Source organism: Bufo gargarizans, chromosome 7, assembly GCF_014858855.1.
Source record: "Bufo gargarizans isolate SCDJY-AF-19 chromosome 7, ASM1485885v1, whole genome shotgun sequence".
Lineage (NCBI taxonomy): Eukaryota > Metazoa > Chordata > Amphibia > Anura > Bufonidae > Bufo > Bufo gargarizans.
The window spans coordinates 15,791,016-16,079,373 of NC_058086.1; the positions used below are offsets into that span (position 1 = coordinate 15,791,016).

The window sequence follows — 288,358 nt, forward strand, 5'->3', positions numbered from 1 at the left end:
CGGCTATGTCATTTGTCTTGTTACCTTGATCACCCAGGCCGAGTTACATGTTATGTGTTACCTGGATCGCCCAGGCCAAGTTAAATGTTGTATGTCACCTGGATCGCCCAGGCCGAGTTAAATGTTGTATGTCACCTGGATCGTCCAGGCCGCGTTAAATGTTGTATGTCACCTGGATCATCCAGGCCGCGTTAAATGTTGTCACCTGGATCGTCCAGGCCACGTTAAATGTTGTATGTCACCTGGATCGTCCAGGCCACGTTAAATGTTGTATGTCACCTGGATCGTCCAGGCCACGTTAAATGTTGTATGTCACCTGGATCGTCCAGGCCACGTTAAATGTTGTATATCACCTGGATCGCCTAGGTTCAGCTACTGCAGATACCATGCTGATACATAAAACATGATACATGTCATTTGTCTTGTTACCTGGATCGCCCAGGACAAGCTAAATGTTGGGTGACAATTGGACCGTCAGGTTCAGCCGCTGCTGACACTATGCTATATGTCATGTTTTGTTGTTAGAATAAGTCTCTGCCATACCCCACTCTATCGGTATATCAGGTTTACTCTACTCGCACCCAGAGCTGCGCTCACACGTCCTATACTACTACAGGTTCTTTCCAGGCCCATTTCAAGAACTGCATTCATGTTGCTGTTACATCTATGTTATGCTCCGTTCACAACCAGAGCTGCTGTTATACCAAATTTCATGCTCTGCTTATACCCAGAGTTGTGTTCACACTTCTACTGCTACACCAGGTCGTATACCCCACTCGCCAAAGCCGCTTTCCATGTCTGCTGTCACATGTTAATATTCCGTTCACATCCAAAGCTGCGTCCGCATGTCTGCTTTTACATCTTGTCCTATACTCCACTCACTACTAGAGCTGCGTTCATGTGTCTGCTTTCGCATCATGTCAATACTCTGCTCACTTTCAAATTGCATTCATACGTCTGCTTATACCATGCTTTTCATGCGCTACCCATACTCGGAGCTGCGCCCATTCCATGTTTTTTTAGGTACCACTCACATCCAAAGCTCCATTCACCCATTTTTTGTTACATCATGTTGTACTCTGCTTCCACTCAAAGCTGCAAAAAAAAACAAAAAAACATAAGAGGCTCGCCCGAGTGGCTCTTCGCTTATAGGACCTCACGATTGGCACCGACACTTGTAGTTCGCACGGCCACCTGATACTTTTTTCCGCCATAAGAGTCTCGCACGCATGGCTTCTGCCATATGAGTCTCGCACGCATGGCTTCTGCCATATGAGTCTCGCACGCATGGCTTCTGCCATATGAGTCTCGCACGCATGGCTTCTGCCATATGAGTCTCGCACGCATGGCTTCTGCCATATGAGTCTCGCACGCATCTGATACTATTTTCCATGGCACACCTTTCAGAAGTTTTCTTTTGTTCATTTATATTTTACAGATTAGTACTTGCGGTTCATTTCAGCCTCATTTCATTAAGAAGCTTTACCCCATGTCATTGTCTTTCTAGGTTATCGAGTCCCGGTTGATTACTAAATCCATTGGGTTAAGCCCCAATCTTTTCTCCAGCCGTCCTCAATTCTAAGGTTCGCACCCCGGCGGCTGCCCGGCCCCATGGGCCCCTGGTGGTTGCTTCGGCCCCATGGCTTCAGGGGTCCGACCAATGGTTGTCTGTGCCTTTTTACCACAACCAGGAATTCATTTTTGCCGGTAGCTTTATTGCAATTGCATTCCCTCACTCATGGGAGGGCATAGACAGAATCTTGTATATTATGGCCTCATAGCTTTTTGTCGCACTAACCTCAGACTCCCTACAACCAATTTAAATCGGGTTTTGGACAAGGTTCAGCATTTACTCACGGTAGAAGATTCGGATAGTAGGTCGGTCTTCACGTCTCAAGCGTTAAAACAATTCTCAGGGGCACACAGTAGAACAACGCGCAGACCACGGCTAGCAGATAACTGTTGTCTGGGGAACTATTCAAGGATTCTCTTCCTATCTACATAGTTCTTTTGGCCCTCATCCCTGCATAGTCTAGGCAGTTAGGTTTTGGTCCCACGATCTCCTGAGGCTGGGGCATTGCCAGTACTCGCACTAGAACCAAAACTTTACAAGGTTCAGTTGGTTTTCATGATCCATTTCACAATGTATTCCCGGTCCTCCATTCCACTTTGGGGCAGTATCCGCAATATTGAGCATCATTTCTCTGGCCTTGTCATCCACAAGATGGGTTGTAGGTCTCCTTCTGGCCTTGCCTCATACACCCCGAATTTTTCGCTCTAGATCCCTGACACCTTGCAGTTGGCTTGGGGATTAGTTTGCACATGCCATTAGAGTTCCTTTTCTACCCTACTTGGCTTGGTTTTTGCCCACTTACAGGCCTACCCACGATCATGGCTTAGGGCACACAACAAGCCATTTAGTCAGGTCAGCTAAGACATGCCTAGCTGGGTTAGGTTGTTCCGTTGTTTCTCTCCTTAGGGTTCTTCGGATATCTCTTGGCCGTAGCCATGACAACAAGTTGGTAAGGCTGATTAGTCAGCCTGCATTTGTGGGAGGGGCGGAGGCTCTTCATATACGAGCCACAGCCTCACTCACAGGGGTGTGTTCTCAGGTGCCCCACCCTCCCTCCCTTATCTTCTCATTTCCAGGGGGTATGCCCACTTACAGGCCTACCCACGATCATGGCTTAGGGCACACAACAAGCCATTTAGTCAGGTCAGCTAAGACACGCCTAGCTGGGTTAGGTTGTTCCCGTTGTTTCTCTCCTTAGGGTTCTTCGGATATCTCTTGGCCGTAGCCATGACCACAAATAAAGATTCTGCAAATGGAAGGGGAGAAAGCAGCTTCCCTAGCAAGGCTGAAAGTCCTTGAACAAGCAACGGGACAAAGTACAAATTCAGACTGCCTTATCCCAGTAGAACTGGAAGATCCAGCTGAACGCACCAGTAAATATGTTCTAAATCATAACATCTGCAAAGATACAGAGTTATCTCACGTACCTCCTACTAACAATACTGTTCTGACTCCCAACGCAGAGACCTCTTAGCTCTATTTGCCTGAGCCTCTTCAAGTCTACAACGCAAGTACATCTATGCAGCAAACCGGATCAACTCATGTTAACAACAAGGTGACTTCCAGTGATAAGCCGCAGCTCAAACCAAAGCCAGCACAAGCCTTAGAGACTATACCACAGTTGAACGCTCATGCAACATCATTTTATCCTGGTAAACCCCACCCCACATCACCAGAGAAATTTCACACCCAAGGGGTTCCACAAGTTACTTTGACACCAAGGAGTGAGAGACCAGACATGAATGACTTTGCCAGATACATGGTACGCCGTGAGCTCATTAACACCAGCCTCTCAAGGTTTGACGACTGTCCAGAGAGCTACAGGGCCTGGAGATCAACCTTCAAGGCTACTATTGCCGATCTCAACCTTACTGCTAAGGAAGAACTGGATTTGCTCATAAAGTGGCTGAGACCAGAATCTGCATGTCGTGTTAAAAGACTCAGAACAGTACATGTTGACCACCCAGATGAAGGTCTTGTTGCTGCATGGGCAAGACTTGAGCAAGCCTATGGTAGCTCCGAAGCCATAGAAAGCTCTCAATTCAAGATACTGCAAAACTTCCCAAAAACAGGGAACAAAGACTACCGCAAGCTCCACGATCTAAGTGACCTCCTCATGGAGCTAGAGTTGGCAAAGAATGACCCACGTCTACCTGGACTAAGCTTCCTGGATACCGCTCATGGTGTCAACCCAGTGGTGTCTAAACTGCCATACGGCCTACAAGAGAAATGGGCACATCAGGGCTCAAGATACAAAATAGACAATAATGTATCCTTTCCTCCTTTCTCAAACTTCTGCAGGTTCATCAGTGATTAAGCCTTGGGACGATCCCAGCTTCAGCTTGAGTGAACCCAACCTGCCTGTTTCATCCTCACCATCATCAAGGTATGATAATACAGCAGCTAAACGTAGAGACTTAAATAGAGCAATATCTGTTAAAAGGACAGACATCTCACCCTCCACAACCTCACCTACTGATCAGGGCGTTGTGGATGACAGAGATAAAGACGCTAATTGTCAGTGTCCTATTCACAAGAAGCCTCACCCTCTTAAGAAATGTCGTGGGCTTAGGGCAAAGACTTTACAAGAGCGCAGGGAGATTCTCAGGAAACTTGGCATATGCTACAAGTGCTTTGCTTCTTATAGCCATTTTGCTAAAGACTGTAATGTTGTCATCAAGTGCACAGAATGCAGTAGCGACAGATATGTTACAGTCATGCATCCTACTCCACTTCCAGACAACCCACAACAGCTTCCTACCTCCACTCCCATCTCAAATCATGGCGGGAGCAACAAAGTCATGCTCCAACCAAAGATAATGTCTCTTCATGTACAGAAGTCTGTGGAGAAGGCAAGGACGACAAATGCTGTGCCAATATATGCCTAGTCAAGATATACCCAAGGGATCATCCTGAGAAAGCTGCTAGGATGTATGCTATAATAGATGAGCAGAGCAACCCTGGTTAAGCCTAAATTCTTTGAGATCTTCGGCATAGAGGGTCAGGCAACACCATATACTCTCAGAACCTGTTCTGGTCGTGTAGAGACCTTCGGCAGAAGGGTTGATGGATTCATGATCTCTCATATCAACGAGGGAGAGGGCATACCCCTACCAACGTTAGTCGAGTGCGACGAGATACCAGACGAAAGGGAAGAGATTCCCACTCCAGAAGCTGCGTATCAACATCCTCATTTAAGGCACCTTGTAGATGAGATTCCAGCAATGGACAAGAATGCTGAAATCTTAGTCCTGTTAGGAAGGGACATTCTCAGAGTACATAAAGTACGCGATCAGTGCGATGGGCATGACGACGCCCCTTATGCACAAATACTTGACCTAGGCTGGGTAACAGTGGGCGATGTATGCTTGGACAGGATGTGTACCCCATCTGAGATCCAATCCTTCAAGACTTATGTGTTGGAAAATGGATGTGCATCCCACTTCAAACAGTGCCCTCACCATTATGTAGTAAAGGAGAAGCTTCTTGACATCATCCAAGTACCTGATGTTACTCCTGTTATTTGTGATGACAACCTAGGTACTACAGTGTTTTGCACTACAAGTGAGGATAACAAAATAGCTTGTCAGTTGAAGTCATAGAATTCATCAAAATAATGAATAAGGCTACTTTCACACCTGCGTTCGGAGCAGATCCGTCTGGTATCTGCACAGACGGATCCGCACCTATAATGCAAACGCTTAGATCCGTTCAGAATGGATCCGTTTGCATTACCATGAACAAAAAAAATAAATAAAAATATATAGTTTTGACTTTACATTGAAAGTCAATGGGGGACAGATCCGTTTGAAAATTGAGCCATATAGTGTCAAATTCAAACGGATCCGTCCCCATTGACTTCCATTGTAAGTCTAGACGGATCCGTTTGCCTCCGCACAGCCAGGCGGACACCCGAACGCTGCAAGCAGCGTTCAGGTGTCCGCCTGCGGAGCGGAGGACAGACGGAGCCATACTGATGCATTCTGAGCGGATCCGCATCCACTCAGAATGCATTAGGGCTGGACGGATCCGTTCGGGGCCGCTTGTGAGAGCCTTCAAACGGAACTTACAAGCGGAGCCCCGAACGCTAGTGTGAAAGTAGCCTAAGGAACTCATTCAGGATGAGTCTAACAGTTGGGTTGCACCATTACCTCTTCGTGCTACAAGGGCCAAACTCCCAACCAATCATGAACAGCTTTATCCAGATTCAACTCACTTTTATAAAAAAGGATCTTTGACAATGATCACGCCGAACCAGCGCCACCACTTCAAAGACACGATGAGTGTTGGTATCTGCCTTTCTTTGGAGTGTATCATCCACGTAAACCTTAACAAATCAGGATAGTATTTGATTCCAGTTCCAAGCATCAAGGTGTATCCCTAAACAATGTTCTTCTCACTGGCCCGAATCTAACCAACAACCTTGGGGGCGTACTTATGAGATTTAGAAGAGAACCAGTTGCCATAACTGCTGATATTGAACAGATGTTTCATTACTTCATTGTACGTGAAGACCATAGGAACTTCCTCAGGTTTCTGTGGCACCGTGACAACAACATGGACAATGAACAAAACAAAAAAACAAAAAGTAGACAATTTTTCCTTTGCAACTAATGAGACAAATTTTAACAATGACACTATATCTATGAAGGATACTTTTAGAGAATTAGAAACTCTCTTGGTCAGACAATTGAAACAAAGGTGGGAAGTAAAAACATTAACCCGTTATATAGAGAGTAATTGTGTCCCTAAAGGATTGAGATTAACTAAAAATCCAGCCCAAGATTTGTGCAGTCATACTTTCGTTAAAGAATGGGATGATACACTACATCAATACTCCCTCTCTCTTGTCAAATTAATTGTCAAACGAAGATTAGAGAGATTTTGACAGAGACATCTAACAAAATCAACGAACTACGTCCAACTGTAGACAAACTACCTCAAAATATAGAATTTTTGACGTTCCAGTCCAGATTATGTATTAATTTGGACAGAATTGAGCAAGAGATCATAGATAAAAAAACTAAAAAGATTAGCTACGAAAGTAGATTAAATAGAAGAAACCTTGACAGCGGGGCAATACAACGGGACACACCAACTAGACCTAGTACACCTAATTCTACACAAGGTGAGGGTAGATTTAATAGGGAAAAGTTTACAAAAGAGGGCACATTTAATAGAGAGAAATTCACAAATGATTTCACTATACCCGTCCAAAATAGATTTGAAATTTTGGAAGAACGGGAACATTTTTTAGACAGGACACCACCACATCACAGAACACGGATGAGACACGAATCACCACAAGGAAGAACGCATACACGACACAACAAGGAATCACAAATAGACCACCAATACAACCTCAGACACAAACCTCAGACTCCGCACGAAATACACAGGACACAACATTTCAGAATAGAAAAAACACAACAGCACGAACACTACAACACTCAGAATCACCGGATGAAGACAAGGAATCACGGAGAAAGGGAAAGATACGTAGAGGAGGGAGAAAGAAGAGGGAGAAAACACAGATAGACAATACAGTAATCACCAATGATTCCATTATTAATTTGAGCACAAAAAATTTAACTAATGCACAAGTCACTTTATTAAACAAAGGTCTTAAATTTGCTCCCACCAATAAACTGAATAAATTTGACACCTTTATTGGTGTCGAAAAATTCATAAGACGTTTATGTTTGAAAAAATATTTTTTAAAGAATCCCATAAATCGAGAAACCATAATTGACAACACATTCGTCCATACTGACCTAAAAAGAACGTCAAAGAAATATCCCAGGAATGAGATAAGTCAAGAGATGGCTAGTTTTAAAGAATGTGTCAAACATGATATTCGTAAATTAAAAGAAAAAATTAGATACAAACGTAATAATCTAACTAACACTGAGGTAAAAGCCTTAAAAGAACTACAGAAAGAAGAGAGCATTGTTATTCGCCCTGCGGATAAAGGCGAGGCCATAGTGGTGCAATGCTGAATGCCTGCGCCAACTTGCAGATAGCAATATGTAGAAACCACGGCACTCAATATTAGATTATCGAAAATAATTCATTTATTAATCGTCCATCCCAGGTAGGATCATTTGTAATGCAAATGGCCAACAATATCGTTTCGGTCCAGCAGGACCTTGTTCACGGCCTGAAATAGGTACATCATAATTTTAATATTTTGATACATCATAAGTAAGGACATATTACATAGCATGGATGGGCAATATATAAATCTAGTAAATTAACAAAATTATCCAGATAGAATATCCAGATAAAAGTACAAATATCAAGAGATGTCGAACATATACATAAATATATGGACTACGGTGTCGTATATGGAGCAGATGAGAAGACCATAGGCAAAATAAGGAAGATACGTGATTCCAAAATCATTGTCTTCATATTGTAACTAGAACAAATGGAAGACCATATTCATGTAAATCGTAAATACACATAAAGGATATATTCACGTAAAGGGTATAATCACAGAATAAAGATAGTGCCAGAGAACTAACGAGATAGTGTAATATAGTCAGGTCAATAACGTAATTAGGCAAATTTTATCAGCTCTTGTCAAAATAATATAATATATTATCTCAATATAGTATTCTGGCACTATCTAAAATAGAGAATGATTTGAAAAAATACAGTCAAGTTAGTTGAGTGATGAGTCATGTTTGACAGAGTAGGAAAAAACAAGGGGTAAGAAGCTGAAAAGTAGAAATTTGGGGGTAAGATAGAGTCATAATCATATTATGCCTAAAATAGTGGTATAATTTAGTAATTTAGCAAACCTATAGGGGGTTAAGATTCTGAGTACTGAGTAGCAGAGGCGATAATAAATGATGCGCAATAGTATGGGAGCAGGCACAAGCTCTAAGAGTGGCAGTATAAAGCGCTGTAGACAAACCTTACTGCAGCTGATCTGGAGGCATCGGGAGGACTCGTGGTGGAAGCGCAACTTCCGGGTTTAAATGGAGAGCCCGGATGGTTCTGCGCATGCGCCGGCCATTTGGTGAATGCCGTAGTCTCGCGAGGACTGTTACGTCACTCGCACATGCGCGTTATTACTTAGTATCGGACATAGAGTGTCCAGGGGTCGGAGTATGATGCGCAGGCGCTATATATTATTTTGAAAGGCTGCATTATGAGATAGATGTAAAGCTCGATCAAGACTCAATATATCATATATATTATATTGTATTTACCACTAGATAGTTTATGTACTATATATAGGGGTCTGTAATGACAACCTGTAAAGGAAAACCGCTACTACTACTAGTATTGACTCTATATATATGATGATATACTACCTGTAGGGTGCGACTATAAAGGTCATTTTGTCTGTGAAGATAGGAGAAAGAGAAGAATTAGTATATGCATTTAGGTATATTTCTATTACATATAACACTACAGTACTGTCAGCAAATAATGATGAAATTTGACAAATGGTTTCGACCTGTGGAGGTAAAAAATGTGTGAGAAGAATGGTCCCAATTTATTAAAGGTGACGAAAAATCAAATACGAAAATCAAAGTCCCTGTTCATTCCAAAAGGGGAAAGAGTTTTTAACTCAAAGATCCAAAAAGCCTCGCGTTCCTTTAGACGTGTGATCCGGTTACCACCTCTTCTAGTTTGCGGCACATGTTCTAGAATCTGGAATTTTAACTGATTGATTTGATGATTATTGGATAGGAAGTGGTGTGGAACCGGAAGTTCGGTTCTGTTACAACGGATGTCAGATTTGTGTTTTGATATACGATCGCGTACACACTGTGTGGTTTCGCCCACATAGGCCAAACCACATGGACATTTGATGAGGTATATCACAAAAGATGAGTTACATGTGTAGAAGTCTCTTGCTTGATAGATTTTGCCCGAGTGGGGATGTACAATCCTATTTCCCTTGATAACATTAGTACACTGGGCGCAGTGGAGGCATGGGTAGCTACCTGTCTTACGGGGAGCCAAAGTGGTTTGTCTCAATTGTGGTTTGGAAGGGCCAATATCAGCGTGTACTAGCTGATCTTTGAGATTAGTTGGACGTTTGTAGCACATCCGAATCGGATTTCTGAATTCGGACACTTTGGGATATGATCGTGTAAGTATGGACCAGTGTTTTTTAATTATGTTTTGAATTTTTGTTACAAAGGGATGGTATGTGGTAACAAAGGGAATACGTGCAGAGGGTGACACTGTATTGGGACGTTGAGGAATCTGTTGCGCTAAACTAAGCTCTTCTTGCAGTAACTTGGTGGGGTAGCCCCTATCAGTAAATTTACTAGCCATTTCTTTGAGGCGTTGTTCGCGAAGAGAAGGGTCTGCTACTATTCTAGTTACTCGTGTGAATTGAGATCGTGGTAAAGAATGTTTAGTGTTCTGGGGGTGACAGCTGGAATAGTGTAATAATGTGTTACGATCAGTTGGTTTTCTAAAGAGATCAGTGGATCTCACACATTTTTTACCTCCACAGGTCGAAACCATTTGTCAAATTTCATCATTATTTGCTGACAGTACTGTAGTGTTATATGTAATAGAAATATACCTAAATGCATATACTAATTCTTCTCTTTCTCCTATCTTCACAGACAAAATGACCTTTATAGTCGCACCCTACAGGTAGTATATCATCATATATATAGAGTCAATACTAGTAGTAGTAGCGGTTTTCCTTTACAGGTTGTCATTACAGACCCCTATATATAGTACATAAACTATCTAGTGGTAAATACAATATAATATATATGATATATTGAGTCTTGATCGAGCTTTACATCTATCTCATAATGCAGCCTTTCAAAATAATATATAGCGCCTGCGCATCATACTCCGACCCCTGGACACTCTATGTCCGATACTAAGTAATAACGCGCATGTGCGAGTGACGTAACAGTCCTCGCGAGACTACGGCATTCACCAAATGGCCGGCGCATGCGCAGAACCATCCGGGCTCTCCATTTAAACCCGGAAGTTGCGCTTCCACCACGAGTCCTCCCGATGCCTCCAGATCAGCTGCAGTAAGGTTTGTCTACAGCGCTTTATACTGCCACTCTTAGAGCTTGTGCCTGCTCCCATACTATTGCGCATCATTTATTATCGCCTCTGCTACTCAGTACTCAGAATCTTAACCCCCTATAGGTTTGCTAAATTACTAAATTATACCACTATTTTAGGCATAATATGATTATGACTCTATCTTACCCCCAAATTTCTACTTTTCAGCTTCTTACCCCTTGTTTTTTCCTACTCTGTCAAACATGACTCATCACTCAACTAACTTGACTGTATTTTTTCAAATCATTCTCTATTTTAGATAGTGCCAGAATACTATATTGAGATAATATATTATATTATTTTGACAAGAGCTGATAAAATTTGCCTAATTACGTTATTGACCTGACTATATTACACTATCTCGTTAGTTCTCTGGCACTATCTTTATTCTGTGATTATACCCTTTACGTGAATATATCCTTTATGTGTATTTACGATTTACATGAATATGGTCTTCCATTTGTTCTAGTTACAATATGAAGACAATGATTTTGGAATCACGTATCTTCCTTATTTTGCCTATGGTCTTCTCATCTGCTCCATATACGACACCGTAGTCCATATATTTATGTATATGTTCGACATCTCTTGATATTTGTACTTTTATCTGGATATTCTATCTGGATATTTTTGTTAATTTACTAGATTTATATATTGCCCATCCATGCTATGTAATATGTCCTTACTTATGATGTATCAAAATATTAAAATGATGATGTACCTATTTCAGGCCGTGAACAAGGTCCTGCTGGACCGAAACGATATTGTTGGCCATTTGCATTACAAATGATCCTACCTGGGATGGACAATTAATAAATGAATTATTTTCGATAATCTAATATTGAGTGCCGTGGTTTCTACATATTTCGACTGACCCTTTCCACTGAGCACCAACAGCGACTCATAAGGAGTGCCATCCACTATAATTTCTCAACTTGCAGATAGCAGTACATACAAAAAACTTTTAAATGACCCAACTGAATTATTTTTAACGGAACTAAAAATATTATGTACTAAGGGTAGGGAAATAGGAATTTTAAATGAAGATGAACAGAATTTTTTAATTAATAAATCCCCACGTATCCCCGTCTTTTATTGTCTGCCTAAGGTGCACAAAGACAATGTGAATCCACCTGGCCGCCCGATTATATCAGGGATTGGATCACTGACTTCAAATCTATCTAAATATATAGATGTGACATTACAGTCTAGAGTAAAGCAAGTCCCCTCATACATCAAGGACACAACACAGATCATAAAAACCATTGAATCATTAAATGTTGGTGAAAATTGGATTATGGGTACCCTTGACGTACTGTCACTCTATACCGTGATCAAACATGAACAAGGCAAAAAGGCAGTTATATCCCAATTGACAATGGAGGGTATTTTAAATCAAACGCAAGTTGAGTATGTCGCAGAAGCAATCGATTTTATCCTGACTCATAATTATTTTAATTTTGCAGGAGATTATTATATACAAACACAAGGGACAGCCATGGGCACCAGGTTCGCCCCCAGCTATGCCAATTTGTTTATGGCACAGTGGGAATATGAAAACATCCAACCCAGGCTGGGGACGAACCTGGTGCTCTGGCAAAGATATATCGACGACATATTTTTTATCTGGCAGGGAGATGGGGACTCCTTGAAAAACTTTTTAGACGATATTAACAAAAATGAGTGGAATCTAAATTTTACAGGTAATATCAGTCAAACTACATTAGAATTTTTAGATCTACGGATTTTAAATCAGGGAGGCAAATTACAATGTACAACGTTCATAAAACCAACAGCCTGCAACAGCTACATTTTATATAACAGCTGTCACCTCCCTAATTGGCTAATAAATATCCCGCAGGGACAGTTACGGAGAGCGAAAAGAAACTGTACACTAAATGAAGAATTTGAAAAAGAAGCTGCAGTTATGACTAATCAATTCTTAGAAAAAAAATACCCTATGGAGATTTTAGATGTGGCTTTTAATAAAGTTAAAGAAATGAAGAGGGAGAAATTTTTTATTGATAGAAAAACCAAACGAAATAATAAAGTTGAACAAATGGATGCAAACTTGCGCTTGATTCTGCCCTTTAATGGAGACTTTAGAAAAATACAGTCCATTGTCAATAAACACTGGCATCTATTAAAAAAGGACAAAATATTGAATGCACTGATACCAGTCAAACCTAAAATTGTGTTCACTAAAGCCCCTAATTTAAGTATAAAAATAGCACCTACTGTTCCAACAAAGAAAACTTATACTTCGACCATTCAATCTTGGGCAAACATTAAGGGCTTTTATCGCTGTGGCAGATGTGGCAATTGCAAACTGACTTCATTCCCTAAAAAAACAATAGAAATCAGATCAACAACAAATAAACACTGCCATAAAATCAACGAATTTCTCACATGCAGCACAGAAGATGTGATCTACGTGATAGAATGTCCCTGTAAGCTTCAGTATGTGGGAAGAACCAAAAGAACGTTGAAAAAACGCATTGCAGAACACATTGGCAATATAAAAAAGGGCTTTGAAAATCATTCACTGTCATATCATTTTAAAATAAAACATAACCAAGACCCCTCATGCTTAAAATATTCAGCAATTGAGAAAGTACAAAAAGACTGGAGAGGTGGCAATCATGTTGAGAAGATGTCTCGTTTAGAACAAAAAGAATTTTCGAACTAAATACACTACAACCGTCCGGTCTGAATGCGGATTTCGAACTATTTGGTTTTCTATAGGATGGGTACCACCTGTCGATGAGTAACTGTGCGATATCTTAAAAGTCGCACAGTTTCTCCTCTACACCTGGTCCCCATCCATTGACCACACAAATATGATACACAAACACAGAATTCATTAGAATAAAAATAGCCCTATGGAAGACGACATTGAAACCGCATCCAGACTGTATGTTGTTTTTATATTTTTTTATATTTTTTATAATATATTTTATATATATTTCTATAATAATGTGGTGTATTCTCCACAAGACTGAATGTTAGCAATAGCTTGGCAGATATATTACTTGATTATAGTTGATTGAATATTGCAGAGTTCTCAGAAAATAGAATTATTTTTGAAAGAATTTAAGGAGAATTCTGCAATATTAAACTGTCAAGGAAAACGCACCGGAACCGCAATGTATTTAAATTAAATAAAATAAAATAAATTAACTATTAGATATATTCTAACATAAGACATTGGATAGTTTAACAAATACCCATAAATCCAGAGGTGTAGTAAGATATCGACATTTGGGTCTACAGAAGTATACTATTACCATTCAGACACAGGATATATATTTTTATATAAATGTTTTTTAAATATCTAACGAATATTATAGCAATATATGTCCCTTATAACATTGTAGCAATATGTGTTTTTGATGATAATATGTGTCCTCAGGGATTAAACCCTACTGGAGAAAAAATTGTAGTTTACCATGATAATCAAAATAGCGGTAAATATAATAAATGGTCATATAATGTGAAGGTTACCGGTGAGATCTGAAGACCTCTGAGGAGGGGAGGGTACTAAAATTCCCTAGAGATATATTGAAACTACACCAATGCGTTTCTTATGCGTTTTCTATGATGTCTTGTGAAATTGGTATAACGCTTTTATAATGCTTTACGACATCTAATAAAAGAAAATGTTAAACAGTGTAAACAAGCTTGCATTAGGAAAAGTCTGCCATTTATCTTTTGGTGCCCTTATATTATGGCTGAAATAAGACACTCCCTTATTAACGCCAGATACAAAGATTCCACTCCTTTTCTTTTCTTTTATATATTTTTATATCTATATTTATTTTATATCTATATGTTTGGAACCTACTTTTAGACAGTATATGTTATTCATCTATGTAAGATGGAACAGTTGAAAATACTATCTTTGACATATGTTTAAAGTCAAAAGGTATACATGGATCCCAATCCGAAAAAATTCTGGACTGCGAACCAGTTTTTTCGACATACCCTATTTACTATAAAAATGGAACACATGTAGGGGGAAATTAACCACTGAGGAAGGGGTCATTTTCGTAAATCCCCGAAACGCGTCTGGTATCAATTCCCCTATGGAGTAGAGAGATCCTGCAAAACCGAGGAAGTCTGGACAACTGCCATTTAACCAGAGAGCCGCTGAAGTGAATTATCGCTGCACCGCGTGCAACAAACAAATTTCACTGGCGGCCAAAAACTCAAACCTGGACACCAGCTCTTGAGACCGGAACCAAGACAGGTACGCCGTGTCGAGAGCATAATATCCAGCAGCAAAAGACCCTCGGGTAAGCCTCTACAAACCATCGATAAGCGATCGCTTTGCTATATTAAATACAGCGGGACGCCGCTGTGCGCATGAACAGCCTGAATATCATATAACGCAAAACTTACAGGCTGCATACGCTTTCAATCATTGCTAAAATTGGCAAGTAAGGACTTTTCTGCAAAATTATATACAACATCATACTAACCGTGTATGGGACTTTATACCTAGTAACCAGTGAGTTAATATCTTGTGACCGGTTATTCGCATTGAAAGTTTATATTGGGATCCATGCGCATATTGACTATAGTATCGTATTTAATATATTTTTACCCATTTTGTTTTTATGATCATTTATAATCTAAGGTTTACATTTAATTTAATTTTATTGTCTATACCTATTGTATTTTAACATTTCTCTGCATTTTATTTTTAATATTACTGTCATTTCTGCATTCTTACCAATAGTGTTAATAAAGATCCCTATACTTTAAAAGTGTGCCCCACTTTCATTATTTATTTATGGACAATGAGATTATTGAATACCGCATGAAAGTACATCTCACCCACTGTTGCAACATACAGTTTACGAAGGAATGCCATTGATGGAGAAAAGGAGTATGGGGTGGATGCTCGACACTTCGCTGAGAGAGACTTTTAAGTTGACGATGGACTTAAGTCTTTGCCTAGAGACAAAGGAGCCATAGACCTGCTCCAAAAGACACAATGTATGCTTTCTGAGGCCAACTTCAGACTACACAAAATTTCCTCAAATAGCATTGCTGCTATGAAAGCCTTTCAACCTGCCGATCATGCCACAAGGTTTAAGGACTTAAATTTGGGAATGGAAATGCCACTTATACAGAAAAGTCTGGGCCTACGGTGGGACTTATTAAATTACACTTTCAGCTTTCAAGTCAGCTCTACAGACAAGCCATTTACCAAGCGTGGTGGTCTGTCAGGGGTAAACAGCCTATACGATCCAATGGGATTTGTGGCTCCCATCACCACACAAGGTAAAGCCTTACTTAGACAGCTCTCAGAGTCTATTAAAGATTGGGATGCTCCAATACCATCTGACAATCTTTCAAAGTGGGAGTCCTGGATGCAATCTCTACACGCCTTAGATGGAATCCATATACCACGCTGCTACACCTCAGCTTCCCTTGCTACGAGCCGGATATTCACATCTCCTCAGACGCATTTACTGAGGCCATAGCGGCTGTTGCCTACCTCAAGGTGAGAGACTCTTCTAATCAAACCCACATAGGGTTTCTGTTTGGGAAAAAAAGGTTGTTCTGGGCTACAACCAGACTAAACGTTTCTATGTCTACGTCAGCAACCGTGTAGAGAGAATCAAGAAATCATCTAAACCTTAACAATGGCATTATGTCCCATCTGAAATGAATCCTGCAGATCATGCTACTAGGTGAGTGTCTGCAAGTGTACAAGTGTATTTGCCAATTCTTCCTGGTTAACAGGTCTTGAATTCCTGCTGGATCACACAGAAGAGACCACAGCTGATGTCTTCGGTCTTCTAGAACCTGACAAAGATTCAGAGATTCATCCTAAAATTACAACCTTCATCACCAGAACTGATCAAAGACTCATCTTGGGCTGTCAACGCTTTGAACATTTTTCCAAGTGGATAAAACTTGTACGCACCATCGCAAGGTTAGTCCATATCGCACACTGCTTTCACACAAAGCCCATGGATGTTCAATGTCAAGGTTGGCACGCGTGTCAAAAGCCTTTTTCTGCAAAGGACATTGCTAAAAGTGAAATGATCATAATACGCAGTGTACAACAGGATGTCTTTGGCTCTGAAATTAAATGTATCCGTGACAAGAGGGACATTCCAAAAAACAGTCCAATTGCTAACCTGAACCCATTCATTGACAATGATGACATGTTAAGAGTTGGTGGACGTTTAAACAAGGCTGAATTGGGAGAACAAGAACAAATTTCTCTCATAATACCTGCTCGCCACCATATCACCACTCTGCTCATACGGCACTACCATGAAAAGGTTAAGCACCAAGGTAGACACTTCACTGAAGGTGCCATAAGGACTGCCGATCTTTGGATCATAGGAGCAAAAAGACAAATTACGCTATGCTGCACAGCTGTGTTCAGTGCCGTAAATTAAGAGGTAAACATCAGCAACAGCTAATGTCAGATTTGCCAGCTGACAGATTAAGTACTGACCCACCTTTTTCTCATGTTGGATTGGATGTCTTCGGGCCATGGATGGTAACAGCCCGCAGAACTTGAGGTGGCCAAGCAAACCGTAAACGATGGGCAGTGCTGTTCACTTGCATGAGTGCAGTACACATTGAAGTGATAGAATCTATGGATGCCTCAAGCTTCATCAATGCTCTAAGACGATTTCTTGCCATCAGAGGACCAGTCAAAACACTGAGGTCTGACTGTGGAACTCATTTCGTTTGAGCCTGTAGAGAGTTACAACTCAACTCTAAGCCAATCCAAGAACTTTTAGCAGAAAAGTGGTGTACATGGGTTTTCAATCCTCCTCATTCTTCCCACATGGGCGGCTCATGGGAGAGAATGATCGGCATCACACAAAACATTATGGACTCTATGTTTATGGACTTAAATTCCTCAAGACTTACCCACGAGATTCTAACCACCTTCTTGGCAGAAGCATCTGCCATAATCAACTCAAGACCACTTGTTCCAGTGTCTTCAGATCCAGAGAACCCAACTATCCTTACCTCAGCAACCCTGCTTACCTAGAAGCTTGGGTCCGTTCCTGTTCCACCTGGAAACTTTAAAGACGGAAATCTGTGCTTTGATCAATGGAAGCGAGTACAGAATCTTACCAACCGCTTCTAGAATCGTTGGAAGATGGAGTATCTTTCCACTCTGCAAGGACGTAGGAAATGGCAACGACAGTACCCTAACATAAAAGTTGGATACCTTGTTCTGCTCAAGGATCAGCAAGCTGAAAGAATCAAGTGGCCTATGGGACTTATTGTGGAGAGCATTCCTAGTGATGATGGCGAGGTACGCTAAGTGGAGGTGAAAGTTGCAAGACAAGGGACTGTAAAGACTTTCATCAGGCCTATCACGGAACTTGTTCTGCTCTTACCCTTTGGAGAATGAACTTATTGCCTAGGCTGCGGAATCTTACCTGAAACTTCAAGCAAGAAGTGTTTGAACTTTAATTGATTCACTTGAAGCCTTAAAGTATAACTGTCATATATTTGTATTGGATTGTGGTGATTAATATCTCCTTGGTGGCCCTATTTCAACTTTTCACTGTGTACTCAATCACCCCTTAATTCCACATTTTTGTCCCTTGTACTGCCTATTTTTACCTGTGCTTAAAATCAGGTTGCTAGGCAGGGTCCATCTATGTGTTGAAGGACGGAGGACACAGAAGCATGCAGCCTGCAAGGTCAGATTACTGACAGCCAGGAACTGTAAGTAAATGATTAAAGCCAGGTCCTCCCCAGCAGCTGATAACAGTGCCTAGGCTGTGTGCACTTCTCCCTGTCCCTGCGCTTGGCAGACGCTCCCTCACTCAGCAGACTGGAACAATGCAGAGCCGAAGCAGCACAGACCAGGGAAGGGATATCTGCCGTCTGCTCAGTGTATAAATGAAAGCAACATGTGGTAAGAGGACCCCTATGTGCTGCAGGAGATTAACCCTTTAGGGGGAGGGCTCTGGTTACTGACACTTTTGGGGGGCTATTGTTACTGGCTAGTGAGGGCAGGCGGGATTAGCCTCAGGGTGAGGGCAGTGGCGGCCATCTTAACTGAATAGTGAAATTACAGTTTTATGCAGACTGGTTGCTAAGGGCTGAATCTTATTAAATATGGGGTAAGACAGTCTAATAGTAACTGATTCTGGAATATCATGTTATTAGTAACTACATATATGAAAATGGAAATTAGGGTCTAAGTGTGACAGTTATCCTTTAAATGTTTGTTGTTACATTATATGCCTGTTCTCTTCTCTTATGTTTTTTAGGTCCTCGGACATCAAACAAATACCTTTGTTTATTTGCAATCATATAACTACCGTTATGTTTATATAGTGACATTTTCAATGCCAGACGGGGAGTGTGCTGCTACGCAGTTAAATCTATATAGTTTTATTTCGTTGAACTATTCATATATTCATATGTTGTCATATAGTCCCAACTAGTGGCCGTTTTTGGTTATACACTTTGTTTTCTGCTTTATCTGTTATTAATTTCCTTGCTCCACCCCTTCTTCTGTGTACCTCACTTCCTGTGTCTTCATTCTGCTTCTGGGATTCAACAGGTACACTTGTATTTCATGCTAGCTTGCTAAAGCATCATCTTTTGACCACCTATAACACCGCACAACTACAAAATCCATCTGTTTCTGCTGTACTCTGTATCTGGGCTACAGAATAAAGCAACTTTCTTGGATAAACTCAGAGTTGGTGAGTTCAAGCTATCTGATAAGGATTGTCCGCAGTGAATATATCTGCTGATACAGGCCAGGCATAGAGGTCTCACTAGGGATAAGTCGCTATTACAACAATCTGAGTCAGAATAATATATATACACTGCCTGTCCCAAAGGAAACCACTAGCTTCAATTTGCTAGGAAGTAGAGATGGCCTTATGGTTCGCCCAGCGGTCATTTTGCAGCGAACTTTGAGTGTTCGCGATTCGCCGAACATGCGAACATATAGAGATATTCGCTCTCGCCATATTCTTTTACATTGTGAAGAACTTTGACCCATGACACATCCATCAGGTGGTACAGGACAGCCAATTGAGACATTTCAGCACATGGACATACCCCCTACCTTATAAATAAACCTGATCTGGCCGCCATTTTACATTCAGTGTTTTGCCAGTGTAGGGAGAGGTTGCTGTGTGGAGCAGGGACAGGCTGTTAGGGACACCAAACACTAGCTAATAGGGCCACAAAAGTCCTTTTAAGCACTAGTATAGGTGTGCTATCGATAGGTGTGATACACAGAGGAGTGTGATATACTTATAATATACTTTTATAATGAGTCAAAAACACATAGATCTATATAGTAATCACCTGGAAGTTAGGGGCTAGAGGCTTGCTAGGGCCATTTTTATATAGGGTAAGGTTCCAGACGGGGTTGCCCTTATCAGGACAGGTGGACTGTGGTTAGGCTATCAGGGCCAGAATAGCACCCCCCTGTGGGGCAATATCAGGGACGGTTCTTTGCCCACCCTGTCCTTCAAACCCACATAGCCCAGGGATAGATGGTTTTTGCTTTCCTTCCGGGATTCATGGATGTGAACCGGTTTGTGGTAGGACATATGGTTTCTGATTTGGTGCCGCCAAGCACCTGATTTAGTGCCGCCGAGCACTTGTTATTGCCTACCACATCTATGCTTTTTGCTTAACTTTAATAATTGAATTTATTTTTATTTTGAGGGATATCTTTTCCATTCACACGTCCGCAAAATGGGTCTGCATCCGTTCCACAATTTTGCGGAACGGGTTCAGACCCATTCATTTTCAATAGGGCCAGGATGTACTGTCTGCATCCGCATCCGCATTTGCGGATCCGCACTTCCGCATCCGTGCTTTCGCAAAAAAATAGAACATGTCCTATTCTTGTCCGCCATTGCAAACAAGATTAGGCATTTTCTATTATAGTGCCGGCGATGTGCGGTCCGCAAAAGACTTACAGAAGTGTGAACGGACCCTCATAGTAACATTATTAAAGGTTACGTTTTATCTTCATGTATATTCTAATGGATTGCCTTCCTTGTACAATGTTATAATATACTTTCTATGTTATAGTGCATTTGTATTGTGCGGCAGTTGTGTGCGGTTCTGCTGCGATACTGCAGGTATATAGAGGGACAAGCGTTATTGGAACAAATCATTTCTACTGGTGTGATATACCAGTCGTCCCCCAAAAAAAACTGATTGAAGCGGGGTGCTATATACCAATATACTTTCTTTATAGTGCATTTGCGCATGCGCGTACGCGAAAATTATATTGCCGATATTTCACATTGAAAAAATAAATAAATTATGAATGGAGATCGCAAATTTGAATAATACATCTGGTATGTCACTGTCCATGTTGTGGGACTATTTGTGCACGTCTAGTAATTATTTCTTGGCTGCAAATATGAGCTGAATGTTTTTCAGGTTCGTCTGCCTTAAAATGAATGGGACCCGCCACGAACTTGCGGTTCGCGAACATTTTATCGCCTGCGCGAACCATCCCGGCAGATGTTCGTCTATCACTAATAGGGAGCATAAAGATTGGACTCTGGAGCAATGGAAGAAGGTCTGATGAGTCCAGATTTACCCTGTTCCAGAGTGAAGGGCGCATCAGGGTAAGAAGAGAGGCAGATGAAGTGATGCACCCATCATGCCTGGTGCCTACTGTACAAGCCTGTGGGGGCACTGCTATGATCTGGGGTTGCTGCAGTTGGTCAGGTCTAGGTTCAGCAACAGTATGTGCTCCAAGAATGAGCTCAGCTGACTACCTGAACATGCTGAATGACCAGGTTATTCCATCTATGGATTTTTTCTTCCCTGATGACACGGGCATATTCCAAGATGACAATGCCAGGATTCATTGGGCTCAAATTGTTGTGAAATAGTGGTTCAGGGGGCATGAGACATCATTTTCAAAAATAGATTGGCCACCACAGAGTCCAGACCTTAACCCCATTGAGAATCTTTGGGATGTGCTGGAGAAGGCTTTGCGCAGCAGTCAGACTCTACCATCATCAATGCAAGATCTTGGTGAAAAATGAATGCAACACTGGATGGAAATAAATCTTGTGACATTGCAGAAGCTTATCGAAACACAGCGAATGCGTGCCGTAAAGGCGGTCTAACGAAATATTACCGAAGCTTACCTTTTTTTTTTTTGTGGCAACTTTTTTGGGGGGACAGGCAGTGTATATACATATACATTATATATATATATATAGATATATATATATAGATATCTATATATATATTCACTTTTGTGTGCCTCTGACTTCATATAGAAGCACACAGAGATTTTATTTCACAGATTCTTACGGAGTCCATTTAAAATGGTCGATAGCTTCTGGGGAAGGGGTAAGACAACTCCATGATACAGACCCGTGGTAAGCCTACATAAGCAAGATGTTTGCATTGAATTTCCAGTAACACCCAGGTGGGTTTTCATTTTAATAGATGTCATGTGATAGGAAGAAGTCACACACTTGAATAAATGGCAGAACAGTCTATACTTAATATCAAGGGTTAACCAGGCACCAAATCTACACAGTTCCACACAATGTGCAGTGGCTGTGCCTGGTTTCTGCAGCGCGGTTCCCATTCCCTTCAGTGGGAGTAGTGCTGCAGTAACCAGGCACAGCCACTACAGTGTATGGAGCTGTGTAGATCTGCTGCCTGGTCCACCACCACAGCTAGTAAAAACAGCTTGATTGGCAAGAGCCGGGAGTCAGATCCCATCATTCTGCCACTGTTGACATATACTAAGGTAGGTCATAAAAAAAAAAAAAGGCCTTAAAAACTCCTTTGACAGAGAGGTTTATACAGGCCAAATTTTCCGGGATATATGATGTAGCTGTAGCCAGGCTTGGACTGGCCCGCAGGGGTACAGGTGAACCCCCCCCAGTGGGCCCCTGAGCAATGTGGACCCCTAGTCTCCCACTTCCTGCACAAGTGGCACATAAAACAGTAGACTCACTGCACTACAGACATATATTCAATGTACAGCACCTCAACCAGCCTATTCATATAAACAACTTGATAGATTATTAAATAAACTCCCCAGTTTATAATTATAGACACGATCAGAGCTGAGATGACTTCTAGGTATAGAGGAAAGCTACCAGTGTCCTCATTTCCCCAGGACCTACCTTCTCTAAGTTGCTGCAGAGACCCCCATATTCAATCATCTGGTAGCATCTTGCTGCTGTGTGAGTAGGTAATATTTGAATGTATCTGTATGGTGAGCCCCCCAAATAAATTTTACTGGTGAGCCCTAGGCACCCCAGCCTGATACTGACTATAGCTCCTCCGCTGGTCCTGGACTATCTTTGTAGTTGTCTCACAGAAGCGACTCTTCTGGTGACAATAACAATTCTACTTAGTTCATACCATCTATGATACATCATTTCAGGAACTTCCTCGTAAAGTATCTTCATAAATTTCTATATGAAACCAACAATCATGTTTGGAATGTTTTTGACATTTCAAGCCAACTGGGAACACCACAGGTCAATATTTGGAATATAATCCAATGATATATCATTTAACTTTGCTTACCCCTTCTAGATATGCTTCTGGATAATCAAGCATTTTTCTTTTTCTAGAGCTGGCTCAGCTTATTATAATGTATTGCTTTCTCAATGCTGTGTAAATAGCCGAGAGGAACATGGTATATCTGTGTCTCCCCGCTCTGGACCTGGTTAACCTTTAAAGGATAATTCCTGTATTACACATTTCCCTCTCTCTCTTTTATTCGACTCTCATTTAATTTTGATTGATTGATGTGCAGGTCACAGAGGCTTGTTGAAGAGGTCCATAATCTCAACGACACTTCTCATTACGTAGAAGGTGATTCAGACCTAAAAGGAGGATCCACATACTGCGGGACGGGGAGTCTCATCGGTCACCTAAGTGACAACCACAGGAAGAAAAAAAAAATATCCTATCTATCTATCTATGTATCTATATAGTTCTAGTGAGGAAATTATTGGCTGTACTCCAGGCTAGATTCGGTGGTACCTTCTCCAGGGCATAATGTCAAAGACGCAGAGGGCAGCTTATTATATCTAGAGATGTTCTAACACATCAATGATGTTCAGGGCAGTCAGCGGAGTCTGTAATATACTGACATTAACAATTGGTTACCCGTATAGGGATGTGATGATGTATACAGATGTAATAGACCAATATGTCAGTTTTAGCACATGAAATAGAGATGACACGGCATACCACTAGAGTTTTTTTCCCGATCCGTCATGGATCTACAAAAATGCTTCCCATTACAATACCCATCACTACACTGGCTGCGTGTTGTACTTCTCTTGTGTGGGTATATTTTACCTCCATTATCTTTCCACCCTCCTGTAATGGTGTGTGTGCCCCCTCCTCTCCTAACACATGCAGTACACTGTACACACAACCTGGGCTGCTACCAGTTCCTCCTTTCTCTGTATTTCCTTCTCCGTTTCTCTCTTTTTCATCCTTTATTTTTTTTCTGTGTCATCCCTCTCTTGCATCTCGCTGCTTCCTTTGCTCTCACACAATCTCTGCCTTCACCCTTATTTTTGCTCTCTGGCTTTTCAATCAGGTTTGACCCACACTAATCTCCTCGTTCGCTTCGTCTGGTGCTGCACTGGCTGGGTCTGTTCATGATCTGCAAGGCTTCTGTCCCCACCACTTTGATTTTATGCTCTCTTTCTCTCTCGCTCACTGTGCGCCTATCATCCATCATGCTACAGCCTTTTATTTGCTAGATGTCTCTCATCTCTTATGCAGTGTCTAATGCCTCATTCACACAGCTTCTTTTCTCTCACCCTGTTCCTTCTAGACCTTAGCTATTCTGAATTGGTATAATACACGATTTTTCTTTTCCGTCTGTCGCCTGCTTCTTTCATCCATCCTCTTTCATCCATCACTGTGTTCTGTTTGCTGTATTCTTTCCCTTTTCTATCCTCCTCCTATTTCTGCTCCCCTCCCTTCTTTTCTCTCTCTCTCTCTCTCTCTCTCTCTCTCTCGCTGTGTGGGTGCCTATCTGTTGGAGTAAGACAGCTGGGGAGATCTGGAAAGATTTCTGTCTGGGTGCCTGTCTCTGGCGCCGCGAGGGACACAGCTCGGCTGGTGACACCGTAAAGGGGGGAGCGTCAGTGACAAGAAGAGCAAGAAAAGTGACAGGGACACCGGTTGCTAAGCGGATGAGCAGATCCCTAATGCCATAGAGATGAGAACCAGGGAACGATAATACAGAGACGCTGGTGAACTGCGTGAGTGGTCACATAGATATTTTGTGTCTGTATATATATGTATGTGAGTAAACCTATATGTGTATGTGTACATGCATGCCTGACTATACAATGGATTGTGCTATGCCCTGGCTATTTGCTGCATTCTACATATGCATTTCTTCGATGAGGTGCGAGCATTTTGCAATGTATTACAGCAATTACAGAACGTACAAGTATGAAAACCCAAGTGATAAAGCTGTAATTCTAATGTCATGTCAAACACGTGAATGTTGAGTGTTGGTTTTTGCGATCACTTTGGGTGTGTTCTGATTTGAGATGGGTTCATTTATCAGGGATATTGCCTGTGTAACTCATTACATGTGTCTGGTTGGGTTAATCAGAGCATCTGACTGGATATGCAGATATACTGTATCTCCGCCAGTTAAATGCCAGTGTGTGCAGATCCGTGTCTATGTAGGCATGTGTGCAGTAGTATCCATACTGTCATATTCACCCATGATGCTTTGTGTTGTTTTTTATGATATTGGCATATGCCAATTATTTTTCAAGGCATCTGCTACCCTGTGTCTCAGCGTAATGTCTTATCGTATGAGTTCCTGATATTGGACTTTATGATGGTTTGTGCAGGTCAAGCGAGCTGTTTAGTGCTGTTTCTGTGTCTTGATTTGTATTCGTTCAAGCCTACTGTATGTGCATCTGTGCTGTTAGCTAATATAGGATTGTGACATAGGTCTACTGCATATTCTCCTGCTTGCATCTGTCCTGTAATGATTGCAGAACTCCTAGCTAGGATCTGGATCATTCCTGTGTTCATTGGTGTCTGAGGGTAGCCACCTTCTTAAGACTTGGATCAAGACCAGATTTTGTGGATTCCTTTAGTCATTGTTTTTATCTGTTAGAAACATCCTTTCCACCATGTGATAATGATTAGATCTTTTCCAACACCCATGCATGTCCAGTCATGATTATTATGTGGGTAGCTCCAACATTTTTTTTCCAGAGGGCTTTCCCATAAATGTTGAAATCTAAATGTTAATGTCCAATATTTTGGCCTTGATTGAGATGTATCACTGGAGTTCACACGTAATCACATAAAATACATTTCTTTCCCTTTACAGTAGTAGAGTCTCATGGAGGTTCTTAAGTTTCCAGAAATTAAATTAGTTTAACTCAATAACAAAAGTGGACTTTTTACTCCTATGGTCCTAAGTCAGGTCTTAGGTTGGGATCTCAGAGGTGTATGGACATATTGGGGTAGATTTACTAATATGATTTTAGATTTAGACAGTGTAAACATAGACTAGACAGTCTAAAGATATCCGAGATCTATCACGATGGCTCATGCTGGATGATAGATGTGGGGCAACTTTAGACTGTCTACTCTAAGTTCACACCACCTATTGGTTGGCTTATTTTGCACCATTTTGGTGCAATTTTTTTTTACAAATTCTTGAATTTTAAACCATAAACATTTTCTGGTAAGCCATATCCTCTTTCTCACCAAGTCATGTCTCCTTTTTTTGGACAAGCCAAAAGCTGTGTAAAACAGTAAATGTGGTGTAAAGCATGTACGTCAGTTTTTTGGCACAAATTGTGCCAGAATTCTGGTGCATTTTGCTTCGTAAATCTCCCCCAGTGTATTTGTTTATGTATGCACAACTACACAACAGTCTCCATGGAAACAAAGCGTAGATAAATAAAGACCAGTATAGACCGCTTGTCCATATATAAAGCTCTATGGAGGTGCGACACATCAACTCTGGATGGAAAGTCAGCAGTGCCTTTTATAGTGTAATGGGTTAAATAAAGGTGATGTATAAAAACTGAAGATCTTAAAACACAGTAAATCGGATAAAGTGCATATAGCCCTCATTATTTCCATTGACTTCCTCAAGAATCAAGCAAAGTGAAGAGATTGTGTTGTATCTGAAGTCATGCCTCTTCTTGCAATGGCCAAGGGACCCATTATAAAATAGAACAGAATTTAGATAGTGCCACAAACTCTAATATGGTGACATAGTAATGGTAGCTTTATGGTTGGTCGAACAGTGAGGAAAAATTAATGTTTCTGGAATACAGTCTGGTGTGCCAGTTTGATATTAATTGAGTCACTGCTTTCCATTTTTGGGGCACGTCTCATGTTGGGGATGATTCTTACATGTTGTCTGGTGGCCAGATAATGCAAACACAGTTTTAGATTTGTGTTTTATTATTTTGAACTAGTTTATTAAAAGAGATTATTCAGGGTTTTAAAATTGATGGTTATCCTATTGGTGGAGGTCGGAATTTAGATCAGCTGTTCGAAGGGGCGAAGGCGCTTGGATGAACATTGGAGTGCACTAAGGAACATTGTCCTTTTAGTGGTGGCCATGCAGGGTATTGCAACTCTTTCCCATTGAAGTGACTAGGACAAACCTGCAATAACCTGCACCACCACTACTGTAAGTATGGTGTCCAGCAGCAGAAATCAATATTCGGCTCAATGTAAACAATGGGCTGTAGAGGCGCTGAGTGTCAAACGCTCACTGATTTGATATTGATACGCTATCCAACCTAAGGCTCTAAGTTTTAAAAAAAGTATAACCCCTAAACTGAATTGCAGGACTGATGGGAATATAAAGCAATATAGGGTGCTCAATAAAACTGATGGGACTTTATAATGTCCATTTTCTTTAATGACAATGTGTGATCTTATGTCAAGACCTGCCAAAGGTCTTGGCAGCTGCAATCATTTTTCATATACTGTATGGCTCACATTAGGTTACAATTTAAAAAAAAGAAACCATACTTACCATCACTGATCCTCCCACTGCTGTTGTTCTGATGCTGCTCCAGTCCATGCTGCTCTCCACTGCCTGGTCCCACCTCAACACTTAGGAAGCACCAGGAAAGGCCCACTCAGCCAATCACTGCTTGACGTGGGTCATCCCCATAGGCAGTGACTGGTTGATTAGGCCTCTCCAGGTTTCGTAAGAAGAGCAAGTGGAGCGCAAAAGGAAAAAGTGGAGGGAAAAGGAAAAGCATTCAAATGGCAGAGGTGGGGCATAGCTGACAGTGAGAATGGCTTCTTGATTTTTAACCCACTGTAAGCCATATAAAAAGAAAATGAATACACTTAGACAACCCTTTTAACTAACATGGGTGAATCCAAAGTAAATTAATCAGCCGTATTAGATCAAAGCACAAATGGGGCATATCATTTTGGTGGTCTTTTGAAAGTTTAGCCCTAACTTGGAGTATTGAATCAAATTTGTGCTTTCAGATATCATCATTGTCTCGATCATGTCTGTTGGGTGGTAACTGAATTAAACAACCATGTTGAATCAAGACCTGTTGTGCGATTCTATACAGTTATCTGTCCATGTGACATGACTACACAATTACATTTATGATAAGCCAATAATAGTAATGGGAGAAGGCTGACTACAGGCCAAAGAGTTCTCCTTACAGATGGCACATTTTCTCGATTTCACTAGTGAAGCTTATAGCAGGTGACAATACTAATTCGGTAGCAGCTATTTTTACAACGTGAAATGTGCTGTACATACAATGTGAGAAAAACAATGCAGGCTGTAACTTCATCATGCATCATAGCTGGCCAATCAGTGGCTATATATACAAGTACATTAATTAGCTGTTTTGGAACAACATTAATAAATCTGTCTCAGTACAATAGTGTCACAGGGACACGCATGAATGCTTACAATGAGTGGTTGGTCATGTAAATCCTGTAACACAACGTAATGTGGAAAAAAGAAGTAATGATACAAAAAAATGCATAAAATGCCCAATGTCCCAGAGTGCCAGAGTCAATTCTTGTTGCCTCTGTTAAAGAGATGGTTCAGGTTTTAAACAGCAATGAGTAATTTAAAGGAACTGAGTAATGATGGGTTCTTGTGATGTATTGGGGGAGGTTCTAACTTTGAATATTGCTGATCTTTCACTCTTTGCTGATAAAAAAAAGTAATCTAAAAACACCAGGAATAAGGTTCCCTTTACATAGGCTGATAGTGTGGCCAATGGTTTGGGATAAGGAAGTTTATTCAATTCTATTCCCACTCATTCACTGCATTCGATCAATGGCATATAGGGATGAATGATCACTATTATGATTGTTAACCCCCACACAGTTTGCTAGTTTGTTGGCAGCACGTCCCTGTTTGCACGGGACCATGTGCTGCTGACAAATAAGGATTTTTAGGCTCCTTTTCACAGGCAAATTATATGGAATGAGTGTTTGCAGGAATGTTCCTCTTTGATACCTGTCCCTATCCTTGGTCCAGGTGAGATGGCCTTCACTCTTATTTTACTCTGTGAGCAATATGTTGAAATGAAACTTTTTACTTATTGATTTATTTTTGCTATATAGGGTTATATTTATTAAGATCGGCGTTTTAGACACCGGTCTTAATAAACCCCTAAGCGGCGGACGATCTGCCGGAGTTATGAAGAGGCGCCGGCCTCTCCATAACTTTGTCGGATCCTCCGTGAGTTTTAATTATAAGACGGCTTCCTAGCTGTCTTACATTTAGACCTTTTTCTATGCCTGAAACAGGTGTAGAAAATGAGACCTCTTCCCCGTCCATCCCATTCCCACTTATTTAGACCTGGGGTGAGCGGGGAGAAGCCGCAGATTGCGGCGCAACTTGTTGTTGCGCCGCAATCTGCGCCTGAAATACACCTAATGCAGGTGTATTTAAGCTTAATAAATGACCCCCATAGTCTTTTATTTTTTGCAGCCATTTTTCAGCAGTCTATATATACTTGGTCCAGGTGAAACGGCCTTTACTCTCACTTTACTCTATGACCAATCTGGTGAGCAATTTGTTGAGCTGAAACTTTTCAACATTTGATTTATTTTGGTTATATTGTCTCTTTTTCTCTTTTTTTTGTATATATTTTCATCAGTCTATATATACACTGAGTACTGTAGAAAAAACATTCTCTGGGAAACTGTCCACAAGCTTCAGTCTAGTACTTGCAATACATGGTAGTACATTTTGTACTATGTGAATCAGCTCTGCATCTGAATGGTTCAATATCCCCTGCAGTTGTAATCACACCTAGTGCAAGTATTAGGTATTTGCAGTATGTTATCAGACTATATGGATATTCTTGCGTTAATAAAGGTACAAAAAGCTGAGTGATCCCACGCGTCATAAGCAGAATAAACATTAAGTCACAAAAAAAAAATATTTTTGAACAGCATCTGGCCTTTGTGAATAAGACGGTTTAGTCATGAAATGAAAAATGTCATTTTGTGAAATAAACCTTGTTTTTATGCAGCATAATTTTGATTTCTATAAATGCAACCAGCAAAGTAACTGTTTGGTTACTTTGGCTAAGTTCATGGATGTAACAGCCCAACATACTGTATATACATGCTTATAAATGTACTTCTTTTATCCTACTTTGTACTATGGGGACCTGTCAGCTTAAAAACGCAGTCCAATGTGCAAGCAGCATGTTATAGAGCAGGGGGAGCGGAGCAGATTGATGTATAGTTCTGTAGGAAAAGCTTCCCTCTAGCTTGTATTTTATAAACGTCTGCTTATTCTGTGGTTAGGAGTCCAGTGGGCGGTGCTAATGAATGACTGGCAGCTATCTCTGCATGCATACTTTAGGGAAGGCTGTCAATCCTAAGTAGGGCCACCGACTGGACTTCTAAACCGAGAATAAGCAGAGGTTTAAATAAATAGATTACAGATTCTACTTAATCTTTTCCCACAAAACTAGATATCAATCTGCACAGCTGTATAATATGCTGCCTGCAGACTGATCAGAATTTTCAGTGTGATGGTTCCCTAATAAGTCCATAATAAGGTGTATATATAATTGGGTTTCTACACAAGACAACGCCTTTTAATTCCTATTCATAAAGCGCCTATTAATATACATTACATTATACAGTAACACAATATCCCATGTCAAGCTACACAAACAGCTGTGTATTATTCAACATCTGCATTTTTATAATAGTCGTCCCCCCCTCCACCATTACTAGCAATTTAAACTGGCCATACACAAGAAATATCTGAACTGTCCTTCAACCAACTGTTTATTCTCTCCCAATTCTCATTACGCATGCACAGCTGTAGACACATACACTGTGAATAGGAGAAGGGAGAAAAGCACAGCTAGACTGGTAGCAGCTTATCTCCCTGAGAACAAAAGGACAGGACATGTTGAAAAGCAACATGAGTGATCCTTCTCTCCCTCAACATCTGCCGCAGGGAGCCCCCTGCATTAGATAGTTGCCCGATCCGGCTGAAATTGTCAGTTTTGGTCAACACACATCTAATGTGCCCAGCCAGGTTTAGACTCCTCCTCAGTCATGCAGACTATAACTTAGGGCTCATGCACTTTTTTGTCCTAGTCCGTTCCGGTTTTTTGTGTGGCCAATATGCGAAACCATTCATTTCAATGGTGCCTGAAAAAAATGGAAATGACTCTGTGTGCATTCTGTATCCATATGTCTGCAAGTCTGTTCTGCAAAATAATAGAACATGCCCTACTCTTGTCTGTTTTGAGGACAAAGACAGGCATTAACATAGTAACATAGTTTATAAGGCCGGAAAAAGACATCTGTCCATTCAGTTCAGTCTGTTATCCTGCAAGTTGATACATTGTTACAATGGATCCGCAAAAAAACGGATGTAACATGGACGTCACATGGATGTCATCCATTTTTTTGGAGGATCCGTTTTTGCACGGGCTCACGGTCATGTGAATGAGCCATTAGAGTCAATAATACAGTGGCCCTTATTTACTTATTTGTGTGTGCTTAGGATCTGTCACAACTAGTTTTTGCTTGAAAAGTGGGTAAGGCATAGTGGGATGGGTGGGTGTCACGGATGTAGTAGGGGAGAACACCAAAAGACAACAAGGAGGAAAGGGACAGACACTAGGCCTCATCGCTAGGGATGGAAAAGGGTCACCACCTATAAAACCCTGCTCCTGTCCCTAACTCCTATCCGTATGGGCACCTCTCAATGGTAGAGATCAGGGGCGTAGCAAGAAATGACTGGGCCCCATAGCAAAAAATTTTTTATGGGCCCCTCCTTTTAAATTAATGCAGCTGCGCCTGCCAGGCTTGAGCAGGTATATGTGCGAATATGGATTAGGGAAGATGCTGAGATCCGGCTGTACCTCACTGTGAGGTACAACCGGATCTCAGCATCTTCCCTATTCACACATATACCTGCTCAAGCCTGGCAGGCGCAGCTGCATTATTTAGTAGTGTGGTAATGATTAATGCCATTTATGGCGAAGAAACAGCCACCTAGGCTACTTTCACACTTGCGGCAGTGTGATCCGGCAGGCAGTTCCGCCGATTTTGATGTCACTGAAAGCATTTGTGAGACGGATCCGGATGCGGATCCGTCTCACAAATGCATTGCAAGAACGGATCCGTCTCTCCACTTGTCATGCGAACAGACGGACCCGTCTTGTATTATTTTTTTCACATTTTTACCGGTCTGCGCATTCCGGCACTAATACATTCGTATGGGGAAAAATGCCGGTTCCGTCCTTCAGGCAAGTCTTCAGTTTTTTTTGCCGGAGATAAAACCGTAGCATGCTACAGTTTTATCTTTTGCCTGATCAGTCAAAATGACTTCACTGAAGACATCCTGATGCATCCTGAACGGATTACTCTCCATTCAGAATGCATTAGGATTGTAATACAGACCCCTCAGATAGGATTAGGTGGCTGTGTCTTCACCAATGCCATTAACCATTACCACACTACAGTATTAAATAATGCAGCTTTGCCTGCCAGGCTTGAGCAGGTATATGTGTCTGTGAATAGGGATTAGGGAAGATGCTGACTGAGATCCAGCTGTACCACACACACACAGATGAAATAACTCCACAGTCTCCACTTGTCCACTACACTACACTAGTCTCCATTTACAGTACTCCTCCACGTCTCCCCACTAACTGATGCTGCCGCGTGCCGCCTCGGTTGGACACACACCGCAACAGTGACAGACTCAGTCCCACTCCCCAGCCAGCCCTCACCTCAGCAGCCACTTGAACTGACCGGGACCGACAGTATCCCCTCCACACTCAACTCTGCCCCTCTTGTAATTGATCACATGACTGTGACATCCTCGCAGGTCCTTCACACTACAGCAGACCTCACAGAGTGGCCAACCCACAGGTACGCCCCCGTTCCGGCCCCCTCCACCGCCTACCTCATCTTCTGCTCGTGCGGCAGTGCGCCCCGGGTCCGCCTGCTCCAGTCCTGACCTGAGTACTCCTTGGCTTCCCCCCAGCCAGGCCCGAGCCGCGGACCGCCCGTGCCCCACCCACTACACTGGACGGGCGGTCGGGCCTGGCTGCCTGTGTGTGTTAATAAAAAAAAAAAAAAAAAAAAAAAGAATGCAGTCTGGATGGGCCCCCAGTGGTGTAGGGCCCCAAAGCCACTGCTATGGTTGCTATGGCGGTCCCTACGCCACTGGTAGAGATGCCCATACATAGGAACCTAGAAAACTCTGGTGACCCTCAGATGCCCTAAAGGTAATGACAGGGCAGAGACAACCAGTTCCTTCCCTGGTGAAGGAACTAGTGTCTCGCTGAGGTCTAGTAAACAACCAGGGGGGAGGGATACAAAACACAACAAGTGGAACACTTAACTTCTGAGGATGATGGATGAACAGGACTTCAACAAGAACCACACTCCAGCTCTTCCAAAACCAAATGAAGCTATCCAGAGCAAGTAGTGATGGGTAAAGTCTGACTAAATAGGGAGAGTTAAAGGTCACATGATCCACACCTGAACAGGAGGTGTGGACATACCAGCAACACACAAAGTGAAACCAAAAGAGGCTGTCAGGTCACTAATGTGCAGATAATATTTCAGACCTTCTAAGACCTGTCACAGGTGTGACAGTGGGGCTTAGCGGGAAATGAGGCATACCAAAATCCAACCAATAGCTGGTATACAATTAGACAAAGGGGGAGAGTTGTCATCTCCTTATGCCTCTTTTTGGCATAAAAAAGTCACAAACCTTGTGGGTTTTTTACGACATTTTAAACTCCATTTGCAACAGATTAGAGGGTGGAGAAGGTGGGAGTGAGTGGGGACAACAAGTCACATTTATCTTCATTTGCGCCTCAAAAATAGCATCTCTGAGTTGCCATCGATTTTATTCTGGCGCACGGGCTCCCGGAGGTTGCTCCTAGTATATGATGAGGCCCGCTTCTCACTATCAATTAGCTGCATACTCCGGCAGCGCAGGAAATTTCTAAGACTGGCGTAAAATGACACTCTTTGATAAATTTCCCCCAAAGTCTCTATCCCTGCACCCCATTTTTCATCCAGCCTGAGCCCTTGGCTAGTGCAGGTCTACACAGCCTGTATTTTGCAGAACGGAATTGCAGACCCATTCATTTCTATGGGGCCGCACGATGAGCAGCCCGGCTCCAGAAATGCGTACCCGCACTTCTGGGTCCACATTTCCGTTCCCGAAAAAAAATAGAACATGTCCTATTCTTGTCCGCAATTGCAAACAAGAATAGGCATATTCCATTAGTGCCGGCGATGTGCGGTCCACAAAATGCGGAACGCACATTGCCACTGTCTGTGTTTTGCGGATCCGTGGATCCGCAAAACACGTTACGGACGTGTGGATGGAGCATTATACTTTCTAAGGGCTCATGCACACGACTGTATTTTCTTTCCGTGTCCGTTCAGGGTTTTTTTTGCAGCCCCTATGCGTAACCATTCACTTCAATGGGTCCACAAAAAAAAAAACTTAAATGACTCCGTGTGCATTACGTTTCTGTACGTTCATATGATAGGCATTGTTACAATGGATCCACAAAAAAAAAACGGATGTCACACGGATGTCATCCGTTTTTTTTTTTGCGGATCCGTGTTTTGCGTCATGAGCATGAGCCCTAAGGATTATCTTCAGATCATGACCAGTTGGTGTTACGCAATCAGTCGAGGAACCTTGGTGAGTTGTAGAGTAGACAACAAATCTATAACAACAATATTTTCAATATTTCGAGCTCAGACTAAACTTTGGTAGGCTGCCTGTTTTTGCTTGCCAATGCTTTTGTTCTCAAGGGGCATATAGTTCTCTCCTGGCAATCGCTTGCTAGCTAGCGGAGGAGACAGCTACTATTACATGCAGTGATTTCCTCCGCAGCATGGAGAGGAGCGATCGCTATGCCATCACTCGTCTCCATACTGCCTAGTGATTTGCCGGCATCAGATCGCTATTAGACTGCACAATCTACCATTCGATTTTTAAGCATTGGGCAATCGGTGGCAGTATTATACTACAAGTTGATCTCTAACAAGCGTTCATGCAAGCACTTGTTAGCGATTATCGGCCAAAATATTGTCAGCTTAGGGGCTGTGTTCTTTCATAGTGTTGATCGCGAATATCCTTACCACAATTTTTTATAGCGAATATTGGCACTTCGAGAATTTTAAAATATCTAGTGCTGTATCTTCGTAATATTGAATATTCTCGATTTTTTTTTTTACCAGTACCCATGATCCCTTACTGCTTCTTGCTTGTGGACCAATGAGAAGGCTGCAATATCTTTGACTTTAGGAGTAGAGTTGATCGCAAATTTTCGTATCGCAAATTTTCGGATTGCCGATTTTTGCAATCAAAAAAATAATGACTGGAGATAACGAATTCTAGAATTTGAGAATATATGACAAATATTCGCTCAAATATTCGCAAAATATCGCAAATTCGAATATTGCCCCTGCCGCTCATCACTGTTCTTTCACAGAGGCGTGTCTTTTCTGCTGCAGCTGGTGACAGTTGAAGGATGGAACTGAGCATTTGCTTCTGTCTCAGTGAACAGGGCAGAGAAATTAGAAAAAGAGCGAACAGCAGGTGGCGCTATAAAGATTTCATTGAATAACATGCAATTACAAAACTATTCAGATCCAGGTGCTGGTTTGAAAGCTGTAGAATATTTTTCAAAGGGCAACCCATGCCCGGATGAGCCTGCATGTGTGTGGAAGAAATAGCCATTGAAGGTGTATGGCCACTGTTCGTTCTTTGTATTATCAGTAGCCATCTGCTGCTAGGAGGAGTAACTCTCATAAAAGCACTGGCCTAGATCTTCTAATCCTATAGATGTCTAGACCTGCACCAGATTTATCACAGGGTCTCAGGCTGGATGATAAATCTGGTGCAGCAATGGACACTTTTCTCTGACTTTATACCAACTATTGCTTACTTTGAGACAGATTTTTATGCCAGAATTGCTCCAAAATTTTGGTGCAAAATTGTGCATCTAAGGTCTCCCCCCCTTCTTGCAGAGTTCCACCTACTTTAAGCTAACCCTACTCCTTTTCATGTCGGATAAAAGTATACAAACCCTAGATGTGACAAATAGTGACAATTTGCACTAACTTTTTTAGACAGATTTTTGGCGCAAAATGATTCGTAAATTTGGACGATTAGCAATTTTGACACGCCTACAACTTGGGGCCACTTTTAGTTTTTTTTTTCCAGGTCCACTTTAAGTTCCCAGTCTGCCCCTTCCTACAGCACCCCTGAAGGGGAAGTAAAGTATTACTTCTTACCTGTTAAAATCAAAGGTCGTACACTCCAGCTAATTGACGGAGGTCCTGAATGCGGGAACTTCTCTGTTAACTTCGAATGCTCGAACACGGTCTTTGAAATCGACCCCCTTTAACATTCTGTGTGCACCAATTAAAAAGTGCTTCATATATTTTGCGCACGTTAGCGTGAACTTCTACAAATATGGATCCATAAAGTTATGTCAAGGCTAACTGATTTACGTGTATATATCAAAAGAAAAACAACAACAATGTGAGGCTAGCACATATTAATAACCATCACAAAACAGCTATGAAAGCTTAGGGTCAAAAATATACAACACAAATGTAAAAGCCGTAATGAAGATATACAGTAGGTTTCCGAAGAGCACACATACTAAGTAATGCCATGCACGTTACTTGCTAACGAGACGCATCTCCTTTAATGCATATCCCCCAGAGGGTGAAATATTCAAATCGGTTATTAAGTAATTCTGGCACCGCTCTCACTTAGTACATTGCCCCTCAAGTAAGGACAGGGAAGGCAGATAGCAAGAATGAGCAGAGACACAGAGAAGATATATACATATAGCTATCTCACGTAGAGATAGTGATGCCCTGATGCTACCAGTATGGTGCTAACAGGCTCCCGGTCCCATTTAATTATACACAGAGCATGAACAGAGTCCCATAGCACATCATCCTTCTGAAAATGCATTAAAGGCTTAACCAATCAATTTTCTCCTACTGCATCTTAAAATAAGATCATTGCTTTTCTTAACCTACTGCTACTGCATTAAGGTCACTGCACATTAACAAAGTGACACTTCTTTGAATTAACCGGTTAATATTTTCATCAATGTCATAGGTAGTCATGTAACCAGGAAGTCTGCTTAGAGAGCACATTAACAGGAGATCTGCGCTGCCCACTGCGACGGTTGTAATATCGCTAGAGATGAGCCAAGTATTGCAAAATACAATTAAGCTGCGTCACCAAATTTTGCAAAGAAATTGGCTTTGTGACAAATTACTTTGTCACAAAGTGCATTTATTTGTAAGTGGCGGGTGCAATGATAGGGAGCGGAAATTGCACCGCCCCCATCATTGAACCCCTCAGATGCCTTGTTCACAGCTGATCCCGGCATCTAACATTAATAATACAGTGTAAAATTTTAAAAAATAAAAAATCAGACTTTTTACCCTCATCCATTTAATTGCCAAGAGCCGGCCGTCGCCAACTTGATTGAAGATTTAGTGCGAAATCTCGCGCAGCTATATAAATATAATTTATTGACACAATTTATAAATAATAATTCATACATGAAACCAAGGGCAGGAAAAGATGACATGCACCTCAGGAGACACAACTGGTGACTCAATCCCCATTATGCATAATATTAAAGTGCAAGTGCATATAAGTATCTCATACATACAATGAATCTCCTCTGGGATGGCGCCAGCCCTGACGCGCGTTTCGGCGGACCTTCGTCTGGGGAACCCCAGATGTCGTCTTTTCCTGCACTTGGTTTAATGTATGAGTTGTTATTTATAAATTGTGCCAATAAATGATATTTATATTTCATGTAATCTGGTCATTTTTATTGGCATATAGGTAACATAGTAACATAGTACATAAGGCCGAAAAAAAGATATTTGTCCATCCAGTTCGGCCTGTCATCCTGCAAGTTGATCCAGAGGAAGGCAAAAAATACCTGTGAGGTAGAAGCCAATTTTCTCCACTTTAGGGGAATAAAAAATTCCTTCCCGACTCCAATCAGGCAATCAGAATAACTCCCTGGATCAACGACCCCTCTCTAGTAGCTATAGCCTGTAATATTATTACGCTCCAGAAATACATCCAGGCCCCTCTTGAATTCCTTTATTGTACTCACCATCACCACCTCCTCAGGCAGAGAGTTCCATAGTCTCACTGCTCTTACCGTAAAGAATCCTCTTCTATGTTTGTGTACAAACCTCTTTCCTCCAGACGCAGAGGATGTCCCCTCGTCACAGTCCTGGGGATAAATAGATGATGGGATAGATCTCTGTACTGACCCCTGATATATGTAATTAGATCTAACTCAGTCGTCTTTTTTCTAAAGGGAATAACCCTAATTTTGATAATCTTTCAGGGTACTGTAGTTGCCCCATTCCAGTTATTACTTTAGTTGCCCTCCTCTGGACCCTCTCCAGCTCTGCTATGTCTGCCTTCTTTACAGGAGCCCAGAACTGTACACAGTACTCCATGTGTGGTCTGACTAATGATTTGTAAAGTGGTAGGACTATTTTCTCATCACGGGCATCTATGCCCCTTCTGATGCAACCCATTATCTTAGTGGCCTTGGCAGCAGCTGCCTGACACTGGTTTTTGCAGCTTAGTTTGCTGTTTATTAAAATTCCTAGATCCTTTTCCATGTCAGTGTTACCGAGTATTTTACCATTTAGTATGTACGGGTGACTTGCATTATTCCTTCCCATGTGCATAACCTTACATTTGTCAGTGTTAAACCTCATCTGCCACTTATCTGCCCAAACCTCCAATCTATCCAGATCCCTCTGTAGTAGTATACTGTCCTCTTCAGTGTTAATTACTTTACACAGTTTAGTGTCATCTGCGAAAATTTATATTTTACTATGCAAGCCTTCTACAAGATCATTAATAAATAACACACTTTTTTGCCATAGGCATGAGTGGATTGTGTTATGCATGGTATTGTTGTGTATGGATAGTTGTTTCATCCATACATTTTTTGATGATTTATGGCTTACAGTATTTTGGTTGTACTTCATTTAAAATGGCAGCGGCCGGCTTTTCACGCTCAAATAGAGGAAGTAAGTATTTTTTTTTTTACCGTCATTCAGGGAAAATGTATTCACTACCATGAAACATAAGGAAATTCGGCTTCGCTGCAAATCGAATGTTCCCTGAAATTCGGAATGAAGTCCACTTTGTGGACTTTAATTTGCTCAACACTAAATACTGCAGTTATCTGGTCATTTACATTGGGAGATGGATATATTTACGCCGCTGGATGTGCAGATTGATCGCACTTAGACCTCAGTCAAACACCTCATCACCACCCCCATCATCATCTAGGTCTCACTGCATTATTTGCCTGCACTGCATTAATAAATTGCACATTAAAGGGGTTGTTTGAATAACGGTGCTGTGCTTGGCAAGCTATGAAGAGACTGTAGTGCTCACTGGATGAGCAGGTGAGAGGTGCAGGGTGTCCGACCTCCACCGATCAGATATTGATGACCAATCCTCAGGATAGGTCCTCAATATTAAAGGGGTTCCCGGGATTTTAAAATTGATGACCTATTATCAGAATAGGTCATCAATATGAGATCGGCAGTGGTTCTCCGCCGATCAGCTGTACGAAGGGAAGGTGCGCACAGTACGCACGTGCCGTCTCCCTTCTGTCTTTCTGCTCACTGCTGCTGTGTCTAGGGAGAGCAGAAACGGCACCTTCCCTTCATACAGCTGATCCTGAGGATAGGTCATCAATATTAAAAACCTGGAGAACCCCTTTAAACGCCCAGAAAACCCCTTCAATCATAGGATAACCCCTTTAACTCACCGTCACATTGTCTCATTCCCATAGATTCACTCTGAAAACTACTTCAGCGATGCTGCTTTACGAGGCTGCATATTGACAGTTGACACAATGGCATTACAAGTTATTTGGAGTGGTTTCCATGCAACGCGAGCCATGCTACTCATGGATGGGAGATTTGGGGGTGATGTTTGCAGGGGTAGTGAATTTTTTCCAGTTGCTATAGAAACGTGGTTGCATGTGAACGCATTCCCCAGGGGCCTTCCTATGTTTATCATTTCTGAATGTTAACGTAAAATGTGAGAGTTTAGTGTATCAGGACAGCAAAATATTAGTTCTCATAACTCTCCTGGAAACAGACACATAGAGTTGTAAGAAAAAGTAAGTGAACCCTTGGATTCCCCCAAATGTTCCCTGTAGCTGCAAATAAGATTTACACAAAGTCAAACCATTTCTACAGTACCTGCAAATACTGTATGTTTCAGTTCATCAATATTTCTGGGATGACCTGCATGCCCCAGTCTCTTCAGGTCTTGCTAGGGTTAAAGGGGTTGTCTGCTTTTTTATAACGATGACCTATCCTCAGGGTAGGTCATCAATATCAGATTGACGGGGGTCCGACACCTGGCACCCCCGCCAATCAGCTGGTCAAACAGAACACAGTTCTTGTATGAGCACTGTGTTGTCTTCTGTTTACCTGCTCTCCGTTAACATCTCCTCCGACCCATTCACTTCCATAGGACGGCTCCCTCCTATTCAAGTGAATGTCACGTTATGAAGTTCTCAGGGCATTTTGTCTCCTCCAGTGTAATTATGATCTGTGACCCATGCCTATGTTTACATCCCAGTACAAGACTCATGGGGAATGTCTGTAGCATCAGATCTCTGTTTCTCCTTCCTCTCCCAGCTTGAACATCACAGATCCAGGCCTTCTTGAAGCCCTGCTGGAAAAACCCCACCCTAAGATACGGCATCATTGCTGACATCACATCTACATGGCAGGGTTCAGGAGAATAAGCAGAATACTGTCCTCAGAGACAAGGTCATTGATGTTGTGTCGACAGGACAGAGCCTTAGAACCCTTGCTTTGCGTCAGATATCGACGTGATGTCATCAGGAGAGGGAACCAATACAGCAGGAAATGACACGTGATTGCTATAGAGTGCAGTAAACCAGGGAATTACAGATAAACAATCACTATTAGTACGTGAACATGTTGTTTCCTTTCAATTGATGCTGAAAATTGCAAAACCAGAATATCCCTTTAAGGCAGAATTTCTACAGCTGCCTAATGACTGCTAGATAGTAGACATCTACACTGAGAGTTATGTAAATTTATATTCAGTTCTGTACATTAGTGGCTTTTAAACTGCAGTATGTGTCTCCCAAAGGGTTTGATCCGCAGGTTGAGGGGGTGCATAGGACTCTCAGTATTCCACTGCATTGCCATCCTCAGGAGTTGAAAGGATAACTGTCACACTTAGACCCTAATTTAAATTTTCATATATGTAGTTACTAATAACGTGATATTCCAGAATCAGTTACTATTAGACTGACTTACCCCATATTTAATTAGATTCAGCCCTTAGCAACCAGTCTGCATAAAACTTCAATTTCACTATTCAGTTAAGATGGCCGCCACTGCCCTCACCCTGAGGCTAATCCCGCCTGCCCTTACTAGCCAGTAACAATAGCCCCCCAAAAGTGTCAGCAACCAGAGCCCTCCCCCTAAAGGGTTAATCTCCTGCAGCACAAAAGGGTTTCCTTACCACATGTTGCTTTCATTTATACACTGAGCAGACGGCAGATCTCCCTTCCCTGGTCTGCGCTGCCTCCACTCTGCATTCTCCAGCTCTGCTGAGTAAGGGGGGGGGGGGGGGGTCTGCCAAGCGCAGGGACAGGGAGAAGTGCACACAGCCCAGGCACTGTTATCAGCTGCTGGGGAGGACCTGGCTGTAATAATTTACTTACAGTCCCTGGCTGTCAGAAATCTGACCTTGCAGGCTGCGTGCTTCTGCGTCCTCCATCCTTCAACACATAGACGGAGCTTGCCTAGCAACCTTATTTTAAGCACAGGTAAAAGTAGGCAGTACAGGGAACAAAACAGTGAAAAGTTTAAATAGGGCCACCAAGGAGATATTAATCACCACAATCCAATACTACAATATACTATATACTACTAACATTATAATTAGAGTTGAGCGAACATCTGGATGTTCGGGTTCGAGAAGTTCGGCCGAACTTCCCGAAAATGTTCGGGTTCGGGATCCGAACCCGATCCGAACTTCGTCCCGAACCCGAACCCCATTGAAGTCAATGGGGACCCGAACTTTTCGGCACTAAAAAGGCTGTAAAACATCCCAGGAAAGGGCTAGAGGGCTGCAAAAGGCAGCAACATGTAGGTAAATCCCCTGCAAACAAATGTGGATAGGGAAATGAATTAAAATAAAAATTAAATAAATAAAAATTAACCAAAATCAATTGGAGAGAGGTCCCATAGCAGAGAATCTGGCTTCCCGTCACCCACCACTGGAACAGTCCATTCTCAGATATTCAGGCCCCGGAACCCAGGCAGAGGAGAGAGGTCCCGTAACAGAGAATCTGGCTTCATGTCAGCAGAGAATTAGTCTGCATGTCATAGCAGAGAATGAGGCTTCACGTCAGCCACCACTGCAATAGTCCATTGGCATATATTTAGGCCCAGCACCCAGGCAGAGGAGAGAGGTCCCGTAACAGACAATCTGGCTTCATGTCAGCAGAGAATCAGTCTTCATGTCATAGCAGAGAATCAGGCTTCACGTCACCCACCACTGTAAGAGTCCATTTTCATAAATTTAGGCCCAGCACCCAGGCAGAGGAGAGAGGTCCCGTAACAGAGGATCTGGCTTCATGTCAGCAGAGAATTAGTCTGCATGTCATAGCAGAGAATGAGGCTTCACGTCAGCCACCACTGCAACAGTCCATTGGCATATATTTAGGCCCAGCACACAGGCAGAGGAGAGAGGTCCCGTAACAGACAATCTGGCTTCATGTCAGCAGAGAATTAGTCTGCATGTCATAGCAGAGAATGAGGCTTCACGTCAGCCACCACTGCAACAGTCCATTGGCATATATTTAGGCCCAGCACACAGGCAGAGGAGAGAGGTCCCGTAACAGACAATCTGGCTTCATGTCAGCAGAGAATCAGTCTGCATGTAATAGCAGAGAAGCAGGCTTCATGTCAGCCACCACTGCAACAGTCCATTGGCATATATTTAGGCCCAGCACACAGGCAGAGGAGAGAGGTCCCGTAACAGACAATCTGGCTTCATGTCAGCAGAGAATTAGTCTGCATGTCATAGCAGAGAATGAGGCTTCACGTCAGCCACCACTGCAACAGTCCATTGGCATATATTTAGGCCCAGCACACAGGCAGAGGAGAGAGGTCCCGTAACAGACAATCTGGCTTCATGTCAGCAGAGAATTAGTCTGCATGTCATAGCAGAGAATCAGGCTTCACGTCACCCACCACTGCAACAGTCCATTGTCATAAATTTAGGCCCAGCACCCAGGCAGAGGAGAGAGGTCCCGTAACAGACAATCTGGCTTCATGTCAGCAGAAAATTAGTCTGCATGTCATAGCAGAGAATCAGGCATCACGTCACCCACCACTGCAACAGTCCATTGGCATATATTTAGGCCCAGCACCCAGGCAGAGGAGAGAGGTCCCGTAACAGACAATCTGGCTTCATGTCAGCAGAGAATCAGTCTGCATGTCATAGCAGAGAATGAGGCTTCACGTCAGCCACCACTGCAACAGTCCATTGGCATATATTTAGGCCCAGCACCCAGGCAGAGGAGAGAGGTCCCGTAACAGACAATCTGGCTTCATGTCAGCAGAGAATTAGTCTGCATGTCATAGCAGAGAATGAGGCTTCACGTCACCCAACATTGGAACAGTCCATTGGCATATATTTAGGCCCCGGCACCCAGACAGAGGAGAGGTTCATTCAACTTTGGGTAGCCTCGCAATATAATGGTAAAATGAAAATAAAAATAGGATTGAATGAGGAAGTGCCCTGGAGTACAATAATATATGGTTAAGGGGAGGTAGTTAATGTCTAATCTGGACAAGGGACGGACAGATCCTGTGGGATCCATGCCTGGTTCATTTTTATGAACGTCAGCTTGTCCACATTGGCTGTAGACAGGCGGCTGCGTTTGTCTGTAATGACGCCCCCTGCCGTGCTGAATACACGTTCAGACAAAACGCTGGCCGCCGGGCAGGCCAGCACCTCCAAGGCATAAAAGGCTAGCTCTGGCCACGTGGACAATTTAGAGACCCAGAAGTTGAATGGGGCCGAACCATCAGTCAGTACGTGGAGGGGTGTGTACATGTACTGTTCCACCATGTTAGTGAAATGTTGCCTCCTGCTAACACGTTGCGTATCAGGTGGTGGTGCAGTTAGCTGTGGCGTGTTGACAAAAGTTTTCCACATCTCTGCCATGCTAACCCTGCCCTCAAAGGAGCTGGCATTGACACAGCTGCCTTGGCGACCTCCTGCTCCTCCTCTGCCTTGGCCTTGGGCTTCCACTTGTTCCCCTGTGACATTTGGGAATGCTCTCAGTAGCGCGTCTACCAACGTGCGCTTGTACTCGCGCATCTTCCTATCACGCTCCAGTGCAGGAAGTAAGGTGGGCACATTGTCTTTGTAGCGTGGATCCAGCAGGGTGGCAACCCAGTAGTCCGCACAGGTTAAAATGTGGGCAACTCTGCTGTCGTTGCGCAGGCACTGCAGCATGTAGTCGCTCATGTGTGCCAGGCTGCCCAGGGGTAAGGACAAGCTGTCCTCTGTGGGAGGCGTATCGTCATCGTCCTGCCTTTCCCCCCAGCCACGCACCAGTGATGGACCCGAGCTGCGTTGGGTGCCACCCCGCTGTGACCATGCTTCATCCTCATCCTCCTCCACCTCCTCCTCATCCTCGTCCTCCTCGTCCTCCAGTAGTGGGCCCTGGCTGGCCACATTTGTACCTGGCCTCTGCTGTTGCCAAAAACCTCCCTCTGAGTCACTTCGAAGAGACTGGCCTGAAAGTGCTAAAAATGACCCCTCTTCCTCCTCCTCCTCCTCCTCCTGGGCCACCTCCTCTTCCATCATCGCCCTAAGTGTTTTCTCAAGGAGACATAGAAGTGGTATTGTAATGCTGATAACGGCTTCATCGCCACTGGCCATGTTGGTGGAGTACTCGAAACAGCGCAACAGGGCACACAGGTCTCGCATGGAGGCCCAGTCATTGGTGGTGAAGTGGTGCTGTTCTGTAGTGCGACTGACCCGTGCGTGCTGCAGCTGAAACTCCACTATGGCCTGCTGCTGCTCGCACAGTCTGTCCAGCATGTGCAAGGTGGAGTTCCACCTGGTGGGCACGTCGCATATGAGGCGGTGAGCGGGAAGGCCGAAGTTACGCTGTAGCGCAGACAGGCGAGCGGCAGCAGGATGTGAACGCCGGAAGCGCGAACAGAAGGCCCGCACTTTATGCAGCAGCTCTGACATGTCGGGGTAGTTGTGTATGAACTTCTGCACCACCAAATTCAGCACATGCGCCAAGCAAGGGATGTGCGTCAAATTGGCTAGTCCCAGAGCTGCAACGAGATTTCGCCCATTATCACACACCACCAGGCCGGGCTTGAGGCTCACCGGCAGCAACCACTCGTCGGTCTGTTGTTCTATACCCCGCCACAACTCCTGTGCGGTGTGTGGCCTGTCCCCCAAACATATGAGTTTCAGAATGGCCTGCTGACGTTTACCCCGGGCTGTGCTGAAGTTGGTGGTGAAGGTGTGTGGCTGACTGGATGAGCAGGTGGAAGAAGAGGAGGAGGAAGCCGAGAAGGAGGAGGTGGCAACAGGAGGCAAAGAATGTTGCCCTGCGATCCTTGGCGGCGGAAGGACGTGCGCCAAACAGCTCTCCGCCTGGGGCCCAGCTGCCACTACATTTACCCAGTGTGCAGTTAGGGAGATATAGCGTCCCTGGCCGTGCTTACTGGTCCACGTATCTGTGGTTAGGTGGACCTTGCTACAGATGGCGTTGCGCAGTGCACACTTGATTTTATCGGATACTTGGTTGTGCAGGGAAGGCACGGCTCTCTTGGAGAAGTAGTGGCGGCTGGGAACAACATACTGTGGGACAGCAAGCGACATGAGCTGTTTGAAGCTGTCTGTGTCCACCAGCCTAAATGACAGCATTTCATAGGCCAGTAGTTTAGAAATGCTGGCATTCAGGGCCAGGGATCGAGGGTGGCTAGGTGGGAATTTACGCTTTCTCTCAAATGTTTGTGAGATGGAGAGCTGAACGCTGGCGTGTGACATGGTTGAGACGCTTGGTGACGGAGGTGGTGGTGGTGGTGTTGGTGGTACATCCCCTGTTTGCTGGGCGGCAGGTGCCAACGTTCCTCCAGAGGCGGAGGAAGAGGCCGAGGCGGCAGCAGCAGAAGAGGCCGAGGCGGCAGCAGCAGAAGAGGTAGCAGGGGGAGCCTGAGTGACTTCCTTGGTTTTAAGGTGTTTACTCCACTGCAGTTCATGTTTTGCATGCAGGTGCCTGGTCATGCAGGTTGTGCTCAGGTTCAGAACGTTAATGCCTCGCTTCAGGCTCTGATGGCACAGCGTGCAAACCACTCGGGTCTTGTCGTCAGCACATTGTTTGAAGAAGTGCCATGCCAGGGAACTCCTTGAAGCTGCCTTTGGGGTGCTCGGTCCCAGATGGCGGCGGTCAGTAGCAGGCGGAGTCTCTTGGCGGCGGGTGTTCTGCTTTTGCCCACTGCTCCCTCTTTTGCTACGCTGTTGGCTCGGTCTCACCACTGCCTCTTCCTCCGAACTGTGAAAGTCAGTGGCACGACCTTCATTCCATGTGGGGTCTAGGACCCTTATCGTCCCCTGCATCGTCTTCCACCCAGTCTTGATCCCTGACCTCCTGTTCAGTCTGCACACTGCAGAAAGACGCAGCAGTTGGCACCTGTGTTTCGTCATCATCAGAGACATGCTGAGGTGGTATTCCCATGTCCTCATCATCAGGAAACATAAGTGGTTGTGCGTCAGTGCATTCTATGTCTTTCACAGCTGGGGAAGGGCTAGGTGGATGCCCTTGGGAAACCCTGCCAGCGGAGTCTTCAAACAGCATAAGAGACTTCTGCATAACTTGAGGCTGAGACAGTTTCCCTGGTATGCATGGGGGTGATGTGACAGACTGATGGGGTTGGTTTTCAGGCGCCATCTGTGCGCTTTCTGCAGAAGACTGGGTGGGAGATAATGTGAACGTGCTGGATCCACTGTCGGCCACCCAATTGACTAATGCCTGTACCTGCTCAGGCCTTACCATCCTTAGAACGGCATTGGGCCCCACCATATATCGCTGTAAATTCTGGCGGCTACTGGGACCTGAGGTAGTTGGTTCACTAGGACGTGTGGATGTGGCAGAACGGCCACGTCCTCTCCCAGCACCAGAGGGTCCACTAACACCACCACGACCATGTCCACGTCCGCGTCCCTTACTAGATGTTTTCCTCATTGTTATCGTTCACCACAACAACAAAAATATTATTTGGCCCAATGTATTGTATTCAAATTCAGCTGAATATAAATTTGAGGCCTAGTATTTAGGCGCTGGGTGACCGGTATAGATTTACTGACAGAATTAGACTTGGAAATGCACAGTAGCGTGTGTGTGAAGTTATTCTGAATGACCCTATGTGCACCTTGAATATTATATACCCTTTTAGGGATAGATTTCAAATAGCTCTGATATAGCAGAAACCACTAAATTATGAAATTGCTAAATTGGGAATTGTATTTCAACCCAGAACAAAAAATGTGCTTTGACGGACACTAAATAACTTTCCCAGCCACAACAGGACAGCGGTAACGAGAGATTTAGCGGGATATAAATTTGAGGCCTAGTATTTAGGCGCTGGGTGACCGGTATGGATTTACTAACAGAATTAGACTTGGAAATGCACAGTAGCGTGTGTGTGAAGTTATTCTGAATGACCCTATGTGCACCTTGAATATTATATACCCTTTTAAGGATAGATTTCAAATAGTTCTGATATAGCAGAAACCACTAAATTATGAAATTGCTAAATTGGGAATTGTATTTCAACCCAGAACAAAAAATGTGCTTTGACGGACACTAAATAACTTTCCCAGCCACAACAGGACAGCGGTAACGAGAGATTTAGCGGGATATAAATTTGAGGCCTAGTATTTAGGCGCTGGGTGACCGGTATGGATTTACTAACAGAATTGGACTTGGAAATGCACAGTAGCGTGTGTGTGAAGTTATTCTGAATGACCCTATGTGCACCTTGAATATTATATACCCTTTTAGGGATAGATTTCAAATAGCTCTGATATAGCAGAAACCACTAAATTATGAAATTGCTAAATTGGGAATTGTATTTCAACCCAGAACAAAAAATGTGCTTTGACGGACACTAAATAACTTTCCCAGCCACAACAGGACAGCGATAACGAGAGATTTAGCGGGATATAAATTTGAGGCCTAGTATTTAGGCGCTGGGTGACCGGTATGGATTTACTAACATAATTGGACTTGGAAATGCACAGTAGCGTGTGTGTGAAGTTATTCTGAATGAACCTATGTGCACCTTGAATATTATATACCCTTTTAGGGATAGATTTCAAATAGCTCTGATATAGCAGAAACCACTAAATTATGAAATTGCTAAATTGGGAATTGTATTTCAACCCTGAACAAAAAATGTGCTTTGACGGACACTAAATAACTTGCCCAGCCACAACAGTACAGCGGTAACGACAGATTTAGCGGGATATAAATTTGAGGCCTAGTATTTAGGCGCTGGGTGACCGGTATGGATTTAGTGACAGAATTAGACTGGGATAGGCCAAAAAATAACCACACTATTGCTGGTTAAATGCACTTGGTGACGGGCGCAGCTTGCCCCTGATGTAGTATATGGCCAAAAAATGAACAGACTATTGCTGGTTAAATGCACTTGGTGTCACAGCTTGACCAACCACACTACTGAGAGTTAAATGCACTTGGTGACGGGCGCAGCTTGCCCCTGATGTAGTATATGGCCAAAAAATGAACAGACTATTGCTGGTTAAATGCACTTGGTGTGATAGCTTGACCAACCACACTACTGATTGGGAATTGTATTTCAACCCAGAACAAAAAATGTGCTTTGACGGACACTAAATAACTTTCCCAGCCACAACAGGACAGCGGTAACGAGAGATTTAGCGGGATATAAATTTGAGGCCTAGTATTTAGGCGCTGGGTGACCGGTATGGATTTACTAACAGAATTGGACTTGGAAATGCACAGTAGCGTGTGTGTGAAGTTATTCTGAATGACCCTATGTGCACCTTGAATATTATATACCCTTTTAGGGATAGATTTCAAATAGCTCTGATATAGCAGAAACCACTAAATTATGAAATTGCTAAATTGGGAATTGTATTTCAACCCAGAACAAAAAATGTGCTTTGACGGACACTAAATAACTTGCCCAGCCACAACAGTACAGCGGTAACGACAGATTTAGCGGGATATAAATTTGAGGCCTAGTATTTAGGCGCTGGGTGACCGGTATGTTTTTAGTGACAGAATTAGACTGGGATATGGCCAAAAAATAACCACACTATTGCTGGTTAAATGCACTTGGTGACGGGCGCAGCTTGCCCCTGATGTAGTATATGGCCAAAAAATGAACAGACTATTGCTGGTTAAATGCACTTGGTGACGGGCGCAGCTTGCCCCTGATTTAGTATATGGCCAAAAAATGAACAGACTATTGCTGGTTAAATGCACTTGGTGTGATAGCTTGACCAACCACACTACTGAGGGTTAAATGCACTTGGTGACGGGCGCAGCTTGCCCCTGATGTAGTATATGGCCAAAAAATGAACAGACTATTGCTGGTTAAATGCACTTGGTGACGGGCGCAGCTTGCCCCTGATTTAGTATATGGCCAAAAAATGAACAGACTATTGCTGGTTAAATGCACTTGGTGTGATAGCTTGACCAACCACACTACTGAGGGTTAAATGCACTTGGTGACGGGCGCAGCTTGCCCCTGATTTAGTATATGGCCAAAAAATGAACAGATTATTGCTGGTTAAATGCACTTGGTGTCACAGCTTGACCAACCACACTACTGAGGGTTAAATGCACTTGGTGACGGGCGCAGCTTGCCCCTGATGTAGTATATGGCCAAAAAATGAACAGACTATTGCTGGTTAAATGCACTTGGTGACAGGCGCAGCTTGCCCCTGATTTAGTATATGGCCAAAAAATGAACAGACTATTGCTGGTTAAATGCACTTGGTGTGATAGCTTGACCAACCACACTACTGAGGGTTAAATGCACTTGGTGACGGGCGCAGCTTGCCCCTGATGTAGTATATGGCCAAAAAATGAACAGACTATTGCTGGTTAAATGCACTTGGTGACGGGCGCAGCTTGCCCCTGATTTAGTATATGGCCAAAAAATGAACAGACTATTGCTGGTTAAATGCACTTGGTGTGATAGCTTGACCAACCACACTACTGAGGGTTAAATGCACTTGGTGACGGGCGCAGCTTGCCCCTGATTTAGTATATGGCCAAAAAATGAACAGACTATTGCTGGTTAAATGCACTTGGTGTCACAGCTTGACCAACCACACTACTGAGGGATAAATGCACTTGGTGACGGGCGCAGCTTGCCCCTGATGTAGTATATGGCCAAAAAATGAACAGACTATTGCTGGTTAAATGCACTTGGTGACAGGCGCAGCTTGCCCCTGATTTAGTATATGGCCAAAAAATGAACAGACTATTGCTGGTTAAATGCACTTGGTGTGATAGCTTGACCAACCACACTACTGAGGGTTAAATGCACTTGGTGACGGGCGCAGCTTGCCCCTGATGTAGTATATGGCCAAAAAATGAACAGACTATTGCTGGTTAAATGCACTTGGTGACGGGCGCAGCTTGCCCCTGATTTAGTATATGGCCAAAAAATGAACAGACTATTGCTGGTTAAATGCACTTGGTGACGGGCGCAGCTTGCCCCTGATGTAGTATATGGCCAAAAAATGAACAGACTATTGCTGGTTAAATGCACTTGGTGTGATAGCTTGACCAACCACACTACTGAGGGTTAAATGCACTTGGTGACGGGCGCAGCTTGCCCCTGATGTAGTATATGGCCAAAAAATAAACAGACTATTGCTGATTAAATGCACTTGGTGTGACAGCTTCACCCTGATGTAGGCTTTAGCCAAAAAACAACCACACCATTGAGGGTTAAATGCACTTGGTCGCAGCTTGTGCTGGCGCACCACAAGACACAAAATGGCCGCCGATCACCCCAGAAAAATGTGACTGACAAACGGTCTGGGCAGCCTAAAAACAGTGAGCAATTGAGTATCAGCAGCTCAATGATCCACAGCTGCAGATCGATCACTGGATGGAGTCTTTTGGAGGAGTTAATCAGCCTAATCTCGCCCTACTGTCGCAGCTGCAACCTCTCCCTACGCTAATCAGAGCAGAGTGACGGGCGGCGCTATGTGACTCCAGCTTAAATAGAGGCTGGGTCACATGGTGCTCTGGCCAATCACAGCCATGCCAATAGTAGGCATGGCTGTGATGGCCTCTTGGGGCAAGTAGTATGACGCTTGTTGATTGGCTGCTTTGCAGCCTTTCAAAAAGCGCCAAGAAAGCGTCACAAAAGCGCCAAGAAAGCGACGAACACCGAACCCGAACCCGGACTTTTACGAAAATGTCCGGGTTCGGGTCCGTGTCACGGACACCCCAAAATTCGGTACGAACCCGAACTATACAGTTCGAGTTCGCTCATCCCTAATTATAATGGGTTTTATTACTACCGGGGACTATGGGGAATATGATTACTAGTATAGGCACTATGGGTATTATTACTTCTTGGGCACTCTGGGAGAAAATTATTACTATTGGTGGAACTTTTTGGAGCACTATTGCTGTGGGGGCACCCTGAGTCAGTGTCAGCTTAGCACAATTACTATTACTGTCAGGGGCACTATTAGCCGGTTGCAATTATTTTTGAGGGCACTGTGCAGAAATATTATTGAAGGGGGAACTTTCTGTGTGGTACTAGTATTTTCAGGGGGACTGTCTGTTTCTGCAGTAGAGTATTGGGGAGCACATTTGACACAGTATTGAGGGTAGCAGGATGGGGTGTTCAGAAGGTGGGAAGGATGATGGAAAAGTAGGAAATTAGGATGTCTGTTTCCAAACTCTGCAGAAACGAAACATGGCTGAAAGTCATCATGGAGGTCTGGCCAGAATGGAGAAGATGAGTAAAGCAAACGTCTATATCAGAGGAGATGTCACTAGATGTAAATGTAGTGCTGTGTTCTCCTGTATGTTTGGTAGTGCTGAATGTAATTTAAAAAGTAATAGTCATCTATTATGGGTCCTACTATGTGTGTCATTTTTACAGGAAGATTAGTGCTACATGCTGCACTATTCTTTCTGTGAAATCTAAAGGAACTGCTGACAGAGGTTTAAAACAGAGCCTATCACAGCGACATGAGAATGGCCTTATTTAGTTAACATTTATCACAGTTCGCCTCCTTGGGGATACTCAATTCGAACTTCTTGTCTCTAGAGGGTACTTGGAATAAAAAAGGTTGAGAACCACTCATCTACACATCTCTTCACTAAATTGTTTTCAGCCAGCCATCCTAATCACCTTCTCAAGAATCTAAGATTTTTCTTAGACTACTCTCCATACAAATTTAGGTAAATGGATATCTTCTTCTTTATTTGAAGATTTATTTTGCCTTTGTTTACAGCAGTTAGTCTGAGTTAATTTGCTGTCCCAGCCAGGCATCCTCCTTTACATGAGCAGATATTATACCCAGTAACAATAACAGCATGTCAATTGGCTCTTGTTACCTACATTTGCATGCAGAAATTATTGTTTATGATGATGAATGATATGATTATTTTCATGTATATAGATTTCATTTTTTGGCAGCATATGCCCTATTTACAATAGGTGATGTGCTGTACTGATTCAGACCTCCCAAGTGTCTCTCTTTTTAAAGGACAGTCCCTCTTTTTGACCCAAATTCTTATGTCCCTCTTTTCTCTATAATGTCCCTCTTTTTGATCTGAGGTATAGATCTGCATTATTACATTCACAGTATTGACCAAGAAAGTGTTTGTCTGGTTCCTCTCTGTATATTTAAGCCTGACTTGTATATTATTTCATTATTTGATGCAGTTGAGATTTTAGAAATTTCTACATTCAGATTATTTTGGCTTCATTTCGTAAGAGAAAACAATTGAAGTGTATAGATATGCAGGAAAAAAAAGGGTCTTTGATACAATGAACCATTAGCGTCCCTCGTCCAAAAAGTAAGGTATGCTGATTAGTGTTGAGCGAGCATGCTCGGCCGAACACCAGTTCGGCTCAAGCATCGCTATGCTTGGCACATCACGGAGTTCGGCCGAACACCACTTGTGCTCGAGCGCGATGCTCGAGTCAGTGTATTTAAATCTAATTGATCCTCTATTTCTATGCAGAAGATCGCTGTACAGTGAGGGAATCCCTCAGTGTGAGTCCGCGGCTTAGGAGTCCTTGCTCTGACTCCATATATAGCTATGTCCATATATGGAGTCAGTGCTTGGGGACACCCCAGTATATTTAAATCTAATTTAGCCTGTATTTCAGAAAAGTTTCTGTCAGGATTTGAACTCAGAATCTTCTGCATTTTAGGCAAGACACTCAACCACTCAGCTATAATAGCTGCATAGCCAATTACTTAAAAATAAATAAATAATATATATATATATATATATATATATATATATATATACAGGGTGGGCCATTTATATGGATACACCTTAATAAAATGGGAATGGTTGGTGATATTAACTTCCTGTTTGTGGCACATTAGTATATGTGAGGGGGGAAACTTTTCAAGATGGGTGGTGACCATGACGGCCATTTTGAAGTTGGCCATTTTGAATCCAACTTATGCTGTGAAGATACGAGATGTGCAGCACCTAAAACTATGGATACTGGAAGCCTGTGGTAGCATTTCTCCTGCGGTGTTGCTATCAGTGTGTGAAGAGTGGGAGAAGAGGGTTGCATTGAAAATCCAACACAATGGGCAGCACACTGAACACATTATATAAGTGGTCAGAAACTTGTAAATAACTCATGAAAGAATAAAGTTACGTTAAAACCAAGCACACCATTGTTTTTCTTGTGAAATTCCCAATAAGTTTGATGTGTCACATGACCCTCTTCCTATTGAAAAAAACTAAAGTTGGATTCAAAATGGCCTACTTCAAAATGGCCACCATGGTCACCACCCATCTTGAAAAGTTTCCCCCCTCACATATACTAATGTGCCACAAACAGGAAGTTAATATCACCAACCATTCCCATTTTATTAAGGTGTATCCATATAAATGGCCCACCCTGTATATATGAGACTTCTACTGTACTGTACTTCTACTGAGACCTATACATTTTATTTTATTTTATTTTTTTACTGGCTATGCAGCTCTATAGTGTAGTGGTTAAAGTTCTGGGCTATGATGCAGAAGTTGTGAGTTCAAATCCTGTCACAAACTTTTTTCAGAAATAGAGGTTAAATTTGATTAATATATTTTATATTTTTTTTTTGTATTTGTAAAAAATGTATGGCACAAAATAAATGTGTAATTACTAGAAAAATAAAATATATAATCATACTTCTGATATATATATATGAATGCATAATATGTGGGAAACTACTACTGATGTTTTAGCCATAATATATTTACGTATTATATATATTTTAAATATATAATAATATGTGTAAATATATTTTGGCTAAAAACTTTTATATATATATATATATTTATATATATATATATATATACAGTACAGACCAAAAGTTTGGACACACATTCTCATTCAAAGAGTTGTCTTTATTTTCATGACTATGAAAATTGTAGATTCACACTGAAGGCATCAAAACTATGAATTAACACATGTGGAATTATATACATAACAAAAAAGTGTGAAACAACTGAAAATATGTCATATTCTAGGTTCTTCAAAGTAGCCACCTTTTGCTTTGATTACTGCTTTGCACACTCTTGGCATTCTCTTGATGAGCTTTAAGAGGTAGTCACCTGAAATGGTTTTCACTTCGCAGGTGTGCCCTGTCAGGTTTAATAAGTGGGATTTCTTGCCTTATAAATGGGGTTGGGACGCTCAGTTGCGTTGTGGCGAAGTCAGGTGGATACACAGCTGATAGTCCTACTGAATAGACTGTGAGAATTTGTATTATGGCAAGAAAAAAGCAGCTAAGTAAAGAAAAACGAGTGGCCATCATTACTTTAAGAAATGAAGGTCAGTCAGTCCGAAAAATTGGGAAAACTTTTAAAGTGTCCCCAAGTGCAGTCACAAAAACCATCAAGCGCTACAAAGAAACTGGCTCATATGCGGATCGCCCCAGGAAAGGAACACCAAGAGTCACCTCTGCTGTGCAGGATAAGTTCATCCGAGTCGCCAGCCTCAGAAATCGCAGGTTAACAGCAGCTCAGATTAGAGACCAGGTCAATGCCACACAGAGTTCTAGCAGCAGACACATCTCTAGAACAACTGTTAAGAGGAGACTGTGTGAATCAGGCCTTCATGGTAGAATATCTGCTAGGAAACCACTGTTAAGGACAGGCAACAAGCAGAAGAGACTTGTTTGGGCTAAAGAACACAAGGAATGGACATTAGACCATTGGAAATCTGTGCTTTGGTCTGATGAGTCCAAATTTGAGATCTTTGGTTCCAACCACTGTGTCTTTGTGCGACGCAGAAAAGGTGAACGGATGGACTCTACATGCCTGGTTCCCACCGTGAAGCATGGAGGAGGAGGTGTGATGATGTGGGGGTGCTTTGCTGGTGACACTGTTGGGGATTTATTCAAAATTGAAGGCATACTGAACCAGCATGGCTACCACAGCATCTTGCAGCGGCATGCTATTCCATCCGGTTTGCGTTCAGTTGGACCATCATTTATTTTTCAACAGGACAATGACCCCAAACTCACCTCCAGGATGTGTAAGGGCTATTTGACCATGAAGGAGAGTGATGGGGTGCTGCGCCAGATGACCTGGCCTCCACAGTCACCGGACCTGAACCCAATTGAGATGGTTTGGGGTGAGCTGGACCGCAGAGTGAAGGCAAAAGGGCCAACAAGTGCTAAGCATCTCTGGGAACTCCTTCAAGACTGTTGGAAGACCATTTCAGGTGACTACCTCTTGAAGCTCATCAAGAGAATGCCAAGAGTGTGCAAATCAGTAATCAAAGCAAAAGGTGGCTACTTTGAAGAACCTAGAATATGACATATTTTCAGTTGTTTCACACTTTTGTGTTATGTGTATAATTCCACATGTGTTAATCCATAGTTTTGATGCCTTCAGTGAGAATCTACAATTTTCATAGTCATGAAAATAAAGAAAACTCTTTGAATGAGAAGGTGTGTCCAAACTTTTGGTCTGTACTGTATATATCTGTATGTTTAAAATTAAGTTTAGCCTCCATTTCTGAAAAAGTTTGTGACAGAAATTGAACTCACAGCTTCTGCATCACAGCCCAGAACTAGAGGACCTTTCATCAGTTTAGACCTAGTCTCATTATGGTATTACTTTATAGGGTGGCCCCCAATGATGCCATGGCACTTTCTTTTTTTTTCCAAAGACCCCCCTCCGTTTGTCCGCTGTTGGCCGTGTTGATTTTGGCGCCTTATATTATAATGAGCCGACTCAGTTATACTAGGCGGAGACTTGCAGTTTCTCTGGGGGCAGATCTCTTCTCCCTGGCTGTGAGCGCATCCAATCAGAGCTCCTCCCTGGCTAAAAGCGGTGCGCTTTGATTGGAAGCGCTCACAGCCAGGGAGAAGAGAACCGCCCCAGCAAAACTGCGAGTCTCCGCCTATTATAGTTGAGTGGTTAAGCGCCTTGTCTCTAATATAGAAGGTTGTGAGTTCAAATCCCAGCAGAAACTTTTCTGAAATACAGGCTAAATTAGATTTAAATACACTAGGGGGTCCCCAAGCACTAACTCTATATAAGGTTATAGATATATATGGAGTCAGAGCAAGGACTCCTAATCCGAACTAGAGTCCTGACACCATCCCCTCTTCAGAGCAAGGGGGTGCCTGGGGTTCTCCCATTGACTTCCATTGTGCTTGGGTGCTCGGTAGAACACAAGAGCATAGTGAAGTGTTCTACTTGAGCAAACAAGCACTTTGGTGCTTGCTCAACACTAATGCTGAATAAACGATGCGATCACCTGTTAAACTAGCATTTGTGGCACATTTAAAAAGGCAATTATGGGAGATGAGTGTTGCTTGTTCCCGATTATCGGCCCATGTAAAAAGGCCCTAAAACTTCCAGTAATCAGCTTCGCTGGGCCACACCTTTCCTCTCAAGCCGACCATGATTCAAATGAATGGTGGAGCATTTAATGCATGGTTGTACCAAGTTCTCCAGAGGGTGTAACACTCTTTTTTAGAAATTCTCTATTCTGCCTATTAGTTAAGGATCTCAAGTGGGTCACTCATCTCTATTTGTAGGACAGGGATCGGCAACCAGATGTTCTAAAACGGCAACTCCCAGAATGCACCATTCACTTCTCAGGCAGTTGGGAGAATGGGAGAATAGCCGTGCATGATGGAAGTTGTCGTTTTACAGCAGCTGAATTGACAAAGGTCGGTGATCCCTGGTGTAGGATTAAAGGAAAGACCGATAAATATAAGGATTATGCACAATTTATCTAAGTGCAGAGGCTTGGCTACTATGAGAGGTATTAATGTCCATATAATAAAAAATAGTCACATTTTATTATTTTTCTCTAAGTGAAAGGTTTTGTAACTGCACCCAGTCCTTAGAAAAGATGGAATCCATAAAGTTAATATAGATTATAAGTCCAATACTGAGAGTGCACAGATGTCAAAGATGGAGATGAGAGAATCAATACGGAAAAAATGAATTTAGGTTCCCCACACTTGAACAGTTTGTCCATTTTAATGCCTTGAACTCCCAATTAAAAATGCCATTGATATAAAGCAATAAATGAAATTTCATTGAACTGTATCCTAACGCCTTACAAAGCCGTACAGGCAAGGATTACATATGGTAGCCGTTGCCTCCTAACAGGAAGAAGGACGAGGGTTGCTGACTCATTATCATTAGAAGACACAACTAAAGCCATAAAGACACAACTAAAGTCCATAAAGATACATGGAAATAGCTCCCATGCTAGCCAAAAGTATGTGAACAGACAAGCGTTGCATATTGTACTCAATATCTCCCTATGAAAAGTGCCTCAAGCGGCATCAGGAGTCTTGTAGGCCAGAGGATCCTCCTCTGGAATTTTGGGAAGAAATAATGCAAATTATCTCTTAACAAGCTTTTCTTCTAATGTCACCAAATTTAAGGTAGCTATTCTGTAAGTCAATGTTCAACCATTTAAGAGGCCTGGAGACATTACTTGGATAATAATTAAGCCAGCATCTCATCTGCAGACAGCTGTTTCAGGGAGATTGCCCTTCGACAGTGCAGAGCAGAGAGAACTGGCTTAACTGGGTGAGAGGCCTAGGTCAGGATTTGGAGATTACAACTCACAAATTTATTTTGTTCTGTGTTTCTGTATGTCCCATTTTAAAACCATGGGAATCAATATAGAGCTTGTTGTTCAGTATTTGCTCCTATATAGTGTTGCAAGAATAGAAGTTGACGAAATGGAATTCAATCAGAATTTCAGGAAAAAATTGATTCGTCACAAATCTGACCATTCGTGGTAACGAATCATATTTTTTCTAAAATGGCTGCTACACACGTTACAAAGTGGAAGCCTGGAAAGGAGGGAGCATCCATAATGGTATGCAGTGAGCCAATCAGCAGATAGCCAGCCCCTGTGGTGTCACAGCCCTTTAAAGCTCTCTTCGGCCCTGCTTGGTCTTCTCCATTTTACTGTCTACTTAGTGTAGGGATAGATGTGACAGGCACAAGGAACAGTGATTAGGAAAGACGTTATATACAAAATATTACTTTTGAACAGTTCATGGACAGTTTAGAGATAGTTTAGGGATATAATAGGGAGACTTTATCCACACTAGTGGTAGAAAGCAGGGGCCAATTGAACAGTGTAAATGTTGGCTAATAGGAGCTATTCTATTACACCTTGCTACACCAATTGGGGTTAAAACTGATTTTAGGGTATTCACATTCTTTTAGACATAAGTACTTCCATTAATCTTTGACTCTGTTATTGGGGTGAAATTGTGGTATGATGCCACTGATTTTGGGGGGGTTCATATTGTTATTGTATTTTACAAACGTAATTCCAATAATCCTTGATTCTGTAATTGGGGTGAAATTGCGGCTTAATACTACTGATTTTGATCACCTTAGCACCTTTAAACAGTGGGGGTGCCAGGAGTCAGACCTACACTGATCAGATATCGATGGCTTATCCTTAGGAAACCTGTTTAAAGAGTATACGTGGGCCTGATTTGTGGGGGCTGACTTCAGGGCTGTGTGTGGGTCAGCCAGGTAATTCAACCTATAGGGCGCTTTCACACATGGCAGAATTTGTTGCCAAAAATTTCTATGACTGAAAATTAGTTCCATTCATCAGAATGAGGCCGTTTTGTCAGGAAGCACATGGATATTCTGTAAGCCCGTTTCAAATGAATGGAACAGATTTTCAGTTGCAGGGTAGTGTGGCACTGAACTCCTTTATGCAGCCACCTTTAGGGGGCAGCTCAGTGCAAACAGCTTCCATTTCAGTCAATTCTATCTGCATAAATTCTCCTGCTCTGAGTTCCCCCTAGTGGTGGCTGGAGGCAGACAGCTTTGTGATGATTTAGCAATGTATTTATAGCAGTTGTCTGATATAAATGCATTAAGAAACGTGGTGTTCAGAATCAGCGCCATATTTATGAAGCACCTATTCCACTTTTTCTGATATAGAAGTCAGATAAAGTAAGTGAGGCTATGGGTGACTTTTCATTACGTATTTTGAAATAAAAATTCTTCCGCTTAATAATAATAAACATAGTAACATAGTTTGTAAAGCTGAAAAAAGACATCTGTCCACCAAGTTCAGCCTGTTATCCTGCAAGTTAATCCAGAGAAAGGCAAATAAGTCAATATTTCTCATTTTAGGGGAAAAAAATCCTTCCCAACTCCAATCAGACAATCAGAATAACTCTGTGGATCAACGACCTCTCCAGAAATCTAATAATTATAACCTGTAATATTATTACCCTCCAGAAATACATCCAGGCCCTTTTAGTGAACTCACCATCACCACCTCCTCAGGTAGAGAGTCCCATAGTCTCACTGCTCTTACCGTAAAGAATCCTCGTAAATGTCCCCTCGTAGCAGTCCAGGGAGAGATCTTTGTACTGACCCCTGATATAATTATACATAGTTAATAAATTCATGTTTGCATTCTGTATTGCCTGGGAGGGGAAACTGGGTGGGGAAGTTTTGCTATGAGGTACGTGTATGCCCCTGACACCAGCCAATAAATTCTAGGGCTAGGCTGTCAGCCCTGCTTATTTAATCATTATATGAATCTTGGGGCACAAAGATAGAACCATTCAAAGTGGTAAAAAGAGTGATCACTATGGTATTATTGCAGGGATTGGTATTAATAATATTGCAGACCTGTTGCTATACCCAGAAGTCAGAACATCTATGGATATAATTTATTTATAGTAAATTATATATTTTAGACTCTGTTATGGTGACTTTTTCACTGTATTGATCTGTCAGTGGACAGAAATTTAGTATTTCAGAGGTAGAAGACCAGAATTCTTCATTAAACCAGATCCGGCATCTGTATATTTAGTCCTATGTAAGAGCAGCATATTACAGGTCCACTCTCCTAGTAGCCCAAAAGGAACAAAAATATTGTGCAGTTTGCCTTATAAGTGCAATAAAAGCAGACTCCTAGTTATTATGGACGGCCATGTATTTGCATGCACAGCAGCCAGCCACCGGTCATCAGTGTAAGGCTTGGGGGGAGATGCGGAGAAAGGTGGGGGATCGCTCCCCTTACACATACAGCAAACTCATAACGACAAGTATGCTGTATTCTTTGTTTACTTGTATAAGCCAAACTGCACAATACTTATTTGATTCATTTGGGCTAATAGGGGTGTAGAACTGTCCATGTATTATGGTGCCGTCACATAAAACAAGAAAAGCAGGTGACAGATCTGCTTTTAAAAGTGTTTTCCCACGATTTAGCAGGTCCAGTCATGGTATGTGGTTCGGTGTATAGATGACGACATGTGTTATTGTTCTCTATTAAATATTTGGCAGTTACAAAAATCTTTGAGTGCTTCCATTCATTTTAATGGAAAGAGACCATATGTGTGCAGCCGGCTCTCTAGTGAAATCAGGGACCTGGTCATCAGCAGAACCCACCTATGCTAATTTTAATGTTTAGCATATCGCCATTAAATTTAATATAAGAAGTGATCGTTCATTGCTAGGGTATAGAGTATGCCATCACTTCCAGGTCAGTGGAGATCCAACTGCCTTGAGGCCTAGTCCAGGTAATGGACACCTATCAAACACATCTTACTATGCCCATAAGTTGTGTTAAATTACACATTCAGCTGTGTATTTTTCCCACTCAGGCCTGCTACATCTGTAATGTGTTTCATTATAAGTCACCATTATCTGGTTCTTCTCATTTCAGTCTATAGCTTAAAGGGGTTGTGCCACCATTAAACGTTACTTTTCGGTATCAAGTGTCAAGCCTAATGTAGGCAACCAATTGCTAATTCTACATCGGCTTGAAGGCTTGAGCAATCTAAGGTAGACATGTTTATTCAGCATGAAAAATTAGTTACTTTTGTAATTTACTTTCTGTTACAAAAATGCTCCAATCATGATATATTTTCTTTGCTTCTTTATAATGGTGTCCTCTGGTGTTTAATCTGTATAGTAATGTGCATGTCCCACCTACTGAGGTGGTCGTACATGCTCAGCTCCATCCTTCAGCTGCCACCAGCTGCCATCTACTGTGAGATACTGGGACAGTTACAGGGGAGAGAGCTGTAGCAGAAAGAACACACCTCCCTGAGAAGGGACATGCCCCCTGAGCTACCAGCTTGAAGAGAATCCACCAGAGAAATTGGAGCAATGAATGGAGGGAGCTCTGGATCCATATAAGTTACAGGACTGTTAAATTGAATTGCAATATAAGGATCCAGTGTCTTCTATGGAACTTATAATACAATGAAATGGTAGTAATATCAACTGTACACCCCAAAATGGTTATTCCTAAAGGGAAGAAGCGATGAATTTTTTTTTTTTTTAATTGTAAAAAATACTTGTATCAGAAAACAAATGCAATTTAAAACGGGTCCTTTTCTATAGACCCTCACCTAACTGTCTGAACTGAAGTCAGTTGTTATTCATCTGTACAAATGTACAGACGTACCATCCATCCAAAGTACCACGATAAGATGAACCAAAACCGTCTCCCTAGAACTTCCATACTGACCAGATCTTATTCTATTTTTCCCCATTATTTCTTTCCTTATACAAAATATACTCATAACTTTTCACCTTACTCACCAGGTCAAACCAAGAGTTGAACCTGGGAATATTTCGCGAAAACCAAACTCGTATGATCAATAGTCTGGCTAGAAAAGGTATTCTGGTCAAGAATATCTTTTTGAAATCACCACATTTAACCATAGATATAGATCATTCAATATCAAACAGTGTACTGTAAATGGAATCAGCAACTTCTTTTTTGAGTAATAAGGTAGTAAATAGAGTCCCAATATTCTTGTAGCTCTGAACAGGACCAAAGCATATGTAAATAATCCGCCCCACTTATCTTCAATCCATATAGGGGAATTCCTTAAAACATAAAGGAGTTGCGGTAAAACTGCCATCTTAACTAATGATATTCTATCAGCTCTTGAGAGGGGAAGACGAATCTAGGTCGTAATTTTGGATTCCGTCCCCATTGAAAATGAATGGGTCCGCACCTGTTTATCAAAATTTCGGAACGGATGCGGACCCTTTATGCAGACGTGTGAGTCGACCCTTAATCATAGTATCTTGTCTAACACTAGCCGCTAAGGGCTTAATATGAATGTCAAACAATAATGGGGAAAGTGGGCAATCCTGACGGGTAGCTCTAGTCAAACAAATACAGGATGTCATACTCCCATTAATATTCAACTTAACAGTAGGGCCCTTATACAGGAGCTTGATCACATTTATAAACCTCTTACCAAATCCCATCCTTCCCAGCATCCGACAGAGGAAACCCCACTCCACCCTGTCAACTGCCTTAGTAGCATCGAAAGACAGGATGGAGAGGGAGCACCCCCAGGGGCCTGTATATTCGCAAATAAACAATGGAGATTGAGATGGGTACCCATATTTAAAATACACCCATTTTGATCAGAGTGTATTATTGAAGATATAACCCCCAGAAAGCCTTGTAGCCAGAATCAGGAGCTTGACATCAGTATTCAATAATGATATCGGTCTATATGACCCCATGTCTAAAGGATCATTCCCCTTTTTTAAGATTAATGTGATTACAGCTTCTGACATCGATTCCAGCAGGCTACCACCTTCTAGTGATTCAGTAAATACCTTCAAAAGACAAGAAAGAATAAATTCCCCATACTTTCGATAGACCTCATATGGGAAGCCATCCAATCCAGGGGAAGAGTTACCACCACAAGATTTAATTGTAGACTCTAACTCCTGCAATGACAAGTCTGCTTCTATGGATTCCCTCTGCACTTCAGTAAGTACCGGGAGAGTGATGGAATTCAAATAAGAATCCATTATCTCCACCAATATATTATTCTGTGTTTAATATATCTCTGAGGAGTGCTTCAGGAATACCTCCTTAATTTGCTCTTGATTATGTATGATTACCCCCATCCATAGTACAAATCTTAACAATTTATTTTTTTGGATCTTGATTACTAATCACCTTTTCTAGGAGTTTTCCCTGGTCTACCTGTTTCACAAAAATATTTCTGCCCCCTAAAGAATAACTTCTCTTGGGCTTTTTCTAAGAGGAACTCAGAGTACAGCTGACTTGCACTCTGCATTGCCCTTCTATTTTTTTCTGTTTTGTTCTTAAAAAACTGGTCCTCCCGGAATATAGCGTTTTTTTTTAAACTCCTCTCTTTGATCCCATATCCCCTTCTTAAATTAGAGATATTTCTAACAAAACCCACCCTCAAAAAAGCCTTAAAGGCATCCCACACCGATTGAATTTTTACAGAGTTATAGTTAGCACACCAAAAATGGGACACCCTTTTTCTTAATTAATTCATGGTTGTCCAAAACAGACAACCAATGGAGGTTTAGTTGAAATGGGGGTCTTTCCTTTTTCCCATCATGTCATATGCAAACCTCAAGGGAAAACGGTACATGATCCGAGAGCAACCTGACTTCATATCTCATCTGTTTGATACAAGTTAGGTGTTTTTCATTTATTAAAGCCAGGTCAATCCTGGACATGCAGTTTCTAGTTTACTAATATTCGAGTAGGCTCTCCTCCCCTGTCGCAGGAACCCCCAGGCATCAACAAAGCCGGATTCCTGGCAAAATTGTGCCAAAGGGGATCCCTGACTAGGTACAGAGGGGGCACCCCTTCCTAAGGAAACCCTGTCAGTCTTAGAATCCATAACAGAATTAAAGTCCCTATTGACTAAAGTAAGACATTCCGGCCACTGCTCCATAAATGTCTATAGACCATTAAAGAGGACCTTTCATGAGTCCAGACATTATAAAATAAGTAGCATGTTATGTAAGGCATAAAGCAGGGATCTAATAGTGCTTACTATTTTTCCTGGGCACCACTCCGTACACCCGCTGTGCCCCAGTTAAAGTCTCCCACCTCCCACTGCAGAAAGCGTCACAGCCAGGGAGAAAAAAAAAATAACCTTCTCCCTGGCTGTGGCGCTCTCTGCTGTGATTGGACCGTGCTACAGCCAGGGAGAAGGAGACGCCCTTTGAGAAACCCTGGCGTCTCCTCCTACCTGTTCCGATGCTATTAATTATCATACCAGACGGGAGAATTTAACAGGGGCACAGCGGGCAAACAGAGCAGCGCCCAGGAAAAATAGTAAGCACTCTTAGATCCCTGCTTTATGCCTTACATAACGTGCTACTTATTTTATAATGTCCGGCACCATTTAAGGTCCTCATTAAGTACATAAAAAGAAAAGGGGGGCTTTGATATTTTTGATCGGACCATCAAAAGCATGTCTGAAGTAATCTCTAAACTTAGCAAGAACATTCAAAAATGACATTATTACGCAGCTGAAACAACAGGAGTCTGTCTGCTAAATAATGGCATCTGGATGCAGCACCTTCCATTACAAGGTGGGAACAAGGTTATGAATGTGAGAAATATAACTTTACACCCTGGATTGGGTAGTTTATATGTGTTTGTGGAACTGACACACTAATATAGATCTGGTTCTTCTGCCAGTGCTTGTTTAAGAATAGCAGTGGTGGTGTGCCGCTGCTGCCCGTCATTATCTTCCATGGTCTTACTCAGGGCTCTTATACAAAGGGAGAAATGGGACACTTGTTGAGGGATGATCACTCATTCTCGATAATTGCCCGATGAAAGTGTGCCTCTGATCACCTGATGAACAAGCAAATGCTGTTAATGGGACGATTGCATCTTTCATGCTGCAGCTAAAGTCGTCATTTGGGGGCAGCACCTTGTGTGTAAACAGGGATGTGTTGGCGGCAAACAATGAACCTGCATGGGGATGATTGCTGTGTGTGAATGCAGCTGAACAAGCAGACAATGATTGGGAATGAATGATTCATTCATGATCATTCTCCTGTTCATCAACCTATGTAAATGTCCCTAAGGTCTCATTCACTCTTCCACTTTTTGGTCAGTATAAAGCGTCAAGCCAAGTGCTAATTCTACATTGGTTTGAAGGCTTAAGCAGTCTAAATATACAAACTGAAAATAGGCAGGAGGTGCTCAAACCCACATGCAGTTGTGCATATATATATATGGGGGAGCAAATCCTGCACCTGTGGCCCGTTGCTAATGACGATCCCCAGATAATAGACATCCTACACACGATAGCAATTATGTGGATGTGATAATCAATATAACAAAATAATAGCAAAGACAGGTGCACTCTGCGGTCTTACTAAACCCTCAAACTGTTATTAAAATTGAGAGATTAGCCAACATGTCCTACGGTGTACCGCGCCAAGGTTTCTCAAGTAGCCCGGGACCTAACACTCTCCTACCTGAGCCGTATGGGCAATACCAGGAGCCAGTGGGCAAATTACAGGAGCATGAGGCCGACTCACAAACAACTCACCAGTTACCTCCAGCATGTAACCATGCTTGCAATGGGAGGAGGGAGGAGCCTGCGAATTGTCTGGAGGTGTATAAACTCCAATTTAAATGTGCCTGCTTTCCATCTACAGGCTACATTTAGGTGCACCTGTGAGGCCTGGGCCATATCAGCCAGTCTTGAGTGGGACTCGCAGACTCCTCCGTCCTCCCATTGCAAGAATGGTTACATGATGGAGGTAACTGGTGAGTTGTTTGTGAGTCGGCCTCATGCTCCTGTAATTTGCCCACTGGCTCCTGGTATTGCCCATACGGCTCAGGTAGGAGAGTGTTAGGTCCCGGGCTACTTGAGAAACCTTGGAGCGGTGCCCAGGCTCAGACATGTCCTACACCGTAGGACATGTTGGCTAATATCTCAATTTTAAAATCAGTTTTAGAGTTTAGTAAGACCGCAGAGTGCACCTGTCTGTGCTATTATTTTGTTATATTCTTAAGCAGTCTAAGGCAGACTTGTTTATACTGATACACTCGCTAGCAGTTAGGGTTGATTCACATGACTGTGATTGGCCCTGGAAAGAGTTCTGCGTGCAGCCACATATCCCGGCCCGAAACAGTACAATAAATGGTCCAAACAGTTTGGGTCTGGGGAGCCGTGGTTGGCCATGGAAATGTGGCCGACACATGGACCGCGTTTCCCGGCTGATCACAGTCTTGAGAATCAGCCCTTACTATTTTAAAAATGAATCTTTCACACCGGTAACCCTTTTCAATCAGTCTTACTCTGTGCCGTTTTTTTTACTAGAAATTGATATTGGTCCAGGATCATAGACTCCACCATTTTGACCAATCTATCAAAGATCATTTGACTGGAATATCTCTGTAAATAGTTGACAAAATGGAGTTGTCATGGAGACAGACTGAAAATTGTAAAGCTGATGAAAGTTTTGGGATAATTTTGGCCAATGGTAGACTATAGTCTGGCAAAAATGTAATCTGTCAAGTTGGTTATTTTTTGCTATTGTCATGATAGATTGAATTGGTTTAATCATTTGCCATTTCATGCAATTTTTTTTATTTAAATTGTCTCTTTGAAATGTCAGTTTACTCTTTTGGTCAGACCATTTTTATGAATGAACAAGCCGACAGACATGTGTTAGCCCTTCATAATTTTTTAAAATTTTAACTATAACTAATAGAGGCTCCAACCCCTGGGACCATCCCTGATTGCAAGACTAATCTTTTATCTTGGCAGAGAAGTGGCATCATGTGCAGTCACTCTTCATTGGAATATATATGGAGTAGAAAGGAATTTTACAGTATATCTCCCAAAGTCAATGTATCGAAAGGAAAACTGGTAAAAAAACGTATTTTGACCGCTTTTTCCGGCGCTTGCTTGGAAGGATTCAGACCCAAGTCATCAGACAGATAAGGTGTTAACTTTTATTTTAAGGGTAGTCAACGCGTTTCGAGGGCTGGATTGCCCTCTTCTTCAGGACTGTATACACTTATGATACCTTGATGTCTCCTGTCCTTTTTCACTGCTCCTTTACAGACTCAAAGTCAATGCACATGGTCAGCTACCACTTTAAATCTAGTATCCTAGTTTCCAATGTTACAAGCAACAAAGCTTAGGAATCTGAGATATGGGACGTTGCTTAGTATCTTCTCACGTTGCACGTTGCTAGTTGTCTTTCCTCATTTAAGAAAATCATAACTGTTTTTTGAGAAGTCATGGCTAAATTCCAATTTATTCTGCACAGCCTGGTAATCCGATGCAGAAAATCTCTAGTGGCTATCATAAGGATCCCATCAAATAACCCCCTATATCTCAGCTCCAAAACATTTTAGTTTTAGCATCAATAACTGTAAATGTTTTTGTATTTGAGTGGAGACAGGCATTATTCAAAAAAAATTTATGTACTTGTGTTGCCCTGGATATACACTCACCTAAAGAATTATTAGGAACACCTGTTCTATTTCTCATTAATGCGATTATCTAATCAACCAATCACATGGCAGTTGCTTGTGCATGTAGGGTTGTGGTCCTGATCAAGACAATCTCCTGAACTCCAAACTGAATGTCAGAATGGGAAAGAAAGGTGGGCTACAACAGCAGAAGACCCCACCGGGTACCACTCATCTCCACTACAAATAGGAAAAAGAGGCTACAATTTGCACGAGCTCACCAAAATTGGACTGTTGAAGACTGGAAAAATGTTGCCTGGTCTGATGAGTCTCGATTTCTGTTGAGACATTCAAATGGTAGAGTCTGAATTTGGCGTAAACAGAATGAGAACATGTATCCATCATGCCTTGTTACCACTGTGCAGGCTGGTAGTGGAGGTGGTGTAATGGTGTGGGGGATGTTTTCTGGGCACACTTTAGGTCCCTTAGTGCCAATTGGCCATCGTTTGAATGCCACGGGCTACCTGAGCATTGTTTCTGACCATGTCCATCCCTTCATGACCACCATGTACCCATCCTCTGATGGCTACTTCCAGCAGGATAATGCACCATGTCACAAAGCTCGAATCATTTCAAATTGGTTTCTTGAACATGACAATGAGTTCACTGTACTAAAATGGCCCCCACAGTCACCAGATCTCAACCCAATAGAGCATCTTTGGGATGTGGTGGAACGGGAGCTTCGTGCCCTGGATGTGCATCCCTCAAATCTCCATCAACTGCAAGATGCTATCCTATCAATATGGGCCAATATTTCTAAAGAATGCTATCAGCACCTTGTTGAATCAATGCCATGTAGAATTAAGGCAGTTCTGAAGGCAAAAGGGGGTCCAACACCGTATTAGTATGGTGTTCCTAATAATTCTTTAGGTGAGTGTAGATAAAACAACCTTCCTGTCTCAAGCTTTTCTATTCCTTTCTGTATTTCAACCATTTTAGATTCTTTTCCTTTATATGCATTATGGTGCTTGTATTATATGAAGTATTCTTCTGTTTTTTTTATAGCTCTGGATTTTGAGCACTGATCTAGTACTTTTATTGTTCTCTCTGTCATTTCTCTGGCATTCTATTAGGACAGGATTTTCTACGCTTGAGTGCTACTTTCATATATTTCATATTGACACTCTAGCTAGATGTTTGGGTAAGGTTTACAGGTATTTCACTTTGGCTGTATAGTAGAGGAAGAAGTAGGCAGAAGAGTAAATTGCCTTCTACCTGTTAGGCTGGACCACAAAGCAATATGTAGTTATTCCACAAGGAAGTTATAAATGTTATGGGATCCATATGGAGATTTCAAAATGTCCCAAAATGTTGGCCTAGTAATTTTGAAGGTATTTTTGCCTCTCTCTATAAAACCTTTCCTAACCTAATAACATAAAAATGAACATAAACTACTGTATTTAGGATGTTCTGAACTCTATGTATAATATGAATACTACAGACCCATCTGCAGGCGATCTATAGCACTTAGCAGTACGGACAGATTAGATGGACTAAATTATTTTCTGCTGTTGAATTCTAGGATATGTTATATAATAAAAAATCCACTTTACTAATACAACTCTATAAACTTAAACGTCATCTTAAACAAACTGCATCAGTAGATATAGAGTAATGTGAAAATGCATAAATAGTAATTGTCTAATATAAAGGTATTATTATTAGCATTGTTACTTGTAGCCATGAAACAGTCTAAAGAATTACCTTTTTAAATATATTCATAGTTTTCTAAGCTTTATTGTAAACAAGGAAAGACCTCTGCATCAACGGCCCCTAGGATTATTACTTCAGACAAGACATGGGGCCCATGTTAATTGGGAGCCCAGCTCATGCCAGGTCAGTCCCCTTGCTATGGGCTTTGCAGATCGACAAAGATCCACCTCTAAAAATGACTGCAAAATTAGCAAGCGAGATGGAAACAGCTTAAGGTTCTGTCTGCCCTTTATTCTTAAGTTGCCTTTATGGCACTCATTAAAGCAACTACCAGACAGGACTTCAAAAATTAAAGATCTACGGGGGATGATACCCTGCTATTTATTTCCCTCCATTCTGCTTGGCTGCTTTCTAGCTCATCTTCATTAGGGCAGAGCTTTGATCTGTGACTACAGCTGAGCTACATAGCCTACAGGGAGTCTGAGGTAGTCTGAGATGTGGCCCCTATATCATCTTTGGCTCAAGCTAGTGATCTCTTCTTCCCTCGCATCTCTGCCTCCTCGAATTGACTCCTGGACTTTAATAGCGTCCTGGCTGCCATAGTAACACAAGTATATCACTTGATACGCATAAAGGGCTTATTTCCATTACAGCAAAATTAAGAATTAATATAACGTGCAGATTAGTAAAGCATCAGTGATTTAAAAAAATTCTAATTATTCAGATAACATGTTTGAAAATTGCCACACTTAAACAGAGGGGAATGATAATTTATAGGGAATCTGTCACCTGTTTTATAGTGCTCTTACTTGGAAATCCTAGCAGCTCCAGCGCATGCCAATGAGTCCCCATATTAATAAGCTCACGACTCTCTCCGATGGGGAATGTCAAAATCCAATATACCCATCCATTTTTCCCTAGCAGCAAACATCAAGAGTCAGCTATGCTGCCAACATACAAATTGGGTAGTTCACTGTTGGCAATTATCTATTGGGTAGGGATAGATTTAAAAGGGCTTGACGGGTACCAAACTGCGGGTCCTTCTATTTCAGGAGTAGCATGTGATAGCATAAAGCAGCAATGTGCGGACCCAATTTTTAGTTTTTCTATGGGTACATACACTATGTACTCCACCATCTTACAACATATTTGCCAACTCTCCTGGAATGTCCAAGAGACTCCCAGAAAAGGGGAGACCTCCCAGACTCACATAAGAGCTGGAAAATCTAATCCATGAGCCCTGAATGTACAATGAATTCAAAAAGTATTCAGACCCTTTCACTTTTGTCACATTTTGTTATGTTCGAGCCTTGTGCTAAAAAAAAAAATCTAACTTCCTCCCATCAATCTGCCCTTAATCCCCAATAATGAGAACATGAAAACACAATGTTAGAAGTAGTTGCTAATTTTATTAAAAATGAAAAACTAAAAGTTTGCGTGGACATAAATATTCAGACCCTTTGCTATGACACTTGAAATTTAGCTCTGGGAGGCCTTCAATTTCCCTTAATCATCTTTGAGATGCTTCTACACCTCGATTGGAGTCGACCTGTCATAAATTCAGTTGATTAGACATGATTTGGAAAGACACAGCCCTGCCTATTTAATGTCTCAAAGCTCACAATGCATATCAGGGCAAAAATCAAGCCATAAGAAGAAAATAACTGTCTGTAGAGCTCAGAGACAGGGTTGTATGGAGGCACAGATCTGTAGAAGGTACAAAAAAATTCTGCACCACTGAAAGTTTCCAAGAGCACATTGCCCTCCATAATTCTTAAATGGCAGAAGCTTGGAACAAACAGGGCTCTTTTAGAGCTGGCTGCCTCACCAAAATAAGTAATTGGGGGAGAAAGGCCTTGCTAAGAACTCCAAAGATCCTGTGTGCAAATAACAGAAATTTCTAGAAGATCAACCATCACTGCAACACTCCACCATGGCATAATTTATGGCAAAGTGGCCAGAAAGAAGTTTTCAAAAAAAGCACCTGAAGGACTCTCTGACTGTGAGAAATGAGATTCTCTGGTCTGATGAAACCAAGTTTCATCTTTTTGTCCTCAATTCTAAGTGTCCTCTTTGGAGGAAACCATGCACTGCCCAATTCCATCACTACAGTGAATCATGGTAGTGGAATCATCATGCTGTGGGGGTGTTTTTCAGCAACTGGACGGGAAGACTGGTCAGGGTTGAGAGAAAGCTAAATGGAGCAAAGTACAGAGATATTCTTAATGCTGTGGATCTCAGATTGGGCCAGAGGTTCACCTTCTAACAAGACAATTAGCCTTAGCACTCAGCCAAGACAACACAGGAGTGGCTTAGGGACATCTCTGAAAATGGCTGTCCACTGACAGTCCCCATCCAACCTGACAGAGTTTGAGAGATCTGCAGATAAGAATGGCAGAAAATCCCCAAATCTAGGTGTGCAAACCTTGTGTCATCATACCCAAGAAGGGGGGGTCTGTAATGGCTGCCAAAGGTGATTCAACTAAGTAGTGAGTAAAAAGTTTGAATACTTATGTCAATGCAATATTTTAGTTTTCCCATTTCAATAAATTAGTAAAGATTTTGAAAAATCTGTTTTCGCTTTCACATTATGGGGCATTGAGTGCAGAATGATGGGGAAAAACTGGAATTTGTCTTTATTTAAGCACAAGGCTGCAACATAAAAAACGTGAAAAGATTGAAATCCATTGTACAGTATATGGCTTTGGGATGCCTTAGCCCTAGCTCCTATACATACTCTGTGGTGGGCATGACACGTCACAGAAAGGGGTGCAACCTAAGTAGGAAAGGATGTTTTTTTTAAAATGGTCATGTTCAAGGCCCAAAAATTTGGTGGTGCTGCTCTCTGGCTCCTCCTTATTTTTGTGATGATGCAGAATCTGTGTACCTTGGCACAGTGCTCTAAATGTCTTTTTATTGCTGTTGTCTTCAAATTGAATATTCTTCCGTCAGTAGGATTGTGAGGATCATCTACTACTTGTTTTTTTCTTTTTCAAATCCGCCCTTTCATTCAGCTGTCTAATACATGTCTGATATTGACCTCTCGCTGCAGTCCTGTGTATCGCCTCTGGATTTGCTCCACCATCCTGGCATTTTCTATTTAGCCTGTGTGCTTGTAATCCCTACATTTCTGGATTTATTCCATTAAACTGGTTTTGTGAACATATTGGAATTATCTCTTAAGTTTGATTTATGTTCTCATATTTACATCATAAAGTATTTAATTTCTTAGCGCACATCTGTATGAATATATCACGTTCCGTCTATTATCTCTCATACCCATTGATTGACGCTTTTCTTCTTCTTGGCCTTCTACTTGCCTAGTCACATTCCTATGGTTCTCTTTCTTTTCCTCATTAGGCACCCCCTCTCTTCTCCTTTTCCCCTCCGGTATAAGGCAGTAGAATAGCGGGAAGCTGTCTTTCAGCATCACGTAGAAAAATGACACATCTTTTCCCACTCCCTCCTTCGCATTCATACACAAGGACCCCCGCCTCCCTTCTACCAGTATAATCCACTTTTCAATGTGGTGCAATGCTCTGCATGTCCCTCTGCATTGGAATTAACCCACAGCAACACGTTATAATCACATTCCTACAACCCCTCCTCCTGCCGCGCTGCACACAGCTCTAATTAACAGCCTCGTTAGGAGATGGAGAAGCATTACCATATGAAAACACGAAGCACTGTTTGTTTTAGTCTGTGTGGGTGCGAGGGAGGGAGTGTGCTCGTCTGAGGAGGGGGCGGCCATGTGTTTCGGGGAGACCCTTAACTTTACTGTTGCCGTATTGACCCGCTTTTCATTTCTTTGGCAGTATGCACATATTTTAAGACATGAATGCAGAAAGTCAGGGATTGTGATATGTCGTCTCTATGGCATGTCCATCAAGATACCCTTAATGTCTTTGCAAATCCCCTTTTAAATGGTTGAGTACAGTATAGAATTTCCTCTCCTCCGCACGCCTTGGACATGTGTTTCCCTTCAGGTTTTGTCCTGATCGCTCTTATTCTTTCTCTATTTATATCACCATACTGCTGGTTCTCTGCTTCTGCCATTCTTAACACCTTCTTCTTCTCGCCACCACACACCTCAGCTGCTGTCACCATTCCCTTTTATTTTCCAGCACACCCATTCTTCTGCCTTATTCTTCTCAATGCTCCCTTCGTGTTTCAACATCTTGTATTCCCATTGCAGAATCCCACTCCCTCTACACCTTCTCCCCATATCTTGGAGCGCCCCCCCCCCCCCCCCTTACACATACACACATCTGCCTCTTTTTGTTCCTTTCACACTCTCCTCCTCCTCCTCCTCCTCCACCCTCTCCTCTCTCATTCCTTTATTCTCTCCTCCATCAAGTGTGCTACACTCTGTGGTTTATTCGCTAAGAGCAAGGAAGCGTATTCTTCTTTTTAGGAAGGACTGCAAATTTTTTAATACAAAAGGAACGTACACTGTACCTACAGACATAAAGCTTACATTTATTCTTATAGAAATAATGGGATTATTAGACGTCACAGATTCCAGGTTTCATTATCAGGCCTTTAAAGTCAATGTCCATCCCTGAATATAATTTTTAATTAATCTGAAGAGGTTCGAAGACTAGGCTGATTAAAAGGGTCTTCTGGTTATATAAAGTTATCCCCTACCCCTATTAGATCAGTGAGGATCCACCCATGATCAGAATGGGGGAACTGCACCTTGTGGTGCCCCACAAAATAAATGGAGTGACCCTGGCGGTGGTATGTGCGCCTCTGCTCCCTTCATTTCTATGGGAGTTTCAGAGATAGCTGGGAGTTCTGGAACTTTCATAGAAATGGATAGAGTGGCTGTGCACATGGCCACCCGGCTGCTCAGTTAATTTAAGGGGGTCCCATGGAGTATAGGGCCCCTGTTCTTGTAATTGGTGGGGGTCCCAGCAATAGTTATGCCCCTATCCTGTGAATAGGGGATAACTTTAACTGGATTACCCCTTTCATTTCTTAAAGGGGTTATTCCACAAAAAGTACGGCTAGGCAATAAATAGGGCATTACAAATGAAGTATTATTGCAATATACATACAATAATAATATTGCTAGATTTTTGATGTACATTATATTTTCCTCTCTGGTAGCGCCCCCTGCTGTTTATCCTTCAGGTCCACCTACTTCTGCATTCAGAGGTGGACTGACATATCCAGTAACGTCCCTCAGTGCTGGAGTAAACAGCCCAGACACCTTCCATTCATTCATCCCTACTTCTAAATTCATAGAAATACATATCTAAATCTCTCTCTAGACAACGGAGAAGGAAATTGTGTGGGCGTTACATACCATATATATCACTGGGGATATACACTCACCTAAAGAATTATTAGGAACACCATACTAATACGGTGTTGGACCCCCTTTTGCCTTCAGAACTGCCTTAATTCTAAGTGGCATTGATTCAACAAGGTGCTGATAGCATTCTTTACAAATGTTGGCCCATATTGATAGGATAGCATCTTGCAGTTGATGGAGATTTGAGGGATGCACATCCAGGGCACGAAGCTCCTGTTCCACCACATCCCAAAGATGCTCTATTGGGTTGAGATCTGGTGACTGTGGGGGCGATTTTAGTACAGTGAACTCATTGTCATGTTCAAGAAACCAATTTGAAATGATTCGAGCTTTGTGACATGGTGCATTATCCTGCTGGAAGTAGCCATCAGAGGATGGGTACATGGTGGTCATGAAGGGATGGACATGGTCAGAAACAATGCTCAGGTAGCCCGTGGCATTCAAACGATGGCCAATTGGCACTAAGGGGCCTAAAGTGTGCCCAGAAAACATCCCCCACACCATTACACCACCACCACCAGCCTGCACAGTGGTAACAAGGCATGATGGATACATGTTCTCATTCTGTCTACGCCAAATTCGGACTCTACCATTTGAATGTTTCAACAGAAATCGAGACTCATCAGACCAGGCAACATTTTTCCAGTCTTCAACAGTCCAATTTTGGTGAGCTCGTGCAAATTGCAGCCTCTTTTTCCTATTTGTAGTGGAGATGAGTGGTACCCGGTGGGGTCTTCTGCTGTTGTAGCCCACCTTTCTTTCCCATTCTGACATTCAGTTTGGAGTTCAGGAGATTGTCTTGACCAGGACCACAACCCTACATGCATTGAAGCAACTGCCATGTGATTGCTAACTTGACTAGATAATCGCATTAATGAGAAATAGAACAGGTGTTCCTAATAATTCTTTAGGTGAGTGTATGTGAGGGACTCTGCCAACTTTGGGAAAGTTGGTAACTATGCAAGAGCCCTAGGCATAATGGGAAATGTGGGCTGCAGAGGGGCACATGAGACTGCACTAGGAGGTCCATATAGAAGGTTGCTGGAGTGCCTCTTTAAGTTTTAATTCTATTGGGGGAGATTCATCAAAAGTGGTGTAAAGTAAAACTAGCTTAGTTTCCCATAGCAACCAATCAGATTCCACCTGTTGGAGTTCCTTTGGAAAATGAAAGGTGGAATCTGATTGGTTGCCATGGGCGACTAAGCCAGTTTTTCCTTTACACCACTTTTGATTAATGTCCTCCTTTGTCTGTCTAGTACTGACTCTGGTGACACTGCGCACCACTGTTGGCAAAGTTATGAAAATATCACTTGGCACCCTCTGTATTTTTCCTCATCTCCCTTTCCCACATTAATTTAATTTACCACTGGAATGTTCAGATATGTATTCATTACTATTTCTCTTTCACACTGCGTCGATATTTAAATCCAGCCTTGGTGCTACGGAAAATGACAAATCACACGTGGTTATACGAGAGCAAGTTGTAGCCAATTCAGCTCTGCTACATCTATAAAGTAAAAGGCGCTTTGCACTAGACAGACAGGTGATGGCACTGCCAATGTGACAAACTCTAATGCGGCATTGCTAAAATGATGTAAACGCGTTTTTCTTTTCAATGAATCGTCTAGATCCAACAATCACAGCACATCAGTGATCAGTGATTAGCATTTTGGTCAAATTATGTAGAAGGGAATATTTTAAAGGTGATCTCATCCCTTATTTTTAGCCATAGAGCTGTTTAGAAATAAATACAAAGTAACCTGATAAAAAGTTTCTTTCTATTGTGCATCATTTTATTTGGGTTGTCATGGTTACGCCCAGGAACATGTATACGCTTGCGTGTAATAAATGCATTTCTCCGCTAGTCTACAGTAGATATAATAACACACACAGAAACTGGATGCCATTTATAAAGAGATTAGGCATAAATATGTTTTTCCTTATAAGAGATCTAAGTAAAAGTAACACGGGATCCCAGTTCCATCCAGCAATTCCCTTACAAAGCACGAAACAGTAGTATAAAAAGTGCACACAAATGCCGGTGGACATCGCGGTACAGTATATCTGTTAACCAAGTACATTGGAAACTTTTTTGATAGAGTACTGGCTCAAGTTTTACTTGGGGATGATGATATTTAGAATGAAAATATCCAGTGAATTGCTGGCGGCAGAACTGGAAAACAATAGAAGTGTGATTTTTATTAAAGATTTATATTAAACGTCTGACGTACCTTTGCAGAGGAACAAGCAATGTTGATACCCTGAGTGCGAGAGTCCTAGGCTTTCTGTTATCTCCAGCCAAATCGTGACCAAAATATATCCAAATAGATAATATAACATGGGCACTGCCAGCGTAGGAGAAGTATATGCCTGAGGAAGGGTGGGGATTAATCCCAAAATGCGTTGTACGTACGTATGTACTGTATGTTTCTTCCATACACCATACAGTGAAATTTGCTTCTTGACAAATTATTTCGTCACAAAGCGCATTTCTTTGTAAGTATTGGGTGCAATGACAGGGATTGGTGATTGCACCGCTCCCGTCTTTGTACTGCTCAGATGCTGCGCTCATAGTTAATTGCAGCATTTAACAGCAATATTACAGTGTGAAATAGATTTATAAAATTATACTTACCCTCATCAATTTGATCGCGAAGAGCTGGCCACCGCCATCTTTAATGATAGATCCAGTGCAAAATCTCGTTCTTCCTGTGATGACATCATACGTCACAGCGCACAGGATTTCATGTGGGATCTTCAATCAAGGTGGGGGCTGGCTATTCGCTCTCAAACAGATGAGATAAGTATAATTTATTTATTTTTTTACCTCCATTAAGGGAAATTTGATTTGTTAATACGAAGCACGAGGAAATTCGGCTTTGCGGCAAATCGAATATTCCCTGAAATTCAGATCGACTTCAGTTTACTCAACACTAATTCTATGCGTTAAACATTCTGCTCTGCTTCCAGCCCTGTGTTTTGATTGTTGCTGGATGTCAATGAGACTACTCCTCAAGGTGTAGCCTATAATAATAATCTTTATTTATAAAGCGCCAACATATTCCGCAGCGCTTTACAATCAGAGGGGTCATGTACAAACAAAAACATGCATTACATAGTAAAAAAGAAGACAATGATTAAAACAAGAGGAAAGTGCTTGTTTTGTACAATGGTTCGGCCATTTTAACAAAATCGGGGAGTAGATATAAAACTGTGTGAACTAACCACCAGCCAAATTATGTAGTGCTTTTGAGTGCGGAGGGAGTGGTGGATAGTCAAAAACGTGATTAGTTAAGAATAAATAAAACTTCTCTTTTATTGGTACATATGAAAAATGAATCTTTGGACTCACCACCACTTTTACCACTTAATACACTGCCGACGCGTTTCTGATGCACACTGTGTCCTTAGTCATGGCCTCATGACTAAGGACACAGTGTGCATTAGAAATGCTTTGGCTGTGTATTAAAGGGGTTATCCAATATCTAAAATATCCCCCATGTATGGATTATACTTACCTGCTCCACAACACCCGCGTTGCTCCGGATCCCTCCACTGCGTCACATTTCCCCGCCACTCAGATTAAATCATCCGGGCGAGGTTATGGGTGGTGTGCAGCCAATAGCAGGCTGCGATGTTGACCAGCCTCAATGGGGCTCGTCAGGTATGCAGTAGTCGCCTTGCAGGGATCCGGAGCAACACGGGAGGCGGGGAGCAGGTAAGTATAATCCATACAAGGGGCCCGGGCATTGGGGGAGCGATATTTTAGATATCAATAACCCGTTTTGGCGGTAAAAGTGAAGGTGAGTCCAAACATGGGTTTTTAATATGTACATACCAATAAAAGAGAAGTTTTATTCATGCTGGACTAATCATTTTTTGGATATGCAAGCACTTTGAAGCACTTTTCTTTTCTTTGTGGTAGATAGTGTTTAGTGATAGCTCAGGTTCAGAAGAATGAAGTTGGGGATGGGGGTGTATGGATGTGGATTAGTGGATGTGATAGGCCACCCTACAAAGATTGCAGTAGCCAATTCCAGAGAACTGGTGGAGCTCAGGCAAAGACTTAAAGATGGGAGTGAGATGTTTGGATTATGTTGGATATTAGTCATAAATCATTGGCAGAAAGTACAGCATGGGTAGGGCGGCAGACAGAGATGAGGAAGGAGAATTGGGGGGGGGGAACAAATGTGGAGAGCTTTGTGGTTGAGAATGAGCAGTTTAAATTGAATCCAATACTTATAACCAATGAAATGACTGGCACAGGACGGAGGCATTGGAGTAGCGTTTAGACAGATGGATGAGTCTGGCTGCTGCATTCAGGATAGATTGGAAAAGAGAGAGTTTAGTGCCTGGGTTTAGTGTATGGACCTATGGATTAAGAGCAGCAGTCACGGTAACCTTGTGTGGTGGTCTCTCTATGATCTTGCACCAATTATGTACCTCATTTTTTGCACAGGGGGGGTTTTGGTTTCAATATTTTATGATACTATACCATGGAGCACCTATACTAATTTTCTCTCTATGATCAGATTATAGAAATGGCCTCAGGGAAACTGTCCGTTGCCCTTAATCACCTAGAGACTTCCACATCCCAGTTCCATCCAGCAATTCCCATGTAGAGCATGAAACAGTAGTATAAAAAGTGTACACAAATGCCGGTGGACATCATGGCACAGTATATCTGTTAATGATGTATATCGGAAACTTTTTTGATTTTAGTATTTTGCTACCAATGAGGTCCCAGAAAACTTGAGGAGATCCTTATAACATTTTGTCACAAAGATCTCTAACTTTTCTCTAGCCTAGAGCCCAATCATTCATCTCCTCTAGGTCTGAACTTGATGCTGTGCTCTGTTGACCATGAGAGAAGTGCTAAATGTCCTGAAGAGAAGCTAGACTGAAATGCAAACTCAGTTGTTCAGTGGTTGTTATACCATCCATGACATCTATTTTCCAAAACTCTCAGATACTCACTGGTTGGTATACCATCCACGCCATCTCTTTCCCAAACGTATCTGACATGCTCAGTGGTTGGTATACTATCCATGCCATCTCTTTCCCAAACTTAGCTGAGATGTTCAGTGGCTGGTAAAGCCTCCAGGCCATCTCTTTTCCAAACCTCTAATATGCTGATTGGTTGGTATAACATTCATGGTGTCTCTTGCCCAAACCTCTTAGCTGCTCAGAGGTTGGTGTACCATTCATACTATGCCTTTCCCAAACCTCTTAGAGGCTCAGGGTCTGCAACATTAATCCACTGTGATGTACAGCTATGCTATATACAGTATCACTTGTATCCCCAAAAATGTTTTACCTGAGAAAAACAAAAATAATGGAAAAGTTCTCCACTTGGTGCGCCAGACAGAGCAATGTCACCTGTAATTTTTCTCTGTCCAGCTATGGAAGACCTCTAGCCTCAACGCTAATCCCATGTGAAACTATGAGATTAGTTTTGTTTTCAGTTTAACTTTAGCTTTTTTCATCTTAGCAGAGGGAAAATATACCATAGATCTTGTCTGAATAAATAATTCATAAAGGTTTTTTTTTCAGTTGTTTGTGTATCATTTTTATAAAACATAAATATAGAAGAAAAACCGCCATTCACTTCTCCTTGCAATTACTGTAGATTTATTGTGGCATCTGTATCAGTACACGTGACATGTTTTGGCATGGACACAAACCTTTTTCAAACATACATAACCCCTCAAAAAATATAAAACACTTTAAATAACCCACCCTTCACCCAAAAGTGACATCACGTTACCTAGGTAACCAATATGAACAAGCAGAAAATAATACAAACAATCAATGATCTGACATGGGTAATACAGTCCAGTGTATATATATATATATATATATATATACTGTATATATACACACTTGCAATATATTATTTCTGTAAAAAAAAAAAAGTATAATAAAAACACCAATTAATTACAAGTCTTTTTATAATCTATAAATAATTGGTGTTTTTATTATAGTTTTAACAGCTAATATGCAGCAGACGAGGGGAGAACACTATTGGTGGAGAATTAGTTAGTGTTAAAAGGCTAAGTTGTACAACTTCCAAAGCTTGATTCATCATCTTGGAGTACAGTATATCTACTAGAGATGAGCAAATAGAATTCTTTATGAATTTTCCCAAAAGTGCAGCCACCATTTTACAGATCAGAAGACAGTGAAGAAGGCAACAGCTACAGTGCAGTGTGCAGTTTGTCACCACCCAATACCATCCGTTTACCCATAGACATACTGTATACGTCACTTTGACATTAGTAATGTCTTGGGGTTAAAGAGATTGAATGGGGTTGGATATAGTCCTAGGAGCCATCAGGATGTCATACACAACTAGGACACTTTCATTCTGGGTCGCATTTAGTCGGACCAGATTGAATCTGACAGCCATTTTGATCGAATTGAACCCAAAATTTATTTTGAGAAATCTCTAATGTCCACTTATATAAACTATTCATCTATGTGGTTTGAGTTTAATTGCCTGAATGAATGCCTTACATGTAGGTATATTCAGTCTTCTACTAAATACCTGTAGAACATAGAAAACTGACCTCTAAGACACCATTTTCCCAATGTAAGCTGGACCTATCTGTATATATCACATTCTTTGGACACTAGCCCAATAATGTGTTATCTTGTCTGATAACTGCCACACAGTTTATAAATCAGATATATTTATCAGTACCTTATATTACCCTGGTATGAAACGTCCCTTGTCCTGACTTTGAATAGCCCTGAAGCCTCTTGACAGAAGGTTAAATGTTAGTTGTCAACTTGAGAGATATAAAGAGCCACAGCTATTCTAACAGACGGGGGCTAACAAGCAGGTCTGGTGACAACAGTCTAGGGGTGTAAAAAAGGACATCTCACAGAACATTTGCTAATAGCTATTGAAAGATTATATTTAGGGTTGAGCTAATCAAAGTATCCAAAGTGGACTTCGATTCAAATTTCAGTATTCAAAGTTCAATATTTTTATGATCTAGTTAGTAAATGGTTTACAATTGCTTTGACCAAATTATTATTATTGAACCACTCAAATGCTGATCACAGTATCTGATGTAAAAATGGAAGCCTTTCAGGGGTAAAAAAAAAGGAATACTCACCTCATCCGTTTGAGCACAAAGAAGCCGCTGTGGCCATCTCGATTGAAGATCCCACACAAAATAATCACCACCTCTGCAAGCATGATGACGTCATCACGCACCGCTCAAGATTTCGCGTGGGATTGTCAATCAAGATGGCCACAGCAGCCTCTTTGAGCACAAACGGATGAGGTGAGTATTCTTTTTTTACCCCTGAAAGGCTTCCATTTTTACATCAGATGCCGTGATCAGCATCTGAGTGGTTCAATAATAATAATTTGGTCAAAGCAATTCTAAACCATTTACTAACTAGATCATAAAAATATTGAAAAGACCAAAACTTGGTGGACACTTTAAAAATGAAGACAGCATCTACAACTAGAGATAAACAAATGTCTCCAAATTTGATTCAGGTTCATTAAGGCTGGATCGGAGGATTGATTCAATTCTGGTCCGAATCAATACTAAAGAATCAAAAATGCCCAACTACAAACCTGGCTGAAAATTTGTGACTGACACTCTGAGGTCTCTTGTCTCTTAATTTTTTAACATTTTTAATAATTTTTCTGGGGGGTAGGGCTGAGTGGTAGACATGTAGACACAGCTGTCGCTATTAGTAATGGCAGGTTTACACTGCCCGATTGGCAGATTATTTAGAATAAATGTTACTAACAAACCTCATTCCTGATAATCTGCCACAGATCCCCGATAAACGAGTAATATGCTCTTTCATTAGGTGAACTGATCTTTCATGTGGACACCTTAATTATAGTTTCTGGACAGCAGATCATGCTGTGTGAACAACAATTTGCTATCCAGAAACAATGAATTCGTATGAGGACAAGCATTGAGAGTAGCCATTGCTTGCCCCTACAGATGAGCAAAGTTTTCTAAAATTATATTTGACTGCTTTGCTGAATTTTACAAAAAAAAATCTTTGTAAGTAGTCGGTGCAATGACAGGGAACGGCGATTGCACTGCTTCCCGTCATTGTATCACTAAGATCCTGCAGTGTAAAATAAATAAATAAAATAATAATACTTACCTGATCAATTTGTTTGCGACAGGTTGGTTGCTGCCATCTTGCTTGAAGGTCTGGTGCAAAATCTTGCATGGCCCAAGATGACATCATCCCACCGCCCCGATTTCAGCCAAGATCTTCAAGCAAGATGGTGGCAGCTGGCCCATCACGAGCAAATGGATCAGGTAAGTATGATTATTTTTTGTTTTTTTGCACTATTTCAGTTAAATCAATTTCCTACCGCCAAGCATGAGGAAATATGGCTTCGCAACTAATTGAGTTTATCCTGAAATTCAGATCTTCGATTCACTCATCACCGCTTGTCCCAATACAGTGAATATGATCGCTGCATGTAAATGCAGCTTTTCACTTTCACTGACGAAAGCAGGCAATTATCGGGTAGGAACGGTTACTTCCTGATAACTATCTGCTCCATTGGGCCGTCTAAATCCACTATTAGTGTTTTATGGTCTCACTGCCACTGGATTCTCATGCACACTACTCAGTACGTGTCTATACTGTTTTCCATGTTGCTGCTTTCCTGCCTATGAGAGACAGTGATAGGGGACCTGTATCTCCTCATCTCTGTGTGCTGTGTATGGAAGACATCAAAGCAGCTAGTCTCTGCCCACAAGCACAGTGAAATATGACCATTAAAGATGGAGCCTGCAGAGGGGTAAACTGGTAATAAATGCCATATACAATTCATGGATGGCCATCTCTAGTGCTACTCCTCATGTACACACATGAAATAATCTGAAACGGCTGGTACATGTTAATAATCTGAGTGTCTAAGGGCTAATCTAACCTGGTAATTGGGGTATTGCACTATAAGAGGGATGATACAAGATAGCAACATTATACTAAGATACATATATATGATATCCGTGGTGGTAAAAGAAGGCGACATTCATAAAGAAGTTTAATAAATAGGTAGCCCTGAATCTGAAATAATTTCATTATGAGCCATTTCCTCATTGCAAAACTGATTTGCTGTGGACATTTATTATACCATAGTTGCAGGTGTTGCGATTTTATAGAACTAAAGCCTCCAGGAATATGAGTCATGATACCACACACACTATCTCCAAAAGAAGTTTTCTCCTATACAGCTAATGTTCTGAGAGGGAAATGGGCATTGGCTCTTTAAGGTTTTTTACTTGCAATTTTAATGCATGCACTTGTGATTGCATCCATAGAACATTTTTCTGCATCAAAGTACACAATATGATATGTCACCCTTCCATGTCCTTTTTTATTTATAGCTCTGTCCCTCTTTCATCAGCTATATGTCTTTCCCTCCCACCTTTCTTCTCCATCATTTCCTCTATATTTTCCATACTCATTCTCTATTTCTCTGCCTCCTACTGGGCACCTCGTGCCTTCTCTCTGGTGGATGTACAGTGTTAGAGGCAGCAGCTGGCACTATGAGATAACAGGCTAATTAAATCGGCATTGTGTGAGCAAACTTGAGGGGAGAAAGGGAGCGTAAAGAAATGCCACACGGTGCCCCAGCAACTGCTTAGCCCCATTTGTGCCAACTGCTCCTTCCCGCATCCCCCTTAAACATTCATATATTTCAAGGTCTAAGCACATCTCTGACGGCCATTGCAAAGGTGAATAGTTTTGTAATTCTTCTGGAGAGGTTGCAGTTTAATATTCAGAAAGCAGGTGAAATGGTGAATTGGATGTCAGCCCTGTCAATGCGTATTTCACTGGATGCTTCCAGCTGAGCATTTTTTGCAACATTAATATTATACGGTATTTTATGCTAAAAATAGTTTGCAGTTCAGGCGTGCCTGAAAATCATGATGTATAAGAACAATCAGAGCAATCAAATGGCTTGCTATAGCTATTAATCCAATTTTAATATCCTAAAGGAACATTTAGACTGCCCAGTTGATGGGTAGATTATCGTGAACGAACGTCCCTAAGAACACTCATTCCCGATAATCCGCCCTTGTAGAGGTGCCGCAGATGCTCCTTCATTGAGTAAAATGATCTTTGTTGCACTCTTCTGCCCAGAAACAATGAATTTGTATGAGGACGATCGATGGCAGTACAAGGCAGGAGGTCATTGCTGCATGTAAATTAAGCTTACCTCCCCTGACGAGCAGGCAATTGTTGAGAATGAACGCTTCCTTCCCAATAATTGTCTGCTCATCGACACAGTGTAAATGCACCTTAACTGGCCTCTCTACTCCTCTTTTGATGTACCATTGTCTTCCTTTCTCTTTATTCCTTGTGTACAACTGCATAACTTCTCTCAAGTTGTCCTTATTTTCTGAAACCCCTGTCCAATTTTACATTTGCTAAATGACTTCTTTCCTCTTCTTATCTACTGTTGTCTTAAAGGGGTTGTCTGAGTGCTTAATACTGATGACCTATCAGTGGGCGTCCAATTCCCGGTGGGGATCCAATTCACAGTCAACTGTTTGGAGAGGTGTCCACACAGCTTACCAAGAACATTCACATACCTCATTCACTTGAATCAGACTGGCCTAGGCCATGTGGCCAATGCACACGATGTCACTGCCCTAGGAAGAGGCATTAGTGCTCACTGTAGTGCCACTATCTCTTGAAACAGCTGATCGGCATGGCTGCTGAGGATAGGTTATCAGTATTCAAATTTATCCAAAATTGTCCATTCATATTTGTTATCTTCTAACCACTATGGTAAGTTATCATTATTATAGAAGGTTATAATTGATTTTAAATAGTATTGTAGTGCTAAACCCAAGTAGTGAACCTAAGCAAATATTCAAGGTAAAGATGAGCAAATCGATATTACCAAATTGGAATTAATCGCAATTGTTTTGTGATTCGGGAGAGGTGAGAGAATCTAGTATGCTACGCTAGGTTTCTGGCCAATATATTACCTGGGGTTCCTCCTTCTCATTATGGAAAGAACACCATTTTGTAATCTATTGCTGTGCCCATACATAATGCTGATCTGTAAAAGAGACAGGCAAGTTAGTTTCCTTTCTGAAAGGAAGATAGAGTTTCTCCTACCAACTCTTTCTGGGTAACTACCCTTTACTAGAGCTGAGCAAAGAAAATTTGCTTGGTTGCCTAAGAGGCCTTGGTTGGAGTACTAGATCTCCTTATGGAGAGCACTAAGTATGCATGAGGAGTACTGTAATCCAGGCAATGTTCCTTTGAGCTTCTGGAAAAAATATATGAAAATTAGCACATCTTACATGTTCCGACATAGGAAAGCTAATTTGAATATCTTTCAAAGAAACCCAGAGGACTGTTGCCTGGCCTGCAATACTTTGCACACATACTATGGATACTAGGGGCTCTCCATAATGACAGTTCATACAATGTGTATATATTGCCTAGAAATTCAGAGTAGCATACTAGACTCCCCCCCCCCCCCCCGAGTCTTTAAAAAAATTAAAAAAATAAACATTCTAGGAGACCAGAGACTGTTATATACCAGCTTTCATGGCAATTGGAGTATATTTGATTCAGGTGGAATTGATTCGCAACACAATAAAATGTTTCCAAAAAATTAGCAAATCAGACCCAAAATTTATTTTTTAAAATTTGCTCATCTTTAATCCAAGGTTATACATACCATAAAGAAAGCCTACGTAACTGGTATAGGGTCCTTTGAGAGAGAGTCCAGTCCTGGTTGTTCTCATGTCCTTTGTTATTTGATGGTAAGAACCAGTACAGGACCATCTTCTTTAGAGAAAGTATGAGGTGAGTGGATAGGTTAATTCATAAAAAGAAGAAGGGAGGAGGATATGAAGTAACAAATACTGTCATATACAGAATACAGTATCTCAAACAAAGATAAGGTAGACTAGAGAATCCAAGTTTTCTAAGTTTATCACAAGACATTGGCTCTTTGTCATCTAATGTATACTACCATTATTATCATGATCCATGTATGTTTATTCTTAAAGCGTTTTTTAGAGACTTAAATGAGTTTCCCAAGACCCTGTGACCCTCTCTGATCAGCTGTTTGAGAAAGCAGCAAGAATCTTGTGAATGTTGTGGCCTTTTTGCAGATTTCACTAGGCCAGTGACATCATGTTCATTGGTCACAAGGCCTAAGTGCTGCTCACGCCCATTCAAGTTAATGGGGCTGAGCTGCGATACCAAGCACAGCCGCTATACAATGTATAGCGCTGTGCTTGGTAAGTTAAGAGAAGGCAGTGGTGCTCAGAGGAGCCCCAGTGCCTTCTCAAACAGTTAGTCAGAGAATGTGATTAGATTAAATTAATATCGGTGGCTGGATAAATAGATATGCCTTGCTAAAGAACCTAGGCACTTTGGATAACACCAATACAAATGGAAAATTATGTCAACCGGCTCACATCACCTAAAACTGAGCCAGGAGGCCTGAGGGGAAAAAAGTAATATTCCGCTGAGACCTTACAGCATCTTAAAAGGACATCATTTCTCAATATTAAGGCTTAGTGTATTCTAGAGTACAGAATAGTATAGGGAAATAAACAAGACTTAGGGGAAGCACTGGTGACTATTCTGATTCCCAAATATATCTAGTAAAACAATTTATTTAAAAGCGTTATCAAACTTTTGAATACATTTTTGTTAAAATGTCTCTAATGTCTTAATAAAACATTTATTAATGTTTTTAACTTTTTTATTAGACTCCCCCCCCCCCCTCTCCAAAGCACATCTTTCCCTGTGCGCTTAAAATTGACTTTTCTGGTGACTTTTTCGTATGGAGTGCACAGTTTCTCAATGGGGCCTCAACGCAGGGTGTACGGGCAGGAGTGCACATTGCTGCTCCTGCCCATGCCCCCTGGAGGTTTACTAAATGGTACCCTGTAACCTTGTGCTATGCCAGGATTAGCGTAGTGGACTCCTGCCTCTGCCTGCTTCTCTAAGCTAAGAGTCCTGCGTGTCAGCTTTCAGCTTAGCAAAGCAGGGAAAAGCAGGAACCCGCTCTGCTCAGCTAATCCTGGCATACAGGATACCTGTGTGCTATGCTAGCATTTAGTAAACCTCCGGGGGCACAGGCAGGAGCAGCAATGTGCGCTCCTGCCTGTGCTCCTTGCGGCCCTATTGAGAAACTGTGTGCTCCATACTCCATACACCACTGTGAAGTCACATTCACACTAAAATCTTCCGGCAGGCTGTTCCGGCAGAGGAACAGCCTGCCGGAGTTTATCGCATCTGGCATAGCCGGAAACTATCACATCACTGCTAGTCCCCATTGACTATAATGGGACCCTGCAGGGATCTGGCCTGTTTCCGGCATTAGTGCCAGGATTCGGCTGGACAAAAACTGCTGTATTTGACCGACCAAATCTAGGCACTAATGCCAGAAACAAGCCGGATCCCCATTGGGTTTCATTATAGTCAATGAGGCCTGGCTGTGCTGTGGCAGTTTCCGGCTACACCAGTTGCGAAGAACTCTGGCAGGCTGTGACTCTCTGACATATATTGGGAGGAATTTATAGAAGTCCTGCAATACCAGATTTTGGCTTCAAAATTTGGCTTAGTAGAGCTTGACAGGCTAACCACAGCCACTTTCTCTCCCTCTTTTCAAAATTAAAGTCAGTGGTGTAAAAATGCAATTTATCACAGATTTTCTGGTAGATAATCCTTTTTGAAACCAGAATTTTTAAGATACAGGGCTTGTAAAATTCAGCCTTAGGGCTCATACTCACGAACAAATTTTCTTTCCTCCTCCATTCTGTTTTTTTTTGCGGACCGTATGCGGAACCATTCGCTTCAATGTCCGCAAAAACAACAGAAGGTACTCCGTGTGCATTCCGTTTCCGCTCTGCAAAAAAGTAGCGCTGGTCCTATTATTGCCCGCAAATCATGGTCCGAGGCCCCATTCAAGTCAATAGGTCCGCAAAAAATACGAAACGCACACGGAAAACATCTGTATGTCATCCGTATTTCATCCATCCGTATTTTGCGGATCCATACTGTAGAAATGCTATTCCCAGCCCATATTGCTTATGTGTATGGTGATTAATAAGTTACTGTTTCCGTTTCCGATCCGCAAAAAAATGGATCGCATACGGAAACCATACGGATATGTTTTGTGGAATAACGGAACAGAAGAGGACTTAAATCAGAGAAAAAAAAAACCTCAGATATGGAACAACGGATCCATGAAAAACGGACCGCAAAACAACAAAGGTCTTGTGCATGAGCCCTTAGACCTCCTGTACACAAACTTTTTTTCCGTTTTCGTTTTTTTGCGTTCTGTATACGGACCGTATACAGAACCATTCATTTCAATGGATCCGCAAAAAAAAACTGAAGGTACTCTGTATGCCTTCCGTTTCCGTATTTCCGTTACATTCAAACATAGAACATGTCCTATTATTGTCCACAAATAACGATCCGTGGCTCCATTCAAGTCAAAGGGTCAACAAAAAAACGGAATGCATGCGAAATGCATCCGTATGTCTTCCGTATCTGTTTCCGCTTATGCGGAACCATCTTTTGAAAATGTTATGCCCAGCCTATTTTTTTTAAGGTACTTACTGTTTAAACATTATTGTATACTTTCGTTTCCAATCCGCAAAAAACGGATCACAAACAGAAACCAAATGGAAAAACGGAACGGAAGCGGAAACACTACTAAAACTAAAAATGGAAAAACGGATACGTGAAAAACGTACCGCCAAATACTGAAAAAGCCATACGGTCGTGTGCAGGAGGCCTTAGACTGAAAAAAATAAAAATACCCTTAGGCCTCAAGCACACGACCGTTCTTTTTTTTTGCTGTCCTCCCATTGTAGAAATGCCTATTCTTGTCCGCAAAACGAACAAGAATAGGAAATGTTATTATTTTGTTTTTTTGCGTGGCCACGGAACGGAGCAACGGATGCGGACAGCACACAGAGTGCTGTCTGGATCTTTTGCGGCTCCATTGAAGTGAATGGGTCCGCATCCGAGCCGCCAAAACGGCGGCTCGGATGCGGACCCAAACAACGGCCGTGTGCATGAGGCCTTAAGATTAGGATTCACATAATTCAGGACTCTTGTCTATTAAGCACCACAGCAAATTGTGTCTCTCACTTTAGAGAATCCTGCATGTCTATAAATCACATGGACAGCCTATTCTTTTTCTTAAGGAGCTGTGCAATGCTTAATTTTCCTTGTGCTGCTGCTGTGAAAGAAATAAATGCTTGCAGATGATTTACTGCAGAAGATACCACAGTAACAGCATATCTTGTGATCAACATGCATTTAATGGACACTTTAAAAAAAAGGAATTGTCCAAAATGTACCACTTTCCATACACGCCATACACATTCAATAGCTGTTGGCTAAACGATGCTTCAGCCAACAGTAGAGATGAGCGAATCGAAGTTGACGAAGTGAAATCTTAATTTCCTCCCGCTTTGTGGTAACGAATCGCAGTTTTTGCTAAAATGGCTGCTGCACGTGTTAGGACATAGAGCACAGAACTCTGGAAACGAGGGATCACCCACAATGCCATGCATGCAGCCAATCAGCAGCCAGCCTATGTGATGTCACAGCCCTATGAATACCCTCAGCCATTTGGGATTCTGCCAGGAGAATGTAGAGCCTGGGTAATAGGAGCGATTCTATTACACCTTGCTGCACTAATTGGGGATCCAAATTGCTTTTATGGTTATTGCACTATATGATACATCACTATTTCCAGCAAACTTTGCTTGTGATTGGGGTGCAAGTTCTGTGTGTGATACAGCCATTTATGGGGTGTATTAATGGGAAAGATAAGTACGTCCTTTTAGATGTTCTGCATTGATTTTACATTGTTTTACTATTTTGGGAGGTGTTTATTATTAGAAAAAAAAAAAAGGGAAAAATATATGTCATAATTGCCATTCAATGATGAAGTTACATTGTAATACAGCCATTTACGGGGTGTATTAATAGGACCGATACGTACTGTACATCCCATTAGCCATTCTGCGTTGATTTGACATAAACTTTTTTTGGGGGGTGTATTAATAGGAAAAAAAATAAAAAAAATATATATACAGTATATGTCATAAGTGCCGTTCGGCGGTGATGTTACATTGTGCTACAGCCATTTATGTGGAGTATTAATAGGAAAAATACATATGTCCCATTACCCATTCTGCGTTGATTTCACATTATTATTATATTTTTTGTGTGGGTGTATTAATAGGAAAAAATAAGGAAAAAATATATGTCATAATTGCCTATAAGCAATGAAGTAACATTGTACTACAGTCATTTACGTGGTGTAGAAAAAGAAAATATACGTACGTCCCATCACCCTTTCTGGCGGTGAATTGTGATTGTTATATTTCTTTTTTTGTGGTGTAGAAATAGGAAATAAAAGGGAAAAAATATATGTCATAATTGGCATTCAGCGGTGAAGTTACATTGTACTATAGCCATTTACGAGGTGTAGAAAAAGAAAATATACATACATCCCATCACCCGTTATTGTGGTGTAGAAATAGGAAAAAAAAAAGTTGAAAATGTGTCATAATTGGCATTTAGCAGTGAAGTTACAATGTACTACAGACATTTCCGTTGTCTATAAAAAGAAAATATACTTACTACGTTCTACGGTGAATTGTGGTTGTTATATTTCTTTTTTGGAGGTGTAGAAATAAGAAAAAGAATACATCTTAATTGCCGTTCTGGGGTTAACTGTGATTTTTTTTTTGAGGGGGGTTTATTTATTGATTAAAAAAACAAAAAAATTATGAGGGGGGTTTATTTATTGATAAAAAATATATATATATATATATATATATATATATATATATTTGTCTTAATTTCCATTTAGCGGTGAAGTAACATTGTACTACGGCCTTTTTTGTGGGGTATTATTTAAATGTAATTATTTTATTATACAGTAGGTCATACAGAAAGATGAATGCCCCTTCCAAGGGAATGGGCAGTAGCCAAAATGTTTCTGTCGCAGACAGCAGAAGAAGGGGGGGGTGGAAGAAGTAGTCGCAGTTAGAGGCCTGAGCTCCGAGTGTCATCAAGCGTTCGTATCTTGACCAGCAACCCAGTGGTGCTTGAATGGTTGACTCGGTTTTCAACTCCGTCGCAAGTGACATCAGACACCCCCCAGCCAAGAGTCAGTGGGTTCCTCTGATATGATGCTTAGTTGGCAGGGCCCGGGAGCAGGCCCTGTGCCCCCACCTGTCTTGAACCTTCCTCTGTAATTTTCAGTTCTCTCAGCACGAGAAGTATTACAGTTGTGTTTAAAAAAGTGAATAAAGCTCAAAATCAAAAAGCTTTTATTTCCATACACACAAATGCATTGGGAACACTACACATTATATTCCAAATCAAAACATGAAGCTAAATATATCAAATTTGTGTTGTTCCTCTAAAAAAAAAATAAGAAAAGTTAATATTAGACTGTTCAAAAAAATAGCAATGTTTTCTTTACAAACTCAAACATTCACTATATAAACTGAAAAATGTTTGAAGATTTTGCTTTCCTTTGAATCACCAACTAATATTTATTTGTATAACCGCTGTTTCTGAGAAATGCTGTACATCTGTGTTGCATGGAGTCAACCAACTTCTGGCCCCTGTGACCAGGTATTCCAGCCCAGAATGATTGGACTACATTCCATAGTTCTTCTCTATTTCTTGGTTTTGCCTCAGAAAATGCATTTTTTATGTCACCCCGCAAGTTTTCTATTGGGCTGGCCACTCCATAATGTCAATCTTGTTGGCCTGGAACCAAGATGTTGCATGTTTATTGGTGTGTTTGGGGTTGTTGTCTTGTTGGAACACTCATGTCAAGGGCATTTCCTCTTTAGCATAAGGCAGCATGACCTCTTCAAGTATTCTGATGTATTCAAACTGATCCATGATCCCTGGTATGCGATAAATAGGCCCAACACTGTAGTATGAGAAACATCCCCATATCATGATGCTTGCGCCACCATGCTTTACTGTCTTCACAGTGTGCTGTGGTTTGAATTCAGTGTTTGGGGGTCATCTGACAAACTGTCTCCGGCCACTAGACCCAAAAGGAACAATCTTACTTTCATCAGTCCACAAAATGTCTCTTTAGGCCAGTTAACGTGCTCTTTGGCAAATTGTAACCTCTTCAGCACATGTCTTTTTTTCAATAGTGGGACTATGCGGGGGGCTTCTTGCTTTGCGGGGGCTTTTTCGCTTTCTTCCACGTCTTTCAGGTTTTGGTTGCCATTTTAGCTGAGCAGCCTATCATTTTCGGCACTTCTTTATATGTTTTCCTCTCTCCAATCAACTTTTTAATCAAGGTACGCTGTTTTTCTAAAACAATGTCTAGAAACGACCCAATTTCCTCACAATTTCAGAGAGAAATGCACTGTAACCAGCATGTACAACATTTGCTGCCTTCCTTCCTTAAATAAGGGCAATAATCGCTACCTGTTTTTCAAAGAATGAATGACCTCACTAATTGAACTGCCCCTTTCAATTAGTAATTCAATTACACAGAATCAGCAGCATGCATGTCATGTGACCGTTGGGTCTGTTGGATTTCTATTACTCTACTACACCTGCTGTTAAATTATTTGCCATGTAGAAATATCATTTCTACCAAAAACAGTGATTGATCAGATTAGTGATGTCTGACTGCTATTAGTTTGAACACAACTGTATATGCTGTAAGCTAGGCTCCAGACGAGCTACTAGAGGACAGTCAGCAGCTACTGCCCAGACAAGATCTGGAGGATACATCCGCCGCTTCCTCCAGTAGGTGGGCAAGTAGTGATGAGGAGAGTGGCGTGGGAACAGGTATTGTGAGCGGTCAGGATCCTGGCCCTGAGAACGTTGAGGGGGACATCAGTGACATGCAGACAGTAGCGGATGATGATGATGTATCCGATCGAACTTGGGAGCCGGGTGAATTATCAGCTTCAAGAGAGTGGAAGCTTGTGCGTGAGGCATCGGCTGAGACAGCAGGGTGGCAGTGTGGCTGTGAGTCAGCAGGGTGGCAGCAGTTGGAGGTCGGGAGCCAAATGTGCCCGGGGTAGACCATCCGCTTTGCAGGATCCTATCGGCCCGGATCCAGGGGATCACCAAGGCAGCGGTAGCAGGCAGTCAGCGTGGAGTGTTGGGTGAAGAATTGCATACCCGGCGGTGTGTCAATTTTTTGTTAGGCCGTCTGAGGAGGTGAACATGGCCATTTGCGGTATTCGTGGGCAGAATGTGAAGCGTGGCCCTGTGTCAACAGATGCAGCATCAACATAAAGCGGCCTGGAAGAACAGTGGCTCCGATGTGGTGGTCCAGCCTGCCGCAGCAATCACCCACTAGCACGCACCCAATTTCATGCAGTCATGGATGGTCATCCAACGGCGCAGAAGCTGAACATGCTCCTGGCCAAGTTTTTGGTGCTGCAGTCCCTCTCTGCAAAGTTCAGAGAACTGATGGCTTGTGCCAAGCCAAGATGGAGAGTCCCAAGCCGTAATTTCTTTGCCAAAAAGGCAGCACCAGCCCTGCATACATATGTAGAACAAAAGGTGGGCCAATCCTTGAGCCTGTCGGTGTCTGCGAAAGTGCACGGCAGCGCCGATGTGTGGAGCTGTAACTGCGGGCAAGGACAATATATGTCCTTTATGGCCCACTGAGTAAATGTGGTTCCTGCACAGCCAAACCAGCAACTTGGCCAGGTGACTCCGATCCGCCTCCACGTTCTCACGCCATTGGTCCAGCGACAATGTCCGCCTCTGCCTCCTCATCCTCCACCGTGTCCTCAGCCTCCACTGCAGGGATATTTCACAATGCCCCTCCAGCATACCACATGTGCAGGGCACGGCGGTTTCACGCTATTCTGCACCTGGTTTGCCTGGGCGAACGGAGTCACACAGGCGAGGAACTGCTCCGTGTCCTTCATCAAGAAATTGAATCCTGGCTATCTCCTCGACAACTCAAAATCGGAACTATGGTGACCGACAACGCAAAGAACATGGTGTCGGCACTGCATCAAGGAGGGCTGAGCCCTGCGCCCTGCATGGCGCATGTGTTCAATCTGGTTGTAAAGCGGTTCCTGAAGTCTTCCAACCATCTGCAAGACATCCTGAAAATGGCCAGAAAACTTTTCATGCATTTCAACCACTCTTACACTGCAAAGCACACCTCCTTGAGCTGCAGCTGCAGAATGGCATCCCCCAACATAGGCTGATATGCAACGTTTGCACCCGTTGGAATTCCACCCTCCATATTTGGACCGATTATATGAACAGAGAAAGGCCATAAACAATTTCTTGATGATACAGGCGGACAGAGGTACTCCCTTGCATAACTTTGATGTTAGCCAGTGGCAGCTCATGCGTGACACCTCCCGTTTGCTCGTGCCCTTTGAGGAGGCCACTTTATTTTTCAGTCGCCAGGACTACAGGATGAACAACGTCATTCCACTGATTCATGTCCTGGAACAGATCATGCTAAATCTGGCTGGCCAGGGGACAGAAGAGGCGGCGACTACATCTCAAGACCACATGAGCCCTGTGGGGGAGGAGGAGGAGGACATTCGAGCACAAGCAATGTGTAGAGAAATGGGTGGTTTTTCTACACAGGTGAAAGGAGAGGAGGAGCAAGAGCAGCCAGAGGAGCTATGGGGCAATAAGGAAGACGAGGCAGAGGACCCAGACACACCGTGGCAGTATGCAGTGGAGTTGGAGGCAGGGAGTCTCTCTGTCACTTGCGCAAATGGCCCGATGCTTGCTCACTTGCTTGCGTAGTGAGAGCCGAATTGTCACCAAGGAGCAGTACCAGCTCCATCAGCAGCAACTTAAGTCTGGAGTCGCTGATGAGCAGTTTTCTACACCCGCCTACTGAAGAAACTACTTACCACCAGCAGCAGCTAGACTTTGAGAAGAACCTGAACCAGCAGGTTGTGGCATACTTGGAGTGCACCCTGCCACCCTACATCGAAGATCCCCTGGACTACTGAGCAGCCAGACTTGATGTGTGGCCACAACTGGCAGAGTTTGCCCTGGACAAGCTTTCCTGCCTGGCCAGCAGTGTGGCATCAAAGCGAGTGTTTAGTCCGGCGGGGGCCATAGTTACCCCAAGGAGAACTTGAATGTCCACCCAAAATGTAGAGAAACTGATCTTTGTGAAGATGAATCAGACATGGATCAGTCAGGTCTTTTAAACACCAGTGCCTGATGCATCAGACTAGATCATCCATGGTGCCACACCAACACTTTGACAAAAGAGACATGTTTCTTCTGGCTACCTGCTTCAGCTACTATTCTGATGCTGATACCCGCCTGATGCCACACCTGCCGCCAGGTGCTCCTACTGCCAGCCACCATAAGCTGGTATTGCCCCCCACCTCCCCACACTGGGCCACTCTGTGGTTTCATCATGCTGCTGCTACTACCTCAACACTATGTCAATTAGTCACTTTATAGTCTCTTCATGCTGCTGCCACCTCAACACTATGTCACTGGGCCACTCTGTGGTCTCCCCATGCTGCTTCTACTTCCACACTATGTCAATGAGCCACTCTGTGGTCTCCTCATGCTGCTGATACCTTAACACTATGTCACTGGGCCACTCTGTGGTCTCCTCATGCTGCAGCCACTTCACCACTCTATGGTCTCCTCATGCTGCTGCCACCTCAACACTATATCACTGGCCCACTCTGTGGTTTCCTCATGCTGCTTTGACCTCACTACTCTGTGGTCTCCTCATGCTGCTGCCATATCACTACTTTGTGGTTTCTTAATGCTACTGCCACATCACTACTCTGTGGTCTCCTCATGCTGCTGCCACATCACTACTCTGTGGTCTCTTCATGCTGCTGCCACCTCCACATTATGCCACTGGGCCACTCTGTGTTCTCCTCATGCTGCTGCTACCTCAACACTATGTCAATGGGCCACTGTGTGGTCTCCTCGTGCTGCTGTCACTTTAACACTATGTCACTGGGCCACTCTGTTGTCTCCTCATGCTGCTGCTACCTCAACACTATTCAATGGGCCACTCTGTGGACTTCTCATGCTGTTCCCACCCTCCCCACTCCATGACTGGGCCACTATTTTGCCTTTTTGGTCTGGTTGACATCATAATTTATTTGACACTTATTCGAATCTGTCAGAAGGAAGGAAAAATGAGACGCACAATGGATCCTATCTATGTAGCAGCTGTAAGGGCTGTATGACATGGTCCCTATTTCGCATCAGAATTGGTTTATGATTTGGTAGCCAAAAGCAGTAGTGGGTACAAAACAAGGAAGATATTCCATTCACGTGTGATCTCTGTTTCGGATTTACTCCAGTTTTTTGGGGGCTTTCGCAATACTGATGGATTACTGACCAAATGCTGACCCAGTGAAGGAGGATGCTCAACAGACAGGATCCGTTTTTTGGGGGGTTATTGTTCTGATGGATCAGAGGAAGGGCAAAATAATCAGTTATGTCAACACAAACTTAAGGTCCATTCACACGTCCGTAGTGCATTGCGAATCCGCAAATTGCGGATCCGCAATACACCTGGCCAGCACCCCCATAGAACTGCCTATTCTTGTCCGCAATTTTTTTCCGTAGCCGTGGACCGGAAGTTTGGGGGTGCGCTCTGGTAATGCGGAAGCGGAGAGCACATAATAAGCTCTCCGCATCTATTCTGTCCCCATAAAGAATGAATGGGTTCGCACCCGTTCTGGATATTGCAGGATGGACATGTGAATGGACCCTTACTGCTGACACACTCTCCACTCTGTCGGGGGGCTCTACTTGTAAAAGTGTTTAATAGAACAGGTTCTGTAGACATCTATGTGGAATCAGCTGATGACTGTGTAAAAGGAGTGTGCTTCTTCTTCACGCTAACATCGACCTGTAAGACTCAGTTCACACTTGAGTTATTTGGTCAGTTTTGGCCTCATAACTGCGCAAATAAGTAAAGTGTGCATTGATTCTAAGAACGACTCCTGTCATCTGCATGTCATACTGACTCACAGTATTGTTTTACTACCACAGCAGACTCCCTATGCATGTTACTACCACTTTACAGGCTCTCTGCAGCCAGGAAATTGCTGTTTTTTAACGTGATTCGCCTAAAATAAATTTGTATCGAATTGAATCTTTTCGGGAAAATTCGCCGAACCGACCGAATCTAATTTTTGAGAAATTCACTCATCTCTAGCCAACAGCTATCTTTCTCATCTCCCTTTTGGCTTCTCCATACACATATATGTTCGGCTCAGCTGAACGTTTCTGTATATACTATGAGCAGAGTCGAGAAAGCCACTGCTAGACAGTTCTGGTGGCAGCTTATCTCCCGGAGAATAAAAGATAGGATGAAAATATTCATTTTGCCCGATCCTTGTCTTACCCAACATCATCTGTGAGGGGAGATTCGGAAGTTCCCTATACACATTAGCGTTTCGGATGAACTCGCCATTTTCGGTCTGGCTGACAAAAATACAGTATAATATGTTTGGCCAGCTGAAGAATTTGTGTATATGACTAACCTATTATTTAAATAGAAAATTTGTATGATACTCAGAATTATTCTAGTTTGTAAAAGTGGACAAAGAAGCGGAGCTGATCCCTCCGAGTGAGTCCATGGCTCTTAAATTAATATTTTTTTTGACAGGTCTTTATCCCTGGGTAAGCCCTTTTAAGATGTTTTCTGGGATTTAAATCAGATTAGTGGGGTGACCATCTCACCATTCAGATGTTTTGGGCAGCCACCACCACTGGAACCTACACTGGACAGAGCGGGAAGCAGAAGGTCTACTGTGTAGTGGCCATGATGGGGTACTGCAGCTCAGCACCATTTAAGTGAATAAGAGCTGACCTGCAGTACGCCAGCATCAGAACCTATATAGTAGAAGGAGGCTTCTGTCCACTGTATAGTTTCTACGGCCGATGGCTGCCTGAGACAGCTGTTTGGTGAAATTTCAGGTGTTGGATCTCCAACAATCTTATATTGATGACCTACCATAGCCTGAGGATAGGTCATCAATATCTATGTCCTGGAAAACCCCTATAATGCTGTCATTCTGCCAAAAGAGGGTTAGTGCCCCTCCCCTCCCTGTGTGTAACTTTACATGGAATTTGCTAAATGACTCAGTGGTTAGCAGTTGCCTTGCAAAACCAAAGCCTTGAGTTTGAATTTATTGTTTGTGCGGGTAGGTTCCTTGAGGACACTACAAAAAGCATACTGTTTGGTTACTTAGCTTCTAACAATATGACCTAAGGTAAGTGTGGTGGAGATAGATAAAATTAGACATGGGTTGATGAGACATCTCTGTACAGCACTGGTTCTATAGTAGTAACAAAAAAACAAAAAAAAAATGTCTAAAGGCCTCCATATATATATAACACTATTGACGGTAGGACAGACCATCAATCTAATGTTTTGTCAAAGGAGATGATGATATCAATGGAGAGAAGGATTGGCCAAGTTGAAATTCAATGGCACTTTTTTTTTATTCTCCTTGGAGATAAGCCATCGGAGCCACCTTTAAAGTGCCACTGTACTTTGGCAAAAACTTTGATATGCCATAGAGACATATCAAAAGTTTGATCAGTTGGGGTCTGAGTACTGAGAGTCCTGCCGATTAGTTGGACAAGGCGAGAGAAGTGCTCCTATAGCTCATTGTCTATCCTTGCTGCAGGAGACAGAATCCAGCTGGCCTCTAGACTTTCTGTTGAGTTCATCTTGATCTGTCTCCAGCATTGAGAGAGCACACCCTGAAATCGTTCTGTCTTCTCATTCTAGCAATTGATGAGAGTCTTGGCACTCAAATCTTCACCGATTCAAACTTTTGATATGCCGCTATGACATAACATATCAAAAGTTTTCCTAAAGCACAAAGACACATTAAAACTTCGGAACAGAAACAGTACTTGTGTGGTAACATGAGTCAAGAGCTGTGTACAGATCTGTTAAATAAAAAACTATAAAAACCATTAATCCAACGCTTTGTTTGAATAGGATTTGTAATTAACCCTCATTGCATCCAAATATATTGAAGTGGAGGAGGGGGAATCATGCTGCAATGAACACACCAACAATACAGTTTTAATTATTTCCAGTTATTAGTAACTGCCCATTTTTCGACGTTTTGGGCATTTGTGGTCCAGATTTCTTTAGGTTTTCATTCTTTCAATGTCATTTACTCCTCCCCTGTAGATTAGAAGCTAAATATAGCTAGTCAAATTTTGATTTTCTCATTATCTTTTACATAATAGTGTATGATGATATGATCCTGACTTGCTTATTCATGCTTATAATTAGAGATGTGTATAATTGGGGTAAACAGACAAATAGGAGATAAGTGTCCATGTGGGAAAGTAAAATGAGGGTTCTAATCTCAGTAATTGCATGCCTTGGGTTTTATCACTTGTCTAACAAGCTTGAAAAAGGCCTCTAAGAAGGTAAGATGTTATGGTCTTTGCTTCATTAGTGATCATTAGTCTTCGCATCTAGAAACCCCATTATTAGGGTACTTTTCATTGTACGTTGCAAGGACCTGGGTGGTAGGTAAAGATGAAAAGAAAAATTATCTAAATAATGGTCTAGTAAAGAAGAGAAGCGCACAGATCCCCTTTTTTCCTCCTCTCATCCTACTGCTACTGAAGGTTGTCCAGCTCTTTGACCCAATCAGGACACATAGCAAGCTCATCTATACCTTTAATGTCTTGTAGAGTGTTGTGCCTCCCTTTGCACAACACCTAGAGGTAAGCTTCCTTGCTGACCTCCTTCTCCTGATACCTCACAGGTCCTTCCTATGAGAGCATCTCTTGTTTCCTTTTACCTGATTAAAACTGCAATGCAATGTCCAAATAATACTGCTATAATATTCCTTTATCTTTTTCTCATAGGTTTGCAGCACAATGCAATGACCTAGGACAAACATAATACTGTCATACCAATTTCTAATTGGTAATGTGGCCACATAATCCTGCCATACAGGACTGTTACTGTATATGGTTTCTCTTTATCTTCTGCTTTTGCACTAATCTCTATGAATGGTGCAGAAGAGCAACTGTAAGCAATCAGCCTGAGAGGCTGACTGGTCAATTCTTGATGGTACAGGGTGGGGCTGCAGCCTGGAGAAGTATGGCAGTGTAACCAGATATTTAATCCCTAGATCACTCAGCTATTGTTATTCCCTTCATCAGAACCCTTTAAAATTTGCTTTTAACCCCTTTACCGCCATAGAACCCTATATAATTTACTGATAACTCCTTCACTACCAAGGAATATTATAAGAAATATGGTTAACCTCTTCACAAATAGAGACTGTAAAGGATGTCTCAATTGACACCTTCATGAGCACAGATACTGTATGAAACACCTTTGATTTCCTTAAGCCTTTGCATTAGTCTAACCTCCTTTTCTACCATAAGCCATCAGGAATTTAACTATAAACTTCACCAGGCATTAAGGGAGTACTATTTGGATACTGTATAAAAGGTGGGCACACCAGACGTGTCTACCCTCACCTTAACTAATATTGATTTAAGAGGTGGTCCTTTTATAACAACGTATCCACAGACCAGGGAATAAATATCTGATGATCTAGGGTCTGATCACTGGGGCCCCTGCCGATCATGAGAATGAGGGCCTGACTTCCCCTATCTGAATGGAGTGGATATAGCTGAGCGCTTGTCCTCGGCTATCTTTGCTAGCCCCATAAAGCCAAATTGAGCTCCACTGAAAAGGGGGAACATCGCCCCCGTTCTCGTGACCAGATCTGATCAGATGCAGCTTCGATCCTGTGTACAACCCCTTAAGAATTCCAATTTCTCATGAAGCCAAATCAGTACACTATCTTGATATATCAAAAGGCGAAAAACAGAAGAACCACTCAAAGAGGCAACCTTGACGTGGTGAGTGGGCTTATGCCTTTTGATCAAAATGTACACCAATGCCTCCTGTATAGCATGCAGGTTAATTTTGCTGAGAAGTAGTTATAGATCAAAGCATCGCATGTGGTTGTTTAATCCAGTTCTATTTTTCTCCTTTTGGTATATGTACAGTAAGGTCCATAAATATTGGGACATGGGCACAATTCTAACATTTTTGGCTTGTTTCTAACATTTTTGGCATGTGCTTTAACTGCAGACTGTCAGCTTTAATTTGAGGGTATTTACATCCACATCAGGTAAATGGTGCAGGAATTACAACAGTTTTTATATGTGCCTCCCACTTGTTAAGGAACCAAAAGTAATGGGACAGAATAATAATCATAAATCAAACTTTCACTTTTTAATACTTGGTTGCAAATCCTTTGCAGTCAATTACAGCCTGAAGTCTGGAACGCATAGACATCACTAGACGCTGGGTTTCATCCCTGGTAATGCTCTGCCAGGCCTCTACTGCAACTGTCTTCAGTTCCTGCTTGTTCTTGGGGCATTTTCCCTTCAGTTTTGTCTTCAGCAAGTGAAATGCATGCTCAATCGGATTCAGGTTCGGTGATTGACTTGGCCATTGCATAACAGTCCACTTCTTTCCCTTAAAAAACTGTTTGGTTGCTTTTGCAGTATGCTTTGGGTCATTGTTCATCTGCACTGTGAAGCATTGTCCAATGAGTTCTGAACCATTTGGCTGAATATGAGCAGGTAATATTGCCCGAAACACTTCAGAATTCATCCTGCTGCTTTTGTCAGCAGTCACATCATCAAAAAATACAAGAGAACCAGTTCCATTGGCAGCCATACATGCCCACGCCATGACACTACCACCACCATGCTTCACTGATGAGGTGGTATGCTTAGGATTACGAGCAGTTCCTTTCCTTCTCCATACTCTTTTCCTCCCATCACTCTGGTACAAGTTGATCTTGGTCTCATCTGTCCATAGGATGCTGTTCCAGAAATGTGAAGACTTTTTTAGATGTCGTTTGGCAAACTATAATCTGGCCTTCTTGTTTTTGAGGCTCAACAATTGTGGTGAACCCTCTGTATTCACTCTGGTGAAGTCTTCTCTTGATTGTTGACTTTGACACACATACACCTACCTCCTGGAGAGTGTTCTTGGTCTGGCCAACTGTTGTGAAAAGTGTTTTCTTCACCAGGGAAATAATTTTTTGGTCATCCACCACAGTTGTTTTCCGTGGTCTTCCGGGTCTTTTGGTGTTGCTGAGCTCACCGCTGCGTTCCTTCTTTTTAAGAATGTTCCAAACAGTTGTTTTGGCCACGCCTAATGTTTTTGTTATCTCTCAGTTTTTTGTTGTTTTTTTCAGCCTAATGATGGCTTGCTTCCCTGATAGTGACAGCTCTTTGGATCTCATCTTGAGAGTTGACAGCAACAGATTCCAAATGCAAATAGCACATTCGAAATTAACTCTGGACCTTTTATCTGCTCATTGTAATTGGGATAATGAGGGAATACCACACACCTGGCCATGGAACAGCTGAGAAGCCAATTGTCCCATTACTTTTGGTCCCTTAACAAGCAGGAGGCACATATGCAAAGTGTTGTAATTTCTACGCCGTTAACCTGATTTGGATGTAAATTCCCTCAAATTAAAGCTGACAGTCTGCAGTTAAAGCACATCTTGTTCGTTTCATTTCAAATCCATTGTGGTGGTGTATAGAGCCAAAAATGTTAGAATTGTGTCGATGTCCCAATATTTATGGACCTGGCTGTATATATAGTCTTCTTTCTTTATTTCTGGTATCAGCACTCCTCCCATTCGGTACAGGTGATTTTAATTAGCAAGAGTCTGCATATAAGTGTGAATGGACCTACCAGCTCTCAGCTGGAGTTCCTGATAGCATAGGACATGTTGGGTTAGACAACTGTTCAGATGGTGCGGTACTGCACGGTGGCCATTGTTGCTGTGGTGCTGTTCTGATGGGTTGGGGGGCCCATTGCTAGGTTTGGCATTGTTAAGCAGCAGGGGTGCTGTTTGGCTGCTGGGTTGGCGCCGCTGTGTCGGTGGTCGCCGTGCAGTTGCTGAGCCAAATTTAGAGTAGGTCCCACTAGACACGGTGAGGCAACCTTGACACGGTGAGTAGGCTTATGCCTTTAGATCAAAATGTACACCAATGCCTCTTGTATAGCATGCAGTATAGGGGGCTGTACACAAAACATTGCGCTGAGAAGAGAGGTTAATTTTGCTGAGAAGAAGTTATAGATCAAATCATAGCATGTGGATGTTCGATCCAGTTCTGTTTTTCTCCTTTTGATATACACTATCTTGATATACTAGCAAAACCCTTGACAGGCTGCAATTCACAACACACCCTCTGCACATAGACACATGTATTATAAGGTAAGGTAAGTTACAGTGAGAGATGGCATATCTGCATATGGTGGCATTTTGTAGGCACTGATTAGCAGTAATATTGTTGTGTGTTGGCATTATTTGTGACTGCTTTGGGATGATCATTTAGGTACAGTATGTTGGTACTATTGAGACACTGAATGATTTATTATTTTAGCTTTATTATTTATTTTAATTAATTTAGCACTTTATGGTGGCAAAATAATTTCTACATAGAATTATGTGGGTGCTATATGGTGGAGTTCTTTACATACTCAATGTAATTATTTTCAATAAAGGTACAGTCGCCAACGGTTGGCTAAAATGTAAACGTCTGGAAAACATGAAGCCTAAAGGCTAACATCTAATATTTCCAAATGTACAAAGGTGTCTCAGTCAGTTTTACTGACATACATTTGTAGGCACTTTAGGCGACAGAGCTATGTTAGAAAAATAAAAATTTAAGAAAAAACAGGTTGAAAGGTCTGCAAAGAGTCAGCAAAAATCATGTATTTTATGCTTGCCATCAATCAGCACATCACACACAGAACCAAGCACAGACTAGAACTAATAAAACTTTGTTGGTACATTACAGAAATAGTCCATCCCACACACATAACCATAGATGGTCCCCTCTCTTTCTCAGTCCCTATGGTGACCATTCATTTCTTCTACATGCTCTCAACATTTTTGGTCCCCAGCATGGCAACCCTCGTATCTGTCCTTTATACTTTCTCTCCTTTTATGATCCACTTCTGATTTTGGATTCCAAAAATGCATCAGGAAACTTGACTGTGTGACCATACCATAATACTTTGAAAGCAGCATGGTACTCAATTAAATCTTGTATCCCTGCATGGTACCTAATATAGTTTGCCTCATTTTCCTAGTCCACAACAATTATTGCACCCCAGGAAGTAAATCCTAAACATCTTGATCTCTAGTTTAGTTCCACTGTCTTTCCTTGTATCCACATTGATCCCCTCTTGTTCCAAATCCCTAGCATTGATCACCTCTTATTCATAATCACCAACATGGCCCCTCTCCATTTTCTCTACTTCTATTCTAGACATCTCAGTGGCAGTCTGCAGCAATTGTGCAGACTGTTCAGTGCAGCATTACATGGGCTGCACACACTCTTTGTCTGATAGCATCCCTACTCCTCCTCAGTGGTCAGTGCTGGAAATGTCCCTCCTGCTGTTCACTTTGCACCAATGACACAGCCTGACACCGTCAGCTTCTCCCTCGATGTCCTGGCATTTTCCTGCCCTGATAATTCCACTTCTGTAATGTGGCGCAGTGCAGTCCTGTGTCCAGGCAGTTTACATTGTGTAAGTTCAACAACTGGACTTTTGCTTAAATTTGCTAAAAAAAAGTAGCCTTTGCTCTGAATCAAGGGTGATCTGCTTATACATGAGTAGCTTCCATAGAGTATAATGCCGGAAAGATTGGCTAAAGAAACAAAATGATCTGGAAAGGGGTGGTGGGTAGGGATGAGCGAACTCGAACTGTATAGTTCGGGTTCGTACCGAATTTTGGGGTGTCCGTGACACGGACCCGAAACCGGACATTTTCGTAAAAGTCCGGGTTCGGTGTTCGTCGCTTTCTTGGCACTTTCGTGACGCTTTCTTGGAGCTTTTTGAAAGGCTGCAAAGCAGCCAATCAACAAGCGTCATACTACTTGCCCCAAGAGGCCGTCACAGCCATGCCTACTATTGGCATGGCTGTGATTGGCCAGAGCACCATGTGACCCAGCCTCTATTTAAGCTGGAGTCACATAGCGCCGCCCGTCACTCTGCTCTGATTAGCGTAGGGAGAGGTTGCGGCTGCGACAGTAGGGCGAGATTAGGCAGATTAACTCCTTCAAAGGACTTGATTAATCGATCGATCTGCAGCTGTGCATCATTGAGCTGCTGAAATTCAATTGCTCACTGTTTTTAGGCTGCCCAGACCGTTTGTCAGTCACTTTTTTCTGGGGTGATCGGCGGCCATTTTGTGTCTTGTGCGGTGCTGCGACCAAGTGCATCCAAGCTGCGACCAAGTGCATTTAACCCTCAATGGTGTGGTTGTTTTTTGGCTAAAGCCTACATCAGGGTGAAGCTGTCACACCAAGTGCATTTAATCAGCAATAGTCTGTTCATTTTTTGGCCATATACTACATCAGGGGCAAGCTGCGCCCGTCACCAAGTGCATTTAACCCTCAGTAGTGTGGTTGGTCAAGCTGTCACACCAAGTGCATTTAACCAGCAATAGTGTGGTTATTTTTTGGCCATATCCCAGTCTAATTCTGTCACTAAATCCATACCAGTCACCCAGCGCCTAAATACTAGGCCTCAAATTTATATCCCGCTAAATCTGTCGTTACCGCTGTCCTGTTGTGGATGGGCAAGTTATTTAGTGTCCGTCAAAGCACATTTTTTGTTCTGGGTTGAAATACAATTCCTAATTTAGCAATTTCATAATTTAGTGGTTTCTGCTATATCAGAGCTATTTGAAATCTATCCCTAAAAGGGTATATAATATTCAAGGTGCACATAGGGTCATTCAGAATAACTTCACACACACGCTACTGTGCATTTCCAAGTCTAATTCTGTCACTAAATCCATACCGGTCACCCAGCGCCTAAATACTAGGCCTCAAATTTATATTCAGCTGAATTTGAATACAATACATTGGGCCAAATAATATTTTTGTTGTTGTGGTGAACCATAACAATGAGGAAAACATCTAGTAAGGGACGCGGACGTGGACATGGTCGTGGTGGTGTTAGTGGACCCTCTGGTGCTGGGAGAGGACGTGGCCGTTCTGCCACATCCACACGTCCTAGTGTACCAACTACCTCAGGTCCCAGTAGCCGCCAGAATTTACAGCGATATATGGTGGGGCCCAATGCCGTTCTAAGGATGGTAAGGCCTGAGCAGGTACAGGCATTAGTCAATTGGGTGGCCGACAGTGGATCCAGCACGTTCACATTATCTCCCACCCAGTCTTCTGCAGAAAGCGCACAGATGGCGCCTGAAAACCAACCCCATCAGTCTGTCACATCACCCCCATGCATACCAGGGAAACTGTCTCAGCCTCAAGTTATGCAGCAGTCTCTTATGCTGTTTGAAGACTCTGCTGGCAGGGTTTCCCGAGGGCATCCACCTAGCCCTTCCCCAGCGGTGAAAGACATAGAATGCACTGACGCACAACCACTTATGTTTCCTGATGATGAGGACATGGGAATACCACCTCAGCATGTCTCTGATGATGACGAAACACAGGTGCCAACTGCTGCGTCTTTCTGCAGTGTGCAGACTGAACAGGAGGTCAGGGATCAAGACTGGGTGGAAGACGATGCAGGGGACGATGAGGTCCTAGACCCCACATGGAATGAAGGTCGTGCCACTGACTTTCACAGTTTGGAGGAAGAGGCAGTGGTGAGACCGAGCCAACAGCGTAGCAAAAGAGGGAGCAGTGGGCAAAAGCAGAACACCCGCCGCCAAGAGACTCCGCCTGCTACTGACCACCGCCATCTGGGACCGAGCACCCCAAAGGCAGCTTCAAGGAGTTCCCTGGCATGGCACTTCTTCAAACAATGTGCTGACGACAAGACCCGAGTGGTTTGCACGCTGTGCCATCAGAGCCTGAAGCGAGGCATTAACGTTCTGAACCTGAGCACAACCTGCATGACCAGGCACCTGCATGCAAAGCATAAACTGCAGTGGAGTAAACACCTTAAAACCAAGGAAATCACTCAGGCTCCCCCTGCTACCTCTTCTGCTGCTGCCGCCTCGGCCTCTTCTGCTGCTGCCGCCTCGGCCTCTTCCTCCGCCTCTGGAGGAACGTTGGCACCTGCCGCCCAGCAAACAGGGGATGTACCACCAACACCACCACCACCTCCGTCACCAAGCGTCTCAACCATGTCACACGCCAGCGTTCAGCTCTCCATCTCACAAACATTTGAGAGAAAGCGTAAATTCCCACCTAGCCACCCTCGATCCCTGGCCCTGAATGCCAGCATTTCTAAACTACTGGCCTATGAAATGCTGTCATTTAGGCTGGTGGACACAGACAGCTTCAAACAGCTCATGTCGCTTGCTGTCCCACAGTATGTTGTTCCCAGCCGCCACTACTTCTCCAAGAGAGCCGTGCCTTCCCTGCACAACCAAGTATCCGATAAAATCAAGTGTGCACTGCGCAACGCCATCTGCAGCAAGGTCCACCTAACCACAGATACGTGGACCAGTAAGCACGGCCAGGGACGCTATATCTCCCTAACTGCACACTGGGTAAATGTAGTGGCAGCTGGGCCCCAGGCGGAGAGCTGTTTGGCGCACGTCCTTCCGCCGCCAAGGATCGCAGGGCAACATTCTTTGCCTCCTGTTGCCACCTCCTCCTTCTCGGCTTCCTCCTCCTCTTCTTCCACCTGCTCATCCAGTCAGCCACACACCTTCACCACCAACTTCAGCACAGCCCGGGGTAAACGTCAGCAGGCCATTCTGAAACTCATATGTTTGGGGGACAGGCCCCACACCGCACAGGAGTTGTGGCGGGGTATAGAACAACAGACCGACGAGTGGTTGCTGCCGGTGAGCCTCAAGCCCGGCCTGGTGGTGTGTGATAATGGGCGAAATCTCGTTGCAGCTCTGGGACTAGCCAACTTGCTTGGCGCATGTGCTGAATTTGGTGGTGCAGAAGTTCATTCACAACTACTCCGACATGTCAGAGCTGCTGCATAAAGTGCGGGCCGTCTGTTCGCGCTTCCGGCGTTCACATCCTGCTGCTGCTCGCCTGTCTGCGCTACAGCGTAACTTCGGCCTTCCCGCTCACCGCCTCATATGCGACGTGCCCACCAGGTGGAACTCCACCTTGCACATGCTGGACAGACTGTGCGAGCAGCAGCAGGCCATAGTGGAGTTTCAGCTGCAGCACGCACGGGTCAGTCGCACTACAGAACAGCACCACTTCACCACCAATGACTGGGCCTCCATGCGAGACCTGTGTGCCCTGTTGCGCTGTTTCGAGTACTCCACCAACATGGCCAGTGGCGATAACGCCGTTATCAGCGTTACAATACCACTTCTATGTCTCCTTGAGAAAACACTTAGGGCGATGATGGAAGAGGAGGTGGCCCAGGAGGAGGAGGAGGAGGAGGAGGAGGAAGAGGGGTCATTTTTAGCACTTTCAGGCCAGTCTCTTCGAAGTGACTCAGAGGGAGGTTTTTGGCAACAGCAGAGGCCAGGTACAAATGTGGCCAGCCAGGGCCCACTACTGGAGGACGAGGAGGACGAGGATGAGGAGGAGGTGGAGGAGGATGAGGATGAAGCATGGTCACAGCGGGGTGGCACCCAACGCAGCTCGGGTCCATCACTGGTGCGTGGCTGGGGGGAAAGGCAGGACGATGACGATACGCCTCCCACAGAGGACAGCTTGTCCTTACCCCTGGGCAGCCTGGCACACATGAGCGACTACATGCTGCAGTGCCTGCGCAACGACAGCAGAGTTGCCCACATTTTAACCTGTGCGGACTACTGGGTTGCCACCCTGCTGGATCCACGCTACAAAGACAATGTGCCCACCTTACTTCCTGCACTGGAGCGTGATAGGAAGATGCGCGAGTACAAGCGCACGTTGGTAGACGCGCTACTGAGAGCATTCCCAAATGTCACAGGGGAACAAGTGGAAGCCCAAGGCCAAGGCAGAGGAGGAGCAAGAGGTCGCCAAGGCAGCTGTGTCACGGCCAGCTCCTCTGAGGGCAGGGTTAGCATGGCAGAGATGTGGAAAAGTTTTGTCAACACGCCACAGCTAACTGCACCACCACCTGATACGCAACGTGTTAGCAGGAGGCAACATTTCACTAACATGGTGGAACAGTAAGTGTGCACACCCCTCCACGTACTGACTGATGGTTCGGCCCCATTCAACTTCTGGGTCTCTAAATTGTCCACGTGGCCAGAGCTAGCCTTTTATGCCTTGGAGGTGCTGGCCTGCCCGGCGGCCAGCGTTTTGTCTGAACGTGTATTCAGCACGGCAGGGGGCGTCATTACAGACAAACGCAGCCGCCTGTCTACAGCCAATGTGGACAAGCTGACGTTCATAAAAATGAACCAGGCATGGATCCCAAAGGACCTGTCCGTCCCTTGTCCAGATTAGACATTAACTACCTCCCCTTAACCATATATTATTGGACTCCAGGGCACTTCCTCATTCAATCCTATTTTTATTTTCATTTTACCATTATATTGCGAGGCTACCCAAAGTTGAATGAACCTCTCCTCTGTCTGGGTGCCAGGGCCTAAATATATGCCAATGGACTGTTCCAATGTTGGGTGACGTGAAGCCTGATTCTCTGCTATGACATGCAGACTAATTCTCTGCTGACATGAAGCCAGATCCTCTGTTACGGGACCTCTCTCCTCTGCCTGGGTGCTGGGCCTAAATATCTGACAATGGACTGTTGCAGTGGTGGCTGATGTGAAGCCTGATTCTCTGCTATGACATGCAGACTGATTCTCTGCTGACATGAAGCCAGATTGTCTGTTACGGGACCTCTCTCCTCTGCCTGGGTGCTGGGCCTAAATTTATGAAAATAGACTCTTACAGTGGTGGCTGACGTGAAGCCTGATTCTCTGCTATGACATGAAGACTGATTCTCTGCTGACATGAAGCCAGATTGTCTGTTACGGGACCTCTCTCCTCTGCCTGGGTGCTGGGCCTAAATTTATGAAAATGGACTGTTGCAGTGGTGGGTGACGTGAAGCCTGATTCTCTGCTATGATATGAAGACTGATTCTCTGCTGACATGAAGCCAGATCCTCTGTTACGGGACCTCTCTCCTCTGCCTGGGTGCTGGGCCTAAATATCTGACAATGGACTGTTGCATTGGTGGCTGACGTGAAGCCTGATTCTCTGCTATGACATGCAGACTAATTCTCTGCTGACATGAAGCCAGATTGTCTGTTACGGGACCTCTCTCCTCTGCCTGGGTGCTGGGCCTAAATTTATGAAAATGGACTGTTGCAGTGGTTGGTGACGTGAAGCCTGATTCTCTGCTATGACACGAAGACTGATTCTCTGCTGACATGAAGCCAGATTGTCTGTTACGGGACCTCTCTCCTCTGCCTGGGTGCTGGGCCTAAATTTATGAAAATGGACTGTTGCAGTGGTGGGTGACGTGAAGCCTGATTCTCTGCTATGATATGAAGACTGATTCTCTGCTGACATGAAGCCAGATCCTCTGTTACGGGACCTCTCTCCTCTGCCTGGGTGCTGGGCCTAAATTTATGAAAATGGACTCTTACAGTGGTGGGTGACGTGAAGCCTGATTCTCTGCTATGATATGAAGACTGATTCTCTGCTGACATGAAGCCAGATTCTCTGTTACGGGACCTCTCTCCTCTGCCTGGGTGCCGGGGCCTAAATATCTGAGAATGGACTGTTCCAGTGGTGGGTAACGGGAAGCCAGATTCTCTGCTATGGGACCTCTCTCCAATTGATTTTGGTTAATTTGTTTTTATTTAATTTTTATTTTAACCACTTAAGGACCACAGGTTTATACCCCCCTAGTGACCAGGCCCTTTTTTACAAATCGGCACTCCACAACTTTAGCGGTTTATTGCTCGGTCATGCAACTTACCACCCAAATGAATTTTACCTCCTTTTCTTCTCACTAATGGAGCTTTCATTTGGTGGTATTTTATTGCCGCTGACATTTTTACTTTTTTTGTTATTAATCGAAATTTAACGATTTTTTTGCAAAAAAATGACATTTTTCACTTTCAGCTGTAAAATTTTGCAAAAAAAACGACATCCATATATACATTTTTCGCCAAATTTATTGTTCTACATGTCTTTGATAAAAAAAAAATGTTTGGGCAAAAAAAAAATGGTTTGGGTAAAAGTTATAGCATTTGCAAACTATGGTACAAAAATGTGAATTTCCGCTTTTTGAAACAGCTCTGACATTCTGAGCACCTGTCATGTTTCCTGAGGTTCTACAATGCCCAAACAGTAGAAAACCCCCACAAATGACCCCATTTCGGAAAGTAGACACCCTAAGGTATTCGCTGATGGGCATAGTGAGTTCATAGAACTTTTTATTTTTTGTCACAAGTTAGCGGAAAATGATGATGATTTTTATTTTTTTTTTTTCTTCTTACAAAGTCTCATATTCCACTAACTTGCGACAAAAAATAAAAAATTCTAAAAACTTGCCATGCCCCTCACGGAATACCTTGGGGTGTCTTCTTTCCAAAATGGGGTCACTTGTGGGGTAGTTATACTGCCCTGGCAATTTAGGGGCCCAAATGTGTGAGAAGAACTTTGCAATCAAAATGTGTAAAAAATGACCGGTGAAATCCAAAAGGTGCACTTTGGAATATGTGCCCCTTTGCCCACCTTGGCTGCAAAAAAGTGTCACACATCTGGTATCGCCGTACTCAGGAGAAGTTGGGGAATGTGTTTTGGGGTGTCATTTTACATATACCCATGCTGGGTGAGAAAAATATCTTGGTCAAATGCCAACTTTGTATAAAAAAATGGGAAAAGTTGTCTTTTGCCAAGATATTTCTCTCACCCAGCATGGGTATATGTAAAATTACACCCCAAAACACATTCCCCAACTTCTCCTGAGTACGGCGATACCACATGTGTGACACTTTTTTGCTGCCAAGGTGGGCAAAGGGGCACATATTCCAAAGTGCACCTTTCAGATTTTGCAGGCCATTTTTTACACATTTTGATTGCAAGGTACTTCTCACACATTTGGGCCCCTAAATTGCCAGGGCAGTATAACTACGCCACAAGTGACCCAATTTTGGAAAGAAGACACCCCAAGGTATTCCGTGAGGGGCATGGCGAGTTCCTAGAATTTTTTATTTTTTGTCACAAGTTAGCGGAAAATGATGATTTTTTATTTTTTATCTTTTTTCCTTACAAAGTCTCATATTCCACTAACTTGCGACAAAAAATAAAAAATTCTAGGAACTCGCCATGCCCCTCACGGAATACCTTGGGGTGTCTTCTTTCCAAAATGGGGTCACCTGTGGCGTAGTTATACTGCCCTGGCAATTTAGGGGCCCAAATGTGTGAGAAGTACTTTGCAATCAAAATGTGTAAAAAATGGCCGGTGAAATCCGAAAGGTGCACTTTGGAATATGTGCCCCTTTGCCCACCTTGGCATCAAAAAAGTGTCACACATCTGGTATCGCCGTACTCAGGAGAAGTTGGGGAATGTGTTTTGGGGTATCATTTTACATATACCCATGCTGGGTGAGAGAAATATCTTGGCAAAAGACAACTTTTCCCATTTTTTTATACAAAGTTGGCATTTGACCAAGATATTTTTGTCACCCAGCATGGGTATATGTAAAATGACACCCCAAAACACATTCCCCAACTTCTCCTGAGTACGGCGATACCAGATGTGTCACACTTTTTTGCTGCCAAGGTGGGCAAAGGGGCACATATTCCAAAGTGCACCTTTCAGATTTTGCAGGCCATTTTTTACACATTTTGATTGCAAGGTACTTCTCACACATTTGGGCCCCTAAATTGCCAGGGCAGTATAACTACGCCACAAGTGACCCAATTTTGGAAAGAAGACACCCCAAGGTATTCCGTGAGGGGCATGGCGAGTTCCTAGAATTTTTTATTTTTTGTCGCAAGTTAGTGGAATATGAGACTTTGTAAGGAAAAAAGATAAAAAATAAAAAATCATCATTTTCCGCTAACTTGTGACAAAAAATAAAAAATTCTAGGAACTCGCCATGCCCCTCACGGAATACCTTGGGGTGTCTTCTTTCCAAAATGGGGTCACTTGTGGCGTAGTTATACTGCCCTGGCAATTTAGGGGCCCAAATGTGTGAGAAGTACCTTGCAATCAAAATGTGTAAAAAATGGCCTGCAAAATCTGAAAGGTGCACTTTGGAATATGTGCCCCTTTGCCCACCTTGGCAGCAAAAAAGTGTCACACATGTGGTATCGCCGTACTCAGGAGAAGTTGGGGAATGTGTTTTGGGGTGTCATTTTACATATACCCATGCTGGGTGAGAGAAATATCTTGGCAAAAGACAACTTTTCCCATTTTTTTATACAAAGTTGGCATTTGACCAAGAGATTTTTCTCACCCAGCATGGGTATATGTAAAATGACACCCCAAAACACATTCCCCAACTTCTCCTGAGTACGGCGATACCACATGTGTGACACTTTTTTGCAGCCTAGATGCGCAAAGGGGCCCAAATTCCTTTTAGGAGGGCATTTTTAGACATTTGGATCCCAGACTTCTTCTCACACTTTCGGGCCCCTAAAAAGCCAGGGCAGTATAAATACCCCACATGTGACCCCACTTTGGAAAGAAGACACCCCAAGGTATTCAATGAGGGGCCTGGCGAGTTCCTAGAATTTTTTTTTTTTTTGCATAAGTTAGCGGATATTGATTTTTTTTTGTTTTTTTCCTCACAAAGTCTCACTTTCCGCTAACTTAGGACAAAAATTTCAATCTTTCATGGACTCAATATGCCCCTCACGGAATACCTTGGGGTGTCTTCTTTCCGAAATGGGGTCACATGTGGGGTATTTATACTGCCCTGGCTTTTTAGGGGCCCTAAAGCGTGAGAAGAAGTCTGGAATATAAATGTCTAAAAATGTTTACGCATTTGGATTCCGTGAGGGGTATGGTGCGTCCATGTGAGATTTTATTTTTTGACACAAGTTAGTGGAATATGAGACTTTGTAAGAAAAAACAAAAACAAACAAAAAATTTCCGCTAACTTGTGCCAAAAAAAATGTCTGAATGGAGCCTTACCAGGGGGGGGGTGATCAATGACAGGGGGGTGATCACCCATATAGACTCCCTGATCACCCCCCTGTCACTGATCACCCCCCCTGTAAGGCTCCATTCAGACATCCGCATGATTTTTTACGGATCCATGGATACATGTATCGGATCCACAGAACGCATGCGGACGTCTGAATGGAGCCTTACAGGGGGGTTATCAATGACAGGGGGTGATCAGGGTAATCAGGGTGATCACCCCCCTGTCACTGATCACCCCCCCTGTAAAGCTCCATTCAGACATCCGCATGATTTTTTACGGATCCATGGATACATGGATCGGATCCACAGAACGCATGCGGACGTCTGAATGGAGCCTTACAGGGGGGTTATCAATGACAGGGGGTGATCAGGGTAATCAGGGTGATCACCCCCCTGTCACTGATCACCCCCCCTGTAAGGCTCCATTCAGACATCCGCATGATTTTTTACGGATCCATGGATACATGGATCGGATCCACAGAACGCATGCGGACGTCTGAATGGAGCCTTACAGGGGGGTTATCAATGACAGGGGGTGATCAGGGTAATCAGGGTGATCACCCCCCTGTCACTGATCACCCCCCCTGTAAGGCTCCATTCAGACATCCGCATGATTTTTTACGGATCCATGGATACATGGATCGGATCCACAAAACGCATGCGGACGTCTGAATGGAGCCTTACAGGGGGGTTATCAATGACAGGGGGTGATCAGGGTAATCACCCCCCTGTCACTGATCACCCCCCCTGTAAGGCTCCATTCAGACATCCGCATGTGTTTTGTGGATCCGATCCATGTATCCATGGATCCGTAAAAAATCATGCGGATGTCTGAATGGAGCCTTACAGGGGGGGTGATCAATGACAGGGGGTGATCAGGGAGTGTATATGGGTGATCACCCGCCTGTCATTGATCACCCGCCTGTCATTGATCACCCCCCTGTCATTGATCACCCCCCTGTAAGGCTCCATTCAGACATCCGCATGATTTTTTACGGATCCATGGATAGGATGCACAAAACGCATGCTGACGTCTGAATGGAGCCTTACAGGGGGGTTATCAATGACAGGGGGTGATCAGGGTAATCAGGGTGATCACCCCCCTGTCACTGATCACCCCCCCTGTAAGGCTCCATTCAGACATCCGCATGATTTTTTACGGATTTATGGATACATGGATCGGATCCACAAAACGCATGCTGACGTCTGAATGGAGCCTTACAGGGGGGTTATCAATGACAGGGGGGTGATCAGGGAGTGTATATGGGTGATCACCCGCCTGTCATTGATCACCCCCTGTAAGGCTCCATTCAGACGTCCGCATGATTTTTTACGGATCCATGGATCGGATCCACAAAACGCATGCGGACGTCTGAATGGAGCCTTACAGGGGGGTTATCAATGACAGGGGGGTGATCAGGGAGTGTATATGGGTGATCACCCGCCTGTCATTGATCACCCCCTGTAAGGCTCCATTCAGACGTCCACATGTGTTTTGCGGATCCGATCCATGTATCCATGGATCTGTAAAAATCATGCGGACGTCTGAATGGAGCCTTACAGGGAAGTGATCAATGACAGGGGGTGATCAGGGAGTGTATATGGGTGATCACCCGCCTGTCATTGATCACCCCCCTGTAAGGCTCCATTCAGACGTCCGTATGCTTTTTGCGGATCCGATCCATGTATCCGTGGATCCGTAAAAATCATACGGACGTCTGAACGGAGCCTGACAGGGGGGGTGATCAATGACAGGGCGGTGATCAATGACAGGGGGGTGATCAGGGAGTTTATATGGGGTGATCAGGGGTTTATAAGGGGTTAATAAGTGACGGGGGGGGGAGGGGGTGTAGTGTAGTGTTTGGTGCGACTGTACTGACCTACCTGAGTCCTCTGGTGGTCGATCCTAACAAAAGGGACCACCAGAGGACCAGGTAGGAGGTATATTAGACGCTGTTATGAAAACAGCGTCTAATATACCTGTTAGGGGTTAAAAAATTCGGATCTCCAGCCTGCCAGCGAGCGATCGCCGCTGGCAGGCTGGAGATCCACTCGCTTACCTTCCGTTCCTGTGAGCGCGCGCGCCTGTGTGCGCGCGTTCACAGGAAATCTCGGCTCACGCGAGATGACGCCAATCGGCGTTAGTGTGACCTGGCAGCGCCGCAGCATTGACGCCTTTCGGCGTTAGTGTGACGGCAGAAGGTTAATTCATTTCCCTATCCACATTTGTTTGCCGGGGATTTACCTACATGTTGCTGCCTTTTGCAGCCCTCTAGCCCTTTCCTGGGCTGTTTTACAGCCGTTTTAGTGCCGAAAAGTTCGGGTCCCCATTGACTTTAATGGGGTTCGGGTTCGGGACGAAGTTCGGATCGGGTTCGGATCCCGAACCCGAACATTTTCGGGAAGTTCGGCCGAACTTCTCGAACCCGAACATCCAGGTGTTCACTCAACTCTAGTGGTGGGTACAAGGGGTGGTTTTCTCAGGGGTCTCTATGTGTTTACCTCATTATATGCATGAATTGTTACAAATGCTTGGGTGAAACATCAAGCTGTAACTTAGTACAAGGTAACCGAATTGACATGTCAAGGGATGGCAGACTCCATATCCACTTTTTAACTACAGTTGCTTTGTAATACTATGGTCAACCTGTAAGGCTACTGTCACACTAGCGTTTTAGTTTTCCAGTATTGATTTCCGTCATAGGGGCTCAATACCAGAAAAAAACGCTTCAGTTTGGTCGTCATTCATTGTCAATGGGGACAAAACTGAACTGAACTGAAGTGAATGCTCCAAAATGCATTCCGTTCCGTTTAGTTATGTTCCCATGCCAGAGAGCAAACCGCAACATGCTGTAGTTTGCTTTCTGTCCAGTGATGCGTTTTTGCTGACACAATCTGACACAATAGAAAACTGATCCATCCTCATTTGGCTTTCAATGGAGTTCATGACAGATCCGTTTTGGCTATGTTAAAGATAATACAACCGGATCCGTTCATAACGGATGCAGATGGTTGTATCATCAGTAACGGAAGCATTTTTGCTGAACCCTGCCAGATCCAACAAAAACGCTAGTGTGAAAGTATCCTAATAGATGAAAGTTTTTGTATGATCTTTTGAAGATATTTTACATCCTTGGTTGCTGAAGTAACCAACTTGGTTACTTTGGATACAACCTTGGATACATTCTGCATAGGCACTATGGTAGAGAGTATAGAAAGACTTCCACATCACAGCTACCTTCCTTCTGCACAAAGACAGGAAAAGTCATGGCAGAATTGGCTAGAAGTGTAGAGAAGTGTGAATTTCTGGCTTTCACATGCTATGGATTTTATTGCCCCAATATTGATTTTTTTTTGGCACATTGATTATATACTCTGAGTCTTCTTTGATCAGATGCTATTAGATGACTAATAAAACACCCATTTATCAGTTTTATAAAATGTTTAGTCAGCTGTGTATTGCTATTGGGTTTCTTATTCATTTTCCAGTATGTTCCAAATATTTCTGTTAAGAGAATTAGGAAATTGCCAATTACACAATTCCTTAAATTGTCTCAGGATAGACATTGGTGGCATATGACAGGCATGGCCAACCTGTGGCTCCCCAGCTGTTGTAAAACTACAATTCCCACCATGCCCTGCTGTAGGCTAATAGCTGTTGGCTGCCCGGGCTTGCTGGGAGTTGTAGTTTTGCAACATCTGGAGAGCCTCAGGTTGGCCATCCCTGGCATATGACCTGGATATCCAATCAGAGACCACTCACTGTAACTGTAGCCTATAGCTAGAATGCTTGGAAACCACCATGTCACCTTGTCTCATTGACTTGTCGTGGAGGCTGCATAGTCATCCATTGACTGTAATGGGCTGAACACCACATCTGTTGAATCCCCAGTGATTGGAAGTTGATGGTATATCCTAGTGATATGCTGTCAATCGTGAGAAAACAGATAACGAAGGAACAAAGGAAGGGAGATAGGGAAGGAGGAAGGGAGGAACATATTTTGCAAGCCCAATCTGTGTAGCATATACGGGATATGGGATAGAGAATCATCAACGGATCAGATTCTGTAAGGATCCGTTTCATTGCAGTTCTGAAAATGACAGCGCAAGTTTGCAGAAATATTTAATAGTGAATATAATGGGAATAAGCCGTTTTGTGAGTTCAAAGAAAATAAAATAATGGTTTATCTATGAAACGTTGGAAATGAAATGTTATAGAGAGAAATTATGGACACAGCTATAGAATGAGCCACTGTGGTGCATGAAGGACAGGGTAATTGAAAAGTTATCATAATCACTTAAGGAAGATTTGATAAGGTCTCCGTATGGGAAAAGAGGATTTATTAGTATCCATTATTTTTGTATCCGATAAAGCATTTTATCCAGTCATCAACCTGAGCCGAGTGTATGAGCATGGCTATTAGATCAGTACAGGGAATTCTTATGCAGAAACTTTTTTTTTTTTTTTGGTGATCTGGGACTGTAGTGGTAGATGTTATAAATCACAATAATTTAACAAATCTGCCGATTTTGCACTGTAAAGCATAGCATAACTTTTACAGGTCACTATGCACTATACTCTAGTTTTGGGACAGCCTTCGCAAACAGCTGATTGACGGGGATGCTGGGTGTCGGACCCCCGCCAATCAGATACCGATGACCTTTTCAGAGGATAGGTCATCAGTGTTAAAATTTCGGAAAACTCTTTTAAATATAATTTTTATACTATGGTATAATATACTTTTAGTCATTTTCTGTACTTTACCATTTCTGTCTGCAGGGGGAATGTCTGCCTTAGTATGAGAGAAAATAGATCAAGGTTATGCCCTACTTAATGCAGGTTAGGATTAAAAAGGCATGATAAACAGATAAAGAATATTAATGTACAAGGCTATTCCATAATTCTAGAGTGGGATACTCCTTTCTTTGCACTAAAGATATCACAACTTGTTTACTAGACTGTGGTCCCCAGGATAGTTCCCAATAGGCGGTAAGGCAGTAGATGGCATATAATCATGGTCAAACAGGTTTAGGTCAGTTACTGGCAGGCAAAGTGAGTCCCAATGATTAGTAACAGGAGAAGGGGTCATGGTTCAGGCCAGAGGTCAATATACAAATAAATTGGATCAAGCACAGTCAAAGCAGAATTGGATCAAACACAGGAAAATCAATGGGAACAACAGGTACAAATGCTGTGGCTCAGGAGGAGCTAAGCGGAGGATAGGTGTGGTAGTGGCTTTGGCTACAATAATCATTCACAGTGACAATCCTTACACTGATGCTCCCTAGGGCCAGGGCAGTGTACCCTTTCTTTCCTTGGGCACATCCTATTGTTTGGGGCTAATGGTAGTTGGGTGGCTCTTGGTGCTGTGGGTTTGGTGCAGGTGCAAGGCAGGAGATGTAGATGCTGTGACCAGAGCTAATGCCAGTACAACCATATTAATGCTGTGCCAACACAATAATGCAAGATGTAGTGTGCATACAATCAAAAAAAAAAAAACAATAAATAGTAATAGTATGTTTATAATGTATTCTTAACCATCTTTTCCAAACATCACTTCTTTGGCCTCCTTATTTTTCTCCACTATTTTTCTTTTTATTTAAAGGGTATGTACACCATTTTACTCATTTTGGGATAAAAATCATTTTTTCAATTGGTCTTTAAAAATATTGAGCCATTCTGTCACAAAGGGTTAACTATTTTTCTGTTTTTCTAGATGTATGAATAGTACTTTTTAATTTCACTTTGTGCCATTTATTTGATAACCCTTATCTCTAAATTAGTAAGAGGTTGTAAACAGTTATTTAAGCCACATTCTTATCAGTAAGATAAGAACTGAGCTATAATAAGTGTTTACAATGTCAGAGAGCAGAGAAAATAAGCCGTCAGATTAGCTGGCTGACGGAAGAGCGAGAAAATTCCGATCCCTGTACAGAAAAAAGGGCTCCCTATTTGTAATAAAGATCAATTAAGAAAAATTATTTTTAGCTCAAAATCAGTACAATGCAATCATTAATAAAATTGCCCCCGAAGATATACATATCCTTCAAACATTTTTATTGATTTTCAGAAAGCAAAATGTATTACGATACCAAATACTTCACTATTTTTAAATAAAAAAGTAAAAATATCCAGAACTTATTACTCCCCCCTCACCTTAACATATGTATTTGAAGGATTCTGCTTTTTTTCAAAGCTATTGCAGCCAGACCTCCTATAGACCATTGTGTACATATTCCATAAACTGAACAAATCTTTATACAGCTCTGCTTCCAATGTTCTTCCGATCAAGAATCTTTTTATAATAATAAAATAAATAAGAAGGGCTACTTTGGAGGGGATTTGTCAGCAGTAACACATACATACACTATATGGACAAAAGTATTAGTACACACTTCGTAATCATTGGATTCAGGTGTTTCATTCTATTCCATTGCCACAAGTGTATAAAATCCAACAGCCAGCCATGTAGTTTGCAAGAATTGGTGAACAAATTGGTTATTCTAAAGAGCTCATTGAATTTGAGCCTGGTACTCAAATAGGGTGCCCTTTCTTCAAAAATTAACTTTGTAAAATACCTTCCCTGATAGATATTGCACGATCAACTCTGAGTGGTATTCTTGTGAAGTGGAAGCATTTAGGAACCAGAGCAACTCAGACATGAAGTGGAGATCACGTACATTTATAGAGTGGGGTCATCAATTGCTTACTCAATATCTGCAGAGCTCTGAAACAGCTCTGGCATTAACATCAGCACAAAAACTGTGCACTGGGAGCTTCATGGCATTGTTTTCCATGGCTGAGAAGTTGCATGCAAACCTTATACCACCAACCACAATGCCAAGTGTTGGATGGAGTGGTATAAAGCAGTCCTAGACTTTGGAACAGTGGAAATGTGTTCTGTTGAGTCATGAATCACACTTCTCTATCGGACAGTGCAATGGATGAGTCTGGGTTTAGTGGATGCCAAGAGAACGTTCTCTGACTGCATTGTGCCCACTGTAAAGATTGTTCAGGAGGGATACTTATATGGAGTTGACATTCACAGGTTGGCCTAGGCCCCTTAGTTCCAATGAAGGAACATCTTAATGCTTCTGCATGCCAAGAAATATTGGACTATTGTATTCTTACAACTTTGTTGGAACAGACTGGGGAAGGCACTTTTCCATTCCAGCATGACTGTGCCCAAGAGCACAAAGCAAGGTCTATGAAGACATGGTGGAATGAGTTTGGTGTGGAATAACTTGACTGACTACACGGAGCCCTAATCTCAACCCCATCAAATACCTTTGGGATGAGTCAGAACAGAAATTGTGAGCCAGGCCATACTGTAGAATATCAGTGTCCAGCGCCTCACAAATGCTCTTTTGAAAGAATAGGCATAAATCCAAACAGACACACTCCAAAATCTTGGAATAGCTGTTTTAGCTGCAAAGGAAGGGGGAGGGGGGGGGGGGGCGGGAAGCAAGTCCATATCAATGCCTGTGGGTTTAGACTGGGATATCATAAAATGTATAATGTGTAGGTGTAATGTGTAGGTGTTGAAATACTTTTGACCATACAGTGTATGTGTTCCTCTGTCCCTGCTCTTAATCTATAGAAGGTTTTAAAAATTAACTTTGAAAGCTGAAGCCACTACTCCCACAAGTGCATCTGAAGTGCATTGGGACAGGCATGAAGGCTTCAGAGCTTCAGCTTCAGTTTATGAGCATCTCTGAAGCCCCTCTTCTCTGCTGTTGGATATGTAGTGGTTTGCTGGCTGGATGCTAAAGTCATCACTTACAGCAAAGGAGAGGCTTTGGAACTACTCATACACTGAGCCTGAAGCCTGCACTAGTGGGAGTGGTGCTCATGGCATTCAAAGTTAATTTTTACAGCACTCCATGAATTAAATGCAGGAACTGAAATGAGTATTACCTCCTGTCCCCAGCCTCTACCTATATTTGTCAGCAGTTTTGCATCAACAAAACTGCTGACAGATCCCATTTTAAGGGGACTTTTCTGCAATGTTATGATTCAGTCCATTGAGATCTGTGCAGTAAAGCTGAAGCACTTGTTATCAGAAACTCAGAGACAAAACGTGTCCCACTCTATAAAGGTTTACACAGCTTAAAATGAGTATGCAACAGAGATGACAGGAAATCTAGCTACCATGTACCTGTGATTAAGCAGATACTTTATGTTCTGCTTATATCCTGCCAGTTATCTCCCTCTTTTTTTTTTCTGAGCCAGCCCCTTCGTTTCCTATCTCCTAATCCCTTTCCCTTTTTCTGGTGGGTTCTCCCTTACTTGTGCCTAACTTCCCTTAATTCCCCCTATTTTGCCACTCATCTGCACGTTTAAACCCCACCGCTGTTAAAGGGGTTGTTAGAATGCAGCCTTTTGAGGCGTTTTGCTGATTTTCCTAAGCAGCTCCGATGACCAGTTGACCGTGCAGATGAAGGTGCGGCCATACAGGCATTTCCCCTGCAGCAAAAACGTATTTACATGACAATCATCCAGAAGAATACCAGTCCTTGTAATATAAGCATGGTTCTAGCCTGCTAAAACGGGAGCCACGCACAATTCAAGCCTGGTATGTAATAGGATGTCTCCGTTGCAACATTTCAGTTTGCTAAATATCTTCCCCGATAGAAATCCCCCAATTAACTCTGAGTAGTTTTATTGCAAAGTGGAAGCATTTATGAACCACAGCAACTCAGCCTCAAACTGGAGACCATGTAAATTTATAGAGTGGGGTCGTTTATAGAGTGGGGTCACTAAGTGCTTAGGTACATGGTGCATAAAAGTCGCCAAAACTCTGCTGACTCAATAATTGCAGAGTTCCAAAACACCTCTGGCATTAACATCAGCAGGAAAACCTTGTAATAAAGGCATGGCTCTAGTCTGCTATAACGGGAACCACATGTACAGAGCAACTCTTCATTCTAGCACATAGAGGGGAATCCCAAGTGGGGAAACCCTTCTGTGATGTCTATATGCCCTTTATGGGAGAAGGACTTTGAAGAGATACACCTAGAATACAAGCAGTTTGCTGTGCAATGTCAAACATTTCTCCTCCACATGAAGTCACCAGGCAAGAGGGGGAGATTTCTTTCTGAGAAGTATATTTAGGGTTTCACTCAGCTGACAAATGGGAAACACAGATCCCAACTGTTCTGCAATACTAACATACTAGTAGTACAAGCCAAACTTTAAAAGGGGCATCCCATGAATTAAAAAAATATATATCTGGAGTAATGTATACTGTTATTTTAAGTATATGACTGCAAACAATTCTGCTCTCCAGGGTGGGTTCACACACCAGGCAAGTCCACAGCGGAAGTCTGTTTATATCTGCAGATCAGTTTATGTTGTGGGTTTTCTCTGACGTGTGTGGTGGAGATTTCTTCTAATATCAACCACGTGGCTGGTACCATACAATGCTGACTGTAAATCGGTGGCAGCAATTCCTCCATGTTTACGCCATGTGTGGATAAACATTAATTTTCATCCATTTTAGCTTCTTTACTCACCCATCTGCAGCTCTGGTCTGTGAACAGGCAGCAGCTCATTACATTAAACACCTGTATCTCCCAGGATTGATGATCCAAATGAAAGTTGGTTCTCCAGCACTCCATTAAAACCATCAAAAATGTATTATCAAATGCCTAAAATCATCTTAAGAAGCAGTAGCACTTATACATTTCAAACTAGTTCTTAATCACAGCATCATTTGTTTGGAACAACACCACATTGCCCATTGCCAACTAACGAATTTCTTCCCTGCACCTGGGATTTGACCCAAAGTGGATGTTTTGTCTGGTGAGCTGACATAGTCTCTTTTTTTTATATCTTCCAGGAGTGTGTTGCAGTCAGCTCTTGCTAACCCCCTTCTCCTTTCTTCCTCCCCTACATATGAAGTAGTCTCTCACACACAGTCCATGCATTTCCAAATAAATAACACTACAGTATGTAATGCCCCCACAATTTCTTTCTCCATTGTCTATAGAGAGATATACATGTATACTTCTATGAATTTAGAAGTAAGGGTGAAAGAATGGAAGGTTTCTTGGCGTCTGTATGTCACGGGTAGTACGGGGAAGGAAGAACAACCAAGGGAACCACAACAAAACAACAACAGACTAGGCCCCAAACCTAGGTAAAGAGTTCACCTCCTAGCCATCCCAGAATATCTCCCCCTAAGCTGCTAACAACATGTGCAAATCTCAAAGGTAGAAATGTACAGGAGAAGGAACCTGACACTGCTGAAACACTGCACCAAACCCTCAGCTTAGGGAACAGGGAACGAGGCAACCGGCTCCTTTCAAACTAAAGGAGCTAGTGTCTCCGTGAGGCCTAGTCAGAATAGACACAACAGGAAAGGGAAAAGTACTTAGCTTGAGAAGCAACTGGAACAGGAGAACCACCACACAAGCAGAGCACTCACAAAAGAGCTATTAGCTACATGGAAACAAGTGAGAGGCGGAACATAAAAAGAGCCACCTGACTGATAATGAGCAGCATTTGCGAAGGGGTGGAAACCTGTCAGCAACAATGAAAACAAGAGAGATCTGTCAGATAGATTCCTGAGTCTTCCATCTATCTGAACTTCTAAGATCCCAGGGCCGGCGGTGACAGTACCCCCCTTCTACGGGTGACCTCCGGGCACCCAGGACCAACTTTATCAGGATGGGCTCTGTGAAAGGCCTTCAGAAGCCGACTGGCATTCACATAAGTCAGCAGGACCCACATTCTCTCCTCCAGACCGTAACCCTTCCAATGAACGAGGTATTGAAGGGAACCCCGAAGGACACGAGAGTCAACAACTCTGGAAATTTGAAACTCCACATTCCTGTCAACAATGACAGGTGGAGGTGGCAAGGAAGATGGTACAGCAGGTTCCACAGGTTCTTTAACAAAGATTTATGAAAGACATTATGGATCTTCCAAGCCTGCGGAAGTTCAAGGCGAAAAGAAACTGGATTAATAATGGCAGAGCTCTTGTATGGACTAATAAATCTTGGACCTAACTTCCAGGATGGCACCCTTAACTTAATGTTCTTAGTGGACAACTACACCAAATCACCCACATTCAGGTCCAGACCAGACACACGTTTCTTGTCAGCCATATGTTTATACCCATTGCCCATCTTTTTTAAATTGATTTGAATCTTCTGCCAGATAGATGACAAGGAAGAAGCAAATCTCTCTAGATTTGGGCAAATCAGTGATAAAGTCCATAGACAAGTGCATAGAGGGATGGGATGGACAAAGGAAGAAGAGATCCTGAGGGCCGAGTATGAGTCACCTTGGCACGTGCACAGGTCTCACAAGCTGCCACATAGCCCTCAACACTCTTCCGTAAACCCGGCCACCAGAATCTCCCAGAAAGAAGATCAGCAGTGGATCTGCTCCCAGGGTGTCCAGCAAGGACAGTATCATGATGTTCCTTAAACATCTTGTGACGAAGCTCAGAAGGAACAAACAACCTCCCTGGGGGACAGGAATAAGGTGTCTCTCCCTGAACTTCCAACACCTCCGCCTCCAGTTCAGGATAGAGGGCGGATACAACCACCCCATCAGCCAAAATCGGCCCAGGATCCTCAGTATCACTCAGTATCACTCCCCCCTCCCCTTCCCCAGAAGGAAGCTACGCGACATTCTTGACCCCGGGGCGAAAAGTGACAATGAAATTAAATCTGGTAAAAAACAAAGACCATCTGCCTGCCTTGGGTTTAAACGTTTAGCCGACTCCAGGTAGGCCAGATTTTTATGATTGCTAAATTCAGTAATCAAATGAATTGCTCCTTCTAATCAATGACACCATTCCTCAAAGGCCAACTTAATGGCCAGCAACTCTCTATTGCCAACATCATAATTTCTCTCAGCAGAAGAGAAAAAAAAAAGCACAAGGGCGCCATTTGCCAAGAGAAGGACCCTGCGACAGAACTGCACCAATTCCAACTTCTGATGCGTCCACCTCAACAATAAATGGTTGAGACACATCAGGCTGCACCAAAATGGGAGCAGAAGAAAAATATTCCTTTATAGTGGAAAAGGCATGTAACGCCTCTTCCGACCAGACAGAGAAATCCACCCCTTTCTTTGATATGTCAGTCAGAGGTTTGACAACAGTGGAATAATTCAAGATACATTTTCTGTAGTAATTGGTAAACCCCAAAAACCTCATAAGCGCTTTCTGATTCTCGGGCAGATCCCATTCCAAGACCACACTGACTTTTTCGGGATCCATGCGGAAGCCCAAAGCGGAAAGCAGGTAACTCAGAAAAGAAATCTCTTGAACAGCAAACTCACATTTTTCTATCTTGGCATATAACTTATTCTCCCGGAGGATCAGCAAGACTTGTCTCAAATGATCCTGATGACTCTCCATGTCGGGAGAGTAAATCAATATGTCATCTAGGTATACGACAACAAACCTTCCCACCAAATGATGAAACATTTTATTGATATGAAATACTGCCGGGGCATTGGTCAAACCAAAAGGCATTACCAAGTTCTCAAAATGACCCACAGGAGTTGGTGAATGGTAAACCTGTCAGCAACAATGAAAACAAGAGACATCTGTCAGATAGATTCCTGAGTCTTCCGTCTATCTGAACTTCTAAGATCTCTCCCAGGGCCGGCGGTGACACTGTTTTAGATCATTACACCATCACTGAGAGGAGGTAGGGAGCAAGGAAGCTACAGTACTAAAAATGTTACTCCAGAGCTGAGTGCAGGTCGACCAGAGAGATAAAGAGCAAGGGTCGCTACCAGAGAGGAAAATATAATGTCAGAAAAAAAACGAACAATTTCTTTATTGCATGTATATTTCAATAATATTTTATTTGAACTGTCATGGACATCTTTTTTTTACTCCAGACACAAATGGTCATTACCAGCAGTACGGCTGTGACATCTGCACTATAGCGGCTTAGCTACACGGCACGGGCCCAACCTCCCTCTCCTGCTTTTTTGGAAACATTCCTAGTTAGTCCATTTTACCATTGTCAGTATTTGGTCAGTATTTTGCATAGTTAACCAAAAACCAGGAATGGGACATATATATATATATATATATATATATATATAAAAACTTATAAGGCCTCATGCACAAAACCGCATGTGTTTTGTGGTCCACAAACCGCAGATCCGCAAAACATAGATGCCTTGTGCATACCGTCATTTTCTTTTTCCCTTAAAATGAACAAGTATAGGCCATGTTCTATTTTTCTGGCAAGGCTACAGCAAGGATATACAGATGCAGACAGCACACGGTGTGCTGTCCGCATCTTTTGCAGCCCCGTTGAAATGAATAGGTGCGTGTCCGATCCGCAAAAAAAGGCAGATCAGTTATGGATCAAAATAATGGTTGTGTGCATGAGGCCTTATAGAAATATTTGTACATTTTTTGTATTTCTCTTCTGACCAAATGCTGCCAGTGTAAAAGTGGCCTTAGGGAGAGTTGGTGGTTGTGAGATCCAACCACAACAGCAGATGAATTTTAATGCCTCCATTGATTTGTAAGAAGGTTTAAACACAATGATGCTTCGTGGAACACATATAAGCTCATTATACATCTGCTCTATATTAAGTGAAAACAAGGTTGCAACATCTAATATTTTATAAAAATGAAAATGTAATAAATAGAATGAGTGGTAAACTGTCATTTCATATCTTAAGGTGTAATTTATCATAAATTAATAAATTAATTCAGTTTATCTTCACTACAGTGATGTAAATTTGTGCAAAATTTTTCAAACGGTTTGATAAATTTGGTGCATATTTACACCTAACCTTACTCCTTTTTTTTTTATTTCACTCCACTATGCGAGTGTGATTGTGTCTGATGTACTGATTGAAAATCAGGTGACAGACTTTTCCATCAGCAACCTTCATCTAAAAACATGTACATGGGAAACTAGCGTATGAGAAGTCTTTCATGTGACCCTCCATTAGTGGCCATTTCAAGATGGAAGCTCAATATTTGACATGGGGAGAACGTATTCTTCATCTGCATTTTTATTTATTTATTAATACATAATCAATATTGTAGTAACAGTTAGAGAAAATAGCCATTTAGATACTGTCAATTCAGTCCTTGTTTGGGCAAAACTTAGCAAGGGTGAGTTCACATCTGCGTTCTGGATTCCGTTATGGCTTTCCGTCATATCATGGTTATAACAGAAAATAGCGGAATCCATAAGACAGAAGTCAAAACAGAAGCCTTTAGAGGCATTCCGTTTGGATCCGCCATGATAGTAGTCTATGGGAATCATAACGGATCCATCTGGTTCCTGTTATGCAAGACGGAAAACAAAGTCCTGTAGACAGGACTTTTTTGTCCGTTCTGCATAACGGAAACCAGACGGATCCGTTATGCTTCCCCATAGACTTCTGTTATGACGGAAAGCAAAACAGAATACCTTTTAAAGGCTTCTGTTTCGCATTCCGTCATAATAGAAGACTATGAGCAGCATAACGGATCTGTCCTTCCGTCTTATGGATTCTGTTATTTTCCGTTATAACCATTTTATAATGGAAGCCATAACGGAATCCAGAACGCCGATGTGAACCTATCCTAATTGGAGCCCTGTTTCTCGAATTGAATCAACCCATGTTCTGTTACTACATTTGGGATATGTGCCTCAGACTGTGTACAGCACCTTTTTACTCTTCTGATATACTAAATTAAGAAGTAATTGATACAATATATGTTGTAATTAGTGCTGTATTATATAAATCACACAAAAATCCCATTAAAAACTGTAAAAAACAATCTAAGAAGGGACAGTTACTGTGTAAATCCGTGATTGATTTATAAATTTGTAATAATATTAACTACAATATTAATAATAACTTAATAGTATATATCATAGGGTACAGAAATATCCGAAAAGCTTTCCAATCACAAGAGAAAAAATATATATAGACATGATAGCATAAGCTATAAAGCAAACTATAAGATGTAAAGCCAAAATTATCATGGGGGTCATTAATAAAGCTGAAATACGCCTATATTAGGTGTATTTCAGGTGCAGATTGCGGCATAGAAAATGGTAAATGAGATATGCCTACCAGTATTCCCGTCTCATTTAACCTTTTTGTACGCCTGTTCCAGCTTCAGCTTCCGAGCTGTCTTACATTTCGAAGGAGCGACGGATCCGCTGAAGTTATGAAGAGGCCGGCGTCTCTTCATAACTGTGGCAGATCCACCGCCAGCTTAGGGGTTTATTAAGACCAGCGTCTAAAATGCCGGTCTTAATAAATGTGCCCCTATATGTTTATATAAGCTGATGATGGGGATATAATTATTAGGCTAACATCTAAAGTAAAACCGAAGCAAAGAGAAGGTGGAAGTGTGTGATTATGCTATATCCTCCTGATCCTGACACAGCATATATATAGCGGTCAGGCATGATAACAAAACACAAAAAGCACCCATAACATCATCCGCTATATTGATATTGGAATTACATTAAATTAATTTGTTTGTAATAAAAAGTGGAAAAAAGTAAAAAAATGTAATTAAAAAAATGTAATAATGAATGCAAAAATGATATACCATAACTCCATAAGTCATTTGACATATAAAATAAAAAATAAAAATGATCTGTAATTCATGTGTAATTATGCCAATGAAGAAATAATTATACCATAATATGATAAAATAATGAACTCATGTATATAGTACCCAATGATGAAAATGTGCCCTAATCATGATTAGCTCTTGTAAATTATATCACTATCATCCACTAATATAAATATATGAGAATTCTGGCTGGATGCATGAATTTTTCTTGTTTTACAACTAATATGCTCTACCATGCCTGTAATTTATTTTCTCTTATGACTAGAAAGTTTTTCTGATATTTCTCTACCCTATCATATATACTATTAAGTTGTTATTATTATAATTAATCTTATTATTTTATTGATCATTGATTTACACAGTTACATTTTTAACTGTTTTTAATAGGATCTTTATATAATGAAGAACTAATTGCAACGTATATTGAATCAAATCAATTGTTTCTTAATTTATTCTATCAGGGGACCATATAGGTGTTATATCTGTCTCTTGTAAATAGGTATATCTGCTGTATAGGTATTGATATTTAACTGTGTGCCTACATATACTGTATATACGCCTGCCATTGGTCCCAATGGTGGAAAAAAAGGTATATCAATATGTATCGCCAAATATACACTGCTAAAAAGAAAATTAAGGGAACACTTAGGCCTCTTTCAGACGGGCGTTGCGGGAAAAGGTGCGGGTGCTTTGCAGGAACATGCGTGATTTTTCTGCACAAGTGCAAAACATTGTAATGCGTTTTGCACGCACGTGAGAAAAATCGGCATGTTTGGTACATGCTTGGGATCGGTGTTCTGTAGATTGTATTATTTTCCCTTATAACATGTTATAAGGGAAAATAATAGCATTCTGAATACATAATGCATAGTACAATAGGGCTGGAGGGGTTAAAACAAAATAAAAATTAAACTCACCTTAATCCACTTGCTCGCGCAGCCGCCATCTCTTTTGTCTTCTTTTTTCCTATGTGCAGGAAAAGAACCTGTGGTGAGGTCACTCCGGTCATCACATGGGCCATCACATGATCCATCACCATGGTAAAAGATCACGTGACGGACCATGTGATGACCGGAGTAACGTCACTACAGGTCCTTTTCCTGCACATAGCAAAAAAGAAGACAGAAGAGAAGCCGGGCTGTGCAAACAAGTGGATTAAGGTAAGTTTAATTCTTTTTTATTTTTTTTAACACCTTCAGCGCTATTGTACTATGCATTCAGTATTCAGAATGCTATTATTTTCCCTTATAACCATGTTATAAGGGAAAATAATAATGATCGGGTCTCCATCCCGATCGTCTCCTAGCAACCGTGCATGAAAATCGCATCGCATCCGCACTTGCTTGCAGATGCTTGTGATTTTCACGCAACCCCATTCACTTCTATGGGGCCTGCGTTATGTGAAAAACGCACAAAGAGGAGCATGCTGTGATTTTCACGCAAAGCACAAGTGATGCGTGAAAATCACCGCTCGTGTGCACAGCCCCATAGAAATGAATGGGTCAGGATTCAGTGCGGGTGCAATGCGTTCAACTCACACATCGCATCCACATGGAATACTCGCCCGTTTGAAAGGGGCCTTAACTTCTTCTACTCCGGGCCAGTTTTCGCCCTTCTGCCTAGACCTTTTTTTACAAATCTGACATGTGTCACTTTATGTGGTAATAGCTTTTGGAACACTTTTACTTATCCAAGCCATTCAGAGATTGTCTTCTCGTGACACATTGTACTTCTTGATAGTCATAAGTTTTAGTCAATATATTTCACCTTTATTTATGAAAAAATCCCAAATTTACAAAAAAAATTAAAAATTTGCAATTTTCAAAATGCAAATTTCTCTGCTTTTAAAGCAGAAAGTAATACATCATAAAATATTTATTACTTAACACTCCACATATGTCTACTTTATGTTGGCATCATTTTGTAAATGTAATTTAATTTTTTTAAGATGTTAGTAGTAGTGTTGAACGAGAATATTCAAATCACTAATTTTAGTCGCGAATATCGCCACTTTGAGAATTCGCTAATATTTAGACTATAGTGCTATATATTTGTATTGGCGAATAGTGTTGAATATTCTAATCACGAATTTATTATGAATTTATCGCAAATATATTACATTGCCAATTTTCGGAATCAAGTAAACCAGGCATCCTCAAACTGCGGCCCTTCAGCTGTTGCAAAACTACAACTCCCAGCATCCTTACACAATAATGGCATCTTTAAAACAAAAAAAAAAATGTTTTAGTGTCGCCATAGTCTGAGAGCCATAATTTTTTTACATTTTTTAATGATTGTTTTAGGTAGGCACACATTTTTTGCAGGATGAGGTGACAGTTTGATTGGTACTATTTTGGGGGGCATATGCCTTTTTGATCACTTGTTGTTGCACTTTATGTGATGTTAGGTGACAGAAAATGGCTTTTGTGGCACTGTTTTTATTTTATTTTCAGCTGAGCGTTTAGGTGAGGGGTTAGGTCATGTGATATTTTTATAGAGAAGGTTGTTACAGACGTGACAATACCTAATATGTCTACTTCTTTATAATTTATTTCACTTTAACACAATAATAGCAGTTTTGAGGCTAAAAAAATCATAAAGGGTAAGGTCTTGTGATTTTTTTATAGAGCTGGATGTTACGGATGTGGCGATACTTAATATGTATACTTTTTTATTTATTTCGCTTTAACATAATAATAGCATATGTGAAACAAAAAAATTATGTTTTAATGTCTCCATGTTTTGAGAGCTATAGTTTTGTTTATTTTTTGAGCGAATTTTCTTATGTAGGGACTCATTTTTTGCGGCATGAGGTGACGGTTTTATTGGTACCATTTTGTGGGACATATGCCTTCTTGGTCGCTTGGTGTTGCACTTTTTGTGATATAATGTGACAAAAATGTATTTTTTTACACGGTTTTATTTTTATTTTTTATGGTGTTTATCAGACAGGGGAGATCATGTGATATATTTATAGGTGGATCATGGGATATATTTATAGAGCCGGTCATTACGGACACGGTTATACCTAATATGTGTGTTTTTTTTCCCTTTTTTTTCTATTTTTTATTATAAAATCAGGGGAAAGGGGCATTTTTTTCTTTTTTTACTTTACTTAACTTAATTTTTTTATTAAAGAGGACCTTTCACTAGTTTAAAAACTAAAAACTAACTATATCAGTGGGCAGAGTGGCACCCCCTGTTGTACTGGGGGGAGTTTTTGTATAAGGGTTGTCCCTTGCTGCAGCACTGGCCAATCGTAGCGCACAGCTCATATCCTGGGACTCCCATAGCCTGGGAGCGGCAGACACCGGAGCCTATACCGGGCGAACGGAGAGGTGCCCAGACATACTAGTAAGTGCAGGGGGACCCCTGGGCGCCGCTCTGCCCACTGATATAGTTAGTTTTTAGTTTTTAAACTAGTGAAAGGTCCTCTTTAAAAACACTTGTGAATTCAACTTTTGAGGGTCTTATCCCCTCTGCAATGCATTGCAATACACTGAGTAATACACTAACAGGTTGCCTAGGAGACCTAGCCTTAGACTGGATCTCCTCGGCCCCCATAGAAGGCAGGTCTCGATGCTGTGCAAGGCATTGGGCAGCCTGTGCATGGCATCGGACTGCCTTGTCATCCATCGGATCCACCCCCACAGCAGCGCGGGGACCCGATGGAATCCCTCACCCGCCGAATGCACCTTCTATGACACTGTCAGCGCTGACCGTGGCATAGAAGGGGTTAATCTGGCGGCATAGACTTTTACAGCAATATCGGTGGATACAGCAGGGGCCCGGCTATCAGGACATGCCGTGCCCCTGCAGTGATCTGGCGCACACCGCTCCGGTGTCCGACTGATCACCATGACGCCATAGTACGTCAAAATGCGGCAAGTCACTTGCCGCCATGACATACTATTACGTCATATGTTGGGAAGGGGTTACACAACAGGATGTAAATCCAAGTCAATCACACTTTTGTGAAATCAACCTGTCCAGTTAAGCCTCATGCACACGTCTGTGAAACACGGTCCGTGTGATACCGGCCTGGATTTCTTCTGAGTGCAGGAGCGCACGGCGTCATTGGTTACTATGATACTGTGCGCTTCCTGCTGCCACCGCAGTACAGTAATACACTGGTGTGATCTATACCAGTGTATTACTGTTCTGTGACAGCAGCAGGAAGCGCACGGCGTCATAGCAACCAATGACGCCGTGTGCTCCTGCACTCAGAAGAAATCCAGGCCGGTATCACACGGACCGTGTTTTACTTACGTGTGCATGAGGCTTTATGAAGCAATACTGATTGTGAATAATTTTCTCCTGCTGTTGTGCAAATTGAAGAGACAACAGATAGAAAACCCATATAAAGGAGTGGTTCTGCCGGTGGTGACCACAGACCATTTCCCTATTCTCATCCTTTTTGGCCGTTGTTTTGGTCACTTTAGCATTTTGTCATTGCTTTCACCCCTAGAGGTAGCTTGAGGTGGATCTACAACCCACAGAAGTTGTTCAGGTAGTGCAGCTAATCCAGGATGGCACATCAATGCGAGCTGTGGCAAGAAGGTTAGTTGTGTCGGCACAGTGTCCAGAGCATGGAGCAGATACCAAGAGACAGGCCAGTACACCAGGAGATGTGGAGGGGGCTGTATGAGGGCAACAATCCAGCAGCAGGTCCGCTACCTCCTTCTTTGTGCAAGGAGGAGCAGTGCCAGATCCCTGGAAAATGACCTCCAGCAGACCACTAATATCCACGTGTCTGCTCAAACTGTCAGAAACAGACTCCATGAAGGTGGTATGAGAAGCCGATGTCCACAAGTCAGTGTTGTGCTTACAGCGCAACACCGTGCAGGGCAATTAGCAAATTCGACATTGGCCCCCAGTGCTCTTCACGTGTGACAGACGTTACAGAGTATATAGAAGAAAACACCCAAAAAGCCACACTACAAAAATGTTTATAAATATAATATTTATTAAATTCCATATAATAAAAAGTATAATGATACAATCACAGAGATACGGTTAAAAGCGGATACCATATAGCAACATGTGGCAAGTCACACATAAGAGCTATACGTATCAAAGAACACCTGTAAAAGTCCCCTAATCAGAGGGACCAATATCCATCAGTGCACTAATCCTGTCAGTCAGGATGATTTATATAGCTAGGAAAAAAGTTCCCTAGACGGCCTACAAAGCAGGCAGGCCCAAGGGCCATATCATTTTAGTGCATGTTGGATAACCAACCCAGCTATATAAAGCACAAAATAAGATAGGTAAGGCACAAGGCTAGACTCAAAGGTAATAAGTATAAAAAGTGGAACAAACATAGAAACATGAAATGATGCTGACTGCTGTGCAGTGTGACCTCCAGCAACTCCCCGACGTACGTTTCCCCGACGGCTTCTTCACGCCCCCTGGAAGAAGCCATCGTGATTGTGTCATTATACCTTTTATTATATGGAATTCAATAAATATTATATTTATTTACATTTTTGTAGTGTGGCTTTTTGTGTGTTTTCTGTTTATATGGCCACACACTTGGTTTAGATTCATTGGAGTGTTGTGGGAGAGTATAGAGAAGCTGTGGAGAACGTTCTGCTGCTTACAACATCCCCCAGCATGACCAGTTTGGCAGTGGGTCACTAATGTTGTGGGGAGGCATTTCATGTGCTAGCCAGAGGTACCCTGACTGGATTCTCTGACCCATTGTGAGACCATAAGCCAGGTACAGTAGGCCCTGGGTTTCTTCTGATACATGACAATGCTAGGCCTCATGTGGCAGAAGTGTGTCAACAGTTTCTGCATGATGAAGGCATTGATGCTATGGACTGGCCTGCCCGTTCTCCAGACCTGAATCCAATCGAGCACATCTGGGACATCATGTCTCATTCCATGCACCAGCACCACTTTGCACCACAGACTATCCAGGAGTTCACTAATGCTTTAATTCAGGTCTGAGTGGAGATCCCTCAGGAGAACAACCGCCGCCTCATCAGGAGCATGCCCAAGCGTTGTAAGGAGTTCATACAGGCATGTGGAGGCAGCACACACTACTGAGCCTCATTTCCTTGTCTTGAGGCATTTCCACTGAAGTTGGATCAGCCTAAAATTTGATTTTCCACTTTGATTTTGATTATTATTCCAAATGCAGTCCTCCATGGGATATTAGTTTTGACTTACATTCATCATTTTTATTTTTTATTGTTTTCAACACATTCCACTATGTAATGAATAAAGATTTGCAACTGGAATATTTCATTCAATAATTTTTCTTCAATTTGATTTCACCAAACGTTTACATGATCACCTATCACAATCATTCAGGATTTTTTTCCTGCCACATTTCTTCCTCGAATATGATGGGTCCCTGCTATCCTTCCAGTTTTTAATAATGCGTTGGACAGTTCTTAACCCAATTTTAGTAGTTTCTGCAATCTCCTTAACCCTGGGTTCACACCTGAGCGTTTCTGAGACGCGCGTTTTACGCGCGTATTTGTTGCGTGTTTTACGCGCGTTTTTATGCGCGTTTTTTGCAATAGTAAACGCGCGTTTAACGTTTGTGTGATTGACTGCAGTGTTGTCCAATGAGCAAATATCCCTGTCTATATGAAGTTTGGCCAATCATAGGCCTTTTCCAGCATGTTGCTAAATCCAAAACGCGCTTTCGAACGCACGTTTTCAATGTCAAAAACGTGCAAAATACAAGCGTTGTGCGTTCCCATTGAAGTCTATGGGCCAAAACGCGCGACAAACGGCCAAAAAAAAGCTCAAGAACTTGTTTATGCGTCGGGCGTTTTTCAGCGCGTTCGAACGCGCTGTAAAACGCGAGAATGTGAACCAGTCCCATAGGGAAACATTGGTTTGCATCGGTTATGCGTTTTACAGCGCGTTCGAACGCGCTGTAAAACGCGCAAGTGTGAACTTAGGGTAAATGTTTTCTCTGCTTGATACATGCCAATGATTTGACCCTTCTCAAACAGACTAACATCTTTTCCAAGACCACGAGATGTGTCTTTTGACATGGTTGTTTAAGAAATGAGAAGCAACTCATTGCACCAGTTGGGGTTAAATAACTTGTTGCCAGCTGAAGGATAATCGCCCCTGCAGTAATTATCCAATAGGAGGCTCATAACTATTTGCTTAGTTAAATCCAGGTGGCAGGCAGTGTATATGCCTAACATACTGCCTAAGGCCTCATGCACACAACAGTTTTTTTTCACGGTCCGCAAAAACGGGGTCCGTGGGTCCGTGATCCGTGACCGTTTTTTCGTCCGTGGGTCTTCCTTGATTTTTGGAGGATCCACGGACATGAAAAAAAAGTCGTTTTGGCGTCCGCCTGGCCGTGCGGAGCCAAACGGATCCGTCCTGAATTACAATGCAAGTCAATGGGGACGGATCCGTTTGACGTTGACACAATATGGTGCAATTGCAAACGGATCCGTCCCCATTGACTTTCAATGTAAAGTCAGGAGTCCCTTTACTTTCACACTTGTGTTCATAATGCAGACGGTGGCTCCGTTCAGAGCGGATCCGTCTGCATTATATTGTTAAAACATTTCTAAGTTTGAAAATAGCCTCAGACGGATCCGTCCAGACTTTACATTGAAAGTCAATGGGGGACGGATCCGTTTGAAAATTGAGCCACAGTGTGTCATCTTCAAACGGATCCGTCCCCATTGACTTACATTATAAGTCTGGACGGATCCGCTTGCCTCCGCACGGCCAGGCGGACACCCGAACATAACTTGAAGCGTCCCCATCACCATGGGAACGCCTCTACGTTAGAATATACTGTCGGATATGAGCTACATCGTGAAACTCATTTCCGACAGTATATTCTAACACAGAGGCGTTCCCATGGTGATGGGGACGCTTCAGGTTAGAATATACTGAAAAACTGTGATCAGCACAATTAACTCCTCAGGTGCCGCACCTGAAGGGGTTAATTGTACTATCATATCCTCCTGTAAGAGATCAGGGCTGCCAGGCAGCAGGGGGCAGACCCCCCCCTCCCCAGTTTGAATATCGTTGGTGGCACAGTGTGCGCCCACCATCGGGCCCCCCCTTCCTCCCTCTATTGTTATAAATCGTTGGAGGCACAGTGTGCGCCCACCATCGCCCCCCTCCCTCCCTCTATTGTAATAAATCGTTGGTGGCACAGTGTGCGCCCACCATCGCCCCCCTCCCTCCCTCTATTGTAATAAATCGTTGGTGGCACAGTGTGCACCCACCATCGGCCCCCCTCCCACTATAGCAGTAACAACATTGGTGGCAGTGTGCGGCCTCCCATCTCCCCCCCCCATCATTGGTGGCAGCGGAGTTCCGATCGGAGTCCCAGTTTAATCGCTGGGGCTCCGATCGGTAACCATGGCAACCAGGAAGCTACTGCATCCCTGGTTGCCATGGTTACTTAGCAATAGTACAATTGTAGAAGATTCATACTTACCTGCTTGCTGCTGCGATGTCTGTGACCGGCCGGGAGCTCCACCTACTGGTAAGTGAAAGGTCTGTGCGGCGCATTGCTAAAGAACTGTCACTTACCAGTAGGAGGAGCTCCCGGCCGGTCACAGACATCGCAGCAGCAAGCAGGTAAGTATGAATCTTCTACTGTTGTACTATTGCTAAGTAACCATGGCAACCAGGGCTGCAGTAGCTTCCTGGTTGCCATGGTTACCGATCGGAGCCCCAGCGATTAAACTGGGACTCCGATCGGAACTCCGCTGCCACCAATGATGGGGGGGGGGAAATGGGAGGCCGCACACTGCCACCAATGGTTGTTACTACTATAGAGAGAGGGGGGGCCGATGGTGGGCGCACACTGTGCCACCAACGATTTTTAACTATAGAGGGAGGAAGGGGGGGGGCGATGGTGGGCGCACACTGTGCCACCAACGATTTATTACAATAGAGGGAGGGAAAGGGGGAGGCGATGGTGGGCGCACACTGTGCCACCAACGATATTCAAACTGGGGAGGGGGGGGGGGTCTGCCCCCTGCTGCCTGGCAGCCCTGAGCTCTTACAGGGGAATATGATAGTACAATTAACCCCTTTAGGTGCCGCACCTGAAGGGGTTAATTGTGCTATCATATCCCCCTGTAAGAGTTCGGGTGGTGCCAGGCAGCAGGGGGCAGTCTTTTACAAAGTTTGCAGTGTATTCTAACTAGAAGCGTCCCCATCACCATGGGAACGCTTCTGTGTTAGAATATACTGTCGGAAATGAGTTTTCACGAAGTGAAAACTTAGATCAGAAAAAGCTTTTATGCAGACGGATCTTCGGATCCGTCTGTATGAAAGCAACCTATGGCCACGGATCACGGACACGGATGCCAATCTTGTGTGCATCCGTGTTCTTTCACGGACCCATTGACTTGAATGGGTCCGTGAACCGTTGTCCGTCAAAAAAATAGGACAGGTCATATTTTTTTGACGGACAGGATACACGGATCACGGCCTCGGCTGCAAAACGGTGCATTTTCCGATTTTTCCACGGACCCATTGAAAGTCAATGGGTCCGCGAAAAAAAAACGGAAAACGGCACAACGGCCACGGATGCACACAACGGTCGTGTGCATGAGGCCTAAGGGTTCATTCACACGAATGTGTGAAGCCTGTGCCCGTGCTGTGGACCGCAAATTGCAGGCGCATGGGGATCACAGACCTATTCACTTGAATGAGTCTGCGATCCTTCCGTTCCGCAAAAAAATCAAACAAGTTCTGTTTTTTTGCAGTGCAGAAGCACGGAACGGAACCCCAGAAAGCACTCCGTAGTGCTTCCGTAGTGTTCCGTTCTTCCGTTCCGCATCTCCGGATTTGTGGACCCATTGAAATGAATGGTTCCACATCCGTGATGCGGAATGGCCATGGAATGGTGCCCGTGTATTGCGGATCCGCAAATGTGGTCCGCAATACGGCAATGGGCATCACACGTTTGTGTGAACGAGCCCTAAGGCTGAGTTCACATCAGCGTTCAGCCTTTCTGTTCTTCTGCTCCGTTATAGGAGCAGAAGAACAGAAAGGATGAATTTGGCACATACTTGATCCGAATAGAGTCTACAGACCCCATAGACTATAATTGTGCATGCAGGACTTTTGCCTCCGCTTCAAAAATCTTCCTCTGAGCAGAAACCCAATGGACCCCATTATAGTCTTATAATGGAGCAGAAGAATGAGAAGGCTGAATGCTGATGTGAGCTCAGCCTAAGGGCTTATTAAGACGTTCGTAGTGTTTTGCAGTCCGCAAATTGTGGATCTGCAAAACACAGATACCGGCTGTGTGTGTTCCACATTTTCCTGACTGCACATGGCTGGCACTATGATAGAAATGACTATTCTTGTCCACAATTGCGGACAACAATAGGACTTGCTGTATCTTTTTTGCAGGGCCGCAGAACGGAACTACGGGTCTGCAAAGTTGAGGAACGGATGCGGGCCCCTTCATATGGTCGTCTGAATGAGCCCTAAGTGTGATATAAAAAGAGATATAGACAGTGTATCCTTACCAACCAGCATGTTTCAAATTACTGAGATCCTCAGCCCACAGCTGGACTGGCACCATACTGACAGCAGAAAAGGTAAAAAGCAGGTCATGTCCTTCCCTCTATAAGTCTGTATTAATTATAAGATGTTTCTAAAAATACATTTCATGGAGAACCTCTTTAATTAGAGGAAAACAATAAATAATGTATGTTAATTCACCTACTTTACAGTAACAACTTCATGCAGAGTGCAGAGAGAGATCTTTATTACTCCTTCAAAAAGTCTACACATATTTTTGCCAAGAATGAAGCCTGCACAGATGGCAGGACAGGTGCACATGAGCCATGAAGAACTTCAACATAAAGTGGGGTTGTTCTACCATGACAGTTCCTCTTTAAAGGGGTTGGCTCATCTCACCATTACTAAAGCTAGATCAGACAAAGGAGCTTTCTATATCGTTCTTGATTTCCTGTGCGTGCACCTCATCATAATTTAGGCCCATCCTCCTGGGGATGGGAAAACAGCACTGAATCCTCCGGGGCACTCTCGGTTGCAGGGAACACCAGCCAGATGGAAGTTGAGGTGCCCTTGATGGTAGTGTGTAAGCTTAGGGTGCTTTGGAGGCTGGGCCCCTGTGTTGTAGTTCGTGACGCCAGCACCATAAGGTGCAATTAAGAGATGGAGCAGAACAATGAAGAATGAGGCAGTAGTTAAACCAAGCAGGAACTTTACTTGTCAGATGTAGTAAGGCATCCAATATCATCACTTTGTCTTGCATACAGTTGGCAAAAAGGGTAAAGCTGCAGATCCAAATTAGCAGGCTCCTTAAGGTGAATTGTAGAGGTTAGCTCCAGCTTACTTTAGTAAAGGTGATGTTCTTACTTGTACTTGGTTCCTGATCTTGCTTTTGTCACTCACCCTTTTAATAGTAGTTTAGATCCTCTGTAATCTAGTATTCTGAGAGATGGCCTTTCTGTCCTTAATTATGGTGGGCAGCCTGTAGCTTAGAAACTCTCCACCTAATGCAAAGGTGACTAATACCTTATAAACAGCGGTTATCTTCCTTTGCCAATAGTCTATGATTCAGTAATCCAGCGATCCAAGGACGATGTGACGGTATCATCTGTGTCACTGTCTAGTCTTCCCTTCTTCCCATGAAATAGCACAGCCAAATAATCCACGAAGCAATAATTCTCTATTATCGCTAGTATCGCTTAATAATTCCACATATGAGCCCAAGCTTAATACTGGAACAAGACTTTACTGGAAGCATCACAGGTTTTCAGAACTACACTTTCTTTTATGCCCTGCTCCCATGCAAGGGAGACACCCACAACAAATATACATTAACCAATAACACAAAGGTTACAACCCACATAGAATCCTCCCCTCTGCCTGTGATATAATCATGGTACACTATGGTTAACATAATCATCACAGGCAGGAAAATACACAATGTCCTCTGTCCTGGAGACAACCGAGTTGTAATTAATTTATCTCTCAGGACAGAGGGCAATCGCCAATACACACAGAGAGACAATGGAACAGACCTCACTACTCAACTTATACAATGTCCCACCCTTTACAATACACATAGACATTTAACATCCCAAAATGGCACAAATTAGAAAAGGGGTTAAAAGTCTCTTGGGCCTGGCTGTACTCATGGCTTTTCTGTCCAAAACCGGTTCTACACCGTCTTTTGTCCTGGTGACAATTGAGAAGTGATCCACTTATCTCCCAAGGACAGAGGCAAGACTCCATTAGCCACATGGTAGCAAAAGACAGCAAAATACATGAACCCACATAATTATGCAGCCATTGAACAAAACCGGTGCATTTAACATGGGACCGTAATCACATGGTAAGAGGCTGGCAAGAGGTTCTCTCCAAGCACTCGTGGCAACCTCAAACAAGCCATATCTTCCCTTTGTGGTTAAGACTAAACAGGTATCTGACCTCCTGTCGGTCGGTACCTAGATTAGTCGGGAAGCCCACCCGCAAAGAAACATTAGCAGAGTTGCCCACCCACGGAAAATAGTTAACAGGGTAGCTCACCCACCAGGGACAGTACTGGTCTGTAGGCCCCAGGTTGTGGTGAAACTGTTCTGCATCCTCAGTCTCCCTGGTGCAGCTAGGCAAACCGCTAGGGCTACTTGGGGAACAGCGGCCAGCAGCATTCTGCACTGATGCCAGCACTTCTGCTGGGGCGAGGGTGGTGCAAGCCAGCCCTGTAACAAGGGGGTCGGTGGAGCAGAGGCTAGCGGCGCTCTGCCCTGATGCCAGCTCTTCTGCTGGGGTGAGGGGGGTGCAAGCCAGCCCTGTAACAAGGGGGTCGGTGGAGCAGAGGCTAGCGGTGCTCTGCCTGGATGCCAGCTCTTCTGCTGGGAAGGTATCAGTGGGTATTGCAGGCTCATCCCCTGCCCCCAGAACTCGGTTGGAGGGATCAATGGGTATCGCAGGCTCATCCCCTTCCCCAGAACTTGGTTGGGAAGTAGCTGGGAAGGGGAGGGCTCGCTTACCTTCTCCTCCTGGTATCCCTGCAGAGATGGCTGGGGATCTGGACCGACCGTCCAGCATCCCTGTAGTACTGGCACAGAGCCCGTGGTCTCATCTGCGCCTGTGTAGTGGGGTTTGTGTTCCCCTTTTCCTGGTATCTCCGGCTGCTGTTGGAAGGTGAGGCCAGTTGCCTCTCCTCCCCAGGACTCTGGTTGCTGTAGGGCAGAGGGACCCAGCATCTCCTTCCCCTGGAACTCAGGTTGCCGCTGGGGAAAGAGACTGGTTGTCTCCTCTCCCTGTGATATGCACTGCCACTGGAGATATGGGCAGGCAGTCCAGCATCCCTGTAGGGCCGGTAGAGAGACCTCGGTCCCATCTCCACCTGCCATCTGTGGGTCAGGACAAGTCTATGAGGTTGCTCACCTCTGAGGTTAGTTGGGCAAAAGAGGGTATAATTTCCAGGCAATCCTCTGGGCTGAGGGATGGTGGTTGAGCTAGGTTGAACAGTTGAAGGTAGCCCTGCTCCAGCTCCCACTCCATGTCGACTAGATGAATCAGGTCTGGCCCAAGGTCCTCCGCCCGGGGAAGGTCCAGCTCGGTTTCCCTAATGTCGTGGATGTCCCAGAACCGACATTCTGTGGGGCATCCAAAGTCATCGCCCTCATCAAAGGCTTCCGACAGTAAGCCAGGACCATTATAATCCTCTCCGTCCGGCAGATAGTGGTTAGTCATCCATGGGTTGCGCTGGGTGGCATACCACTTTAGTGCCCGGTACGCTTTGTCCAGCCACAACTCCCTCCAAATCAGGGTCCACAGTTCCGTCACCCACTCAGCCAAGGGTTGCTTTCCTAGGAAGGGTGACCGCAGGGCCACGAGTACCTGGAACCTCTCTTCCTCACCGGGAAGGCTCTCTCCACCGCCGCTGTACCTCCTCTAAGGTGTCATACCACAGCCCCTTTCGAGTGGCATCTCTGTAGTCCAGTATGACCTCCTCTGATATAGGCCCATCCTGTTGGGCCAAGTACTGCTGCAACCTCCAGCGAAATTCCTCTTCCATGTTGCTGTGGATAGGAACGCTGCCCGGTAGCTAGCTCTGTCCCTTGAGCTCCTTCAAAGCCAGGGTAGCTGCATGAGTGCCAGCGTTGCCCGCCATGCACCATACACTAGTGCCTTCCTTGAATCCTCTGTGCAGGGAAAAAGAAGGGAAAATACCGCTGCTTGCCACCAGTTGTGACGGTATCATCCGTGTTACCGTCTAGTCTTCCCTTTTTCCCATGAAATAGCACAGCCAAATAATCCATGGAGCAATAATTTGCTATTATCGCTAGTATCGCTGAATAATTCCACATATGAGCTCAAGCTTAATACTGGAACAAGACTTTACTAGAAGCATCACAAGTATTCAGAACTACACTTTTTTTTATGCCCTGCTCCCATGCAAGGGAGACACCCACAACAAATATACATTAACCAATAACACAAAGGTTACAACCCACATAAAATCCTCCCCTCTGCCTGTGATATAATCATGGTACACCATGGTTATCATAATCATCACAGGCAGGAAAATACACAATGTCCTCTGTCCTGGAGACAACCGAGTTGTAATTGAATTATCTCTCAAGACAGAGGGCAATCGTCAATACACACAGAGAGACAATGGAACAGATCTCACTACTCAACTTATACAATGTCCCACCCTTTACAATACACATAGACATTTAACATCCCAAAATGGCACGAATTAGACCAGGGGTTAAAGTTAGTAAAAGTCTCTTGGGCCTGGCTGTACTCATGGCTTTTCTGTCCAAAACCGGTTCTACACCGTCTTTTGTCCTGGTGACAATTGAGAAGTGATCCACTTATCTGCCAAGGATAGAGACAAGACTCCATTAGCCACATGGTAGCAAAAGACAGCAAAATACATGAACCCACATAACTATGCAGCCATTGCACAAAACCGGTGCATTCAACATGGGACTGTAATCACATGGTAAGAGGCTGGCAAGTAGTCCTCTCCAAGCACTAGTGGCAACCTCAAACGAGGGGAGCTTGTCACAGACGATCCCTCACGGCAGGCAAACTCTCTGCTTTATTATTTTAAAAGGTTGCAGTCCTTAAAGTGATAATCCACTTTATAACCCGGAAGGGTAATCTACAGTGTAGGATCAGATAGTCCTAATCTTGGACTCAAAGGTTAAAGTAAATTGGTTCTCTGGGCTAGGCCCGGGAGAACAGAGACAAGCCTGTCTCCTCTCCTTTCTCCTAACTCCCAACTCCTAATCTTTCTCTAACTTCCTGTGGCTGCACAATATAAATGGTGTGATGGAGACCTCTAGTGGTGGAAATATGTTATGCATGTTACCAGCCTGTAATATGTATTCAGCAGCATAGACAAAGGAATAGTGCAAAATGACATCATAGTATACATAACAATTTGGAGTGGACCATACACACATATGTGGGACACTAAATGTGCACAAAAATCTACAAGAACTCAGAGTTGGCTTCATTTGCTCAAGAAAACTGGTGTAAATGAAGATACATTTATTGGGGTGGTTGGCCATGCCCCTTCCCACCCTTGTCACTCCCCCTTTAGGGAAAGTGGAAGGGTCAGCATAAAATCAGAGAGATGGGACATTTTTTTAAAATAAAGTAACAGTTGAAAAGTCTCAAACACATAGTTTTCGAGGTGCAAGGGATATGATATATCTTCCTCATAGTCCTGACCACCAGCCTACTGAGAAACAGTGAAGCGCACCGGTGCTCGCTGATTCAGTAGCTCCCATTGCGATGCATGAGAACTATAGAGACAGTGTAACACAGCAAGCTATGCTGTTTGCAAGAGCCTAGCTTACTATGCTACACTGTTTATATTGCTCCAATGCATCATAATAGGAGCTACAGAAACAGCAAGCGGCGTCAGCATACTCCTCTGTTTCCGGGTCTGTGTCTCATTTCGCCTTCGTAATGGTGAAATGAGACAATCTCGTCAAAATGCATCTGATAATAGGACAGACAGGGCAGCTAGCAGGTGTCAACAAGATAACTAAAATCTGTATGTAAATAGTGTGTGCTATTTTGGGGCAGAATCAGTGCTGACTCTCCCATTAAAATGAATGGGACACAGAAAAAAACAGCTCCATGTAAGTCCATGCGTTTTTTGTTGCATTTTTCACTTTTTTGGGGCACAGATTAGGTTAAAAAACCTCACGTTGAAAATTCAGCTTTGTATTAAACCCATTGGTTGAAAAAAAGACGTGTTAAAAAACTGCATCAAAAACACGCCAAAAACCACATACAAAACGCGGTTTCTGCACTTTTTTGAGTGTGTTTTTCAAAATCAGTCGTATGAACTGTCCCTAACAAAGGGGTGTTTAAATCATGTAGGCAGCCCAGTCAGGTTCTGTAGGGCCCATTAAAAAAAGGGCATGCAGCTTTAAAAGCCTCCTTATCCTGCACCTCATTGGCTGTGTGGTCCTCCAAAGGACTCCCTTTTTGCAACATGACAATACTCAGAATGATAGCAAAAATGAATATAAAGGGAAACATTTTTTTCCCAAGTTTAAGAAAGCATTTGGTGAAAAAGCACTGTCTTTTTGTCTTAAGTCCATCTAATATACAAAGCTGAGTGTATGCATAGTATGTGTGTGTATGTATGTATGTCTGCTAAAGGAATCCGCACCGTCGCATTTACAATCACAAAATTTGGCACACAGGTACACCAGGTGTCCGCAAAGATTTTAGACTAGGTCTCAGCTCTCTAGCACGTGCCTTTCCTGAGATATTCCCAAAAAATGCATTAGCCAATAGAAGCCTGGTCACATGACCCTTATCAGCCAATAGAAGCTCGCAGGTCCTTAGTCTCCTCATGCACACAGTTTTACACCAGGTTTCCATAACAACCCAGCCATTTTTCTTTACTGCTGTAGGTTAACTTTAAAGGAGATCTGTCACCAGGATAATCACTATTGAAGTAAAGCCATGGCCTAATAGCACTTAGTATCTTATTTCCAGATGTGCCTTTGTTCCAGCAATAGGTGTTTTTTATTCTCTGAAAATCCAGTTTATTTGGTATGCAAACGAGCCAATAGGGTGCCCACACGGGCGTCATTCTTGTAGGGAGGCGACCAGGCACGCCTCCTGCCACAATGTGCCCACCCACCCCTCCTACATCACATTCAAGTAATAACTCTGCCCCCCTTTTCCCTGCTCCTAGCATTAGGGCGGGCTGTGGCACTAGCAAGAGGCGTGCCTGAGCTCCTTCCTGCAAGAGTGATGCCCCTCTGGGCACATTACTTGCTCATTTGCATACCAAATAAACTGGATTTTCAGAAGATAGAAAACATCTTTTGCTGAAACAAAGGCACATCTAGAAATAAGGTACTAAGGTACCTATTAGGCCATGGCTTTACTTCAACAGCAATTATCCTGGTGACAGATTACCTTTAAAGGGGCAGGGTGTCCATATGTATATTTGCTCTCTATATAGCAATATAAACACCTGTACATAACTATTCCTACTTCTACAATAGCCTTATCTGTATATAACTTGTTTTTTATTGCACTTGCTGCCCTTTGCACTTCTGATGAGATGCAAACTGTATTTCGTTACCCTGTATTTACATGTGTAATGACAATAAAGTTGAATCTAATCTAATCTAATCTAATGACACTGTTCATGGCGCAGAGTGATGTGGAGGCCATAGTTCAGGGGGCAGGTAGGGTGGCCAATCAGGCCACCCTCAAAAGACAGACTTAAAAACCCCGCCCCAGGTCCCGCTAAGCCATGCCCCTGACCCGGTTAGGCCTGGCCCATCCCGCTCTGCAGTCAGCAGGGTTTGAAAAAATGAAGTTGAAAATCAACTTCTGTCTGCTGCAGGGGTGGGACGGAGGTTGAATTTCTCCCAGAAGCTCCCGCTCAGACAGCACAGTGCTGCTGTCTGAGAGTGAGATGTTCAAAAGGACATGCCTGTGTCCGTACAGGCCCTGCGCTGGACAGAGGACAGGGAGTCTGAAAGCCGGACTGTCTGGCCTAAAACCGGACCTCTGACCACCCTAGGAGGAGCCTGGTGTGGAGGTGACAGTAAAGGGGGCAGCCCACCATGGAGGTCAGTGTTAAGGGGCAGATTGCTGTAGAGGCAACTGTTAAGGGGACGGAGTGTTGTGGAAATCACTGTTAAAGAGACGGGGTACTGGGGAGGTCACTGATAAAGGGGCGGCCGCTGTGGAGGTCACTGTTAATGTGGCCGGGAATGGTCACAGTTAAGGGGACTGTAACCTATGGTCAGTGTTAAGGGGTGGGTGCTGTAGAGATCACTGTTAATGGGTGAGCCCCTGTGGAGGTCACTGTCAAGGGGATGGGGTGCTGTGGAACTCACTATTAAAGGGGCAGGCTGCTGTACAAAGTTAAGAGGGTGGACTGCTGTGGAGGTCTCATTTTAAGGAGACGGGGCACTGTCAGCGTTAAGGGGTGGGGGGCTGTGGAGGTCACTGTTAAGGGGGTGGGGTATTATAGATGTCACTGTTGTAGTGGATACTGTCGATATCTTTTAAAGACACACACAAACATTAAATTAAATAGATGAAATATACCAGTGCAGGATCCTTCAGCTAGTAAAACATAAAACTACTTTATCAAATTCTGTATTTTGTATGTTTCTGGTTACTTATGTAGTGGCCGGATATCCCATAGTTCTATAAAGAGGCACCATTCACATGCCTGTCCCAATGGTACTCACAATCATATTTCCTTTTATCAGACACACTAGAGTCAATGTCATAAGAAGCCATTTAACCTATTAGTATGTTTTTAATTTGTGTGGAGAAATTTTATGTATCCAAAGGAAACTGTGTGAAAAAAGTGCCATGAAGAGTTTACTCCTGGTAAGATTTGAACCCTGGTACCCAGGATTGCAGGGCAACATTGATATACACTAAGCCACCTTGCTGCCTATTTTAATGTCCAAAATAGCCCATATGTACATTTCAATATTAGAAGAGAATTCACCTCCATACACGTTAGGCTACTTTCACACTGGCGTTTCTGGGTCCGCCTGTGAGATCCGTTTCAAGGCTCTCACAAGCGGCCCAAAATTGATCAGTTCAGCCCCAATGCATTCTGAATGGATAAGGATCCGTTCAGAATGCATCAGTTTGCCTCCGTTCAGCCTCCATTCCGCTCTGGAGGCGGACACCAAAACGCTGCTTGCAGCGTTTTGATGTCCGTCTGACAAAACTAAGCCAAACGGATCCGTCCTGACTTACGATGTAAGTCAATGGGGACGGATCCGTTTTTACTGACACAATATGGTGCAATTGAAAACGGATCCGCCTCCCATTGACTTTTAATGTAAGTCAAAACGGATCTGTTTGCATTATCATGGTAATGCAAATGGATCCGTTCTGAACTGATACAAGCGTTTGCATTATAGGTGCGGATCCGTCTGTGCAGATACCAGACAGATCTGCACCTAACGCAGGTGTGAAAGTAGCCTTAAAAGTTCTCATGGCTGACATCTTGTCTGTCTGTAGTCCATCTACGGTATCTCATGTAGATCATCATGGAGGATTCCCCCAGTTGCTATACAATCTCCCTTTTGACCTATGGACTTTCAATACTATAAGTTGAAGAGCATCTACCCACTCCGGCAGTCTAGGTATTTGTCAGTCAACTAAGGCAGCACATACTCTCACTGGTTTATCTAGAAAATACAAATCCTATTCTTCTCATATTTCTAGGAGAACATCTCCTTCAACCATCTGGCAGTGCATGTTGCCTCTTTCTTTCAGACATCATCCCCACACACGCTTCACTTTAGCCACACATTTCTTTCCTCCATCCCCTTCCTACTCATTGGCTTCCACATCCACTCCCTCTGATAAGCCTCATCTACTCCAACCTAAACCTTTCTTGTAGTAGTGCTTCTAAAAAACCCAACACCTCACCCGATCATACAACAGATTTTCACCACATAAAATGATAGACATTTTTTATGGCATTAAATGATTGATCTTGTTGACAAGTAGTCTTGTCTTTGTTTCAGTGATTAGGGACCCGCACCTATCGGACATTGGTGGCTTATCGTAGCGATATGTTACCAAAGTGCGAGATGGCTTAACCCCTTTAAATGCTGGCACATGGATTCTTTCTCCCTTGTCTTATATGCAGAAAAAAAGATCTGTAAAAGAAAATTTGCATGCTGAATGAACGCTGAAAAGTAGAATTTTAGGTGGCAATGGGTGGGGCATTTTTGTTGAATTGGAGAGGCATATGTCTAATAGAATTGCTAAGTTTTACATCCCTGCCCATTCTGGGGCTGCCACACACCATTGGGGCTTATCCCTGGGAGGTGCCAGGAAGTGATTTTCTGACTCCTCTGGAAATCCAAGAGGTGTCCCCTTTTTTCTGGGCACCTTTCATACTTTCAGGGAGAATTGGAAAGTATGGACGTGTGTCCTGGAGCCTCCAGCCTCTAAACTAGTGGGCCAAGTTAGATTTTTGCAATGGAACCCTCTGTACCCTCTTTATTGTATGTCACTGGCTCTCAGTAAAGCGTTGAGGCAGAAAGATGAATTGATATATGGAGCACTAAGACTATTAGGCAGTGGCTGGAAGAATCTAGGTGAAGAAAGCCATTGAGCTATTACTGTATATTGTAGCAGGATATTCATTTTTAAGCCGCCAGCTATTTGAAATTAGTTAGGTAGCCCTTAAAAGGAGTGCTTTCCCAAACAGAGTTATGCAATGATCTTAATATACGATTATTTAATATGTGCCCATCTACTGATCCAAACCTGCCTTTTGAAGGTAAGGGGTTAATAAAAAGCTCTAACCTGTCGGTACAAATCTCAAACCCATTAGTCTCAGGACATCTCTCCCAGGATGGTGGGGGTTAAAACATAAATTTCTAACACAGCCCACTTAGCACAGTAATATCATGCTCTGCTGCTTCTCAATTGGGACTTACGCAAAGCTACTTCTTGCTTTCTATCTCATGTCAGATGTGATCTGTAAGACAGGGTGGTGTGATACTCTGCAGTCCAGTAGTGGAGCTGGACTGAGAAGATCACTCAATGGGATATTAATGGTGTGAAGCTCTGCATCTCCTGCAAATACCACAATGTTATTAGATCGATGCTCCACAGGTTTTTTGCAATTGGCCTGCCAGTGGTGTCATGATACGCAGGCTACAGGTTCTTGTCTGTCATTATGTGCAGCTTCAAAACCTCTTTAAATCACATTGCAGAATTCCAGGAACACTGTCCAATAGCCTGAGGCTCAAACAATTAACTGGCAATAATAAAGTAATGTGCGAAGAATAAGACTGCAAACTAATATTCCTTCAAATTCACACACATATAAATGCCTTTTACATTATTACTAGTGTTGAGCGAAGCAAAGCATTCGAAGTGGAATTAGGTCTGAATTTTAGAAAAAAGATTGTTTCTAAACGAAGCCAAATTAACTTTTGTGGCATCAAATCATTTTTCCTTAAAGGGGTTTTCTCAACACGCAGGTTTAGGGTCCATTCACACGTCCGTTTTTTCTTTCCTTTTCCGTTTTTCGCGGAACAGATCTGGACCAGATCTGGACCCATTCATTTTCAATGGGTCCTGAAAAAAATGTGTGCTGTCCGTTTCCATTGTTCCGTTCCGCATGTCCGAAAAAATATAAAACATGTCCTATTCTTTTCCGCAAAAATCGGATCCTGGTACAATACAAAGTCATTGGATCCACAAAAAACGGAAGACATTCGTATGTCATTACGTATGTCATCCGTTTTATGCGGATTCCGTTCCTGGAAATTAAATCCTGCAAACAGAAACTTTTTTTTTTTTCAATTTTTTTCCAAAGAAATCCAAACAACTTCATTTGCTTATTGAAATTTATACATGTTTCCATTTTTGGGGATCCGCAAAAAACTGATGACATACGGATGACATACGGAAACATTTTCAGGAACAACGGATCCGCAAAAACGGACCGAAATTCGGGATATAGAAAAATACTGACGTGTGAATGTAGCCTTATACTTACCTGTTCCCGGTGCACCATGCACTTCCTGGTTTTAGCACTCGGCAGGGGACGGGCTCCATCTTGATTGATGACTTCTCCCGGCCGGGCCGCGCGCTGTACTGAACGCGCACGCCGAGTCCGCGCATGCGCCCTGGTGACTTCTTCCTGGCCAGGATAGTATACTTGCCAGGAAGAAGTCACCAGGGCGCATGCGCAGACTCGGCGTGCACGTTCAGTACAGTGCGCGGCCGGCCGGGAGAAGAAAAGAAGACGTCTGCGCACGCGCGGCCACCGCGATTCCTGAGAAAAGCGGTGGCCGTAACCAGGGGAGACGGAAGACAACAGTCAGGTAAGTATAGGTTTTTTTTTTTTCTAAGGGGTGGGAATTTGTTAATGAAATATATTTAGAAAAATGATCACTGTTAAATCATTAACAGATTTAAAAGTGATCATTAAGATGATAATACCCCTTTAAATGGCGGCTGGAATTGATGCAGAAACACCTCCTCCACTTGGCAGTCCACCCCTCTCTTGATTGAAAATAACCTGCCAAAGGATCTGCAATGAGCATGATGACGTCACCGCATGCTCCCAGCGTGATCACATGGTGACGATTAGTTTTTTAATGGCCATTTAAAATTGGTCCCATTGCTTAATAGGCTGAATGGGGTTTTAACATAGCGATTTGTGACAAATAAATTCATCACAAAATGATTAAATTAATAAATGAATAGTGGCTGCTGGGAGCACTCTCAATATCTATGCGATGACTTAATGGGATGGAAGAATCACCTTCCGGCTTCCCACTTAAACCTCCCAACTTCCCCTAAATAACACGCCAGCCGTTATATTGGTAAAATATGGCCTAACTTATATAAACATACCTTTTATTAACATAATACACATTTTCAACCATAATAAATAACAGATCATCATTTAAACTTGTAAAACCGCTGTTAACCTATTCGAGAGATCCTGAGAGGCAACCCCAAACACGTTGTATTCCCTCATCCAAAACCTTATGACTTACCTTGCCCTTGGCCGCATTTCACCGACCCAAGGACACCAGTTCCACAAACTTCCAAGTATTCAACTCCCTAGGCCTTCTTAGCCCACAGGAGCCGCACCCACCATAATTACCTCCAAGAGACGCGTATTACACTATATCACGCATCTCTTAGCCATGAATTGCCCCCCAGGATCCCAATATCCAACACTGCCTCGCTAAAACCCATAAACCACCTCAGACCACCGGTAAGCCACACGGAACAACTAGAACAAAGGGGGCGGGAGGGCGGGAATTTTCACTTGCTCCTTCTCCTCTTCCTGCACTTCCTTTCCCACTTTCTCTATATCCTGCCCGCGAACGGTTCCTTAACTCCACCCCCCTCTCTAACTTCCGTCCAACCCTTCTCCCATTTAACCCCTGCTCTGCCTACAGTCTTCCCCCCAAGTCAATAGCGCATTCCGCTACGCTGCGCACGCTCCATTGCTTTTCTGACTTAATGGGATGGAAGAATCACCTTCCGGCTTCCCACTTAAACCTCCCAACTTCCCCTAAATAACACGCCAGCCGTTATATTGGTAAAATATGGCCGTAGCGGCCACCTTTATTAACTTATATAAACATACCTTTTATTAACATAATACACATTTTCAACCATAATAAATAACAGATCATCATTTAAACTTGTAAAACTGCTGTTAACCTATTCGAGAGATCCTGAGAGGCAACCCCAAACACGTTGTATTCCCTCATCCAAAACCTTATGACTTTCCTTGCCCTTGGCCGCATTTCACCGACCCAAGGACACCAGTTCCACAAACTTCCAAGTATTCAACTCCCTAGGCCTTCTTAGCCCACAGGAGCCGCACCCACCATAATTACCTCCAAGAGACGCGTATTACACTATATCACGCATCTCTTAGCCATGAATTGCCCCCCAGGATCCCAATATCCAACACTGCCACCGACGACCACCAGTGACACCTCACCTGCGGGCGTCCCGCCACACCTTGAGAGCCAATTCCAATCCCTCCTGAATGCCCAGGGCCCACATATCAATCCCCAGTTCATTCAGATGCACCCCGTCCGCCCTCAAAAACTGAGACGAAGCAGCCTCCAGTTCTTGATGACGCACCACCAAACCACCTTGACGACGGACAAAACGCCCCACCTCTTTATTGAGCTTCGCCCGCGCTTTGTTAATGCGATCGACGGACCTCGCAAACCGCCAACTCCTCCTAGCCACCACGTCCGACCACACCAAGATCAAATCCGGAAATTCCGCCAGCAAACAAAGAACATCCAACTTTATATCCCGAATAACCTCCCGGGACCTTCGAACACCTAAGTCGTTCCCACCCACATGGAGCACGACAACGTCAGGTACCCGGTCCAACGCGACATTGGCGTGAAATTCAGGCAGCACCCGCCCCCACAGGAGGCCCCGCAAACCTATCCACCTGACCCTGAGCTCAGCCGGAGAAAAACCCAGCTGCCTACCATTCCGCCGCACGTCAGCCCTCAGGGCCCCCCAGTAGACGTACGAATGGCCAAATATCCACGCCAAGCAGGTCGCCGCACCTACAAAACAAAAAGAAAATAAAACATTTGCTTAAACTACCCCCATGATGCATCAACAAACACAAGACCCCAACCGACAACAGCCCATCTCACCACCCTCAAAGCAAATGGGGCCGCACATACGCCTTAAAACATGACGACTCCCACCGACCTATTCTCTTTATCACCTTCTCCTCCAACCCCCATCGTGCCGCCTCCGTCGCCGCGCCAATGCGAAAGGAATGCGACGCATACTCCCCAGAAGGCAACCCCGCCGCCCTCAAACATTTCCGAAACACCGCAACAAATTGGAAAACCGACAAACTGGAACCGTCCTGATGCACCAGCAACGGGATAGGCCTAGCCGGCCGCACCGCCAAAAACTCCTCCACACACCGCACCGGGCACAACACCGAGCCCGCCAAAGACTGCAACCACAACACCGCGCCCCTACCCTCCTGGTCAGTTTTGGACCTCCGCAACCGACACCTCAAAACACCGCCCTGTATATCAACATCCTCCCGCAACAAACCCCCGGTACTCCTGCGAGTAGCCGAAACCAACTCGGATATCCGAAACGCCCCGAAAAAGGCCAAAGAAAAAGCCGCCCGAAACAAAAGAACCTCACCATCCGACACACAGATAGCCCCCAGCTGTCCCCACAATTGCAACAATACCTCAAAAGAAACCGGACGACGTGCATCCCGATGCACCCTCCCCCGCCGATAACCCTTCAAGGCCTGCCGCACCAAAAACCCCTTCGTCCCATCCACCAACCCCCGCAACCGCAACCAGAAAGATACTGCCGCAACACGCTAAGAGGCCACCGAAAACGAAACCCCCTCGCCAAACATCACCCCCAACCAATATATCAACAGGGTCTGATGGTCCGCAACCGCACCACCACCCCCCGTCCGCTCCACCAACTCCTCCCACAGAGACCAAACCGCAGAATAAGCCGACCACGTCGCACTACTCACGGACCGCCGAATCAACTCCGCCGAGACCCCAAGGCCACGCTCCAGAGCCACTGGGGGCATGACAGCCCGTCCACCTCCGCCTCCGGCGCCAACTCCCGAAACCGCTGCCACTGAAAACGAGAAAGTGCGTCAGCAATCGAGTTCTCCACCCCCGGAAGATGCACAGAAACAAAACAAGCATTCAACCGCAAACCATTCAACACCAGCAACCGAAGCAAACGCAACGCCGGAGGAGAAGACGCCGATTGACTATTGATCGCCTGCACCACACCCAAATTATCGCAGTAGAAACGCACCCGCTTATTCCGCCATCTGTCTCCCCACAGGACCGTAGCCAGCACGATCGGGAAAAGCTCCAACAAAACCAGATTCCCCAGAAAACCTGCCTCCCTCCACTCAGCCGGCCAAGACCCGGCACTCCACTGCCCCCGGCAATAAACGCCGTACCCACACGAACCCGAAGCATTCGAAAACAACTCCAGGTCCACGTTGGAAACGGGAGCCTCCATCCACAGCGCACGACATTTAAACTCTGCCAAAAATACCTGCCAAACCCTCAAATCCTCTCTGACCTCCCCTGACAACCGCAAATAATGAAAATGGGCAGAAACCCCCGCAGTAGCCTGCGCCAGCCGACGACAGAACACGCGCCCCATGGGCAATATCCTACACGCAAAGTTCAACTTGCCCAAAACCGACTGCACCCTCCTCAACTGCACCCTTCTGGCCCGAACCAGAAAGACCAACTCCGCAACCAAATCCCGCACCTTATCGCCCGGCAGGCGGCACTCCAACGCCCCGCTATCAATCTCAATCCCCAAAAAATGCAGCACCGTGGCAGGACCCTCAGTCTTGTCCCGTGCCAACGGAACCCCGAAACACGCCGCCACCCGCTCCATCGTATGCAACAACACCGAACAAACCCGCGAGCCCGCAGGGCCAATAAACAGAAAATCTTCCAGGTAGTGTAACACCGAGTTCCAACCCGACTCCTGCTTCACCACCCACTCCAAAAAAGTACTAAACCGCTCAAACAACGAACAAGAAATTGCGCAACCCATTGGCAAACAACAATCAACATAACCCCCCCCCCCCCAATGAAAACCCAACAGGTGAAAACTATCAGGGTGGATGGGCAGTAAACGAAAAGCCGCCTCTATGTCCATCTTGGCCAATAGCGCCCCCTGCCCAAAACGCCGAACCCACCGCACCGCTGCATCAAACGATGTGTAAGATACAGAACACAAGTCATTCTCAATCCCATCGTTCACCCCCCCACCCGGCGGAAAAGACAAGTGGTGAATCAACCTGAATTTGTTGGGCTCCTTCTTGGGGACCAACCCCAACGGCGAAACCCACAAATCCGACAACGGCGGCTGGCTGAACGGGCCCACCACCCGGCCCGCCGCGACCGCCCTAGCAATCTTCTCCGACACCACCTCCGGATAACGCAACGCCGATGCCAAATTCTTCGGAACCGTACCACTACCCACACCCTGACACGGAATCCGGAAACCCCCCTGGAAACCAGCCAACAAAATCTCAGCACTCTCCCTATCTGGATACATCTTTAAATAGGGCGCCATCTCTCCCACCTTCACCGGCGTCGCCCCTTTTAGCCGCAACCTCGGGTCGCTTCCCCTTTCCCCTTCTAAAACACCTGGACAGACTATGCGCTCCGCCACACCCGGAGCACTCATGTTTAAACCGACAATCGGCCATGAACCGGCAATGGCCCTCGTTAAACTGCCAACAACACCCCTTTCTCCCAGACCCCTGTGCGTCTCCGGCCGAGGTACCCCCGGCCCCACCCCGAAAGGGCGGAGCACTCCCCTTCGGCGCCGTAATCAACCTCACCCAAAGACTGATGTCCTTGTGATCCCACCGAATGCAAGGCCTAACCGCTTTCCTCTGCCGAAACTGCTCATCATATCGCAGCCACGCAACACCCCCATACACTCTATGAGCCTCCCCAATAGCGTCCATGTAGCAAAACAACGCAGAGCAATGCTCCGGCGCCTTTTCACTAATCACACTGGCAAAAATGGCAAACGCCTGAAGCCAATTCTGAAAACTCAGCGGAATAAGCCTATACCTCCTCTTTTCCTTATCCTCCCGTTTACTATCGTCCGGCCTACCCCTATCCAAATTGAACTTCTCCAACGGAAGCAGCGAAAAAAATCTCAATGTACTCATCACGCCAAATCTTATCCTTCACATCCTGCTTCAAATGGGCCCCCAGTGGGCCCTCAAAACATACGTATACCTCACCCTTCGCCGCATCCGCCAACCGAACCCCGTCCCCTGCAACACTCCCCGGCGGAGGAGGAGCAACCACAGACGCCTCCACCGGAACCACCGGGCCTGCCGCCCCACCAACAACCCCCGCGTCTGTCCCAACCACGCCAACCACCGCACTCCCTGGAGCCCCAGAGCCACTAACCTCCCCAGGACCCCTACAGGCCCCAACCGAAGCTCCCTGAACCCCCGGGCAAACAGCAGCAACCCCCCCCCACACCCGCCGAAGCCGGCGCAGGCGCCCAAACCGCCACGGGAGACGGCGGCGCCCCTTGCCCCAACCGCGACAACAAGGCCAACATCCCGGACAATAACTCCTGCGCCACACCCGCAGACCCAAAACCCGCCCCCGGTTCCGGCACGTCCCATGCTGCTGCGCCGCGTCCCGCACCGCCGCCATTAAAGCCTCAAACTCCGCCATCCTAATTTTCACTTGCTCCTTCTCCCCTTCCTGCACTTCCTTTCCCACTTTCTCTATATCCTGCCCGCGAACGGTTCCTTAACTCCACCTCCCTCTCTAACTTCCGTCCAACCCTTCTCCCATTTAACCCCTGCTCTGCCTACAGTCTTCCCCCCAAGTCAATAGCGCATTCCGCTACGCTGCGCACGCTCCATTGCTTTTCTTCTTCCTGTTTTGTGAAATCATATCTTCTAATGTTGAAGAGTAGGAGGTCCAAGATTAGAGAGATATCTCACCAACTTGCCAGTTTTGACATCAAAGATGACCAAACATGTTAGAATTTGCGCTCATGTGTTAGAAATCTTGTCTGATTGTAAGCTCTTAGGAGGCCATTTATGATGCTGAAATACACCTATATTAGGCGGTTTTCAGGCACAGATTGTGGGCAATGGTTAGTTGCCCCGCAATCTGCGACTTCTCCCCGCTCACACCAGGTCTAAGAAAGTGGGCGTGATGTGGGCCGGGAAGGGGACAGCCCGGAAGGCCTGTCTCATTTGCCATTTTCTATGTCTGTTTAAATGTAAATGTAAGCTAGGAAGCTGTCTTACATTTAGAACTGGTGGAGGTTCCACCGAAGTTATGAAGAGACCAGCGACTTCAGAGGAACCACCGCCAGCTTAGGGGTTTATTAAGACCGGTGTCTAAAACACTGGTCCCAATAAATGTGCCCCTTAATCTCTCTTTTGCAGTTGTGCATTTTCCCTTTTTCTCAGATTATGTACCATGTTCATGGCCTCACCAACTCTGAAAACCAACCAATATCTTACCAACCAAAGGATACTGAGAGGGTTTTACTGGTGCAAATCTGATGATAATCAAAAGAGATGAGCAAAGTTTTAAAAAATTCGATTCAGTCGTTTTGCCGAATTTCTCCAAATTCTCTCGCGTTAAATCAGAGCTATCCCAGCCTGCAGTTAAACTTTAGGGAGAATGTATCTCGGTGTACATCACTGTGCATTGCAGCAACTTGCATAACTAGTCCTTTCTTTTAGCGAAGCAGTTACTGTGCGTCAGAATTACAGGTAGGTCACATATGGACGTGCGCATCATCGTGCAGGACTCCAACAGTCCTAGCTAACCCCTAGCTAAACCAAACCAAAAGTATACAGCAGCCTTCAGTAAAGCAAAAAGTAAAAAATAAAAATACTGCTCGCCCCAGGAGGAGCTCTGCCTCAATGGCTCTTTAGTGGAGCAAAATAAGGACATGGAGGCAGCGCCAATAAAGTAGTGGAGAAAAAAAAAAGTCCTTTTAATCCATGCTGTGGCAGTGCAAACACATGCTTTTGAATCCCTTCTGTTAGCTGTAGACTGACTGTGTGTCACTATAAGGCCTCATGCACACGACCGTAGTTGTGGTCCGCATCCGAGCTGAAGTTTTTGCGGCTCGGGTGCGGAACCATTCACTTCAATGGGGCCGCAAAAGATGCGGACAGCACACGGAATGCTGTCTGCATCCCTTGCTCCGTTCCGTGGCCATGCAAAAAAAAAATATAACATGTCCTATTCTTGTCCGTGATGCGGACAAGATTAGGCATGTCTACAATGGGCTGTCCGTTCCGTTCCGCAAATTGCGGAAGTCACACGGACGGCTTCCGTTTTTTGCGGATCCACAGTTTGCGGACCACAAAAAACGGCTCGGTCGTGTGCATAAGGCCTTAGGCTTAGTTCACACTTCACTTATTTTGTCAGTTATTCTCATCAGTTATTGTCAGCCCAAAGCAGGTGCATGTCAAAACCACAGAACAGGTGCAGATCTATTCATGATATCTAATCTGAGAGTAGGCTTAGCTCGTGAATTTGGTTCACAATAAGTGATGGAAATAACTGACCGAATAACTAAAGTCTGAAGTCTTAGGCCCCTTTTGTCGCGTGTGCATTGCGGGAAACCTGCGCGAGTAGGCACGCAATTGCAGTCAGTTTTAACCCCTTAGTGACCACCCATACCTGTTTTTTCGGCGGTCACTAAGGGGCCTTGGATTGAAGTGCCTCCTTTTTACGGCAGCACTTCAGCCCAAGTTAGCGATAAAATCAAGCGCTGTAGCTCCATGCCCGCAGCTACCAAAGGTAGCTGAGGGCACGGGGCGGTGATCAGAGACTGTGACAAGCGGTCTCTGATCACGTGATCGCTGTGATACACTTTATCACGGCGATCACAGAAAATGCCGGCAGCGGAGCTGCCCGCACTAAACTTTCTCCCTCCTCTCATGTAAGAGAGGAGGGATAAAGTCTCCGGTGCAGCGATCGGGTCCCCCAGCGCTTCTGGTCCTAAGCTAAGTCCCAATCCTCAGACCCCACCCCCCTTACCCTCAAAAAAAGATGGCCAGACTGAAAGCCGGCCGCCGCCGCTCACCGCTGCTCTCAGTAAGGAAGAAGTTCAAATTATGCCCCGATCAGGTCCCCCAGCACCCCGATCAATAATGCCCCCAGATGTGTTAAATAAGTTATTAGGGTGCACCCCACATCAAATAAAAAAAAGGTAACATTTTTTGTAAGTGCAGCCAAAATAAAGTAAAGATGTGGAAATATATTTCTGATAAAAATATTGAATAGTATTTATGTATGTATGGGAAATATTAAAGTTGAAAATAGGAAAGTGTGGCAATTTTAAAAAATTTACATACATTTTCACTTTTTTAATAAAGATACGCATATTTTATCGGTAGAATTTTACCACCTAAGTAAAGTACAATATGTGACAAGAAAACAATGTCAGAATTACTTTGATGTGCAAAACCGTTACAAAGTTATTCTAAGCTAAAATGACACGTCAGATTTACAAAATTTGGCTTGGTCATTAAGGCCCAAACAGGCTTGGTCAATGCGTTTTGCACGCGTGTGAGAAAAAAACTGAATGTGGTACCCAGACCCGAACTTAGACTTCTTCACTGAAGTTTGGGTTTGGGTTAGGTGTTCTATTAATTTTATTATTTTCCCTTATAACATCATGAATGAAGATAGAGATCTTCTGTCTTCATTCAGCAGGACCTGCGCTGACTTTACCACGCTCAACACGTGGTGAGCGTGAATGTGTCATCAAAGGTCCCTTTGCAGGTCCTGAAAGAAGAAGCAAGAATATTTAGTTTAACCCTCAATCCACATTTTAGTAAGCACTCTGTATTAAGAATGCTAATATTTTCCCTTATAACCATGTTATAAGGGAAAATAATACAGTGAATCGACATTAATGGGGTCTGGGGTTGCTTTCATCCCTATCATCTCCTAGCAACCATGCGTGAAAATCGCACCACATCCGCACTTGCTTGCAGATGCTTGCGATTTTCACGCAGACCCATTCATTTCTATGGGGCCTGTGTTGCGTGAAAAACGCTGAATATAGAACATGCTGAGATTTTCACGCAACGCACAAGTGAACATCTGAACAGCCCCATTGAAGTGAATGGGTCCGGATTTAGTGCGGGTGCAATGCGTTCACCTCAAGCATTGCACCCGCACGGAATTCTCGCCCGTGTGAAAGGGGCCTTACAGGTGGTCAGTGTTAGCGTCAGGTCTAATTTATCGTCTTGGACTTAAAGGCTATGGACACCTTTGTGCACTAAAAATCAATAAACCCATATCTTACCATACTGCAGCACATAATAAAATTGCACTTGTTTGTTTACTGGTATCAGCTTTGCGTCACATGCTCTCAGAAATGCTCTTCTATGAGTTTTGCTCCTGTGAGGCTCTGTGGGCGTTCCTGTTGCTGTCACATGCACCAGCACAAGCTCTGCTGCCCCGCCCACACATCCTGTTACACTGCACAGCTATCAGCCACTTACATACAGATGGCCTGTAATCAGCAGATCTATTTCTCACTTTCCATTCTGTAGAAAGTCCATTATTTGTAGACACAATAGATATCTCTGCTGATAACGTTAGTGTAGCGATCTACAGTCAGAATCAGGCGTTATAAGCAGGATATAGATCTCATTACTGATAGCTCTCACTACATGCGCTCTTTTCTGAATGCAGTCCGCACAGTGAGCGGTCACTTTTCCCACACAGATTAGTACAGTGCTATGCTATGTACACATATAAGTTCACGGGGGGGGGGCGAGATTTATCTGGTTTAGTTGCCCATAGCAACCAATCAGATTTCACCTTTCATTTTCCAAAAGCTGTGAAAAAATGAAAGGTGGAATTTGGTTGCTATAGGCAACTAAGCCCGTTCTACTTTATACTAGTTTGATAAATTATATATATATATGAAAAAAATGACCGCACTCTTAAACACTCTATTCACCCCTGTGGTCGCAATGTTTTCAGCTCATTCACAGAGACTTTTTTTCAAGCTATGAGCTCAAACGTTGCAACTAGTGTTGAGTGAACTTGTGCTTCAAGTTCGGCATACAAGGTTCAGGTTATCTAAGAATTCCGTTATGGATTACGCTACCATGGACCATAAGGGTCCATTCACACTTCCGCAAATGTTTTGCGGTCCGCAAATTGCGTATCTGCAAAACGCAGAACCCGGCCATGTGCGTTCCGCATTTTGCGGACTGCACATGGCCGGCACTATAATAGAAATGCCTATTTTTGTCTATGGCTGCGGACAAGAATAGGGCATGCTCTATTTTTTTGCAGGGAAGTGCGGATGCGGACAGCACTTGCTGGTGCTGTCCGCATCTTTTACGACCCCATTGAAAATGAATGGCTCCTTACCTCTTCCGCAAAATTGTGGAACGGATGCGGACCCATTATGCGGACGTGTGAATGGACCCTTAGTTATGGTCCATGGTAGCAGAATCCATAACGGAATTCTTACATAACCCGAACCTGAACCTTGTACGCAAAACTTGAAACACAAGTTTGCTCATCCCTAGTTGCGACCACAGGGGTGAATAAAGTGTTTTTCTTTTCTTTTTTTTTTAATTCTTATATTGTCATGGATTTTTTGTCTGATCCATTGGCCTGCACCTCCACATTTATATTATGGCCTGATGTGCTGCCATTGTTTTATATTTTTATATATATATATATATATATATATATATATATCTACAGTACAAACCAAAAGTTTGGACACACCTTCTCATTCAAAGAGTTTTCTTTATTTTCATGACTATGAAAATTGTAGATTCACACTGAAGGCATCAAAACTATGAATTAACACATGTGGAATTATATACATAACAAAAAAGTGTGAAATAACTGAAAATATGTCATATTCTAGGTTCTTCAAAGTAGCCACCTTTTGCTTTGATTACTGCTTTGCACACTCTTGGCATTCTCTTGATGAGCTTCAAGAGGTAGTCACCTGAAATGGTTTTCACTTCACAGGTGTGCCCTGTCAGGTTTAATAAGTGGGATTTCTTGCCTTATAAATGGGGTTGGGACCATCAGTTGCATTGTGGAGAAGTCAGTCCTACTAAATAGACAGTTAGAATATGTATTATGGCAAGAAAAAAGCAGCTAAGTAAAGAAAAACGAGTGGCCATCATTACTTTAAGAAATTAAGGTCAGTCAGTCTGAAAAATTGGGAAAACTTTGAAAGTGTCCCCAAGTGCAGTCACAAAAAACATCAAGCGCTACAAAGAAACTGGCTCACATGCGGACCGCCCCAGGAAATGAAGACCAAGAGTCACCTCTGCTGCGGAGGATAAGTTCATCCGAGTCACCAGCCTCAGAAATCGCAGGTTAACAGCAGCTCAGATTAGAGACCAGGTCAATGCCACACAGATTTCTAGCAGCAGACACATCTCTAGAACAACTGTTATGAGGAGACTGTGTGAATCAGGCCTTCATGGTAGAATATCTGCTAGGAAATCACTGCTAAGGACAGGCAACAAGCAGAAGAGACTTGTTTGGGCTAAAGAATTGACATTAGATCAGTGGAAATCTGTGCTTTGTTCTGATGAGTCCAAATTTGAGATCTTTGGTTCCAACCACCGTGTCTTTGTGCGATGCAGAAAAGGTGAACGGATGGACTCTACATGCCTGGGTCCCACAGTGAAGCATGGAGGAGGTGTGATGGTGTGGGGGTGCTTTGCTGGTGACACTGTTGGGGATTTATTCAAAATTAAAGGCATACTGAACCAGCATGGCTACCACAGTATCTTGCCGCGGCATGCTATTCTATCCGGTTTGCGTTTAGTTGGACCATCATTTATTTTTCAACAGGACAATGACCCCAAACACACCTCCAGGCTGTGTAAGGGCTATTTGACCATGAAGGAGAGTAAAGGGGTGCTGCGCCAGATGACCTGGCCTCCACAGTCACCGGACCTGAACCCAATCGAGATGGTTTGGGGTGAGCTGGACCGCAGAGTGAAGGCAAAAGGGCCAACAAGTGCTAAGCATCTCTGGGAACTCCTTCAAGACTGTTGGAAGACCATTTCAGGTGACTACCTCTTGAAGCTCATCAAGAGAATGCCAAGAGTGTGCAAAGCAGTAATCAAAGCAAAAGGTGGCTACTTTGAAGAACCTAGAATATGACATATTTTCAGTTATTTCACACTTTTTTGTTATGTATATAATTCCACATGTGTTAATTCATAGTTTTGATGCCTTCAGTGTGAATCTACAATTTTCATAGTCATGAAAATAAAGAAAACTCTTTGAATGAGAAGGTGTGTCCAAACTTTTGGTCTGTACTGTATATATATATATATATATATATATATATATATATTAGGGTTATTCCTGCAGTATATAAATCTTTTGCTAGAGATAGTTGTGCATTGTGTTTGTGTGTGTGTGTGTGTGTATATATATATATATATATATATATATATAAATCATGTTTTTGTGTCTCCATTTTCTGAAAGCCATATTTTTTATTGTCTTATGTAGGGGCTAATTTTTTTTGCAGGATGAGATGACAGTTCGATTGGTAAAATTTTGGGACACATTTGACTTTTTGATTGCTTGGTTTTACACTTTTTATGTTGTAAGGTGATAAAAAATGGCTTTTTTGGCAAGGTTTTTATTTATATTTTTTTGTGGCGTTTCCCAGACGGGTTAGGGCATGTGACATTTTTATAAAGCAGGTTGTTACAGACACGTCGATACCTAATATGTTTTTTAAATATATTTCTACACCAGAAGCTTTTTTTAAACAAATTTTTATGGTGTTCACCGTGCGGTAAAAGTACATGATCCTTTTATAGATCAGGTCGGACGTAGTGATACCGAACATGTTTAGTTATTAATTTATATATATTTTTTACTCTTTTTCACTTTTTTCTACACTTTTTTGACTCTTGAAGGTCCAGTGGGTCTGTTGCTTCTGCAATACACTGCAGTATACTGTATAGTGTACTGCAGAGTATTGTCATTCACAATAAGCCTGATCAGGTTCAGCTATACCATGGCAATCCGGATGCCTGTGAAGGTAACGTCCCTCAGTTTACCCATCAAGCATCGGGCCGCTGCCACAGCAGAGCAGCGGCCTGATGGTTATACCCTCCATGCAGCGGTCCCTAAGGACCACAGTATGGAAGGGGTTAAATGGCCGTCATCGTTGCCAGCACCGATGTCGGGCATTTCAAGCAGAGTGTCAGCTGTATGTAACAGCTAACGCTCTCTGCCCCGCAGCCGCAATGAAAACCTTCACATGGGGTTGGGCGAGGGGGGCTTGTTGTAGTGCTGGCCATCCTGAAGGGGGGAGGTGGGGGGGCTTGTTGCCCTCCTGAAGGGGAAGGGGGTGATGGCTTGTATGGAGGTGAGAACAGCCATCCTACACGTGGAGGAGGGGGGGCATTGGGTTGCTGCCACAGCAGAGCATGGTTAGCCCCTTCCATACAGCGGCCCCTAAGGACCATGGCATGGAAGGGGTTATGTCTGCATTTTGAAGCAGACTGTCAGCTGTATGTTACAGCTGACAGCAGAGGTCGCACTACATTTTTACCAGAAGAGTAAAAATACTCCTCTTAACAATTTTGAGGAGTATTTTTAGCCGAGGAGGAGTACAAATTTTGCGGTAATTCACATATAATGCATCGGCCCACATAACGTTATGAGGCTGATATTTCTGCAGTAAACCATTGCTAGTCTCCCATGTAGAAATAAATGTAGACAATTTTACATTTATCCAACATCATGCACTAAACATAAGACCACTGCTCCCATATGCAGCGCCCACCTGACACTGCGATACGCAGTGCCCGCCTGATGCTGCCATACGCAGTGCCCATCTGACGCTGCCATACGCAGTGCCCACCTGACGCTGCCATCCGCAGCACCCACCTGACGCTGCCATACGCAGTGCCCACTTGACACTGCCATACCCAGTGCCCACCTGACGCTGCCATACACAGCGCCCACCTGACGCTACTATATACAGTTGCAAGAAAAAGTATGTGAACCCTTTGGAATGATATGGATTTCTGCACAAATTTGTCATAAATTGTGATCTGATCTTCATCTAAGTCACAACAATAGACAATCACAGTTTGCTTAAACTAATAACACACAAAGAATTAAATGTTACAATGTTTTTATTGAACCCACCATATAAACATTCACACTGCAGGTGCAGTATGTGAACCCTTAGACTAATGACATCTCCAAGAGCTAATTGGAGTAAGGTGTCAGCCAACTGGAGTCCAATCATTGAGATGAGATTGGAGTTGTTGGTTACAGCTGCCCTACCCTATAAAAAAAACACACCAGTTCTGGGTTTGCTTTTCACAAGAAGCATTGCCTGATGTGAATGATGCCTCGCACAAACGAGTTCTCAGAAGACCTACGATTAAGAATTGTTGACTTGCATAAAGTTGGAAAGGGTTATAAAAGTATCTCCAAAAGCCTTGCTGTTCATCAGTCCACGTTAAGACAAATTGTCTATAAATGGAGAAAGTTCAGCACTGCTGGTACTCTCCCTAGGAGTGGCCGTCCTGTAAAGATGACTGCAAGAGCACAGCGCAGACTGCTCAATGAGGTGAAGAAGAATCCTAGAGTGTGAGCTAAAGACTTACAAAAGTCTCTGGCATATGCTAACATCCCTGTTAGTGAATCTACGATACATAAAACACTAAACAAGAATGGATTTCATGGGAGGATACCACAGAGGAAGCCACTGCTGTCCAAAAAAAAACATTGCTTAACGTTTGCAGTTTGCACAAGAGCACCTGGATGTTCCACAGCAGTACTGGCAAAATATTCTGTGGACAGATGAAACCAAAGTTGAGTTGTTTGGAAGAAACACACAACACTATGTGTGGAGAAAAAGAGGCACAGCACACCAACATCAAAACCTTGTCCCAACTGTGAAGTATGGTGGTGGAGGTATCATGGTTTGGGTCTGCTTTGCTGCGTCAGGGCCTGGACTGATTGCTATCATCAAAAGAAAAATGAATTCCCAAGTTTATCAAGACATTTTACAGGAGAACTTAAGGCCATATGTCCACCAGCTGAAGCTCAACAGAAAATGGGTGTTGCAACCGGACAACGACCCAAAGCATAGAAGTAAATCAACAACACAATGGCTTAAACAGAAGAAAATACACCTTCTGGAGTGGCCCAGTCAGAGTCCTGACCTCAACCCGATTGAGATGCTGTGGCATGACCTCAAGAAAGTGATTCACACCAGACATCCCAAGAATATTGCTGAACTGAAACAGTTCTGTAAAGAGGAATGGTCAAGAATTACTCCTGACCGTTGTGCACGTCTGATCTGCAACTACAGGAATAGTTTGGTTGAAGTTATTGCTGCCAAAGGAGGTTCAACCAGTTATTAAATCCAAGGGTTCACATACTTTTTCCACCTGTACTGTGAATGTTTACATGGTGTGTTCAATAAAACATGGTAACATTTTATTATTTGTGTGTTATTAGTTTAAGCAGACTGTGATTGTCTATTGTTGTGACAGATGAAGATCAGATCACATTTTATGACCAATTTCTGCAGAAATCCATATCATTCCAAAGTGTTCACATACTTTTTCTTGCAACTGTACATATTACATACACAGCTCTACCAAATGACCCTTACATAGATAGTTTACTATATACACATTGCACACGCAGCTCTGCTACATGTCCATTACACAGATAGAACTACGTACTATGTGCACATTACACACAGAAAACTGTAGAATAGACTGGTTACACTGACATAGCCCTGCTTTATACACACCTTCCATACATAAAGTACCTCTGCATTCTCCACCAGAACAGTCCTAAACTGAGCCTGTGTTCCCCTAACTGACACACACATGGCTGATCACATGACTGTGACATCACCACAGGTCCTGTAATCACAATGTAGTGTTTAGTCCAGACTCTGGAGCTGCTCCTGGTGAGAAAGAGATGTCCATGAGGGGCGGGGCTTCTAAGGAGAGGGGTGAGGCTTCATGTGTGCTGGACCTGGCAGCTTCTGATACAGCACTCCTCACTAGGGAGGGGGGAGGAGGAGGGAGAGGGAGACAGTGCGCGCTCCCACAGGAGGAGTTACAGAAAATCCATCAGATGACGGATTCTCTGCAAACTCACTGAGAGCAGCCTGCTGTGCATAGGAATGTGCTGTAGAATAAAAATTTAAAAAAGATAGATAAATAGAACCATTTGGAGAAATGATTTTCTCCACAAAATTAGTGTAATTTTTATTTTTTTTTTACAAAGGTTTCCATATCCTTTAACCATGTATTGTCCCAAGATTTCAGTAATGGGTGTCAGCACTAAGGCTGTGTTCACATCACTGTTTATTTTTCCATTGTTCTGATCCATCTTAAGAACAGCCCAAAAAACGCAAATCCTGTATTTTGAGCCTCTGCCTTCAAACCGTCAGAAGTTGGTCAGCATTTGATCAGTATTTTTACGGCAAAAACAGTAGTGGGTCAAAACAGAGATACAATTTGATGGAAATATTTGCATCTGTTAAGTGTTTTGGACCAACTCTTGTGTTTGGCTTCCAAATCCTGGTGTAAAACACTGACTGTGTGATAGAGGCCACATGCTCAATTTGCATGAGTTTTAGCCATTTGCATCTAAAATCGGTTTGATTCAGATGGAAAAGAAGTCCTGGATGCAGAACTTTAAAGGCCTCTATCACGTGGTTTTGCATCACTATTTGATCAGTATTGGTAAGGCAAAAACATATTATGGAAATATTTGCATGTCTTCTGTGTTTTGGCTTCCAAATCATGATTAAATCCTGATGCAAAATACTGACCATGTGATAAAAGTCTTATGGACTCTCAAACGAAAGGAGTCTTTTGGTGTTATTTTTCTGTTCTTCTGACTGATGAGAAGAAAGGAAAAATAAACGGTGATGTCAACACGGCCAAACAGGGTCACTAGTGTCCCCGTAACAGACTGGTCAGGGTGGCGACAGCATGAAGAGTCACAATAGTGGCCTCAGAACAGAGTGGTGAGGGTGGAAACAGCAGGAAGTGTCACAATAGTGGCCCCAGTACAGTGTGGTGAGGATGGAAACAGCATGAAGAATCAGCATCCCCTCCAGGACGTGAAGGAGTGGAATGACATCATGCATCCCGTAGTCCTAAGAACTAACAAATAAAGTTGCCTCTTTAAAGGGCCAGAGCAAACCGCAGGGGTCACCAATAGCGTGCCACTGTCTAACATCAAAGTCACATCATGGAGTTGTCTTGTTGGTCTATATCTCAAGAAATTGGTGATGGGTTTATTCCTCTGCTTATACAGTTGGTCCAATATGTAGTGCGTGTAGTTCTAATGTGTAGAAACGTCTTATATGAGGCGATGTAGGGGAACACCATTCTGTCTTTGCAGCTCAAAAAGGGCATGTTTTGCATGGTAAGAGCAGCTGAAGTGCATGCAGTTTCCTTGACATTTTCAAAATGTCTTGCAGTTCGGTGGATGACTTCAGTATTTGAGTGACAACCAGATTGAAGATGTGTGCCATGCAGGGCGCATGGTTCAGCCCTCCCTGACGCAACACAGACAAAATATTCTTCCCGTTATCTGTGACCATGATTCCTATCTCCAGTTGGCAAGGAGATAGCCAGGATTCAATTTCTTGGTTGATGACACATTGCAGTTCCTCCCCAGTGTGACTCTGTTCACCCAGGCTGACCAGGTGCAGAACCGCGAGACAACACCGTGCTTTGCATAGGTGGTATGCTGGAGGACCACTCTGAACTGTGTCTACAGTGGAGGCTGAGGACAAGGTGGAGGACGAGGAGGCAGAGGAGGACATTGGCGTATAAATCCCATGTTTACAACCCGGAGACGGCATTGCTATCACCTTGCCAAGTTGCTGGTGTGCCTGGGCCAGAACCACATTTACCCAGTGGGCTGTAAAGTACATATATTGTCCTTGAACATATGCAGTTAAAGCTTCACACCTCAGCCCTGGCATGAACTGTACATCTCCTCTGTCAGCGCCCGCAATAGCAGAATGCAGCATCTCTCTCAGCAAGGCCTGGAAATGCTGCATTCTGACAGCCCTCTGTAATGCTGGTAACATGTCTGCCATTTTGCTTTTGTACCGGGGGTCTAAGTCCGTTGCCACCCAGTACTGGTCCTTGACCTTTATGCTTTTTATACGTGGGTCCCTCTTAAAACACTGGAGCATAAAGGCCCCCATTTGCACTAAATTGGAAGCGGTGGAGCGCCCTGGCTCCTGCTCATCGCCCAGGAAAATGTAATCCTCGATCTCCTCCCCCCAGCGACGGACAACACCAGGGATCCACGAAAAGTTTAAAGCCTGCTCTTCTTACTCCTCCTTCTCCCCACAGCCACCATCCTCCTCTGACTCTTCTTCAGACTCCTGCTAACTTGTCTCAGATAGTAGAACCCCCCTGGGAATTCATTCAGCATTGCAACTTTTCTAAAATTAGATTAGTGGTATACGAGTCCCTATCAGATTGGAACATTTTTAGCGGAGTCCAGAAGAAATGGTACTACTTAAAAGTGGCACTATTGACGGCAACAGAAAATTGCATTAGGCTTGTCAGTAAAAGCAAAAAAAGGAAGAGACCACTCAGCAGAAGTGGCCAAAATCATTAAAAACAAAAAGATAGCATTTAGGAATTATAAAACAAAATAAAACGTGGATGACAAAGATTAGGCAGAGAGAGGCCAAACAAGTTATAAGAGCTTCTAAAGCACAGGCATAAGAGAAATTCGCTCAGTCAGGGAAAAAAGGCGATAAGGCATTCTTCAGATACATAAATGAAAAAAGGAAACTAAAACAAGGAATTACAAAATTAAAAACAAAAGAAGGAAGGTATATGGAAGAAGATAAAGAACTAGCTGACTACTTTAATGAATACTTCTGTTCAGTTTTTACAAAGGAAAATGAAGGAAAAGGACCTCAGTTAGGAAAGAAGACTAATGAATCTTTTGATGCATGTGTCTTTACAGAGGAAGAGGTTCTAAGTCAGCTGTCTAAAATTAATACAAATAAGTCACAGGGGCCTAATAGGATACACCCAAAGCTATTAAAAGAGCTCAGCAGTGAACTAGCAAAACCATTAACAGATTTATTTAACCAATCACTGGCAAGAGGAGTCGTCCCAGAAGATTGGAAATTAGCAAATGTTGTGCCCATTCACCAGAAAGGTAGTAGGGAGGAATCGGGCAACTATAGGCCAGTAAGCCTGACATCAATAGTGGGGAAATTAATGGAAACCATACTTAAGGAGAGGATTGTGGAACATCTAAAATCCCATGGATTGAAAGATGAAAAACAGCATGGGTTTACTTCAGGGAGATCATGTCAAACTAATCTTATAAAAATTTTTGATTGGGTGACTAAAATAATAGATGGTGGAGGTGCAGTAGACATCGCTTATCTAGACTTTAGTAAGGCTTTTGATACTGTCCCACATAGAAGGCTTATCAATAAATTGCAGTCTTTGTGCTTGGGCTTCCATATTGTTGAATGGATTAGGCAGTGGCTGAGGGACAGACACCAGAGGGTTGTAGTCAATGGAGTATATTCAGACCATGGTCTTGTTACCAGTGGGGTACCTCAGGGATCTGTTCTGGGACCCATATTGTTTAATATATTTTTCAGCGAAATTGCAGAAGGCCTCGATGGTAAGGTGTGTCTTTTTGCTGATGACACAAAGATTTGTAACAGGGTTGATGTTCATGGAGGGATACACCAAATGGAAAAGGATTTAGGAAAACTAGAGGAATGGTAAAAAATCTGGCAACTAAAATTTAATGTTGATAAGTGCAAGATAATGCACCTGGGGCGTAAAAACTCAAGAGCAGAATATAAAACCAGTGATACAGTCCTAACCTCAGTATCTGAGGAAAGGGATTTAGGGGTCATTATTTCAGAAGACTTAATGGTAGGCAGCCAATGTCATAGAGCAGCAGGAAATGCTAGCAGAATGCTTGGGTGTAATTACCAGTAGAAAGAGGGAGGGGCTCATACCACTCTACAGAGCACTAGTGAGACCTCATTTGGAGTATTGTGCTCAGTACTGGAGACCATATCTCCAGAAGGATTTTGATACTTTGGAGAAAGTTTATAGAAGAGCTACTAAACTGGAACATGGATTGCAGGATAAAACTTACCAGGAAAGATTAAAGGACCTTAACATGTATAGCTTGGAAAAAAGACGAGACAGAGGGGATATGATAGAAACTTTTAAATACATAAAGGGAATCAACAAGGTAAAAGCGGAGAGAATATTTAAAAGAAGAAAAACTGCTACAAGAGGACATAGTTTTAAATTAGAGGGGCAAAGGTTTAAAAGTAATATCAGGAAGTATTACTTTACTGAGAGAGTAGTAGATGCATGGAATAGCCTTCCTGCAGAAGTGGTAGCTGCAAATACGGTGAAGGAGTTTAAGCATGCATGGGATAGGCATAAGGCCATCCTTCATATAAGATAGGGCCAGGGGCTATTCATAGTATTCAGTATATTGGGCAGACTAGATGGGCCAAATGGTTCTTATCTGCCGACACATTCTATGTTTCTATGTTTCCATGTTTCTATGTCCTGCCGCAGAGTTCGTACAGGTAGTCATTAACAACACATTTCTGCTGGAGCAGCCCATCAAGCATATACAAGATGGATTTCCAGCATGTCGGGCACTCACAAATCAGATGTATGATGGGCAAGTGGTATCTTGGCACCGATACTGTGTGCCAGAAATATATTAACTTGCCGCTGAACATGGACATATAGTTCAGAGATGCCCTTTTGGGAGAAATATTTCCTTCCGGGGACCTTCCATTGGGGTGTGCCAATGGCCACAAATTTTCTAAAGGCCTCCGAGTCCACTAATTTATATGGCGGTAGTTGGTGGGCTAGCTGTCAGCCGTTGGGCAAGAGGATTATCCAGCGTCATCATTTTTTTTACTCTCGAACACTTGGGCCACGAAAGTCTGCCTTGTGCCAGATGAACGCGACGAGGGCACAGTGGAAGGTGAAGTGGAGGACAAATGGGAGGAGAGAGGAGACTGAGAAGAGGCAGGACGTGGAGTGCCGGGAGTGTGGCTTTGTGGGTTTTGACGGCATTGCTACCACTGTGCTTGGTTATGGAAGGCCAGGTGCCTTCTTAAGGCGGTCGTCCCTAGGTGAGTGTTGGGCTTACCGTGCCTTTTGCATTGACAGCACAGGCTGCATATGGCAAGAATATTATCAGCAGCTGACATGTTAAAAAAAGCCCACACTGTGGAGCCATGTGCCGGTGTCATGGGAGCGCAATATATGACCGTTTATGGTGGATGGCTCGCTCCGAATACATTTGCAATCTGCTTTTTGCCTCCTGTGCACTGCGAGTTCTGCCTCCTTCTCTTCCCTATCTGCTGCTCCGTCTCTCCCTCTGAACTCTTCTCCTTTTCCTCTCTTGTGGGCACCCATGTGACATCCATCGACATGTCATCATCGTCAACATCACCACTACTGGCATTAGAGATCTTGGAGTAGGCAGCAACAGCGGGGACCACTCTCCTTAGGATGATCTGGGTACTGTCATCAGACCGCTGTCACCGCCAGATATCTGAGAAGCTCTGACCGACGTTCTTCAGAACCTCTTGCTTGAGATTCTTTTGTTTTGCTTTTGTTTTGTCATCTCGTTTCCCACTCTCAGCTGTCATCTAGTTGCACTGATTGCTTCCCTTTAAATCCCCTCCCATACTGCATCACTTTGCGGTATATACAACTTCCTGGATTGTGCTCATGCTGGATGCTGCAACTGATGCTTCTACAGATAATTCTGTTCCTTTATTTGTGTTTTCCTGTTGGCATGATCCTAGGTGACCCTGACTCCTTCCGTATTAAGTGTAGGGAGCCGGTGGTCGTGTCCCCTCACTATTATAGGGTGTTCAGGTGTCATACAGTCGAGGCACGAGGGCATGCAATTATCTATCATAGAGATCTTTGCATGGGCTGAGAAGTCAGGGAGAGTGCCAGGGCTTTTACAGGGCTCATCCTTATGTTCCTTAGTTTGGGATCAAGTCAGTCGGATCTTTATTTGTTGTTTTCTGCAACACCATCTGTGACAACCTCTGGGTGACGGCCGTTGCTATCTCCTCTTCCTCATCCGATACCAAGAATGGTTGCTCATCGGTAAGGTCTGGAAATGGATGGGAAAATAATTCCTCTGACTCGAGTGGAGGGGATATGGTGGTGGTGCTGTTGGTGATGGTGGTGGTGTCTTTGGGGGTGCACATAGCTGAGAGTGAGGAGGGTGCAGATACAGAGGATGAGGAGGGTGCAGAAATGGAAGGCTGAGTGAGCCACTAAATCAACTCTTGTGCGCCCTGAGTATTCATGCATGAATAATATGTTTATCATGATTATATCTTAAGTGTTTACCAATAGTGCCTTGCTGAGCCCACTCCCAACATTTAATGTCCGTAGGTTCTACATAAAATGCAAAGCAAGCACCATCTGATGCTTCACAATCTGCTGGACGGCGACTGTGAGAACAGATATGCCGGGATTTTCCTTGTAATATGCACTACAGTAATTAAGTCCACTGGCAGATGCTTGTCTTTGTAAATGAAGTCAGAACCACAGACTAAATCAGGACTCTCATAAGCCTCCGCAGTCTATACTCTAAACATGATTCCTCTCCGCGGCAATTATTATACTCTAAAATCAATAACTTTAGTTTAATTAGTATGAGGCATGAGAATCACAAAGGATATCACTTGCTGAACACAAATTAATTGATACAATGGATGAGTAATTATTTCTTTAAACACAATCTTGGTGATTTTGAGGTGACACAACAAGTGGATTAAAGGCCGTTGAAATCTATGAAGATGTCGCTGGTGTCCTATTCTGTAGTGTGTGTTCCTTTTCCATGCCATGGATGGGTGTAAATAGTCGTCTACAACCTTGTGACAGATACTTTGGATAAAATTCTCCTCTACAGCCATACTTTACTTTCCTCTGCCAAGAGCTAATTTATTAAAGAGGCAATGCACATTAGATAGAAGTTACAGTCATTCAAACTGGACCAACGTTCAATGGACGAATGATCTTTCTGGGAATGTTCTTTTCAAGAAAGACATTTCATCCACGAATGATCTTCGTTTAATGAAAGAACTTTCATTTCATGGCAGATGAAAATTTCAAAAGGGTCAAATTCTTTTCAGATGATGATGTTCTGTAATCAGAAGGCAGGGCCGGCTCCAGGTTTATGTGGGTCTTTGGGCGATAAAGTCTCGGTGGGACCGCTTACACAGTGATAACTCTCTGAGTACAGATAATGCAGTAGATATCACCTGCAGTCCTATGCAACAACACAGATAACACAGTGATGGCTATCTGAGTACAGAAAATGTAGCAGTGTTACATGAAGTCCTATGTAAAACCACAGATAACACTTCTGCTAACAATGTGTTAGTGTTACCTGCAGTCCTATGTAAAACCCACAGATAACACTAGTGCTTATAATGTGGTAGTGTTACCTGCAGTCCTATGTAAAACCACAGATAACACCAGTGTTGATAATGTGATAGTGTTACCTGCAGTCCTATGTAAAACCACAGATAACACTAGTGCTAATAATGTGTTAGTGTTATTTGCAGTCCTACTGTATGTAAAACCACAGATAACACTTCTGCTAACAATGTGTTAGTGTTACCTGCAGTCCTATGTAAAACCCACAGATAACACTAGTGCTTATAATGTGGTAGTGCTACCTGCAGTCCTATGTAAAACCACAGATAACACCAGTGTTGATAATGTGATAGTGTTACCTGCAGTCCTATGTAAAACCACAGATTACACTAGTGCTGATAACGTGGAAGTGTTACCTACAACCTTAGTGTCTCCCTGTGTCTCTCCCATGGACTCCATGCTGGCAGCGCTGCCTCCTCTTGCATCTTCTTCTTCCTGCAATAGGATGCTGTGTAGTGAGATCATACACAATGTGATACCTCTTGGTGCAAGACCACGACCATGATAGGGTGACTGGATATTGTACAATTTTTTAAACGAATAGTAAAAAATGTGAGGGGACGATAAATCAATACAACTGAGTATAGGAAACAAGTTAATAAGATATAGCCCATCTGGGTTGTATGATGATCAGGGCACATATTGCGATTGAGACAGATGATAATAATAATAATAATTATTATTAATAATAATAATAAATAAAAATATGTATAATAAAAGATATATAAAGTAAAATAAAATAATGTCAACAGTGATAATACATAATTAAAGACGGATAACATGATTTGAATGACAACACGACAGGGATCAGATTTACTATATCAATGGTTGAAATACTAGAAGCTGCTCATTAATCATTTAGCCCTGTCAGAAGGCTAAAAAGATCATTCTTAAATTTTACCCAACTATTGTTTTGGTTGAACATATCTGTTTGGATAAACTTTAGACTATTGTGTATGGCTACCTTTACACTGCAGTGGAGATGAGAGATATGGATGGGACTTCAGGAACATTGTCGCTTGCAGTAGTATTGAATGTGGCTAATACTAGGGGATCACTGTGGCTGGCGCTCAGGGAAATGTTGTGACTGGTAGTTTTCCACTTCCCAATCTTTTGGCAGTCCATGGACGTTCATTTGCATCGGGCTGATTGCACAGGTCGATGCAAACTTTGAATAATGGAGGAACTTCTGTAGAGGATTGACAGCACATAACTTATTACACAGGAAAATGTGCTGCTGATAATCGGGCATCTTTCATCCTATTCCTAATGAAAGATGCCCATCATCCAATGAGTAAACATTTGCTTGTTCATTGGCTGATCGATTATATCGGGAACAAGCATTTGTATTCCGCAGATTCCGTTAAAAATGTCAGAGAAACAGCACAGAAGGTGGGCTATTGTTTCTGGTAAAATGACGGACATCATGACAGAAACTTGAGAAACTCGCTTATAGTCAATAGCATCCGCCAGGTTGCCTTAGTTATCTGTCATGTGATGGAACCATGGATGTATATGGTCATGGACTTCCCCAGCAACTACTGTAATTAAGGCATAGTCACATGTAGAGAGACAAGTATGGATGTTATACTGCAGAAGATGGGACCCCCAAAAAATAATGCAGCTTCAAAAACCTTCCAAAATGATCTGGTTCTTGCAGAGTGTAATCAGAGTGTAATCACTGTGTGGATTACAGAGGGTCTTCCGTTGTTTTCACTCTTTGCTTTGCAGAGGAGGAAAGCCACCAGTAAAACCCATAGCAACAATTAACATACTTCAGATGGACATAAAACAGCACAAGTCAGTTACACTGTGGGTTTTCCCAGCAGAATGTGGATGACATTCCTGAAATCTTATCCACTTTGCCTGTGCTGTAAGGATATAGCCACATGTTCAGTTTTTTTTAAATGTAGTTTTAGAAGCCAGAACCAGGAATTAAAAAAAAAGAGAAGGTATATTTATCCTAATTTTGGCCTCCAAAACTGCATCGAAAACCCGATCGTGTGGCCGTACCCTAAATGCTGAGGATTTTCTGCCTGGAAACGTTCCCAAATATAAAGAGTTTGTCATGCTGAAAATGGAAATCTCTCCTAGAAAGTGTTGTAGCTTCACAGACTGTTTTCTTAGAACAGACCCCAGACTTGTAGCATCTGCACTTGCCTGGAGGTGAAACCGCACTGCGTACGATCAGGGGAGACAAATGAATACGATTGTGCAAGGTTGGGTCCATAAATCCATCACAGAGTCATCATCAAAATATTACATGGCCAGCAACATAAAGTAGTGCATTGAAAAATGTGGAAAAATAATTTTATTCATGCAAAACAGCCACGCTTACTGCCACGGATGCACAATGTCTGACATCTATCATGTGGCTTACCTGTCTAATCACTATGGAGAGTTAGTTGCACTGACGATTTATGTTACTGTACATACATAGAGACATAGGGAGAGATTTATCAAACTGGTGTAAAGTAGAACTGGCTTAGTTGCCCATAGCAACCAATCAGACTCCACCTTTCATTTTTCACAGCTCCTTTGGAAAATAAAAGGTGAAATTTGATTGGTTGCTACGGGCAACTAAACAAGTTCTACTTTACACTAGTTTGATAAATCTCCCCCATAATCTATATAATCTGGAATTAGGCTTTAACTACATGGACAGCTGATGTGGGCTGATCTTGCCACTTGGCATAGGTTCTGACTGACCAGATCTCCACAGACACTATAATATTGAGATCATGTTCCGATAATAATATAGCACTTTATGAAACCTGGTTGATTAAAATAAAGCCGGATGATAAAGAAATGACACAACTCCTGCTAGTTAAAGGGGTTGCCCCTTAGAAAATATTTTACAGTTTTCAAACCAGCTCCTTGATCTGAATTCTTTTGTAATTGCATGTAATTAAAAATGTATTATAACTACTGAATTATTCAATGAAATCTATCTGTACAGCGCCACCTGCTGTTTGCTATTTTTCTAATTTCTCTGTCCTGCTCGCTGAGATGGACGCACATGCTCTGTTCCATCCATTAAAGGGGTATTCTCATCTTTCTATTTGAGCCTCACCTGCCGCAGCTCTGCATTTCACTTCCTGCTTTCCAAGCTTCTCAGGCTGGGTGGGCTTAGGCAGATCAAGTGAAGGCCGGCCATGCCTCCTTATGACATCACTCAGAGCTCAGTCCTTGCGTCATCAGCCACCCCCAGTGCCTCCAATACACTTCTATCAGTCCCCCCAGTGCCTCGATCAGCCCCCCAGTGCCTCCAGCAGCCCCCAATATGCCTTCATCAGCCACCCCCAGTGCCTTCAATACACCTTCAATACCCCCGCCCGCCCCCGCAACAAGTCCCGCCCTCCGCTGAGCCCACAACAAGCCCCGCCCCCGCAACAAGCCCCACCCCCGCCGCCGAGCCCAACACTCTGCCATCACGTCTGTTGTCCCGGCAGCTCCGAACCTCTCCCTAGCTGATGCGGCGTGAATGTTCTAATGCACATGCGTGGCAGCCGGCGTGCTCGCTCCCGAGCAACAGACCAGCCATCTGGGTGAAACAAAGGTCCTCTCTGCACAGCCACGGCCCAGAGATGTGGCAGAGGAGTGGCAGTATCCATTGGATACAAGATACAACTGTGGCACTACATAAACAGAATAATTAGAACATGGGTAAGTTTTTCTTTATGACATTAAATTAGAAAACTGATGGAGGGCATCAGTTGGACCATATGAGATATGGTCTTAAAGATGAGAATACCCCTTTAACTGCCACCAGCTGCCGCAGGAAGGACATGCCCCCTGTAAAAGCACACACTTCCTAAGCTTGAAATAAATCTAGCAGAGCAATTGGAGCACTGAATGTGGAGATCTCTGGAGTCTGGACCCATCTGCGGTACAGAACTGCAAGCACTGGTTCTAGCTTTGTTAGAAAGAGGTTGTCATGTACTAGTGTATGTATGATTTTCATTTTTTACATTATTCATGGGATAACCCTTTTAATATAAGGGGAAATCTGGGAATGAATCAACAGAAGGTACAGAGAGGAGGGGTTCACTTTCACTACTCTTTACGATTTTCAGAATTTCCCATTTATATGAGAAAAAGCTTCATATGCCTTCTAAAAATCGTAAGCATAGGTAGGTACAGTAGAGGCCTTGTGAACCATTCTGTGCAAAATAAAATATGGGTGTGTGTAGGAACAAATTCTATTAATCTTCATGGGTGGGTGATATTACTGATATAGATTTGTATTTGCTAAGTGAATATTTTGCATGATATTTTTGTATGATTTGTTTTTTAAACAGTATTGCATGACTTTTTGCTGATAATGCCCTGCCATGGAGCTCTATATTTTATTCTAAATGTTGTCTGATTATATACTGATTAATCTGTGGTCATTAGAGGACACCACATGTTAAATTACTATTTGCTAATCTGCTGTCATAAGGGCATGGTATTTTGCATAGACCCTGTGCATGCTCTGATTCTGGGCTGAAAATCTGCTCCCATCAAGCTATAACATTATATAAAGATCATGCACTCTTCAGGTCTCTGCTGGCAGCATACGATGAGGTCTCACACATAATTGCATTAAATCGGAGTTGCACTACACCGCCATAGACATAATCCTCCTATGTCAATATATTCCAAAACATGAGAACAAGCTGTCCCTGGTTCTCAGTATGAGAGCACCATCGTGTCAATAGGGAAGATGAGTTGCTGTAGAGAGCTTTGTATCATGTGAAGAGGATCGGAAGCTTTCCACCAAGCCAACCCTGCCCCCACCTCTCTTTGCTTCCAAACAGCTTTTTCATATTGATACCGCTGTACAAGCGAACATCTGTGAAGGTTTTCTCTTTTTATTTAAAGCAGATCCAAGCGATGCCTACCCAAGCAGCCATCTATGGAGCCAGTAAATTGTTGTTGTTTGTTTTAAGTATATGGCAATTAGGGAATGATAGTTTCTCGTATCCAGCAAATAATAGCCTCATACATCAATACAAAAGGCAATGCCGTTTCTGTGTGTAGCAATGACCTATATTTATCTTCTGTATGACTATGTCAGATGTAGAAAAAATGTCTCTTAAATTCATTTGGGGTTATTTTCCACTATAAATACTGACAGAAGAGAGAATACCCGACAAACACTTTTCTTTGTCATATTTATTAATAACCAGAAAGTTCCCTTTGTTGGTGGGAGCTGAGTAGAGTTGAGCGAACACCTGGATGTTCGGGTTCGAGAAGTTCGGCCGAACATCCCGGAAATGTTCGGGTTCGGGATCCGAACCCGATCCGAACTTCGTCCCGAACCCGAACCCCATTGAAGTCAATGGGGACCCGAACTTTTCGGCACTAAAAAGGCTGTAAAACAGCCCAGGAAAGAGCTAGAGGGCTGCAAAAGGCAGCAACATGTAGGTAAATCCCCTGCAAACAAATGTGGATAGGGAAATGAATTAAAATAAAAATTAAATAAATAAAAATTAACCAAAATCAATTGGAGAGAGGTTCCATAGCAGAGAATCTGGCTTCCCGTCACCCACCACTGGAACAGTCCATTCTCAGATATTTAGGCCCCGGCACCCAGGCAGAGGAGAGAGGTCCCGTAACAGAGAATCTGTCTTCATGTCAGCAGAGAATTAGTCTGCATGTCATAGCAGAGAATGAGGCTTCACGTCAGCCACCACTGCAACAGTCCATTGGCATATATTTAGGCCTAGCACACAGGCAGAGCAGAGAGGTCCCGTAACAGACAATCTGGCTTCATGTCAGCAGAGAATCAGTCTGCATGTCATAGCAGAGAATGAGGCTTCACGTCACCCACCACTGCAACAGTCCATTGGCATATATTTAGGCCTAGCACACAGGCAGAGCAGAGAGGTCCCGTAACAGACAATCTGGCTTCATGTCAGCAGAGAATCAGTCTGCATGTCATAGCAGAGAATGAGGCTTCACGTCACCCACCACTGCAACAGTCCATTGGCATATATTTAGGCCTAGCACACAGGCAGAGCAGAGAGGTCCCGTAACAGACAATCTGGCTTCATGACAGCAGAGAATTAGTCTGCATGTCATAGCAGAGAATGAGGCTTCACGTCAGCCACCACTGCAACAGTCCATTGGCATATATTTAGGCCCAGCACCCAGGCAGAGGAGAGAGGTCCCGTAACAGACAATCTGGCTTCATGTCAGCAGAGAATTAGTCTGCATGTCATAGCAGAGAATCAGGCTTCACGTCAGCCACCACTGCAACAGTCCATTGTCATAAATTTAGGCCCAGCACCCAGGCAGAGGAGAGAGGTCCCGTAACAGACAATCTGGCTTCATGTCAGCAGAGAATTAGTCTGCATGTCATAGCAGAGAATGAGGCTTCACGTCAGCCACCACTGCAACAGTCCATTGGCATATATTTAGGCCTAGCACACAGGCAGAGCAGAGAGGTCCCGTAACAGACAATCTGGCTTCATGACAGCAGAGAATCAGTCTGCATGTCATAGCAGAGAATCAGGCTTCACGTCAGCCACCACTGCAACAGTCCATTGTCATAAATTTAGGCCCAGAACCCAGGCAGAGGAGAAAGGTCCCGTAACAGACAATCTGGCTTCATGTCAGCAGAGAATCAGTCTTCATATCATAGCAGAGAATCAGGCTTCACGTCACCCACCACTGCAACAGTCAATTTTCATAAATTTAGGCCCAGAACCCAGGCAGAGGAGAAAGGTCCCGTAACAGACAATCTGGCTTCATGTCAGCAGAGAATCAGTCTTCATATCATAGCAGAGAATCAGGCTTCACGTCACCCACCACTGCAACAGTCAATTGTCATAAATTTAGGCCCAGCACCCAGGCAGAGGAGAGAGCTCCCGTAACAGAGGATCTGGCTTCATGTCAGCAGAGAATCAGTCTGCATGTCATAGCAGAGAATGAGGCTTCACGTCACCCACCACTGCAACAGTCCATTGGCATATATTTAGGCCTAGCACACAGGCAGAGGAGAGGTTCATTCAACTTTGGGTAGCCTCGCAATATAATGGTAAAATGAAAATAAAAATAGGATTGAATGAGGAAGTGCCCTGGAGTCCAATAATATATGGTTATGGGGAGGTAGTTAATGTCTAATCTGGACAAGGGACGGACAGGTCCTGTGGGATCCATGCCTGGTTCATTTTTATGAACGTCAGCTTGTCCACATTGGCTGTAGACAGGCGGCTGCGTTTGTCTGTAATGACGCCCCCTGCCGTGCTGAATACACGTTCAGACAAAACGCTGGCTGCCGGGCAGGCCAGCACCTCCAAGGCATAAAAGGCTAGCTCTGGCCACGTGGACAATTTAGAGACCCAGAAGTTGAATGGGGCCGAACCATCAGTCAGTACGTGGAGGGGTGTGCACACGTACTGTTCCACCATGTTAGTGAAATGTTGCCTCCTGCTAACACGTTGCGTATCAGGTGGTGGTGCAGTTAGCTGTGGCGTGTTGACAAAAGTTTTCCACATCTCTGCCATGCTAACCCTGCCCTCAGAGGAGCTGGCCGTGACACAGCTGCCTTGGCGACCTCTTGCTCCTCCTCTGCCTTGGCCTTGGGCTTCCACTTGTTCCCCTGTGACATTTGGGAATGCTCTCAGTAGCGTGTCTACCAACGTGCGCTTGTACTCGCGCATCTTCCTATCACGCTCCAGTGCAGGAAGTAAGGTGGGCACATTGTCTTTGTAGCGTGGATCCAGCAGGGTGGCAACCCAGTAGTCCGCACAGGTTAAAATGTGGGCAACTCTGCTGTCGTTGCGCAGGCACTGCAGCATGTAGTCGCTCATGTGTGCCAGGCTGCCCAGGGATAAGGACAAGCTGTCCTCTGTGGGAGGCGTATCGTCATCGTCCTGCCTTTCCCCCCAGCCACGCACCAGTGATGGACCCGAGCTGCGTTGGGTGCCACCCCGCTGTGACCATGCTTCATCCTCATCCTCCTCCACCTCCTCCTCATCCTCGTCCTCCTCGTCCTCCAGTAGTGGGCCCTGGCTGGCCACATTTGTACCTGGCCTCTGCTGTTGCCAAAAACCTCCCTCTGAGTCACTTCGAAGAGACTGGCCTGAAAGTGCTAAAAATGACCCCTCTTCCTCCTCCTCCTCCTCCTCCTCCTGGGCCACCTCCTCTTCCATCATCGCCCTAAGTGTTTTCTCAAGGAGACATAGAAGTGGTATTGTAACGCTGATAACGGTGTCATCGCCACTGGCCATGTTGGTGGAGTACTCGAAACAGCGCAACAGGGCACACAGGTCTCGCATGGAGGCCCAGTCATTGGTGGTGAAGTGGTGCTGTTCTGTAGTGCGACTGACCCGTGCGTGCTGCAGCTGAAACTCCACTATGGCCTGCTGCTGCTCGCACAGTCTGTCCAGCATGTGCAAGGTGGAGTTCCACCTGGTGGGCACGTCGCATATGAGGCGGTGAGCGGGAAGGCCGAAGTTACGCTGTAGCGCAGACAGGCGAGCAGCAGCAGGATGTGAACGCCGGAAGCGCGAACAGACGGCCCGCACTTTATGCAGCAGCTCTGACATGTCGGGGTAGTTGTGAATGAACTTCTGCACCACCAAATTCAGCACATGCGCCAAGCAAGGGATGTGCGTCAAATTGGCTAGTCCCAGAGCTGCAACGAGATTTCGCCCATTATCACACACCACCAGGCCGGGCTTGAGGCTCACCGGCAGCAACCACTCGTCGGTCTGTTGTTCTATACCCCGCCACAACTCCTGTGCGGTGTGGGGCCTGTCCCCCAAACATATGAGTTTCAGAATGGCCTGCTGACGTTTACCCCGGGCTGTGCTGAAGTTGGTGGTGAAGGTGTGTGGCTGACTGGATGAGCAGGTGGAAGAAGAGGAGGAGGAAGCCGAGAAGGAGGAGGTGGCAACAGGAGGCAAAGAATGTTGCCCTGCGATCCTTGGCGGCGGAAGGACGTGCGCCAAACAGCTCTCCGCCTGGGGCCCAGCTGCCACTACATTTACCCAGTGTGCAGTTAGGGAGATATAGCGTCCCTGGCCGTGCTTACTGGTCCACGTATCTGTGGTTAGGTGGACCTTGCTACAGATGGCGTTGCGCAGTGCACACTTGATTTTATGGGATACTTGGTTGTGCAGGGAAGGCACGGCTCTCTTGGAGAAGTAGTGCCGGCTGGGAACAACATACTGTGGGACAGCAAGCGACATGAGCTGTTTGAAGCTGTCTGTGTCCACCAGCCTAAATGACAGCATTTCATAGGCCAGTAGTTTAGAAATGCTGGCATTCAGGGCCAGGGATCGAGGGTGGCTAGGTGGGAATTTACGCTTTCTATCAAATGTTTGTGAGATGGAGAGCTGAACGCTGGCGTGTGACATGGTTGAGACGCTTGGTGACGGAGGTGGTGGTGGTGGTGGTGTTGGTGGTACATCCCCTGTTTGCTGGGCGGCAGGTGCCAACGTTCCTCCAGAGGCGGAGGAAGAGGCCGAGGCGGCAGCAGCAGAATAGGCCGAGGCGGCAGCAGCAGAAGAGGTAGCAGGGGGAGCCTGAGTGACTTCCTTGGTTTTAAGGTGTTTACTCCACTGCAGTTCATGCTTTGCATGCAGGTGCCTGGTCATGCAGGTTGTGCTCAGGTTCAGAACGTTAATGCCTCGCTTCAGGCTCTGATGGCACAGCGTGCAAACCACTCGGGTCTTGTCGTCAGCACATTGTTTGAAGAAGTGCCATGCCAGGGAACTCCTTGAAGCTGCCTTTGGGGTGCTCGGTCCCAGATGGCGGCGGTCAGTAGCAGGCGGAGTCTCTTGGCGGCGGGTGTTCTGCTTTTGCCCACTGCTCCCTCTTTTGCTACGCTGTTGGCTCGGTCTCACCACTGCCTCTTCCTCCGAACTGTGAAAGTCAGTGGCACGACCTTCATTCCATGTGGGGTCTAGGACCTCATCGTCCCCTGCATCGTCTTCCACCCAGTCTTGATCCCTGACCTCCTGTTCAGTCTGCACACTGCAGAAAGACGCAGCAGTTGGCACCTGTGTTTCGTCATCATCAGAGACATGCTGAGGTGGTATTCCCATGTCCTCATCATCAGGAAACATAAGTGGTTGTGCGTCAGTGCATTCTATGTCTTTCACCGCTGGGGAAGGGCTAGGTGGATGCCCTTGGGAAACCCTGCCAGCGGAGTCTTCAAACAGCATAAGAGACTGCTGCATAACTTGAGGCTGAGACAGTTTCCCTGGTATGCATGGGGGTGATGTGACAGACTGATGGGGTTGGTTTTCAGGCGCCATCTGTGCGCTTTCTGCAGAAGACTGGGTGGGAGATAATGTGAACGTGCTGGATCCACTGTCGGCCACCCAATTGACTAATGCCTGTACCTGCTCAGGCCTTACCATCCTTAGAACGGCATTGGGCCCCACCATATATCGCTGTAAATTCTGGCGGCTACTGGGACCTGAGGTAGTTGGTACACTAGGACGTGTGGATGTGGCAGAACGGCCACGTCCTCTCCCAGCACCAGAGGGTCCACTAACACCACCACGACCATGTCCACGTCCGCGTCCCTTACTAGATGTTTTTCTCATTGTTATGGTTCACCACAACAACAAATATATTATTTGGCCCAATGTATTGTATTCAAATTCAGCGGGATATAAATTTGAGGCCTAGTATTTAGGCGCTGGGTGACCGGTATGGATTTAGTGACAGAATTAGACTTGGAAATGCACAGAAGCGTGTGTGTGTGAAGTTATTCTGAATGACCCAATGTGCACCTTGAATATTATATACCCTTTTAGGGATAGATTTCAAATAGCTCTGATATAGCAGAAACCACTAAATTATGAAATTGCTAAATTGGGAATTGTACTTCAACCCAGAACAAAAAATGTGCTTTGACGGACACTAAATATCTTGCCCAGCAACAACAGTACAACGGTGGGTAACGAGAGATTTAGAGGGAATTAAATTTGAGGCCTAGTATTTAGGCGCTGGGTCACCGGTATGGATTTAGTGACAGAATTAGACTTGGAAATACACAGTAGCGGGTGTGTGTGAAGTTATTCTGAATGACCCTATGTGCACCTTCAATATTATATACCCTTTTAGGGATAGATTTCAAATAGCTCTGATATAGCAGAAACCACTAAATTATGAAATTGCTAAATTGGGAATTGTACTTCAACCCAGAACAAAAAATGTGCTTTGACGGACACTAAATATCTTGCCCAGCAACAACAGTACAGCGGTGGGTAACGAGAGATTTAGAGGGAATTAAATTTGAGGCCTAGTATTTAGGCGCTGGGTCACCGGTATGGATTTAGTGACAGAATTAGACTTGGAAATGCACAGAAGCGTGTGTGTGAAGTTATTCTGAATGACCCAATGTGCACCTTCAATATTATATACCCTTTTTGGGATAGATTTCAAATAGCTCTGATATAGCAGGAACCACTAAATTATGAAATTGCTAAATTGGGAATTGTACTTCAACCCAGAACAAAAAATGTGCTTTGACGGGCACTAAATAACTTTCCCAGCTACAACAGGACAACGGTAACGAGAGATTTAGAGGGATTTAAATTTGAGGCCTAGTATTTAGGCGCTGGGTGACAGGTATGGGTTTAGTGACAGAATTAGACTTGGAAATACACAGTAGCGGGTGTGTGTGAAGTTATTCTGAATGACCCTATGTGCACCTTCAATATTATATACCCTTTTAGGGATAGATTTCAAATAGCTCTGATATAGCAGAAACCACTAAATTATGAAATTGCTAAATTGGGAATTGTACTTCAACCCAGAACAAAAAATGTGCTTTGACGGACACTAAATATCTTGCCCAGCAACAACAGTACACCGGTGGGTAACGAGAGATTTAGAGGGAATTAAATTTGAGGCCTAGTATTTAGGCGCTGGGTCACCGGTATGGATTTAGTGACAGAATTAGACTTGGAAATACACAGTAGCGGGTGTGTGTGAAGTTATTCTGAATGACCCTATGTGCACCTTCAATATTATATACCCTTTTTGGGATAGATTTCAAATAGCTCTGATATAGCAGGAACCACTAAATTATGAAATTGCTAAATTGGGAATTGTACTTCAACCCAGAACAAAAAATGTGCTTTGACGGGCACTAAATAACTTTCCCAGCTACAACAGGACAACGGTAACGAGAGATTTAGAGGGATTTAAATTTGAGGCCTAGTATTTAGGCGCTGGGTGACAGGTATGGGTTTAGTGACAGAATTAGACTTGGAAATACACAGTAGCGGGTGTGTGTGAAGTTATTCTGAATGACCCTATGTGCACCTTCAATATTATATACCCTTTTAGGGATAGATTTCAAATAGCTCTGATATAGCAGAAACCACTAAATTATGAAATTGCTAAATTGGGAATTGTACTTCAACCCAGAACAAAAAATGTGCTTTGACGGACACTAAATATCTTGCCCAGCAACAACAGTACACCGGTGGGTAACGAGAGATTTAGAGGGAATTAAATTTGAGGCCTAGTATTTAGGCGCTGGGTCACCGGTATGGATTTAGTGACAGAATTAGACTTGGAAATACACAGTAGCGGGTGTGTGTGAAGTTATTCTGAATGACCCTATGTGCACCTTCAATATTATATACCCTTTTTGGGATAGATTTCAAATAGCTCTGATATAGCAGGAACCACTAAATTATGAAATTGCTAAATTGGGAATTGTACTTCAACCCAGAACAAAAAATGTGCTTTGACGGGCACTAAATAACTTTCCCAGCTACAACAGGACAACGGTAACGAGAGATTTAGAGGGATTTAAATTTGAGGCCTAGTATTTAGGCGCTGGGTGACAGGTATGGGTTTAGTGACAGAATTAGACTTGGAAATACACAGTAGCGGGTGTGTGTGAAGTTATTCTGAATGACCCTATGTGCACCTTCAATATTATATACCCTTTTTGGGATAGATTTCAAATAGCTCTGATATAGCAGAAACCACTAAATTATGAAATTGCTAAATTGGGAATTGTACTTCAACCCAGAACAAAAAATGTGCTTTGACGGACACTAAATATCTTGCCCAGCAACAACAGTACAGCGGTGGGTAACGAGAGATTTAGAGGGAATTAAATTTGAGGCCTAGTATTTAGGCGCTGGGTCACCGGTATGGATTTAGTGACAGAATTAGACTTGGAAATACACAGTAGCGGGTGTGTGTGAAGTTACTCTGAATGACCCTATGTGCACCTTCAATATTATATACCCTTTTTGGGATAGATTTCAAAGAGCTCTGATATAGCAGGAACCACTAAATTATGAAATTGCTAAATTGGGAATTGTATTTCAACCCAGAACAAGAAATGTGCTTGAACGGACACTAAATAACTCGCCCAGCTACAGCACTAGGGACAGATTTAGCTGGATATAAATTTGAGGCCTAGTATTTAGGCGCTGGGTGACAGGTATGGGTTTAGTGACAGAATTAGACTTGGAAATACACAGTAGCGGGTGTGTGTGAAGTTATTCTGAATGACCCTATGTGCACCTTCAATATTATATACCCTTTTAGGGATAGATTTCAAATAGCTCTGATATAGCAGAAACCACTAAATTATGAAATTGCTAAATTGGGAATTGTACTTCAACCCAGAACAAAAAATGTGCTTTGACGGACACTAAATATCTTGCCCAGCAACAACAGTACAGCGGTGGGTAACGAGAGATTTAGAGGGAATTAAATTTGAGGCCTAGTATTTAGGCGCTGGGTCACCGGTATGGATTTAGTGACAGAATTAGACTTGGAAATACACAGTAGCGGGTGTGTGTGAAGTTATTCTGAATGACCCTATGTGCACCTTCAATATTATATACCCTTTTTGGGATAGATTTCAAATAGCTCTGATATAGCAGGAACCACTAAATTATGAAATTGCTAAATTGGGAATTGTACTTCAACCCAGAACAAAAAATGTGCTTTGACGGGCACTAAATAACTTTCCCAGCTACAACAGGACAACGGTAACGAGAGATTTAGAGGGATTTAAATTTGAGGCCTAGTATTTAGGCGCTGGGTGACAGGTATGGGTTTAGTGACAGAATTAGACTTGGAAATACACAGTAGCGGGTGTGTGTGAAGTTATTCTGAATGACCCTATGTGCACCTTCAATATTATATACCCTTTTTGGGATAGATTTCAAATAGCTCTGATATAGCAGAAACCACTAAATTATGAAATTGCTAAATTGGGAATTGTACTTCAACCCAGAACAAAAAATGTGCTTTGACGGACACTAAATATCTTGCCCAGCAACAACAGTACAGCGGTGGGTAACGAGAGATTTAGAGGGAATTAAATTTGAGGCCTAGTATTTAGGCGCTGGGTCACCGGTATGGATTTAGTGACAGAATTAGACTTGGAAATACACAGTAGCGGGTGTGTGTGAAGTTACTCTGAATGACCCTATGTGCACCTTCAATATTATATACCCTTTTTGGGATAGATTTCAAAGAGCTCTGATATAGCAGGAACCACTAAATTATGAAATTGCTAAATTGGGAATTGTATTTCAACCCAGAACAAGAAATGTGCTTGAACGGACACTAAATAACTCGCCCAGCTACAGCACTAGGGACAGATTTAGCTGGATATAAATTTGAGGCCTAGTATTTAGGCGCTGGGTGACCGGTATGGATTTAGTGACAGAATTAGACTGGGATATGGCCAAAAAATGAACAGACTATTGCTGGTTAAATGCACTTGGTGTCACAGCTTCACCCTGATGTAGGCTTTAGCCAAAAAACAACCACACCATTGAGGGTTAAATGCACTTGGTCGCAGCTTGTGCTGGCGCACCACAAGACACAAAATGGCCGCCGATCACCCCAGAAAAATGAGACTGACAAACGGTCTGTGCAGCCTAAAAACAGTGAGCAATTGAGGATCAGCAGCTCAATGATCCACAGCTGCAGATCGATCAGTTAATCAAGTCCTTTGGAGGAGTTAATCTGCCTAATCTCGCCCTACTGTCGCAGCCGCAACCTCTCCCTACGCTAATCAGAGCAGAGTGACGGGCGGCGCTATGTGACTCCAGCTTAAATAGAGGCTGGGTCACATGGTGCTCTGGCCAATCACAGCCATGCCAATAGTAGGCATGGCTGTGATGGCCTCTTGGGGCAAGTAGTATGACGCTTGTTGATTGGCTGCTTTGCAGCCTTTCAAAAAGCGCCAAGAAAGCGTCACAAAAGCGCGAAGAAAGCGACGAACACCGAACCCGAACCCGGACTTTTACGAAAATGTCCGGGTTCGGGTCCGTGTCACGGACACCCCAAAATTCGGTACGAACCCGAACTATACAGTTCGGGTTCGCTCATCCCTAGAGCTGAGTTGATTTTGTGCTGGTTTTTGTCGACTTTAATTTACATCAACCTCTTCAATCCTCATTCTTTCACTCTTCCTCTCTTTATCTTTCAACCCACTGGCTTTGATTGCTGCTATATCTCCTTCTAATCTCCCTCCAACTCCCCCTTCTGTGTAGCGTGAGGATCATTTACATATTTATCACCTACTTCCACTTGCCTAGTCCCTCAGTTTTTCTCTCTCTTGCATGCTATCTTTTCTTTTATTCATTATCTACAATCTCTTCTGTCACTTTTAGTCCCATCTATGACACTATGTCTTTCTTTCCTTCCTATATCCATCTCTTTTCTGCCTCCAAGCATCTGCTTTTCATTCAATCTCTCCCTCCCGTTTCCTCCATTGCTGACGTAGTCTTGTCTCTTCTTTTTCAGATTTTGGTGGCAGCTGGGACAGACACAGAGACGGATTCTTCTCTTAAAATCTACATCCCAGGGCAGAGAGTCGGCTGGCACTCACATACTCATTCTCTGTCTTCTTTCTCCAATCATTCCTTCAGTCCTTTCTCAGTTACCAAGGCTTGATAGAAGATACGAAGATACAAATGAGTAGCTGTTGATAACGAGGAACAACCTAGTTGTTTAGATTGTTATATTTAAAAGAGGCTTGCTCTCATATCCTGTCCTGTAGAACATGATGCACAAAATCTCCAGAATGACTGTGGAACAAAAACTTCTCTAATTTAGGCAAAAACTCCAGATTTGGACATCATCTCTTGCCTTAGCCCTTCAATCTTGATATGGCTATTATGGCATGCTGGTGGGTCTTTGTGACAATAACTTTTTGTTTTTCTTACCTCCCACCAGGAGCACACAGCGATTGCTGGTTGATTGAGGGGGATAAAGGTTATGTCTGGTTGGCCATATGTAGTCAGAATCAACCACCTTATGAGACCATTCCTCAGCATATCAATAGTACAGTTCATGATCTCAGGCTTAATGAAAATAAGTTAAAGATAATTGGTTATGCTTCCCTATCTCGCTTTGGAAACCTGACAGATCTGAACCTAACCAAGAATGAGATCTCCTACATTGAAGATGGAGCCTTCCTTGGACAATCCAATTTACAGATTCTTCAGCTTGGTTATAACAAGTTAACCAATTTGTCTGAGGGAATGCTTAGGGGTATGCCCAGATTACAATTTCTCTTTGTTCAGCATAACCTGATTGAGGTGGTAACCCCAGGAGCTTTCTCCGAATGTTTAAGCCTTATAAGCATTGACTTATCTTCTAATCGACTCCAAAAGCTGGACAGTTCTACCTTTGTTGGTCTTCCAGCACTAATGGCATGCGAACTGGCTGGAAATCCTTTTCATTGTGGTTGCGAACTATATGGCTTTCTTGATTGGCTTGTCATGTTTAACAATTTTACTAGAAATTATGATCGTTTACAGTGTGAAAGTCCTAGAGAGTTTGCTGGTTACCCACTCTTAAGCCCCAGGCCTCACCACAGTCGGAATGCTATAACTGTTCTTCAGGCTCGATGCAAAAATGGAGGAATATTTTCTGTACCACGTGAAAGGCCGACTCCATTCATACCAGATTCCTTACATGATCCAGATGAAAATTCTGGCTATAGTCCTGGGGACGTTCTTTATCCTGAGCCAACACCTCCCTCCACCACAGACTCATCTGTTATGCCCACCATTGAAATTCATCATGTGACTGGAAGTTCAGCTACTTTGATTGTCACTATTCCATATCCATATAAAAAGATGTACATTCTGGTGCAGTATAATAACAGTTTTGTATATGATGTGACAACTTTGAAGCACAAGAAGGAATATATAACCTTAGATAAGTTGAAGGCTCATGTAAATTACACTTTCTGTGTGGCTTCCATACGCAATTCAAAACGCTACAACCATACCTGCCTCTTTGTATTCACTCGTTCTAAGGAGAAGGAAGAATTTTCCCCTAACGCTTCCACTACTACACACTATATCATGACCATATTGGGCTGCCTCTTTGGTATGGTTATCATACTGGGAGTAGTGTATTACTGCTTAAGGAAGAAAAGGATGCAAGAGGAGAAAAAAAAATCACTCAATGTTAAAAAGACTATTCTTGAAATGCGGTATGGTTCAGATATTGATCCATGTCTGGGAGCCCATTCTTCACAGAAGATGTCAGAGCATCCCATCCCTATATCTCGCATTTCTTCACTGCCCACTTCAGTGTCTGGGCTTGGAGGTGGAGATAAAGGTCTTTCTAAACCTATGAATTCTCAAATGGGAACGCCTAAAGGTCCAAAGGGAACTAACTACATGGAAGTAAGAAGTGGAGAAGGGCTAGAAAGAGGTCAAAGAGGGATTTCAGGAGGAGATGAAGATGAAGAAGATTTTCGGGAACTAGACAATGGTGAGGGCTCAGCATCTGAGATATCAACAATTGCCAAGGAGGTAGATAAAGTGAACCAAATTATCAATAATTGTATTGATGCCCTAAAACTAGACACGGCTTCTTTTTTAGGCGGGGGGGACCCGGAGCTGGGTTACGATTGCCAGTCAATCCCAGCCAGCTCTTCGGGTCACCTAGAGCGGTTGAGCTTCCTCTCTCCTCCATACAAAGAGGGCGTTCACCCTCTTCAGCGCCAGCTAAGTGCAGACGCTGCCACAGTTGCGAAGAAACGTTGCAGCATTTCGTCTAGTGGCTCCATTAAAAGTGCCAGGGTATTTAGCTTGGATGTACCAGATCAGTCTCTAAAGTGTGACTCCAAGTATATCGAGAAGAGCAGCCCCATGAATAGCCCTATGGATCGCCTTCCATTAGTATCTTCTTCTGGAGTCCACCATTTAGATGTCAAGCCTTCCTATCACTGTAGTGAACACCGCCACTCCTTTCCTGCTCTGTATTACGAGGAAAGCGCTGATACATTAAGCGAGAGAGTCAGCTTTCTGAAGCCACTGTCACGTTCTAAGAGAGACTCTAGCTACTCCCAACTGTCACCGAGACACAATTTCTCTGGATACTCCTCCAGTCCAGAGTACTCCACTGAAAACACCCACAAGATTTGGGAACGCTTCCGTCCTTATAAAAAACACACCCGGGAAGAGGTCTACATAGCAGCTGGACATGCCCTGCGCAAAAAGGTCCAGTTTGCGAAAGGAGAGGACTTGCACGATATCTTGGATTACTGGAAGGGAGTGTCTGCTCAACAGAAACTGTAAATTACACCTGTCAAGGTGCTTAGAGCCGGCTATGGCTGTGGACACGTCTCAGCTGAGAATTGTGGTGCTGAAGCACTACAGTTTGCAATTAAAGTTTACATTGGAGGTGGGGATGTTCCCTCACAGAGGGGAGACAAAGAGATTGTGAGTTCTGCACAGGGAATTTTCTGGCACAGACCTCCTCCCCTTTTTAACACTTCCCCCCACGTCTCCACACACTGTATTGGTGACTTTCTTTCTATTTACATATTTTTGTTGCTAAAGATTTTCTTTAATTTTTATCATTTTGTTGAAAAAAATGATATGTATTGCTCTGAATGTTGCAAGCTGATGTCATGTACTCTCCCACTCACAGAGTGCCATTCCTCTAATAATTTTCAAATAATAATCTTCTCCTATAGTTTCTTCACTACTTGTATAAATTGATAGGAATGACACAAAGCTGGCATTAAAGCAGCAATCTAATGTGATGGTGAATTTTCTTCCCAGACCTCTGGAAAATAGTCTGTCCTGCTTACAATAATGAAATAGTAACCTTAAATGAGATTTGTCATCGTGATCTAAAAACAGCTTTTCCAAAGTATCATGAAATGCTCTGTAACGTACAGGTAATGTATGTTGACCATGATTACTGGAGAAGTTTGAGTCGGCATAATAAATTCCAGTATATGCGATTTTAATATGGACTGAAAAACCTCCCATTTCTCCAAAAATGTATATCAAACATGAATTAGTTTGCAAATTTTTGTATAAAAAGTTATATTTGCAATTTACAATTTCATAGTGGCCCTGTTTCATTGCTTATGTGTGCAGACTTATGACTTTACCTCTTATTCTTCCGTTATATTATATTTCTCAGTGTGTTTAACTAGCCATGGGGAAGGTGCTAAATATCTTTGACTCATCTTACAATGTTACAGTTTGTGATAGTAATATACAGTATGTGTGAAAGTAAATCAAAATCATTTTCAACCTGTGGTTGCTAAATAGCATAAAATCTATTACATTTGCAATAGCATTGTCTACGGTAGGCTATGAAGCACATTTAGCTTACACAGGTTCCTGTGGCTCCCTAGAACTTCTTACTAAAGTATGTGTATGCCTTTGTTTACATAGAGTACTCGGAGTTGGCTACTTTAAGATTAGCAATAGGGATATGATGTTTTAAAGGAACAATAAGTATAGAAAAATCCCAACAATTCTTCCCTCAATATCCAATGATCATATCCTTGTCTTATATTCCATTCAAATTGTGATATATCGTGCATAAATAATTCTATAGGTGTCTCAAGAGAGCGTCCATTTCCTCCGACCTTCATCTAAAAAAACCATGTTTGGCTTTAAGACAACTAGCAGCAGAAGGAGACCTGGCCGTTGTAGGAGACTATAAATGTTAAACCGCACCTCCTTAGCTAAGCCTCGCCCTGACCATAAACCATCTACTATCTTTCAATCAACATACACTAGATGAAAAAAAATGTTAGGGTGTCCAAATTGTTGACATAATATAATATAATAGTAGTACAGAGAATAGATTATATAGTGATAACATATCTGAGGATATAGCTGAGGGGGTCAAATAAGGCACATAGATGAATATAGCAGAATTTGACCTTCCAGAATAACATCTTTGCACTCTGAGATTTTTCTAGTCTTCAAGGGTTTGTCTTCAAATGCACCTTTGGATTCAAAGATGACATAATATAAGCTGTATGTTGGGGTCCGCTTATTCCATCCACCTATTTTCATGATGTCAGCTTGCAACATATATCTCTGTAGTTTATCAGTGCATGGTTTTAACTTTGTCACTTTTACATTGCCCAGTGTTTTTTGACTTTTTAGAAGCTAACGGCCGTATGGCGTTTTTAGGTTATTATTTTTTTTATGTTAAAGAATACAAAATGCTCACATACATCAGAGGCAGTCATTTTGTGGCAAATTGAAAGTACTAATTCACACAGATCAAATAATATAAGGTATCTCAGTGATAGCAGTCCATTCTCTCAACCGATACTCTCCTGATCCTGAATACTTTTCAGCCATCAAAATGGATGCCTGTATTGTGAGTAAGCTGCAGGTATAATTTAAAGGTTTACTGCTGTGGTTTCAGAGACATACTCTGTTTCAGCTTTTGTTTTACTGTTTTTAGGGTGGAATTGGGGGCATGGGAGAGTTTGGGGAAAAAGGGATGGAGGGGAATGTACACAAGACTTTTGGCCAATGATTTTCAAGACAGGAGATGGGAACTGTATTTTTGCATGCGTTAGTGTAAAAAAAAATGAAAAAAAGCTGAAAAAACACTTATGATGAAGACAGAAAGAAATATAAAAGCACTCGGCACATTTCACTTTTAAAATAAATCTAGCATGACAGATGGAGATATCCTGACTGCTAAGGACTGGCTGGTATCTGATGGGGTCTAGAAGGCAAAAATTTGCAATCCACTTTACTGTGTCCGTAAATATAATGCATTATCCTGAAATTGCATTTTCTAATGAAAAAAAAAAGTAAACATAATATGGACTCCAGAAATATTCCATGTAAATTCATGTATCAGTCATGTACTGATAATTGACCTTTAGCACCTAAAAGTACAGAATTTGGCTTTGCAATGGTCATTGTTTCTGATGTGAAACAAAAAAGAGTTTCAATAGGTTTGCCATAGGATTGATACTGCAATTTGTCAATTCTGCTAAGAACAGTTACATGAGATTCAAGGCAGTGGGATTTATTACATAACACAAAAAGAAGGAGGCTGTAGGTTTTCTCAGCAGATCCTTGGCCCTTCATCTGATTTTTCCAACATGTAGTCTGACAAGTAAGTGAAATGAATGGGAATCCGAAAGGAAATATAATACCACAAGGTGATGGCATCTAGCACATTTTTTTCTCTTTAAGTAAGCAGCTACATATCATAGTAGGTGGAGAAAAAATGGAGAAAAAATGCATAGCACATCATAACCAATACACAAAGGCATACGTTGTAGGATATTGTAGTGAAGCCAGTAGTCAAAGTTGGATGTGATCAAATGTTAACATTTCCACAGGACTGCTTAGTACACATGCTGTCTGAGAAGGATAATTGGTCTGACATTGGCCCAAAAGTAATCATAACAGATTAACCGGTGTCTATATCCACATGCCCTGCACAAAATAATATGGATTTGCTTTATTCCACCCTATTTGATGTTTGACAGTCAGGGTCATGTTCAAAATGTCTACTTTTACCTCAGCTCCTACTTCGTTATGGATTACCATAACATGACATGCTACCAAACCCTTAAATAAGCTATAATTTACCTCACAACCACTGGGTGACCAGACATAGACACATATAGATAGACATCTTGCGGGAAAGCATCACAAAACTCTGTGTTTTAAAAAGCTGGTCATCTCACACCACCCATCTTGGGATATTTTGAGCCAATGGGAAAAGTAACGAGAAACACATCTGTATGATGACTACTGTATCCCAGGAGATCAGTTTGAAGAGGAGGCTTCCATGATCTCTATCTTCTGGCCAATGTGTTGACCCTCCTTGAAAAATTGTCAGCAGAACTAAGCAGGAGAGATATGGTTAATACCTGCAACTTCATTCGGAGACTAGGTAAGCAATTATTGGCATCTAATCTTTAGATTTATTCTATTAGAAAGCAAAAAAAAAAAAGAGACAAAAATAATATTATTCTGTTGCTTAAAAACATTGGTTGATGAAGTATTTTCTTTTCAGATTGTTGACTATAATCCATAACAGGTTTTCCTATGGTAAGACAATTTAGGCAAATATCATAATTAACCAAATTACAGATAGGTGGCTCTATATCTTGACAAAGGACTTCTCTTTTTAGGACAACTCCTGGTCCACTACATATTTTCTCTTCCATTTTTAGCTGCACTTTTCGCTTTATTAAATCACACGTTGTGCAATGCACCACAATCTTCTGACAAAGGCTTTTGTGAGCATCAGATCACTGGATGACATTCAAAAATATAAAGAGGTTTCAATGAATAAAGACCACATGGTCATAATATAGCTCTGTTTATGTGCCTAATATTTAGAGCCAATGACGGAATTAATTCTTACTCAGTTAGTTTGGGAACTTCTTTTAGAGATTGATTTTCTAATCCTATAATATAGGGTCAAATTCCATATTTGGTATTAAATATATGGCTCATGGTCCATGGACAACAATAAGTTAAGTTTCTAGTGTTTAGTTTAGGACCTCTCCCCCTGCCTTCCTCTACCTCTCAGAATGGTCACTTGTACACATCAGTAACTGCAGAGTGGAGTGGGGGGAAGCAGAAGAAGCCCTCCTGACATTGCAGTCATGAACTATGTGTCTGATGTAATAACTGATTCAATACTAGTGTCAAGGTATATTGCAATCACTCACTATATATACTGTATACTGGTCAGCATTGTATAGGTATCCATTGCAGAATTGGGTCAAAATAATTGTTAAAAATAAGATATGCCATACAATTTCCTGTTATAAGAACTAATTGGACAACCATAACCTTAGGCAAAGCCTTAAGGTTACATCTGTCCAGCAAGTAGAGCAGCAATATTTTAGCTTATCATTGACCTTCCCTGTATAAAATTGGCATGGGGGAACTTGAGGCAAGTGAGTAATGAATGGATATCCTAGCTTATAATTAGATACCTGGTAGCCACGTCTGTTTTTGTGACATCCATTCATTACTCCTTTAAGCAGCACCAGAAGAATTAATCGTGAAGCCATGGTGGGAAGTGATGATTAGAATGCTGCTGTTTTTCTGAATAAGATATGTCAAGACTTAATAGGTCCCTTCATCTGATAAGCTATCCTTTTTATAAATGTGTGTATAAAAGAATTCAATTATTCAAATTACAACCAGGCCTTTCTCACAGGTAAACACAACTAAAGGTGGTCAGGTGGAATGCAGCATCGTGTAAGTTCCCAAAGAGCCAATATGCCGTGGATTTTCGAGCACGAAATTGCCAATGGAAATTCTTCAGCATTTACAGCAGCAGCTCATCTCATCAATCTCAATGCTCTGCTGCAAAAAAATTGATGCAAAATCTACAGTACACGCAATTTTACCTGCGGCATCTCAGATTAGGCTGAGGATTGTGAACTATACAGTTGTTCATTGCATAGGGTACAAATCCACAGCAAAATCCATGACCAATCCATATGTAACTCACAATGGCTTTGCTGATTCATAGCAGAATTTTTCTAAAGAAATTATAACCTGTGGAAATATATCCTTAGGGTACGACCATACGGCATGGTCATGATCCGTTCGGGGTGCGGCCAGCTATGGCCAATAACCGCAAGGCCAATTAGGCCCCAATTGCCTGATATTTAACTAATTTAGACTGCACTGTATAGGCAGTCTGAATTCTTAATTCCGCACGGTATTGAAGATGCCATGTTGCCATTAAGAATTCAAACTGCTTATACAGTGCAGTCTTCATTAGATTATTGGCCATGCAGTTCTTGACCGCAGCTGGCCGCAACCTGAAAGGATCACGGCCAGACCATGTGGTCGTAACCTTAAAGGGGCTGACTTGAAAACACCTTCCTTGTGGTATTGGAGCTCAGCTCTCTTCATTTAATTGGAGCTGAGCTGCAATAGAAGAGACAACCTGTGGACAGGTGTTACATGTTGTTGGAATTAGGCAGCCATGTTTTTCTATTTTTCAACAACCACCGACCTCAACTTCAGTACATTTTATATAATGCATAAGACGATTTCCATTTGATGATGGTGAAATTAAAAAGATATGCGACTGGAAGCATCTGGGATTCCTTCGAACCTACAATGTGCCGTTTATAAGACTGGTGCCTTCTTAGGTGGCAAGAGTCTCCAAAAAACCCACAGCTGGAAGGAGCTGCCCCATACCTCTGCGCCCTCTTTAACTACACTCCATATGACAAATTCACCTGTTTATGGACCTATATGTACAGATTTAAACATACAGATGTGTTCACCCTTACCTTTGCGTGAATTCAGACACCAATTTTACATGAAACCAATTCAATACAATATCATAAAATGCTAGCAAAACTCTTAAAAGACTGCAATTCACAACACAACCACTGAGTGGCTGCATATACACATACAAAGGTTAAACATCTTGTGACTGAATATCACTTTTTTTTTTAAAGACAGTCATCTTGTGCCACACATCTCCTTCATGTGTAGCCAACAGAATCACATGATACTGCATCTACACATATTCCATGATAAATGATTTAATGGCAGTGATTAAAGTTCAAATTTTTAAAGAGATTGCCACAAAGCCAAGCCAAATTGAGACATCAGTGAACAACTGCAACCAGTCTCGATAATACTGGAGAAGTGGCAATCCTCTGGAGTCACTTCTCATTAAAAGAGATGGAAGTTACTGAGTGCTATCTCTTGTAAGTTTCCATTTCTTGCATTCGCTTCTGTAGTTTCCGTTCATCTCTGACTGACAGTTCTAAAAGCCTTTTCAGATATCAAGCAAAATTAGTCCTGCAGTATTGTATGAGTGGAAAAATACGTAATAAATGATGGTTGTTACCAGGACAGCTAAATGAACATTCATCATGATAATCAAGATCTCTACTTGCAATCATTCAATAGGAACCTTTAGCGAGATATAAATCTTCCCTGGTCATGTGATGATCAATAAGGTGCTCAGCCCCTTAAATTTATATGACAGTTACCAGTTCAGTGTCTTGAAACCAGTCTATGTGTCTATCACAAGACTAGGACAAATAGGCATCCACATGAGGTAACTACTGAAAGTTTCACTTGAATGACAGCAAGCAGAGATGTTCAAGAGTATAAAGTAATACATTTCCCCCCATCACAAAAAAAAAAAAAGTACATCTCAGCCTTGATTATATACAGTACTTTTTAAATGGGTTTTCAAATGAAGCTGCAGTACCAGACACAGCCATCAGATTGGGGAAAAAAGCAGACTATTTTTGCTATGGAAATTCCTGGATAATCCCTTTAACGGAGTTTTAACAAAAATGTGACCCATAATTGCAGATTAACTCACATTTGATAAAAAGGTAAGGACTGGATTATGATTTGCCCTCAGTTCTTTGTGTGTTCAATGGAATTAGGAAATCAATATACTGATTAAATTAACATTTCTTTTGACTATTAATAATCGATATAGAATTAAAGGAAGATTGAATATCAAATGAAAATAGTTCTCTTGACCTAGTAACCTAGACTCTGTGGTAGGCGCTGAAACTGTTATATCACACGTTTCTAATATGAACGGCCTTGAAAAATGATTCCCATTAGATTGCATACGCCACTGCTAATTATCCAATGTTGTTTTAGTAACTTTACATTAATCTTAGCCTTCTGCAAACCTTTCCGCTTATTATTTCACGTCCTTCTGTGACCCAGCAGATACCAGTAGTCATGTGTCCCTTATCTTATGAGGATGAGGAGGAATCCGAATGTCCTCTAGTTTGCTGTCTTTCCAAATTTTGTGTTAATGATACACGATTGCTCCTAAACCAGGCAAGAAAAAGGATCAGTGGATGGAAAAAAAATTCTATTTCTATATTTGCAATAAATTTCTTATGAAAACCAAGAACCACTGTGTGATTTTTTTATGTGATGGTAATGGATTGTTCTATATGATGTACTGCCGAAAATGGAAAATATTATATTGGTAGAAATTTCATGTAGAGGTGTAACTTAAAGCTTCTGAGCTGCAATACTAAATCTGTATCACAGCCCGACCATGTGTACAGTTGGTGTCTTCTAACGTACCAGGGCCCAGATTTAACTGCTACCTGGAATGGTATGCCTCTCTATTGGTGTATTATATAATGTTCGAGGAACGTGGGTGGGCGACAAACCATGTCCGAAAGAGGATGCAGTAAACAGATTTAAACTGTAATATATGTATATATATATATATATATATATATATATATATAAAATAAAGAAAATCTGCAGCACTCCTTGAAGTAAAAAATGTGCAGTTTATTCACACATGTCAAAAATAGACAACGTTTCGGTTCTCTCACAGAACCTTTCTCAAGTCAGGTGAAACATAAAGTGCAATAGTGCCAATATAAATACATAGTAAGGTTGTTACCAATCAATTCATCAACCAATACAAACATGGTACACACCCCTCTTGTGGACGAATAACAATTCACTCATCTGTGTCAGTTATCCATATAGACAGACTGACAAGCTCATTATACATGTGGCATAGTTCTATGTCCGTGTTACACACCCATAGTATACATTACAGTGCCAACAGTAATAAAGTGCTCAGTGCATTAAAATTCCTAACTTCTATACCTTGCTATAGAAAAGATAGTGAGGCGACACTGGGGATTGCTCAGTAGTGGCCATCCTAGTATAGCCGCCTTTAAGAATCCGCCCATGATGGCTTATAAAAGAGCAGGAAACATCAGGGACAAGGTTGTGCACTCCAGATTGCCTGAAAAGGGTCAATTCAGACAGACATTTCTCAAGACAAAGCGTACGGGTTCTTTCCCGTGTCTGGGATGTGTGAACTGTAAACTGATGAACAAAGGATCAGTGTTCTCACATCCAGACACGGATGAGACCTTTAACATAAGGCATTATCTCACTTGTGATTCGTCATGGGTGATATATGTATTGTGGTGCCCCTGCAAAAAGCTCTATGTGGGTGAAACCACATGTGACATGAAAACCAGGTTAAACAACCATAGACAATCTATTAGGAATAAGAGAAGGGACCTGCCTGTGTCAAAACATTTTGGGGAAAAAAATCATAAAGAAAATGATCTAAGATTCATGATCTTGGATCATGTGAAACCTTTGGATAGAGGGGGGGGGGGGGGGATCGACTTAATATTTTAAAAAAAAGCAGAGCTCAGATGGATTTTTCGACTGGACACTCTGAAGCCGAAAGGGTTAAATGTCGAATTCAGGGTGACAGGGGGAATGGTCAGTTAATATCCGTCCTTAATAACCATGGTCTGTTGCGTGTCCATAACGCTGTATGGGGTGAACTCTGTGGAAAGGTCTATTGTTTATCTATATTATTATGTCATGGATTTTGTTACTTATCTTACTGTGTAGTAGCATTGTTATCTTCCCTTGCTGGGGTGGTAATTGCGGTTACAGAATGTGTTGCCCAAAATATTGCCCTGCTGTAAAATGGCGGAAAAGATAAGTGCAGTGACGCTGGCTGATGCGCCCACGAACGTGCCGGCACGTGATGTGTTGGCGCGTGAGTGACGCAGCACGCCAGAGGACACGGCGCTTTAACTCCGCCTGTCGGTGACGCATATAGTTCGTGTGAGGCCGAACAGCTGGTGAGTGATTGGCACATGCGCAGTAGCGAGTACGAGACGCGCAGAGGTACCGCGGACCTACACGAGAGAAGACGCCGGTCATATACTCAGCTGATTATATATACCCCCAGCAAGGTATAGAAGTTCGGAATTTTAATGCACTGAGCACTTTATTACTGTTGGCACTGTAATGTATACTATAGGTGTGTAACACGGACATAGAACTATGCCACATGTATAATGAGCTTGTCAGTCTGTCTATATGGATAACTGACACAGATGAGTGAATTGTTATTCGTCCACAAGAGGGGAGTGTACCATGTTTGTATTGGTTGATGAATTGATTGGTAACAACCTTACTATGTATTTATATTGGCACTATTGCACTTTATGTTTCACCTGACTTGAGAAAGGTTCTGTGAGAGAACCGAAACATTGTCTATTTTTGACATGTGTGAATAAACTGCACATTTTTTACTTCAAGGAGTGCTGCAGATTTTCTTTATTATTTACCCGTCCTGGATCGAGGGACTACTGCGGGCACCATATAACTATCGCTGCATGTGTAGGAGTGCTGCCTAACCTTTTCTATGGATATATATTTTATTTTTATTCTTTTCAAGCAGAGCCCTTGTAGCACACAGTGGATTTTCTGCTGGAGTAGGGTGCCCACCCCTATCAATAATAGATTCAAAGACTCCAGCCAAGTTGTATAAAGTGCAATTTTGTTTTATTTTGCAAACAATTGGTGGTTGCTACGGCAAAGTAAAGTGATGTTTCGGCACATCTGTGCCTTCATCAGACTAGTGCCGCTTGAAGTACAGAGGATCTCAGGTGTGGACGCAGTAGAAGGTAGACATGTGGTTGTACGGCAGAAGAGAAGAGGCGCCTCTTCAAACAGCTGATCTTCGGACCCCCACAGATCGGATATTGATGATCTTTCCTGAGGATAGGGCATCAATTTAAAAATCATGGACAACCCTTTTAAAGGAGTTGGGCAAGCTGATGCCGCACATATCTAACATGAGTAGCATATCCTAGCAATATGCCACTATTGTGTGAAATGGGCCAAACACTTTAAGCTCTGCTTGCTGCTAGCTGCTCCAGTATTCTGTTGGTTCTAATACTCTGTTACTTATACTCGACACAGGTACCACAAAGCTGTAATGTCTCTTCTTGTGGCTCCAGCCAGAGTGGAGAACTTGGCTTTACTTGACATAGACACATGTCTTTTCACACATGTACACACGCTGAAGTTGTGTTTCCTGCCTGCTTCCTATCTAGACTGAATCTTCTTCCCCGGGGCTGTCCTGACCAAGTATATGGCATCATCTGCTGTGGTTATATGTTGCAGTAGCATTTCTGTGTGTTACAATAAGATTGACAGGGGGGATCTAACTCTCCTTAGGGAGAGAGCACCTTAATCAGTGTGAGGAGACGTATAGGCCATACATGCTCCTTTGGAATTCTGGGAGGGGAGGGATGCAAATGAGCTCTTAACAAGCTCTACCTCTAATGCTACCAGATGTAAGGCAGCTATCCTATAAGTCAATATTCATCTCTCCCGGAAACAGGCTTCTCATCCAGTTAAGCCAGTACTCTCTGCTCTGCACTGATGAGGGGCAATCACCCTGAAACAGCTGTCTGCAGATGAGGTGTTGGCTTATTTAATATCCAAGTCATGTCTCAAGGCTTATTTTAAGAGCTGAACATTTACTTATAGGATAGCTGCCTTACATCTGATGGCATTAGAAGCAGAGCTTGTTAAGAGTTCATTTGTATCCCTTCCCTCCCAATAAGATTGATAGAACTGATATATATTCAGTAAAAGTTAGACTATTGAAGGGGACCACACATTGCAAATTACATTTTCAAAGTTTTTGTAAAATAATAGGTATGCTTTAAGACCATAGGGATATACAACTACCATACAAAAAAGAGAGGACTAGAAAAGCATGGACTACATAACTCCACTATACACAAAATAACACACCTACCCTCAATAGCTGGGTTTTTTATGTTTTGGAGAAATCCTCATGCACTGAGGACAATCATAACCAGCATCTTTCATCCAGGGTCCACTTAAAGATGATTGAATCGATCATGAATCTTTGCAGGAGCAGCATTTGATGAATGAGGTTTTGCTTGTTAAGAAGGAATAGAGGCTTTATCGAGCAACAAGTCATTCATTATAAATCTTTTCTGAACAATTGCGAATAATCAGGTGCTATGAGATTTATGAACATTCCTTCACACATGATCAACATGGTGGAGCGTGTCTTGCCAATCTTTAGTTTCTTCCTTCTATGAAAGAAGCCCAGTATTAAATCTAGGTCCAGCTTTGGATCAGTTCTGTAATTCCAGTCATACACTGGTTCACACAGAGCAAATAAATGAAAGTGTAACACTGTACCTAAAGTCTGTTTGTCCTAATAAATTCAGCATTAGTTCTGGAATAGGACTATCAACAGGCTTATTATGGCTAGCATCTATTGTTGGGGTAACATGCAGAGTTAAAAGGGTTTTCCAAGATTCTCATATTGATCACCTCTTTTCAGGATAGATCATCAATATTAGATCGGCGGCAGTCCAACACCTGGGACCCCTGCCTATCAGCAGTTTGAGGAGGCTGCATCTTACCAAGTAAGATGTCCCTTGGACAGTGACAGTGCTTCATATTGCATAGGCCATATGACCAATAAAGGTGACATCACTGGCTTAACGAGAGGTCATGTCACTCACTGGAGCACCACTGCTTCTTCAAACAGTTGATGGGTGGTAGTCCCAGGTGTCAAACCCTCACGGATCTGATATTGATTATCTATCCTGAGGATAGGTCATCCATATCAGAATCTCAGAAAACCCCTTTAAAAATGAATCTGCAAGTTTTGTCAGCCATTCACCATAATGAATTCTTATTTAATGGAGCCATCCAATCTAATAAGTTTCAAATAGCTTTCAAAGGGCAAAAATAAAAATATGAGATGAAACATGAGTTACTCCCATACTTCTACTGTATTAAAAGCACGTCAAGAGGAAGTTCTCATGCTGGAAAGGCCAAGCAAAATAAATACAAAGTAGTCTGGACTCAAGTTTTTTAGTAATCTCCCAAATAAAATTGGGGCTGCTGGGAATTATGACTAGAAACTCTACATGTAATATGTCTAGTACCATTCTAGTTTATTTTTCAGGAATAACCACTTGACTTCCATACTGTCTATCAAACTGTCACCAATCAGACAATTAAAGTTGATGCCATGTATTGGAAAATCAGGATGCCAAGTACATTAAAACATGTACATGACTTTCAGTGTTTTGGGTTACAAATCCATAGGAACTTGTTGTTACGTGGTCAGTGCAGTGGATCTACAGCTGCTGCAATATTGGCCAACACTTTGATAATTGTGAGGTCCAAGGAGTTCTTGGAGGTGACATGGATTTGGTTCAAATTCTTTGACTTGCTTTTGTTTTCTGTTGGACCAGTAACTGAATCTTCACTACAGAACCCCCAAAAATTACACTTTTTTCTTGAACCTCATGACTGATGAATTGTAGACACCTAGACAGATTTATTGTTAACCCAGGTGAGGATCCCAGCTCCAGGGACTAATCCTACTCCTTATCTCAGTCTCAATTGTCCTTACTTCAATAGAACTTTAGAATAGGAAATTCACATATCAGCAAAACTTCATAATTTCTTCAGATTCTCTCATATATATAGTAACAATAATAATCACAATGGATTGGCCTTCGGTCCTGTTTCTTTTATAACCATGGAACACCTAGTTCTTACGAATATCATTACATTGTCCCTTACTCTTCAGCAGATAAAACATCATCTCTAACATAATAATGTATATTGGTTTCTACTTCATATGTTTTAATGGCAGTGTATTAGGCCTATTGCACACGACCGTATGGCTTTTTCAGTATTTAGCGGTCTGCAAAAAAAACGGATCTGCAAAAAATACGGATGACGTCCGTGTGCATTCAGTTTTTTGCAGAATGGAACACCTGGCCCTTGATAGAACAGTACTATCCTTGTCCGTTATGCGGACAATAATAGGACATGTTCTCTCTTTGAACAGAACGAAATACGTGAACAGAAGGCACACGGAGTACATTCGGTTTTCTTTGCAGACCCATTGAAATGAACGGACCATATACGGAACGCAAAAAACGAAATGTAAACGGAAAAAAAACATTCGTGTGCAAGAGGCCTTAGAAATAAAAGAGCATCTTGACAGTTGTTTTAATGTTTTATTAATGGGAGGTATCAAGTGTGAAGACTTTTATCGGTACTGTCAAGAAGGCTGTTATGACCAAGGAAAATGTATTATTATAACACGTATACCACATTCCTTTGAAATAACATTACTTCTTCCTTTCTATCCCATGTAGAACCAGATACCTTAGTGCGGTACAAAATACCTCTCCAGCAGCGCCAAACAAATGCCATATATCAGCAATTCTGCCACCAGTGGTCTTCAGACTGCTGTTGGAATTCCTACTGAGTAAAGGACCTATAGTCATGTAGACATGATGTCACAACAGGTCCTTGACTGTCTCTGAAAAGGAAAAGTGCACTGATAATGCAGGGCTGGCATTATCGCTGCAGTTTCTGCTTGGACATGTCAAGATGCCCACTGACTAACTAGTCCATCAGTCTGCATACCCTACTGAGTGATATCAACCTACTATTGTCACGCCTTGCCCTGTGAATGTGCAGAGGTCTGTCAGACTGGCTGCACATGTATGACATCTCTGTTTGTTTTGATTTGGGTTTGAGCTGGATTCACCTTCCTTCAGGTGTACTGGGTTTCATTGTTAGTGAGGCTATTTATCCCTCCTTCTCCCAGTGGCCTGTGCGGGTTATAGTTCTTTCCTGGGAGCTCTTGATTTGTGGTGGATCGTCTGCTCCAGCTCTGCTCAAGATAAGTCCTCTTCTTTATTTCCCTTTGTGTGTTTTATCTAGGCCTCTAGGGAGAGGCTTGCTTCCTCCTGGTTTGAAGAAGCAGGTTGCCTCTTCCCTTTTCTCTGCTGCTTAGGGGTTGCCCCTGGGTGTTTAGGTTTAGGCACGAGGGCATGTGCATATCCACCATTAGGGTATGCACATGGGTACAGCAGTTTAGGGAAAGCTTTTAGGGATCGCTAGGAGGTGACCCTTTTGTCCATAGCTTTTGGGCCTAGTCGTTTGTTCTGTTTGTTTTCCCGTGTTTGGTTATTTCCCTGCTTACCTACCTATCGTGACAACTATTGTCAGTGACTGTAGGATGCTGTGTAGGTCAGGGAGGGGACTTAACTCCGCTAGGGAGGTAGTAGGATGGTGGGTCCACTGCAGACAATGGCCCAACTAACATTTAGCAGAATTGCCAGATCGGTAGTCTCACCCATTGTTGCTATCTTTAAGTTTATCTACCAGAAGGTCAGCACTAAGGTTCATTTAAATCATACCAAAGTTCATAACGCTGACTGACGTGGAATGTTTCTACTTTTCTACTCATCAATATATGACCTTCAGCAGCACACAATTTTAACTTATGCTACCCAGTATACTTTTTATAAGTCACATAATTCATGATTGCTTTACATATGGTGGCATATGTAATAGCTTTATAGTTTTAGTGGGTAGTAGTCCGTGTACAGGAGTCCATGTACAGGTTTTACACCAGAACAATATACTGTCTAGTTAAAGAAGGCCAGATTAAATTGAATAAGATTGAATTGGCTAGGTTAAATATTAATTTTCCAACCCAGCATCTCATGGTCCCAGCTCCTTGCTCTACTTTGTACATTTCAAGATTATGTCTCTTGGTTTCTGGTGATAACCAAAACCATGATGCATAGCTGTGTTGTCTTACCTAGCGACTACACCCCACCCATGAAAATAAGCTGAGGGGTGGTCACACCCATGCCATGCCTGGACAGGAAGAGTATAATGTACAGGAATAGACGTGACATAGAGAGAAGTTGCTGTTTACAGGGTCAAGGGACAAGCATCTGAATCTGAAGACACAAGTATATTACAAGGTGCTATCACAATTGCAGATTAAGCAACAGCACAACACATGTTTCTCTTACAGCTAATTGACCATTATGAGAGATAGGATCTGGAACTCTTAAAGACCATGTGTCAGCAGGATTAACCCTATTAAACCATAATGCCTGGTAAGGTTGACGCTGATTAGTTAATACTTCATTGATGTTCCTCTGTTGCACTGTTCCTGAGAAAAATAACTTTTTATTACTATGTAAATTAGGTCTTCCTTGTGTAGCGGGCGCCTTCCCCCAGGGCCCTTTAAGAGTGCTAGTACTTGTTTTGTGACGTCATGTGCAATGAAGCAACAAGAGAGCAGGGCCCCTTTTAGTGATACTGTGGATGGTACACAGGTGTAGGAATGCCAGAGTGGTGTAGGGTGGCCTAAATGTCCCTTAATGTTGGTGCACGTGTCACGGTGCTCCTACCTGGATACGCTGGACCCCAGGCATTGGCCCCAAAGTAATAAAAAGGGGATAGTTGGATTAGGGGGTGAAGAATAAATTAAGTCCAGACCTTGTGATGAAGTTCAACAACAGCTTTACTTTGCATAAACGTTTTTCCAACAGTTTCAGGCTTTGTCTTGGTTCCCAGCAGGCTTTAGCATTAACTCTGGCAGGCGAAAAAACTCAATTCTGCCACATCTGGAGCTCTCTTGCTCTGCTGTGTTGACAGGCTGGCTGAATAACCTTTTTATTTAGCTGTCAACTGCAACTTCTCTCTGTAGTCTGACTCTAGATTTGTCCAGGGAAAACTCCTCCTGACTTCAGAGCTTAAGGTGCTCTGGCTGGCTTGGGAAGGCACGTTCAGCAGGGAAGTGCACCTGCTGCACACCCTTCCTTGGCAGGTGGTAAACTAGAACTGACTCTAACTAGAACTCCACCCTCCCTTCCTTAGAGGGAGAATTAGAATGGAAAAAAGGGTTCCATTCTCTATAAATCTAGCTCTGCCATGCTTGCTGCCACCTTCTGGTGAACCCGGTAAATTACATGAACAATAACAGTTACAAGAAATAAATATGCACACTGTTTAGGACCTGACATAAATACACATGATGACATGAGATTAACCAATAAAGACAGTAGTGCGGTGCAGAAATGGTAATGCCACTATGGGGCGTTACACTTGTTCCGAGGGGCAAGTCTCATCTCATATTGTACTTTATATCTTGCGCCTTCCTTAAAGAGCATTTACTGGCAGGATGAAACATATTTAAAAAGGTGGCTCAGACCCATCACTCGGTAAGACCTAATTCACATATTAATAAAAAGTTATTTTTCTCAGGAATGGTACAGCACAGGAACATAAAAGAGGTATTGTTTGACTAAGCAGGATCAACTTCACCATGTGGCTGGTTTAATAGAGTTGATCCTGCTGACAGATGCTCTTTAAGGCCACCTGAACATGTTGTGGAATACATGCGGTTTTTCCGTACGGATTTCCATGCACAAACACTGCAGCGTATTACAGTGCCAGCAAAGTGTATAAGATTGCACAAATCTCATGTACACTTTGCAGATTTATTACGTGCCGAGATTGACCTGCCATGAGGATTTCAAAATCTGTCAATTATGTTTGTGGTTTTAGCTGCAGATTTCATCCTTTTCAATGGAAGGGTGAGATCTGCGGCAAAACCGCATCAAATCGCCCCAAAAACCACTGTTAGACATTACGGATTTTGGTCCAGATATGCTGGAGTAATGCACATACATCTGCAAGGAAATTCTTGTGGATCTTCACCCGTGTATAGGTGGCCTAAGAAAGGCAGAGGACTCCAGTTTCCTCCCACTGTACTGATAGGGACCTTAGACTGTGAGCCACATTGAAAACAGAGTGATGCCAATGTCTGTAAAGCGCTATATAAGTGAGTGAAATAAATAAATATAAGGTACAATATGAGACATGACAGAGTAAATTCATATTTCACTGTAATGGTAAGCTTGATGGTATTCATAATTTTTATGTAAATTCAGATAATTGGTAAAATGAATGAATGCTAATAGTGGTGTATTACGGCTTGAGCCATATGTATGCTGTATACAGACAAGAACGACGCATGCATGCTGCAGAGAGCACCAATGTTGTCAATTTGCCAACAATACTTGCTCTACAACATGGTTGGCAGGGTGCAAGGCAGGACAGACGGGCTGGCGGAAGATGACGCAGTATCAGACCAAGGGGACGAGCGAGGGAAAATGAAGAAATTTGTAAAACAATTAATAAAATGATATAGTAGATTTCATTAAAAAAAAATCAGTGTTTTAGAGGACTAGAGGGGGTTTTATACCAATTGCCAGAGGCAATTGGAACCGAACTTTTAGAAAAATTCGGCGAATCGAAAACTAACCGAATCTTGGAAGATTCACTCATCTCTAATTTACATATATATTTCTGGATTTACCTGGGAACAGTCACATTTTCTACCCTTAGGCCTATTGCACACATTTTTGGGGGCTCGGGTGTGGACCCGTTCACTTCAACGGGGCCGCAAAAGATGCGGACAGCACTCTGCAAAAATTATAGATCCTATTCTTGTCCGTTTTTCAAACAAGAATAGGCATTTCTATAATGGGCTGTCTGTTCCGTTCCGAAAACTGCGGAAGGCACATGGGCTGCATCTGTGTTTTGCGGATCCGAAATTTGCAGACCGCAAAACACGTAATGTTCTTCCGCAAGAGGCCTTAGCCTTGGTCCTCCTGCACACAAACGTTATTTTTTTCATTTACATTCCGTTTTCTGCGTTCCGTATATGGAGCCATTCGATTTCAATGGATCCGCAGAAAAAATTGGAAGGTACTCGGTATGCCATCCGTATTTCTGTTACGTTCAAACATAGAAGATGTCCTATTTTTGTCTGAATAACGGACAAGGATAGTACTGTTCTATTACCGGCCAGATGATCCGTTCCCCAAAAACGGAATGCACACGGATGTCATCCATATTTTTTGCGGATCCATTTTTTGCGGAACGCAAAATATTGAAAAATACATACGGTCGTGTAAAGGAGCCCTTAAAGGGGTCATCTATTAGCAAACAATTCCTTCCGCCCCTAGGCTCCCCGAGAAGACTGCTGATTTTGCAAGGGGCAGACATATAGGTTCCCAATAGTGCCTGCTGTAAGGAAACTGTAAATTTCAAATTAATATCCGATGATTAGTGATTCATTTTATTCATGGATGACTTGAGTTTGCTAGATCATTAGCTTTTTAGCAACTCTGGCTCAGACAGGGAGATGTAACAGTACCTTAAAGGGATTATCCCATAATTAATGAAAAAAATGTAAATCAGACATCATTCCGTGTTTCAAGCTGCAGTACAGGGAGCTTCTGCTTTCTGGTTCAGGTAACAGGGCATGTCCTTTGTGCTGCAGCTCAGTCAGCATGTCCTTTCTGTCACAGCTTCTAATTTCAGATTTGGCTAGTGGTAGTTAAAAAATGGAACTGAGAATATTTGCAGTGTGCCAGCAGCCCACTGCATAAGAGGTTAATTTGATGTCAGTTGTGCACTTTGTATATTAAACATTATGCGTGGGGAACTGGCCAGCCAGCCCCTTTAGTAACAATTTCCAGGTATGGGAGGGCTTGAACCCTTCCTCCTGTGGAAGCAGTTGGGTTTATCTGTAGCTTGTGAGAAAGTGAGCAGCAAGGAGTAAAGTGAGCTCCAGATCTAACCTGGGAGCAGTAGGCAGAGCTACAAGACATATACATGCCCCTGAGGGAAAGAATTGCTGGAAACAACAGAAAGTGTAGCAGTTATACAAGCAGGAGTACTGAGCATCTGTCAGAGAAGGAAATGCCGGCACCTTGCCTATAGACTTCCCTGCATTTTGGTTGGCATGATAAACCTCAGTACACTGCTGTATGTACTATACATCTGTACACTCTGTATCTATTATACCTCATACCTCACATAGCAGTACACTGCTGTATATACTATACATCTGCACACACTGCATCAATTATACCTCGCACCTCACATGCCAGTACACTGCTGTATATACTATATATCTGTACACACTGCATCAATTATACCTCGCACTTCACATAGCAGTACACTGCTGTATATACTATATATTTGTACACTCTGTATCTATTATACCTCGCACCTCACATGCCAGTACACAGCTGTATATACTATATATCTGTACACTCTGTATCTATTATACCTCGCACCTCACATGCCAGTACACTGCTGTATATACTATATATCTGTGCACACTGCATCAATTATACCTCACACTTCACATAGCAGTACACTGCAGAGTCAGTTATATATTATGGCTATTGTGTGAAGTACATGACAGAATAGTGTTTGTAACTGTTTGTAGTACTATAGATATGAGTGAGATATGAGTCAAAATAGGGAATGGGGTGCAAATGGAGAGAAGGGAGGAGGACCTCCTCTTACCACTGCATTCTAGTCTCAGTGGAAAACTCATCCTGCTGTTCTTCTCCATGCTGTTGGGGGTTGAAGAACCTGTGATGATACTCTGTGCAGTTCCTTTATTAGATGTACAGGACCTGTGATGATGATGATGATGATGATGATGAGTATTTCATCACAAGTCCCGGCAAATGCTCCTAACTTGGAAACTACACCATGTTCTGTGCAATTCCTTTACTAAATGTATAGGACCTGTGTTGCTGAAGATTATGTCATCATAGGTCCTGGCAGATGTTCCGATCTAACCTGGGAACTACACCATTCTTTCTGCAGTTCCTTTACTAGAAGTACAGGACCTGTGATGACATCATCTCAGGACCTTTAGCTTTCTCCACTGATGATGCAAGATCCGAAGTCACTTTGCTCTAAAATTCGTTTGAATGCTGTATGGAGATCCATCTCTGTACAGCATTAAAATGTATGCGCACCGGCAAGGCAAAGTGAGTTATATGTTAAATTTGACTATTAGATTTGAAAACCATTTTAAAACAGGTACCCGAATTCGGCTGCGGTACACATTGGTACCTTGGTACCAAAGCCGACTTAGGAACTAAGTTTTAAATTGTTTTCAAGTTCAAAAATCAAATCCTGAAATCATATCTCGGGGACTTCAGTGATAGCTTCCTTTGCCTCACCGGGGCGCATAGATTTTATAGCTGTACAGAGACATTTGGACATACGGTATACAACTCAGCAACTGCAGAATACTTCATCAGCAGCTCCATCTTCAGTCTTCAACCAACCTGTATCTTCTTGGACTGGGCTAAAAATGTTAAAACGCTATTAAGGTCACTAAAAGTCAATATATTTCCAAATGGCAGTGCATAGCTTTTTGCAGTTTGTCATCTGCACATGTTAGCTCAAGAACTGCTGACTACTGGATATTTTTTCTATGTAAATCAGATTACACCACAGATTGGCCACTGCCATCTGTCTTCGTACAATGTCCCTAGCTCCCTGCATGTCCTTCTATAACTACTTTCATACGCCGTGTGGTCTCTTTGCTAAGCGAGTCATTATAGGTCATAACACATCTTTACTGAACAGCTGTGCCATGGCGTGATAATACACAATATTCCAGATTTTCTCTGCAGAAAAAGAGACCTATGTCACACAGAACTAAAATGCCCCTCATTGAAAATGTGTACACATTTTGTGAAAAGGGACAGACAAGTGACATTATATAACCTTAGTGTCATCTGTCCTCTCCCCCTGTTCCATCCCATGACTAAAAGGCAAATTTCACACTCTGTGTTTAGATAAAGATGGTCAAGAACATAGTAATACATTTGGTCATTCTGGGTGGAAGGGACATTATGGGACTTGTCGATTATGCATACATATTTACTAATAGATTGCAGATTTTAAAAATTAAAGAATATATTCATATCTTCTGTGTTGCTTCTTTCCCCCATGCCCAGTCACATAGATCAGCTTTGTCGCTACTCAATGTGTCATTTTCTCTATTGCTTGCGTATATTTTCTCTTCTCCCTCCCAGCTCTGCACAGTTTGCAGCTGACATGCAGCTGCGTGGTTGCTTCTGGCTGAAAAGCATTGATGGCGGGTGCCTCTGCTATTCTCTGTGCAAGGATCAGATCATGCCATTAATGGACCCCCCAGGGCCAGTAGCTCACTCACCAGTCTAAGGCCAGAGAGATAACAGGGACTGTAATGAGAATCAGCTCCTCCCCATTCAGATTTATCTATCTGTATCTTAGTTTGCAAATATTATCTGCTCATCTGCACCTCTCATGTCTCTAATCAATCCCCACGCATTTTCATTGTTCTTCCAGTCTTTCATTAGCCGTAAACACCGATATAGGTTTTTTTAGCGCTCCCCTTCTCCTTCCTCTTTCCTGACTTCTTATGCTCCCACTGATAGGTTTGCCCCTGTGCTTCCCTGATGTGCCGAGCTCTTTTAATGATACTCTGTGAAATCACAGGGGGTAATAGGATTAGGTGGAAAATCCAGTTTCCCTGTGGATGAGAAGAAAACTGTGAGAGAGGCAAGAGAAAGGGGGCGGAAAGGAAGAAAATGCGTTCACAGAACAGTGGAGACAGGGAGAGCAGGTCGAGAGTGTGCACAGCGTTATAAGGAGTGCTATAAGGATGGTGGAGAGACTGGTTCGTTGGGTCATGAGAAACGAATGACAAAATGTAAAAAATAAGCAAAAAAACAAACAAAATAACTTCCCTCTCGAAATAAATTGTGTTGTGTGGTGTCGTCTTCTGCTCTTGTATAGCATTTACAGCTCAGCCTCAGAGGACAACTCATGTTCTCAAATAGGATTCTAATCCACCAGAATCAATGTAACAGACACGGGACCAACACACCATGGACACCTTAACTCTTGTTCTTATATCAGCAGTTATTGCTACATCATACATGTGTAAAGAAAGTCATAACTAGGCTTCTCCTCACCTGGAGTCCAGTTCAGGGACCTCACCCTCTATCTAAAGACCCTGTCCCAGGTAAAGTTACTTGTGGTCACCCCACCTCAATAACCAGCACTGATTAATAAGTGTTGAATTGAGACTGCTGGACCAACGTCTACTTTATTAACTACAATCTGGCCATGACTCTGGCGATCAGATGCCTTCAGCTGCTCGGCCACTGCTCATCTCAGGACTTTAGTATCTAATGGAAAATCAAGCCGATCTGTCCCCTCCTCTATGTATAAATATGTGTACTGTAAGGGATTGTTCTCTCAAGCAGATAACAGATACCGCATCAAACAGGGTGTTTAAAGTCCATACGGTGCATTATTTTGGCACTTCAGCACCAGCCCCAACATAAACAAAGCTAAATAAAACACCTGCCCATCTAGACATTACCTAATACATAGGTTGTTTCTACCTCACCTATCGAGTTCACACACCCGGTAAGGTCCAGCTTTTCTCAGCCACATGGCCCCTCAACCCTCCTGGCTGAGACCACACAGAATCTCTGCAGGCTTCCGTTTCCGAGTTCCCCTGGACTCCTACACCTAGGGCTGGTTTATCCCCCCCAGTGATTAAACCCCAGCTGGCCTCACCTGTGGTGGAATAGGGGTGTGAACTGAAATATCCACCCCTACACACCTCTTTTAAGTATGAGGCCTGCTACTGCCTCACTGTCTCGGATGGTGTTGCAGAAAGCTGGAACTTATAAATAAACATCCGACTGGCTTGATCCCAAACTAAGGAGCATATGGGTGAGCCCTATAAAACCCCTAGAGCTCTCCCTGACTGTTATGCCCATGCAAAGGTCTTTATGGTAGACGATTGCATGTCCACGTACCTAATACTATGTGACACCTGAAAACCCTATAATAGTGAGGGGACACGACCACCAGCTCCCTGCACTTAATACGGGTCACCTAGAATCAAGCCAGCAAGTAAACACAAATAAAGGTGTGACGAAACCAACCTCGCCACGGTGTTTTGGAGGGGGCTGGTTGCCAGCCTCCTGCCTCAGGATTATGGCCCATACTAACTTTAAAGAAGGCCGGCCGCACAGCTTAAATCTGTCTTTGGAATTGTATTTTGTTATGTGAGGGTACCCAGATGGCTGGTTTAATTGTATTCGTGTGGTCTGAGTGCCATTCGCCTAATGATATGCACTCAGACTTGAGCTATCTGGGAATATGTTAAATGTCTGTGGTTGCTGGGAGGGTGTGACATTGTGTGTTTAAATGGTGATTTCTGTCCTGTTGTCCCCACGTGTGTATTGGCGATCTCCCCTTTGTCCTGAGAGATAATTGGATTATCCCTCAGTTGTCTCTGGGGCAGAGAGGAGGAAACCATGATGCATTGTGGGGATCTGTTCGGTGTGTCGCAGTCTCCATTCTGGTCCCCTGGGGGCGTGTCCACCAGATGGAGACCTGCATAAATACGGGCGAGTAGCCCTCAATAAGGTGTTCCTGTTTTATCCTTCATCATGCTGAGACTGGTGTTTGGATAACTGATCAGAACTGGGGGATTGCTATACACTGAAGATTTGCTATACTCCCCTGGCATAACTACTAGCTCTTGTAAGAGCTGTTCCTGCTCTCTGGCTGTAGGAGAGGTTCACCCACTGGAGCCTGGAGCCTTGTCGTAGGTCCAGCGTGGGTGGAGGACGATGAGACCCCAACCAAGCTGCGGCGGTTCGTGGGGTCTGCAGGGCGTACGGTGTCAAGTGGAGTGCTTGGAGTCCTCGGAAAGCACTAGGAGCATCTAGCGACGGAGGTACCCGTCGGGGTGCTAGGCGTTCCGTTACATTGGTGGCAAGCAGTGGGATGGCGTCCTAGTGTTAGGAGAAGCAGCTCGGAGACACCGTTCGTGGAGTATATTGAGGGCAACGCTAGTATCCGTACAGCGCCCCTGGCTACAGCAGGATGGAATTGGCTAGTCTTCGAACAGCGTTCCACTACGAGGAGGATGATGACCCGGACTGGAGGGATGCAGTCCGGAAAGGCGTCTGGCACGAGGCCCTGGAAGATGTACAGCGTCGGCGGGGCGAGTGTCTCCCCAGTGAGGAGCAGCAGTTGCGGATGTGAGTGGCCCTGCGAATGCCCCTTCTGGGAGAGAAGCCCCTGAATGAGTGGGTGACAGAACTGGAGAGCCTGGTATGGAAGGAGCTTTGGCTAGATGACGCCTACCAGGCACTCTGGTGGTATGTGATTCGGCACTCTCCCTGGATGGCTGAGCACGACAGACCCGAGGGTGAGGATTATGATGGCCCTGGCCTGTTGTTTGAGGCCTTCGCAGAACCGGAGTTCGGAGATGCTGGAGGGTCCCGGTTCTGGGATATCTATGACTACAGAGAGGCTATGCATGATTGGGCTACAGCGAGAGAGGTGAGACAAGACCTGGCATCTCTAGTGACAAAGGAGTGGGAGCTGGAGCAGGACTACCAATACTTCTTCAGCTCAATTCGGTCCCAATATACACTGCCAGAGAGCTGGGTGGCAGTCCCAGACCTACAACCCTACAGCTGGGAAGACCCGACTGAAGTATCCCCTGCTTCAGTACCAGCTACAGAGGTAGGGGTCCTCATAGACTGGTCCTGTGAGGAACCACAACAGGCAGGTGGAGACGGGACCGAGGACTCTCCACCGGGATGCTGGGATGCTAGCCCAGACCCTCAGCAGCAGCCGGAGTTGCCAGGTGCGGACGCAGGTGATCCTGACTCGCAAATGTTGAGGGACCTCACAGACTGGTCCTGGGAGGACCCACAGATGGCAGGTGGAGATGGGACCGAGGTCTCTCTACTGGCCCTACAGGGATGCTGGGCCGCCTGCCCAGATCTCCAGCGGCAGTGCATATCACAGGGAGAGGAGACAACCGGTCTCTCTCCCCAGCGGCAACCTGAGTTCCAGGGGGAGGAGATGCGGGGTCCCTCTGCCTTACAGCAACCAGAGTCCTGGGGAGGAGAGGCAACCGGCCTCACCTTCCACCAGCAGCCGGAGATACCGGGAAAAGGGGAACACAAGCCCCTCTGCATGGGCGCAGATGAGACCGCGGGCTCGGTGCCAGTCCTACAGGGATGCTGGACAGTCGGTCCAGATCCCCATCCATCTCCGCAGGGATACCAGGAGGAGGAGGTAAGCGAGCCCTCCCCTTCCCAGCTACTTCCCATCAGAGTTCTGGGGGCAGGAGATGAGCCTGCGCTACCCACTGATTTCTTCCCAGCAGAAGAGCTGGCATCAGGGTAGAGTGCAGTCGGCCTCTGCCCTCCTCTATCCTCTTCTCCAGAGCCGGACATCCCACAGGCTACCCCAGCGGAAGTGCTGGCATCTGGGCAGAGTGCAGTCGGCCTCTGCCCTCCCCTATCCTCTTCTCCAGAGCCGGACTCCCCACCGGCTACCCCAGCAGAAGAGCTGGCATCTGGGCAGAGCGCAGTCGGCCTCTGCCCTCCCCTACCCTCTTCTTCAGAGCCGGACTTTCCACAGGCTACCCCCACGGAAGAGCTGGCATCTGGGCAGAGCGCAGTCGGCCTCTGCCCACCAAGTACCTACAGCTCCAAGCTGGAGAACCACAAGGCAGCAAGGAGTCGCAAATGCCCACTCAACAGCTGGGGACATACAGAACAGAGCCAGGCCCCAAAATTCAACAGGTCCAGTATGGGGTTGTGGTTGGACTGCCAGACTAACTCAGGTACTGACCGTGAGGTCAGGTATCTGGTTAGTCTTCCCTGGAAGGGGGAGATGTGTGACGAAACCAACCTCGCCACGGTGTTTTGGAGGGGGCTGGTTGCCAGCCTCCTGCCTCAGGATTATGGCCCATACTAACTTTAAAGAAGGCCGGCCGCACAGCTTAAATCTGTCTTTGGAATTGTATTTTATGTGAGGGTACCCAGATGGCTAGTTTAATTGTATTCGTGTGGTCTGAGTGCCATTCGCCTAATGATATGCACTCAGACTTGAGCTATCTGGGAATATGTTAAATGTCTGTGGTTGCTGGGAGGGTGTGACATTGTGTGTTTAAATGGTGATTTCTGTCCTGTTGTCCCCACGTGTGTATTGGCGATCTCCCCTTTGTCCTGAGAGATAATTGGATTATCCCTCGGTTGTCTCTGGGGCAGAGAGGAGGAAACCATGATGCATTGTGGGGATCTGTTCGGTGTGTCGCAGTCTCCATTCTGGTCCCCTGGGGGCGTGTCCACCAGATGGAGACCTGCATAAATACGGCGAGTAGCCTTTAATAAGGTGTTCCTGTTTTATCCTTCATCATGCTGAGACTGGTGTTTGGATAACTGATCAGAACTGGGGGATTGCTATACGCTGAAGATTTGCTATACTCCCCTGGCATAACTACTAGCTCTTGTAAGAGCTGTTCCTGCTCTCTGGCTGTAGGAGAGGTTCAACCACTGGAGCCTGGAGCCTTGTCATAGGTCCAGCGTGGGTGGAGGACGGTGAGACCCCAACCAAGCTGCGGCGGTTCGTGGGGTCTGGAGGGCGTACGGTGTCAAGTGGAGTGCTTGGAGTCCTCGGAAAGCACTAGGAGCATCTAGCGACGGAGGTACCCGGTCGGGGTGCTAGGCGTTCCGTTACAAAAGGAAACGGACTTATCTGAGGAATCAGCAGAAGCAGGCTCCAGCAGTAAACAACTCATCCACGAAGAAGTATTTACCGCAAAGTGAGGCAGTATGGGAGGGAATATAAAGGGAGACAATTAGTGTAAATAGGTGACAGCTGGGAGAAGGAAAGGAGATGACAAAGTGAAACCAAAACAAAGATGCAAGAGGTAGAGAAGAACGCCTACCAGACCTTCTCACAGACCTGGCAGTGACAGTACCCCTCCCTCTACGGGTGGACTCTAGACACTCAGAGCCCTTACTCTCAGAATGAGACCTATGGAAAGCCCTGATGAGAAGAGTGGCCTTAATGTCCGCCACTGGGACCCACATCCTCTCCTCAGGACCATAACCCTCCCAATGAACGAGGTACTGGAGAGAACCGCGGATAATGCGAGAATCCACAATCCTAGAGACCTGAAATTCAAGATTACCATCAACAACAATCGAAGGAGGAGGCAAAGAGGAGGGTACAGTGGGTTGGACATAAGGTTTTAATAGGGACCTGTGAAAAACATTATGGATCTTCCGAGTCTGAGGAAGATCAAGACGGAAGGCAACGGGATTGATGACGGACAAGATCTTGTAAGGCCCAATAAACCAGGAGGGAACCTTCAGTTTGATATTCTTTGTAGACAACCACACCAGATCACCCACATTCAGGTCCGGACCAGGCACATGTCTCTTATCCGCCACACGCTTATATCTCTCACTCATCCTCTTCAGATTACCCTGAATCTTTTGCCAAATAAATGACAAAGGGTAGCCCCAACACTAGAGGAGTAGGTAATCCGGTTAAGATGAAACATGACATATCCTCAGCATGAGCGTCACCCACAGTCAAACGGCTATTGTGAACTATGCCCTCTAACGATCTTTGAGAAAGTGGAGCGGAATCGATAGAGAAAAACAGGTATATCCTTTTCCAAAGTGCATACCTGGAAACCATGCGTTATTGAAAATTGATTATCAATGAGATTGACAGCTGCTCGACTTTCTACAAAAATCTCACAATCAATTTTCTTGCTGTCTAGAGCCACCCTGACAGGTAGGAGAAAACGGGAACTACAAGTAAATGGCAAACCTTCAATTTCCGCATCAACCTTGCCAATAGTAGCAAATGGAAAGTTTTTAGATTTTTTTTTCCTTTTAGTTTTTATTTTATTACCCTCAGAAAACTCCATGAATCTCCTAGAGGGGCAAACATTAGCCAAATGATTTATACCCCCACAACAGAAACAAAACCTCCTCTGAGAGCTGAATCCTCTACTATCAGAGGCAAGCAAACCCAGCTGCATGGCCTCCTCCTCAGAGGGGATTGAGAGAGACTGAGACCCCTGCACACTTAATGAGACAGCCCCACTGTCCTTGGACTGAATATGACAGGAAGGAGTAGTCTCCTCTCTCTCTCTAAGACGCCTGTCAATACGAACAGCTAGAGACATGGCAGACTCTAACGACGCTGGTCTCTCATGAAATGCAAATGCATCTTTCAATCTTTCCGAAAGACTATGGCAAAATTGACTTCGGAGTGCAGCATCATTCCAACCAGTATCAGCTGCCCAGCTCCGAAATTCTGAACAATTTATCTCTGCGGACTGTTTACTCTGGCATAAAAAACGCAGTTTAGATTCAGCCAGAGCAATAATATCCAGGTCATCATATATCTGCCCCAGGGCTGCAAATAATTCATCTACCGATCGGAGGGGCCGTACCCCGACCGGCAGCGAAAAGGCCCAAGACTGAGCGTTATCCCTGAGCAGCGAGATGATGATCCCCATCCTCTGCTCTTCATTAGTGATGAGCGGCAGGGGTCATATTCGAATTCGCAATATTTCACGACTATTTTGTAAAATATTCGTTAAATATTCGCAAAGTCGAATATTCGTTTTATTCTACGATTTTTTTTTACTCGAAAAATCGGCAAGGTAATGATTGTGTAATATGCAAATTTTCGTAATTCGAATTTTTGGATTCAAACTTTTTCAACTTACAACTATTAGACAAAGAATATAGCACAAAATTGCTCTATATTCGATTTTTTTTATATTCGCTATATTGCTATAACTTAGTTTTTTCGAATATTCGTAATATTCTAAAACAAGAATATATAGCAATATAGCGAATATTCGAAAAAACGAATATAGTGCAATTTAGCTAATATAGTGCTATAATCTTTTTTTTTATATTTGTAATTTTTTTCCAATCTGAACTTCAGATGAGAAAAAAATTACAACTATTAGACAAAGAAGATTATAGCACTATATTAGCTAAATTGCTCTATATTCGTTTTTTTTTTCGAATATTCGCTATATTACTATAACTTTGTTTTTTCGAATATTCGTAATATTCTAAAACAAGAATGTATAGCAATATAGCGAATATTCAAAAAAAAAAATAATATAGAGCAAAATTCGCAAACACTACTACTCCTAAAGTCAAGTATATTGCAGCCTTCTTTTTGGCCCACAAGCAAGAAGCAGGGAGGGATCATGTGTACTGATTAAAAAAAAAAAATCGAATAAAAAAAAAAAGGGAACATTTTTTAGCATATTCGAAATTACGAATATATATAACTATATTCGAAATATTCGCAAATTTTCTAAGTACCTATATTCGAGATAAAAATTCAAAATTAGAATATTCATGATCAACACTACTCTTCATCACCAGAGGAATGGGGAAGTAGGCGAAAATGGAGTTTGCAAGCCTCTCTAAAGCGGACAAAATTCTCACTACCCCCGGAGAAAGCGTATCTGGAAGCGAGAGCTTAGGCTCGGAACAAACTCCATGAACGCAAGCAGAACCGGTCACCTGAAACTGAGACACTGTTTTGTTACGGAGATCTGCTACCTCCAGCGAAAGACCTTGCATGCGGTCAATCGAGGCTGAAACCGGATCCATGCTCAAGACATGGCGGTTTATAATATCACAGATGGTGTTGCAGAAAGCTGGAACTTATAAATAAACATCCGACTGGCTTGATCCCAAACTAAGGAACATATGGGTGAGCCCTATAAAACCCCTAGAGCTCTCCCTGACTGCTATGCCCATGCAAAGATCTTTATGGTAGACGATTGCATGTTCACGTACCTAATACTATGTGACACCTGAAAACCCTATACTAGTGAGGGGACATGACCACCGGCTCCCTGCACTTAATACGGATGGAGTCAGGGTCACCTAGAATCAAGCCAGCAAGGAAACACAAATCGAGGAAACAGACTTATCTGAGGAATCAGCAGAAGCAGGCTCCAGCAGTAAACAACTCATCCAGGAAGAAGTATAAACCTCAAAGTGAGGCAGTATGGGAGGGAATATAAAGAGAGACAATTAGTGTACATAGGTGACAGCTGGGAGAAGGAAAGGAGATGACAAAGTGAAACCAAAACAAAGAACGTCATGCAAGAGGTAGAGAAGAACGTCTAACAGACCTTCTCACAGACCTGGCGGTTACACTCACATACCTACCTCCTGTGTTCAAACTTGTGAGGGGTGAACATTGGCACCTAATCTGGATGCTTGTGACAGGGCATCCGTATTACCTACAGTTTTCTCTTTGTTCTGCCACATCCAGGCCAGCAGAGCTTAGTTTGTCACAAACACAGACTTTCTACTCAGCAGATCGTGTCTAAGAGACTACTGTGCCCATTTAATGGCCAGACACTCGTTCTACTCTTTCAGGAGCAATGATGATGCGCTTTTGCATTATTTTATCTCACTCTCTTTGTTTCTTTATTTTACTCTCAGAGTTTTGGTCTTGGCTTTTGGAACTCCTTTCAGAAGATATTTTTATACAAACGATAGGCTTTCCCTTTGGATTCTCTTGCTCCCGCACATCCCCCTTCTTGGACTGCTGCAACTCTTGACTGACCGGTTCACTTAGTTGTTCCTGGTCACGTTCATATCCAGACACTTCCTCTTTTACTTTGTGGAGCTCCTTCAGCAGAGCATGCTTCTCCCTGCTCACTTCTTTTAAACGCACCTGGTTCACTTCTTCTTTGGTCTTTTGTGGTTTTCCTTTCAGGAACCTCAATTTTGTTTCCACTTCTTTTTTGACAGATCTTTCAGCATCTATGCATTTTGTCCAACACATAGTCCCCAGCCACAAAGCTGGCATGTACCAGACTCACCTTGCTCCCTGCATCCAAAAACACTTGGACTGAACTGCCATCCACCACAATGTCACACATTTTTGTTTCAGTCTCTAGTCCCGGTGGATATCAACTGCCACTGGCTCACACCACAGTTCATGGTATCTGAGGTAGTAGAGCACTAGTCACCAGCATCCACAGCCTTGCTCACTATCACATTGTCTGCTACACAAGCAATTACAGGAACGCTCTTACCCATTAGCGTCACAGGTTTGGTCCTCCCGGGAGATGAGGGTGTTCCAGGAACATCTCCACGAGGTCCTCCTCCTTCTCCTGGATCTTGGGAACCTCCTGTCCTTGGTTCCTGGTGCCACGATCACATAAAAGCACCTAAATGCAGTGGTGACCTTGAATCCAGTGTTCTTTCTCAGGATGATGAGTCACGCATTTTTCCTCTGATTCTCCAACCGCAAAATTTGAAGCACTTTCTCTGCTTCATAGCTGCCCAAAAAACGGAAACAGAGCCATAGTCCGTTACAAACGTCAAAGCTAGGGAAGAGCGAATTTCATATTTTGAAATTCGTTTTCGGTTAGTGTTGTGGTATTTACTGAATTGCGTTATGGATCCCATTACCACAGACCATAACGCAATTCCATGACGAAATGCATAACGGAATGCCTTTAGAGGCATTCCGTTATTCATTTAATCATAATAGAAGTCTATGGCCTGCATAACGGATCTGCGACGGTCAATCTCCCCCAGGGTCCTCTCTCTCGCATCGCAGGTGTAGGAATGACGAGTGGTGTAGTGTGGCCTAAATGTCTCTTTATGTGTCACAGTACTCCTACCTGGATACTGCTGAGCCCAGGCTTTGGCTCCGAAGCAAATAAGAAGGGGAATAGTTGAGGGATTGGAAAGAATAACTTGAGTCCAGACCTTGAGATGAAGTTCAACAGCAGCTTTACTTTGAATAAACATTTCTTGCAACAGCTTACAGGCTTTGTCTTGGTTCCAGCAGGCTTTAGCATTAAACTGGCAGGCAAACTCGACTCTGCCATATACTTCTCTCACTCTGCTGTACTGACAAGCTGACTTGATAACTTAGCTTCTTCTTTATGCTGCACTTCACTTTTTAGTCAGACTTATCTTCAGCCAAGGAACTAATCTCCTGGCTCCTTAGGCTTCTATGCTTCAGCCTCCCTGGCCTGCAGAGCTTAAGGTGCTCTGGCTGGCATGGGTATGTCCAGTAAAGATGTGCCCCTGCACACCCTTCCCCTTGCAGGGGGTAATCCATCACTGCAGTCCTGGGCTCTGTCTCTGTACTTCCTGTTGTGCTGAGGATTCCGCTCCACAGGTTCCACTCATCCCTGGCCACAGCATGCTTGCTGCTGGTGTCTTGTTACACTGCCCTAGAGAAGGCAAGCATCACTCCCTGGACTGCATGGGTTAGGTCATGTGACCTTGCTGACCAACCCAGGCTCTCCTGCAGGTACTAAAGTGGCTCAGCCCTGTTCCCAGATGCCTCAGTGTCAAGGTCCTTGTGTTTGCTAAGCTCCTGATACTCACATGTTGTCATGCCCTGCTCGGACGGTGTGTGGAGGTCTGTCAGATTGGCAGCACGTGTCTAACCTTTTGTTTGTTTTGGAATCATGCTGGATCCGCCTTCCTTTAGGTGCTCTGGGTGGGGTCATTGGCTTAAATTGCCTTCAATCCCAAAGGGCCGTGCGGGTTATAGATTTCAGTCTGGCCTTGGATTCAGGGAAGGAAGGATTGTCTGTTCCAGCTCAGATAAGTTTGATTTCTGTTTGTGTTGTTTGCAGTCTAGGCTATTTGTGTGTCTTCTGCCCCTTCTCCCCTTTCACCATCTCAGGGATTCTAGGGTGTTTGCAGTCCAGGCACGAGGACACTTCATTCCTACCATCAAGGTCTGAATGTGGGCTTAGCAGCATAGGAAGAGAAGTCAGGGATGTGCTAGGAGGTGACCTGTCCCCAGCATCTAGCCTAGACACTTGTGTATTTGGTTGTCTGTGTATATGAGATCCTGTCTACTGTGATATTATTACCCGCTATACTGTGACTGCCATTACTCAGCGGTTTTGTGATGGCGTCAATTGATGCACTGGTTGACCGCATGCAGGGATTATCCCTAGAGGTTGCGGATCTGCGTAGTTCGGTCACACAGTGTCAGAGGGTTCTGGCATCAGGTGCAGGTCAAATTGGTGGGAAGCCTAAAGTCGCTCTTCCCGAGAAATTTACGGGTGGTGCGGATGATTTTATCCGCTTTAAAGAGTAATGCAAATTGTATTTTCGACTGCGTCCATTTTCGTCAGGTGATGAAAATCAGAGGGTTGGTACAATCATGTCTCTGCTTAAAGGGGACATGCAATCCTGGGCTTTTTCTCTGCCGCCCGGTTCTCTGGCCCTCCAGTCGGTGAAGGAATTTTTCAAAGCCCTGGGATTGATTTACGATGACCCAGATCGGGTCTCGATGGCAGAATCTAAATTGCGTAACTTACTACAGGGTAAACATACTGCAGAGGGTTACTGCATAGAGTTTAGGAGATGGGCTACTGAGTCGGTGTGGAACAACCCTGAGTTACCTAGTCAGTTTTGTCAGGGGTTATCTGAGAGGTTGAAAGATGCCCTGGCTTTTCATGAGTACCCGGATACTCTAGAGAATGCAATGTCTTTGGCTATACGGTTGGATAGACGTATCAGAGAGAGGTGTAAGGGTCCCTCCGTGCAAAGGATCCCTTCTGCGTGTGGTTTTGTCTCACCTGCTGCCCAGGGTGATATTACTTATAACTCTGGGGTAGAGGAGGAACCCATGCAGTTGGGTCAGATATCTTTTCGTTCTGATAGGAGAAACTTTAGGAGATTACATAAATTATGTTACTACTGTGGTAAAAGTGACCATCTTGTTTTTGCTTGTCCTTTTGTTAAATCACGTGATGATATGAAAGAAAAAAAAAAACGTCCTGACTCTTGGTAGCATGAATGGAGTAGTGGAACAAGCAAATATGCAAGCTCACTGTAATTCTCGTTTTCTCCTTTCAGCCATGGTGGCGCTAGACTCAAGAAAATTCTTTGTTGAGGTATTCTTTGATTGTGGTGCTGGGCTAAACCTTATTGACTTTCTTTTCCTTCAAAATCTGGGTCTAAGTACGTGCACTTTAGAAAGGGAGATTCCGGTGTTTGCAATAGATTCTTCACCTCTTTCTCAAAGGAGTCTCACTCATATTGCACATGGTATTCAGTTGAGGTTGGGTGATACACATGTAGAGCTTATTTCTTGTTTTGTCATGAGGAATTTGCTTGCTCCTTTAGGCCCCTTTCACACGAGCGAGCATTCCGCGCGGGTGCGATGCGTGAGTTGAACGCATTGCACCCACACTGAATCTGGACCCATTCATTTCTATGGGGCTGTTCACATGAGCGGTGATTTTCACGCATCACTTATGCGTTGCGTGAAAATCGCAGCATGTTCTATATTCTGCGTTTTTCACGTAATGCAGGCCCCATAGAAATGAATGGGGTTGCGTGAAATTTGCAAGCATCCGCAAGCAAGTGCAGATGTGGTGCGATTTTCACGCATGGTTGCTAGGTGACAGTCTATTCACTGTATTATTTTCCCTTATAACATGGTTATAAGGGAAAATAATAGCATTTTGAATACAGAATGCATAGTATAATAGTGCTGGAGGGGGTTAAAAATAAAATAAAAATTAACTCACCTTCTCCTCTTGATCGCGTAGTTCCCGGTCTCTTCTTTACTTCTTTAACCACTTCAACCCCGCTAGCTAAAAACCCCTTAATGACAAGGCCACTTTTTACACTTCTGCACTACACTACTTTCACCGTTTATTGCTCGGTCATGCAACTTGCCACCCAAATGAATTTTACCTCCTTTTCTTCTCACTAATAGAGCTTTCATTTGATAGTATTTCATTGCTGCTGACATTTTTACTTTTTTGTTATTTAACGATTTTTTTGCAAAAAAATAACATTTTTCACTTTCAGTTGTAAAATTTTGCAAAAAAAACGACATCCATATATAAATTTTTCGCTAAATTTATTGTTCTACATGTCTTTGATAAAAAAAAATGTTTGGGTAAAAAAAAAAAAATGGTTTGGGTAAAAGTTATAGCCTTTACAAACTATGGTACAAAAATGTGAATTTCCCCTTTTTGAAGCAGCTCTGACTTTCTGAGCACCTGTCATGTTTCCTGAGGTTCTACAATGCCCAGACAGTACAAACACCCCACAAATGACCCCATTTCGGAAAGTAGACACCCTAAGGTATTCGCTGATGGGCATAGTGAGTTCATAGAACTTTTTATTTTTTGTCACAAGTTAGCGGAAAATGATGATTTTTTTTTTTTTCTTACAAAGTCTCATATTCCACTAACTTGTGACAAAAAATAAAAACTTCCATGAACTCACTATGCCCATCGCAAAATACCTTAGGGTGTCTTCTTTCCAAAATGGGGTCACTTGTGGGGTAGTTATACTGCCCTGGCATTCTAGGGGCCCAGATGTATGAGAAGAAGTTTGCAATCAAAATCTGTAAAAAATGACCGGTGAAATCCGAAAGGTGCACTTTGGAATGTGTGCCCCTTTGCCCACCTAGGCTGCAAAAAAGTGTCACACATCTGGTATCGCCGTACTCAGGAGAAGTTGAGGAATGTGTTTTGCGGTGTCATTTTACATATACCCATGCTGGGTGAGATAAATATCTTGGTCAAATGCCAACTTTGTATAAAAAAATGGGAAAAGTTGTCTTTTGCCGAGATATTTCTCTCACCCAGCATGGGTATATGTAAAATGACACACCAAAACACATTCCCCAACTTCTCCTGAGTACGGCGATACCAGATGTGTGACACTTTTTTGCAGCCAAGGTGGGCAAAGGGGCACATGTTCCAAAGTGCACCTTTCGGATTTCGCAGGCCATTTTTTACACATTTTGATTGCAAGGTACTTCTCACGCATTTGGGCCCCTAGAATGCCAGGGCAGTATAACTACGCGGAAAATGATGATTTTTTCTTTTTTCTTTCAAAGTCTCATATTCCACCAACTTGTGACAAAAAATAAAAACTTCCATGAACTCACTATGCCCATCACAAAATACCTTGGGGTGTCTTCTTTCCAAAATGGGGTCACTTGTGGGGTAGTTATACTGCCCTGGCATTCTAGGGGCCCAAATGCGTGAGAAGTACTTTGCAATCAAAATGTGTAAAAAATGGCCTGCGAAATCCGAAAGGTGCACTTTGGAATATGTGCCCCTTTGCCCACCTTGGCTGCAAAAAGGTGTCACACATGTGGTATCGCCATACTCAGGAGAAGTTGGGGAATGTGTTTTAGGGTGTTATTTTACATATACCCATGCTGGGTGAGAGAAATATCTCGGCAAAAGACAACTTTTCCCATTTCTTTATACAAAGTTGGCATTTGACCAAGATATTTATCTCACCCAGCATGGGTATATGTAAAATGACACCCCAAAACACATTCCCCAACTTCTCCTGAGTACGGCGATACCACATGTGTGACACTTTTTTGCAGACTAGATGCGCAAAGCGGCCCAAATTCCTTTTAGGAGGGCATTTTTAGACATTTGGATCCCAGACTTCATCTCACGCTTTAGGGCCCCTAAAAAGCCAGGGCAGTATAAATACCCCACATGTGACCCCATTTTGGAAAGAAGACACCCCAAGGTATTCAATGAGGGGCATGGCGAGTTCATAGAATTTTTTATTTTTTTTGCATAAGTTAGCGAAATTGATTTTTTTTTTTTTTCTCACAAAGTCTCACTTTCCGCTAACTTGGGACAAAAATTTCAATCTTTCATGGACTCAATATGCCCCTCACGGAATACCTTGGGGTGTCTTCTTTCCGAAATGGGGTCACATGTGGGGTATTTATACTGCTCTGGCTTTTTAGGGGCCCTAAAGCGTAAGAAGAAGTCTGGAATATAAATGTCTAAAAAATTTTACGCATTTGGATTCCGTGAGGGGTATGGTGAGTTCATGTGAGATTTTATTTTTTGACACAAGTTAGTGGAATATGAGACTTTGTAAGAAAAAACAAATAAACCAAAAAAAATATATTTCCACTAACTTGGGCCAAAAAAATGTCTGAATGGAGCCTTACAGGGGGGGGGGGGGTGATCAATGTCAGGGGGGTGATCAATGACAGGGGGGTGATCACCCATATAGACTCCCTGATCACCCCCCTGACATTGATCACCCCCCTGTAAGGCTCCATTCAGACGTCCGTATGATTTTTACGGATCCACGGATACATGGATCGGATCCGCAAAACACATACGGACGTCTGAATGGAGCCTTACAAGGGGGTGATCAATGACAGGGGGGTGATCACCTCATATACACTCCCTGATCACCCCCTGTCATTGATCACCCCCCCGTAAGGCTGCATTCAGACGTCCGCATGTGTTTTGCGGATCCGATCCATGTATCCATGGATCTGTAAAAATCATACGGACGTCTGAATGGAGCCTTACAGGGGGGTGATCAATGACAGGGAAGTGATCAGGAAGTCTATATGCGTGATCACCCCCTTGTCATTGATCACCCCCCTGTAAGGCTCCATTCAGACGTCCGTATGCGTTTTGCGGATCCGATCCATGTATCCGTGGATCCGTAAAAATCATACGGACGTCTGAATGGAGCCTTACAGGGGGGTGATCAATGACAGGGGGGTGATCAATGACAGGGGGTGATCAGGGAGTGTATATGGGTGATCACCCCTCTGTCATTGATCACCCCCCTGTAAGGCTCCATTCAGACGTCCGCATGTGTTTTGCGGATCCAATCCATGGATCCGTTAAAATCATACGGACGTCTGAATGGAGCCTTACAGGGGGGTGATCAATGACAGGGGGGTGATCAATGACAGGGAAGTGATCAGGAAGTCTATATGCGTGATCACCCCCTTGTCATTGATCACCCCCTTGTAAGGCTCCATTCAGACGTCCGCATGTGTTTTGCGGATCCGATCCATGTATCCGTGGATCCGTAAAAATCATACGGATGTCTGAATGGAGCCTTACAGGGGGATAATCAATGACAGGGGGGGTGATCAATGACAGGGGGGTGATTAGGGAGTCTGTATGGGGTGATCAGGGGTGATCAGTGGTTCATAAAGGGTTAATAAGTGACAGGGGGGGGTGTAGTGTAGTGTAGTGGTGTTTGGTGCTACTTTACTGAGCTGCCTGAGTCCTCTGGTGGTCGATCCAGGTAGCAGGTATATTAGACGCTGTCATCAAAACAGCGTCTAATATACCTGTTAAGGGTTAAAAAAATCACATCTCCAGCCTGCCAGCGAGCGATCGCCGCTGGCAGGCTGGAGATCCACTCGCTTACCTTCCGTTCCATTGAGCGCGTGCGCCTGTGTGCGCGCGTTCACAGGAAATCTCGGCTCTCGCGGGAGGACGCGTATATGCGTCCACCCAGAAGAACAGGGCCGCCGGCAGGACGCAATCCTGCGTACGGCGGTCCTGTAGTGGTTAATGATGAGCTGTGGGCTAAAGGACCTGTGGTGATGTCAGATCACATGCTCCATCACCACAGTGATGGACCATGTGATTGGAGCATGTGATCTGACGTCACCACAGGTCATTTAGCCCACAGCTAGTAAAGAAGAGACCGTGAACTACGCGATCAAGAGGGGAAGGTGAGTACATTTTATTTATTTTTTTAACCCCTCCAGCACTATTATACTATGCATTCTGTATTCAGAATGTTATAATTTTCCCTTATAACCATGTTATAAGGGAAAATAATACAATCTTCAGAACATCAATCCCAAGCCCGAACTTCTGCGAATAAGTTTGGGTTTGGGTACCAAACATGCGCAATTTTTCTCACGCGAGTGCAAAACGCATTACAATGTTTTGCACCCGCCTCTTATCCGGGCCAAAAATATGACGCCCATGTGAAAGAGGCCTTAGTGCTAGGTTTACCGTGGTTGACAAAACATAATCCAATTATTGATTGGCAGGCAAGACAAATTATTGGTTGGGGAGAGTTTTGTTCGGAGAATTGTCTTGGCACATCTATCTCTGGGGTGTCCACTGCGGTTCTACCTCAATATCTCTCAGACTTTGCGGATGTCTTTTCGGAGGGTGGGACCCAGGAATTGCCCCCTCATCATGACTATGATTGTCGAGTTAATCTCATCCCAGGAGCTAAGTTGCCAAAGTCTCACCTTTACAATCTTTCCCAACCTGAAAGAGAGGTCATGCGAAAGTATATCGCCGAGAGTTTGGCAAAAGGTCATATTAGGCCATCTAAGTCTCCAGTGGCAGTAGGTTTTTTCTTTGTCAAGAAAAAGGATGGATCACTGAGACCGTGTTTGGATTTTCGGGAATTGAACCGTATTACGTATTACGATCCCTTTGATCCCTTTGATCTCCGACCTTTTTGATCAGATTGTTGGTGCCAGGGTGTTCTCCAAGTTGGATTTGAGAACGGTCTACAATCTTATCAGAATCAAGGAAGGGGATGAGTGGAAGACGGCCTTCAATACGCACGAGGGTCATTTTGAGAATCTGGTTATGCCTTTTGGGTTGACGAACTCGCCAGCGGTATTTCAGCGATTCGTCAATTACATTTTTCATCACTTGGTGGGGAGGTTCGTGGTAGTTTACTTAGATGACATTTTAATTTACTCTCCTGATCTGAAGACCCATCAGGATCATGTGAGACAGGTTTTGACGATCCTTCAGGAGAATAAGTTATATGCCAAATTGGAAAAATTTGTGTTTTCTGTGCAGGAGCTTTGATTTTTGGGATATCTGCTTTCCGACTCTGGCTTTTGTATGGACCCCGAAAAAGTCTGGGCGGTTCTGGAATGGGACCGACCAGAGAATCAGAAAGCTTTGATGCGATTTTTGGGGTTTACTAACTATTATAGAAAATGTATTCTAAACTATTCCACCATTGTTAAACCTCTGACTGATATGACAAAAAAGGGCACTGACGTCTCTGTTTGGTAGGAGGAGGCATTTCAGGCCTTTTCGACTATTAAGGAGTGTTTTGCATCTGCTCCCATTCTGGTGCAGCCCGATGTGTCTCAACCATTCGTGCTGGATGTATCAGAAGTAGGGGTGGGAGCGGTGCTGTCGCAGGGTTCTTCTCCTGGCAAATGGGTCCCGTGTGCTTTCTTTTCCAAGAAGCTCTCGGTCCCCGAGAGGAACTATGATGTGGGAGATAGAGAGTTGCTGGCTATAAAGTTGGCCTTTGAGGAATGGCGTCACTGGTTGGAGGGGGCTTCTCATCCCGTTACTGTTTATACGAATCATAAGAATTTGGCTTACCTGCAATCTGCCAAGAGTCTGAACCCTAGACAGGCCAGATGGTCACTGTTTTTTACCAGGTTCAGTTTTGTTGTTACTTTTTGTCCAGGGGTCAAAAATATCAAGGCAGATGCGTTGTCTCGCAGTTTTCCTGGGGGAGGTGATTTAGAGGATCCTGCTCCGATTTTGGCTGACGGGGTTGTGGTTTCCGCTCTGTATCCCGAATTGGAGATGGAGGTGTTGGGAGCCCAGGAGGGGGTCCCCCAGGGAGTTTGTTTTTTCCCGAAGAACTGCGATACAAGGTTTTCAAGAAACATCACGATACTGTCCTTGCCGGACATCCTGGTGGTTAGTCCACCTGTGACCTTGTGTCCCAAGGGTTCTGGTGGCCCGGGTTACATAGGAGCATTGAGGATTACGTGGCAGCTTGTGAGACCTGTGCACGATCTAAGGTTGCTCATACTCGACCGGCTGGTTCACTCCTTCCTTTATCTATTCCGTCTCGTCTTTGGACGCACTTGTCCATGGACTTTATTACGGATCTGCCGAGTTCCTCGGGGAAAACAGTAATTTTGGTGGTAGTTGACCATTTTAGCAAGATGACTCATTTTATATCGTTAACTAGTCTGCCTAATGCCAAGACTCTTGCGCTAATTTTTGTTGACAATATCGTGAGATTGCATGGTATTCCTTCGGATGTGGTTTCTGATAGGGACACGCAGTTTGTCTCCGGGTTCTGGAGGGCGTTCTGCTCTCGGCTTGGCATTCAACTTTCGTTCTCTTCGGCTTTCCATCCGCAGTCGAATGAACAGACGGAGCGTACTAATCAGAACCTGGAGACCTACTTGAGGTTCTTTGTGGCGGAGAATCAGGAGGACTGGTCCTCATTCCTGCCCTTAGTGAAGTTTGCTTTGAATAACCGTAGACAGGAATCCACGGGTAAGTTGCCATTTTTTGGCGCATATGGTTTTCATCCTCAGTTTGGTACCTTTTCTGGGACTAGTTCCTCTAGGATGCCAGAGGAGGAAAGGTTTTCTTCTACCTTATCCTCTATCTGGCGGAGGATACAAGTGAATTTGGAGACGATGGGTGAGAGATATAAACAAATGGCTGACAGGAGACGTGTGACTGGTCCGGACCTGTGTGTGGGTGATCTGGTGTGGTTGTCCACTAAAAATATTAAATTGAGAGTGCCATCTTGGAAACTGGGTCCAAGATTTATCGGCTCGTATAAAATATCTGCGCTGATAAATCCAGTAGCGTTTCGACCGGATCTTCCGCAGACTTGGAGGATCCATGATGTGTTCCATAGATCTTTATTGAAAAAATATGTGAGACCAGTGGAACCATTGCCATTAACCCCTCCTCCTGTTCTGGTCGATGGGAATTTAGAGTTCGAGATCTCCAGGATTCTTGACTCTAGAGTTCTTCGGGGTTCCCTTCAGTATCTGGTACACTGGAGGGGATGCGGCCCCGAGGAGAGGATGTGGGTTCCGGCACTGGAGGTCAACGCCAGACGACTGGTTAGGGCTTTTCACAGAGCCCACCCGGATAAGGTTGGTCCCGGGCGCCCTGAGGTCACCCGTAGAAGGGGGGGGGGGTACTGTCATGCCCTGCTAGGATGGTGTGCGGAAGTCTGTCAGATTGGCAGCACGTGTCTAACCTTTTGTTTGTTTTGGAATCATGCTGGATCCGCCTTCCTTCAGGTGCTCTGGGTGGGGTCATTGGCTTAAATTGCCTTCAATCCCAGAGAGCCGTGCGGATTATAGATTTCAGTCTGGCCTTGGATTCAGGGAAGGCAGGATTGTCTGTTCCAGCTCAGATAAGTTTGATTTCTGTTTGTGTTGTTTGTGGTCTAGGCTATGTGTGTGTCTTCTGCCCCTTCTCCCCTTTCACCATCTCAGGGATTCTAGGGTGTTTGCAGTCCAGGCACGAGGACACTTCATTCCTACCATCAAGGTCTGAATGTGGGCTTAGCAGCATAGGAAGAGAAGTCAGGGATGTGCTAGGAGGTGATCTGTCCCCAGCATCTAGCCTAGACACTTGTGTATTTGGTTGTCTGTGTATCTGAGATCCTGTCCGCCGTGACATATGTGCTCCTGACTTATACCTTGTTCCTAGATTCTGCTACTCGTCTGATCCCTGTCTGCTTGCCTTGACTCTCCTGTTGCCAACCCGGATTGCCTGACCTGTTCCTGTGCTGCCTGCCCTGACCTTTTGCCTGTCTGACTACGCCTCTTCCTCATCCTTCAGTCCTGTTCAGTCCTTCAGTCCTGGTAATGACCCGGCCTGCCCCACTACGCTTGTACTTCTGGTACCTACTCAGGTACCTTCTGGTCCACCTGGACCAGCTGCCTCGTGTGCCTACCCTCCTCAAGAGGTAGAGACATGGTGTTCCCCTCTCTAAAGTCTATCCCCACCATCAGGGGTACTGTGAAGAATTGAGGGGTACACTTAGACAACGCCCTCAGACGAGGTGGGACACGTGGCACAGTGGGATCACACCCATTGGTTCGTGACACTAAACTGAGGCCATGGACCCCGCTGGTCACTCTAAGCCTGTTGTGCAGGAATTACTACGTGAAGTGTGGAGCCAGAGTAAATGTCAGGATGTCATGATACAGTTTATGCAAAATGTTGCTGCTCGTCTGGATGCTATCTCTTCTCCAGGTAGTATGTCACGCCTACTCCTGCCATTTCCACAACGGTGAATCCGGATTTGTGTGCTGCCAGGGTGCAACTCCCGCTGCCATCACGCTATGGTGGAGATCCAAAAACCTTTTGTGGATTCCTGAACCAGTGTCTGTTCCATTTTGGGTTGCATGGGCATAATTTTCCCTCTGAACGGTCCAATGTTGCCTTCATTGTGTCCCTGCCAGGGCCGGTTCTAGGTGAAATGGGGCCCTGGGGCGAAAAACAATAAGGGGCTGCCCCCCCATGACACTTGATGACTTTTACTGAAGAAACTGTATATTGTAGGGCACAGTGTATGCTATATGTGTGTAACATAAGCATATTTCATATGAAAACTTACAGTTACTTGGCTTGGAGTAATAAAGCCCACCATAATGCCCCCCCAGTAGAAATAATTCTCCTTATAATGTGACAGAAAAAAATACCCCCTTGTAATGCCCCCAGTTGAGCTAATGTCCCCATAGTACCCCCATAATGTGCCAGTATAAAATACCCCTATATAGTGCCCCCAGTAAATGCCTCCATAGTGCTTCTCTCCCCTCTCCCTCCTAGTATGTAGAGATAAAATTGGGAGAGTAGAGCGCCACATGTGCATTAAACGCTTCCTTATTGTGTTAAAAAGCTTACAAGTCTGCTTATCAGATGTTGTCGTGAAGAGTCACAACAACTGTTTATCGCTTAGCTGGCTATTTGGTGTCCCGACCAGCGTGCAGTTGTCTTGGGTTGTGGCTGCGGTCCTCTGCGAGTGCTCAAGGCAGGTGGCAGATGAAGAAATAACCTTTAAAAAAACGTTCTCATCACCATCCCAGACGATGAACAAATCATCTATATATCTTTTATAGTATACAATATTGTTTTTATATATCTGGTTTCCCCGTATTCGTATTCTCAAATTCCCCCTTAAAAATATTAGCGAACGCCGGTGCTACCCGCGTCCCCATCGCGGTCCCGGTGCGCTAATGGTAAGTGTTATTGTTGTATATGAAGTAATTGTTTTCTAATATGAACCGGAGGCTTTGTTGGAGGTGGTTTTAATGACTTGTCTTTTGCAAGAGTGTTTTTTACTAGGGATGAGCGAACTCGTACTGTATAGTTCGGGTTCGTACCGAATTTTGGGGTGTCCGTGACACGGACCCGAACCCGGACATTTTCGTAAAAGTCCGGGTTCGGTGTTCGTCGCTTTCTTGGCGCTTTTTGAAAGGCTGCAAAGCAGCCAATCAACAAGCGTCATACTACTTGCCCCAGGAGGCCATCACAGCCATGCCTACTATTGGCATGGCTGTGATTGGCCAGAGCACCATCTGACCCAGCCTCTATTTAGGCTGGAGTCACATAGCGCCGCCCGTCACTCTGCTCTGATTAGCGTAGGGAGAGGTTGCGGCTGCGACAGTAGGGTGAGATTAGGCAGATAAACTCCTCCAAAAGACTTGATTATTGATCGATCTGCAGCTGTGGGTCATTGAGCTGCTGATACTCAATTGCTCACTGGGTGATCGGCGGCCATTTTGTGTCTTGTGGTGCGCCAGCACAAGCTGCGACCAAGTGCATTTAACCCTCAATGGTGTGGTTGTTTTTTGGCTAAAGCCTACATCAGGGTGAAGCTGTCACACCAAGTGCATTTAACCAGCAATAGTCTGTTTATTTTTTGGCCATATACTACATCAGGGGCAAGCTGCGCCTGTCACCAAGTGCATTTAACCCTCAATGGTGTGGTTGTTTTTTGGCTAAAGCCTACATCAGGGTGAAGCTGTCACACCAAGTGCATTTAACCAGCAATAGTCTGTTTATTTTTTGGCCATATACTACATCAGGGGCAAGCTGCGCCTGTCACTAAGTGCATTTAACCCTCAATGGTGTGGTTGTTTTTTGGCTAAAGCCTACATTAGGGTGAAGCTGTCACACCAAGTGCATTTAACCAGCAATAGTCTGTTTATTTTTTGGCCATATACTACATCAGGGGCAAGCTGCGCCTGTCACCAAGTGCATTTAACCCTCAATGGTGTGGTTGTTTTTTGGCTAAAGCCTACATCAGGGTGAAGCTGTCACACCAAGTGCATTTAACCAGCAATAGTCTGTTTATTTTTTGGCCATATACTACATCAGGGGCAAGCTGCGCCTGTCACCAAGTGCATTTAACCCTCAATGGTGTGGTTGTTTTTTGGCTAAAGCCTACATCAGGGTGAAGCTGTCACACCAAGTGCATTTAACCAGCAATAGTCTGTTTATTTTTTGGCCATATACTACATCAGGGGCAAGCTGCGCCCGTCACCAAGTGCATTTAACCCTCAGTAGTGTGGTTGGTCAAGCTGTCAAACCAAGTGCATTTAACCAGCAATAGTCTGTTCATTTTTTGGCCATATACTACATCAGGGGCAAGCTGCGCCTGTCACCAAGTGCATTTAACCCTCAGTAGTGTGGTTGGTCAAGCTGTCACACCAAGTGCATTTAGCCAGCAATAGTGTGGTTATTTTTTGGCCATATCCCAGTCTAATTCTGTCAGTAAATCTATACCTGTCACCCAGCGCCTAAATACTAGGCCTCAAATTTATATCCCGCTAAATCTGTCGTTACTGCTGTACTGTTCTGGCTGGGCAAGTTATTTAGTGTCCGTCAAAGCACATTTTTTGTTCTGGGTTGAAATACAATTCCCAATTTAGCAATTTCCTAATTTAGTGGTTTCGGCTGTATCAGAGCTATTTGAAATCTATCCCTAAAAGGGTATATAATATTCAAGGTGCACATAGGGTCATTCAGAATAACTTCACACACACGCTACTGTGCATTTCCAAGTCTAATTCTGTCAGTAAATCTATACCTGTCACCCAGCGCCTAAATACTAGGCCTCAAATTTATATCCCGCTAAATCTGTCGTTACTGCTGTACTGTTCTGGCTGGGCAAGTTATTTAGTGTCCGTCAAAGCACATTTTTTGTTCTGGGTTGAAATACAATTCCCAATTTAGCAATTTCCTAATTTAGTGGTTTCTGCTGTATCAGAGCTATTTGAAATCTATCCCTAAAAGGGTATATAATGATGAAGGTGCACATAGGGTCATTCCGAATAATTTCACACACACGCTACTGTGCATTTCCAAGTCTAATTCCCTCAGTAAATCTATACCTGTCACCCAGCGCCTAAATACTAGGCCTCAAATTTATATCCCGCTAAATCTGTCGTTACTGCTGTACTGTTCTGGCTGGGCAAGTTATTTAGTGTCCGTCAAAGCACATTTTTTGTTCTGGGTTGAAATACAATTCCCAATTTAGCAATTTCCTAATTTAGTGGTTTCTGCTGTATCAGAGCTATTTTAAATCTATCCCTAAAAGGGTATATCATATTCACGGTGCACATAGGGTCACTCAGAATAACTTCACACACACGCTACTGTGCATTTCCAAGTCTAATTCCGTCAGTAAATCTATACCTGTCACCCAGCGCCTAAATACTAGGCCTCAAATTTATATCACGCTAAATCTGTCGTTACTGCTGTACTATTCTGGCTGGGCAAGTTATTTAGTGTCCGTCAAAGCACATTTTTTGTTCTGGGTTGAAATACAATTACCAATTTAGCAATTTCCTAATTTAGTGGTTTCTGCTGTATCAGGCCTACTTTAAATACATCCCTAAAAGGGTATATCAGAATGAAGGTGCTGATAGGGTCATTCTGAATAACTTCACACACACGCTACTGTGCATTTCCAAGTCTAATCCTGTCAGTAAATCTATACCTGTCACCCAGCGCCTAAATACTAGGCCTCAAATTTATATCCCGCTAAATCTGTCGTTATTGCTGTACTGTTCTGGCTGGGCAAGTTATTTAGTGTCCGTCAAAGCACATTTTTTGTTCTGGGTTGAAATACAATTCCCAAATTAGCAATTTCCTAATTTAGTGGTTTCTGCTGTATCAGAGCTATTTGAAATCTATTCCTAAAAGGGTATATAATATTCAAGGTGCACATAGGGTCATTCAGAATAACTTGACACACACGCTACTGTGCATTTCCAAGTCTAATTCCGTCAGTAAATCTATACCTGTCACCCAGCGCCTAAATACTAGGCCTCAAATTTATATCCCGCTAAATCTGTCGTTATTGCTGTACTGTTCTGGCTGGGCAAGTTATTTAGTGTCCGTCAAAGCACATTTTTTGTTCTGGGTTGAAATACAATTCCCAATTTTTCAATTTCCTAATTTAGTGGTTTCTGCTGTATCAGAGCTATTTTAAATCTATCCCTAAAAGGGTATATAATATTCAAGGTGCACATAGGGTCATTCAGAATTACTTCACACACACGCAACTGTGCATTTCCAAGTCTAATTCTGTCAGTAAATCTATACCTGTCACCCAGCGCCTAAATACTAGGCCTCAAATTTATATCTCGCTAAATCTGTCGTTACTGCTGTACTGTTCTGGCTGGGCAAGTTATTTAGTGTCCATCAAAGCACATTTTTTGTTCTGGGTTGAAATACAATTCCCAATTTAGCAATTTCCTAATTTAGTGGTTTCTGCTGTATCAGACCTACTTTAAATACATCCCTAAAAGGGTATATAATATTATAGGTGCACATAGGGTCATTTAGAATAACTTCACACACACGCTACTGTGCATTTCCAAGTCTAATTCTGTCAGTAAATCTATACCTGTCACCCAGCGCCTAAATACTAGGCCTCAAATTTATATTCAGCTGAATTTGAATACAATACATTGGGCCAAATAATATTTTTGTTGTTGTGAACGATAACCATGAGGAAAACATCTAGTAAGGGACGCGGACGTGGACGTGGACATGGTCGTGGTGGTGTTAGTGGACCCTCTGGTGCTGGGAGAGGACGTGGCCGTTCTGCCACATCCACACGTCCTAGTGTACCAACTACCTCAGGTCCCAGTAGCCGCCAGAATTTCCAGCGATATATGGTGGGGCCCAATGCCGTTCTAAGGATGGTAAGGCCTGAGCAGGTACAGGCATTAGTCAATTGGGTGGCCGACAGTGGATCCAGCACGTTCACATTATCTCCCACCCAGTCTTCTGCAGAAAGCGCACAGATGGCGCCTCAAAACCAACCCCATCAGTCTGTCACATCACCCCCATGCATATCAGGGAAACTGTCTGAGCCTCAAGTTATGCAGCAGTCTCTTATGCTGTTTGAAGACTCTGCTGGCAGGGTTTCCCAAGGGCATCCACCTAGCCCTTCCCCAGCGGTGGAAGACATAGACTGCACTGACGCACAACCACTTATGTTTCCTGATGATGAGGACATGGGAATACCACCTCAGCATGTCTCTGATGATGACGAAACACAGGTGCCAACTGCTGCGTCTTTCTGCAGTGTGCAGATTGAACAGGAGGTCAGGGATCAAGACTGGGTGGAAGACGATGCAGGGGACGATGAGGTCCTAGACCCCACATGGAATGAAGGTCGTGCCACTGACTTTCACAGTTCGGAGGAAGAGGCAGTGGTGAGACCGAGCCAACAGTGTAGCAAAAGAGGGAGCAGTGGGCAAAAGCAGAACACCCTCCGCCAAGAGACTCCGCCTGCTACTGACCGCCACCATCTGGGACCGAGTACCCCAAAGGCAGCTTCAAGGAGTTCCCTGGCATGGCACTTCTTCAAACAATGTGCTGACGACAAGACCCGAGTGGTTTGCACGCTGTGCCATCAGAGCCTGAAGCGAGGCATTAACGTTCTGAACCTTAGCACAACCTGCATGACCAGGAACCTGCATGCAAAGCATGAACTGCAGTGGAGTAAACACCTTAAAAACAAGGAAGTCGCTCAGGCTCCCCCTGCTACCTCTTCTGCTGCTGCCGCCTCGGCCTCTTCTGCTGCTGCTGCCTCGGCCTCTTCTGCTGCTGCCACCTCCGCCTCTTCCTCCGCCTCTGGAGGAACGTTGGCACCTGCCGCCCAGCAAACAGGGGATGTACCACCAACACCACCACCACCTCCGTCACCAAGCGTCTCAACCATGTCACATGGCAGCGTTCAGCTCTCCATCTCACAAACATTTGAGAGAAAGCGTAAATTCCCACCTAGCCACCCTCGATCCCTGGCCCTGAATGCCAGCATTTCTAAACTACTGGCCTATGAAATGCTGTAATTTAGGCTGGTGGACACAGACAGCTTCAAACAGCTCATGTCGCTTGCTGTCCCACAGTATGTTGTTCCCAGCTGCCACTACTTCTCCAAGAGAGCCGTGCCTTCCCTGCACAACCAAGTATCCGATAAAATCAAGTGTGCACTGCGCAACGCCATCTGTAGCAAGGTCCACCTAACCACAGATACGTGGACCAGTATGCACGGCCAGGGACGCTATATCTCTCTAACTGCAAACTGGGTAAATGTAGTGGCAGCTGGGCCCCAGGCGGAGAGCTGTTTGGCGCACGTCCTTCCGCCGCCAAGGATCGCAGGGCAACATTCTTTGCCTCCTGTTGCCACCTCCTCCTTCTCGGCTTCCTCCTCCTCTTCTTCCACCTGCTCATCCAGTCAGCCACACACCTTCACCACCAACTTCAGCACAGCCCGGGGTAAACGTCAGCAGGCCATTCTGAAACTCATATGTTTGGGGGACAGGCCCCACACCGCACAGGAGTTGTGGCGGGGTATAGAACAACAGACCGACGAGTGGTTGCTGCCGGTGAGCCTCAAGCCGGGCCTGGTGGTGTGCGATAATGGGCGAAATCTCGTTGCAGCTCTGGGACTAGCCGGTTTGACGCACATCCCTTGCCTGGAGCATGTGCTGAATTTGGTGGTGCAGAAGTTCATTTACAACTACCCCGACATGTCAGAGCTGCTGCATAAAGTGCGGGCCGTCTGTTCGCGCTTCCGGCATTCACATCCTGCCGCTGCTCGCCTATCTGCGCTACAGCGTAACTTCGGCCTTCTCGCTCACCGCCTCATATGCGACGTGCCCACCAGGTGGAACTCCACCTTGCACATGCTGGACAGACTGTGCGAGCAGCAGCAGGCCATAGTGGAGTTTCAGCTGCAGCACGCACGGGTCAGTCGCACTGCGGAACAGCACCACTTCACCACCAATGACTGGGCCTCCATGCGAGACCTGTGTGCCCTGTTGCGCTGTTTCGAGTACTCCACCAACATGGCCAGTGGCGATGACGCCGTTATCAGCGTTACAATACCACTTCTATGTCTCCTTGAGAAAACACTTAGGGCGATGATGGAAGAGGAGGTGGCCCAGGAGGAGGAGGAGGAGGAAGAGGGGTCATTTTTAGCACTTTCAGGCCAGTCTCTTCGAAGTGACTCAGAGGGAGGTTTTTTGCAACAGCAGAGGCCAGGTACAAATGTGGCCAGCCAGGTCCCACTACTGGAGGACGAGGAGGACGAGGATGAGGAGGAGGTGGAGGAGGATGAGGATGAAGCATGGTCACAGCGGGTGGCACCCAACGCAGCTCGGGCCCATCACTGGTGCGTGGCTGGGGGGAAAGGCAGGACAATGACGATACGCCTCCCACAGAGGACAGCTTGTCTTTACCCCTGGGCAGCCTGGCACACATGAGCGACTACATGCTGCAGTGCCTGCGCAACGACAGCAGAGTTGCCCACATTTTAACGTGTGCGGACTACTGGGTTGCCACCCTGCTGGATCCACGCTACAAAGACAATGTGCCCACCTTACTTCCTGCACTGGAGCGTGAAAGGAAGATGCACGAGAACAAGCGCACGTTGGTAGACGCGCTACTTAGAGCATTCCCAAATGTCACAGGGGAACAAGTGGAAGCCCAAGGCCAAGGCAGAGGAGGAGCAAGAGGTCGCCAAGGCAGCTGTGTCACAGCCAGCTCCTCTGAGGGCAGGGTTAGCATGGCAGAGATGTGGAAAAGTTTTGTCAACACGCCACAGCTAACTGCACCACCACCTGATACGCAACGTGTTAGCAGGAGGCAACATTTCACTAACATGGTGGAACAGTACGTGTGCACACCCCTCCACGTACTGACTGATAGTTCGGCCCCATTCAACTTCTGGGTCTCTAAATTGTCCACGTGGCCAGAGCTAGCCTTTTATGCCTTGGAGGTGCTGGCCTGCCCGGCGGCCAGCGTTTTGTCTGTACGTGTATTCAGCAGGGCAGGGGGCGTCATTACAGACAAACGCAGCCGCCTGTCTACAGCCAATGTGGACAAGCTGACGTTCATAAAAATGAACCAGGCATGGATCCCACAGGACCTGTCCGTCCCTTGTCCAGATTAGACATTAACTACCTCCCCTTAACCATATATTATTGTACTCCAGGGCACTTCCTCATTCAATCCTATTTTTATTTTAATTTTACCATTATATTGCGAGGCTACCCAAAGTTGAATGAACCTCTCCTCTGTCTGGGTGCCGGGGCCTAAGTATATGCCAATGGACTGTTCCAATGTTGGGTGATGTGAAGCCTGATTCTCTGCTATGACATGCAGACTAATTCTCTGCTGACATGAAGCCAAATCCTCTGTTACGGGACCTCTCTCCTCTGCCTGGGTGCTGGGCCTAAATATCTGACAATGGACTGTTGCAGTGGTGGCTGACGTGAAGCCTGATTTTCTTCTATGACATGCAGACTAATTCTCTGCTGACATGAAGCCAGATCCTCTGTTACGGGACCTCTCTCCTCTGCCTGGGTGCTGGGCCTAAATTTATGAAAATGGACTGTTGCATTGGTGGCTGACGTGAAGCCTGATTCTCTGCTATGATATGAAGACTGATTCTCTGCTGACATGAAGCCAGATTGTCTGTTACGGGACCTCTCTCCTCTGCCTAGGTGCTGGGCCTAAATATCTGACAATGGACTGTTGCATTGGTGACTGACGTGAAGCCTGATTCTCTGGTATGATATGAAGACTGATTCTCTGCTGACATGAAGCCAGATTGTCTGTTACGGGACCTCTCTCCTCTGCCTGGGTGCTGGGCCTAAATTTATGAAAATGAACTTTTACAGTGGTGGGTGACGTGAAGCCTGATTCTCTGCTATGACATGAAGACTGATTCTCTGCTGACATGAAGCCAGATTGTCTGTTACGGGACCTCTCTCCTCTGCCTGGGTGCTGGGTCTAAATTTATGAAAATGGACTGTTGCATTGGTGGCTGACGTGAAACCTGATTCTCTGCTGACATGAAGCCAGATTGTCTGTTACGGGTCCTCTCTCCTCTGCCTGGGTGCTGGGCCTAAATTTATGAAAATGGACTGTTGCAGTGGTGGGTGACGTAAAGCCTGATTCTCTGCTATGATATGAAGACTGATTCTCTGCTGACATGAAGCCAGATTGTCTGTTACGGGACCTCTCTCCTCTGCCTGGGTGCTGGACCTAAATTTATGAAAATGGACTGTTGCAGTGCTGGGTGACATGAAGCCTGATTCTCTGCTATGACATGAAGACTGATTCTCTGCTGACATGAAGCCAGATATTCTGTTACGGGACCTCTCTCCTCTGCCTGGGTGCTGGGCCTAAATTTATGAAAATGGACTGTTGCATTGGTGGCTGACGTGAAGCCTTATTCTCTTCTGACATGAAGCCAGATTGTCTGTTACGGGACCTCTCTCCTCTGCCTGGGTGCTGGGCCTAAATTTAAGAAAATGGACTGTTACAGTGGTGGGTGACGTGAAGCCTGATTCTCTGCTATGACATGAAGACTGATTCTCTGCTGACATGAAGCCAGATTGTCTGTTACGGGACCTCTCTCCTCTGCCTGGGTGCTGGGCCTAAATTTATTAAAATGGACTGTTGCATTGGTGGCTAACTTGAATCCTGATTCTCTGCTATGACATGAAGACTGATTCTCTGCTGACATGAAGCCAGATTGTCTGTTACGGGACCTCTCTTCTCTGCCTGGGTGCTGGGCCTAAATTCATGAAAATGGACTGTTGCATTGGTGGGTGACGTGAAGCCTGATTCTCTGCTATGATATGAAGACTGATTCTCTGCTGACATGAAGCCAGATTGTCTGTTACGGGACCTCTCTCCTCTGCCTGGGTGCTGGGCCTAAATTTATGAAAATGGACTGTTGCAGTGGTGGGTGACGTGAAGCCTGATTTTCTGCTATGATATGAAGACTGATTCTCTGCTGACATGAAGCCAGATTGTCTGTTACGGGACCTCTCTCCTCTGCCTGGGTGCTGGGCCTAAATTTATGAAAATGGACTGTTGCAGTGGTGGGTGACGTGAAGCCTGATTCTCTGCTATGACATGAAGACTGATTCTCTGCTGACATGAAGCCAGATTCTCTGTTACGGGACCTCTCTCCTCTGCCTGGGTGCTGGGCCTAAATATCTGACAATGGACTGTTGCATTGGTGGCTGACGTGAAGCCTGATTCTCTGCTATGACATGAAGACTGATTCTTTGCTGACATAAAGCCAGATTCTCTGTTACGGGACCTCTCTCCTCTGCCTGGGTGCCGGGGCCTAAATATCTGAGAATGGACTGTTCCAGTGGTGGGTGACGTGAAGCCAGATTCTCTGCTATGGGACCTCTCTCCAATTGATTTTGGTTAATTTTTATTTATTTAATTTTTATTTTAATTCATTTCCCTATTCACATTTGTTTGCAGGGGATTTACCTACATGTTGCTGCCTTTTGCAGCCCTCTAGCCCTTTCCTGGGCTGTTTTACAGCCTTTTTAGTGCCGAAAAGTTTGGGTCCCCATTGACTTCACTGGGGTTCGGGTTCGGGACGAAGTTCGGATCGGGTTCGGCCGAACTTCTCGAACCCGAACATCCAGGTGTCCGCTCAACTCTATTTTTTACACATTGAATATCTATTTCGTGCTGTATGTTAGAGTAAAGGGCAGTAACATCGAGTGTGTGTAGACATTTATCCGGTAACCACTCTTTTGTTTGTAGTTTGCGCATCAGTTTACTTGAATCGTGTAAATAACTGGGTAACTGTTTGACATATGGTTGTAGGAATAAATCCAGATATTGTGATAAATTGCTGGTTGCACATTTTGTGTTTGATACTATCGGGCGTCCTGGGGGATGGGTTGTGCTTTTATGGATTTTGGGCAGATGTTAAAAATATGGGATGCAAGGTGTTTTTGGGGTTAAGAAGTTTTTTTCTTTTTTCTTTATGTACTGATGTGCAAAGGCTTCTTTTACATCACAAGAAATGGCTCAGGAATATTCCATATAGTTAATATATAAACACATAAGACGCAATTGCACCAATGATACAGATTTCACTGCACATTCAAAACTACTAGAAAAAAGATTCAAAGAGAAACAATGTCCCGAAAAAATCATATCCGACGCATACAAAAGAAGCCGCAAATTGACACAATCTGAATGCCTACAACTAAGTATGAAAAAATCAGCTCCCTTGGAAACCGTTCATTTTGTCAGTACGTCCAATTCTGTCCTTCTACAAATCCTACAGAAACACTGGCATATCCTACTACAAGACCCATACTTCAAAAAATATCTACCAAACAGACCGAAAATCACATACAGACGAGCCCCCACAATCCAAAACCTACTAGCATCAAGCAAACCAAAACACCATCTGAAAGGACATACCCCCAAATCACAGACATTAAACAAAAACCCCAAAATACTAAAAAAATTGGGCAGTTATAAATGCAAAACTCAATGCTGCCTCTGTTGTAAGACCATTACACACAAAAAAACATCCTTTATCTCAAACACCAACAAGACCTCCTTCAGCATCAAACATCATCTAACCTATCAATCATCATATGTAATCTATATGATTGAATGCCAGTGCGGACTACAATATGTAGGACCCCTTGCCGGCAGTCAATCCGATTGGTTAGTCTGTGCAGACTAACCAATCGGATCGCGGAAGTGTTAAAATGCCGGTTTCAGGCTCTGATCTGCACTCTGCAGATCAGAGCCTGAAATCAGGTAATGTGTAATGAAGCCCCCCGATCTGTTCCCCCGATCTTTGCCCCCATTCCTGAGCCGCTGACATCAGCAGCGAGTGTCAGCTTATTGCTGACACTCTGCTGTAACCCCTTAGATGCCACGGTAGCGGCATCCATGGGGTTAATAGAGGGAGGGGGCTCCCTCTCTCAGCCATCGGGGCTGCCACGCTGTGATGGCAGCGCCCAATGGTTGTCCTGGCAACCGGACGCTTTGCAAAAGCGTACGGTGTTGCCATCTACAGGACATTTGATAGTATAGTACTTTGCAATGCAAAAGCATTGCAAAGTATAATAAAGCCATCAGCCCCACTGGATCTTCAAGATCCAAGTGGGACTTGATTTAAAAAATGTGAAAATAATAAAAGTAAGAATAAATAAATAAAAATGTAATTTAAAAAAATAAATTGCCTTTTCCTATAAAAAATAAAAAAAATACACATATTAGGTATCACCACGTCCGTAACGACAGTCTTTATAAATATATCACATGATCGACCCCGTATGATAAACACCATAAAAAATGAAAAATAAAAACTGTGTCAAAAAAGCCATTTTGTCACCTTACACTACAAAAAGTGCAACACCGAGCAATCAAAAAGGCGTATGTCCCACAAAATGGTACCAATAAAATCGTCACCTTATCCCGCAAAAAATGAGGCCCTACATAAGAAAATTGCTCAAAAAATAAAAAAACTACGGCTCTCAGAACACGGAGACACTAAAACATCATATTTTTTTTTCAAATATGCCATTATTGTGTTAAAGTGAAATTAAAAAAAGTGTACATATTAAGTATTGGCACGTCCGTAACAACATGCTCGATAAAAATATCACATGACCTAACCCCTCAGGTGAACACCGTATGCCCCCAAAAATAGTACCAATAAATCTGGCACCTTATCCTGCAGTTTGCAAAATAGGGTAACTTTTTGGGAGTTTCTACTGTAGGGGTGCATCAGGAGGGCTTTAAATGGGACATGGCATCTAAAGACCAGTCCAGCAAAATCTGCCTTCCAAAAACCATACGGCGCTACTTTTCTTCTGCGCCCTGCCGTTCGCCCTTACATCAGTTTACGACCACATGTGGGGTGTTTCTGTAAACTGCAGAATCAGGGTAATAAATATAGTGTTTTGTTTGGCTGTTAACCCTCAATGTGTTAAAAAAAATATGTAATAAAATGGAAAATCTGCCAAAAAAGTAAAATTTTGAAATTTATTCTCCATTTTCCTTTAATTCTTGTGGAACACCTAAAGGGTTAACACAGTTTGTAAAATCAGTTTTGAGTAACTTGAGGGGTGTAGTTTCTACTATGGGGTCGTTTATGGGGGTATTCACCATGTAAGCCCCACAAAGTGACTTCAGATTTGAACTGGTCCTTAAAAAGTGGGTTTTAGAAATTCTTTAAAATTTTAAGAATTGCTTCTAAACTTCTAAGCCTTCTAACGTCCTAAAAAAATAAAATTACATTTCCAAAACAATGCCAACATAAAGTAGACATATGGGGAATGTTAAGTAATAAATGTTTTATGAGGAATCACTTTCTGTTTTAAAAGCAGAGAAATAGAAATTTTGAAAATTGCTATTTTTTTTAAACCTTTTGGTAAATTTGGGATTTTTTAATAAATATAGGTGAAATATATTGACTCAAATTTATGACTATCATGAAGTAGAATGTGTCACAAAAAAACAATCTTAGAATGGCTTGGATAAATAAAAGTGTTTCAAAGCTATTACCATTTAAAATGACGCATGTCAGATTTATAAAATTTGACCTGGACACTGGGGCATCAATGACCCTTGGTCATGAAAGGGTTAATCAATTTGTTTCTGCTAACAAAGCAAGGGATAAAAAGCCAAACAATATTGATTATTCTGTAGTTTACAGAAACACCCCATTTGTGATGGCGAACTGCTGTATGGGCACATGTCAGGACACAGAAGGAAAGGAGCGCCATGTGGTTTTTTTGAGGGCAGATTTCACTGGGATAAAAAGTGACCCCATTTTAGAAACTACGGAATAAGGTGGCAGTTTTGTTTGTACTATTTTAGGGTACATATGATTTTTGGTTGCTCTATATTACACTTTTTGTGAGGTAAGGTAACAAATATTTGAAAAAAAATATTTTTTTAGTGTCTCCATATTCTGAAAGACATAGTTGTATTTTTATTTTTTGGGCGACTGTTTTATGTAAGGTCTCATTTGACTGTTTTATTGGTACTATTTTAGTGCATAAACTGCATATGACTTTTTGATTGCTTGGTATTACACTTTTTGTGATGTAAGGTGACAAAAACTGGCTTTTTTTTACATCATTTTTATTTTTTATTTTTTTACAGTGTTCATCTGAGGGGTTTAGGTCATGGGATATTTTAATAGACCTGGTTGTTACGGACACGGCAATACCTAATATATCCTAATTGTTTTAGTGTCTCCATATTCTGAGAGCCAAATTTTCTTTTACTTTTTGCCCGATTGTTTTATGTAGGGGCTCATTTTTCGCAGGATGAGGTGACGGTTTTATTGATACTATTTTGGGGGGCATAAGCCTTTTTGATTGCTTGTGTTGCACTTTTTGTGATGTAAGGTGACAAAAAAATTATTGTTTTAGCACAGTTTTTTTTTTTATATACGGCGTTCAGGTGATGGGGTGGATCATGTGATATTTTTATAGAGCCGGTAGTTACGGACGCGGCAATTTTATGTGTTTTATTTTGGGAAATTCCTGGTACCAGCTGACAAGGACAGCTGCAATTCATGGCCAGGCAATACTTCTAGCGGTCTGGTAGAGAGTGCCATTACACACCCTACCCAGCTGTCCATTTCCAGGTCCACCCCCTGGAGCTGGCAGTGAACCACATTGTTGTAACTTTGCAAATGGTGCAAGATACAGCAGTCTAACCAACTTTTTTAAAATACAGTGCATTTTGATATATGTTGTTAACTAATAGACTGGCCAACAGAGTTAAGTAAAAGTCTGCGAGAAGTTGGCTCATCAAGGGACACCAATCTAGCTGGGGACTTATCACAGTTTCATTAAGGTGACTACTCCAGTAGTAGGGCTGCCTGGTCATCCATAAAGGTCGTTCTTACTTAGCAATTTGTACTGACAGAGGAGGAAGTGAAAGTGAATGCTGAATAGATGCATGCAGAGAAGGATACTTGAGGCCTGCAAAGACATTTCTCTAACTATATTGATTCTGTTTCAGACCCTATTCACTTAGTGAAGTGGCTCATGAAGTTTGCAGAGGTTGCAGAATCTAGGGTAAGTGTCACGGAAGGTGTACAGGAAACAAGACAACACAAAATGAACATATGACTCACTGGATCCAAAACTAAGGAACAAAAAGGGAGACCCCTGCATCAGACCTGGCACTCTCTCTGACTGCTCAGCCTATGCGAACATCCCAATGGTAGATGATCGCATATCCTCGTACCTCGACTGTATAACACCTGAACACCCTATAATAGTGAGGGGACACGACCACCGGCTCCGTACACTAGACACGGAGGGAGTCAGGGTCGCCTGGGATCCAGCAAACTGAAAATCAGAAATGAATGTACAACACTTATCTTGTAGAAGACTGGGAAATAGGATCAGTATGCACACACACTCCAGGAAGTTGTATAAACTGCACACTAATGCATTATGGGGAGGAATTTAAAGGGATGCAATCAGTCCAACTACATGACAGCTGAGAGAGGCTAGCGAGATGAGGAACTGAAAACCAAAACAAAGGAAGCTCAAGGAGGAGGTTCTGAAAGGCATCTGTCAGAGCTTCTCAGATGTCTGGTGGTGACAGTAAGAGAACATCAGGTTCCAATAAGTATCATCAAACTTTCTCTCCCTTTCAAGTGGCGTTAATTAACTTGCAGTGATCCACTAAGCCACTGCTAGTGGTTATAGCAGAGATATTCTATAGCAATTTATGTAGTTTATTATATTCCTTATGTTTTGTTCTGTTATAATGTCTTGCACTAGTTTATGTCATTTCATTCAAAATATTGTGCTGTGCCTTTAAATATAGGCTGAAAGCCAAATCATGGGTCAATCCAGTATCTGAGATGCTTTCTAGAGGGAAAGTGGAATTTATGCTCTTAAGTTTAACTTCTTTTTGGGTTCAGTCAGTCAGAGTGTGTGTTGGACCAAGGCAACTGGGGGCACAACCTCCAGTCCTGTCAGTCAGTTATCTCAAGGGACCCTAGTGAATCCTCTGAGACTGAGTGTAGATGGTGAAGCCCTAAGATTGTCAAAACAGGTAAAAGAGGGAGTGCAGGGTTTTCGTCTGTGAGAGTTACTCATCTCTATGAATTCCACATCTAACAGCATTTGTCTGGACTTAAAAGCGTTTGCCTTTTTTTCACATCAGATTGCAGCTTTTAGTGCTTCTTTGTGTAATCTGATCCTTGCTGGCAGAAATTGCAGAGACATTTTGGATTTAAGTGCACCCCTCGGCTGGCACTGCATGTATGGATTTACATTTTATAAGGACTTTGGAGATAACAAATTGTTCAGCCAGAACCTTTTGTAAATGTTGGAACAAGATTTGCACTTCCATCTTGTGTATAAGTGTTTTGCAGCGACTAGTAAACACTGTCAGTTGGCCTTGTTCAACTCCACTCTGTCTCCAGCCTGTTGTCCCACACATTACAATCAAGGGCACCTCATCTTCCATCGGCCAGGGCACTTGACATAGGGTGTGCCCCAGGGGAAACCACTGCTACTCCAATTATCTTATGAACCCCCTCATTAATGTGGCAGCCCTGGAAGTGAGGGAGAAGGACTCAGCTACTGCAAGTACTGTGAAAACTATTATTATTAACAGGACAAACACAAAATTATATTCTCTGCTCTCCCACCGGTTGCTGTAGACAATCTAATGGTAGACAATTCCTTAGAAGATCACAAATATGTGTTAGAAAATTGTGGACCATTTCAAGAAGTTTGCAGTATCAGTCCTCACTCAAGACCAGACAGCAGAGTCGACATGCATGAACTAAGTATGAAGAGTGGATGTCTCAGACTTGGATGAGAGGACACTGTAGGGGCTGGAGATGTATGACCTGATCATCCAGTGGCTAGGCCCCCAGACACCTAACAAAATCCAAAATAGAAGCATTTGCCACTACAGGTGGAGGAGAGCCAGAAAGTTGCAGTAGACCATTCTCTATGAAGTTGTACATGATCATCATCTACCGGTCTTTGAGATTAAACCTAAAAGTGCAGTGACTCACGAGGAGCCAGAGTGAAGGATGGGAGAGATATAGGCTCTGTCCTCACGTTGTTGCTTCCTAGGGCCATGAAGTGAAGGAGGGGCCACCTTTTCTTCCCTCAAGGCACACCCCGATTCTGGGGCTCCTTTCTGATGGTAGCTGGAGTGCCCTTGATGTTGGGTATTTGAATGAGAACAAGGCATGGCGTGTAGAGTGCAACAGCCAGTGTATGGTGTAGAAAAATAAATGTCTCTCTACTAAATTGCAAAATGGAAGTTGTGGTATATCCAATTCCAGCAGTTAAGGTTCCCAGACAATGGTGTATAGATTTAGGCAATGATGGGAGTTATGGCCCTCTTTGTACACTATCTTGCTAATGTCTCCATCCCTAGAATCTATGATTGGCAACAGTACCTTGGCAATAATGGTTGTAATGTCTACTGCAGAATACAGGGTTTTGAAACCATATATGGCCAGAACATGTCCAAGTGTGATGGGTGTCTTAACGGTGTCCTTCAAGTCTGAATGGCTGTAGCTGCAGATTACCTTGCTGATTCCTTTGCTTGTCCATGTAGTTTCCAAGTTTTCCTCTATCTCTCTTTTGTAGATCTTGCAGTAATTGACACAGAGATCTGTTAGCATATGGAACTTTCTGGGCCTAAGAAGAAGGCACATAAGACACAGCTTCCTTCCTCTCTGAACTCTCCCCTAGGGCTAACTAACTGAGCTGTGGGTGGATCCTAGATCCCTAACCAACGTCCTGCAAACAGCTGAGCCAGGGTTGTTAACCCTGGTTGTGCCATCCATACACAACAATGCTGGTTGCAATATACAGTATAACATAACAATATACATCCCTGCCAGATCCCATTATAGTCAATGGAGTCTGACAGTGAACAGCAGTATCCGGCTAGGCTGCTTTATGTGTGACTGTACCCTAAATGTCTTTTAAATCAATTTGGTTTTGCAGTGAGCTTTGATAAATGCAGATTAATACACAGGTGCATTTGCGAGCCCATCTCATGGCCAGGCTCGATTTTTAAGCCTTTGAAGTAAATGATGCAGGTTTACATTAAATGATTACAAGCAAAAAAAAAGTCAGGAATTGATATACAAAATACAAATTATAATATTTTATTATTTTCCATTTCAGTTCCAATGAATATACTTTATTTGCTGAAACTGAAAAAAACCCTTAAAAAACTGTCATGAAACAGGGGTGCTTTAAATAAGGAATAAAATAGTGGTCATAGGTAGTGATGAGCGGCAAGCGCAATATTAAATATTTTGCAAATATTTTATAGAAAATTTGTCATATGTTCTGGAATTCGAGAATTCGCTATTATTTTCTTGATTGCGAAAATTGGCAATGTAATATTCTCGTTAAAGCGCACGCAATACAGGCGTGGGTCACTTTTGCTACATTTTCCAAGCTGCTAGAAGTTTCCTGAGACTGGAGAAAATGGTTGGCACGGCAGAACATAAAAATGGCTTTATATGCAGATAGGGTGCTCCAATATATTCGCGATTGTGCTAATTTGGCAATTAATGATGCACATATTTTGGTGCAATATGTGCAAATTCACATTTTAGCAGGTCTGACTACATATTACTGATTGGTGCACTATGTATTGTTGTGACATCACAGCACTATGTCTGTAGCATGTATGTATGGACAGCAGAACCTATCACACTACCTAACACACTGCACTGCAACAGCTACACTATATCAGGATCTAACCTACACTGACTATCTCCCACTAACTATCTGTATTATATATATATATAAGCTATCTAACTAACTATCTATCTATCTAATGTAATGTGGAAAGCACAGAGCACAGCAATGACACTGCTGTCTCTCTCAGAACTTTAAAAAACAGTAGAAATGGCTGCTGGGGAGGTTCTTATATAGTAACGGGTAGGCAGCTTTCCTATTGGTTGTTAGGGATGTTGCTGAGCTCAGACAAAGACATTGCAGCCTTCTCATTGGCCCACAAGCAAGAAGCAGGGAGGGATCATGGGTTCAGATGAAAAAAATTCTGGAATATTCAAAAACACAAATATATATAACTAATTCTGCTGATATTGCGATTAATATTCGCTATTCAAATATTCGCGCCCAACACTAGTCATAGGAGACTTAACAAGACTGAAAGTGTAGGGCTTTCCTAGAAGTTAAATATTGATGACCTGTCCTCAGGATATGTTTCTAATATCATGTCAGTGGAGATTAGTGGAGATCTGGCTACCGATCAGCTGTTTGAGGGGTGTGAGCCCTTGGGTCACTTCAAGGTATGTCAAGCACAGGTTGATACATTGTATAGTGACTGCTCTTGGTATTGCAGCTATGTCCCATTCACTTCAGTAACACTGAGCTGCAGAAAGGCTATATGACTGATGGACATCACAGGCTGAGGAAGAGACCACAGCTGATCGGTGGAGGTAGATCCCCACCAATCTGATATTGAGGACCCATCCTAAGGAGAAATCCATATTTACCTCCCAGGAAACCCCTATAAGTTGTGAGGTGGGGCCTCCATGGATCGGACTTTGTTTTGCATTTTACTGATGCTTGATAGAACTGAGATCAGGGGAACTTGGAAGCCAGGTAAAACCATGAATGTGTCATATTCCTGAAACAATTTTGAATAGAATTCGAACAGTAAGTCAGAGTGTAATCACCTACTGAAAGAGGTCACTGCCTTTTTCTGCAACAATGCTGGTCTACAATAATGTTAGAATAGGTGTAACATATCAAAATATCATCTACATAAATTCCAGAGCCCAAAGTTTCCCAGCATCTCTGCTTACACTGCCTAAGCAGGCTTGCCTTCCTATAGTGCATCCTGGTGCCATATACTCTGAAGGAAAGTGCTCCACCATCTACAGTACATGACATAGAAGAAAACATGATTATCAGACCAGGCCACCTTCTTTCATGAAGCATTGGTTCTACACAAGCTATGCAGTTTGTGCTACATTAAATGTAGCTTTTCTGTGGAATTGGATTGGATGGGCTAATCTTCATTCCCCATTAGAGTTATTCAGCCTTGGGAGCCCAATGATCCTTTCACTAGTTCATCAGTTGTCCTTCTTAGGAACACTATTGGTAGGTAGTAACCAGTTCATATCAGGAACAACCTGCACAACTTGCCATTTTGGACATCACAATTTGGCTCTTGTCAAAGTTGCTCAGATCCTTCCTGCTTTCCAACACATCAATTCAAGAATTGGTAGGTACCTTGACAGGTACCATTGTCACAAAATAATCATTATTCATTTTATCCTAAGGTATACAGTGAAAATGCTGACATAATATACCAAATAATATTTTCAAAACAATTTATTGATCAGTTGATATTCCCTGCCAGATGAACAGAATGTAATTTATATATCTAGACCAAGAAACTCATGCCCATGAATGTTAATGACCACTTCTCTTTCCCATGGCTCCAGGAACAAATTACAATGTGAAGATGCACACGTTCTACCCATTACTGTACTCTGGAGCTGTAGAAAAAAAATTGTGTTTAGATGCATAATTATGCTTTGGAAAGTGTCAAACTAATTTGGTTTGGTCAATATTAAGGGAAGTCAATTCCAAGAAACACTTGGATGCAGGTTCCCAAAACAGTTCATCTGGCTGGAAACACTCTGAGGGAGAAAGGGCCCACCGATGCTCTCCCAAACACTGGATTGCTGCATGAGAAGCAGAAAAACAGTGACCCACAAGCTGCACTGTTTCTTAAGAAAGGATTTTCTTTGGCTATAACTCATTACCATATTCTCCTTCATCTGTATATATCTCCATGTGCCAATGCATTATAGGTAGAATTAAAAGATAAAAAGTAAAGTTTAAGGGACTAAAATGTAACAGCACAAAAAATGAAGGTAAAAATGTTTCAAACTCTAATTCATGGGTAGCAAATTGTTTACATTAAAAACTTTGCAGCCCACAGCTGACTCTCTCTTTCTTAGGCTGAGTTCACACGGGCGAGTTTTCCGCGCGGATGCGATGCGGGAGGTGAACGCATTGCACCCGCACTGAATCTGCACCCATTAATTTCTATGGGGCTGTGCACATGAGCGGTGATTTTCACGCATCACTTATGCGTTGCGTGAAAATTGCAGCATGCTCTATATTGTGCGTTTATCACGTTGATAGAAGTGAATGGGGCTGCGTGAAAATCGCAAGCATCCGCAAGCAAGTGCGGATGCGGTGCAATTTTCACACACGGTTGCTAGGAGACGATCGGGATGGAGACCCAATCATTATTATTTTCCCTTATAACATGGTTATAAGGGAAAATAATAGCATTCTGAATACAGAATGCATAGTACAATAGCGCTGGAGGGGTTAAAAAATAAAATAAAAAATTAACTCACCATAATCCAATTGCTCGCGCAGCGGGCATCTCTTCTGTCTTCTTTTTTGCTGTGTGCAGAAAAAAAGGACCTGTGGTGATGTCACTCCGGTCATCACATGGTCCGTCACATGATCTTTTACCATGGTGATGGATCATGTGATGGACCATGTGATGACCGGAGTGATGTCACCACAGGTCCTTTTCCTGCACACAGCAAAAAAGAAGACAGAAAAGATGCCTGCTGTGCAAGCAAGTGGAATAAGGTGAGTTAAATTATTTTTATTTATTTTTTTAACCCCTCCAGTGCTATTGTACTATGCATTCTGCATTTAGAATGCTATTATTTTCCCTTATAACCATGTTATAAGGGAAAATAATACAATCTACCCAGCACCTAACCCAAACCCGAACTTCGGGTTTGGGTACCAAACATGCCCTTTTTTCTCAACGCATTACAATGTTTTGCACTCGCGCGGAAAAATTGCATATGTTACCGCAACGCACCCGCACCTTTTCCCGCAACTCCCGTGTGAACTCAGCCTTAGGGTATGAAGATTTTTAGGTATTATTTGCTAAAAATTGCAGGAAATTATACTTATGCAATTTTTTACAGAAAAACACAAGGAAATTATGCAAAAATCTTGACGAAAACATAGCTGGTGACGTTGTTGCATAGCATACAGGGTGGATGAAAAAATTTGAAGGAACCTGTCACCTCCAACAAACATCCCAAGCTGGCAGCAGTACCTGAGAGTAGCCAGCAGCATGTTTGTAATGATCATTTTCTTCCTGCAGGCAGAGGAAGCAAAAGCTGTAAAAACGTTCTTTAATCCCCTGCCGGCGCGCTTCTCTAGTCAGGCTTGAAGTCACGGAGGCAGCGGCCCCCTTGCTTCAAGTCACAGTAACCACACCCCCTTCCCTGCCCCTTCGCTGTGACAGACAGCGCTTATGCACGACAGTTCGGCTGGCTTTGCCAAATAGCCGACTGTCAGTCACAGGGAAGGGGGCGTGGTACCAGTGACTTGAAGCCAGGAGGCTGCTGCCTCCGTGACTTCAAGCCTGACTAGAGAAGCGCACCGGGCAGGGGATTAAAGAACGTTTTTACAGCTTTTGCTTCCTCTGCCTGCAGGAAGAAAATGATCATTACAAACATGCTGCTGGCTCCTCTCAGGTACTGCTGCCGGCTTGGGATGTTTGTTGGAGGTGACAGGTTCCCTTTAAATATTATTAGAGGAAAGAAAAGTGTCTCCTTTGAGCATTCTCCACTATTCTCCGAGCCTTCTGTATTGAGCTTTGCTATTTATGTGTGTTGCTGCTTGCACTCACTATTCCCTTGCATGCATGTATGTTCTATTTCTATACGTACATTCTCTCCATCTTGTTTCTTCTGTCCCTGTTGCGTTTTGTTTGATGTCTGCCTAAAAGGCATTTAATTACAGGCCCACAGATCAATGCCTTCCCTTGTATACTTCCTGCCTCTTGCTTAACTCACACACAAGTGTATTGACATCTATATTAAACCATGAGTGCACATGTATTTCACTTGCATGTGTTTTCACCGTTGTACAACAGCAAATTTATTTGGCTAACGAGCACATTGATATGACAACATTTTGTTATGGTGCGGCCTCGTGCTAAAATAAAAATAAATTTCATTTTTCCCATCATTCTGCACTCAATACCCGATAAGGTGAAAGTGAAAACAGAATGTTCAATATATTTACTTATTGTGGCGAAACCAACCTTGCCACTGGGTTTTGGAGGGGCTTGTTTGCCAGCCTATTGCACCAGGATTATGGCCCATACTAACTTTGAAGGAGAAGACAGACCGGCCGCACAGCCTAAATCTGTGGAACTGTTTTGGGCAGGAAAGCCATGCATGAGGCCGGCCAAATGTGACTTCCATGGAATTCGGGAACCTCTGCTCGGATCTGGGTGATTTTTGGATATGTTGTTCACCCAGATCAGAGCTATCCATGGATATATACATTATGGGGATATGTGGGGGTTTGAAGTGTTTTCTGTGTTTTGGGAAAAATGTGTGGTTTCTGTTTGTGAGTGATTAAGTTAGCCCATTACGTTTGGTAATTGTATTTTGTTGATTGCGTTACAGACAGAGGGAAGGGGGTTTTGTGTACAATTGCTGGGAAGGTGTCAATACTGTAAATGCATGTGATTGGCTGTTTTTACAAAACCCTGTGGGTGGTAACCTTGTTGGAAAATGTGTATAACTCAATGCTTGTGTGTCCAAATAAAGAGCTCCTGTTTTTACCCTTTACCAAGTTGAGGCTGGTGTTTGGGTAACTGATCGACACTGGGGGATTGCTATACGCTGAAGATTTGCTATACTCCCCTGGCATAACTACTAGCTCTTGTAAGAGCTGTTCCTGCTCTCTGGATGTAGGAGAGGTTCACCCACTGGAGCCTGGAGCCTTGTCATAGGTCCAGGGTGGGTAGGAGACGGTGAGATCTCAACCAAGCTTTGGCAGTTCGTGGGGTCTGCAGTGCCTACAATGTCAAGTGGAGTGCTTGGAGTCCTCGGAAAGCACTAGGAGCATCTATCGACAGACGTACCCGGTCGGGGTGCCAGGAGATCCGTTACATTTATCTATTGAAAAGGAGAAACTAAAATATTCTATTGACATAAGTATTCAGATCCTCTACTCAGTACTTAGTTGTAGTACCTTTGGCAGCAATTACAGCCTCCAGTCTTCTTGGATATGTCTCCACAAGGTTTGCACTCCTGGATTTGGGGATTTTCTGCCATTCTTCTCACAGATTCTCTCAAGGCGGGCTTTCATGTGTCTTTTACTGGAGAGAGGCCATTTCTGCCATAAAGCCCAGATCGCTGGAGTGCTGTAGTGATAGTTGACCTTTCTCACATCTGCACACAGGATCTTTGGAGTTAAGCCACAATGTACATTGCTTTCTTGGTCACCTCTCTTACCACGGCCCTTCTCCCCCAATTGCTTAGTTTGGTGGGGCGGCCAACTCTAAAAGAGTCCTGGTTGTTCCAAACCTTTTCCATTCAAGAAATATGGAGGCCACTTAGCTCTTGGGGACTCTCAGTGCAGCTGAATCTTATGTGTACTCTTCTCCAGATATGTGCCTCCATACAATCTCTACAGGAAATTATTTCCTCCTCATGGCTTAGTTTTTCCTCTGATATGCATTGTCAGTTGTGAGACCTTAGGGTGGGTTCTCATCAGCATTATAATTTCTGTTATAGGGTTCCATTGTAATATAGTTATAACGGAATATGATGTAATTTTAGGACGGAATGCAAAACAGAACCCTTTAAGAGGCATTCTGTTTTTCTCCATCCTAATACATGTCTATGGCCACATCTCAGCCGAGATCCACACACCAGCTATTCACAACTCCAACTGAAGCTATAAACCGCATAGCATAGTGGGAGAAACAACAATAAATAGAGAAAGTTAAATGACCATAATAGCCACACCTGGGGAAAGAGGGTGTGGCAAGCACCAGAAACAACGCAGACGCTATGCAGCCATTAAGCGAGCATGTAAGCACTGCCCTCACTGTAATGCTGTAGCCATGTTGGCTGCTGGCATTACAGTGAGTGGCTGGCCAGAACGCGTCATCGGGTGCTATATAGCACCCGATGATGCATGTTCGGCTTATTCTTAGTCAGAGAGAGCTGTGCTGAGGAAGGGACAGACAGGGTAGGGAGTGATTTAAGAATATTTTTACCACCAAAACTTTTCAGAGATGCAAAAGTCCTTTTAAAGACTATTGTGAGTGGCAGCAGCAATCTATATTTTTAGCGCAATCTGCGCTAAATTGCAAAAATTTTACAGATCCAAAAGTCCTTCTAAGGACTATTGTGTGTGGCAGCAATATCTATTTTTAGCGCATCCTGCGCTAAATAGCGTACAATAGTTAGGCCGCTGCAGACAGCGACATTAGCTGCGCTGCATCTCCAGTGTAAAGTGTGCACATCCAAAATATATCTGTGACATCCAGTGTACTTTTTCCGTAGATGGTGTCTGCTGCGGACAATGACATTAGCTGCTCCACATCTCCAGTGTAAATTGTGCGCATCCCAAAAATATCTGACATCCAGTGTACTTTTTCAGTAGACGGTGTCTGCTGCGGACAGTGACATTGGCTGAGCCACATCTCCTGTGTAACGTGTGCGCATGCAAAAAATATCTGTGACATACAGTGTACTTTTTCCGTAGACGGTGTCCGCTGCGGACAGTGACATTAGCTGCGCCACATCTCCAGTGTAAAGTGTGCCCATCCAAAAAATATCTGACATCCAGTGTCATTTTTCTGTAGACGGTGTCCGCTGCGGACAATGACATTAGCTGTGCCACATCTCCTGTGTAACGTGTGCGCATCAAAAAAATATCTGTGACATACAGTGTACTTTTTCAATAGATAGTGTCCGCTTCTGTCGGGTGGTAATAATTCAATTAAGAATTATTAATTAGGGTCATAAAAATAATTAACTATAAAAAAAAAAAAAATTATAAAAAATTTGTCATAAATTCTGAAAATCATGACCTGGTGAATTTTAGACAAACTAATCAATACAATTCACATCTGATTCCGACTATTTCCTCAGATAAATAAGTTCTTTAGACAGGAGATGACGTTAAGGATAAAAATGTAGTCCTACATTATACAATAATACACAGGTATTATAAAAATATGCTGATTTATTGGTTACAAGGTTATGAACATACATAAGTAAATAAAGACAATGATACATGCAAATGAATATATTCTGCGTTAATATAAAACATTACAAGTTTAACAATACATGTGAGTGGAAATAACTTGTCACATTATAACCAAGCTATTATTAGGTTATCAAAATAGGAACATAAGTCATATATATGCGTCCATATATCTGCATGGAATACAGTGACGACAAGTTAGTCACAATTGAAAGACAAACAATATTGTTAGTATAACTGTTCAGTCTCTTTTCATTTATACGATACCACCACCAATCACATGGAATTTATCATGTGTCTCCATCTTCAAATTTTTCTTTTTCTTTCTCAGTTTAGCTCTCGGCGATTTTAGCATTGAAATAAAACTCTACACAAACATCATGTTAATGATCCTGCGGAAAAATTTGATTAGTAATCAATATCATTAATCATTTATTGACTTGCTATAATTATTAATTCAATGAAGTAGTTAGTTTTGTTTACTGGACATTCCTATCTCAGTGAAGTATTAAACAACTTTTCCTTTACTCTTTATTCACTGCATGAGATAAAGAATTTACATTCAATGGAGTTAGGAGATTCTTAAGAAATCAGCTCGCAGCGCAGCTCTGCTTTATTGACATGTACCTAGGACTAAGGAATGCGCTCCTTCCCCCATCCCATCTTTAAGATGGTGGGAAAAAAATTGGGACATACAGCATCTGCAGGAAAACTGATTGTACACACATGACAACTCTGTGACCCCTGGGAGTATATACTGTGGTCTGCTCTTACCGCAAACTACCCCTCACCCTCCCTTAGGAGACTTTTTAAGGCAATTAGGGTTAGTTAACAGAGCTATTTAAATACAGTTTTGCGCTTTTCACTACTAAAACAACTTAACAGGTTCTAGGTACTCTGCTTAAAAAATTCACAAATAGATAAAAAATCTGAAACGATTAATCAGAGATAGATAAAAAAACAATTCCCTCCTTGGGGGATTATCATATCTGTGGCAATTGCAAATTGTACATTAGGATCCTATAAGAAAGCATGGTTACATTAGCATACATAGCAATTAGCCTGTTTAATTACCTAGTGGTTTCCCTGAGTTACTACTCACATTCCCCTGTAATCTAGCACTTCCCATTGAGTAAAATTAGTGACCGGAGTGCATTACTTTTATGGGTATCTTCTCCAAATATAGGAGGAGGTATTGGGCTTAAATTATAGGAAAATTCTGAGTCAAAATATGAACGATAGCCATAGACCCACTTTCTCACCTAGGCTTGCAAAGCCTGTGTTTGTTCACTAAGTGACTTAACATTTTGGGAACAACTATATCAATGTTAGGTGATTTACACAATTATGTTTCATAGACAATACGGCTTCCTATAGCCGGTTTATATGTCTTGCATTTATGCAACTTAGAATCAGGAACATTAAAAAGAATAACAGGGTTATATCAACATCATTAACCGTTTCAAAAACTGTTCTCTTATAGATTCTATTTATCAATAACATCGGGTCAGACTTTATGTACAAACCAGATTCCCAAAAAGTTGGGACACTAAACAAATTGTGAATAAAAACTGAATGCAATGATGTGGAGATGGCAAATGTCAATATTTTATTTGTAATAGAACGTAGATGACAGATCAAACGTTTAATCCGAGTAAATGTATCATTTTAAAGGAAAAATACGTTGATTCAAATTTTCACGGTGTCAACAAATCCCCAAAAAGTTGGGACAAGTAGCAATAAGAGGCTGGAAAAAGTAAATTTGAGCATAACGAAGAGCTGGAAGACCAATTAACACTAATTAGGTCAATTGGCAACATGATTGGGTATAAAAAGAGCTTCTCAGAGTGGCAGTGTCTCTCAGAAGCCAAGATGGGTAGAGGATCACCAATTTCCACAATGTTTCGCAGAAAGATAGTGAAGCAATATCAGAAAGGTGTTACCCAGCGAAAAATTGCAAAGACTTTGCATCTATCATCATCAACTGTGCATAACATCATCCGAAGATTCAGAGAATCTGGAACAATCTCTGTGCGTAAGGGTCATGGCCGTAAAACCATACTGGATGCCCGTGATCTCCGGGCCCTTAAACGACACTGCACCACAAACAGGAATGCTACTGTAAAGGAAATCACAGAATGGGCTCAGGAATACTTCCAGAAACCATTGTCAGTGAACACAATCCACCGTGCCATCCGCCGTTGCCAGCTGAAACTCTACAGTGCAAAGAAGAAGCCATTTCTAAGCAAGATCCACAAGCTCAGGCGTTTTCACTGGGCCAGGGATCATTTAAAATGGAGTGTGGCAAAATGGAAGACTGTTCTGTGGTCAGACGAGTCACGATTCGAAGTTCTTTTTGGAAATCTGGGACGCCATGTCATCCGGACCAAAGAGGACAAGGACAACCCAAGTTGTTATCAACGCTCAGTTCAGAAGCCTGCATCTCTGATGGTATGGAGTTGCATGAGTGCGTGTGGCATGGGCAGCTTGCATGTCTGGAAAGGCACCATCAATGCAGAAAAATATATTCAGGTTCTAGAACAACATATGCTCCCATCCAGACGTCATCTCTTTCAGGGAAGACCCTGCATTTTTCAACAAGATAATGCCAGACCACATTCTGCATCAATCACAACATCATGGCTGCGTAGGAGAAGGATCCGGTGTCACGGAAGGTGTACAGGAAACAAGACAATGCAAAATGAATATATGACTCACTGGATAGTGATGAGCGGGAGGGGTCATATTCGAATTCGCGATATTTCGCAAATATTTTTTAGAATATTCGTCGAATATTTGAAAATTTGAAAATTCACGATTTTTTTCTTGAAAAAAATCGGCAAGGTAATGATTGTGTAATATGCGAATTTTCGTAATTCGAATTTTAGGATTCGAATTTTTATTTCGAATTTTTCAACTTACAACTATTAGACAAAGAAGATTATAGCACTATATTAGCTAAATTGCTCTATATTCGATTTTTCGAATATTCGCTATAGCTATAACAGTTTTTTCGAATATTCGTAATATATAGCAATATAGCGAATATAGAGCAATTTAGTTAATATAGTGCTATAATCTTCTTTGTCTAAAAGTTGAAAAATTCGCAATAGAAATGCGAATACGAAAATTCGAATTACGAAAATTCGCATATTACACAATCATTACCTTGCCGATTTTTTCAAGAAAAGACAAATCGCGCATTTTCGAACATGACCCCTGCCGCTCATCACTACTCCTAAAGTCAAGTATATTGCAGCCTTCTTTTTGGCCCACAAGCTAGAAGCAGGAAGGGATCATGTGTACTGATTAGAAAAAAAAAAATGGGTAAAAAAAAATCGGAAGAAAAATCGGAAAAAAATCAAAAAAAAAAAAAAAAGGGAAAAAAAATCGGAAACAAATCGGGAAAAAATCGGAAGAAAAAATTGAATATTTGAAATTACGTATATATATAACTATATTCGAAATATACGCGAATTTTCGAAGTACCTATATTCGCGATAAAAATTCGAAATTCGAATATTCGTGATCAACACTATCACTGGATCCAAAACTAAGAAACAAAAGGGAGACCCCTGCATCAGACCTGGCTCTCTCCCTGTCTGCTCAGCCTATGCGAAAATCCCAATGGTGGATGATCGCATATCCACGTACCTCGACTATATACCACCTGAACACCCTACAATAGTGAAGGGACACGACCACCGGCTCCCTACACTAGACACGGAGGGAGTCAGGGTCACCTGGGTTTCCAGCAAACAGAAAATCACAAATAAATGTACAGCACTTATCTTGTAGAAGGCTGGAAAATAGGATCAACATGCACACACACTCCAGGAAGTTGTATAAGCCGCACACTAATGCATTATGGGGAGGAATTTAAAGGGATGCAATCAGTCCAACTACATGACAGCTGAGAGAGGCTAACGAGATGAGGAACTGAAATTCAAAACAAAGAAAACTCAAGGAGGAGGTTCTGAAAGGCTTCTGTCAGAGCTTCACAGCTGTCTGGTTGTGACAGTACCCCTCCCTCTACGAGTGGACTCCGGACACTCAGAGCCCACCTTCTCAGGATGGGACCTATGGAAAGCCCTGATGAGACGAGTGGCCTTAATGTCTGTCACTGGGACCCACATCCTCTCCTCAGGATCATAACCCTCCCAATGAACTAGGTACTGGAGAGAACCGCGGACAAGACGAGAATCCACAATCCTAGAGACCTGAAATTCAAGATTCCCATCAACCATAATCGGAGGAGGAGGCAAAGGCGAGGGTACAATGGGTTGAACATAAGGTTTCAATAAGGACTTATGAAAAACATTATGGATCTTCCAAGTCTGAGGAAGATCAAGACGGTATGCAACAGGATTGATGACAGACAGGCTTTTGTAAGGCCCAATAAACCTAGGACCCAACTTCCAGGAGGGAACCTTCAATTTGATATTCTTGGTAGACAACCACACCAGATCACCAACATTCAGGTCCGGACCAGCCACACGTCTCTTATCTGCCACATGCTTATATCTCTCACTCATGCTCTTTAGATTATCCTAAATCTTTTGCCAAATAGAAGACAAAGACGAGGAGACTCTGTCCTCATCAGGTAAACCAGAAGACCCCTCTCCCGAGAAAGTCCCAAACTGCGGATGAAACCCATATGCACCAAAAAATTGTGACTTATCAGATGACTCCTGACGACGGTTATTTAAAGCAAACTCAGCAAGGGACAAAAAAGAACACCAATCCTCCTGATTCTCTGACACAAAACAGCGCAGATATGTCTCCAGATTCTGATTGACGCGCTCTGTCTGGCCATTCGACTACGGGTGGAAAGCAAAAGAGAATGACAACCGAACCCCCAAGCAAGAACAGAAAGCCTTCCAGAATCTGGAAACATACTGCGTGCCCCTATCAGAGACTATGTCTGAAGGAATACCATGCAATTTGACAATGTGATCAATAAATGCCTGCGCCAGCGTCTTAGCATTGGGCAAACCAGGAAAAGGGATGAAATGCACCATTTTGCTAAAACGGTCCACCACCACCAGAATCACAGTCTTCCCCGAGGAACGAGACAGGTCCGTTATGAAGTCCATGGACAGATGTGTCCAAGGACGGGAAGGAATGGGTAAGGGAAGGAGAGGACCTGATGGCCGTGAATGAGGGACTTTGGCACGAGCGCAAGTCTCGCAGGCTGCCACAAAACCCTCAACCGACTTACGAAGCGCAGGCCACCAGAATCTCAGAGCGATGAGATCCACTGTGGCTCTTGACCCCGGGTGCCCAGCAAGGACCGTATCGTGGTGTTCCTTAAAAATCTTGTGTCTTAAAGCGAGAGGCACAAACAACCTCCCAGGAGGACAAAGATCAGGAGCCTCTGACTGGGCTGCCTGCACCTCTGCCTCCAATTCAGGAAAAAGAGTAGAGACCACCACACCTTCAGCCAAAATGGGACCCGAGTCTTCAAAATTCCCACCTCCCGGAAAACAACGTGATAGGGCATCTGCCTTCACATTCTTAACCCCAGGGCAGAACGTGACAACAAAATTAAACCTTGAAAAGAACAAAGACCATCTGGCCTGTCTCGGGTTCAGACGCTTGGCTGACTCCGAGTAGGCCAGATTTTTATGGTCAGTAAACACAGTAATAGGGTGTCTGGCTCCCTCTAGCCAATGGCGCCATTCCTCAAAAGCCAACTTGATGGCCAACAATTCCCTATCTCCCACATCGTAATTTCTCTCTGCGGAGGAGAGTTTCTTCGAGAAAAAGGCACACGGTCGCCATTTGGCAGGAGAGGAACCCTGAGACAAGACCGCACCCACACCCACCTCAGAAGCATCAACCTCAACTATGAAGGGTAGAGAAATATCAGGTTGTACCAAGATGGGAGCGGAAGCAAAACTCTACTTGATATTAGAAAAGGCCTTACGCGCCTCTACCGACCAGGAAGAAAAATCTACCCCTTTTCTGGTCATATCAGTGAGTGGTTTAACAATAGAGGAATAATTCAAAATAAACTTCCTGTAATAATTGGCAAAGCCCAAAAAACGCATCAGCGCTTTCTGATTCTCAGGAAGCTCCCACTCAAGCACAGCGCGGACCTTCTCGGGTTCCATGCGAAAACCAGAAGTGGAGAGAAGAAACCCCAGAAATTGAATTTCTTTAACCGCAAACACACATTTTTCCAGTTTCGCGTATAATTTATTCTCCTGCAGGATGAGCAAGACCTGACGTAAGTGTTCCTTATGAGTTTTGAAATCAGGAGAAAAAATCAAAATGTCATCCAAATACACTAATACAAATTTTCCCATTAAATGATAAAAAAATGCTGTTCACGAAATGCTGAAAAACGGCTGGGGCATTCATCAAACCAAAAGGCATAACCAAATTCTCAAAATGGCCCTCAGGGGTATTGAAGGCCATCTTTCATTCGTCTCCTTCTCTGACCCTGACCAGGTTGTATGCCCCTCTTAAATCTAACTTGGAAAATACTTTAGCCCCAACAATCTGGTTAAACAGGTCCGGGATCAGAGGAAGCGGATAAGGGTCACGAATACTGATACTGTTCAGCTCCCTGAAATTCAGACAAGGTCTTAAAGAACCATCTTTTTTCTTAACAAAGAAAACACCAGCGGCAACAGGTGACTTCGAGGGTCGTATGTGTCCTTTTCTCAGACTCTCACAGATATAAGCACGCATAGCGACCCTTTCAGGTTGGGAGAGGTTGTATAAACGAGATTTAGGCAGCTTGGCGCCTTGGATGAGATTAATAGGGCAATCGTACTCCCTGTGCGGGGGCAAATCCTGAACTCCACTCTCAGAGAAGACATCTAAAAATTCAGAGAGAAAAGATGGTACAGTCTTAGTAGAAACCTTAGAAACAGATGTCGTGAGGCAATTCTCTCTGCAAAAGTCACTCCAACCATTTATTTGCCTCGCTTGCCAATCAATGGTGGGGTTATGTTTAGTGAGCCAGGGTAGCCCCAACACAAGAGGAGTAGGTAATCCGCTAAGGACGAAACATGACACATCCTCAACATGAGCATCACTCACAATTAAACGAATATTGTGAACTATGCCCTTTAATGATTTCTGAGAAAGTGGAGCGGAATCAATAGCAAAGACAGGAATATCCTTTCCCAAAGCGCACACCTGGAAACCATGAGTTATCGCAAAATGATTATCAATGAGATTGACAGCTGCTCCACTATCTACAAAAATCTCACAAAAAATGTTCTTGCTCTCTAGCGCCACCCTGGCAGGCAGCACAAAACGGGAACTACAAGCAAACGGAAAACCTTCAATTTCCGCCTCAACCCTGCCAATAGTAACAGATGGAACATTTTTAAAAGATTTTTTCCTTTTTGTTTCTTTATTACTCCCAGATAACTGCCTGAATCTCCCAGAGGGACAAACATTTGCCAAATGATTTATACCTCCACAACAAAAACAAACCTTCCCATGCAGGCTGAATCTTCTATTGTCAGAGGCAATCAACCCCAGCTGCATAGGCTCCTGCTCAGAAGGGGCTGACAGCGACTGAGACCCCTGCGCATAGAATGAGACCGCTGCACTGTCCTGGGACTGAGTATGACAGGAAGGAGAGATCTCTCCTCTCTCTCTAAGACGCCTGTCAATACGAACGGCCTGAGACATAGCAGAGTCCAAGGAGATAGGCCTCTCATGAAAGGCAAATGCATCTTTCAATCCCTCTGAAAGACCATGGCAAAATTGACTTCAGAGTGCAGCATCATTCCAACCAGTATCAGCTGCCCATCTCCGAAATTCTGAGCAGTATATCTCTGCGGATTGTTTACCCTGGCATAACAGACGTAGTCTAGACTCAGCCAAAGCAACACGAGCCGGATCATCATATATCTGACCCAGGGCTAAAAAGAAATCATGCACTGAACGGAGGGGCCGTGCCCCCACCGGCAGCGAAAAGGCCCATGACTGAGCGTTACCCCTGAGCGGCGATATAATGATCCCCACTCTCCGTTCCTCATCACCATAGGAATGGGGAAGAAGGCGAAAATGGAGTTTGCAAGCCTCTCTAAAATGCACAAAATTCTCACTACCCCCGGAGAACGTATCCGGGAGCGAGATCTTAGGCTCAGAACAAACTCCATGAACGCAAGCTGAACCGGTCACTAGAAACTGAGAAAGAGTCTTACGGAGATCAGCTACCTCCAATGAAAGACCCTGGAAACGTTCAGTCAAAAGTGAAACCGGATCCATGCTTGAGACGGTTTTGGCGGCTTATAATGTCACGGAAGGTGTACAGGAAACAAGACAATGCAAAATGAATATATGACTCACTGGATCCAAAACTAAGGAACAAAAGGGAGACCCCTGCATCAGACCTGGCTCTCTCCCTGTCTGCTCAGAACTATGCGAAAATCCCAATGGTGGATGATCGCATATCCACGTACCTCGACTATATACTACAATAGTGAGGGGACACGACCACCGGCTCCCTACACTAGACACGGAGGGAGTCAGGGTCACCTGGGATCCATCAAACAGAGAATCACAAATAAATGTACAGCACTTATCTTGTAGAAGGCTGGAAAATCGGATCAGCATGCACACACACTCCAAGAAGTTGTATAAACCGCACACTAATGCATTATGGGGAGGAATTTAAAGGTGGAGGTGTGTGTGAGCAGCTGGCCTGGCAGGTGCAGGAGGCACGGATGGGTGGATGCCAGCCAGGGACGGGCGGACTGGCGGAGCAGTGGCACGTGGAGAAGTGCCGGGCCTGCATGGGGAATGTGACCTCCAGGCACTGGCGATCCAGGGTGTAATATGCCAGTACCGGCGGGTTGCTAGCAAGGTTGCCCCATGCATGACGCATGACCCTGCGTGCAAATGCAACCTCCATTGAGATGCATGGTGCAGTGCTGCAGGCTCTGCACCGCCCAGGAGACTATGGCCTGGAGGGCCGGCCGGTGGGTGGGCACCAGGAGGGACCCTGACCCAGACTGGGAAGCGCATTGGTCGGAGCGGGGGAGGCGTGGGCGGCTGGCGTGCCGCCCGGCTGTATAAGGGAGCCATGGCAGCGGTCGGGGCTCCTCCTCCGCTTCCCCCCCCTTCATCTCCCAGCAGCCGGCGCAGAGAACGGCAGCCGGCCGCTGCGATCGGGACTCGTCCGCGCCAGGGCCCGACCTCTCGCGAGAGTACGGGCGTACCGGAGCCTGCGAGGGTCGGGGCGGTGTGAGAGGCTGCGGCGCCGACAAGACCCCGAGACGGCGAGCTTGTGGAGGAGGGGAGTGGATCAGCGGAATGACCGGGGACACGAGGTGCGAGGCGGGCGGCGCGACTTACCTGACGATGACACCTACCGGAAGTGACGTGAGTCACAAGACGAACGATGGAGCGAACGCGGCAATGAGAGCTGGAAGCAGGGGGTTTAAGAAGGGGACCTGGCCCCTCCCACAATTACAGGCTGCATGCAGCCTTAACTATGAATCCCACAATGTCTATCTTCTATATCGTCCTTCTTCGCCTTTCTAAAACTTAACATGGCTAAAACAGAATTCATAATCTTTTCCCCATCTTGCTCAACTTCCCCAACAGACCTATTTATCACGATCAATGGCTGCACACTCTCCCCGGTCAACCAAGTCCGCTGCCATGGAGTGACCTTGGATTCTGCCCTCTCCTTCAGACCGCACATCCAAGCCCTTTCCACCACCTGCAGCCTTTAACTCAAAAACATCTCTCGCATCCGTGCTTTCCTTAACTTTGAATCTGCGAAAATGCTTGCACATACCCTCATCATCTCCCGCCTAGACTACTGCAACACTCTCCTCTGTGGCCTTCCATCTAGCACTCTCGCACCCCTCCAATCTATCCTCAACTCTGCTGCCCGACTAATCCACCTCTCACCCTATTACTCCTCTGCCTCTCCTCTCTGCTAATCCCTTTACTGGCTCCCCATTGCCCAGCTAATTCACTTCAAAGTACTAACAAATACATACAAGGCCGTCCATAACCTGTCCCCTCCCTACATCTCTGAGCTACTTTCCCGATACACCCCCACACGCAATCTCCAATCATCACAATACCTCCTTCTCTCCTCTCCTCTTATCGCCTCTTCCCACAATCGACTCCAAGATTCCCCCCGTTCATCCCCCATACTCTGGAACTCGCTACCCCAACATATCAGACTCTCACCTACAGTGGAATCCTTCTAAAGAAACCTGAAAACCCACCTCTTTAGACAAGCCTACAACCAGTGACCCTGCTGCCTCTATACAGCCATGACCAACATCACCAGCACCTTCTGTGTCCTTCTCCCATACCATGTAGATTGTAAGCCCTCACAGGCAGGGCCCTCTCTCCTTCTGTACCAGTTTGTAACTCGTCTTGTTTATGATTAGTGCAATTGTCTGTATTATACACTCACCTAAAGAATTATTAGGAACACCTGTTCTATTTCTCATTAATGCGATTATCTAGTCAACCAATCACATGGCAGTTGCTTCAATGCATGTATGCATGTAGGGTTGTGGTCCTGTTCAATCTCCTGAACTCCAAACTGAATGTCAGAATGGGAAAGAAAGGTGATTTAAGCAATTTTGAGCGTGGCATGGTTGTTGGTGCCAGACGGGCCGGTCTGAGTATTTCACAATCTGCTCAGTTACTGGGATTTTCACGCACAACCATTTCTAGGGTTTAAAAAGAGTGGTGTGAAAAGGGAAAAACATCCAGTATGCGGCAGTCCTGTAGGTGAAAATGCCTTATTGATGCTAGAGGTCAGAGAATGGGCCGACTGATTCAAGCTGATAGAAGAGCAACGTTGACTGAAATAACCACTCGTTCCAACCGAGGTATGCAGCAAAGCATTTGTGAAGCCACAACATGCACAACCTTGAGGCGGATGGGCTACAACAGCAGAAGACCCCACCGGGTACCACTCATCTCCACTACAAATAGGAAAAAGAGGCTACAATTTGCACAAGCTCTCCAAAATTGGACTGTTGAAGACTGGAAAAATGTTGCCTGGTCTGATGAGTCTCGATTTCTGTTGAGACATTCAAATGGTAGAGTCCGAATTTGGCGTAAACAGAATGAGAACATGTATCCATCATGCCTTGTTACCACTGTGCAGGCTGGTGGTGGTGGTGTAATGGTTTGGGGGATGTTTTCTGTGCACACTTTAGGCCCCTTAGTGCCAATTGGCTATCGTTTAAATGCCACGGGCTACCTGAGCATTGTTTCTGACCATGTCCATCCCTTCATGACCACCAGGTACCCATCCTCTGATGGCTACTTCCAGCAGGACAATGCACCATGTCACAAAGCTCGAATCATTTCAAATTGGTTTCTTGAACATGCCAATGAGTTCACTGTACTAAAATGGCCCCCACAGTCACCAGATCTCAACTCAATAGAGCATCTTTGGGATGTGGTGGAACGGGAGCTTCGTGCCCTGGATGTGCATCCCTCAAATCTCCATCAACTGCAAGATGCTATCCTATCAATATGGGCCAACATGTCTAAAGAATGCTATAAGCACCTTGTTAAATCAATGCCACGTAGAATTAAGGCAGTTCTGAAGGCAAAAGGGGGTCCAACACCGTATTAGTATGGTGTTCCTAATAATTCTTTAGGTGAGTGTATATATATACCTATTTTCATATGTACAGCGCTATGGAATGAATTGCGCTTTAATAATTAATAATAATAGTAGTTTGCAACCTGTACCATACCAAAATAAGACGGGGCGTTAACACTAGCAACCTCACCACCACCAGCATGATCCACCACATGGCATTCAAGCACCGTAATAAGTGGGACGAACGCCTGGGTCCCTAATCTGTGTCTGCGGGTTACACCACTGCCAACTATTCCCCTGTGTTACGTGCTGGCCAATCCCCTGTCGAAGGTGCAGGCCCGGATGTTTCCCACCCTGTACCTGGACCTTTGCAAGCACCATCAGCGACCACATCCACTTCCGTGTCCCAGCGCAGCATACAAATGTCCTTACCCCTGGCATTTGAATGCAAGCGCAAATACCCAGCCACCCACCCACAGTCTATAGCACTAAATGCGCAGCTTTCCAAATTACTGGCCCAGGAAATGTTGCCATTTAGGCTTGTGGACACTGAGGCCTTCCTCAGCCTGCCGTGCCTGCCTTACACCAACATGTGTCCTTTAACATCACACGTGCCCTGACAAACGCAGTTAACCATGGACACATGGACAAGTGCATTCGGCCAGGGACGCTACATTTCCCTGATGGCACACTGAGTAAATGTGGAGGCCGGGAGTGAGTCATAACCTGAGATGGCACAGGTGCTACCGACGCCAAGGATTGCAGGCCATAATTCCATCAGGGTTTCCGCCACCACCTACGTTAGTGTCTCCAACAACCACTTCTCCTTCTCCGTCTCCTCCACTTCCACCTTGAAATTTCTGCTTGCAGCACCAGTCAGTCATCCATCAGTAGCTGGATCAGTGTAGCACTGCTTAGGGGACAAACAGCACACCGCCACAGAGCTGTGGCAGGGGATAAGAGACCAGACTGAGCTTTGGCTCTCGCCACTCAACCTAGAACCAGGCATGGTTGCGTATGATAATGGCCATAACTTGGTGGCGGCTTTGGAGCTCGGCAAGCTCATACACATCCCATGCCTAGTCCACGTGTTTAACCTTGTGGTTCAGGGGTTTCTCAAAACCTACCCCAATTTGCCTAAGCTACTGGTGAAGGTGCGCCACGTGTGTGCACATTTCCGCAAGTCATCGACAGCTTCAGCTGGTCTGTCAACGCTGCAGCAGCGCTTGAAATTGCCAGCTCACTGGCTGTTGTGCGACGTGAGCAGGTGCTGAAACCCCACGTTCCACATGTTGGCCAGGCTTTGTGAGCAGCAGAGGGCAGTAGTAGAATACCAGCTGCAACATGGTCGGGCCACTTTTGCTGTCTCACTAGCTATGCCGTATATCTTATCAAATGCCCATGTGGCGTGGGATATGTCGGTGAAACTATTCAGAAAATTTAAGATAGGATATGCCAACACAAATCCAATATACGCACAAAGAAACTTGAAGCCCCCTTAGTGGAACACTTCTCCACAAACAAACACTCTGAGGAGAGGAGGGGATCATGAACAGTTTCTTCGGGAGAGAGAAATGGCTTGGATCCTCAGCCTCAATACCTTAATAAAGATTACTGTTGGGAATAATTTCACAATTATGTTGACCATTATTGTAATACAAATAGGAATGATGCTGATATTTTAACCTTATGTGTCTTTTCTCTTTGACTTATAGGGCCTTTGTTGTCCAATAGCGAGTGGTGACACTCGTGAAGCATGCTCCGTGGGCCTCACTTCTACTGTCCTTTAGGTGATATACGATATTTGTTCCTTATACTGGTTGGGTTAATTATCAGGTTGCCAGTGGTTATCGGCTTTGCAGGTTTGTGACATACGTATTATAAGATAACATGCATATCATTTGAATACTGTGTAATGACATCTACTTCTTGGTGTCCCACTTTCTCCCTGTTGTACTATCATATCAGTATACGGTATCTTCTGCCAATTCTGTTATGACATACTAATAGCCTTTTATACTGAAAAGCGCTTTATGTCAGCATTAGTTTCTGTCTTACTCCTAAAATACTAATCTTGTTCTCAGCACTCTTTGCACCTGCGCAATAGCGCTCTGCATGTTTCTTATGTCAAAATCGGCTCCTGCCCTTATCCAAGATGGTCATCACATCCCCAGCGCCTAATCCACATGTCGCGCTCCTAAGCCTAAGTGTCACAAGGAGGTAAACATTTTGGAAGATGGTGATGGAGTACATAGCAGACCGTGTCAACGTCCTCAATGATCCCTCAGTGCCTTACAACTACTGGGTGTCCAAGCTGGACACGTGACACGAACTAGCGCTCTACGCCATGGAAGTGCTGGCCTGCCCTGCCACCAGCGTTTTGTCTGAGTGGGTATTTAGTTCTGCTGGTGGCATTATAACAGATAAGAGTATCCACCTGTCAACTGAAAATGCTGACAGGTTGACACTTATAAAAATGAACAAGGCCTCGATTTACCATGACTTCTTGACTCCACCAGAGGAAAGATGATGAACATAAAGGCACTTAAAATGTGTTGTTTATAATGTATTGAATACACTGTATGCACCCCTTCCACCACAAACAAGGGTATATGGTTGAATCTTCATTATTCGTCGCATAAAATGCCCGCGCATATATATCCCCTCCAATATAAAGTTTTACCGGGTCAGCTCAGCTGCAGGCCCTCGTATATAATTTTTTAGAGGGTCAGCTCATCAGCAGGCCCTCGCATATAATTTTTTAGAGGGTCAGCTCACCAACAGGTCCTCACATATAATATTTTACAAGGTCAGTTCGCCAGCAGGCTCTCACCTACAATGCTTTACAGGGTCATCTCACCAGCAGGCCCTCGCATATAATTTTTTACAGGGTCAGCTCACCAGCAGGCGTTCACCTACAATATTTTACAGGGTCATCTCACCTGAAGGCCCTCGCATATAATTTTTTACAGGGTCAGCTCACCAGCAGGAGTTCACCTACAATATTTTACAGGGTCAGCTCACCTGAAGGCCCTCGCATATAATTTTTTAGAGGGTCAGCTCACCTGTAGGCCCTCACCTACAACCTTTTAGAGGGTCAGCTCACCAGCAGGACCTCGCATATAATTTTTTACAGTGTCAGCGCACCAGCAGGCCCTCACCTACAATCTTTGACAGGGTCATCTCACCATCAGGCCCACACCTAAAATCTTTTACAGAGTCAGCTCACCAGCAGGCCAACACCTCAAATATTTTACAGAGTCAGATTACCAGCAGGCCCTCGCATATAATTTTTTACAGAGTCAGCTCACCTGCAGGCCCTTGCAGGTGAAACCCTGATAGGGGGTCTGACAAACGGATTAGTGCGCTCCGTCTGTCCATTCATCTGAGGATGAAAAGCAGAAGAATAAGACAGTTGTACCCCCACCCCAGTAGAGACCGCCTTCCATAATCTGGACACAAACTGAGTCCCACGATCCGAGACCATGTCAGAGGGAATGCCATGAAGTTTCACAATGTTGTCAACAAACAGGCAATGCTATAAAGTGCACCATTTTACTAAAACAATCAACTACCACCAGAATAACTGTCTTTCCAGACGAATTAGGCAGATCAGTAATAAAATCCATAGACAAGTGAGTCCATGGTCTGGACGGTATGGGCAATGTAAGTAGAGATCCAGAAGGTGGAGTATGTGCCACCTTAGCCCGTGCACATATACTACAGGCCGACACATAGTCCTCAACACAGTGGATCTACTCCAGTAAGAACCGTACAGTGATGTTCCTCAAACACCTTATGACGCAATTCTGATGGAACAAACAATTTCCCAGAAGGAACTTCCACAATGAAAGGTTGTGATACATCCAGCTGCACCAATATGTAGGAGATGAAGCAAAGCACTCCTTAACCGCAGAAAAGGCTCACAACGCCGAATCAGACCACACTGAGACATCCATCCTTTTAAAGACATCCGTCCTTTTCTTAGTCATGTCAGTTAAGGGTTTCACTACTGTCGAATAGTTCTGAATACATTTTCGGTAATAGTTGGTGAACCCCAAAAACCGCATAAGAGCCTTCAGATTTTCGGGTCGATCCCAGTCCAATACAGCACAGACTTTTTTGGGATCTCAGGATCTGTAACACTTGTCTAACACAATCCTGATGAGTCTCCACATCTGGAGAATAAATGAGTATGTCATCCAAATACACGACAACTAACCTCCCCACCAGGTAATGAAAAATGTTATTCACAAAATGCTGGAAAACCTATTCATCCCCTTCCTTGATCCTGACGAGATTATATGTCCCCAACAATCTGGTTATACAAATCAGGAATCAAAGGAGAAAGAAGGGGGTCTTATGTGTGCTTTAGCCAAACTCTCGGTAATATACTCTCTCATGGCCGTTCTTTAGAGTGCAGAAAGGTTATACAACCTATATTTGGGCAACTTCGCTCTGGGAATAAGGTTGATAGGACAATCATATTCCCGATGGGGAGATAAACCTGGCATCCACTTTCAGAATATCAGCAAAAAAGATATGAAAGAGGGTAATGTTTTAGTGGTCAAACCAGAAAAATATGTCATCAGACAATTGTCAATGCAATAATCACCCCAATCCAGAATCTGTCTAGCTTGCCAATCAATGGTTGGATTTTGCTTGCTTAACCACGGTAAACCCAGAACCACCGGAGCAGGAAGACCCTACAACAAAAAACACAAGATGAATTCCTGATGAAAGTCACCCACTCCACTTAATTGGATTTCATGCGCCATCTGAGACAAACACTTTTGAGTTAGAGGTGCAGAATCAATAGCAAAAATTTAAATATCTTTCTCGAACTGTGCATACGGACGAACTGAGCAGTAATCAGGTTCATCCCTGCCCCATTGTCGATAAACCCCTCAATCCCCACAGACTTGGACTCTAGCGCCACCTCAATAGTCAGGAGAAATCGGGTACTACCAGTCAAAGACAAATGCACGTTCCCTGACTCTCCTCTCACCTCTCCAAGAGTCAGATGGGAATTAGACTTTCCTTTTTTTTATGCTGAATGCATGAACAAACATTGATAAAATGTCCCTTTTGTCCACAGAAAAAACACACTTCCTTCCTAAGACTAATATGCTTAAAAGCAGATCCAGGAGTAGCTCCCCCTAATTGCATGGGTTCGTCCCCAGACGAACCCAGGAGTATCTTCACCCAAAGTGTCAGAGGAATACGATACGTTATGTAATAGACGCCTGAGAGAGATCTAGGGCCCCTCATTCTCAGGACGTACTATCAATGCATACTGCAAGAGACATAGTGGCTCCCAGAGACATAGGATTCTCATGAAAAGCCAAAGCATCCTTCAGCCTCTTTGATAATCCCTGACAAAACTGACTACGGAGAGCCGGATCGTTCCACTCAGTATCCATAGCCCACCTCCTAAACTCAGAGCAATAGGTCTCAGCAGAACGCTCTCCCTGACAAAGGCCACGTAGCTTGGTCTCGCCAAGGTTGGTACAATCAAGCTCATCATAGATGAGACCCAGAGCTTTGAAAAATTCATCCACCGACTGGACAGACTGCTATCTGGTCGACAGCGAAAACGCCCATGACTGAGCATCCCCTTTAAGCAACAAAATAACAACAACAACTCTCTGAATCTCAGCCCCAAATGAGTGTGGACGTAGCCTAAAATACAAGTTGCACACCTCCCTAAGGACTCATGCACACGACCGTTGTGTGCATCAGTGGCCGTTGTGCCGTTTTCCTTTTTTTTTCGCGGACCCTGTGACCCTGCGGTGACTGTGACGAGGGGACATCCTATGCGTCTGGAGGAAAGAAGGTTTGTACACAAACATAGAAGAGGATTCTTTACGGTAAGAGCAGTGAGACTATGGAACTCTCTGCCTGAGGAGGTGGTGATGGTGTGTACAATAAAGGAATTCAAGAGGGGCCTGGATGTATTTCTGGAGCGTAATAATATTACAGGCTATAGCTACTAGAGAGATATTGTTGATCCAGGGATTATTCTGATTGCCTGATTGGAGTCGGGAAGGAATTTTTATTCCCCTAAAGTGAGGAAAATTGGCTTCTACCTCACAGGGGTTTTTTGCCTTCCTCTGGATCAACTTGCAGGATGACAGGTCGAACTGGATGGACAAATGTCTTTTTTTGGCCTTATGTACTATGTTACTATGTTACTATGACCCATTGACTTTCAATGGGTCCGTGGAAAAATCGGAAAATGCACCGTTTTGCAGCCGAGGCCGTGATCCGTGTATCCTGTCTGTCAAAAAAATATGACCTGTCCTATTTTTTTGACGGACAACGGTTCACGGACCCATTCAAGTCAATGGGTCCGTGAAAGAACACGGATGCACATAAGATTGGCATCCGTGTCCGTGATCCGTGGCCGTAGGTTGCTTTCATACAGACGGATCCGAAGATCCGTCTGCATAAAAGCTTTTTCAGATCTAAGTTTTCACTTCGTGAAAACTCATATCCGACAGTATATTCTAACACAGAGGCGTTCCCATGGTGATGGGGACGCTTCTAGTTAGAATACACTACAAACTTTGTACAAGACTGCCCCCTGCTGCCTGGCAGCACCCTATCTCTTACAAGGGGATATGATAGCACAATTAACCCCTTCAGGTGCGGCACCTGAAGGGGTTAATTGTACTATCATATCCCCCTGTAAGAGATCAGGGCTGCCAGTCAGCAGGGGGCAGACCCCCCCCTCCCCAGTTTGAATATCGTTGGTGGCACAGTGTGCGCCCCCCATCGGGCCCCCCTTCCTCCCTCTAGTGTAATAAATCGTTTGTGGCACAGTGTGCGCCCCCCATCGGGCCCCCCCTTCCTCCCTCTATTGCTATAAATCGTTGGTGGCACAGTGTGCGCCCCCCATCGGCCCCCCTCCCTCTATAGCAGTAACAACATTGGTGGCAGTGTGCGGCCTCCCATCTCCCCCCCCCCCGATCATTGGTGGCAGCGGAGTTCCGATCGGAGTCCCAGTTTAATCGCTGGGGCTCCGATCGGTAACCATGGCAACCAGGAAGCTACTGCAGCCCAGGTTGCCATGGTTACTTAGCAATAGTACAACAGTAGAAGATTCATACTTACCTGCTTGCTGCTGCGATGTCTGTGACCGGCTGGGAGCTCCTCCTAATGGTAAGTGACAGGTCTTTAGCAATGCGCCGCACAGACCTGTCACTTACCAGTAGGTGGAGCTCCCAGCCGGACACAGACATCGCAGCAGCAAGCAGGTAACTATGAATCTTCTACTATTGTACTATTGCTAAGTAACCATGGCAACCAGGACTGCAGTAGCGTCCTGGTTGCCATGGTTACCGATCGGAGCCCCAGCGATTAAACTGGGACTCCGATCGGAACTCCACTGCCACCAATGATCGGGGGGGGGGGGATGGGAGGCCGCACACTGCCACCAATGTTGTTACTGCTATAGAGGGAGGGGGGCCGATGGGGGGCGCACACTGTGCCACCAACGATTTATAACAATAGAGGGAGGAAGGGGGGGCCCGATGGGGGGCGCACACTGTGCCACCAACAATTTATTACACTAGAGGGAGGAAGGGGGGCTTGATGGGGGGCGCACACTGTGCCACCAACGATTTATTACACTAGAGGGAGGACGGGGGCCCGATGGGGGGCGCACACTGTGCCACCAACGATTTATTACACTAGAGGGAGGACGGGGGGCCCGATGGGGGGCGCACACTGTGCCACCAACGATATTCAAACTGGGGAGGGGGGGGTCTGCCCCCTGCTGCCTGGCAGCCCTGATCTCTTACAGGGGGATATGATAGTACAATTAACCCCTTCAGGTGCCGCACCTGAAGGGGTTAATTGTGCTATCATATCCCCTTGTAAGAGATAGGGTGCTGCCAGGCAGCAGGGGGCAGTCTTGTACAAAGTTTGCAGTGTATTCTAACTAGAAGCATCCCCATCACCATGGGAACGCCTCTGTGTTAGAATATACTGTCGGATCTGAGTTTCACGATGTAGCTCATATCCGACAGTATATTCTAACATAGAGGCGTTCCCATGGTGATGGGGACGCTTCAAATTAAAATATACCATCGGATTGGAGAAAACTCCAATCCGATGCTATAAAAGAACTCCAGACTTTACATTGAAAGTCAGTGGGGACGGATCCGTTTGAAATGGCACCATATTGTGTCAACGTCAAACGGATCCGTCCCCATTGACTTGCATTGTAATTCAGGACGGATCCGTTTGACTCCGCACGGCCAGGCGGACACCAAAACGACTTTTTTTTCCATGTCCGTGGATCCTCCAAAAATCAAGGAAGACCCACGGACGAAAAAACGGTCACGGATCACGGACCTACGGACCCCGTTTTTGCGGACCGTGAAAAAAAACTGTTGTGTGCATGAGGCCTAAACAAAATGAAATTATCACTTCCCCCAGAGAATCTGTCCAGGAGGTCAACTTTAGGCTCAAGGCAGTCCTGGTAACCTCCACCACCAATAGGACAAGCAGCCTGTGGTCTCTGGATCTGCGAGACGGTCGTGCAGAGGTCAGCTACAGTACCTCCAAAGTTAGCCCCTGCAGTTGTCCGGCCAGTGCAGCAATAGGATCCATGGCTGTACTGAAACAAGCAAAAAAATAAAAATGACGTTTTTTGGCGATTTATAATAACAGTGGCTGATGAAAACTACTCATCAGAAAGTCAAGACATGGGTTGCTACTGATGAAGCTTGTACTACTCCTGCCCCCCCACCATCCTCCAATCCTCCAGCAGTCATGGCAGTGGAGCGTAAACTTAGAAGGTCCCCCCAGTTAGACCTTTGTGAGGATGGGCGATGGCGCACTTAGGCAGCGACAAACGAACTACAAAGATGGCTTAATAGCAGTTGAGTTTTTCATCTCTCAGAATGTGTAAAAAAGGCCCCCATTTTGGACTGGTAGCGAGGGTCGAAAATTGTGGAGAACCAGTAGTCATCCCTCTGTTGGATGGTGATAATGCAGTTGTCAATATGTAAGCAATTCAGCATGCATCTGTCCATGTGTGCAAGGGACTTGGAGGGACTCCCTGCCTCCATCTCCACTGCATACTTCCACAGTCTGTCTGGGTCATCTACATCATCATTGTTGTCGCCTTCTAGCTCTTTATGCTTCTCTTGCTTTTCTCCAGTCACTTGGGCAGACACAAATGACCTAGTTCTGTATACAATTCCTGGACATTTATGTCCTCCTTCTCGTCCTCATCCTCCTCCTGTACCAGTCCAGCCTCCACAGGGCTCAGGTGGCTGTGAGATGTATGCGCCACGACTTCTATCCCTCACCAATCAGATTTATCAGCATCCCCTCCAGGACATGAAGGAGTGGAATGACCTCATTCATCCCGTAGTCCTGGAGACTGACAAGTAAAGTGGCCTCCTCAAAGGGCCTAACCAAACGGCAGGTGTCACGCATGAGCTGCCACTGTCCAACATCAAAGTTACAACAGGGAATAGTCCTTTCCATCTGCATCATCAAGAATTTGGTCACGAGTTTACTCTCCTCATCCAGTCAGTGCAACCTTTGGAGTGTGGAGTTCCAATGTGTGGAAACATCGCATATGAGGTGATGTAGGGGAACCCCTTTCTGCCTTTGCAGCTCAAGGAGGGCATGTTTGCATGGTAAGAATGGCTGAAGTGCATGCACAGTTTCTTGACATTTTCAAGATGTCTTGCCGTTAAGTGGAAACTTCTGGAACAGCGTGACAACCTGATTGAAAATGTGCGCCATGCAGGGCGCATGGGTCAGGCCTCCGGGCGCAGTTCAGACAGAATATTCTTCCCGTTATCGGTGACCATGGTTCCTATCTTCAGTTGGTAAAGAGACAGCCAGGATTTGATTTCTTGGTTGATGATGTCGAGCATTTCCTCCCTGTTGTGACTCCATTAGCCCTGGTGCAGAGCCGCGTGACAATGCCGTGCTTTGCGTAGGTGGTATGCTGGAGGACCACTCTTAACTGTGCCTACAGTGGAGGCTGAGGACAAGGTGGAGGCAGAGGAGGACATTGGCACAGAAATTCCACAGATACAATGTGAAGGCAGCAATGCCATCGCCTGGCAAAGTTGCTGGTTTGCCTGGGCCGTAACCACATTTACCCTGTTTGCTGGAAAGGACATTTATTGTCCTTGACCATAGTTACAGCTCCACACGTCAGCATTAGCATGAACTGTAAAATATGCCAACAGGCTCAAGGACTGACCCACCTTCTGCTCAACATACAGTCATGTGAAAAAATTAGGACACCCTTTGAAAGCATGTGGTTTTTTGTAACATTTTTAATAAAAGGTTATTTCATCTCCGTTTCAACAATACAGAGAGATTAAAGTAATCCAACTAAACAAAGAAAACTGAAGAAAAGTCTTTTCAAGATCTTCTGTAAATGTCATTCTACAAAAATGCCTATTCTAACTGAGGAAAAAGATAGGACACCCTTGCCCCTAATAGCGAGTGTTACCTCCTTTGGCTGAAATAACTGCAGTGAGACGGTTCTTGTAGCCATCTACCAGTCTTCGACATCGGTCTGAGGAAATTTTACCCCACTCCTCAATGCAGAACTTTTTCAGCTGTGAGATGTTTGAGGGGTTTCTTGCATGTACAGCCCTTTTCAAGTCACCCCACAGCATCTCAATGGGATTCAAATCTGGACTTTGACTTGGCCATTCCAGGACTCTCCATTTCTTCTTTTTCAGCCAATCTTTGGTTGATTTACTAGTATGTTTTGGGTCATTGTCATGTTGCATGGTCCAGTTCCGCTTCAGCTTTAATTTTCTAACTGATGGTCTCACATGTTCTTCAAGCACCTTCTGATACACAGTAGAATTCATCGTGGATTCTATGATGGTGAGCTGACCAGGTCCTGCTGCAGCAAAGCAGCCCCAAACCATGACACTTCCACCTCCATGCTTCACAGTTGGTATGAGGTTCTTTTCTTGGAATGCTGTGTTTGGTTTACGCCAAACATGTCCTCTGCTGTTGTGTCCAAATAATTCAATTTTGGACTCATCTGTCCAAAGAACATTATTCCAGAAGTCCTGGTCTTTGTCAACTTTATCTCTGGCAAATGTCAGTCTGGCCTCGATGTTTCTCTTGGAAAGCAAAGGTTTCCTCCTTGCACACCTCCCATGCAAGTTAAACTTGTACAGTCTCTTTCTGATTGTAGAGGCATGTACTTCTACATCAACAGTAGCCAGAGCCTGCTGTAGTTCTCGAGATGACACTTTAGGGTTTTTGGAGACCTCTTTTAGCATCTTGCGGTCTGCTCTTGGGGTGAACTTGCTGGGGCGACCAGTCCTGGGCATGTTGGCAGTTGTTTTGAAAGCCCTCCACTTGTAGACTATCTTCCGGACAGTGGAATGGCTGATTTCAAAATCTTTTGAGATCTTTTTAAATCCCTTCCCAGACTCATAGGCTGCTACAATCTTTTTTCTGAAGTCCTCTGACAGCTCTTTTGCTCTCACCATGGTGCTCACTCTCACTTCAACAGTCAGGAGCACACCAAACTAAATGTCTGAGGTTTAAATAGGGCAAGCCTCATTCAACATGCAGAGTAACGATCTACTAATTATGTGCACCTGGTATGATATACCTGTGTGATATCTGAGCCAATTTAAGAGGGAATACATGTGAGGGTGTCCTATCTTTTTCCTCAGTTAGAATAGGCATTTTTGTAGAATGACATTTACAGAAGATCTTGAAAAGACTTTTCTTCAGTTTTCTTTGTTTAGTTGGATTACTTTAATCTCTCTGTATTGTTGAAACGGAGATGAAATAACCTTTTATTAAAAATGTTACAAAAAACCACATGCTTTCAAAGGGTGTCCTAATTTTTTCACATGACTGTACATGTGCAGGGCTGGTATAGCTGTTTTAGAGAAGTAATGATGGCTTGGAACGCTCCACCTTGGTAGGCACAAACCATCAGTTCGCTGAAATAAGAGTCCACGATATGGAAAGGGTACTGCAGTAGCAGCAACTTGGCTAAGTGCAAGTTCAGCTTTTGCGCTGTTGCATGAGTGCATGCATACTGTTGCAAGCGTCTTGGTGA

At 43.6% G+C, this 288,358-nt stretch overlaps 1 protein-coding gene across 1 annotated transcript; it reads left to right on the forward strand.

Moving 5' to 3' along the window:
* Nucleotides 1–24,581: 24,581 nt before the first annotated feature.
* ELFN2 (extracellular leucine rich repeat and fibronectin type III domain containing 2) lies at nt 24,582–197,463 on the forward strand. Its single transcript, XM_044301931.1, has 2 exons — nt 24,582–24,894; nt 192,820–197,463. The coding sequence occupies exon 2, from the start codon at nt 193,185–193,187 to the stop codon at nt 195,612–195,614; it is 2,430 nt and encodes an 809-aa protein (XP_044157866.1). The 5' UTR covers nt 24,582–24,894; nt 192,820–193,184; the 3' UTR covers nt 195,615–197,463.
* The last annotated feature ends 90,895 nt before the right edge of the window (nt 197,464–288,358 follow it).

Excerpts from the sequence above, each read along its gene's own strand:
- ELFN2 (XM_044301931.1), top strand. The coding sequence starts at position 193,185 with ATGGCTATTATGGCATGCTGGTGGGTCTTTGTGACAATAACTTTTTGT.